The 220,918-nt window shown below is 40.1% G+C and overlaps 2 protein-coding genes and 1 pseudogene across 3 annotated transcripts; 1 reads left to right on the top strand and 2 right to left on the bottom strand.

Moving 5' to 3' along the window:
- Positions 1 to 28,132: 28,132 nt before the first annotated feature.
- LOC122751763 lies at positions 28,133 to 28,729 on the bottom strand (annotated as a pseudogene).
- Positions 28,730 to 36,490: 7,761 nt separating this feature from the next.
- Positions 36,491 to 174,077, top strand: RASA2 (RAS p21 protein activator 2). 2 transcript variants are annotated; one of them, XM_043997446.1, is made up of 24 exons: positions 36,491 to 36,607; positions 64,381 to 64,498; positions 68,159 to 68,262; positions 84,789 to 84,883; positions 107,261 to 107,337; positions 120,689 to 120,772; positions 124,448 to 124,520; positions 125,529 to 125,605; positions 127,117 to 127,215; positions 134,116 to 134,272; positions 135,523 to 135,671; positions 137,123 to 137,237; positions 138,276 to 138,350; positions 139,431 to 139,554; positions 142,162 to 142,268; positions 147,283 to 147,366; positions 147,756 to 147,833; positions 151,719 to 151,792; positions 152,373 to 152,479; positions 153,960 to 154,042; positions 163,099 to 163,322; positions 166,720 to 166,823; positions 168,705 to 168,894; positions 171,277 to 174,077. In XM_043997446.1, the coding sequence occupies exons 1-24, from the start codon at positions 36,499 to 36,501 to the stop codon at positions 171,305 to 171,307; spliced, it is 2,538 nt and encodes an 845-aa protein (XP_043853381.1). In that variant the 5' UTR covers positions 36,491 to 36,498; the 3' UTR covers positions 171,308 to 174,077. The 2 variants fall into 2 exon arrangements, with proteins under 2 accessions (XP_043853381.1, XP_043853380.1); XM_043997445.1 differs by having other exon boundaries at positions 152,373 to 152,482.
- On the bottom strand, positions 49,262 to 49,507 carry LOC122750680 (40S ribosomal protein S21-like). The gene has a single exon (XM_043997447.1). It carries the CDS (start codon positions 49,505 to 49,507, stop codon positions 49,262 to 49,264), a length of 246 nt encoding a protein of 81 aa, XP_043853382.1.
- Positions 174,078 to 220,918: the final 46,841 nt, after the last annotated feature.

Raw genomic sequence — 220,918 nt, 5'->3', positions numbered from 1 at the left:
CCTCATAGATAATGGCCCTATATGATGCTGCTTCCTATATACGGCTCAGTAACTCCTAAAAGCATGAAAGGATGTTGAACAATTCACCCACTTCATTTTCTTTCATATCTAAAAGTCCTTTACCTCAGGTTACCCTGGCCATCTGCACTGCCCTCCTTCCAGAGGAGGGGTCGTCCTATGCCAAATCCCTGGGCCCAGTAGAGCAATGAACAAGTTCACCAACTTGGTATGCTTTTATTTGCTCAAAATAGATTTAAAGACTAAAGGGAAAACTTGCTATAACAGCAACATGGTGTATGTGATACATAAAAGGTTTGACATTTAGGTCTATTAGTAAAGGACTTTTTTCTGAAGCATCTAATAATGCTTTCCATTTTTGATAACATCTCAAGAATTTCAAAGCATTTAATTGATTGGGTTAAGATGGTATCTTTCATTGGTATAATTCCCATTAGACAACTCCTTCTACCAATGTTGATTCATCTTAGAAAGTTAAATTACTTGCCTAGGGTAACACAGCCAATTTCTTAGAAGTGAAACCTGAACTCACGTCCTGACTCTAAGGCTGGCTTTCTTTCTTTCTTTCTTTCTTTCTTTCTTTCTTTCTTTCTTTCTTTCTTTCTTTCTTTCTTTCTTTCTTTTGCAGGGCAATGGGGGTTAAGTGACTTGCCCAGGGTCACACAGCTAGTAAGTGTCAAGTGTTTGAGCCAGATTTGAACTCAGGTACTCCTGAATCCAGAGCCAGTGCTTTATCCACTGCGTCACCTAGCTGCCCCCTAAAGCTGGCTTTCTAACCATTTAGTCACAGGATCTTAATCATTGATTTAAATAATTTTGAAAAATGTCCGATTTTCTTCCTTCTGAAGATTTATTTCCGTGCTCTGCCATAGTGTGGAAAAAATGCCAACCCTAGATTCTTAAAGGTTATATCTACAGAGTATGTCAGGCCCTGTTAACCTTGGAAGGATTTGAATAAGGGTCTGTTGGCAAAATCTATTGTCTGAGAACCAGCCTAGCTAAGTTCAGTGGCCCATCACCAGAAGTTGGGACAGTAGAGAATGGATTTTTTTTGAACCACAGAAACCAATGAAGACCATCCACCAATATGTGAATAACCTTCAATCTGCATTGAAAGGGAGAAACTACACTAATGGAACCTTTTAAGGTTTCACAAGACTATGCTACGTGCAAAGAGAGGCGACTGTATGGGGTAGTAGATTAAGGAACCTGCCTTGGAGTTAAGGAGGCATGGATTTGAATCATATACCTGTGAGTGTGGTCCAGTCTTTCAGCCTCTCAGTACCCTCAGACAACCCTCTAAAACCAAGTTCCAGACTTTAGCTGTTCTGCATAAGTAGAGTTCATTTCTATACAGGGCATTCCCTATTCTGATGTAATCATAAGCCTGGGACAGACCCCTAAAACAGATGTAGGACACCGTTCACTGCTAAAGCTACAAAAATTAAAAATTAAAAATAACCCTTGGGGCAGCTAGGTGGCACGGTGGATAAAGCACCAGCCCTGGATTCAGGAGGACCTGAGTTCAAATCAGGCCTCAGACACTTGACACTTACTAGCTGTGTGCTCCTGGGCAAGTCACTTAACCCTCATTGCCCCACAAAAAACAAAAAACCCTTAAGGATTTCCCAAGCTACTAGTAAGTTGAAATAATGTAATGTAATTGATAGCAGATATTAATATCCCTATTAGACAGGTGAGTGAGGCAACAAAGGAAAATTTAAAAATTGCTCTCACATCTCTTATCATTTGAGGCTCGTGAGAATCCTGTGAGGTTTTATTCATGAGGAAACTGATATAAAGAGCACCGAGGTGCCCAAGGGCATAACGCAAGGAGGTAGTAGCCAACTTCACAAATGTGCATGGTACAAGTTGGGCCCATTTTAGGGATCCTCTGAACTGATACCTTTTATGTGGTGACCTTAGGAAGGTGCTCTGATCAGTCTAAAGAAGGAGGCCTTCAGTACCTTTTTCTTTATCTGGTGACCATGAACAAGTTAATTAAATCTGTGTCCCAGGCAACTGTCTGCTTATAAGTTTCATGAGAAGTGTGATTAACATGGGTAAAGGGGTTTCTCCATAGCCGGAGTCCCATGCCCAAATCAAGAGGGAAATAAATGCGTTCACATTTCTATAACATTTTAAGGATTATAAAGTACTTTCCCCACAACAATCCTGTGAAGTCAGTCAGTCTGTAAGTATTGTTCCCATTTAACAGGAAATAGCCTCAGAGAGGTTAAGTGATTTGCCCTTCGTCATGCATGCAGCTGGTTAAGAAGAGCTGGGATTTGAACCCAGATGTCCTGACTACAGTTCGCTCTGTCCAAACCTCACCACAGTGACCCAAACTTCCAACCGAGAAAGATGGTGCCTGAGCAACCAGCCTGGGGGAGGGATCTTGACCCCACTGGCTAAGTGGCCACTCTGGCCTACTGTGTTTGGGGGCATGGGAAGCCTAGGCCGCCACCTCTCTTGTACGTGGCCCCATCTTCCTCAAGCCTGAGAGCAGAGCAGATCTGGCTTTGGCTTTGTAACCTTAGGGGAGATGTACTGAAGGCTTCTATCTGCTCTCCTTCAGAATCGAGAAGTCACCAGCTTTTCTTCTCTAATGCCCACTTGCAACAATTCAAGATGGTTCTCCAGATCCTGGGGTCACTTCATCTGGGATCTCTCCATCTGACTTGACCAAAAATCTCTTTTCACACATTCATCTTGGTATTGTTGATATTCTGGTTGCTATTGTTCAGTCCTATCTGACTTTTTGTGACCCTATGGACCATAGCACACCTTGTTTTTTTGGGAAAGCTTCTCCATTGGATTGAGGCAAACAGAGACTAAGTGACTTGCCCAGGATCACACAGTCTGATGTTGGACTTGTACTCAGGTTTTCCTGACACGCCTAGTGTTCTACACTAAGGTGCCACCTAGCTGCCACCTGGCATTGTTGATCGTATGTAAAAGGACTTTTATAGACCAGAGAGACCAGAAGTTCTTTCTTGTCATGGTCTGTCTGTCCATTCAGTGATACCAATGCATCTCCTTCTCTAAATAATATTTTTAAATCTATAAAATAAAATACATGAGATTGCAAAGGAAACTCATTATATTTAAATACAGATATAAAAATATTTTTTTTTAAAACAAGTTCATGGACTCCAGGTGAAGAATCCCTCACCTTGTCCTTCAAGAAGTAGACACATAGTTCAGGGAACAGAGCATTAGTTTTGGAGTCAGGAATACCTGAGTTTGAATTCTTCCTCAGATATTTACTAGCAGTAAGATGGGCAAGTCACTTAACCTGTTTCAGCCTCAGTTTCCTCCTTGGTAAAAGGGAGATAATAACAACACCCACCTCGCAGATTTGTTGTGAGGATCAAGTGAGATGATCTCTATAAGGTATTTTGTAAACCTTTGAGTGCTGTATAAATGTTAGCTATTCTTATTTTTCAGATGAGGAAACTGAGGCACAGAAGGGCAAAGTGATCATGTTCAGGGTTATATATAAATAAGAGAATTTGAATTCAAACTCTGGTTCTCCTATGCTCTTTCTTAATCCAATGCCCGTTCCACTCCCTGTGTCACAGTGAGAGTTCAGGGAGGGTGGGTAGAGCAGGACAATTTTCTATTTGTAGCAATGGCTCCTAAGTAATAATTTCTTTCTTGGCCTAGATAGGATAAAGACTCAGATCTTAGATTACCCTCTGCCTCTCTCAACCACAGACCAGCGAATTGGAACCTTGCAAAGTTTACAACCTTGGCTTCACTTTCAGAACCAGGAGCCGAATGAAAACACAAATTTATGCCAGGGATTGCATTTTTTTTTAAGTAAATACCTAGATCCTTCCTCAAGTTAGTTCTCATCTGGCCCTGCCTTAGACATCCATGGATTGTCCATTCATGGAGAGAATGACTATGGAAGGCCTGGTCCTCCCATTCAGAGGCAGATTCAATGATGTTTAAAGAATCCTCCCTTTTCATCATTTACATTTCACTACTCCATTAGAGGCTGCTTAATAAATTCAGGGTGTCACAGCAATAACAAAACTAACCAAAACCATATGATTATCTCAATAGATGCAGAAAAAGCTTTTGACAAAATACAGCACTCATTCCTATTAAAAACACTAGAGAGCACAGGAATAAATAAATGGAGCTTTCCTTAAAATGATAAGCAGTATCTACCTAAAATCATCAGCAAACATTATATGTAATGTGGATAAGTGAGGGGCATCCCCAATAAGATGAGGGGTGAAACAGGGATGTCCATTATCACCTCTATTATTTAATATTATACTAGAAATGTTAGCTTTAGCAATAAGAGAAGGAAAAGAAATTGAAGGAATTAGAATAGGCAAGGAGGAAACAAAATTATCATTCTTTGCAGATAATATGATACTTAGAGAATCTTAGAAAATCAACTAAAAACTACTAGAAACAATTCATTTTAGCAAAGTCACAGGATATAAAATAAATCCACACAAATCATCAGCATTTCTATATATGACCAACAAAGCTCAGCAGCAAGAGATAGAAAGAGAAATTCTACTTAAAATAACTGTAGACAATATGAAATATTTGGGAGTCTACCTGCCAAGACAAACCCAGGAACTATATGAATGCAATTACAAAACACTTTTCAAATAAATTCATGGTGTCCCAATTTCTTAGTGCGATTTCGACAGCTTAAATGAGCTTCTTGCCACCTTACCAGTTCATTCAGTTGATCAGTTTCCACCAGTAACACTGGACGTGGCGAGAGGCAAATTCCTCCGCACATTCACGTGTGCGTTTAGTCTGCTCAAAGAGAAAATGTTCAGGAATTCAGTGCATCATAAAACAAGGAGGTGAGTATTCTTACTAAAGTAAGAAACCTGTGGCAGCTAGGTGGCACAGTGGATAAAGCACCGGCCCTGGATTCAGGAGTACCTGAGTTCAAATCTGGCCTCAGACACTTGACACTTACTAGCTTTGTGACCCTGGGCAAGTCACTTAACCCCCATTGGCCCACACACACAAAAAAAGAAACCTGGCTAATGCATTTTAGAAAGCTTGACAAGGACTGAAACAAATAGGGGTTTCTGATGAATTTTCATTTTGCCAGAACTGTCAACTAACCAAAAGCCCCCATCATATTATTCCAGGTCTTACTTATATTATACTCATATTATTCCAGGTCATACTTTGGATAATAACAATAACTTGTGGGATCCTCCAGACAAAGAATTTCCAGAAAGTTCCCCTCCCCCCATCCCTCATTAATGGTAAGATAATTAGATCAAAAAGGGGCCTGTGTGACTTCCTCCAAATCACTTCATTTCTCTGGGCTTTAGCTTCTTGGCCTGTAAACGAAGTCATCCAGTCCAATCCTCCTCCTAAAACTCCTTCTGGCTCCCAGTTTATGGAGCTGAGATCTAAGATCACCACTCCTTTGGGAGCTGCTTGGCAGTCATGATGTCCATGGTTCTGTGTCAAATCACCACCCGATGAGCATCTAGATAATGGTTTCAGTCCTGTCTGTTTGGCTTTTTCTGCAGGATGGGACTGCAGTACTAATACAGGTTATCCCAAAAGTCTTAGGAGAGTTTTAAAATATAAGTGCAGGGGCAGCTAGGTGGCGCAGTGGATAGAGCACCGGCCCTGGAATCAGGAGTACCTGAGTTTGAATCCGGCCTCAGACACATAACACTTACTAGCTGTGTGACCCTGGGCAGGTCACTTAACCCCAATTGCCTCACTTTAAAAATAAATAAATAAATAAATAAAAATAAAAACTATTAAAAAAAAATAAAATAAAATATAAGTGCTATTAAAAGCTATTAAAGCTTAAAAATTCACCAAGACTTTTGGTATACCCCATTATGACAGTTGAGCTGGTGTGAGTGCAAATGTACTATCCAACTGTTAAAGCTATCTATGTGAAATATTAGAAGTACAAACGAGAAATTGATCTTTGAAAAAAAAATCCATCTTTGCATTTCCATTTTTGTCTTTGGTTGCCAAGGACAACGGTACATTTGTAGAAAGAGGCCTTCGGTACAACATGCTAAGTTTACCAGGATAATAAAATAAGGTCTCACATTTATGTAGTGATTTAAGGTTTACAAAGTGCTTTTCTTCGCAACAATACTGGGAGAGTAGAGCAAATATCATCATCCTCATTTTATAGGTAAGGAAACTGAGGCTTGGACTTAGGAGGACCTGAGTTGAAATGGGAAAGTGGGAAAGTCATAATCTCTGTTTACCTCAATTTCCTCAACTACAAAACGGGGATAATACTAGCATCTACTTTGCAGGTTGTCCTAAGTTGCCTTGAATGTAATAAGGAAGTTCAGGAGAGATTTGGAGTGAAAGACACTAAATTTTGTTTCAGATATGTTGTATTTGAGTTGCCCATGGGACATCTAACTTAAAATGTTCGATAGGCACTTGGAAATGTGGGATGAGAGCTCAGGAGAGAAACCAGGCTGGATATGTAGATTTGAAAAACATTTTCAGGTTTTTAGGGAAAGGTAACAAGTTCTGCTTTGACTTGTCTGGTTTGAGATGTCCAACAGGCAGTTGGTGATATGAGGCTGGAGGTCAGAAGAGAGGTTAGGGCTGGATAAATCAATCTGAGAATCATCAGCAGAGCAATAATCATTGAATCCATGGAAGCTGATGATGGAAGTCACTAAGTGAGATAGAGGGGAAAGAGAAGAAAGCCCAGATCAGAGCCTTGGGAAAACATTTACAATTAGCAGGCATAACAAGGATGAAGATCCAGCAAAGAAGTCTGAGGGTTAGTCAGGGAGTAGAGAGTGTCACAAAAATCCAGGGAGGAGAGGGCATCCCAGGAGGAGATGAACAGGGTCAAAGGCTGAAGAGAGGTCACAAGGATAAGGATTGAGCAATAGACAGATTGTTGGTTATTTGAAGGTGTAGGGGCCAAATTTTAATTGGGGAGTGTTAGCTAGGGGGCTCACTGCAATATTGGGGCAAGGCAGGAGACCAACAGCCTCCCTAAAAAACAGAACAGGGTTTATTAACAAGAACAAACTTAAAAACACAAGCAAGATCAGTAGAATTAAGGGAAAGGAAAAAAATGGGGGAAGGGGAAACGTTACAACCTTAATAACACCACCGCCCAGGAATCAGCTGAGAACACAGGGCTGCGTCCTGTTGCTTTCCAGCTTCAAGCTAGAATGGCGAAACTCCTCCCTTCTTCTTCCCAGCTGACCACACACAGCCCCAAGCCAATTGGCTGGCAGCCCTGACTGACAGTCATATGACTGCCCTCACTGGGCTTCCAGTCATTATAATTTTGCCAGGCCCATGTAGGCGTCAGTGAGTGGTGATGATGCGAGGTGCCAGCTCCATGGTGATGGCTACAACCAGTGGGTGGAGCACCGTGCAGTTACAGAGGTGTGGCACCTGAGCCCCAGGTCAGTGCGAGCTCTGGGGATTTTTTAATTCTAGCCAAAAAAATGGGGTCATAAAAACCTCAAATAACAATTAATTCTTTATAGAGACGAGCAGTTTTTTGAACGCTGAGGTCGGATGTCAGATTGTAGTGGGTTTAGAAGAGAAGAGAGGAAGTGGCATTTCAAATTATCAAATAATACTTAAAGTTTTACAATTTTAAAAGTGGACCCAAACCTCCTTCAATTGCGAGATCCCCTGAAAGTTACCCCAGGCACAAGGCACATTTTGGGTTAGCATCTACTCAATCATAGCTCACAAGACTCCCCACCCCAATATTTCCTTTGACCAATCTAATAAGAGGACACATTTATTTCAAAGCAGATAACAATTCGTTAAACATCATAGTAAGTAAATGATAAGAATTCCCCTTATACAAAGAAAGAATCTCACACAGAGTGGGAGAGGGAAAATATTTGTAGACACCCACCTATATAAAGAGGGTACATCAGGATAGCACTTGATATATAATAAGCACTTAATAAATTCTTGTTGGTTGATGTACAATCATGGCAACTCACACTTCTTGGGCAATGTCCATGCAGGAAAACTGCCCTGTCTCTGATGTTGCTGCTTCTGGCTCTTCTGCATGGGGTCATGTCAACAGGCTGGTCCAGCGATGAAGATGCTCCAGGTTGGAGTGTATGTAGATGCACCCAAGGCTGCACTGTCAGTCATCTTTGGGCTGCTGCCACCCACTGGTCTTCCACTGCATTTCCACTTGCTACTATTAACTTCTTTTCCCACAAAAGAGGGGCTTTCCATTCTTTTAGCCCCAATCTTTATATCCCCATTACTTAGCATAGTGTCTGGTACATGGTAGGTACTCAATAAATGTTTGTTGACTTGACCTAAACATGTTTAAGGAGCTGGTGAATGCCACAACTCGTGTTGGCTCTTGGATCTTCCAATCCTAGGTGGCACAATGGATAGAGAGAGCACTGACTCTGGAGTCAAGGACTTGAATTCAAGTTTCACCTCAGACACTTACTAATTGTGTGACTTTTGGCAATATATCTAGATCTAGATCTAGATATATAGATATATCTTGCTACTGGACCTAGATGGTTCTGGAGGAGAGAGTGAAGTTAGTGACTTTGCATAGTCCTCTCTTACTTAAGTCTAGTTCACTGCAAGTCATGACATCACCCTGATGTCATGATCCTCTTAGAGAGCGAAGAACAAAACAACAACAATAATTTCAGTTCAATGTTCTTTCCAAGTTACTATTCAAACTTATTAAAATGCTTCAACGTAAATTATTCCTTTATTTCAGCCAATCAAAAATCACCCATACTGTAAGCCTGAGTGCTGCAAGATTTACAAAGCACTTTGTTCATAACAAGCCTGTGATATGGGTAGTACAGGTGTTAGTAGTCTAGTTTATAGATGAAGAAACTAATCCGGAGATCTTAAATAATTTGGACATCGCACAGCTGAAAAACATCAGAGCCTTGTCCCCTGACCTGACTCAGGTTCAGTTCACTTTCTCTGATCTCACATGACTTTCCCTTATTAAAGGTAAAATGCCAATACCAAGTCAACCAAGGCTCTCTGTACAACAAAATAGCATTGTGGCTGCTCTGCTGGCCAACAATCAGTGATTCCTTGATCTGGCTACAACCAATTTTTCTCCAACAAATGAATAGATACAGCAAGCGATTTCTTTGGTCCCCTCCCTGGTAAAGGTCACTGCCCTGAAGAAGAAGGCCTTCATTGTGTGCTCTTACACAGCAGTTTTTACATGTTCATTCACTGTGAATACCAAAGGGTGGACCTAATCTCCCTTCAACACCTCTCCTTCTTTTCCAATCAGACATCACTACCACCCCCTCAGGACAATTCAGGGATACACAGTGTTCCAAGATCTTGTAGGAAGAAAGACACTGGGGCCAAGGGTATAAACATGACATTCTTTTTTCTATTGTTAAGGGTAACCAATCCTACCACTCTTGGTGCCATCAATCTTGCTCCTAGAACAGAGTTTCTTAATCTTTTTTTGCCAGTTATGAACTCCCTTGACAGCCTAGGGAAACCTATAGACTCCTTCTCTGTATAATGTTTTTGGATGCAAAAAATCTAGAGAACTACAAAGGAAACCCCTTATATTGAAATACAGCAATCAAAATACAAAAAATACCAAATTCATGGATCCCCCTGAAATCTATCCATAGACCCCAGGTTAAGAACCTCTGACTCCCAAACATAGTTAGTGGCACTGAATAACTCTCTGCCTTATATATTTTTTCTACTTCTTCCTAGAGTGCACAAAACAGGTGATTTTATTTGGTTAAGGGACTAATGCAGAACAAAAAGTAATTATCGAAGGCAGGCACCTGGGGTGGAGGTGGGGCTAATAATTTAAAAGAACAGGACACAATATGACAGACTGAATGATCTTTAAGCTTCCTGCCCTTTCACCATCTCCAACCATCCAAAAATAAGCTTTACAAAGTAAGAAAATCAGCAACAATAAGACCAAAAGAGGAACCAGAAGAGTACAATGGGAATAACAATATAAATGAAAACAACACTCAAAGGTCAGACTAATTAATTAAAATGAGCAGTCTGAGTTCCAGAGAATTGCTAACAAAATCCACTTTCAGGTGACTACAAAAGAGAAATGCAGTATGAGCTGTCAGATGCAATCAATATGTTTGTTGCTTTTGCTGAAATACTTCTTTTTGTTACAAGAAAGGGTTCGAAGGAGGTAAGGGGCTTAAGAGGAAATAACAAGTTTGGGGTGGTTTTTTTTTAAGCAATAAAACTCAAAAAAGAAAAGTTTTCTGGGAAAGAAATTAGGAGGGACCAGATTCAAACCCACAACTATTGCATTTAGAAGCTGTGTGACCCAGTCAAGGCGTTTGCTTTCTCTGAACCTGTTTCCTCGACTAAATTCAATAGATGTGAATTAAGCGTCCAGTACATAGAAGGCATTGTACTAACTGTTGAGAATAGAAGACATAAATAAAATAGTCTCTGCCCTTAAGGAGCCCACATTCTGGGGGAGAAGAGTTGTAACTGATTGATGAGGAGGTGAAAGAAAGGCAAAAGTCAAGGATGTTTCTGAACTTACATACCCAGGTAACTGGAAGGATGATGAAGCCCTTGATAGAAACGGGGAAGTTTGGTGTAGGAGAGGTTTAGAGGAGGGTAATTAGTTCCATCTGGAACATGTTGAGTTTGAGATTCCAATGGTCCATCCAGATGTAAGTATACATTAGGGAATTGATGTTGCAGGACTGGAGTTCAGGAGAGATTTGGACTGGATAGGCTTGCAAATCATCGCATAGAGATACTTGAATCCACAGAAGCTAAGGAAATCTCTAAAAGGGCTAGGTGGTGAAGTGGATAGAAGCCCCCTCCCCCACTCCCAGTCAGGAAAACTCACCTTCCTGAGTTCAAATTCGACACTTGCTAGCTGTGTGAACTTGGGCAAGTCACTTGTCTCAGTTTTCCTCATCTGTCAAATGAGCTAGAGATGGAAATGGCAAACCAGTATCTTTGCCAAGAATAGTATTCCAACAAAGAGTTGGACATGAATGAAAAATGACTGAACAACAGCAAAAAAAAAAAAAGTAAAAGGGAAAGTCAGTATTAAGTCTTAGTGAATTAAGGGGGTAGGAGATGAGTAAGATGGTCCAATAAAGGCAGGGGGTGTGCTGGTAAATGTTTATCAACCAACTCTCCAGAAAAAAAAAAAAAATATATATATATATATATATATATATATATATATATAGCACACTTTTAAATTCAGTCTACATTATTAACATTTTCCCATCACTGCATTAGGCCTAGACAATCAACAAAACAACAGATCAAGTCCTAATTTATAGCATTGACTGATTTCTGAGGTGTGATGTTCACACTGAAAATTTAACGATTGATTCTCTTGAACCAGTTGGAGATGGTTTCTGAACACCGCTGAATAAAGGAGATGGCAAAGTAATCAGAAAAGTAGGAAGAAACAGTGCCACAGAAGCCACGGGAACACAATCAGCTCTATGTACATATGGGAAGTCTGATGAAATCACTCAACCAGTGGCTTGAATATAGTGCCACTTGGTGGACAAATTATGTATTATACGATCCTAGTTCATTGAAAACATTTGTAGACTTGTGGAAAATAGGACATGAGTTTACTGTGCATTCTTTTTATTATTATTATTATTTGGTGGTGGTTGTTGTTGTCGTTGTGCCCAGGGTCACACAGCTAGTAAGTATCAAGTGTCTGAGGCTGTATTTGAACAACAAGGTCCTCCTGAATCCAGGGCCGGTGCTTATTCACTGTGACACCTAGCTGCCCCCTACTGTGCATTCTTGATGTTACCAAGCATAAACTGTCATTTGGAACATCCACCAAGGGTATACACAACCATAAGTATTATTTGGGACTCATTCATTGCTTGTACTCCTGAAGTACATGGGAATTTCTGATTCTTGAATTTCCATTTTCAGAGGACGTGTTGAGAGAGAGAGAGAGAGAGAGAGAGAGAGAGAGAGAGAGAGAGAGAGAGAGAGAAAGTGTGCCTGGGGTCAGCTTTCTACTACTGGGAATATGACATAGCATTTATTTTACAAATTCCACCTCAGTTCAGGTCAATAAATATGTACAGAGTCAACAAGGACTAATAGCTAGTACCCAATAAAAAGGCAAAACCCAGTAAATGGTGATCAATCATTATTATTTGATTCCTCACTGCTGCTGATAGATTGTTTCCTATATGTCTCTGAGGCATAATAGCATCGTGGAATTATAGAATGTGTGGGCTCCAAAGGGACTAGAGATTATTTAGTCCAAATCTTTCATTTTACACATGAGAAAACAGGATGGTAACCTGACTTTCTCACAGTTAAGTAAATAATACTAGAACCTGGGTCCAGTTTAAGGTTTAAAATCTACATGTAAATAGCTCAAGATTTAGAGGTGATCTTTAAGGGTCAAAAATGGGAATTGGGAGCAGCTAGGTGGTGCAGTGGATAAAGTTCCAACCCTGGATTCAGGAGGACCCTAGTTCAAATCCAGCCTCAGACACTTGACACTTACTAGCTGTGTGACCCTAGGCAAGTCACTTAACCCTCGTTGCCCCACCCCAAAAAAATGGGAATTGGGAAGTCCCAAATGATAACTCTGGCTCTAATGCAGACTCTGACCCTCACCTTCAACAAACTTCTCAATATCCTTCTTCCTGTTTCCTCATGAGAGAAATTGACAGGATACTATAGACCTCACAGGGACTTTCTTGTAACATATTTTGAGTAGTTTAAAGGCAATGAATGTCACAAAGATTTGCTTCAAAGAAAAGGTGAGTTGAAAATTAAGTTTTAATCTCCACAATAGAACTCAACATTTTTTGCCATATTTCAGACAGACCTCATGATTTTTAGTGTGCTTATCTTTTTTGTAGTTCCTGTTTTTCCACCACAGATTTAATACAACTGAGACATCTAGTGTTCACTCATTTAAAAAAAAAAACAACTACTATTTTCTACTATTGCCCATTTAAACAAAAGATCCACAAATCACACTTTCCCTCCCCCTGATAAATGAGTTAACACAGGAACACTTTATTTGAATTCAGTGAAGATAAACAGTGAAACTTCACAATGATACTTAATTAATACTTAATTGAAAACTCTATTTAACCACTATCCTATTTATCGTCCATTTTTAAAGTCACAAAAGCCTAGTCAATGTTAGCTATGAAATGTGTTTCTTAATATTTTTTTTTGTAAATAGTATAGGGATGACATTCTCATGGATAAAAATGCATTTTTTTTTTCAATTTGAGACACATTTTGGCATTGTATCCCAGGAAAGAGTCTCTTCCACCAACCCACTCCACTATGGCGGAGTATAATCCCTAGCTAGAAGGAGTATCAGTGGTCACTGAATCCAAACTGTACTTGAACAAGGATCCATTCTACAAAATACTAGAGAAATGATCAAGCAATCTTTGCTTGAAGAACTACAGTGAGGGGAAACCATTCTTATTCAGAATCATGGACTATGAGAGTTGGAGGTACTCTAAACAGGCATGTAGACTAGCCCACACATGAACGAGAATCTCTACTATGACATATCCAACAAGTGCCCATTCACTTGCTCAAGAGAAGGAAACCAGAAAACGTCTCACTTGGGAAGGTTTTATGGAGAATGGGTATATAACTTCACCCATGCAACCTCAGGTACAAACCAGACAATGAAATCATCATTAATTACCAGCATTCGCCACAGGCAAATCTGAAACCTCTTTTCAGCTCATCTTTTTAATCTATAAAATGGGACTAATAATTTTTGCCCTGAAAGGTTGTTGTGAGAATTAAATTAGATATCTAAGAAATGCAAATGGGATTTGAAGTGTACAAAGTACCACAGGAATGTATAGTAATATCATTCTTTTTATTATTGATATTATTATATCCATATTACCATTATTTTTATCATTGTTATTATATCCATATTTGTCTGTTTCTTCACAACAGCACTTAATGAATATTTAATTGAATGAGAGGAGGGGAGAAAGGAACACACCTTTACTAAGTACCTACTATTTGTAAGGCACTGTGTTAAGCCATTTACCAATATTATCTCATTTGATATAATTGGCAGAGAGAGTATTTGAGAAGCAGGTTCCTCACACCTTCACAAGAAAATAACAGGAAAAAGGAAAATAGTTCAGAATTCCAAACAAGATAAGCAAAACTTAGCCCAAAAAGAAAAGGAGCTACAAGAATACATAAGCTGTGAGGACCCATACAGTGTGTTATTGTTGTTGTTTTTTAGTATAGGTACATAGCTAAAGTACCACTTTCACCCAAGGTTTTATTCACTGGATCATAGATTTAGAGCTAAAAAGGAACTAAGAATCATCTAGGCTAATCTCCTACCCCCATTTTGCATGGAATTTTGCATTTGATTGGAAAAAAACACACCACAGATTGAGAAAGAAACACCACGAGATATCCTTGAATAGACACAATGAAATATTTGGAGAATGTGAGCAAAAATTAACACTAGTAAGACAATCAAAAGAAGAAGAAAAAAGAACTCATACATTTTTAAAATCACTGAAGAAGCTGAAGCTAGAATTAAAGAATGCGTTTAAAAGATTGGTAGAAGGGGGCAGCTATGTGGCGCAGTGGATAGGGCACCGGCCCTGGATTCAGAAGGACCTGAGTTTAAATCTGGTCTCAGACACTTGACATTTACTAGCTCTGACTCTGGGCAAGTCACTTAACACTCGTTGCCTCACCAAAAAAAAAAAAAAAAAAGGGAAAAAATCGGTAGAAAACAATGAAAAAAGTTACTAATATGAAGAACATGGTAGGAAATCAAAAAAGATTAATATAAGCAACTAGCTTTTAATGACTGAAAAGAGAATTACAGACAATGTGCATAAAGCACAAAACCAAGCTCAAAAACTAAGTCAACTTTAAAAGAATTGGAAACTGTGAAAACATGCACCCCATGGGGCTGCTAGGTGTCATAGTGGATAAAGCACCAGCCCTGGATTCAGGAGGACCTGACTTCAAATCTGGCTTCAGACACTTGACACTTACTAGCTGTGTGACCCTGGGCAACTCACTTAACCCTCATTGCCCTGCAAAAAAACAAACAAACAAACAAACAAAACATACACCCCGAGGTCCAGGAGACAGTTCAATACATAGCAACTCCAAGATAACTGATCTTAGAAAACAAAATTGGGAGGAAAATTTAAATCATTAAAAGCAAATTTTAAAAAACCAAATTATGGTTTGTAGATTTAAAAAAATTCATAGTAGGGCAGCTAGGTGGAGCAGTGGATAAAGCACTGGCCTTGGATTCAGGAGGACCTGAGTTCAAATCCGGCCTCAGACACTTGACACTTACTAGCTGTGTGACCCTAGGCAAGTCACTTAACCCTCATTGCCCTGCAAAAATAAACAAAAGAAAGAAAGAAAGAAAGAAAGAAAGAAAGAAAGAAAGAAAGAAAGAAAGAAAGAAAGAAAGAAAGAAAGAAAGAAAGGAAGGAAGGAAGGAAGGAAGGAAGGAAGGAAGGAAGGAAGGAAGGAAGGAAGGAAGGAAGGAAGGAAGGAAGGAAGGAAGGAAGGAAAGAAGGAAGGAAGGAAGGAAGGAAGAAAGAAAGAAAGAAAGAAAGAAAGAAAGAAAGAAAGAAAGAAAGAAAGAAAGAAAGAAAGAAAGAAAGAAAGAAAGAAAGAAAGAAAGAAAGAAAGAAAGAAAGAAAAAATTCATAGGATTCCAGGAATATATGAATAGAGCATTTATTAAGTTCTTACAATGTACCAGTCTGTCAATGAGCATTTCTATTAATGAGTATCTTATGTGCTCTAGGCAAAAGACAGTCCCTGGCCTTGAGGAACTCACTATCTAATTGGGAGGACAAGAAACAAAGAAGTATGTACTGGGCACTTCTATAAGTTCTAGGGATATAAATAAAAACACTAAGGGCCAGGGTTTTCAGTCTTCCTAGCCAGTACCTCCCCAAATCCTTCTCCTCTTCCTCCTCCTCCTTTGTCTTCTAGTCATCGTGACAAATACTAGCAAATATAATGCACTTAGACAAAATCCTGAAAATTTTAATCTGTTAAAGTTTAAAACCTCACTAAAACTTTTGAGACACCCAGTGTATGTATGTATGTGTGTGTGTATGCATCAGTTCATACAAGTCTTCTCAGATTTCTCTGAATTTGTCCCTTTCATCTTTTCTTATAGAATAACAGAATTCTAAACAAATTTTCAATAATAGCTTTAAAAAATCCTAGAGATGTCCTTAGATCTCAAAGGTTCTCTGGTCATGGCCAGGGGACACTTGTATCTTGTCTATGTCTCTGCTCACATCTTGTTGAGATAGATATTGTGTGAGCCACACATGAGAAAAGTGGCATGTCAGTTGACAACTTCAGGTCAACCCTCCTCCCCCTCAAGCCGGCACTAACGACAGAAGAAAGGACCCCAGGAAAGAAACTTGGTGATGGAAGAAAAATTACCTTTTTTGAGCCCAACTCTGGTGAGGAAAATATGAGCAGTATTAAGGAAGAATAACTTAGATCAGTTTCCCCTGGCTGATCTAACACTTTTCATCAATCTTTCCTTATGTTCTTCCAGTCTCTTTCTTAAAACAGTAAGACCATCTGGTTACAATAACATTTCCAAACAATTCCTGTCTCTGATTACTCTTTCCACTGACAAGTGACAGGTGCTCCCAACAACCTTTGGGGTATAGGCATAAATAGGTAAAAATCCAGATGGTTATATGAGTAGTTTTCTCTTTTTCTTCCTCTATCATGGGGATCTGTTTAGTATCTACTGTGTAAGTACAACATCGAAAAACACCAGCTAACAGATAGTCCCAGAGCATCTTGAACCCTTGGCATGATGTACTGACCTTCCCCTAGGTATGTGCTGGGTCAGTAACACATTGGTCTGCCACACTTGGTCCTTCCCATTTCTCAGAAAACAGTCTCACAGTGTGATCTGGTGTGATCTTTCCTCTGGTCCAGCATGGTACCTCTTTGACCACCCTCAATTGCCTCCTTATATGATGCCTACTATGTTTCATTTCCCTGCCCTGACTTCTTGCTTTTTTTCCCCCACAAGTCCATTCCAAGATCAAGATCATCAGAACTCTGTATAATCTGCTCCCAGGTCAAATCCAAGGTCATTGGAGTCTGGAGAAGGTGAAAACCCAGGCCAGCAAATTACTCTCTGCTTCACCCTACTTTATGGACAGGGGAGATTAAAAAGTAGGTTGTTTTGATTTAATGAAACTTTAAATTATTAAATTTTATTATCAAAATTATTTTATTATTAAAATTATTATACCTTTAAAATATTAAATTTATTTTATTTTATGTATACATGTTCTCCCCTCCCCGCCCCCAAATTAGAAACTCCTTGAAGGCAGAGGTTATTTTGTTTACATCTTTGTGTTTCTCCCTTTTGTTGCTAAACTTCTTGAGAACTTTCTCTGTAATCAGTGTCTCGACTTCCTCTCCTTTCACTCTTTTGTAAGTCCTCCGTAGTCAGGCTTCTGACCTCATCATTTATCTGAGATTGCTCTGTCCAAAGTTACAAATGATCCCTTAACTGTCCAACGTATTGACCTTTTCTCAATCTTCTCAACCTCTCTGCAGTCTTCTCCCAGATACCCCCTCCTCTCCAGGTTGTCATGATGCTGCTCTCAGTTCTCCACCCTGTCTGATCACTCCTAGTCAGGTCCCTGTGCTGGATTGTCTTCCATGTCACACCTGCCAACTATAGGAGTCTCCCAGGTGTCTGTCCTGGGTTGCCTTGTCTTTCCCCTATCTCATTTAGTGACTTATCAGCTCCCCTGGGTTCAATTGTCATCTCTAGGTCATGATTCTTAAGTCTATTTATCCAGCCTTAACCTCGCTTGTGACCTTCAGTCTCGTATCACTAACTGCCTATTAGACATCTCAAACTAAACATGTCCAAATAGAACTCATTATCTTTCCCTAAAAACCCTTTTCTTTCTAACTTCCCTATTTCTTTGGAGGACATCACCATTCTCCCAGGTGCCCAAGTTCACAATTTTGGTGTCATCCTGGACTCCTTTCTTATACTTACCCTACATATCCAATTTCCCCCCAAATCTTGTAGTATCCACCTTCACAAAATCTCTTATATGTGTCCCTTTCTCTGCCCATACAACCATTCCTCTGGTACAGACCCGCTGACCACCTCATACCTGGACCACTGCAATAACCAGCTGATTGGTCTCCCTGTCTCCAGCCTCTCCCCACTCCAGGCCATCCCTCACTCATCCATGAAAGTAATCTTCCTAAAGCATAGGTCTGACCATGTCATACACACACACACACACACACACACACACACACACACACACACACACACACACCCCACATACATCCAATAAACTCTAGCAACTCCTTAGTACCTATAGGACCAAATATAAAATTCTCTTTTTGACTTAAAGTTTTCTACATAGCAAAGAATTGGAAATGGAGAGGACGCCTATTTAGTTGGGGAATGGCCAAACAAGTTGTGGTATATGAATGCAATGGGACACTTTTGTGCTAAGCAGGCAGATTTCAAAAAACCTGAAAAGACGTAAGTAGACTGATGCAGAGTGAAGTGAGCAGAACCAGGAGAGCACTGTACACAGTAACAACACCATTGTTATAATGATTGATTATGAATGACATAGCCATTCTTAGCAATACAATAATCCAAGACAATTCCAAAGGACTCATGAGGAAAAATTGCTTTTCACATCCAGAGAAAGAAATGAGGGAGTCTGAATGCACATTGAAGCATACTATTTTCATTTTATTTTATTTTTCATGATTTTTTTCCTTTTGATTTCTTTCTTCTTTCACAACATGACTGGTATGGAAATATGTTTTACATGATTGCACATACATAACATAGATCAAATTGCTTATTGTCTTAGGGAGGGAAGAGGGGGAAGGAGGGAGGGAGAAAATTTAGAATTCAAAAATTTTTTTAAATGAATGTTAAATTTTGTCTTTATACATAATTGGAAAAATATAATACTATAATAAAAAATAAAATGAAATACACACACACACACAAAGTTCTTCACATCCTGGTCTCTTCCTACCTTTCCAGTCTTCTTACTCTTGACCCCTTTCTAACATACTCTGTGATATAGTGATAATGGACTTTTTTTTTTTTTTGGTGAGGCAATTGGGGTTAAGTGACTTGCCCAGGGTCACACAGCTAGTAAGTGTCAAGTGTTTGAGGCTAAATTTGGACTCAGGTCCTCCTGACTCCAGGGCCGGTGCTCTATCCACTGCACCACCTAGCTGTCCCGATACTGGACTTCTTGCTGTTCCACTCACAAAACATTCCAGCTCCCAACTTTATTCCTCTTCATTAGCTGTACCCCATGCCTAGAGTGCTTTCTCTCCTTACCTCTGCCTCTGGCTTTCCTGGCTTCCTTCTGGATTCAGCTCAAGTCCTGTCTTCTGTAAGAGGTCCCACTGCTGGGTCTTCCTTCTAAAATGATCTCCCATTTATGCTCTATATATTTTATATGTCCATACTTGTCTACATGTTGTCTCCTCCATTTAAATATGAGCTCTTTGAGGGCAGGGACCATGTTTTTTACTTTCTTTGTATGTCTAGAACTTAGTACAGTACTTGTCACATAGTAGATATTGAATAAACGCTTATTGACTGACATATAATAGGAAGCTAAAATTTATAAGTATGTATTATCTCTCCTCCTGATCAGTTTTTGCCAAATTTTCTAGATTTTTTTTTGATAGAATAAAATCTGTTATCCCAAATTCTGGGAAATAATTCTCTATTCAATAATATTGGTCTCCAGTACCAATGAAAAACTGAACTCTGTCCATTATGGTTTTAGTGATAGATTTTTTTCTTTTTTTGGAGGGGGGCAATAAGGGTTAAGTGACTTGCCCAGGGTCACACAGCTAGTAAGTGTCAAGTGTCTGAGGTCAGATTTGAACTCAGGTCCTCCTGAATCTAGGGCTGGTGCTTTAGCCACTACACACCTAGCTGCCCCCAGTGATAAATTTTTAAAATCATATTCTACTTCTTTGACAATGTTATCTATATTTGATATATGAAGTAACTCCCTGTAATGTAGAAGGTTCTATTTCCTTCTCTCACTGTAAAAGAGAAAATGTGTTAGAGCAACACACACAGTACATTTATTGGGATTCTTGTCTATGAGGTGAGGTTTAAATAAGAAGCCCCACTACAAGGAGTATATGTATGTATATATGTTTTTGCATGGAGGGAGGGGGAGAGAGAAGAGAGAGGAGGGATGGGGAAAGGGAGGGAAGAAGGGAGAGATGGAGATGGAGAGAGAGAGAGAGAGAGAGAGAGAGAGAGAGAGATCGAGATCGAGATCGAGATCGAGATCGAGATCGAGATCGAGATCGAGATCGAGATCGAAATTAATTTTAGGAAAAGCAAGGGAAATTCATTGTAAAAATACCTTGATTTTATGTTTTGTCCGCCAGATGGTGCTATAACAGCGCTTTCTTGATTTAATACTCACTTTCTCAAAAAAGTTATGCATAAATCAGCAATACTGCTTCCTGTCTCACCTAACATCTGTTTTGTTTTTATATCTATTTGGTTCTAAGCTTGAGAGCCTCACTCTTTACAGGGCATAAAACAAGAGAATGAGCACATAATGAACAAATTTCTGATGATGATAACAACTCCCAATTAAAGCAAAGCATTGACATATAGACTAACTTCTACTTAGGGAAAGTCAGGTATGATTGAAAACATCGACATCTATCTGGTAAGTTTTCCCCTGTCAGCCTGTGAGCCTATTCCTCCGTGGGTCTTTTAAAAATCCAGTTATAGTAAACATTGACTGGTATCCTTGAGTATATGTGTATATATATCTACACATATATGTATATGTGTACATGTCATGTGTGTATATGGAACACATTCACGTGTACACATATGCACAGATACATGTGTACATTGTGTTTGTACATCTACACATATATACACATGTTTATATGGATGTGTGTTTATGGGTACATATATGCATGCATATCTGCATTCCTAAAAATGATCAATATCCGGAATGAAATAAGTCAAGCATCCTAACTTTAACTAAATTGACTTTTTTTTTTTGGTGGGGCAATGAGGGTTAAGTGACTTGCCCAGGGTCACATAGCTAGTAAGTGTCAAGTGTCTGAGGCTGGATTTGAACTCAGGTCCTCTTGAATTCAGGGCTAGTGCGTTATCCACTGCGCCACCTAGCTGCCCCCAAGCATCCTAACTTTAAAGATGAATGAACTGAGGCTCAACAGAAATGAAGCGATTTGTTTGCGGTCATTTCAGGACTTCAATGGATCTGTGACTTCATCAGTGTGCCTACTCTTTCCACTGGTGTAGATCACACCCAGTCCATGTCTCCTCATCCTATGTTATACTATTTTGTGTTCTTCCAGAAATTCTCCATAGAGGATCATGCTGAAGGTCTTTTGCATTTGGGGGGGGGGGGCGCGCGCGCGCGGGAGGGGAGGCACCAGAGTAGCATTTGACTGTCCTAGCTCACCCTATATGACTAGCCCACCTCCTTTCCTTTCCTTTTCCAGGCTACTGTCCTTTTTGCTGCTTTGTGTGCATAGGTCACCAATGGAAATATGTTGTAGCTTACACATCTTTCCATTGCCCTTTGGGTCACCCACAGTTTGTTGTCTTCCTGCCTGCAGACCCAGCTCCCTATCCACTGTGCTGACTTACCTCAGAGATATTGCAGGTTTGGTTCCAGACCACCACAATAAAGTGAATATGGAAACAAAATAAGTTACATGAATATTTCGATTTCCCAGTGCTTCTAAAAGCTATGTTTATACTATACTGTAATCTATTAAGTGTGCAATAGTATTATGTCTAAAAATGTTTATGCCTTAATTTAAAAATACTTTATTGCTGGGCAGCTAGGTGGCGCAGTGGATAAAGCACCGGCCCTGGATTCAGGAGGACCTGAATTCAAATCCGGCCTCAAACACTTGACACTTACTAGCTGTGTGACCCTGGGCAAGTCACTTAACCCCCATTGCCCTGCAAAATAAATAAATAAATAAAGACTTTATTGCTAAAAAATGCAAACCATCATCTGAACCTTCAGTGAGTCATAACCTTTTTTTGCTTGGTGGAGGATCTTGCCTCGATGTTGATGGTTGCTGACTGATCAGGGTAGTGGCTACTAAAGGTTGGGGTAGCTATGGCAATTTCTTAAAATAAAAGAATAGTGAAGTTTGCCACATCAATTAACTTTTACTTTCATGAAAGATTTCTCTATAGCATATGATGTTGTTTGATCGCATTTTACCCATAGTAGAACTTCTTTCAAAATTGGAGTCAAATCTTTCAAACCCTGCTGCTGTTTTATTAAGTAAGTTTATGTAATATTCTTCAATATTGTTGTTTCTCAGGTAATAGGAAGACCCAAGGAGAGGAAGAGGTATGGGGGGCGGGGTGGAGCAATCAGAAGACACACAACATTTATCAGTTAAGTTCACTGTCTTATATGGGCACAGTTTGAGACAATTGCAATAGTAACATCAAAGATCATTGATTGCAGATCACCCTAACGGATATAATAATAATGAAAAAGTTTGAAATATTGCAAGAATTACCAAAATGTGACACAGAGACACAATAGGAAAATGTGCTGTTGGAAAAATGGCACCTATAGATTTCTTTGATGTGCCACAAACCTTCAATTTGTAAAAAACAAACAAACCAAAATATCTACTGTGAGATTTAAAATTGGCTACAAGAGCATTAAACTCCCTTTTAACCTTTCCCCTATATATCCCCAGATCAGTAAGTGAAAGAAGCCTCTGAGCTTTAGTTAGAGCTTTTATTGTTTGGGAATTACTTAGCCAACAAAACAAGGTGATGTTGATTAGAGAGATAGGAAAGTAGAAATACAAATAAATAGTCTTAGATCTAAACTTAGTCTATATTCTGTATAGAACTCACCAAAAACCCAAGGCCACCTCTGAGGTTGAGAACCGAGTCAAGCACGTTCTGTTACGGAGAACCGGGCCGAGTTGAACCTGAGTCAGCGTCTGTGTGTGCAGAGCAAGTCAGCGGGCGAGGAAAGTGAAAAAGAGACCTCACTTCCGTTCTCTCCTTGCCTTTAAGCTCGCAGACGCACTGGCAGTTCATCACAGTCTCCTCCCCAAAAGAGTGGTCCTTCCTTCAAACACTAGCGTCTTTCAGTTATCCTAACCAACTGTTTAAAACTTTCACTTTTTACCACACTACAAAATGCAATAAAGTGAAGTACAATAAAATGAGGCGTGCCAATAGCATATTTTTAGAACAAATGTTTTGTTTCTTCCCAGTGATATCCTGGATTGTTTTTTCAATGCAGTTTCAATTACATTATATTATGGATTTTTGGAGGTATAACAAACTTATCCCAGCTTAGCTTCAACCTACTGTTGTGTAATTGCTTCATTCATCAATATGCTATAGTTCTTAAAAGTCAGAATGCTACTGAATATATCATGAATGACTTGCTATCCAAGCAAATAGCAAATAGAAAGCAGAGAAGGTATGCAGATGAGATTATACCAGACAATACACAGAGAGAATTAGCTCTCTCACTAGAAGCAAAACATTTCAGCTCAACCAAGAATACTTGGTAATACTGTTTTCATGATTTCGACTCATTTTTTGCTGTACTTTTGTATTGTTTAAGTATGGCATATTTATACAACAGACTTTAGTTGCTACAATACTGTACGTATATTAAATGCATTCATATCTGTATATTAATGTGGGCGCTTATGAAGAAATCTCTAGAAAAGAGCTTAGATACTTGAGGGGGTAATCTCTTGCTTTTGCAGTTGAAAAGCATAGAGGTTTCTTTTTTTTTCTTTTTCTTTTTTTTTTTTTTGCAGGGCAATGAGGGTTAAGTGACTTGCTCCTAGATGCCCCAGCATGGAGGTTTCTTAATATCAGGAATAAACTCAGACCTTAAAATGAGGATATTTTAAAGATATTGGGCAAAGAATTGAAAGGATTGGAAGAGTGTACAATTAAGGCTACTGATATTAAGACAGGAGAGAGGGCGGCTAGGTAGCGCAGTGGATAAAGCACTGGCCCTGGATTCAGGAGGACCTGAGTTCAAATCCGGCCTCAGACACTTGACACTTACTAGCTGTGTGACCCTGGGCAAGTCACTTAACCCTCATTACCCTGCCCTTCCAAAAAAAAGAGAAGAGAAAAAAAGACAGGTGAAAGAATTAAACTGATACAGATAGGCTCTCTGTGGATCCTGAGAGCAAGGGAAAAATTACACTGCAGACACTGCTCCAGGGCTTGGTACACAGGCCTTGTGCTGCTGATGTCATCAGAGCTATGCAGACACTGAACCCATGGCCAACAATGGCTGAGGTGAGTGGGGGTAGTCCTGAGCTTCAAGGATCAATATGGTCTACAGGGCTCAGCCTCCGCAGTTTCGAGGCTTCTTGAACTCGGGCTACAGGAACAAAGCAGGACAATGGCACAGCCAGGCCTGAGCTGCAGTCACAGAGCCTGAGTCAGTCAGGTAGGAGATGGATCAGTGCACAATCCCATTCTCCTTGGAGAGATAGAGTACCAAATGAATGGGGGGCACGAAAGCCTGGCATGAGAACATCTCCATTGGGTAATCATCAGAGTAACAGATCTACCTTTTGTTAGAATTATAGATTTGATGGACATGTTTATGTTGACTGTACTGTCAAAGAGGATGTGACCTTGGTCATAAAGAAAGTAAAATCTTCCAATCCATCTTAGAGAAATTGGAGCAGGACCAGGGAAGAAGAGCACCCTGGGCCTCCAAGGGCAATCATATTGACCTGATCATCAGTTCCCTATAGGTCCATTCTACCTGGGGCTCTTGTAGAGGTGATGGTAAAAACTGAGAATGTGGACTGTAATACTGTCCTGGACAGAGGATTTCAGGTTACCATCATTTTCCAATCTTTTTGTGATAGCTATTTAGGTCAAATATCTTCAGAGCCTATGACACAACTTGAAATTGGTGCTTTGAGTGATATAGACTATCCATAACTGGGATACATCCCTGTTAGCTTGAAATTCCCCAAGAAAGTTATTGGTATCAACAGAAAAGTGGTCTCATATATCTAAACCCTCCAATAATCACTGGAGTGTCAGTACTGATTGAAACTAATTCTCATCTTTTAAAACATTCTAGCAGAATATTGTGAGAAGCAAGCTGGGACCCCAATGCCTATACAATTTGACCATCCATGCAGACTGTGCGGAGGCTTACAAGAGGACAGAGGTTCTAGTGGTCATCACAGGAGCCCTAACTGTTCACCCTCTGTGCTGAATCCAGCGGTATTTGACTGTGGAAATCTCCTGGGGGCCCAACCAAAGTGGAAAGATAGGTGGAAGTGGGAACTTAGCAACAGGACAGGTAGGTTCTCATTGCATGGAGTGGGCATGTGGGATATGCTTGAGGTGCAGTCCACAGAATTCAGTTCATTGATTCCAGACCACTCTGGGAAAGATGGGAGGATTCCTCTGTGTGTGACCAAGAATCTCAGAAACCAACCCAAAGAAATGCTGGTAATGGCATCATCATGGAATCTTGTAACCTTTATGTATCACCCACAGTGGTAGTGTTGTTCAATTGTCGAATGATGTCTTACTCTTTTTTTTTTTTTTTTTGGTGAGGCAATTGGGGTTAAGTGACTTGCCCAGGGTCACACAGCTAGTAAGTGTTAAGTGTCTTAGGCTGGATTTGAACTCAGGTTCTCCTGAATCTAGGGCCAGTACTCTGTCCACTGTGCCACCTAGCTGCCCCATGTCTTACTCTTAATGATGCTATGGATCATACTGTCCATGGAATTTTCTTGGCAAGGATACTGGAATGGGTTTTCCATTTCCTTCTCTAGTGGATCAAGGCAAACAGAAGTTAAGTGACTTGCCCAGGGTCACAAAGCTAGTAAGTTTCTAAGATCAAAATTCAGTTCTTCTTGACTCCAGGCCTGGTGCTCTATCTACTGAGCCATCTAGCTGTCTCCTGGTCATAATGCCTAAGAAAATGGAAAGCTTCAGATGTATGTCAATTACTGAACTTTGCAAAAAAGGGATAAAGCGGACCAACAAAATCTGCCAACCTTTACGGGATGTCCTGGAGTGTCTGTTAGGCAGTCAGTGGTGTTTGTTCTCTGTTGGACTTGTAGAGCATATACTACCAGATCCTTTTGTGTGAGGAAGAAAATGATAATACTGCTTTTATCATTCAAGTTAGCTAACTAAGGGAAAGTTAACCCACACAAAATAATTGAAAGACTTGAAAACTCGCCTGTTTACAAAATAGGCCCAGGAAATGGAGGGAACCCTATCAAGACCATTCACCGACCACCTATTACCCATAGGAGAAAAATGATGGACACTCATCTAGGAAAAGGCTGAGAAAAAGAGGCTATTCATCAATTGTACAAAGACTTTCTGGTCTTTGGGCACTGAAAGTGATGCATCCAGTTAAGGAGAGTGGAGTGGTTGCCTCCTGCTCCAGAATCCTGCTTCCCCTCCTGGCAGGAATAAGGGTAGGGAGAGAAGATGTCTATTCTGCTTCCCTTTGAGCAACACACAAAAAGTATCCCCCCCCCACACACACACACAGATAGGCCTCACTACATAGAGGGCCCCCTGCCCGCATTCTTACAAAAACATTTGGCCCATAAGCCTGCCAACATATATGGTAACATCTGTTAGAAAACTGGGCACAAACTTGGAGAATGATGGCAACAAGATACCATAATTAAAGGAAATGCTATATGTCACTTAGGGGTTTTTGAAAAGAAAAAAGAAAGCTACGTAGATGCATAGATATATGCACACACATCCATTCATCCACACATATACATCTACACATAGATATAGATATGATATGGAAATGGACATGGACATGGACATGAGATGGAGATGGGGATGGAGATGAAGGTGAAGATGGAGATAGAGATGAGATGGAGATAGAGATATGTAAAACTTCCCATACAAGTCCATGGACAATAGGTTAAGAATAGGTTGGAGAAAGTGCCAAAATCTATAGCAAATTAGGAGGAAGTCAGAGAGTAAATTATGGATAATGGAATCATAGAATGTGAAAGCCAGAAGGGACCTTGAAGACCACTTAATTCAACCCCTTATTTTGGGCAGCTAGGTTGCACAGTGAATAGAGCACCAGCCCTGGATTCAGGAGGACCTGAGTTCATATCTGTGATGCTGGGCAAGTCATTTAGCTGCTGTCTGCCTCAGTGTCCCCATCTGTAAGATGGGGATAATAATCGCACCTCCATCCCAGGATTGTTGTGAGGATCAAAAGAGATAATTGTCGGGGCAGCTAGATGGCACAGTGGATAGAGCACCAGCCCTGGATTCAGGAGGACCTGAGTTCAAATCTGGCCTCAGATGCTTGACACTAACTAGCTGTGTGACCCTGAGCAAGTCACTTAACCCTCATTGCCCCGCCCCCCCCCAAAATATGAAGTCATCCAAAACATATTTCTGTGTTAGTCATGTTGAAAAAAAAAGCAAGAAAAAGTTTTAAAAGTTTAAAAAATAGGGGGCAGCTAGGTGGTGCAGTGGATAGAGCACCAGCCCTGGATTCAGGAAGACCTGAGTTCAAATATGGCCTCAGACACTTGACACTTACTAGCTATGTGACCCTGGGCAAGTCACTTAACCCTCATTGCCCCACAAAAAAAAAAAGTTTAAAAAATGTTAAAATTTTTTTAAAAAAGAGATAACTGTAAAATACTTGGCACAGCACCTAGCAAGCGTTATATAAATGTTAGCTATTACTATTATCTAGGGAACACATGTGGCCAAGGTAATTCTTGAGTCTGGTACTGCAAGTACGTATGTCCTTTCTCCTCATGACGTCCTCACAAAATTTGCCCCTGAGCATTCAGGGTCTACCTTTCTCTTTTGCTCTATTCTCAACTGTCAGACCTAGTTTTTTAATCCATGGTTGTCTCTTTTTTTTTTATGACTCACCATTTCCTTTATTTGTATAAAATAGTGAATACTCATGCCCAGGCTGACCAAAAAAAAAAAAGGTGGTTTAGGGTTTAAACAAGTTCTTCTGTCCTGAAGCATCTATTTTGAAGGCTTGGGACTAGCAGCTTTTGCTCCAGCATCTTTGGGTTTGTACTCAGCAGGTTTGAGGTCAGTAGGCTTCCAAGCAGCCTTGGAATCACTGGGCTTAGTGGCCTTAGAATCAGACTTGGCTGCCTTGGGGTCAGATTTGGTGGCCTTTGGATCAGACCTACTGACCTTGGCATCAGACTTGGTGACCCTGGGGTTGGTGGACTTGGCAGCCTTGGAGTCAGTGGTTCTGGTATCCTTAGATTCAGGCTTCGTGATCCTTGGGTCTGAGCATTTGGTGCCAACACTAGGGCCTGAATGCTTGGTGGCCATCTTGTGGCCAGCACACTGGGCACTGGCCTTGGGGATCTTGGGCCTGAGGAGCTTGGCCTTGGTGGCCTCTGCTTAGGCCTTGATGGCTTTGGCATTATTGACCTACATCTTCTTCAGCCCCTTCGTGTTGTTTCTTGACAAACTGGATGTTTCTCAGAAACTTGGGGTCAACCCCTTTCAGAGACTGGTATCTCTGTGACCTAGGTTTCCTATTGCCATTTCTGTGCCATTTTTGTGATTGGTTGGGGGTGGTATGTGGTTCTTAGACTTAGACATCTTTACACCACAGCCTGCACTAATAGGCACTCCACCATCTGGAAAAGGCCAAAAGCCAAAAGAGCCATGGTTGGCTCTTTTTTCTGTGCTAGGGGTCACGTTCCTTTCATTTCCTGACTCAAGACAGATTTTCTTTGTTTGTATCTTTGCCTGAAAGGTGTATTTTTTGTACCCCTAAAGTGTGAGCTCTCTCAAACTGATGAACCCTGGAACTTCCATTGACTCCAATGGTGCCACAGAGTACTGGTTCATGGTGGGGGAGAGGGCTGCAGGACTGGGGAAAGAGAGAATTTCCCTTCTGCTTCTGCCCTCTGATGAAGGCATTGGGGTATAGCCCACAAAGCCCAACTTGGGCCATTGGTGAGGCTTAAAGAACTTTTTTCACTCTTCCAAAGGGATAACAGGGTATTAACATATTAATAGGACTTCTGTCTCTTGTTTAGCTACTGAGGGAATTCCAGGAAAGAAGAACCAAATCCTGGCCCCCAACCCTCAATATGCTTACAGATCATGGAATCGGCTTATCACTGTAGGAACACCCTCCCAAACATGAGACCAGGCCCACAAGGACCTCCTCATCTAGACGAAGCCCCAGGAAGAGACCCACCCCACCACCTAGCTAAGCCCCCTCCCCCCAGCTGCCCTCAGAGCTGAGCACAGTAACTGGAATACAGTAGATGCTTAATGCATGCTTACTGATTTCAGCTTTGGAACAACAGTGCTGGGCAGTGCCATTCTGAATGTGGAAAGCTCATTGTATGTAGTCACCCTACACATCTTCTTATCATCCACCATCTTGATTTTCTGCCTCACCTTCTACCTGATGCTCTAGAAACAATAATTAAGTCAACTTACCGTTAATTTTTGAGAGGGCCTGTCAGTCAACCAGGTCAAGTAGGTGACACAGTGGATAGAATGAAGGGCCTGGAGTCAAAAAGACTCATCTTCCTAAATTCAAATCCCAACCCAGATGCTTACTAGCTGTGTGACCCTGGGAAAGTCACTTGACCCTCTTTGCCTCACTTTCCCCATCTGTAAAATAGCTAGAGAAGGAAATGGCAAACCACTCCAGTATCTTTGCCAAGAAAATCCCCAAATGGGGTCACAGAGAGTTGGCCACAACTGAACAATAACAACAGAGATTAAATTATAGATTGCAGAGTCACAGAATATTTTAACTGGAAGGATCAACTAACCCTAACCCTTATTTTGTACATAAGGAAATTGAGGCCTTTTCAAAACAATCTTCTGGCTCTCAAATCAGTGCCCTTCCTGCCATTAGGTTTGCTGTTATGCTTCTGGAACCACCTGAGCTGGGCCTTGGAAAACCCTCCCATGAAGAATGGGTTTCACATTTTTATGTGGAAAGAATGAATTCTCACAGTCCAACTATGTTCTGGGTGTATTCCAACCCTAAAACAACTGTAGATATTAGGACAGTGTGGCTTACTTTTCAATGCGGCCTGAGCTGTGTCTCAGACCATAAGGCATCAAACAAATATAAAATCCCCAAACAAACAGCCTCGATCTAGCTGGCTTAGATTGTCAGGTATCCCCCTGACAGGGTTCCTCTCAATCTAGCTGGATGAATCGTATTGCTCAATGGCACATTGTTAACAAGGCTTATAGAACAAACTTTCAACTTACAGGTTGCTGCTAAATAGAGGTTACGACGACTAAATTAGTCGGTTTATCAAGGTCGCTTTTCAGTTGTCTGGCTAAAGTTCCTTCATCAGGAAAATGAGTGTTAAAGAAAGTGCCTCTTTCACATGGAGAAGAAGCTATCCTGGTAAGGAGGGATCCCGTGAGGACAAAGAAGGCAAGAAGAGAATGGAGGATTTTGTTTTGCCAGAATCGTTGAGTTTATGAAAGAAGAGTCTTGTGAAACAAGGCTACAAGTGTATCTGGAGGCCAATTTGTTGAAGGCACTGAATGCCAGGTGAAGTTTTTGTTTTTTTTTTTATTTTAGAGTCAATAGGGAGCCACTGGGGAGTTCAAGCAGTGTAAGTGTGTCCTTTCTCTGTACTGGTATCCCCAGAACTTTGCACAAGTGCCTAGCACACTATAGCCCAAAAGCTGATTGATTGATGATAAGAGTGATTGGTAAATAAGTAGAGTGGAGAGGGGAATGTTATTCAATTCGAAGAAGACCAACAACATCCCTCAAAGAGGCTCAATGACATCAGTTGAAGAGAACCAATGACATCAGTCAAAGAGGACCAATGAGGTCAGGAGGGTGGTATCTTGATTTATGGGTGAACTGGATTTAAGTGAGGCCTAGTTGTGCAAAATCATTAGCCTTACTCTCTCCTCCAAAGTCATCTGAGCCATAGGTCTTGCCGCTGGAGAGGGGAATGACTGGAGGATGGAAGATGTTAGGAGGTTGTTAGAATGGTCCAGGCAGTAACTGATCAGGGCCTACATTGGTGTAGCTGCTTTGAGAACGGAAAGGAAGAAACAAATGGAAGAGCCTGGGAAGGCAAAATCCCTAGGACTCAGCACATGAAGGGAAAGTGGGGGGATGAGGGAGAGGGAAGAGTAAATGATGACAATGAAGTTTCTTTCAAGGGATGACTGAGAGAATGGTGGTACCATCAACAGAAATAGCAGAGTCAGGAGGATACAAAAGTTTGGGGAGGTGATGAGTTCAGTTTTGCACTCATTGCAAAGTGGATGGAGAGATAACCAGAAGGAAGTTAGGAGACAAGAGTGGAACTCTGGGTCTGGACAGTTAGATTTACAGAAGGGCATTAGTTGACGTTATGTTCATTAGACTCCCAGAGATGGAAGGCCAAGGCCGACAACAAGACCCTGGAGAATACACACATTTAGGTGAGAGGAAGGAGAGGAAAGGAACAGCAGTTTTGTCTTATTAGTATATAGTCCTACAAAAATATATATTTAGGGGCAGCTAGATGGCGCAGTGGATAGAGCACCAGCCCTGGATTCAGGAGTACCTGAGTTCAAATCCGGCCTCAGACACTTAACACTTACTAGCTGTGTGACCCTGGGCAAGTCACTTAACCCCAATTGCCTCACTAAAAAAAAAAAAAAAATATATATATATATATATATATATATTTAAATACCAAAAGTAAGTACTTTTCCTGAATGATTTGTCAATTCTTTGAAAATAATGTAACAATTGGAATGACGCCACCTGCTGGAGACTTACTGTAGGAAAGCTCCGCCATGAGGAGAAGGCACCTGAGGGCAAGACATGTGGCTTTTCTTTGGCGTCAGGAAGTGACGTTTATTTGTGGGAGGAAGAGGGGGGCGAGGCTGGCACTCTTGCACCCTTTCCTGAGAACTGTGGTGGAGAGCAGAGCAAAAGATGCACTCTCCCTTTGATAGATAGATGAATCTAGCCTTTCTCTCTTTACCAAATTCTTATTCTCCTTAATAAATGCTTAAAAGTCTAACTCTTGCTAAAGCTTATACTTTATTGGCAACCACTAATTAGATATTTTAGACAGACTAGCTAGAATTTTAGCCCCTTACAATAAGTAAATAAATAATACAGAGAATGGAGACAGCATTGGAGTGGCTGCAGTAAATGTTGGTGGGCAAAAAGGCCAAAGGGTGCGTTTATGCATTATTAAGAATTGGTACAACTTTCCAAAAATATTTATAGCTGCTCTTTACGTGGTAGCAAGGAATTGGAAGTTGAGGGGGTGCCCATCAATTGGGGAATGGCTGGACAAGTTGTGGTATATGAATACAATGGAATACTATTGTGCTGTAAGAAATGATGAGCAGGAAGAGTTCAGAGAAACCTGGAGGGTCTTACGTGAGCTGATGATGAGTGAGATGAGCAGAACCAGAAGAACATTGTACACAGTATCATCAACATTGAGTGTTGACCTACTGTGATGGACTATATTCTTCTCACCAATGCAATGGTACAGAAGAGTTCCAGGGAACTCATGATAGAAGAGGATCTCCAAATCCAAGAAAAAAAAAGAAAGAAAGAACTGTGGAGTATAGATGCTGATTGAACCATATTATTTCTTTTGTTTTGGGTGCTGTTGTTTTTTTTTCTATTTTGAGGTTTTGCATCACTGCTCTGATTCTTTCTCTTGTAACAGGATTAATGCAGAAATAGGATTAATGTTATTATGTGTATATATATGTGTGTGTATATATATATCTATATGTATATGTATAGATATATATAGATATAACCTATATCAGATTACCTGCTGTCTAGGGGAGGGGGGAGGGAGGGGAGGGAGGGAGGGAGAAAAATCTGAAATTGTAGAGCATGTATAAACAAAAGTTGAGAACTATCTTTACATGTAACGGAAAAAAATAAAATATCTCAAAAAAAAAAAAGAATTGGTACAACTTTCTTAAATATTTATGCATAACAAAAGCACAGGAGGGGGTTAAACTTACTGAATGGCTTAAAAGCAAGTTAGGAAATAGGAAAAGAAGTAGTAATGAATGGTTGCTCATCAGAATGGAGGCCAATGGGCTTTAAGTACATTCATTAATGATTTGAGGAAGGAAGTTGATCGCAAAGCCAATGATGCAATATTGTTCCAGTTACCAAAGAACATGAAGAAATGAGGGGATTCTAGAAGAATTTAAAGACAATAAGCAATGCAATAAAGGGTTTGAGATATGTCTTATTTTCCTAATTATGTTGTAATTGAATTAATTAGCTTTCAGAAACCTGATTTTAAAAAAATACTAATGGATTGTTAAATTTACTATCACTGAAGTAGTTCATCAGCACTAATAGAAAATTAAGTGGCTTAAAGATTTGTACACAGGGATCAATTAGACATGACTTCAGATAATAAAGAATGTGGCTTTCTGAGTGGCAATCGATCCATCAACAAGCAATTATTAAGGGCCTACTATGTGCCATGAGATATTCTAATAGCTATGATACTAATAGCTAGCATGTATATGGTACTCTAAAGTTTGCAAGGCAATTTACAAATTGTTAGGTAGGTTCTATTATCATCCTCGCTTTACAGATGAGGAAACTGAGGCATGCAAGAGAGGTTAAGTGACTTGTTCAGGGTCACACAGCTAGTACTCGTCTAAGGCTGGATTTGAACTCGGGTCTTCCTGAATCTAGGTCCAGCACAACATCCACTGGGCCACCTAGCTACCTCTGTTTTGGTTGCTGGGGATACAAATATAAAATTGAGACACATAGCTCCTCCACCCAAGGAGCTTGCATTTTGGGGGAAAAGAAACCTACAACCTGTTAATGCTAAGCAAATACAATGTATATGAAAAATAACAACTAGCATTCATATGTATATATACATATATATAGCTTCAAGGTTTAAAAACATTCTTTACATATCTCAACTGTCAGGGATTTTTGTTTTGTTTTGTTTTGTTTTTAGCAATGAAATTTATTAAGATAGTTAAGAAATCAGGTATGATAACGGGGAACACAGCCTTCAAGAAAGATCCAAAAATGAAATGTCACTTTCGATAAAACTGTTTTGATATCTTTAGTAAAATGGAAAGAAAGAAGAAATGAAACTTTTAAAAATAACTTTTTGGAAACTTCAAATTATAAGAAGCCCTTCTCAGGGGAAATTTCAACAATTTGAACAGATATTGATGACAAACACACTTGATTGAAGAAATCCCAAAGTTACAGTTAAACTTTGCATCCAGAAAACAAAAGATGTGAGTGAGTTAATTTGATTCAACACATTACAGGATGGTATGTGGTCTTATCTGAGAATCATTTTTAAAAATACATTTTAACAAGGAAAAATGAGGGAAAATACTCTTAGAGAATCTGAACTTCTCACTACCATAATAATATGACCTGGGTTAAAATTTCCAGTTTTTCCTGTGTCACCTTGGACAATGTTTCTGGTCAGTTTATCTACAAATGAGAAAGTTGTGCTAGATGGCCTTTAAAGGCCCTTCCAGATCTAAGTGTATATTTTCATCTGAAAGGAAGGGTGGGTATGTAAATAGTGTGGAGTCTGGGAAGGCTTTGGTTCAATCCTGCCTCTAGAGGGCACAGCAGGCAGGCTAAACTAGACTGATGGTAGCCAATAGGCCTCAAACCCATTGGTGAGTTAGGGAGATGTCTACCCCAAGCATGTGAAGACAATTTGTTCTTAAGACCATGAAGGTGGCTGAAGAAGGTACTGTGAAGTGCTCAGAGCTTGGTTGGACAAAGAAGACACCAAGTTCATCCACTAGCATCCAAGGCCATTGACAGTGGTCTTGACTTGTATCTTGCCACTGGACTTTGATGACTGGAAGAGTGACCTGACCACTTTGTGAAACTGTCTCACTTTACTCCAATTCAGGGGCAAGTCAAGGCATCACCCCATGATGTCACTGTTTCTCTTGAAGGAAAAACAATACGCCTGTGACTATGATAAAAATCCACTGCTTTCTTTGCCCCCAGGAAATTCTCTATGATTAGGTTACAATTGTCCATTTCAATCATAACTGTCGATAGCATTTTTATAGCCTTTTAAGGTTTACCACATCCATAAAGCAGTGAGGTGGCACCGTGGATAGAGACTTGGGCCCAGAGTCAAGAAGACCTGAGTTCAAGTGTGGTCTTAGTCACTTACTAGTTGTGTGACCCTGGGCAAATTACTTCACCCTGTTTGCCTCAGTTCCTCATCTGTAAAATGAGCTGGAGAAGGAAATGGTAAACCACTCCAGTATCAATGCCAAGAAAGCCCCAAATGGGGTCACAGAGAGTTAGACACAACTGAAAAACGACTCAACAAAAAAGAGATCTATATCTATCATCCATTCATCCACCTACCTACCTATCATCCATCTATCCATCCATCCTTCTATTCATCTATCATCTATCTATCATTTATCTATCTACCCACCTATCATGTACCCCTCCGTCCACCCACCCACTCACCTATCTATCATCTATTTTATCTCATTTGATCCTCACAACTCTGTGATTTAGCTTCTATGATTATCTTAATTTTATAGAGGAAACAGGCTGAAATGTTTAGTAACCAGCGTGGGGACTAAAAAGTGGCTGAAACAGGATTTGCGTTTTTCAGACTGATTACATCACCTAAATCCACCAATAATCACAGCAATCGATCCACAAGCATTTATTAAGCACTAGGCACTTTCCAAACACTATTTATCCGAGTGCTTCAAAGGAATCCGATTCAATTCAACAGACACTTATTAAGCACCTACTATATGTCAGGCACTGTAGAATATTAAGCTGTAGCCGCCCCCCAATCCCTTCCCCGGGGCCACCCCCGCCTTCCTCCTCGCAGTTACTGCCACGGAGGACCCAGAAATGGGCATCCCCACTGGGGGCGAGCCCCCGGGATACGAAAAGTGGTCGCGGCGGGGAGGGGTCGCTTCGTTAATAGACCGCGGAGTCAATAATGACCCTTTCCCCGCCTCTTCCCGTCACGCATCCCGAAGGGATGGGTCTGGGGGCATCTCAGTCCCAACCCTCCGGGATTTCCCCGCGCCCCCCACCTCACCCCCACAGATCGTGACTGCTAGGAGCCCTACGGTCCCCGAGCCCGGGTCGGGGTTGAGGAGCCCTGGGCGCCCTCGGGCTGGGCGTGGTGGAGGGAGGGACGGGGGCGCGGCGGGCTAGGGGCGTGGCCAGACGGAGGGGCGGGACCGGAGGGAGTGATGGGCCTCGCGGCGGGGGCGGGGGGCGGAGCCTAGGCTCGGGATTGGGCCCGCCCTGCCTCGGTCCCGCCTCCTCCCCGCCAGGCCTCTCCGGGCTACGCAGGCGGCGGCGGCGGCGGGGCCGGGGCAGCGCTATGGCGGCGGCAGCTCCTCTCAGCGAGGCGGTGGCGGCGGCGAACGGCACTGTGGCAGAGGCCAACGACGCGGAGGTTCGCGTGCTGCAGAGCCTGCGCGGCAAGATCTGTAAGCGAGGGCCGGGGCTGCGGGGCGGCCGGGGGCCGGGGTGGCGGCCCGGGGTGCAGGGGCGGCGGGCGCAGGCTCCGGCTCCCTCGGGGCCGGCAGGCCCGGCAGCCCCGCCCCACCCCGCCTGCCCGAGCGCGCGGGGCCGCGGCCGGGGCCTCGTGGTGGGCGCGGGGCGGGGCCGGGCGGGGCCGGGGCCGGGGCCGGGGCCGGGGCCGGGCCCGCACCGCCGCAGGGTCGGCGGGTGGGAGGGGCAGGATGTCGCGGCTTCCTGCGCGCGCCGCCGACCCTCGCCTGCTGCCGGCCCCACCGTCGCTTCCTTTCTCTAGCCCGGGCCGGGAGGTCTCCCGCCTCCCGCCTCTTCCTCGCCCCCAGCCATCTATTAGGCACCTACTGTATGCCTCGGGGCGGGGGGGAGGGACAGCCCGCAAAACGCCCGCTACCACCGCGACGCGCAGCGACCCCGAGCCAGGGACCTTGGCTTGGCGGGCCGAGTCTGCCTGCCCCACCCGGGACAGTGGCTTTGCCCGCCCGCGTCCGACCAGGTAGAGGCCGGATTGGGACTCAGGACCCCTTGTTGGTGGGACCCCTTTTCCGTCGGACCACGTCCAGCAGAGTACAGTGGAAAGACGAATGGATCTGGGGTCTGAGGATCTGGTTCCGATGCTGCCTCTGGCCCGTATTCTTGCTTGTGTGACCTTGGGCAAGTCCTCCAGGCCTTTGGGGCTTGCTAAAGGCTTTACCACCTGCTCCTTTGAGGGGCAGCTTGGTGTGGTGGGAAGAAGACTGGGTCTGGGGTCCGCAGGCCCAGCTTTGTGATGACCGCCCAGGTCAGAAGGAAAGGCCCTGGCCAGGTGACCCCCAGGGACCCTTCCAGCCTGAAATATATGCTTTAGAAAATATATGTCAAAACTCATCTGAAGGAAAATTATTAAAAATACGTTTATTGAAAGAGAAAATTTTGCTTTTTTAGAATTTTTATTTGCTGCTCCCTCAATGGTCTTTTAATACTAAAAGAGCCTGAAAACTATCCTAGGTATAGAGTTGGAAAGGACCTTAGAAGTCATTTAGTTCAACCCTCTCATTTTACAGATGAAGAAACTGAGTCACAGTTCAGAGTAGGAGAATAAGTGGCAGAGCTGGGATTTGAACCCAGATCATCTGACTCCAGACTCAAAATTTATTCATCATTCTTCCTACCATGCTATGCTGCCTGTCAAATTAGTTACATTTTTGCTTTTCTTCCCTCTCCCAGTATGGCTTTTTTCTCTTTCCTCTTCTTAGTTTATTTGGGATTTAATTGTGTCCTAAAACAACCATGTCACATTTTTCATTGCTTTTTTCCTTAAATGGCCATTGGAGTCTTGTAGAAGAGTTTTCTACAAACTGGAAAATGAAACAGGGTATTGACTCTGGTTACCTGTAACTTTCCAGTCTTGAATTTAAATTTTAGGGCATATGATTATTTTCATTACCTGAAACTTGATGTCATGAAGTGTTATATTTCATATCTGTGTATTAGTAGCAGGAATTTAGAGCTCAAAGGGGCCTCCGTTCTTCATTGATTAAAAAGGAGTTGGACTAGATGACCTCACACAACTGGTTCGAAATCTGTGGTCCTGCGACAAGAGTTGCTTTATCGAGCTCCCTTTTCTGCAGATAGAAAGAAATACCAGATCCACAGATGTAGACTAATTCAAGGCTATACAACTGGCATGTGTGTTTATGTATAAGAGCTAAGTGTGTCCAAAACAGGCTCAAAAAACCTCAGACTAGACCCACTTAGTATAACCCACTCCTTCCCAGTTTCTCTTAGTATTAGTTGATAATCTATTGGGACTTTAGCTCTGTGCTTCAAGCTGAGGTTCTTGCACAGAATTGATGGGTTTGGTTACTGAAAGAATCTTGTTCTAGTATGGTGTCACATATGATAATGCACACAGATCCCAGGCACAACACTTTAAGGAAGTATCAGTAAAATTGAAGCTTTTATTTCATGGGGGAGGCAGGTGTGCTTAGAGTTCTTTTTTTAAAAACTGAAACATTTGGAAATGAGGCTGAAGTCTGATGGCAGCCAACTGCTGGAATTGTAATTATCATGGTTATAGTTACTGTTCTGCTAATATTCCATCTGAGACCTCCATCAACTGTGTGCTTCCTGAAGTTTATTACTCAGGTTCATTGAGAAAGAAAATCCTGAAGTTCCCTTCCTCTCCTCTCTCCTTTCCTTTACAAAAAAACAAACTTTTCATTGGCATAGTGAAGAAGTGGAGGGTTTGTACTTACTATTGTAGAGCAAGTGTCCTGCACTCTGGTTTTATGAAGATGAGCTACTTTTCACAACCCTCAGAGCATTGAGATGGTTGGGGGAGTTAGGAACAGGGTGTGCTAGAGGGGATGGTGGTAGAAAAGGCTGGCAGTGGCGTCCTTAAGCAGATCAATTGGAGGAGGGAAATGGCCTCTCTCTACCCTCACTCTCTTCTCCTGGGGGAATCCTACAAAATCATAGCCTAGCATGGCAGCAGCTTCAAGCTACAACAGCCGTGTGAGGTGGATTAATCAACAAACATTTTATTCAGTGCCACATGGTGCTAGGCACTCTTCTGGTTACTGAGGAGGCAAAGACCCTAGTGAGCCAGCCCCTGCCCTCCAAGGACTCTCCTCCTAATGGGAGAGAACATGTGTGTATTTAAGGTACATGCAGATCAAGTACAAAGTAACCTTGGATGGGAAGGCTCCATTGGCTGGGCAGACAAAGAAAGGTCTTCAGAGGCTTATGGTTGGAAGGGATCTTAGAGCCATCCAGTCCTTCTCCCTCACTTTGTAGATAGGAAATGGAAGTGCAGAGAATTTCAAAGACTTGTGCAAGGTTTACAGGTGGTGTCAACCTTGATTTGAAAGTAGGGACTTGGTTTCCAAATTCTTTTCTCCTTCTCCTGTACTACACAGATTGATTCACATAGTACAATTCTCATTTTGCAGATGAGAAAAATGGATGCTAGTTGAGCATTTAAATGATTTGCCCATAGTCACACAGCCTAATCAAAGTAGACTGTGCTTTAGAGAATCCTGTGGCTGTTGAGAAGGGAGGAAATCTAGTGTACAATCTTTCCTCTTCCCATCCCTGCAATCTCCATACTACACATCATCCCAGAGATAGGAGGCTTGATTTTCCTTTAAAAGACATTTTTACTACTTTCCTTGGTAACTCATTCTAGTATTTAATTCATATAAAAGGTTGTATTTTAACTAGGTCTACTAGAAAGCCCAATGTGGATCAGGATTGCATCAGGTTAAGAGTTATTTGCTTTATATGCTGGGCTTCCTCTCCCTCCAAAAACAAAGCAAACACTTGCATGGACACCCCCCCCCACACACACACCCCTCTCTGTGGATTATCTTAGTGGTGAAGTTACAAATATCTCCTTAAGAATGAATGTCATTTACAGTATCCTTTCGATGCTGCTTTTACTTCTAAGGTTGCCCTTACTATTCATTGAACCTTAATTTATCTGTTTAATATTGTGCTGAGAGGAATCCAGACAGTACGATTTACTCTGGGCTTATGTAGGTCCAGACCAAAGGGAGATCATGTAGGGATTGGGGACAGTGAGGTGGCATGGGGGATAGAGTACTGGATCTTGACTCCTGAAGAACTCAGTTCCTATCTCTCATATTTGCTAGCTGTGGGGCCCTGGTTTTTGACTCTTTGCCTCTTTGCCTCATTTTCCTCATTTGTAAAAATAAGGATAATAATAGCTACCTCTCAGGGTTATTGTGAAGATCAAATGAAATAATAATGGTTAAAAAGTGCTTAGCCCAGTTCCTGCCACATTATGGAAATATTAGCTATTATTAATAGGACTGAATCTTTGGACATTGTAGTTTTAAAAGTTTAGTTCACTGTACCTTTGTCCTGGAGCTGACTTTTACCACCTGAGGACTTTAGTAAGAGAGAGAGAGCTGATAATGACTGTTCACCAAAGCCCATACTTTGGGTCTGCCTTTATATATACAGGGATCTTGGCCAGAACTGGACCGTTTCCTGAAGGGGTGCGTATGGAGCACAAGGTGATCAGCTTCATCCTTTTTGTTTTCTCTGAGACCTTATTGGGCACCTGTGTCAACAAAAGGTTCATCCTTTACAAAGCCATTACTTCCTACCATTGCTGCTGCTTGAACTGGAACCAAATGTTGCTCTGCTCCCTCATCTTCCTTTGTCTCTTTCAGTCCTTTTTTTTTTTTTTATGCAGTGTTAGGGAAAGAAGTGATTTGTTCAAGAACAGAAGTTCTTAACCCTGTTTGTGTCATGGACCCCTTTGGCAGGTCTTGTGGAGCCTGTGTTCCTCTTCTTAGAATCCTGTTTGTTTACTGCCTACCTTCATAATTGAAGGAAATGCTAAAGCTCAGGAATTTTTATCCCACCAGATTTTATGGACCTTCTGAAATCTGTCAAGTTAAGAACCCATATTTTATAAAATTACTCTATTACTATCAAATTATTTAATTTTCCTGCCTGATTTCAATACTAATAGGTCTTACATGATTATTCTCTATATTTATACTGCAGTTTTTATCTAATTGCTTGTGTATAAGAGCTATTTTGCTCTTGTTATCACTCAAGGATTTGGTGGCAAAATTGTCTAAATAAAACCTTTTATCGTTTTTCTAAGTAATCCTATCACTAACAAAATAATACATGAATGTCTAGAAGAAGTTCATCTCTTTATACATTTTAAACATAGTATGCATAAGGTTGCAGAGATAACAACACATCTGTTATTTGAGATTTTTAATTTATGAATTTTGTTACTTTACTTAGTAGATTTGTATAATTGTGAACAAAGCAGGACTGATTTTCATTTGTGGCTTAAATGTTTTGCCAGATTTTATCATTAGAAATGCAGGGAGGATAAAAAAGGTACTTTCAAGTGAGGAATTCATCATTAGAGGATGCTTGAAGAAACAGTGTTTCACATAAATGCAACTAGGAAGAAGGTTTTTTGTTTTGTTTTGTTTTTGTTTTGTTTTGTTAGCAATAACCCAAGGACAGCTGCTACCTAAATCATGAGGGGGATGGAATTGTCATGATTTTTTCTGGACTTTGAGCCAGGGTACCTAGGTTTGAATTCCAACTCTGATACACATTAGCTGGGTAACCATAAACAAGTCATTTATAGCCTCCAAGTCTCAGTTTTTTCGCCTACAAAATGAGTATAACTCTTATATTACCATCTCAGGGTACCTGTGAGGAAAATATCTTGTAAAAATCTTGAAATATCAAATAGATGTGAGCTGTTTTTTAAAATGCAGAACTTTTTAAAGAGGTTGTATCAATGGAATAAAAATTGGGGACCTTTCTGTTTTATTGGCATTAGACTAGAGATTCCACAGCAATAATCTGATTCATTTCTTAAGTATTGTGGCCTAAGGGATGACCTTGTTTCTAGTCTCTGCCCTGCAACCCATTCTACCCACAGCTGAAAAATTAATATTTATATGGCACACGTCTGATTTTGTGACAAAATTGGAGAATTTTCGGGTCAGAAAGATCTTTCACATTAAACTCTAGTAGTCTCCCTGTTCAGACATTTAAAGTTAGTCACCTGCATAAACTCTATATTCCAGGCTCTCAGGTCTACTTCTTGTCTGAACTTGGCATTCTGTACCTGGTCCTTTTGCTGCTGGATGGGTGTCCTCCAGACCAGGAATGGACTCTCCTCACCTCTGCCTCTTCTAATCCTTGAACTTGTGAAGACTTTCCCAGTTCCCATAGTTGTTGTCTCTCCCTCCTCAAATTAAATCAGTATCAAGTTCTTACTGTGGGCAAGGTGGCATGCTAGGCTCTGCAGAGAAAAGCAGCATCTGTTCATGAGGAGCTTATGTTCTGGTGGTAGATAGAGCATTAAACACAAGCAAGTAAAGACAGTAAAAGCCGCTTTACAGTTGTTGCCTCCATTTCCTCTACTCACTCTTTCACCTCTTGCATTTGACTTCTGACCTCATCATTCATCCAAAACGGATTTTTTTTTTTCAGAATTGCCAGGGACCTCTTAATGGTGAACTCCTAGGACCTTTTTTTCAGTTGTTATCCTCCTTGACAACTCTTTGCAGTGCAACATTTGACACTGCTAACCACTATCTCCTCCTGGATACTTTATCCTCTCTGGGATTATGTGACTGCTTCTGCTTGTGCACGCACTCGTGCGCTCTCTCTCTCTCTCTCTCTCTCTCTCTCTCTCTCTCTCTCTCTCTCTCTCTCTCTCTCTCGCTCTTGCGCTCTCTCTCTCTCTCTCTCTCTCTCTCTCTCAGTTCTCTTACCTGTCTGACCCCTCCTTTGCTTAATCATCATCCATACCACGCCCTCTAGCTGTTGGTATATACTCTAAGGCTCCTGGGCTCCCAGCTCTTCCTTCTCTGTTACCTCACTTGATGTGATTTGGTTCCCAGGATCAAATTATTATCTATAGAGATGACTCCCATATCTATATATCTAACACAAATGTCTCTCCTGAGCTCTAGTTATGTGTCATTAACTGCTTGTTGGACATTTTGAACTGGAGCCCAGTTTGCACAAGCATCTTAAACTCAGCATATCCAAAACAGAGCTCATCTTTCCTCTCTAACCCCACACCTTCTCCATATTTCCCTATTTCTTTCAGAGACACCCTGGTCCTTAAAGCCTCTGGCACACCCAGACTCAGTGATACTCTTTTTTCCTCACTCTTACTCATCCCATATAGCCAACCACTTGCAAGGTCTTGTCAGTTTTATCTCTCTAAGATCTTTGGCATCGGCTCCCTTGTCTCCACTCACATAGCTTCTGTGCTAGTTCAGACACTGAACAGCTCTAAGGTGGACTATCCAATCCAGTAAGTAGACATTAAGTGCCAGGGTTACAGCTAATAAAAAGATATTTCCTGCCTTCAAGGAGCTTACAATCTAAAATGGGAGACAACACACAAAAGGAGACAGGAAAGTGGGAGTGGGGATGTGGGATGGACACCAGAGAGTATCTTGATCCATGGAGCTGAAGCCAGGCAGGGTAGCAGATGGAAAGTAGAATGAGCTGAGAGTCCTTGTTGTGCCCTCAATAAAGGAAGGCCTTGGGAGGAGTTTGGAACTCCATCCTACAGTCCTCCCACCAGAGGGGGAAGAGGCTGAGGGAGAGGGTGTCAGTCAAGGCTGCGGTTTTGCTGCATGGTGGTGAATTTAGGAGTGATGAGCTTATCCTGGAGTTGAACCAGGCAAGGCAGCAGTTGTAAAGTGAAGAGTCAGTAGCCTCCTAATTGACTTCCTCACTGTAAATCTCTCCTCTCTCCAGTCTGTCTTCTGCATAGTCTTCTTGAAGCCCAGGTCTGACCGTGTCGCTCCCCTCTGGCAGCATTGGAGATAACCTATTAACTCTGCTATCACCCAGCCAATCGATCACGTGCATTTATTAAACGCCATGTACCAGGTACTGTTAAGCTTGGGAATAGAAAGAAAAGGCATAGATAGTCCCTCTCAGCCCAGCCCCAACATACCCTCCCTACCTTTTCCATAGTATTCACCTTTATGCTCCCTAAGCTTCTGCCAAAATGGCCTTTTTAGTGTGTTTTTTCATACACAGCACTTTGGTTTCCAAAGCTTGGTACTTATTATCCCTGTGCCAGGAATTCCCTCCTTCCTTACTTATGTCTGGCTCTCCAGGATGGTCACTTGAGCCGGAACTTCCACCCCCACCTCCAGTCAAGGGCCATTCAGTTTTTGTTTGTATCACCAGCACTTACTCTGTCATGGGCTGAATAAGTGCTTGCTGACTAATAGTTTGAATTACAAAGTAATTGCCAAGAGAAATAGTGCTAATAATCAGCTGGCCAAGAGAATCAGGCAGTGCAAGGAAGAGGCAGATCTGGAGTGGGAGAGCAGGGTTTAAATTTCAGACAAGTCACTTAGGCCTCTCGGTTTTGATTTAGGTTATCTTGAAGCCCCTTCCATCTCTCAATCTGCTTTTAGGACTCTGGAGGGAGCCTGGAAGGAAGCTCAGGGTTCCAGGAGATGAGGGGAGGAGACAGTGGACATGGGAGATAAGCATATCACCTATGGAGCAGACACTAAATCAGTTGGACTGAAATAGAGGGTTTGTAAGTGGAGTAATTTGAAATTAGCCCAGAGAGGGAACCATCTAGTGAGCCTGGTTCTCTCCAGTTTCACACCTTAGATTACCCTGTTTCATCATGTATTCTCTCCTCCTTTGCTCTGGTCATTGAGGAGAAGGTGATCCTTCTTGACAACTGAATCCTTTACGTCCTTCATCTCATCCTCACTGATATCTTCCAGGCTACTGCCTCTTTGAGTGTTCCTTCTGTTTTCCTGTCTTCAAACTCTGCCTAATCTTCTGGATCCTTCCTAATTGTCTTTGAACATAGCTAGCTCTCTCCCATCCTTAAAAAGCCCTCACTGGATTCTGTTTGTCCCCTTCAAATTAACATCCTCCTCTCTCTCTCCTTGCTTTCACAGTCAAACCAAGGGGGAAAAAGCTGTTTATCCTCATTTTGTCTCCTTTCTCACCTCCCTCTCCAAGATCACCAAGGACTTCTAGGACTCACCTCCACTTATAGTCACCTCTCCATAGCTAGTCATTCTTTGCTACATCATGTGACCTTTTCCTCAGTTCTTATCCATCTTGACTTTTCTGTTGCATCTGACCCAGTTGACTATCATCTCCTGGATATTCCTTCTTCGTGGGTTCTTATGATACTACCATATTGGGGTTCTCTTACCACCTGTTGGACTCTCTTTGGCAGAAGCATCTATATAGAAAGTGGAATTTTTTGGTATTATGAGGCACTATCCTGAAGCTTTTCTTCAGGCTCTCTACTTTTATTTTGGTGATTCTTATTTATTTCCTCTTTTTTCTTATATTTTTCTATATGCCTCACACAGAATAGGCACTGAAATGCTTGTTGATTGAGCGATCATCTCTCACAGATTCACCTCTTGGCTCTATGCAGAGGATTCTCAGATCCAGACATCCAGCCTTCATCTTACCTCCTCTTGGCTGCCCCATAGGCCTCTCAGACTTGATGTGTCCAAGACCAAATTCTTGATCTTTCCCCCTCAGGTTGCCCCCTAAAGCAGATGCTTGGCCTGAGTTCATATCCAGCCTGAGGCATTTACTAGCTCTGTGATCTGAGCAAGTCACTCCTCAGCACTAAAATGGGGATAGTAACAGCAGGTACCTCCCAGGGTTTTTGTGAGGGTGAAAGAAGATCACGTTTGTAAAGTGCTTAGTATGTTGTGGGCACTAAACCCTTCCTTATCCTGCATTCAGTTGCTGTCTCGTCCCAGCTCCTCAGCATCTCTCACCTCAACCCGCTTCTCTCTCTTCACATCACAGCCACCTTAGTTCAGAATCTAATCACCTCTCAGTCATCCAGATTTCTTCCTAGTTAATCTTAGATTCTTTATTCCTAAAAAACAGTTCTGACTGATTGCCCTGCTCAGGATGCCTCCATGACTCCCCATTACCTTTTTGATAAGGATAAGCTACCCTGTTTGGCACACAAAAGCCTTCCCAGTCCGGCTGCAGCCTCTGCCCAGACTTCCATGTTATTTTTTGTCACATACTCTTCACTTGAGTCAGACTGGCCATGTCCTGTCTCCATACTTGGAACGCTCTCCTTCATCGTCTGGGTCTCTTGGAAACCCCAGCTCCCTTCAACATTCAGCTCAAATGCTGCTTGCCATCTCTTTCAAGAGAACTTTTCTAGTTTTCCCAGTTCTCAGTGCTCCCCCATCCTCACTAATCACTGTGTTTTGACTTCTTAGTATGGTGGTGTATTCCTTCCGTAGAACATTAGTCTCTGGAGGGCAGAGGTACTTTCCCTTTTGTGTTGGTGTTGCCATCGCTCAGCACAGTGCCCGGTACATAGTAGGGACTTAAATGCTTGTTTGATTGGAGGAAGGATCTTAAATGCCAATCAGGTACGTTTGTATTTTATCCTGGAGGCAATAGAGGGCCATTGAGATTTTTGAAAGATCGCATTTGTATTTTAGCACCAATTTGGCCGCTCTGGAGTAGAGATGAGAGAGGAGAGAGACTAGATGCAAAAGGGTTAATTAGAAGGCTATGTTAATAGTCCAGGTGAGAGGTGAGGAGGACCCGGACTAGAGTGGAGGCTATGTTAGAAATATTACAAAATTGACAATACTTGGCAGTTGATTAATTGTGGAGGTTGAGGGAGAGGGAAAGAAGAGTCAAGAATAATCTCCAAGCTGTGAAGCTAAGCCACTGACTTGAGGGTTAGTGGTACTTGCTTTCAGCAGACTACCCCTCTTCTCTCTCTTATTACCCAGCTATTTACATCTTATCTTCTTTGTTGGAATGTTAACTCCTTAAGGACAGGAACTGTGGGCAACCTTTCTTTGTCTCCCCTGTGTCTAACAGGATGCCTTGCACGAGGAAGAGGCTTAATCAGAGCTTTTTGATTCTTTGATTGAATTAAGATCACAGTATCACAGATTTAGGGCTAGACTTTACCCTGGAGGTCATTTAGTTAAACTCCCTCATTTTGCCAATGTGGAAACTCAGGCCAAAAGAGGTTAAGAGATTTGCCTGGGGTCAGAGCTGGGAGGGGTGTAGAAGAGGATGTTGTTCTATCGTGGGCCTGGGGACTTTTAGATAACTGTGGGATATTCTAGTAGAAACGTAGTTGGTACGGAGGAATAGATTGCAGGTGAAAGATTAGGGCCGGATGTAGAGATTTAGGGATAATTTCCACTGTGCTGTTCATTGAGGCCTCGGGAACTCAATTGAGTGTTGGGCCAGCCTCTGTTACATGTATCAGATTCTGGGCATCCAAAGTGAAACTGTTCCCATCCTCGTTGACTTTATTGTTGAAGAAAAGATGTTGACAGTTAAAAATATGCAGTCAATATAATTTTCTATTTAAAACTATAAAGAGAGCTCTAATGGTGGGGTATTCCCCCCTTAGGGAGGGCTTTTAGTAGGAGATGGCTCCTGCATCGGTGCCTTGCAGAAAGCTCAAGGATGCTAGATGGCGGATGTGAAGGGGACAGCCTTGGGGGAGAGGGGCAAGGTCAAGGCATTTGCACTGTTGTGCGAGGGGCACAGAGTGGTTCTATCCGGCTGGCCTCCTAATCGCTGCTGCTCTCTTCCTGGTGGTTTCACCAGTGGGAAGCATATAGGCAGAAAGGAGTCCAGGGCTGAGCCTGCCAAATAGTTGGAAGAGACTGGAAAGGAGCGGTCAGAAGCACAGACCCCCTAGAGAGCAGGGTCATGGCAGCCAGAAGGAGGGGGAGGTTCTGAGCCTGCCAGGTGCTTAAGTGAGGCGATTACCTGCTGATTGGAGCTAAGAGACTTGGTGCAAATGTTGTATTTAATTTTCCCAAACTGCTGTTCATGCAGTCACAGGCCATGCATTTAGAGCGGGAAATCCTCCTAGAAACCCTCCCCCCCCCCCTTTACAGATTTTTTCATGCAGGGAGTGAAACCACTTGAAGAGCCTCCTGAGAGGTGAGGACGAGAGCCTGGATTTGGGCCGGGACCCTTTGGCTCCAGACCCACCAATCACTCTTTCCATTAGGTGGTCAGTTCTCTTCTGTAATCACAGTTTTCCAAAAGCACCAAACTGCAAAATCAGGCAGCAAAGACCACAGAGCTCGTGGAGATAACAGTATTAGGGCCGCAACACTCAAAACCTTCATCCAGTGACACAGTATTTAAGAAAGAAAGAAATGTGATAGAAATAGCACAATTGTGTACATGGTGAATGGCTAAGAAATGCAGAGACTACAATAAATAGTGCCGCCCCTTCCTCTTCTCTCAGGATGGGCTGGCAGAGTGCAGCTTAGGCTACAACTTGGGTGGGAGACCCTGGTGCCAGCTTCTGCCCCAGAAGATAGACAAGTACAGCACTTTACCTTGACGAAAATCTGACATTTGCTTGTGGAAGTGGACTTAGGAAGGATTACAGCCGGGGAGTTACTGTGCAGTGGTACAGTTTTCTGCATTCGAGTGGTTTTTCCCCTAAGCCAACTCAAAATTCATGTTTTGCTCAAAGTGTTCCCTAATTTAGCAGTCTGGTTGGAACACACTTGCCTTTTCAAAACACCTATTGCAGCAGAACTGACTGTACTTGCTAAAATTGAGGACTTTAAAAAATTCTTAAAAGCTCCTTTTATTTTGATCTCCTTTTTATTGATAATGTTTGTTTTTATACCTAAGCGTTACCCTTACAACCACTGGGCCTTTCCATTAGCCCTGCAGTTGAACCTTCCTTTATGTCATTTTTCTTTTTGAGAGAAGGTACTGACCTGCTTTTAGCCAAGTTCCCAACATTTAGCAAAATGCTTGGCACATGTAAGTGCTTAATTAATGCTTTTTCTTTCGTTCCCTTTTGGTGAGTGTCACAGTGGCTCGGAAAGGCCAGACATAGTGTGCCAGGAAGCGCTGACCTTCCAGGTGGTGCTGGAAGGAGGCTACAAGGCAGTCCTTCTAAGGACCCAGCAGGTTGTGGACTCCAAGCATGCCCAAAATGAAGTTGGAAGTGAAGAGGGTATACCACAGGAAGATCTTGCTGCTGGCTTGTTTGTTTGTTTGGGTTTTTTTTTTTCTGATTTATTAAGACATATTCCACAAGATTTCTTCAATTAGAAATTCTTTGAAACAGTACCATCGTTTTTTGCCAGCCAGAGAAAGTTATCAGATTCTCCCATTCTACGAATTGCTCCACAAATTGCATAAGTTTTAAATTGGCCTTTGAATCTGCCTGTGACCTTGTCAGCCTCGGCCATGTTCATCTGGATGGACACGTGGTCCTTGGCCCCGATGATCCTGTTGCTCGAGGAGCATTTCCACAGCATGTACAGGTCCACGAACTCACTGGAGTCCTGCATGTCGGCAGCTGAGGGAATCGAGTGACCGAGTGCAAACTCGAAAGCGGAGGATGAGAAAAAGGACTTTACAGACCAGGGTCTTTCTATGGTTTTCAGTCTTGACCCCCACTTGCAAACTTTGCTTTTTATATCCTCTCGATTTTGTTGTTCAGTTGTCCCTTTCCTGTCTGACTCTTTGAAATCCCATTTGGGATTTTCTTGGCAAAGATACTGAAGTGGTTTGCCATTTCCTTTTCCAGTTCATCCTACAGATGAGGAACTAAGGCAAACAGGGTTAAGGGACTTGCCCAAGGTCACCCAGCTAGTAAGGTCTGAGTCCAAATTTGAATTCTGGTCTTCATGACTCAAAGTCTGGCCCTGTATCCACAGTGCCACCTAGCTGCCCTCTGTCCTAGTTCATTGTTTGAGAATAATCTTTAGGCTTATGTGATCATGCAGTTGTCATTTTGCATTACTTGGATGGAGCATTTTGTACCCAGCTAGATGTTCTATGAAATGCTGGTTCCATTTCTTCATCTCACTGGATGTGCAGCTCATCCCCCCAAGCTTAGCTTTGGAGGAAATAGAAGGATGCAGACCTGTTCTTAGCCTTGAGATCACACCTTAGAAAATTCTCATATTTGAATTTTAAGAATCATAAAAAAAAGAATGATACTTTTGTTCACTGAATACAGAATACTTTAATTCTGCTATACTTTACTTGATTCCTTGTACCCATCCTTTTTTTTTTTTTTTTTTGGTGAGGCAATTGGGGTTAAGTGACTTGCCTAGGGTCACACAGCTTGTCAAGTGTCTGAGGCCGGATTTGAACTCAGGTCCTCCTGACTCCAGGGCCAGTGCTCTATCCACTGCGCCACCTAGCCGCCCCCCTTGTACCCATCCAAATGGCCACCTAGTTGTATTACCTTATTCTTAGATTTGTTGATTAGTATCCTTTTACTTCCTGACCAAGATGTTGGTAAAAATTAATCTTTATTTCCTTAACTTATTGGACCCAGCTTCATGTCCTCTCAGCACCCTATTCCTGAGGAAACAAAACTACCATATGTAAAAATAATTTAATATGTTGAGTCGCTAGGCTTACAATGAGAATTCCAAAATATTAGATCAGTGATTTTTAAAAATGCTCAATATACATATTTAACATAAATTTTGTTAAGTGTGAGAAGAATAGATTGAAAGTGCACTATTATTTAGTCTGGTTAATTTAGGTTCATATTTCTGACTACCAGATATTCCTGGAAAGTAGCTATATGCCAAATTCACAGAATTATATTTTCCTTTTTGACTGTCCTGTGCTATGTTCAAGGTGACAGCTATGAATCATAAGATATTACTTATTTACTCAGCCTTCTCTTCATATACTGTATTGCTGAAGATTGTAACTTAAGGGATGGCATTTGTCTAAACTTTAGATTGTTTTATTTTCCCCCTTCAAACTTGTATTGAATGATGGGTGTTTTACGTGCAAAAGTCTTTGTCACCATGGATGTTTAGATGTTCATACTAATAAATGTTACAGTAATTCATTTTATTCAAAGCTGAGTGATACCTCAGGTTGCATTTCTTTAATTGATGCATTTGTACTTTTAATACATGTCTAAATTTATGCATGATCTTATTCAGAAGTCCAAACAGGCAATAATATTTGAGTGAAGGTAGAATAAATCATTACAGTTAGCCTCCAGGAGTTGGCTAGAAGACCTCACTTTTTTATCCCCAAAGTATATTGGAATATATTTATAACTGAGTAGTGTGATTTTGGGGAGTAGGAACTGTAAAGTGTTATTTTATAGATAATAACATTATACAGTATTGTGCAATACAGCAACACCTAAATGAATAATTTATTATTTCAAAATATAAATATGTCAATGACTTTACTTTGAGAAAGCTTCAATTAATATCTAATTTAGCTGCCGCAAAATGCCTGTAGTCTTTCATCAGTCCATAAGACACTACTTGCTTTTTGAGGTGACTCACCACACCATAGACTAGACCTCCTCTACACAGCCAAACTAAAATTGATGATTCTGGTAGTTACATAGATATAATTTTAAAATTACAGTGTTTTGTTTTGGTCAAGACTTGTCATTTCATCAATGTGGGGAATTCTGCCTGTGGAAACTTCCTCTTCCTCTGCAGATTGGCTGCCCTTTGTAATTGACAGTCTTGACTTTGTAATTGACAGAGTTGCCTGGGGCACTGCGAGTTTAAGTGCCTTTGGTTAGGAGGAAGGTAGGCAGTACTGTACCTGGGATCCACTCTGCCATAATGCCTCTCAGAGTATATGTTCTTGCTTGTTTGTGGGAAGGTGAAGAAAATGACGTGGTAATGCTTGCTGATAAATTTAAAGCAGACACTCCTGACATTGGGAAAGATTGTAGGACCATTCGGAGGCCACTGTTTTGTTCTTTCCTTCAAAATATCCCATTGAAAAAAACTATAGCTCTCACCTTACTTAGAGGCATTTAGTCCTCTTCAGAAAGGCCAGTAATTATTGCCTTATGAAAAAGGGGTAAAAAAATTAGTTGTTTTTCTTTCTTTCTTTTTTTAAAAGGTTACTTTGGTGTGTATGTAATGGCTGTAATGACTCATACTTGAAAGAAAAATGAGGTTGAAACAACACCCACAGAAGGCTGGCTTGACTGCGGCAGAACAAAACAGACAGAAATACAAATGGTTGCCCTTTTTTTTTTTTTTTAAAAGATTTTGTCATTGAGCTTTCAGAATGACCAGTGTCTTTGAATGACTGTTTCATTATAGAACTACATAAGCTTTTCATTGAATGAGCTTGATCCTCTGACCCTCAGATTTTCTTGACTGAGGGTAAGGATGTTGCTTTCCCCATGCTGCATACTTGTAGCTACTTCACTGCTGGTCGCAGAGGTGTTTGTGAGCTATTCTGGGAAGAGCTTGCCTGCCTTAGCACTTTTTAAATACAGTTTTTAGGGACCATCAGATGGGGAGAGTATAGCCCACTTCCTTCCCTTTTGTGTTTGGAGGACGCATATTAGAAGGAGGATTGTGGACTTATATTTATAACAATGAGGTTAGAAAGAAAATGCTAGTGATAAAAATAATTTCATCACAGAAAGACAAAAAGTTTAAGAAATTAAGTCTTTTTTAAAATAGTATTTTATTTTTTTCTAATTACATGTAAAGAGAGTTTTCAACATTCATTTTTCTAAGATTTTGAATTCCAAATTTTTCTCTCTCTCCCCCTCCCTCCCCCATCCTGAAGCCAGCAGGCTATCTGATATAGCTTGATATGTTAAACATATTTCCACTTTAGTCATGTTGTGAGAGAAGAATCAGAACAAAAGGGAAAAAAAAACAAGAAAGAAGAAACAAACAAAAAACCCAACAAAGTGAAAATTGTATACTTCAATCTGCATTTAGATTTCATAGTTCTTTCTTTTTCTGGATGTGGAGAGCATTTTCCATCATGAATCTTTTGGCATTCTCTTGGATATTTGTGTTGCTGAGAAGAGCCAAGTCTATCACAGTTGATCATGATACAATGTTGTTACTATGTATGATGTTCTCTTGGTTCTGCTCATTTCACTCAGCATTAGTTCATGTAAGTCCTTCCAGGTTTCTCTGAACTCCTCCTGCTCATCATTTCTTACAGCATAATAGTATTCCGTTACATTCATATAGCCACAACTTGGTCAGCCATTCCCCAATTGATGGGCATCCCCTCAATTTCCAATTCCTTGCCACCACAAAGAGATCTGCTATGAATATTTTTGTACCCGTGGGTCCTTTTCCCTTTTTTATGATCTCTTTGGGAGATAGACCTAGTAGTGGTATTGCAGGGGCAAAGGGTTTGCACAGTTTTATAGCCTTTTGGGTATGGTTCCAAATTGCTCTCCAGAATGGTTGAGTCAGTTCACAACAATGGAATCTTTTTAATATGCTAGACTTGAGGTCTCTGTGAACATATACTTTCCAGATCTAATTTCCTTTCTAAATCTATGCCTGTACTGGATCTGATATTCTAAAAGCTGTTGTGTATGGGATGACCCGTTGCCCTGTTCCTGTTAGAAAATCAGGGTGGAAAGAAGGGTTGCCCATCTTGCTGAAATCCTTCATAACCTCTAGGTCTCTGTTATTCCTCAAACAAGACACTCCATCTCCAGAATTCTTGTCTTTTCACTGTGGGGGCCCCCTCCGTCCCCCACAATGTCTCCTGGTTTTCTTGGCTTCCTTCAACTCCAAGCCAAAATCCCATCTCCTGGAAACTTTTCCCAATCCCTCTTAATTCTACTGTCTCCCCTCTATTGCTTATTTCCATTTTTTTCCTTCATAGAGCTTGCTAGTTATTTGCATGTTGTCTCCCCCATTAGATTGTGAGCTCTTGGAGAGCAGGGCCGGTCTTACCTTTCTTTATATCCCCACTGCTTAGCATGGTGTCTCATACTTAGTAGATACTTCATAAATATTTGTTGACTGACTGATTCCAGCCTGGAAGTTCAGGTTCAGTTCTGGAACCAAGAGTGTCTGTCTGAAGTGTCTTCCAAAGGAAGTTTCCTTAGCCACAGCATGAAAGAATATTGGGCAGGAATTCAGCAGGGATCCTGTGCTGGTTTAGGTAGGTGCCACTCCCTTCATCTCCAAGCTGAAACTGATCTGGTAAGAAGGGTAGTCTGACTTGCTGATGTTCCCTGTGGGTTCCTAGCCTTTTTATGCCTGGGCAGCTAGGAAGCTGCACTAATCAAGTCTCAGAGACAGCTTTTTTGCCTTTTTAGGGGAAGACTATGCCACCTTGTATATAGTAGGACCTTAGGATCTAATTCTTCTTTCTCACATTTATTAATTAATGGGATTTTTCAGAAAATTTTTTTCAAAGATCACATACTATGGCAATCATGTGTTTATATTTTCACATAGTAGAGCAGCTAGGTGGCACAGTGGATAGAGTACTGGGCTTGGAGTCAGGAAGACTTGAGTTCAAATTTAGCCTCAGATGCTACTAGCAGTGTGACCCTGGGCAAGTCCTTTAGTCCTGCTTGCCTCAGTTTCCTCATGGTTGTTGTGAGGATCAGATAAGATAGTATTTATAAAAGTGCACAGTGCCTGGCATATAGTAGGCATAATATAAATGCTTATCTCCTCTCCTCTTCCTACTTATTTATGTGACCTAGAACAAGTCCTTTTTCCTCCCTGAATCTCAGTTTCCCTATATGCAGAATGAGGGGACTGTATTAGAGGGTTCTGATGCCCCTTCTAGCTCTAGGATCCAGGTAAGTAAAAAGAGTAAACATTTATTAACCTACTAGTTGTAAGGGGCTAAAATTCTAGCCAGTCTGTCTAAAATATCTAATGAGTGGTCACCAATAAATTATAAGCGTTAGCAAGAGTTAGACTTTTAAGCATTTATTAAGGAGAATAAGAATTTGGTGAAGAGAGAGAAAGAGGCCTAGATTCAGCTATCTATCTCAGGAAGCCCGCATTTCTGCTCCACTCTCCATGAGTCCTGACGAAAGAGTGAGAACCACCCCTTTTTCATCCCACAAGCCTCCTGTGAAACTGGGAACATCCTGTCCACACGCACACACAGCTCCAAGCTAATTGGCTGGTAGCTTTGATAGACAGTACCCACAAGCAAACGTCACTTCCAAAGAAAAGCTGCATGGCTTGCCCTCAGACGCCTTCTCCTCATGGCAGAGCTTTCCTGCTAGAGTAACTCTCTAGCAGGTGGCATCACTCCAATCATTACACAGTTAAATAAATACAAGAGACTCTGCTGAGTGAATGGGATAGAAATACCAAAATAAAGGAAGGATGGAGGGAAGGAAAGAAGTTAAAGAAAAGTCCTACCTGGGCTAAGGGACTTGCCATGGGTCACATAGCTAGTAGGTTCTGAGACAAACCATGCATCCATGTAAGTAAATGCCAAAAATATACAAAGTAAAAGCAACATAGTGCTAAATAGAATACCTGGCCTAGAGTCAAGAAGACTCTTCTTATTGAATTAAAAATTGGGCTCAGACACTTCCTAGCTGTGTGACCCTGGACAAGTCACTAATCCTGTTTGCCTCAGTTTCCCCATCTGTAAAATGAGCTGGAGAAGGAAATGGCAAACCACTCCAGTATCTTTTCCAGGAAAACCCCAAATGGAGTCACAAAGAGTGAGACATGACTGAAATGACTGAGCAACGATAGTACTGCAGCTTTTTAGTTTGACTTTAAACCTGGCAACTCAGTTCAATGTTTATTAAGTGTTTACTATGTGCAAAGTAGATAGGTGCTGGGGACGCAGGGCCGAAAAGACAAGACAATCCTAGGTCTCAAGAAGCTTGCACACCTTTAGAGAAGTAAACAGAAGGCAATTTAAAGAGGGACATAGCAGCACTTGGGCAGGAGAACTGAGTGATGGTCCCACAGAGGAGCCGTGTGTGGTTAGGCAGAACCAGACGTGAGCCCTCTTATGGAAGCCAAGAGGAGAAGGAAGCTGGAGAGGGTGGTCTGTGACACATGGTTTGGAGAAGTCGGGAGGTCGAGGACTGAGCAAAGGTCTGGGAGTTAGCAGTGGAGAGATCATCATGCCCTTCAGGGAAGTGGTTTTCACTGGGGCAGGAGGACGGATTTCCCAGTCACTTCAAGATCTTGCTACCTGAGCTCAGTTCATCCTCCTCAGGCGCCTCCCACGAAAACCTGGACTCTGCCCTTGGAATCCTGTGCTCTGATCAGCTTTGGCTTTGCCTTTGCCAGAACCAGGCCTCTCTGTCATTTATACTGTGTGTACCAAGCACTTAATATCTGATTTTTTTCATTCCTGGCCTTTTTTAAACCCTGACACTGAGGATACGCTTCACCCACCCCATCCCCTCAGTATTTTCCTTTTATTTGTCTTCCTCCCCCGTTAAGACTTAAACTCCTTGAAGGCAGGGACCGTTTTGCTGACTCTTAACTTTGTCCAGTACCTGGCACACTGTAAACAAGGAATGCATGCTCATTCACTGAACACTACATAAGAAAGGGGTAGTGGTGAGCACAGACATTTCCTAGAAGTTTGACTTTGGAAGGGAAAAAACACATAAGGTGAAGCTTGAGAGGATAACAGTACCAAAGCAAAGGTTTTTAAGGATGGGGAGACATGTTTGCAAGTGTCAGGGAAGAAATTCATAGACAGAGATCAAAAATGAGAAGAAACATTGGAAGGAACAAACTCCTGGAGTAAACAGGAGAGAATAGGAAGGACACAGTAAGAGCTGGCTATATGCCAAGCACTGGGTTAAGCACTTTACAGATACTCCATTTGATTACCACAACAACCCTGGGAAATTGGTGCTATTATTATCTTTATTTTACCATTGAAAGTGAGAATAAAAGGCACAGGTGAAGGGCTTGGTCTTTGCATAGAAGAAAGGCCAGCTTTTCCTGAGAAGCCGAAGAGGAGAAAATATTGGTAGAGGGGGGTAAGAAGTACGAGAAAGGGGGCTTATAGTGGTCAGCCTCTTTTTTCAGCAAACTGAGAGATGAGAAAAGTTTGAGGGGTTTGAGGAAAGAAGCAGGTTTGGAACATTGTTTTTAGGATTGTGATGTTGTCAGTCAAGGAAAAATAAAGTACAGCTGTGTAGAATTGAGGGCCCAGTTGAGATTGGATGATAGGAATTTGAAGTTGACACATATAACTTCCTCCTGAGCTGTTTATTTTTTTTAATTTTTTTTTTAGCAACAAACATTTATTTTATCTTCCATTTACATGTAAGGGTAGTTTTCAACATTCATTTTCATAAGATTTAGAGTTCCAAATTTTTCTTCCTCCCCCCTCCACAAGATCGCAATCAGGTTATATATGTACAATCCACAAGTGTTCTTTTTATCAGTTCTTTCTATAGGGGTCCATAGTAAGCTTCCTCATTAGTTCCTTGGGATTGTCTTGGATCATTGCACTGCTGAGAGTAGTTAAGTCATTCACAATTGCTCATTGAACAATACTGCTGTCACTACGCACAATGTCCTCCCAGCTATGCTCACTTCACTATACATTGATGTTCATTAGTCTTTCAAGGTTTTTCGGGGATCATCCTGTTTGTAATTTCCTGTAGCACAAGACCATTCCACTACAATCATATAACACAGCTTTTTCCATCATTCCTCAATTGATGGACATTCCCTTGATTCTCAATTCTTAGCCTCCACCAAGAGTTGCTATAAATATTTTTTGTACAATTTTCCCCCCTTTTCTCTTTTTCATGATTACTATTGTTGACTGTTTCCTTTCCATCCTATTCCCTTCCCCATGATATTTATTCTATTATCCATCTTCTTTCATCCTATCACTCTTCAAAAGGGATTTGCTTCTGTCTGTCCCCTCCCCCACTCTGCCCTTACTTCTTTTGCCCCTCTCTCTTTATCCCCTTCCCCTCCTATTTTCCTGCAGGGTTAGAGAGATTACTCCACCCAATTGAGTGTGTACGTTATTCCCTCCTTGAGCCAATTCTAATGAGATTGAGGTCTTTGAGCCAATTTTGATGAGTGTTAGGCTCATTTACTGCCCAGGTTAAATAGATTACTCCACCCAGTTGGGTGTGTCTGTTAGTCCCTCCTTGAGGCAGCTCTAATGAGTTTAAGATCTTTGAGCCTTTTCTGATGGGAGTAAAATTCATTTACTGCCCTGCTCCCCTCTCATCTCTTCCCCAATTCCATAAGCCTTTTCCTGTTACTTTCATGTAGGATTTCACTTCTGCCCTTCCCCCTCCCTTAGTGAATTCCCTTCTCCCCTCAATTTAACCCTAAAGATGTTATCATCTAGCTAAGTGACACAGTAGACAAATCATCATCCCTGGACCCAGGGGGATCTCAGCCAAAACCCAGCCTCAGACACAAGACAGTCGCCCACTGTATGACCCCAGGTATGTCTCCCAGCTCCAATTTTTTATGGTTCTCTAGAGTCTTGTATTTGAAAGTCATATTTGCCATTCAGTTCAGGTCTTTTCATCACAAATATCTGAAAGTCTTCTTTTTCATTAAAGTCCCATTTTTTCCGCTGAAAGATAATGCTGAGTTTTGCTGGGTAGGTTATTCTTGGTTGTAATCCCATTTCCTTTGCCCTCTGGAATATCATATTCCATGCCCTCCAGTCCTTTAATGTAGAAGCTGCTAGATCTTGTGCTATCCTGACTGGAACTCCACAGTACTTGAATTCTTTCTTTTTGGCAGCTTGCAATATTTTCTCCTTGACCTGAGAGCTCTGGAATTTGGCTATAATATTCCTAGGATTTTTCTTTTTGGGATTTCTTTCTGGAGGTGATCGGTGGATTCTTTCAATTTCTATCTTAGCTTCTTCTTCTAGAATTTCAGGGCAGTTTTCCCTGAGAATATCTTGGAAGATGGTGTCTAAGCTCTTTCCTTGATCATGGTTTTCAGGTAGGCCAATAATTTTCAAATTATCTCTCCTGGACCTATTTTCCAGGTCAGCAGTTTTTCCCAGAAGATATTTCACATTGCCCCCTATTTTTTTATTCATTTGGATTTGCTTTATTGTGTCTTGGTTTCTCATAAAGTCACTGGCTTCCATTTGTTCAATCCTAATTCTTAGGCAGTTATTTTCATCAGAGAGCTTTTGTATCTCCTTTTCCATTTGGCCAATTTGACTTTTCAAGCTGTTGACTTTTTTCTCATGTCTTTCCTGCATCACCCTCATTTCTCTTTCCATTTTTTCCTCTACCTCTCTCATTTTATCTTCAAAGTCCTTTTTGAGCACCTCTATGGCCTGAGACCAATTTGTATTTTTCTTGGAAGCTTTAGATATAGGGGCCCTGATGTTGACATTTTCCTCTGAGGGTGCCCTTTGGTCTTCCTTGTTACTGAAGAAACTTTCTATGGTCTTCACCTTTCTCTGTCTGCTCATCTTGCCTTTCTTTTACTTGACTTTTAGCTCCTTAAAGTGGGGCACTGTTTCCAGGCTGCAGTATCCCAAGCTTAAGAAGTCCCAGGTGATATGATTTAAGGAGAATCAGGTTCTTCACTCACCTGGCCTGTTTCCTGGTCCTTAGATGACCCCAGACCAACTTGCCAAATCAACCAGCTTTGTGTGTTGTGGTTGTTAGCTCCAATGGGCCTGTGCCCCTCCCTCACCTGGGCCACTGCTACTCAAGCCTACCTCCTGGTTCTCAGCAGGGGTGTAAAATCCAAGATCTGCCTTAGCATGAGCATAGACCCCTGTAGTCTCCCCCCAGGGCTCAGCCCTCTCACCAGACTGAGCTTAGTTCCAGACAACACCAGCGCTTCAGCTGATTCAGAGGCTCTGGGGGTCTCCTTCTCTGGTGAGGCCTTCCTGGGACTGGATCTGTGTCAGGGTGACTGTGGGGTTGGGCCCAACTCCTGTATGAGCACAGCAGCTCCCTCCTTCTGACCTTCCAAGCTGTTCTTGGTTAGAAGAAGATTTCAGCACATTCTTCTGTGGGTTTTGCTGCTCCAGGCATTTTCCTGTAGCCTTATTTGGATGTTTTTTGGAGCGATCATCTCCTGAGCTGTTAAGTAGCCCATAAGGAAGGATGGTGAAGGCAGATGAGATAGTCATCCAAGGCATCAGCAGTGATACGTCAGGGATTCAGAAGTGGGGGAAGTGTGTAATTGATCTGGTTAATTAATAGGATCAAGGTGGTGAAGCTGTGGCTGAGGTGATGAACTGGGACAAGTTGAGGGAACTGGAAATAAGAGCGAGGATGAAAAATACTTTTTAGGAGGAGAGTCTTAGGGAAATATGGGGGTTTGCTCAAGGAGTTGGAAAAAGTATGAGAAGAAGAGTGTTGGATGAAGAGGAATTTCTTCATGATAGATCAGTGTTGCAGAGCACTCAGTAGGTAGGGAAGATAGAAGAGAATGGGGATGGAGGAGGGAAGTGATTGAGCTGGATGGGTCTGAGAGTACCAGAGGTCTTATGGAGCACAGGAATTGGGATGGGGCGGGGGTGGGGGCCGAACGGGGTGTAGAATTTTGCTGGTCATGATGGGTTAGAGGTTTTGTGATGTCTGTGGTGGATAGAGGGTAGCCTCAGGAGACTTGGATTCATTTCATAGCCCTACTTTCCCAGTCTTCACTGACCCCAACTCCTGCATTCCATCTTAGATGCACACCGATGTTTTTCTACCTGAGTTGTTCGTTTCTTTTTCAGCAGGAATTAAACCAATTTCAGTAGGAATATAATTATGAAAATATTTTTATATATAATCACACCTTACTAGCTCAGTGCTTGGTGCATAGTAAGTATGTAATAAATGCTTGTTGATTAAGCAAATTCCATTAGTACTCTGGCCAAATTTGGTGAAACATTTATGACTGTTTCAAGTTAGGGTTGTTGCTATTTTGACTCAAGGATGATGATATTTAAGTGAATTTGTGGTTTTCACTGTTACAGATAGTTCCTACTCTGTCCAAGGATCACAGCCTATCCAGTTGCACCCCCATCCTGTGTGATTGTTGTCTGTGTTCATTTTTTAAATTAAATTTTTTTTTTTTTGCTGGGCAGTGGGGGTTAAGTGACTTGCCCAGGGTCACACAGCTAGTAAGTGTCAAGTGTCTGAGGCCGGATTTGAACTCAGGTCCTCCTGAATCCAGGGCCGGTGCTTTATCTACTGCACCACCTAGCCGCCCCTAAATTAAATTTTTAAAAAAATTATAGAGCATTTTCCACCTTTGTATTCCACCTATGGAATGCACTTCCATGTTGGCAGTGTCTAAAAATGTGTGTCTCATTCTTCCTAATAGTTTTATCACCTCTCAGTGAGTGGTATTCATCATGGTCAGTCCTCTGAAATAATAGGTGATTATTGCCTTGATGATGTTGCCTTCAGTCTTTCAAAACTATTTGTTTTTACAATGTTGATGTTATGTTATAAATTGTTTTCCAAGTTCTGATTACTTCACTCTCTATATCACTTTATAGATTTGTTCTCATATTTCCCTGAAATTGTCTTTTCTTATGGCACAAAAATATTCCATTACATTCATATAACATAATTTATTCACTTTCCTCAACTTGATAGACACCTTTTAGTTTCCAGTTCTTTTCCATTACAAAAAGTTGCCTTTTCTTTTTTGTTTTGGTGAGGCAATTGGGGTTAAGTGACTTGCCTAGGGTCACACAGCTAGTAAGTGTAAAATGTCTAAGGCTGGATTTGAACTCAGGTCCTCCTGAATCCACGGCTGGTGCTCTATCCACAGCGCCACCTAGCTGCCCCAAGAGTTGCCTTTTCTAAGTGATACCAGCAGTTTTTATCCTATTTTGTATTATGTACTACTTTGACAGTCTAGTGAAGTCTATGGACCCTTCTTAGAATGTTTTTAAATGCATAAACTAAAACCCAGGATTTTGAAGGATACCAATTATATTTAAGTACAGATACCTCTCCCCCTCCCCCCTTTTTTAGCAAGGCAGTTGGGGTTAAGTGACCTGCCATGGGTCACACAGCTGGTAAGTGTCAAGTATCAGATTTGAACTCAGGTCCTCTTGGCTCTAAGGCTGGTACTCTATCCACTGTGCCACCTTACTACTACTCCTCTCCTTTTTCAAAAGTACAAATGCATGGAAGAACCTCTGCTCCAACCATCTGCTTCTTTGGATCACATGTAGAGTATTATATTCAGTTTTTGAGTATCACAGCAAGAACAGCTATAATACGATGGGAGAGTATCCAGAGGAGAGTAACCAGCCTTGCCCCAGAACCTGCTTGAGGCCGTATCATAAGAGGGGCCATTGAGAGATGTATTTGAAGTATTTGAAGGGCTGTTGTATGAAACACTTGTTGAATTTGCCCTGTTCGGCATCCCAGAGGGCAGCAGGTAGAATGACAAAGAAGCAGATTCAGACTCGAAGTAAGGGAAAACTTGATGACGTGTGGAGCTCTCCGAGAGTAGGACGGACTGTTTCTGAAGTGGGCTCCTTTCATTGGCACCCTTGGAGCAGAGGAATAGATGCAGGTGTACCCCAGAAAGGGTTTCCAAGTTAGGCTTAGTAGCTTGGCTGCTGAGGTCCCTTCAAGCTCGGAATGACTCTTTGATTCACTGTTTATCCTGAAAAGGCAGGGAAATGATAACCTGTCATTATATTCAAGTATTTGAAGGGCTGTTACTGTGTAAGGAGAATTGGACATTTTTAACCCAGTCATGTTAGGTCACTCAGTACAATGTGGTGAACTTTCAGGGAAGTAACTGGCTGATATCAGGAAAAACCTGCTAATAATTAGAACTGTCCCAAAGTAGAATGTGTGGCCTCAAAAAAATAGTAAGTTACCCATCATTTTAGACAAGCAGTGACTGACACTTTCAGGGGGAAAAATTTTTTTTGGAAGGATGGATTTTTGATGAGGTATAAAGGTAGGAATAGATGATTTATAAGAGGTTGTTTTTGTAATACTTGTCCTACTATATATCTCACAGGGTTGTGAACAAGTCTTTTGTAACTTGTAAGAAGCTACATAAATACAAGCGTCTGATATCAGAAAATAATACTTATACAGGACCTTACTTAAATTACCTGGTGATACTCATCTCTGTTAAGTTTTCATCGCCTAGGTATCTCCCAAATATACTGTAATGGATTTTGTTGATTTATTAAGGCTAATTAGTGACGATCACTTCAAACTTGCCATTTCCACCAGGTTTCTTTCAAAGCATGTTGGTTTGAGCTGACTGTATTGATTCCCATTTTTCTGTTTCCATTTCCCAGTATTCACCATAGAATTTTGGAGCCAGAAGTAACATTAAGGATCATTTAAATCTAAGCCTTGGGGGGGGGGCGGGGCTATGGGGGTTAAGTGACTTGCCCAAGGTCACACAGCTAGTAAGTGTCAAGTATCTGAGGCTGGATTTGAACTCGGGTATTCCTGAATCCAGGGCCAGTGCTTTATCTACTGTGCCACCTAGCTGCCCCTAGAATCTAAGCCTTTTAAGAAGGAAACTGTAATGTATAGATATTTAATATTCAGATGATTTCTAGCTCTCCAGTTTGGTTATTCTGTGACTCATCCCAATTTCCACAGCTAGTGGGTCTAACCCCACTAAGCATTTATTAAGCATCTTATACATGCTGGGCACTCTGCTAAGTGTCAGAGGTAAGGACACAACAGCGAAAGGAAATTTGGGTAGAAGGGCACTAGCATCTGGGGAGGGGAGTGAAATCAGAAAAGACTTCATATAGATGGTAACATTTCACCTGAGTTGGTAGGGACACAAGAGAGTCTAGGAGGCAGAGGTGAACAGGATGTGTGTTCATGGCATAGAGTATATCCAGTGTAAAGGCGTGGCATGGAGGCAAGAGATGGATCGTCCTGGATGAAGAACAGCAAGAAAGCCTGTTTGACTGGATCTTAGTATAAATTAAGAATTAGAGGGGGTGGCTAGGTGGCGCAGTGGATAAAGCACTGGCCATGGATTCAGGAGTACCTGAGTTCAAATCCGACCTCAGACACTTGACACTTACTAGCTGTGTGACCCTGGGCAAGTCACTTAACCCCCATTGCCCCGCAAAAAAAAATAAATAAATAAAAGAATTAGAACCTATGTCACTCAACTGTCTTCTAGTATTCCTTGTACTTTACTAAATAGCTTACTGTGAAGAGCTATGAAGTTCATGTTCAATTCTAGCACCCACATTTTTCCCCATCAAAATCTCCCCAGGCTCCAAAATTGGATCTTCAGTATGATCTTACCCTTCCAAGATGAACTCTAGTCCAACCTTCTTGATAACCTTCCCCAGGTTTCTTTAGTTTCTATTAATTTTATTTTTATTTGACTCTAAAGCTCTTATTTGTGTGACATTGATACCATATATTTGAATTAAAATGGACTAATCTAAGACTCTGGTATTCATGGTTTGTAGTTTTCAGCACTTAAAAAATGTAAATTTATGCCAACAGGTGAAGCCAAGAATTTATTGCCATATCCTGGACCCAACAAAATGAGAGATTGTTTCTGCACCATAAATTTGGACCAAGAAGAAGTTTTCCGTACTCAGGTTGTTGAAAAGTCATTAAGGTAAGTAGAAAACTTGATAAATAATATTAGTTAGATTTATATGAAACGTGACCCCTGCAATGTAATCCAAAATGTAAACGTAACAGAAAATCAAGGAGTTTATTAGACTTCAAATTCAGTATGAGTCAACAGTGTGCTATGGTGTCCCAGAAAACTACCATCGTCAGGTTGCATTAAGAGACTGATTATGTGCAACGTTAGGGAGGTGATCAGCCCTCATCTGTAGCATTGTATTCATGTCTGCACCCATCTTTCTGGAAGGACATGGGTAAGCTACAAAGTTTCCAGAGGAGGACAGCCAGTATAGTGAAGGGCTTTAAGATCGTGCCATAGGGTTGAAGGATTATCTAGCCTGGAAACAGGAAGATTTGGAAGGGAGTAAGGCTGAAGTCAGAATGCATTCTGCCCTCAAGTATTTGAGGGATTCTCAAATATTAGAAAGGTGATATAGCCATTTTTACTTAAACTTCTAAGTAAGAACTCAAATCACTGGTTAGAAATCGCAAGTAAGAAAATTTAGGTTTGATGTAAAGAAAATTTCTTAACAGTTGTTCATATGTTTGAGTTGTGTGTGACTCTTTATAACTCCATTTACAGTTTTCTTGGCCAGGATCCTGGAGTGGTTTGTCATTTCCTTCTCCCCTTCATTTTATAGAAGAGGAACTGAGGCAGACAGGGTTAACTGACTTGTTCAGAGTCACACAGCCTAGTATCTGAGGCCAGATTTGAACTTGGGAAGATGAGTCTTCCTGACTCCAGGGTGGGCATTCTATCTACTGCACCACCTATTTGGAAGTGGAATGATCTCTTTCAGGAGGTAGCAGGTGCCTTCAAATTAAGAGGTCCTCAAGCAGTGACTGCATGACCATTTATTGAATATGTTATAAAAGAAATTGAATGTTTTGGTATAGGTTGAACTAGTTAGCTTCTGAAAGTTCCCTCATTAGAAACTTTTTAAAATTTTAACAAGTATGATAACGCTTTAGGAAATATTTTATAAATCACTTAATTCAGTACTAACCTTACCAATGAATGAACTTCTCTAAAACAAATTCTATCTCATTTGTCAATGTATTCCATTATTTGAGCACGCTAATATACATGAATAAATGTTATTAGTTCCTTAAATTTAGATGGATCATTTCCATCAATCCCATCTACTTTATTTTAGCAGCAGCTGTAGAAATGAACAGAATTGTGTTAGAAGACTGCAGGAACCTCTCTGACAATTGTAGTTAACATTCGTTACAGTCTCAGAAATAGAGTGCTTCTGACCATTAGAGATCTCCAGAAATGGAATAGATTGCCTTCTGACGTTGTGAGTTCCTTGTCCTTGGTGTGGGGTTCAAGTTGAGGCTGGATTACACTTTGTCAGCAATGTTTCAGACAAGTTAGATTCAGTAATCTTTGAGGTTAATTTCTGACTCTGAAGGTGGCTACTGTGACAAATCGTTGCTTATCCTCAGAATCTCTGCTGCCCCTTGAAAGACTGTCTGCAGCAATGCCAGAGAAATGGATTTCTGATTTACTTTTGTGGTTTTCTACTCTTTCTTCTTTGTTCTTTTTTTCCTTCAAAAGCGCAGAGCCAGTGCTTGGGAAGGAGGGGAGCCAGCTGCATGGGTACAACACACAGAGAGGATGCAATAAGCAACACTTTCTTAAGATTAATTTTTGCACATGTGCATTATTTCATGCCAACACGTTCTGCTCTACCTGGCGCATGTTTATTTGGCACTAGGTCAAGTTGCACGTGCTGTGGTGAAGGCTCACAGCTTCTAGTGGAGAGGAGCACACCCTAAGGGCACCATTTTTAGTCGTGCACTGCTGGTGCCCAGATGCCTTGGCCCAGCTCTTTGAGGTTTGTTCTGGTCCTACTATTTATGGCAGCTTTGTGACCCCCTTACACACCTTACTTTTTCTTTGAGCTTTAGTTTCTTATCTATGAAATGGAGATTATACTACATTACCTACCCCACAGTGTTTTCATGAGGCTCAAATAAAGTAATTTATATAACATATTTTGTAATCCATACACATAAATGTGAGTTGTCTCTCCTCTTGTGGGATGTCTTTATGTCTCTGCTTTTAGTTTAAACACCTGATCTCTTCAAAGGAAGACTAAAATGTAATTAATTGTGCCTTTATTACTGAATGCATTTCAGATACATTTGCTACTTCCAATACCCATGTATTACCAGTACTTTACACATGAAAAAATTGAGGCACCAAAGAAAGTCTGAATATTCTATGCAATATGATTAAGGAAGGAAGTCTAAGTGAAGAGTTGGGATTAGGATTTAGAGTTACTTAAGTTTTATTCTGTTACTTGGCTCCCACTAATTCCAGTGATAGCAGATCATAATCTTAGTGATAGTCAAACCCTCTCACACCAAGGGAATTAGTGTAATGATATTTAACCTGTAGGCTTGCAAATAAATACCTAAAATCAACTAGTTCACAACTGAAGAAACACAACATCAAAATACCTTGCCTTCTTAGGAAGGCTACAGGTCACAAGATGAGTAAAGCCATTTTTCTAATCACGTATCAAAAATTATTACTTGTTTTACTGCTCTGGATGAGTGGCTAATTGAAAGACTTTTCACACTTTAATCAAATTTGCCATACATAATCCTATTGCATCTGGCACAAATGCCTCCCATAAGTACTCCCACAGTGTTCTCAGAGCCTTGTGGCTTTTTATTGTTGTTGCTGTTGTTCTAAAATTATTTGTACAATGATGAAGTGAAAATATTTATGTGTGATTTATTTATTTATTTATTTATTTTTGCTTTATGACTGTTTTTACAAAGAATTATGCTTAGAATTTTACAAATGAGGAATGCAGTTTGGAAGAATTTCATTGTTTTTTGACAATCTAATTGGAAGGAATTAATCTTGAGTACATTTGGAATAAAAATATGTTGACATTTTTTTGATCCATTAAAATGTCAAAAACTGAAAGGCTAAGGCAAAAATATTGGAAAGAAATCTCCATAAGAATTCTGCACTGAAGTTTTACATTTTTCTCTAAGTCAGTGCAGCATAGTATTCTAAGGACAGGGCATTTATCTTTGGTATGTATAAGTAACATTATATTTTAGACTTTAAAAATTTTAAATATACTTCCAGGAAAGAAGAAACCTTGTCAAAAGTACAAGTTTCAAAGTCATATGTTCTCTAGAAACACTTTTAGTCAAAGGAATTTCAGTGCTTAAATTAATTTTTTGAAATGAGAGTTTTGTTGGTTTAAAGATCAGAATTTAACTTCCTATTCCTTATACTTTGACCCCCACCTTTTTTTTTTAATAGCATTCATTACATTCCAAGTTTGGTTTTTTGAGATATATTGACTTCATGTTTCTCACTTTTGGATAAATAATGGGGTCAGCAGTGTCTTCTTCACTTGGATTTTTAGATCTTTTCAGAGTGAGCATAGCTCCAGAAAGCCAAAGTAGTGATCATCTGTTCACAAAGCCACTGGAATTCACTGATGGGAATCTGAGGGACCCAGATCCCTGCCTTCAGAACCTAAGAGGAAACCTGTTTGGCCCAGGATCTGTTAGAAAAAGATTATTATGTCATTCGGTTTACTAAGCATGATATTGCTTTGTGGTAGTCAGAACTTTTCCTTACAGACTCTATTCCTTCTCTCTCTAGCCCATTTTATAGTGAAGAGTTTTACTTTGAGATTCCAAGAACTTTCCAGTATTTGTCTTTCTACATTTATGATAAGAGTGTTTTACAAAGAGATCTTCGAATAGGTAAGTACCATTGCTGATCATCATTTGTCATATATGATGTGTTTTATTTACCCATCCATCAATTCCTTTAAGAACTGTGGTGTTTGTTGTCTAATATTATCTTCTTTTTCTTTTCCTATAGACTTTATTCTCAGGCATATTATAGTTTAGCTCTGAATTTGTGCTGGGCTACTTAAACATGATAATATTGATCCACTCTCAGGAGAATTTATACTTTTGAGGTTTTCCCCCAATCTTGATATTTTTGTACTGAGCAGCATGGGAGAGGGGGAAAAGTACTGACTAGGGTCAGAGCACCTGGGTTCAAATCCCATGTGACATGTAGGACCTGCATGACCCTGGGCAAATCACTTAACATTCCTGAGCATGAGTTTCCTCATCTGGAAAATAAGGGGATTGGACTAGAGCAGCTCTTAAACTTTCCCAGTTGTGACCCCTTTTTGCCTGAGATATTTTTATGCGACCCTGGGTATGTAGGTATATAAAATGGGCATATATAACCTTTTACTGTTGACAGATTATTTGCAACCCCCAACTTTGCCCACTCAGAGCTAGATAAATCTAACACTGAAATAAATAAGAAGTTGAGGAGATGAATAGAATTTTAGAAAAGTTAGATAGAATAGACCTGGAGAAAATTGAATGGGAATAGAAAGGAGTATCTTTTTCTCAGTTGTACATGGCACCTTCTCAAAAACCCACCATGTATGAGGGCATAAAAACCTCACAACAAAATGTAGAAAAGCAGAAATATTAAATGCACCCTTTTCAGACCATCATTCAATAAAAATTACCTTCCATAAAGGTCCATGAAAGCATAGATTAAAAATTTATTGGAAACTAAATAATCTAATTCTAAAGTGAGTTAAAAAATGAAACATAGAAATAATTATTTCATTAAGTATAATAACAATGAGACAAATTAGCAAAATTTGTAGGATGCAACCAAAGTAGAACATAGGGAGAAATTTTATAGGTGCGTAACTTAAAAACAACAAAACAAGAAACATTGTTAGATAAATGTTAATTGACTTGAAGTGACCTATGCTTCTAAATTATTGTAACATTTTGGTCTACTTCCTTGACATTTGCCACATAATGACTTTTTATTGCAGTTATTTGTTTTCATTTTCCCTACTTGATTGTAAATTCATTGAGGGTAGGGAACAGAATTTATGCACTCTTTATATTCCACCATGCCTAGCACATAGATCTACCATATATTTCTTGAAGGAATGAATACTTAAGATGCCTTGATTTTTTTTTTTCCTAGAAAACATTCCATCATCCCTTTAAAATCAACAGATCCAAAATTGAATTCATGATCTTTTACTCTTCAAGTCTTCCCAAATCTTATTTCACTCAAATAGGTACCCACATTCTTTTAGTCTTCTTTGCTAGAAATAACCTTCTTCCCTTATTTCTCATTAGGTCCTGTTAATTCTCTTTCCTAAATATCTCTTCGATTTGACCTTTCTTCTCTTATCACTGCTATCACCATAATCCAGGAATTTAACACTTTGGACTTGGATTATTACAGTAACCTCCTTAGCTGATCTCCCTCCCTTCATTCTTACCCTAACCGCCAACCATATCAAACTCCAAACCCCACCTCAATAATGCTTCCACCACCACCACCAAAACCTCCTGTTTCCCTCAAGACAAACAACTCAGAAACCCAAGTGAATGAAAAATCAGCATTATAATTGAGGAGAAAAAAGGCAACATGCAATGGATTACCCCAGAGAGTATTGGGGATAGAAAAGCCAGCTCCTTATCAATGCAGGAAAAATAGAGAAATATTTGAGATACCTAAGGCAGCTGGTAAAATAATAATGAAACATTCCATTGTGTATTATATAATAATGCAAATAAAGAAACCATATAGGAATAATGATTCTTGATATAAACTTCAGCACTTATTTAGAAGGTTCCCTGCAGAAGAATGTAGCAACAATTGTTAAGGTGGCAGAATGAAAGATTATAAAATTGTATGATGTAAAATCTGATTTAATTGGAAGAACTGCTTCTTGGAAAAGATCCCTGAAGCCAAACTTCTTCCCTTATGATTTATTCATCTCTTGGTAAAGCATATAATGCTATAATTTGGTTTGGCTTATAATTCATCAATCATAGGAGGTATGTAGCTGAGTTTTTTCATTGTGATTTCTCAAAATGTTTTATCCTTTTTCTTTTTGTCTTTTTTCATATAGAATTATTATCTATGCATTTAAAGATATTAAAAATAGGAATTGTTAGTCTGATGATGTAGTTTTTATTTATGTAGGTAGGTAGATAATAGATAGATAGATAGAGTTGCTTTGGTGGGAAAGTGATGGGCAGGAAGAATTCCTGTATCTAATTTTTTTTAAAAACCCCAACAACAATTTCATAATGTGGGAATGATCACTATTGTATTCACAATACCTGCTTTTTAAGATTTCACATAAACTTTACAGAGATTTCATTAGCTAATTTCCCATCCTTTGTATTTAGAATTGTTAGAAATTGAACATCTTTTTCTAGGTATGTTTCAGTTTAAGGTAGATTAAATAAAATCTATAACATCATGCAGGAAGGGAAGCTGAACTAGAATTGAAGAAAGATTATTTTTCCAACTTGTAAGTATTTAAATATTGGTTCTGAATAAAGGCAGCAGAAGGTCTCTCATGTAGGATCCAAACTTTGTAAACTTTGTTAGACAAAGAAAGCTTTTGTGCACAAGCTTGAAGTACAGCACTAACACTGAAATCTCAAGGCTGAGGAACCAAGCTGTAAAAAGTCAGGAAATTGCAACAGTTAATAGAAACAGTTAAGTCGGACTTATTGCCCCACCTCTGATGCCTTATCTTTTTCTTTATCCAAAAAGGGGACTCAAAAACATTACATGTACTTGGCTACAATTCCAGTAGCACCCTTAGCAATATGAGGATTTTGGCCATATTTAAGTATGTATTTTCACCCCATTAATGCTCCGTATTTTTTGCCCCATCTGGTGTTGGAGGTGCCCTGGGGTTCTTGAAGGCTAAAGCATAAGTTCTGGTGAGGCTGGAAGGTCTTTGAATAGAAGTTTGCAGTAGATTGATGGTCTGATTTTTGAGAACCAGCCAAGGTTTATAGAGAGTCTTTATCAGGATGTATCTATCTAGGGTGATGAATATTTTGTTCATGGAAACCCTTAAATGCAAATATAAATCAGTCATTTATAATAAAGATACCTATTATATTCTAGCTATGGAGATACAAAAAAGTCTCTGCCTTCCCCTCAAAAAGATTGCATTCCACTGGCAGGAGGTCAAGGGGAAGGGGGTGAGAAACCCTCTACTGAAACCTTCTCCTGAGATACAGAGGACCAGTGTCCATGTCAGTAGAGGCACATCTCACACTAGAAAGAGTGTAGAGCTTTTTAAAGTATTAAAGCGTGGAGTTTTCTGATTCAGTAAATGTGTTTTCGTTTTCAGACTGCAAAGACTCTGAGGCATTAAAAACTTGAAGGAAGGAAAGGGAGAAGGGAAGAAGCAAACAAGCATTTACATAGTGCCTACTATACGTGCTTTACAAATATTTACCTCTTTTAATGCATAGGACAACCTTGGGAGTGCTATTATTGTTTTTATAGTTGTTATTTTATGCCTATTTTATGGTTGAGGATGGTGAGGTCACAGTAAGGGTCTGAGTCCAGATTTGATGTCAGTTCTTTCTTGACCTGTTACTCTTGAATTCAAATATAAATTAGTCATTTAGAATAAAGTCCCATTTCTGCCCTTTATTTAATCTTTCTCAGTCCCTTGGTATACTGTAATGCAAGGAAAGAATTCAAGTGATAAAGATTCAAGTGATAAAAGTTATAGACGTAGCTCTCTAATGGTGTAACCTTTTGCACTTGATTCATTCTTTCTGGGCCTCAGCTTCTTTTTTTTTTTTTTTTTTAGTGAGGCAGTTGGGGTTAAGTGACTTGCCCAGGGTCAGACAGCTAGTAAGTGTTAAGTGTCTGAGGCCGGATTTGAACAAAGGTACTCCTGAATCCAGGGCCGGTGCTCTATCCACTGCGCCATCTAGCTGCCCCTGGGCCTCAGCTTCTTAATCTCAGAAATCAAGGGATTAGACCAGATAATAGCTCAGATATCTCTGGTATGAATCTGTGTGATTCTCTGGATCATGATTTTTGCTGGCACTTGAGTCTTGAATCAGTGATCACTGACAACATTTCTTATGATATAAAATTACGCAGAAACCACAAGTTTGGGTGTTGCTTTTCTTAGTAACAGAGCCACAGTCCAACTACCTTTGGCTATTGGCATCCTTACTATTTAATACCTCCCTATTCCTGGCTTCACTATTACTCTGTTACTGTTTCTCTGTGCTGCTATTGTCTCTGTTGCCATATTGTAAACTTTTAGCCAGAATTTGCCCAGATTTCCAACCCTGTTCTGATGTAGCTTTGTGAACTGTAATATTTGTACTCACCATTCCACACCCTTTACCTCTTCACCAGTTCACTGTGTCCAACTCGATGAAAGCAGAAGTTCTCGACATCTGCATTTAGTGTGTCCACAGTCAGGATTTTGTCATCTGGCCATCCTCTTCAAAGCTTCCTCTCTAGGAGTCCATGCCATAGTAGCATTTGCAGAGGCAATGTGGAGACTGCCGCTGCTAAAGACACTTCATATGAGAGGCCAGCAAAGGTGGTTTCCATGTCACTCCCAGCTAGGTTCGCTTTGGGGCTTTGGGGGTTGCTTCTTTCCCTTTTACTACTTTATAGGATCAGTGTAGCATTTAGTCACTATTTCTTTTTTTGTAAAATATGGTCAAGACTTGAGAAAGTGAAGATAACACCTTTAAATTTCCATAATGTTATGTGAGCATTTCTAAAATATATGCATACATACATTTGGATAGTGGCTTAAAACTGGTGAAATAAATAGCTATTCTAGGAAAATAAACCTAAGTTGCCAAGTAATTAGAAGCTTCTCTGAATTGGAAGGGATTCTAGAGAAAAATTATTCCAAACCTTATTTTTTCAGTTGAGGAAACTAAGATGTACTGAGATGAAGTAACTGACCTGAAGGCATATAGTTAGCTAAGAGACCCCACTGGGACTGCAGAAGTCATTCAGCTCTCAGTCTAATATTCATTCATTCATTATGCCACAGGACTTCCCTTCTCATAAACTCTAACTTTTTCTTTAAAAAACTGATACCAAGAAAACTACAGTTCAAGACCAGAGGGAGTTTCCTTATTTTGTGAGTTTTTTTCCCTTTCTATGCTAGATTGTCTATTTTCTTCTCTAGAACAAAAACAATTATTTTTGTTTCAGCATGTAATAAATATTTGTTGGTCTGGCTGTCTGTGTCTCTTTTCTGGGTCCATGTATTTCTTGGACTCTTTGAGGCTACATTCTCAGTCAGCCCATGTATATGTCTTCCATCTTGCATGTTCACTGCAAGGAGGGAGGAGATATTACTTTTTTTTTTTTAAGTGAGGCAATTAGGGTTAAGTGACTTGCCCAGGGTCACACAGCCAGTAAGTGTTAAGTGTCCGAGGCCTGACTTGAACTCAGGTACTCCTGACTCCAGGGCCCACGCTCTATCCACTGCGCCACCTAGCTGCCCATATTAAATTTTTTTGATGTTTCCCCACCTGTGTAATGAAATTTAGAGTGTCAATATCATCTCTAGGGAGAAAAAGTGGAAAAAAGGAACTATATAGATATATGTAATCAGTTCTCTGATCATAAATATAAATGTTCTGTGCAGGGTAAGAGCAAGAAGTATTTCCTAAATCACTAAGTAAATGGTTAGTAGCCATTATAGGAAGAGAAGAAGGGCATAAAGCATTCCTTTCTTGGCAGCTGGCTGTGGTTGGGGTTCTTGGTATCTTCAGTTCCATCTTAAAGCACATTAACCATAGAAGCTGTTTTATAAATGATTCCATATCCTTTTATTTTAAAGTTGTTATGATTTAAACATGCTTTGGTGGGCTAGTCTGGGACCCATTTATAACAGTCCCTTGCACATCAATTAAATATTTATTGAATGCATGAAATGCACTTAATACACCATCTCTTGAAAAGTCGAATTATTTGTAAGGGAGGGATTTTCTATATTTTATTTCTGTATACAAGCAATATTTAGTCTTTTAATTTAGACCAAGGTCATCTACTACATCCCAAGCCATCACCAGTCGTCTGGACTTTGTTTTGATACTGGACTCCGGTGACTCTGGAAGAAAGAGTGAGGCCTACAACTTCACTTCTACAAATTGCCTCACTTAAATCCAATTTATGCCCAATTCAAAAGATATCACCCAGACCATTTAACCTTTTTTACCTGCCTTAAAGTCTTGTGGAGATAAAGCAGCAGGTCTATACACTGGGAGATATCGTCATAACCCTGCACACAGGTGGCTCAGGACATAGGGTGTCTTCTCGCTGGAAGCAGCAGTGGGATTCAGCAGCCCCCTGGGTGTCTGAGCAGCCTTTTAAGGCCCCCACTACACTGTGATGTTTAAAATTTAATGTGTGATCACCTTATCTGCCCCCTCCCCCAGTGGGTGTGGAGTAGAACTAGTTAAGTTTACTGATAAATTCGGCAACAGTTTCAGCTTTTAAGCATTTATTAAAGTTTATTAGGGGCTAGCAAAGAGAGAGAGCGAAAGTTACCTTCACCTAGCTATCCACGCTTCCAAAGAGAACACTTTAAGTTCTGCCACCACCAGCTGGTTCCCGAAAGAAAAGGGCCAATCCTCCATGCGTTCCAGTGGAAGCTTCCTGCGGACCAGATGAGGGGCAGTCCCCACACACAGCTCCAAGCTAATTGGCTGGTGTATTGATTGACATGACTTACAGGCAGTTTATGAATAAATGTAACTTCTGGACGCTAGTCACACGCTTTCTGCGGGGGGGCATTGTCCTGGTTCTCTCAGTGTCTTTCTCAGCAGGGGGTGGCACCCTGATTCTTACAGCACTCACCTCCTGATGTAAGGAAGGGGCTAGAAAAGGTGCCCTAAAAATGGCTTTGCTCAGCCCTGGCCTGCTTACTGCAGCAGACGGGAATTCCACCTTCCCGTTAAAACACACACACACACACACACACACACACACACACACACACACACACACACACACACACACACACACCCCATACCAAAACTTTTGCAAAGATAATTCTACTCACCAGTACATGGAATGTCTGCAGTTCTAGACAGCACAAAATCCAATCAACCTAAAAGACAAATAGCTCTTGTTGTGAGAGAACTCAGCAGCCCTGGGTGAAACATGGCTGGCAAATGAAGGCTACCTTACTGAAGTTGGAGCTGGAGACACATTTTTCTGGAGTGGCCACAGTAACGAGGAGCACCACGAAGCTGGTATAGGTTTTGCAGTCAAAACTAATCTAGTCAATAGGCTTGTGTGCCTACCAAAGTGGGTAAGTGACAGACTCATGACAGTGTGATTGCCACTTGCAGGAAGGTACCACGACACCATTATAGGTGCCTGTGCTCCTACCAGGACAAACCCCAGTGAGGTCAACGAAGAATGTTCTGAAGACCTGGAGAGCCTCATCATCAATGTGCCCAAAAAGGACAAGCTTATAATTCTGGATGGCTTGAATGCTAGAGAAGGCTCAGACTACCAAATATGGCAGGGAGTCCTTGGGAGGAATGGAGTTGGAAACAACAATAACAATGATCATTTCCTTTTCAGCATTTAGACTTCTCATGACCTTCTCATTGTAACGGTTAAAATGATGCCACCTGCTGGAGACTTACTGTAGAAGAGCTCCACCCATGAGGTGAAGGTCTTTAAGGGCAAGACCATGTGTCTTTTCTTTGGCGTCAGGAAGTGACATTTGCTGGTGGGAGGAAGAAGGGGGAGCCTGGCGCTCTGACATGCTTTTTTTCCTGGGGACTCTGGTGGAGAGGGGAGCTAGAAATGAGCTCTCCCTTTAATAGATAGATGAATGTAGGCCTTTTTCTTTCTCTTTACCAAATTCTTATTCTTCTCAATAAATGCTTAAAAGCCTAACTCTTGCTAAAGCTTATAATTTATTGGCCACCACTCATTAGATATTTTAGACAGACTAGCTAGAATTTTAGCCTTTAACATCATCACCAACTCTGTCTTCCATTTACGCACCCTCACAGCAAGCATTGGCATTTAGTAGAATACACATTTGTAAGAAGAGACCAACAGGGTGTTAGTGTGACAAAGGTGATGTGTGACACAGAGTGCTGGATAGACCATGGACTTATCCTCCTTAAGCCAACCATTTGCACTCAATAAGAGTAGCACCCCTAAGGCAAGACAGCTACCAGAAGACTTAATGTCAACAGATGAGAGTGTTTCTCCCTTCATGAACAATTGGTTCATAACTTAGAGGGAATGCTGAGTCAACACATGTTTGGCAACAGTGGAACAGAAAAGGAGTGGGCTGCTTTCAGAGATTTCAGAGAGTATACAATACTGCATTTACTCATCTGAGTCAGAATACTCACAAGCATCAAGATTGGTTTGACAGAAATTATGGGAAATTCAGAAGCTTCTAAACAAAAAACAGGAACTCACAGGGTTTACCAGTAAGATAGTTAATCTTTCTCTAAGAAGGCAGTGTTTAACTCCATCAAAAGTAAAGTATAAGTGAAGCTTATTAGAAAGATGCAAGATTCTTAGCTCAGTGAGAAAGCAGATCAAATTCAGTTTTACACTCATAGCGACATTCCAAAGCACTTTTGTGATGCCCTGAAGGCTATTTATGGGCCAGAGATTTATGGCACTTCCCAACTACTTAGTGCTGCTGAAGCCACATTGATTAATGATGAGGACATCATCCTGGAGAGATGGGCTGAATACTTCCATAGTGTTCTCAGAAGACTGTCATCAATGCTGAAGCCATTGACCGTTTAACTCATATTGAAGTCAAACCCTCTCTAGCTAAATTTGCAACTGAAGAATTTTTGAATACTATTAGGCTCCTCTTGTGTGGCAAAGCACCTGGTGCTGATTCTATTCTAGCTAAGATTTACAAGGCAGGGGATCCACAGCTCATACAAAAGCTGACTGAAATTTTCCAGGTTATATGTTAAGAGAAAGTTATCCCCCAGGAGTTCAAAGATGCCTCCATTATCCATCTCTATAAAGGTAAAGGTGACAATCATGGGTGGCTGGGTGGAGGGGGAAAGTTCCTCTCTCTTAGTCATTGCTGGCAAGGTTCTTGCCAGAGTCTTCCTTAATCGGCTGGTTCTTCACCTAGAACATCTGCCTGAGAGCCATTGTGGCTTCAGAAAGAGCTAAGGAACGGTTGTTATGTTATTTGTTGCCGACAACTTCAGGAGAAATGCCAGGAGCAGAACAGAGGTCTGTATACAACGTTTATCGATCTGACCAAGGCCTTTGATATTGTCAGTTGTGAAGTCTTGTGGAAAATTGTCAAAATTTGGTTGCCTAGTGAAGTTCATCAGTATTGTATGTCAGTTTCATGACAGCATGCTTGCCTGAGTTCTGGATGTTGGACGATGCTTGGTCGTTTTCCCAGTCACCAGTGTAGTGATGCAAGGTTCTGTGCTTGCTCCCATGCTTTTTAACATGGTGTTTTCAGCAGCGTTATCAGTAGCTTTCAATGAAGATGAAAACGTGATCAAGGTCAGCTACCTCACTGATGGTAAACTAGTTTGAAAAGGCTACAAGCCAAGACTAAAGTGGAGGGAGAGTTGGTACATGATTTTTTGGTTTGTAGATGATTGTGCACTCAGTGCAAGCCTCTGAAGCTTAGGTGAAACACATTATGCATCAATTCTCTGCTGCTTGTGGTTAATTTTGGCCTAATAATTAACACCAAGAAAACACAGGTGCTGCACCAGCACATACCACACCATCCATATATGGAACTATTGGTTACAGCATATGGAGAAATTTTGAATACTATGTATAAGTCCACTTACCTTGGCAATATATTTTCCAGAGATGTACACAAAAATGGGGGCAGCTAGGTGGCACAGTGGTTAGAGCACTGGCCCTGAAGTTGAGAGGACCCGGGTTCAAATTTGACTTCAGACACTTACTAGCTATGTGACTCTGGACAAGTCAGTAAACCCTGATTGTCTCAAAACATCCAGGGCCCCAGATGTATATCTATATCTGAAGATGGCCCCAGATGTATATCTATATCTATATCCCCCCGTCTGTCTCCCTCCCTCCTTCCCTCTCTCTCTATATATATCTATATAGATATGCCTGTCTATCTATATCTAAATCTATATCTATCTATCTGTCTGTCTGTCTGTCTATCTATCTGTCTATCTATCTATCTATATCTCTTGCCCCTGGACCCAGATGGCTCTGGAGGAGAGAGTGAGGTTGGTGACTTTGTACAATCCTCTCTCACTTAAGTCTAGTTCACTTCAAGTCATGATATCACTTCCTGATGCCATGGTCCTCTTTGAGAATGAAGGACAAACAACAACAACACATAAATGATGATGTTAAAGTTAATTGCCAGAGCTAGCTCAGTGTTTGGGAGGTTCCAAAATAAAATGTGGCAGAGAAGAGATATTAGGCTGCCTACCAACTTGAAGTTCTATAAAGCTGTTGAACTGATCTCATTGTTGTGTGCCTATGAAACTTGGACAGTCTACCATGCCAGGAAACTGAATCACTTCCACTTGAATTGTCATAGGAAGATTCTGAAGATCATCTGGCAAGTTAAGGTACTGGACACTGACATCCTTTCTTGAACTGAACTGCCAAGCATTCAGACTCTACAGTAGAGAGCACAACTCTGATGGGCTGGCCACATTGTTCAAATGCCTAATGTGTGTTCATTTTAAAGGCTATTTTATGAAGAACTCATGCAAGGCAGGTGCTCACATGGTGGTTAGAAGAAGCAAAGGGGTACAGTGGATAGAGCACTGGCCCTGGAGTCATAAGAACCTGAGTTCAAATCCGGCCTCATACACTTGAGATTTACTAGCTGGGTGACACTGGGCAAATCACTTTACCCTCATTGCCCTGCAAGGAGAAGGAGAAGAAGAAGAAGAAGCAGCAGCAGCAATATAAGGACACTCTGAAGTTTTCTCTGAAGAGCTTTGGAATCAATTGTAATATGTGGGAGACACTGGCAAAGGACCACCCAGCGTGGCCTGCCCTCGTCAAAAAGTGCTGTGCTCTGTGAACAAAGTAGAATTGCAGTAACTCAAAAGAAGTGTGAGATGCACACATTGAGAGAGATTTCCACTCCAAAGGTTCATATGGACAATTTGTGCCTGACCTGTGGTAGAGCATTCTGAGCTTGTATTGGTCTGATCAGCCACAGTCAAACACATCATACTATGACTGCAACAAAGTGATGCCATTTTGGTCCTCTTTGAACATGAAGGACAACAACCAGCCATACACTTAGTAGCTGTGTGACCCTGAGCGAGTCACTTAATGTCTATTTGCCTTAATCCTCTGGAGAAGGAAATGGCAATCTACTCCAGTATCTTTGCCAAGAAAACACCATGGACTATATGGTCTGATGAGTCTGCTCAACAACAACCACCACCAATGTAAAACTTGTGTTAAGTAGAAGATTTTTCTGGTCTGGTCAGGTACTCTGACAGAGAACTAGTAGGGTAGAGAATGCTTAAGTATTCTAGCAAAATATCAGAATTTTGAACATTTATTTGTATCTTAATGCTGCTTCTTATTGTGTGCACATAAAATATATTAAAGGTCATTGTTTTTCTAAGGCATGGGGCTTACTAATACTTGTCGATAATATACACAAGATTTAATCAGAATACTTAAAAGGGGAGAGGCAAATTGACTACTCAGGAATGAATTATTAGTCCCAGGATTGCTTATATTTTAAGTAGTTGTACTTAATTTTCTATTTATGTACCATAATCTTGACTTTTCAACATTTGTTTATATAAGATTTCCAATTTCAAATTTTTCTTCCTCCCTCCCCCCTCCCCTAGACAGCAGGTAATCTGATATAGGTGTTTATATATATATATATATGTATATATAAATATATATTTCTGCATTAGTCATGTTATAAGAGAAGAATCAGAGCAATAAGGAAAAACCTCAAAAAAGAATAGCAACAGCACCAAAAACAAAAGAAATAGTATGGTTCAATCAGGATCCATATTCCACAGTTTTGGTTTTTTTTTTCTGGATTTGGAGAGCCTTTTCCATCATGAGTCCTTTGGAACTTTCTTGTACTGTTGGATTGGTGAGAAGAATCGAGTCTATCACAGTTGATCAACACACAATGTTGAGGATACTGTGTACAATGTTCTCCTGCTTCTGCTCATCTCACTCATCTTCAGTTCATGCAAGTCCTTCCAGGTTTCTCTGAACTCCTCCAGCTCATCGTTTCTTTTCTTTTTTTTTTTTTTTTTTTTAATTTTTAGTGAGGCAATTGGGGTTAAGTGACTTGCCCAGGGTCACACAGCCAGTAAGTGTTAAGTGTCTGAGGCCGAATTTGAACTCAGGTACTCCTGACTCCAGGGCCCATACTCTATCCACTGCACCAAGTAGCTGCCCCTGCTTATTGTTTCTTACAGCACAATAGAATTCCATTACATTCATATATCATAACTTGTTCAGCCATTCCCCAGCTGATGGGCATTCCCTCAATTTCCAATTCCTTGCCACCACAAAAAGAACAGCTATAAATATTTTTGTACATGTGGGTCCTTTCCCCTTTTTTATACTTTATACTTTGTTCTAAAGCACAGCTTTATAGCCCTTTGGGCATAATTCCAAACTGCTCTCCAGAATGGTTGGATCAGTAGTAGAATTGTTTTTAATGCTTGCTTTCAAATTCATGAACACAGAAATGACTATTAAATTTCTCATTGACAGTGTGAACCATCTCAAATTTTTATTTGTGCTTTTTTTTCTAGGGGGTGCAGGTTCTAGGTCTTTTGATTTCTTTGGTGTAAAGCATTCTTTATATGGAAGCTTTCTCTCCCTCCCTCTCTCATTGCAGATTGGTGCCTATTAGCAATTCTATTGTATTAGAAAATTCCCTTGGGATACTGAGAAATGAGATTGCTTTTCCAGGGTCACACAGCCAGTATATGTCTGAGATGAAGCTTTTATTGTCATTTTTTTATGCAGCAAACAGTAAGTACCCTGCTGTTTGTAGAGAGCCCTCTGTGAAGGAAGGGTTAGAAATTCAAACTGGAATTCCTGCTCCCAAGGAATTCACAATCTCATACTCTACTATAATTCATCTCATTTCCTTTGCATATGCAAGTTGAAAATCTTTGACAAACCACTTTCTTCATTTGTTTCTAAAAGTCAAAACTAGTTTGGTCTTGAATTTTGCAAACAGTGAAGTCCATCTTGTGGATGTAAAAGATGTGAAACTCCGGATAGGATTTATCAGCTGAGCAATTTTATCTGATAAGGCAAAAGGAAGCAGGATTTTTTTTTTTTAGGATTTAAAAAAAAAATTTAAATAGAATTTTATTTTCCAAAATATATGTAAAAACAAATTTTAACATCAATTTTTTAAAACTTTGTGTTCCAACTTCTCTTCCTCCCTCCATTCCCACCCCCCCACCCCCACGCACAAGAATGCAAGCAGTTCAAAATAAGTTATACATGAGTAGTCATGGAAAACATTCCCCCTATTAGCTAGGTTGTGAGAGAAAACAGTCAAAAAAACCAAAACTTCAGATTAAGGAATTGTCAAATAGGGAAAAAAAATTTTTTTTTAATGTGTTTCCATCTGTTTTCAGATACTATCTGTTCTTTCTCTGTAGATGGGTTGCCATTTTCATAAGTCCTTCAGGGTTATATTGGATCATTGCCTTGCTGAAAATAACCACATGCTTCCCAGCAGATCATCTTACACTATTGATGTTATTTTGCATACAGTACATTTCACTCTACTTCAGTTCATGTAGATCTTTCCAGGTTTTTCCGATAGTATCCTGTTCATCATAACCTGTATATAGTACCTTAAACTTGACAGAGAATTTTCTTCATAATAGCTCAGCAAAGTACATTTTGCCATTATAATCAATCATAACTATTTCCCTCCATCCTATTCCCTTCCCATGATATTTACTCTATTTTCTATCTTCTTTTACCCTATTCCTCCTCAAAAGTGTTTTACTTCTGACTATCCTCTCCCCCTCTCTGCACTCTCTTTTTTCACCCTTCCTTCCTTATCCTCTTCCCCTCCTACTTTCCTGTAGAGTTAAATAGATTACTCCTCCCAATTGGGTATGAATGCTATTCTCTCCATGAGCCCACTCTGATGAGATTAAGGTCTTTGAGCTAATTCTTTGTTCTAAATTTTTCTTCCTCCCTTCCTCCTCAACCCTCCCCATGAGATTAAGCAATTTAGTATGTCATACTTGTGCAGTAATGCAGAACATCTTCACCTTACTCGAAAGTGTTTTGCTACAATTTGCTCTCTGTTCTATGCTTTATTTTGGAAAGTTGAAATTGGTGCTAGTATTCAGGAAACTGGCTTCTGTAACTGCAGCTCCTTTAAAGCAGACTGAGGAAGGACGTACCCTGTACTAACAAATGCTTAATCATAAAGAGCGAATCTTGCCTCTTCTTAACATATCTGGTTCACTGTAAAGTGTCTCATGCTACCTTTCAAACAGAAACTCCTTAAGTACTTGTAGTTTTACATATTTAGAAGTATAGGAGGGATTTTTAAAAATAATAAACATTTTTATTTATAGTTTTATTGTTGTTGTTTTTTTTCGGGGCAATGAACATTAAGTGATTTGTCCAGGGTCACACAGCTAGTAAGTGTCAGGTATCTGAGGCTGAATTTGAACTCCTGAATCCTGGGCTGGTGCTTTATCTACTGTGCCACCTAGTTGCCCTGTATTTATAGTTTTGAGTTCTAATTTTTAATCCCTCCTTCCCTCTCTCCTTTCCCCATCCCTGAAGCGGTAAGCAATCAGACATAGGTTATACATATACGATTATGTACAACATTACCATATTAGTCATTTTGTATAAGAAAACTTGAATAAAAGAAAAAATGAAAGAAAGTGAAAAATAGCAGGCTTCAGTCTGTTCCATCAATATCAGCTCTTTCTTTGGAGGTGGAGAGTATGCTTTGTCAATATAGTCCTTTGGGATTGTCTTGAATCCTTGTGTTGTTGAGAATAATTAAGTCATTCCCAGTTCCTCATCAGACAGGTTTCTGTCTCTGTGCACAATGTTCTCTTGGTGTTCTGCTCACTTTGCTATGCATCAGTTCATACAAGTCTTTAGGAGGGCTTTCTTAAAAACTCCTTTATTAATACATAAAGTATTGCTTGTCACACAGTGCTCAAATTATTCCCCTTATGGTTAATGGCATGGAATAGTCACAGTTAAGTTCACTGCTAGAAACATGAGGCCCAGGAACCCTGGAGAGAAAAACAGACATGTACTTGTCCCTGTTTCTCTGTTCTAATGGGCAGTGAGCTGTGAATGGACAAGCACTTCTTAAATGCCTCTGAAGTCCAGGTGCACTGTGCTGTGTCTAAAGGGTTCAGAGACACAAGGGAGCCGTTGCAGCCCAATGGGCTCATGTTCTACCAAAGAAAACACGTGCGCATGAAAGCATGTATGAAGTTGATTGCAGGCGATGCTGGTGTTTGAGCTGAGTTTTGAAGAATTCTGGGAATTTTGAGAGGTACAGCTATGGAAGGAGGTCATCTCACACACACTCGCGCACATATGCACAAGATAAGAGACTTTCTGGAGAGAGAGGCTCCAGTGATTTCTGGGACTGGTACAGAGAGTCAGAAAAGGCTTCCTAGAGGATGTACCACATAGAGGATGTGAGTCTTATAGGAGCTAAGAATTCTGAGAGATAAACAGAAGGAGGGATCTCAAGCTAGGCTTGGGAGACAGCTGGTGTGAGCCATGGGACAGAGGGGAGAGAATGATTAGTTCAGGTCCTGGGCCAGTCACTTAACCCCTCTGTGCCTCAGTTTCCTTATTTGTAAAGTGGGGGTGAAAAAAGTATCTACCTCCACAGGATTGTTGTGAGCATAGAATAATATTTGTAAAGCACTTTACAAACCTTAACTTCATCAATGCTAGCTATTATTATTGTTACCTGCTAGACTGATTCATCCAGAACCAAGAACTCAGTGTTGTGTGTAACTAATTAGAACTTTTGCAGATAAACATGACTTATAATAATCTGGGGGGGGGTTGCCAGAAAATATGCAGTTTGGGATTTTTGTTCCGTAATGTAACTGTGCATTGGTTTTCCGTACTGAATGGGGATTTGGAGATGTGAATGTGCATAAGTATTAAAAAATGTGGTAGCATAGAAATACAAATGAGTTTTTGTCTCATCTCCTGATCTCACACAGTGTCCTCCAGAGGCCGGGAGGAAATCAAGGCTTTTGATGTAGATGTCAAATGCCCTGTTCCTAGTAGGCACAACACACGTACACAGTAGGCTTTCTACACAGTGTTTTGATCTGTAGTAATATTGAGTTTTAAGAAGAAGAAAAATCAGTTTTTTAAAAACCTTATCTCACTCATCTTCTTTCAGGAAAAGTTGCCATCAAAAAAGAAGCCTTATGTACCCACACAGGCAAAGAAACGTGGTTCTCACTTCAGCCTGTTGATTCCAACTCTGAGGTTCAGGTAAGCTTTCAAATGTAAATACATAAAATGAGTACAGCAGAACTGGTTAGCGTGTGTAGTTGGTTCTAAATTAAGCAGTTTTTTTTAATTTTTAAATAAATTTTTATTGATATCTTTTGTTTTTATATTTCCCTGTGTCCCTTCAGCTCTCTTCCCTGCTTCTCCCAGAACTATCCCTTGTAACAAAAGATTTATTTTAAACAGAGGAAGAAAAAAAAAATCAATGAAACTGATCAGTATATTTTTTTAAAAGTCTGACAACGTATGTGTTCCATGACCGTGGCCAGTTTAGTTTTTAACACTGACACAAAGGACAGTAGAATTGTTTCTTATGTCACATGGGATTTTAGGAGTCAACAAGCAGTGGGCGGAGGGTTGAGTTGAGTTTGTGTGCTGGCCCTACCCTTCCGGGCTTAAGTGAGAAGACAACATTGCCCCTTTCTGGCCTTGAGCTTAGCTAGGTAGGTTGGTCTTTTACAAGATGTAGATTTTCTCACTGTATTTTGACATTTTTGTAGGCTTTTCCCCTGTTTTGATTGCACATTTCATTTCTCTGAACCTCACCTTTCTCTAAAATGAGGGAGTTGGAATTGACGGCATGCTTTCTGGCTCCAAATCTGGATTTCTGTGATTCGGAGTCAGCGTAGAGAGGTATAATCATCACCTAAGAAACGCAAGTGAAGTGAAAAAGGGCTTGTCGCAGGAGGGACAAGTTTCTGGGGGAAAGAATGAGTCTGAGTCTGAACACGCTGACTCTGACGTGTCTCATTGGACGTGAAGCTGTAAATGTCCAGCAGGCGGTCCCTTGCATCGCTCTGCTTGACAAGTAGACTATTTCCATCTTTGCGTACTGACAAGAATTGTTGAATGGAACTGGACTAAGTGTTGGTCTACCAGAGAGCTCTCCCTCCAGGGGTGGCAGTGGTACTTACTGTGCTAAGTGTTTCACAAGTATCATCCCATTTGATCCTCACAACAATCCTGGGAGGTAGGCGCTGTCATCCCCATTTTACACATGAGGAAACGGAGGCAAACAGAGGCACCCAGCTAGGAAATCTGAAGCTGATTTTAAACTCGGGTCTTCCTAACTCTAAGCTCAGCACTTTGTCCATTGCACCTCCTAGCTACCCCAAATTGACATTGATCCATTAATTATTCCTCTTTGGGTCAGGTTGTATAATCCATTATGAAAAACCTAAACAAGTGGGTTTCTGGTTAATATTTCCTCATTTTGGGCACAAGAACATTAAGGGAAACTGTTAAGTGACTTGTTGAAATCCAGGTTACTCCATCTGCAGCATTCACCTACTTTATTGGTCTAATTATAGCATTCTGCTCAAGAAGCTTCATTGTTGATCAGTCGTTTTGAGTCATGCCCAACTCTTTGTGACTCCATTTGGGGTTTTCTTGGCAAATATGCTAGAGTGGTTTGCCATTTCCTTCTCCAACTCATTTGACAAATGAAGAAACTGAGGCAAACAGGGTTAAGAGATCTGCCCGGGGGGCAGCTAGGTGGCGCAGTGGATAGAGCACCGGCCCTGGAGTCAGGAGTACCTGAGTTCAAATCTGGCCTCAGACACTTAACACTTACTAGCTGTGTGACCCTGGGCAAATCACTTAACCCCAATTGCCTCACTTAAAAAAAAAAAAAAAAGATCTGCCCAGGGTTACACAGCTAGTTAGTGTCTAAGGCCAGATTTGAACTTGGGAAGATGAGTCTTTCTGACTTCGAGCCTGGCACTCTATCCACTGTACTGCCTAGCTTTTACAAGAAGCTTCAGGGACTCCCTATTTTCATAACAAGCACTTCATTCTGTTACTTAAGGTCTTTCACAATCTACACACTGATTGTATGTTATTCATATGTACTTCTCTACAAACATAGGATCATAGATTCGTTGTTGCTGTTTGTCCTTCCCTTTCAAAAAGGACAGATGACATCATGGGGTGATGTCTTGACTTGCTCACAAGTTAGATTTAAGCGGGGATGCACAAATTCATTCACCTCACTCTCTCTTCCTGAGTCCTCAGAGTCCAAGGGCAAGACAAAAGTCATGACAACTGGCTGTGGCCTGGGGTGCATCTTTGATATCCGACCAAGCTCTAAGCATGCCGTAGCCTCTGCCTCAGCTGCCTTCATAAGGCTGTTGGAACTAATTGTTCTCCACTCCTTCCTCTGGGAGAAGTCTTCAGATGCTCAGGGTTGACCTCCCTTAACTCACCAGCAGGTTTGAGCCCTGTCCTTTTGGGTTGGCCTGTCCACTGAGACAGTTTGCTGGGGTGTGGCCATTGGACATGCTACCACTTCTTAGAGCCACAGGCGAGAGTTGGATGACAGGTGGACACCAAAGGTGGATGAGCAGACCCCAAAAGGGCTTGGTGAGCCCTCACACCGGTTGTGCTGGTCCAGAGCTGGAAGGAACTTTAGATCCCATTTTAGAGATGGGAAAGCTGAAGTCCAGAGTCTTTTTTTCCGGAGAGTCTTAAGTCACCTAAATAGTACATGTCAAACAGAATTAGAGTCTAAGTCTTCCTGGCTCAACGTCCAGCTCGTCACCCATTACACCACATAGCTTCTGTGATACATGTTCTATTCTCTCTGGTCGAATGTAACCTTCTGAATAGGAGCTAACTGAATCTCTAGTGCTTGACTTATACATATAGTCAGTCATCATGACCCCATTTAGAGTTTTCTTGGCAAAGATGTTAGAGTGGTTTGCCATTTCCTTCTCCAGCTCATATGACAGATGAGGAAACTGAGGCAAACAAGGTAAAGTGACTTGCCCAAGGTCACACAGCTAGTAAGTGTCTGAGGCCAGATAAGCGCTCAGAAAGAGGAGTCTTCCACACTGGGAACTCTATCCACTGCACCACCCAGCTGCTCCCATTTTCTGGAGTTTTTAAAAAAATATAATTATTAGTTTTCTGGGCAACTACTAGGGTTTGGGTTTTTTGGGTTTTTTTAGACAACTCTTCATTTTCTTCCTCTTTGGAATTCTGTCTTCTTTTCTTGAGAGATTTCCATTCTTCCTTGTAGAATTGTAGGCCCTGGGATTTTGCTAACTCTTTGAAATCTGTTCTTTTCAAATCTGAGGTTTATCTCAAAATTATGCTCAGTTTTCCCCATTGAGCTATATTAAGATTATGTGATCACTTCCTCCCAAGGTTCCCGTCATTTCTCCTTCAACAACCAGTTCCTCCTTGTAGGTCACTGTCAGGTCCAGAATTAGCAGTTCCCCTCATTGCTTCCTCCACCTTTTCAAGAATGAAATTGTCTTCAAGTCAACAGTGTATCAGCCCTTTTGCTTCAATCAGGAGAGTGCTGGCAGATAGGCCTCTGCTTAGTTGAGTCTCTTGGCACTATCTTATTATTCCTTTGTGTTGTGCTTCCAGAATGGATTATTTACTCCCTCCTTCTGGCCAGTTTGTAGTGTACTGTCATAATATCACTTTGACTCCTCCACTGATCATCCTTCATGTGATTTTTACTCTCTGGGCCCAGTCTGCTCTGGATTTCCTCTCAGGAGGCTGTCTACTTGAAGTAAGATGTTGCTCCAAATGTAGTAAGTCCGATAAACATTTATTAAGCACCTATGTGACAGCAACTATGCTAAGTCCAGAAAAAGGAAGGATTCTCGCCCTCCTGGAATTTATTATCTAATGAAAGGAGACAGGAAAGTGGGAGTGGGGGTAGGGGGGAGGATGAGCATGGGACACCCAAGATTATCTTGTTCCGTGGAATTGAAACCAGTCTGGGAAGCAGATGGAAAGGGGAATGAGTGGAGTCCAGTTTCTGCCCTCTATAAAGGAAGATGGCATTGGATGGAGTTTGGTACTCCACCATCCAGCCCTTTAACCACAAGGGAGACGGTGTCCAGCAGCTTGGTGGTGAGATTAGAAGTGATGAGCTTCTCCTGAGAAGACCGTCTTCTTCCCTGGCGTTGAAGCTTTTTGTCTAAAGTGTGCCCTTCTATCACGAATCACATCCCCCCGATCTCTCTGACATCTATGAGGTCAAATCTACCATCTTACATTAAGATTTGTAGTTCATTTTTATTACTCATTCACTATGCATTGGTATATGTGTGTTTAATATTACTGTCCCTTTTCTTGCATACTGTCTCCTGTGAATTACTGGGCCTCTAAATTTTATTCTGTTCCCTGCGTCTTAGTTACAACTCAGTGTGATATCTCTTATGTACATGTATGTGAGACTTTTCCTCCCTACCTCTCCATTTTTAGTTTAAAGCAAGTCACTTAGCAGATATATCCTTTCCTGTCCTAACCTAGTTACTAGTATTATAATTCTCATTTCTATTGAAAAGCAATTTTACTTTTCTAACTCTCTTTACCAAAACACCAGGAACCTTTAATTTCCCCCCTTGTCAAAAAGAATAATTATAGTAAAAACAACAATGATAATAGCTAACATTCATTTAGCATTTTAAGATTTACAGTGTGCTTTTACATATTTCACTTAATCCTCACAATAATCTCATGGGGTAGGTGCTATTATCCCCAATTAACAGAAAAGGAAACCCAGACAAACAGGACAGCTGGTAAGTATCTGAGTCAGAATTAAAATTCAGCTTTTCTTGTTTCCAAGTCCAGTGTTAGATCCACTACTTTAGTTCCTTTTGCCTAACTATAGCTAGCCGTCCAGATGTTTCCTCTGTGTGATAACTACTTTCTAAAGGTAAACCTTTGCTTGTGTAAAAAAGCATAGCTTCTCTTATATCTCCCAGAAGAATTAATTGTCCGGATTTATAACTCTGCAGTTGAGCCTTGGTAAAAAGGTGCTTTGGAAAAGTGCACTGAATCTTTAAATATTTTTTTTTAAATTTCCATATTTAACAAACACACACACATTTCAATATAGAAAATATATGGAAAGAAAAAACTCCTAAATCTCTTAAATTTATCTTGCTTTTAAAAATAGCATATAATCATTTCAATGTGTTTCTTTGAAAACTGCTTGTCTTTTTCGTTTAAACTGCCTTCTGATCTCTTCTGTGCATTTTTTAAATGGCTTCAATGATCCTCTTTTCTTTCTTTTTTGACATTATTGTTAGCTCTTCCCCAAAAGAAAAAGACAGTGCTTGTTGCAAATAAACATAGTCAAACAAAATAAAATGACGCCTTTGCCTTGAACTAAAATCTGTTTCATTTTTCATTTTGAGTCCATCACCCCTCTCAGGTAGTGGACCCCCTGCTCTGTCATCAGTTCTCTGCAATCCTGGTTGGTCAGTACATCAATCAGATTTATTGATGCTTTCATTGTTGTTTCTCTTGAATATGTTGACAAAGAAGTGAAATAGACTGCCTTTGAGGACCATTTGTTCGGAAATAAACTCTTGAAGCAATTGAGCAATGAGGCTGATATTCTAAACAAGAAGAAAACCCTACTTTGAGCTTTAAATTTAAGATGAATACATTAACATCTAGAACAGATGCTATGCAAGCCCTGATGCAATCTCTATCTTGCAACAGCTGAAGTTCTGCTTTTCCTCCAGGCCAAAATAGGCCAGCCAGATTATTATTGTTTTTCTTGGCTGTCCCATAAGTTAACATCTTTCCTTGTAGATGAAAGATAAGTTGAATAGACTTGTATATTTTTCTTAAAGCCAACCCTCCACCTGGATGCTAAATCCCAGTTCATACTGACTCCAGGGATACTTTGCTCCATCCTTTCATAACATCTTTGATCACTTTCTCTCAAAACTGGCTTACTTCTGCCTGAAGACATACTGAGTCTCCCTGATCTTAATTCCTTGTGTGACCTTCTCTGTTACGCATGGGATGCAAGCAGCCTTTCTTATCTCATGGATAGTTCTTGGGCTCCCTGTTAGCTGCTACCACCCAAAGGAATAAAGCATTTAGGGTAGATTGTCCCCTTCATAGATCATACCCCAGTCTTAACTCTTCCCTATTCTTTCTTTGTCCCTTTCTCTATTTTTTTCTGCTCCATCTGCTTCAGATGACCTACACAGATAGTTCAGATGCAGTTAAACTGTATCATAGTGTAAGGGGAAATTGGAGGCATTGGGGATCACTTTAATTATATACATTTAAGATAGATAATAAAAACAATTAGCGTTGCTCAGTTTTGCACAGATTTAAAGCCCCAAATGATCCATTCCATATGCTCCTTAGCATTACCCACTTAATCCGTAAACCCTGACCTTTGGTTTCTAGTTCTTTTGGCTAGTATTTCTACTCTGCAGACCCAGACTAGGATCTGGGTCTTTAGCCCTTTTCCTGAATGAGTTATCTAAATTTTAGGGGGCCAGTGTGCTTTCAAGAATGGACCCTAAGATTACTTCCACTTAAATTCTTTAAAAAATTTCCATTGAAACCATTTTTGTGTGAATTCAGTCAGTACCTTCTTGGTTTTAATCTAGAATTCTTAGGAGTCTATATCATTAGCCCCAACATACTTTTTTAGTATATCTGAGAGATCTTGTTTTTTTATTCTATTTTATTTTCTTTGTCAGGTTCTTCTTTCTTGAACTTTATTCCAACCCTTAAAAAATTTACAAATACTCTTTAACTCTACATTGAGGGGGCAGCTAGGTGGTGCAATGGATAAAGCACTGGCCTTGGATGAGGACCTGAGTTCAAATCCTGCCTCAGACACTTGACACTAGCTGTGTGATCCTGGGCAAGTCACTTAACCCTCATTGCCCTGCAAAAAAACAAAAACAAAACAAACTCTACATTGAGGCATTTGCTACATAAACCACTCAAATGAAGGTGGTCTCCATTCAACTCAGTCATAATATCTTTTTATAATTTCATTATTGAGGTATCTATAATACACATTTTACAGTATGCACATTATGCTATACATTATACATAATGTAAAGGTAACCTCTATAGACTTGCCTTAAACATTTATGATACTTTAGACACCACATCTGTTGTTCAGTTTTTTAGTCATGTCCAACTCATTTGTGACCTCATTTGGGGCTTTCTTGGCAAAGACATTAGAGTGGTTTGCCTTTCCTTCTCTAGCTCATTTTACAGATGAGGAAACTGAGATAATCAGGGTTAAGCAACTTGCCCAGGGTCACATAGTAAGTATCTCTGGCCAGGTTTGAACTCAGGAAGTTGAGTCTTCCTGACTCCAGGCTAGCACTCTAATCTACTGAGCTGCTTAGCTGTATGTGTGTGTATTAACGTGTATTCTAATACTAATACCCAAGCCGCTTGTCTGATAGTGAAGAATCCCTCCTGAATTCAAAGACAGCCCCACTTTTCAATGCAGTATGCTCCTGTGGACCACACTTTAGTTACACTGTTACCTACTTTTGTTCAAATATGGAAATAATAGAATGAATGTGTAAAGGCTTTAATGGGCACTATTGCATAATTGTTTAAAAAATGGGGATGTGTCTGTTCTAATATTCTAGCCTCTTTAGCTATCATCTCATTTCTTTCTTTTCCTTTGCTGTCAGACTTTTGCCCCCATTTCCTTATGACCTTTTCTCTTTGCAATCTCTCATCTCAACCATGATGAAACCACATTCCTGCAGGTCACCAACAGCCTTTAAAATCAAAACCTTTTTCTCAAGCTTTATCATTCTCCATCACTTCTCAACAGCATTTGAAATTGTTGATTGCAACTTATTTTTTGTAGTCCTCTTTCCTTGCTTTCTCAGACACTGGATTATTTTAACTCTCCCCTTATTCTGATTCCATTGGTCCCCATTTGTAGGTTCTCTTTCTCTCCCTGTACTCAACAACTACTTGGCCTCACAGTTGCAGGTGAGGGCACTCTCTCCTTTTCTATTTTCCATAGTGTTCAAATGGGAGAGTGTTCTAGTTCTGAAGTCCCAATTTATGTTTAGTGAAAAATACATTTAGGACGTTTAGCCCTCTTAGGCTTGGGTACCCTTCGAGACCTAGTTCTCCGCCTTCTCTTTTTCTTTTTTATGCTCTCACTTTTCTCAGAGAAACCATCCTTCTAGCTTTAGCTATTACTTCTATGCATATTACTGTCACTTGAAATCTACCCGCTTGCTCTCCACCACCCCACTCCCACCCCCATCTCCACCTCTTACTAATATGTTCAGCTTATCTATGGGACATTTTCACTTGAATGTTTTATCATCACGCCCCTTTCCCCCTTGCCTTCCCTTTACCCTTCCCTTGAACCTCCCCAAGGGAGGCCCACCAGCAGGGGCACTCTTCCTTCCTACTGTCATTTACTTAATGACTGGCTGATTGGCTTATCCCCATGCAAGATGGTCATATAGTGTGGTAGTCTGTCTAATTTTATTTTGCTAATACTATAATTACTCCCCAAAATATATTACTTTATTGACCATAAAGTGGAACTTAATAAAGAGATCTCTCACCTGAGAAGCATAAGTGAGCACTATTAATTGGAATTAGCAGTTGAAATGATTTTAAATACCTTTTTTACATCTTTTTTAAAAAAATTATTCCTTTCTCAGCTCATGATTCACGTTAATAAATATTTAAATTAATTTTAATGAAATAAAAATTATTTTTTAAAGAATGCATATATAATGTTATGAGACCAGGATACTGTGCAACTTCCTCTTATGACATGATTATGTTTTTGTCTCCAAATTAAAAGGTATATATTTATAACTTTCAAAGAAACACTTCTACATTTCTTCAAGAGACAAACTCATTGTTCTGCTGTAGTCAAAGAGGTACTTTTGAGAAAGGGAAAGCTTCTTCAGCATAATATCAGTATATTTTCTCAGATCAACTTGAGTAGTGTAAAAAATTCAGAATTATCAAGTGGAGAATATTTTCCATCAACAGTAAGGACATCTGTGTGCCTCAGATCATACTGAGGTTAGAGATCATTTATTAAATGATGATTACATTTATTAGAGATCAGTAATCAAATAAGTGCTTTGTTATCCTTTGCATCTACAAAACACTATGTGTTGGCAGACTTAGCTTAAGGAACCAGAAAATGCAAACTTTGGGGTATATGTGAATTGGTTTTGATTATCGGTACCTATTTTGTAAACCGTATATAATAAGCTAAGGAGGGATTCCCTGTTGCTGGCCTGGTTCTTTAGATGCTTCTGTTTGTAGATGACATCATGTTAGTTCTGTCAAGCCCCAGAACAATCAGTGCATCCAGAACCTCTCAAAAGACTTTGTCCTAACCTTCCAGATCAGAAGTGGGGGGTGGTTTGGGGTGGAGGAGAGGTGGTTTTGGGGGGAAACAGGTCAATGAAGAGCGCCTCAACGTTTCTCAGACCTGCCGCTGAGATGTCTTCCACAACTCCTGTGGCCCCCACCCCACCCAGTAGCCAGTCAGTTGTCGAGTCCTTCTGCCTTCATTAACATCCCTCCTGTATGCCCCTTTTCTCCTTGGAGGCTTCGACTTCCCTCTTGTAAGCCTTCATCACCTTGTACCTGCACTGTTGCAGCCATTTGCTGATTTGTTTCCCTGCCTCAAGTCTCACCACTCCAATCCATCTTCCACTCAGTTTTCTTCATAAAACGAAGGTCTGTTCATATCACTTCCCTGTTCAAAAAACTTGGGGAAATCCCTGTTAGCTCCAGGATCAAATATAAAATCCTCTGTTTGGCTTTTAAAACCCTTCCATCACCTGGTCCCTCCCACCTTGCCAGTCTTTGCATACCTCGGTCCCCTACATGAACTCTTGAGATCCTGTGACACTGGCTTCCCTGCTGTTCCTCAGACTAGACACACCATCTCCTGACTGTGCATTTTCATTGACTTTTCCTTCATCCCACCCCCACCCCCACTCCCATTCCTGGAATTCTCTCCCTCCTCAATCTCCTTCTGCTGGCTTCCTTCAGGTCTCAGCTAAAGGTATACCTTGAGCAAGAAACCTTTCCCAGTCCTCCTTAACCTTGACTTTAGTGCTTTTCCTCTGAGACTACCCCCATTTATCCTGTCTGTATCTCATCTGTACCTAGTCATTGCCAACTTGTCTCCCCCATCTGACTGAGAGCTCACTGAGAGCAAGGAATGGTGGGGTTTTTGTGTTGGGGGCTTTGGTAGGGGTTGGGCTTTCTTTGTACAGTGCCTGACACAGAGTGAGTGATTCATAAATGCTGGTTGATTGTTTGACTTGTCTCTTGTCCAGAAGAAAATATACAGAACACCTTCAGAGTATGTGTGTATGTTCCTGTACATGGGCAGGGGATAAAAGCCTCTCCATTTCCATAAACATCTGTGTGGCGCAGCCATTTGTTTGCTTCGTTTTCAATGAAATGTGGTTTGCATTCGTGTGACTATCATCTGTGGTAGGCCTCTTGATTTTATTGTTGGCTCTAAGCCATCTCCTAGATGCTGTTTGGACACACGCCACTTTCAGTTACATTAGACAAATCAATGGCATGTTCCTGTCGTCATTCTGAGTTGTCTGTTGCTCAGGAAAGTGAGAGCTGCTTTTTCTAAAAGTAGTTCTATACATTTTCAAACTGCTCATCATGTACTTTGAGAATTGTGTGCCAGTACTTTTTCATTATGATTCATAATAAAAACAACACTAGTCTTAGTTACTATGTTGAAGCAAAAGGAAAAGTAGGGGAGGAAATGGTATGTGGGGAACTTTTTTCTTGATTTCTCAATGTGCAGGCATGTAGAAATATTCAAAATGAGGAAGTATGCATGTAAATAAGGTATTTCATTCAGAATCATTCATATACTTCCTCTTCAGTCTTCAGACTTTTTTTTTGCAAGATATTTTTCTTATCTCCAGAGATCTTTTGTTCATTTTTGGTAGTTGCTCAGCCCTGTACAATGCCTGAAGAAATCATGAAGTCCTTGAACTAGGGTTTACAGTTTAGCTTAGACAATACAATTCATGTCTGAAATGCATTAGGTGAAAAGACATTTATAAATACCTACGTTTCTGGATCTGAGTGGCTTTCCATTGAAAGGAATAAGAAAGTGTTGAGTTGATTGAATACATAAAAGGAAAGGTAGCACGAATCAATAGACAATTAGAAAACAGACTTAAACTGAGCTCAGAATACTAGTTCCCAAGTTGGGTCTCAGGTCCTATGGGAAAGTTGAGATATGCAAAATTTCCAACAGCTTGTTGATAGCAACGGTAGTATCTGAAGTCAGCATGAAGATAAGCAGCTACTTCTCCCTTTACGCTCCAGATAGGTGCTGTTTAGCCTTATCTTTAATGTTCTAAGACATTTCAGAGCTTAGTACAACTAATAATATATGGTCCTGGCACCTATAAGTCTCCTACCTTCCCTATTTTTTTCCTTTCTAAACCCATTTTCCCTCTCCTTTCCCTTCGCCTCCCTTCCCCCATCTCCTCATCTCTCGTTTTGTACCCTCCTTTCCTTTCTTCCCCATCTTTCCCCTCAACTGTTTCCCTTCATCTTCCCTCTCCCCCTTCCTTCTTCTTTTATCCCTTCCCCTCTTTTTCTTCCCTCTTATCTCTTTCCCTTCCTTTTCTTCTGTCCTCCCCCATCAATTCTCCTTCATCTTTCCCTGTCCCTTCCTTTCTTTCCTCCTCACCCCTTCCTCTCCCTCCTTTCCCCCTTTATTTCTCTCCTTTTAAACAAATAGGTTGGTACCTATTTTTATATTTTACTCTTTGGACTGTTGTATATACTGAAAATAGAAGAAAATAGAAGTGACCCAATTCTATCCCCTTTTCTCTTTATTTATTTGTTTGTTTGTTTAGCGGGGCAATGAGGGTTAAGTGACTTGCCCAGGGTCACACAGCCAGTAAGTGTCAAATGTCTGAGGCCGGATTTGAACTCAGGTCCTCCTGAATCCAGGGCTGGTGCTTTATCCACTGTGCCACCTAGCTGCCCTGGATTAATTTCTTAAAGTATTGACTTGGTTTTCTATTTTACAATACAATTTACAGTTTTACTTTTATTTGATCTCCTTGCTGTCCAAGAGACTCTCAGAAGTCTTCTTCAGCACTACACTTTGAAAGCATCAGTTCTGCAGCGCTCGACTTCAGCTCTCACAGCTACATGTTGCTACTGGAAAAACCATAACTTTGCCTGTGTTTTTTTATCGGCAAGGTGATGTCCAAATGTGCCACAGCTTTCCTTTCAAGGAGCAAGCATCTTTTAATTGTATAGCTATGGTTGCCATCTACAGTGATCTTGGAACCAAAGAATATAAAATCTGATGCTCCTTCCATTTCTTTTCCCTCTTTTTGCCAGGAAGCAAAGGGAGCAGTTGCCAGGATCTTAGTTTTTTTCATGTTAAGCCAGCTTTCTTACACTCTCATCTTTCACCCTCATCAAGAGGATTCTTAATCCCTCTTCATTTTCTGCCATTGGAGTAGTATTGTCTGGATATCTGAGATTGTTGGTATTTCTCCTGGCAACCTTAATTCCAGCTTTTGATTCATTGATCTTGATGTTTTGCATGATAGACTATGTAAATACATACGGTGACAATATACAGCCTTGCTGTGCTCCTTTTCCAATTTTCAACCAGTCAGTTGTACCATATTTGGTTCTAACTGTTGCTCCTTGGCCCGCGTGCGCTTTCCTTAGGAGACAAGTAAGATGATCTGGTACTCCCATTTTTTTGAGGGCTTTCTGAACTTTGTTGTGATCCACACAGTCAAAGGCTTTAGTATAATCAGTGAAGAAATGGATGTTTCCCTCTGACTTCCTTGCTTTTTCCATAATCCAGTGAAACTTGGGGATTTGGTCTTTAGTTCTTCTGCCTCTTTGAAAACCACTCTGCTCTTTGGGTAATTCTTGGTTCACATATTGCTGAAGCCTATCTTGCAGAATCTTAAGCATAACCTTGTTGGCATGTGAAATGAGCACAATTGTTCGGTAATTTGTGCATTCCTTGGCATTGTCCATCTTTAGGATTGATTGGCTCAAAAATTGATCTTTTCTGGAGGAGTTAGGTGGCGCAGTGGATAAAGCACTGGCCCTGGATTCAGGAGGACCTGAGTTCAAGCCTGGTCTCAGACACTTGACAATTACTAGCTGTCTGACCCTGGGCAAGTCACTTAACCCCCATTGCCCCGCCAAAAACCAACCAACCAACCGAACAAAACTGATCTTTTCCAATCCAGTGGCCACTGTTGAATTTTCCAAATTTGCCAGCATATTGAGTGTAGCACTTTAACAGCATTATCCTTTATGGGTTTTAAATAGCTCATCTGGAATTCATTCCATTGTATATTTGTATGTTATGTCAATTTTTACAATGTCAGATCAAAACAATGTAGAAAACTGTTTATATATGTCAAAAGTCAGTAGAGAGTAAAAAGCATTTCACATCTTTTTTTTCTCAATAGGATTTTTTTTTCACAATTACATGTAAAGATAATTTTCAACATTTCCTTTTATAAGATTTTGAGTTCCAAATTTTTCTAAGATAGCAAGCAGTCTGATTTAGGTTATACATCTCTCCACATCTTGCCAAGGACAGAAGAAAAGTGGCTAACAGTGAGTTGATAGCCATAATAATAAATCTACTGGCATTTATTCAGTGTGACTACTGTGTGTCAGAGACTGTGCTGAGCCCTATAGATAGAAAGTCAGAAGAGAAGCAGTGACACAGACACAGGTAAGTGTCTATAGGGTGTGACCAAAATGAACACAAGGCAGTTGGAGGAGAGGACCAGGAAAGGCTTCAGGAGGAATATGGCCTTTGTGGCTAGAGAATGCCATGTAGGGAGGGGAGCAAAGTATTAGACGAACAGGAAAGGCTCAATTCCTCCCGACCCCCAACCAGCGCTCTAGTCATGGTGCCTTCCAACTGCCCATCCTTAGCACCCAGAATGGAGTATATAAATGCAAAGTGAAAGGGGTGAAGTCATTATGATTAGAGAAAATACTCATTTAATTCGAGTGGAAGACAGTTTTGGTTCCAGTTATATAATTAGAAATTATGATTTCTTTAAAGCCATCTCTAAAACTTTCTTTAATGTGCACAGATAACTGATGGGCTTGGGCTTATATATAGTAAGGGTGACACTGAATATCCATATTGTAAAATGAAAGGACTCATTACTCATTTAATGAAATGTTTGTGAAGGTATGTGACAGAATATTCAGTCATTTAAAATGTTTTAATGATGCCAGTGATTTTTATAACACAAGAATATTTGGGCCCAGTCTTTTCTTGGAAAAGACTGGTATCATTTTATAGGTACAGATTTTATTAAGCCAAAATTAAGTGATCAATAAGTAGTATTTGTATTCCTCAATAGGAAAGATGAACCAACAGACTTGAATATATCCTGTATCTTGGCTTAAAGAGAATTAGATATTTTTAGTAATGCTATTAATGGTAGCTATTAACTTGGCATCCAGGAGCTTTATGTTTTCTTAAGTGTGTACCAACATGTGTCAGCATCCGGTGTTTTCACCTCCTTGCTCTCTTCTGGTATGACACAGTTGTTATGTTTGTACAAGGTTTGGCGAATGTTTTCTTGATGCACCTGGGAGGAGCGTCTAGTAACTGTGTACAACACCCTTGGCAGAGATCCAGTCTGGTTGGGATTTTTTTTCCTTTGTGTGAAGGAATTTTTATTTGTGAAATCATATTAACCTTCTCAAGTTTTTCATTTTTATTGATATCATTTTTACATTGCCTTAATTTGTCCCTCCTCCCTCCCTTGCCTAGAAAGTTAGCCCTTTTAACAAAGAATAAAAAGGTAGAAAGAAATACAAAGAAGGAGTTAGAGAAGCAGTTCAGCAGAAGTGGAGCAGCATATTAGCCGGGGGTGGACAGTATGTGGGGAGACACCTCTGGGGTCCCTCAGCTCTGTAAGCCATTGAGGATTGGGGCGGGGGATAATTTCCTTCTTTCTTCAAGGCCAGGCTTGTTCATTACATCATCGCATTTGCCCAGCTCTCAGTTTCTTTTTATGTCTTTGCCATTTAGGTTCATAGAGTTGTTGTATCGATTGTTTTTGTGGTTGTCTCATTCCTCCCCAGTTTATATAGGTTATTGTATTAACTTTTGAGGGCATCACAATCCTTCCAGTCCCTAGGCTCAAAACCTAGATTTCAAATTAGACTCTTCACTCCCCCCCCCACCTCCCCCTGTATTCAGACTGCTCCCAAAGGCTCTCAGTTTTACCTTTATAACTTCTCTCACATCGGCTCCCTCCTTTCTACTGATGCTGCTGCCACCCTACTCCACCATAAGCCCTTATCACTTCACACCTGCACTATTGCAAAAGTCTATTTGTTGGTCTCCCCACCTTCAGCTCTCTTCCCCAGTCCAGTCTGTCTTCCACTCTCAGAATAACCTTCCTAAAGTCCAGGTCTGACTGTCACTCCACTCCTCAATAAATTTCAGTCTCTTTGTCACCTCTAAGGTCAACTGTGAATTCCTCTGCTTGGTATTCAAAGCCCTTCCTAACTCGGTGCCCCTCCCCACCACTACAATAATACCCTTCCAGTCTTCTTATACCTTAATATATCCCCCCATTGCCCTGTATTCTGTGATCCAGCCTCCTTGTGTTCCTCAAGCAAGACACTCCAGTCTCCCAACTCCCAGATATTTTCATTGGCTGACCCTCGACACCTGCAGTTCTCTCCCTCCTCATCTCTGCTTCCTGTCATCCCCAGCTTCCTTTGCTTCCTTCAAGTTCTAGCTAAAATCCCACTTTTTACAGGAAAATTATCTCAGTTTGCCTTAATTCTAGTGCCTTTCCACTGTGGATTATTCAGTTCTCATCTCTGTGTATGCATGTATGCTTATTTCTTGTGCATAGTTGTTTGCATTTATGTCCCCCATTAGACTGAGCTTCTTGAAATCAGGAACTATCTTTTATCTTTCTTTTTATCCTGAGTACTTAGCACAGAGTAGGTGTATAATTGGTGTTTATTGACCAACTGACAAGTCATGCTTCTGAATTCCTGCTCATTGTATCTTGCTGCCCAGTGTTCTGTTATATTCATGCACCACTGCCAATAGTCAATAAACATTTTTAAGCACCTACTATGTAACAGGTGCCAGGGGATACGAATATGAAAAGAGAAAGACAGCTATTTCCCTCAAGAAGCTTGCAATCTAATGGGGAAACAATACAGAAGGAAGCTGAAAATGGCAAGGACAAAAGTAGCACCCCAGGTGAGAAATGAGGCTGTGTCTGAACTGGGCTCTCTCCTTAAAGGGAGGTTTGGAGTTCATGACCCCACCCTCCAATCAAAGAGGCCAAGGGTAGTGATGAGACCTCACAGGATGATGAGGCTATCCCTATGATGAGCTTCCTGTTTATTTAGTCATTCTCCCTTGGATGGGCATTGACTTTATGTCCAGTTCTTTGCAAGCACAAAAAGTGTTGCTACACATACTTTGGTGTATATAGATTGAGCCAGATGGCCTTCAAGGTCTCTTCCTACTCTCACATTCTGTAATTTTCAAATAGAATAGTTTGAAAGGGAAAAATATGGTTCAAAGAATTTTATCAGAGCAGTAGACCTGGAGTCAGCAAGACCTGAGTTCAAATTCAGCTTCAGAGACATCCTAGCCCTGTGGCCTGGGCCAAGTCACTTAACTTCTGTTTTCGTCCATTTCCTCAACTGTAAAATTGGGATAATACTAGCACCTACTTCCCAGGGTTATTAAACTCTTTTAACACTGGCATATAGCAGGTACCATCTAAGTGGTGGTGGTGGTGGTTGTCGTTTTTGTTAATTACCTTTAGCATCAACTAATTTTCCAGATTTCTTCTGTATGGAGAAAACATTAAGTTTTAAGTTAGATCCATTTAACCATCTTTGAAGTGATTTATTACAGATAAAGCAAATAATTACTGATTCTATTAGAGAAACAACCAATGCTAGATATTCAGCAAAATAAGAATATGTATTAGTTGACCTGTAAAATAAAGTAATCTACTTAATTCAGAGCAATTAAATGTTTTACCAGGAATTACACAAATGTTTTCCATAACTTAAAGCAACCAGAGTAAAATGTTTTTCAAAATTTTTATTATACGAGTAATTTTTATATAAGCCTTCTCAAGAGATGTTTTGAAATACGAAGGATTTGCTTACATTCTAAGCCCATATTTTTAATTTGCTATGGCCTTTGTTTTACTTTTATGTACATCAGCTAGGCAACTGTGGACTTAGCATAAAGGATCAGCATAATTCTACCTATCAACTTTTCCTTCAGCTCATCTCATAAAAATCTGTATATTTAAATCTTACAATAGCTGTTTAATTATATCCTACATTTTTCAAGAACTTTGAACTCTGGAAGTGCTCCCTCCCTCAGATTTTTTTTTTTTTAAGTGAGGCAATTGGGGTTAAGTGACTTGCCCAGGGTCACACAGTTAGTAAGTGTTAAGTGTCTGAGGCCGGATTTGAACTCAGGTCCTCCTGACTCCAGGGCCGGTGCTCTATCCACTGCGCCACCTAGCTGCCCCGCTCCCTCAGATTTTAATGGCGCTGCATCTGGACCCTTCCTCTGCTTGTAGCACATTTTGTTTGTATTGTAGTCGTGTCTTATCTCCCCTCTCCCCATTAGAACGTAAGGTCTTTGTGGGCAAGGACTCCATTTCATTTCATCTTTGCCCAAAGCCTAGCATAGTGAGTTTTGCAAAGTAGAAATGAATGGGAATGATGGAAAATAAGGTTCTAATGGGGGAAATGGGAAGAATAGAAAACTAGAACAGAGGTTCAAATTCTGCCTCAGACACTCACTAGTTATGTGATCCTGGGCAAGTCACTAAGACTTCCTACCCTGAGTACCTTTATCTATGAAACAAGGGTAATAATAACTGCACCTATTCCACAGGATTGTTGTAATTATGAAATGAGACAATACATGTAAAGATTTGCAGTCCTTAAAAAGGTATGTAAACATTAGCTAGTATTTTTATTGTTTTTGTTGAGTTTTTTGGCTACCACAGCTGGCTCATGTCAAGTTTTCCCTCCACTATTTTTTCAGCTATATTTCAGAAAAGTTGATGTCCTACCATGCCTCCCTTATTTTGTATTTTAAGAAGTTGGTTTTTCACGTGTAACATTTTGCATTTATCCCTATTGAATTTTATGTTATTGGATTCAGCTCATTGCTTTAAGTTATCGATCTTTTTGGATTGAGTTTGGCAGTGTGTTAGCTATTCTTTGCAACAATGGATCATCTACAGATTTGATAAGTGTGAGGGAAAAATTCATCCTCTTCTCAATAATTCTCAGGAACTCAGCCGCGAGGTGACAAAGGCTTTATTTTCTTCTCATGAGAAGGAGGCACCCTAGTGTGCAGCTAGTGGGTGCCCAGAAAGGGGGCTCGCAGGCCCTGTTTTATACCCTAGTCCCTAACTTGAATGGACCTTCCCCTTTTTCATCACTGGTGGGGTTACAATCTATGCCCAAAAGCTAGCTAATCAGAACGCAGTATTCCCACCCCTCTTCCTTGTATGGGCATAACTCAGGAGTGGACCTTATACTTCCTTATATGGACAGAACTCTGGAGAGGACCTAATTGAGACCAGGGCTCCTTGAACCATGTGACCTTGCTAACCTGAGGGGGAGGAGGGGATCTGAGACCTTTGTCCTACAAACAGGTCAGGGGAGTATGACTGACATATCCACACTGAGAGGAGACAACTACTCATTTCTCACAATAAGTGTGCCATCTATGCCTTTAAGCTATGGATAAAAATATTAAATAGCAAGCCCCCAAGCACAGAGCCTTGGGTTTAGAGAGCCTCCATTGGAAGTCTCCTGCCACAGTCCTGTTGATCTGTAGTTGTTCCCCCATCCGTACTCACTGTTACAACATGAGAGAAAGAGCTCCTATCTGGTGGGATGCTGAGCTCATGGAGTAAACCATGATGACTATCTTGAGTCCATCTAATTAATTGTATTGCCATCAAGTTTAGAGCTTGTAAGACCATAGAATAGTCTGCCAACGTACGTAGGTGTTAGTAATGAATATACATATACATCAGTATGTCGAGGATCTATAATTTCATCAGCACGGGCACTCCTTCAGCTCACACAGATCACAGCCTCTCTGTCCCCATGACTTTTTAGATAGTCCGCAAGGCCGTCATCCCATAACCAACTCGGTAATTAGCTTCCCTGAACCCAACAAAGTTGTTCCTCACACTACAAACACAATAGTCTATTACCCTTGGTAGTCATTCCAGAACTAGTGTTCCACTGGCAGAGTCTTGGAGAACCCAGGCCATTTCCACATCAGGATGAGGCATTCAAGCAAGATGGACAGGCACACATGGTTCATATATGCAAGTACTATGAGAATACGTAGCTGATGACTGATTCTAGCCCATGTCATTTTAATTTCTATTACCTCAGGGACTTGACTTTTTGCAGACAGTCAGGCAATGCCAGATGCCTTGAGGCAGACCTCTCAAAAAGTCATTCTTTTTCTGACTCATTCTTTGCCATGTCCAACCCCCCACCCCCTTACCCCCAGCCTCCCCTGAGAACTTCAGAGGCTAGCCCTTTGCTGGGTTGGAACCTCATTTTCTAACTGCCTTTGTTCTAGCAGTATTGTACTGACTCAGGCCTCCCACATCCAGACTTATCCCATGTTTTCTTTAGAATAACACTAACTTGTAGAGGTCATGAAGAGGCAGTCTTAGGGTTATGGAATGAGTCGCAAAGCTTCAAGGAAAGGACCTTCTTGAGAATATCATGATAAGATAACGTTTTTTGCTAGTACTGTTAAATACTTAGTAAACCTTAAGGTGAAAGAGATTTTGTTCTTCAGTGAAAGTAAGCAACAGAATACAATGGAGCAAACGCTACCTTTGGACTCTTATGACACCACCTCTGATGCTTCATACCTGTATGACCCCAGGCAACTCAATTTCTTCTTATGTAAAAGAAGAGGTTTGGATGACAGCTTCTGCACTAAAGCATCATGCTTTAAATCTGTGATGCTATGGAAATGCAAAAAACCCTGGCAAGGCCCAATTCAAGGAGGGAAAATTCAGAATGTTTTAGAAAATAATATTCTTTTCAAGTCTGAGATAAAATCAAAATAAGATAGAGCAACTATTAAAAATAAAGATCAGTAAGATAACCAGCTGATTACATTTTTGAAAATCCTGCTCTAACACTACTTGATTTTAAATGAAATTTATATATATAATAAAACTTTTATTTGTATTTAACTATTTGACAAGCTACCATTTTAATGAAAAAGTCATATTTCTATGGAAAAAGCATACTACTTTTTGGCTTAGTAACCTTACCTATGAGAAACCTGGCTGTGCACACCGTAACACCATTACTGACAGTCCCAATTTCTAGCTCATAGCAGAAAATAAAAGAGATTAATGATAGCACGTGTTGTGTAGTTTTGTTCACAAACTTTTGGTCAAAAATGGAAGATGGGGCTGAATATAATTTTGTTTAAGAAAAAAGTCTGTAATTTAAAGAGAAACTTTGAATATAATTGTCTATGTTGATTAGAAATTATCATTTTCTTTTATATCTCAGTACCTTTTAAGTTTGTACAATATCCTCCTAATAGTTTTTCTTTATCATGCATGGACATGTTTTGTCCCCACTCCCTTGCTTGACCAAGTCAGCTCGAAGTTATGTTTTTCTAAGTATTAATGCCTAAAGAATGTGCTGTTAAGTTGTTAGTGGGAGTAATGAACATAGGAAGTTGGATCTGATACAGCACTAATGATTCCCAGCAAGATCTCATCTAAAGTCTTGTCATTTACAGCCATAGCACTACTTTACTTTGTCGTTGTGAATTGACTGTCAATTTCAGAAATTTTTCCTCGGCACTCTTTGCATTAATTTATCAAGCACACATTTATTTATTTATTTCTTAAGATTGTATGAGAATGGGGCCTGTCCAGTGTGTGGGTTTGTTTTGTAGGACTGTGATAATTTGCCTTTCTGGACCAAACATAAAAAGGCTTTTATTTGGAACTATTTAAAACTATTTAAAAGGGCTTTAATTTGGGGAGGGAGAGTTAGAACAAGATGGAGGCAAATGATAGTGATAGTTAAAAACTGGAAGAAAAGAATATTTTTTTAAAATCTTTAAAAATATACTGAAGAAGGGCAGCTAGGTGGCGTAGTGGATAGAGCACCAGCCCTGCATTCAGGAGGACCTGAGTTCATATCTGGCCTCAGACACTTGACGCTTATTAGCTGTGGGACCCTGGGCAAGTCACTTAACTGTCATTGCCCCACCCCCCGAACAAAGGGGTGTGTGTGTGTGTGTGTGTGTGTACACACATTTGTTAAAGTTGAAATCTGTCCAAAAACCAAGGTGTCCTTAGTGGAGTCCTTGCTTTTGTATGTGGGCCTTTTTCCCTGTTCTTTGTGGGGGAGGGGGGGTTGGTTTTTTGTTTTTGGTGAGGCAGTTGGGATTAAGTGACTTGCCCAGGGTCACACAGCTAGTAAGTGTTAAGTGTCTGAGTCCGGATTTGAACTCAGGTCCTTCTGAATCCAGGGCCAGTGCTTTTATCCACTGCGCCACCTAGCTGCCCCTTTCCCCTGTTCTTTGTATAGGACAGTATGCTTGTTGATAGTTGGCAAGTTTATAACAATAAAAAGGAAAATTTCAACAAAAGGTGTCACTGAATTTTGAGGGGATGTGGAAGAGGAACCTTTTTCCTCACTTTAATAGTGGTATAGTATGTTCTCAGTAGTTAAAATGAAAGTTAGGATGGCAGTGCCTACTTTTTAAAAAAATAAAACCACAGAAATCATTGCCTCATCATTTGGCAAACCAAATTCCTTAAAACACATCATTTCCACTCATCTGCTTCTGAAGCTCATTTATCTACTTAGTATTTGTATATAACGTTGTTTTTCACTCTTCAGTGTAGACCTCTCCCTTGAACTTAAACTGCCTCACCCCTGCAAACTCTTGGTTTCCTAGCTTTACACCTTGATTCCCCAACTAGATTGTAAGATTGAGACAGGGTTTGTCCTGCTTCTTTTATGCATTACCCACAGTGTCTTATGCATTGGGGGGGGTGGTCAGTAAATGTTGATTTATATAAGCAAGCACCAAAAAAATCTTTTAGACCTAATTGCTTATTTAGCTTGGCTTTAGTTTTATATTAGTTGTAGGATTGTTTGATTTCTCTGTCTCCTCACCTGGTGATATTAGTATTTAGAAGGGAAGGTATCCTGTCATTCTATTTATACTAATATTTTTACTTTTGGTTTTTATTTCAAATTATTTTGCCCTTAGATATGTATTGTTTTATTTCTCGTCTAGGTCAACTGAACCATTAACGTCATACTGATTCATCTGCATTAGTATCATCATTTAAGTTGCTAGTTATGTCCTTAAAATAGTAGAAGAGTATAAATAGCTTATATAACTTGATGACTACTTAAAAGTGTATCCACATGTTATTTTATGTGACATGTTTTGTCATTAAAAGAAGACTAATAACTGTACTTTTTTGTTTGTTACAGGGTAAAGTTCATCTGGAATTAAAACTGAATGAACTCATTACTGATAATGGATCTGTGTGCCAGCAGCTCGTAGTACAGTAAGAATAGTTCTTTTACCCCCACAAAAAAATCAACAAATACTTCTTCAACTTTGTTGTTTTCTGAATCTTACACTTGGTTTTGGTGTTAGGGTGATGGACCTGAAATCAGGAAAGTCTGAATTCGTATCCTGCTAGACCTTTGCTAGGTGTGCGACCCTAGACAAGTCACTTAGTTTCAGGCTAAATTTTCTTATCTGTAAAATGGAGATATATTAATTCCTACCTTATGAGGTCGTTGTAAGGATGAATTGTGTAAAGCACTTTGCAACCTTAAAACATAGTATAAACATTTATTATTGTTGTTGTTATCATTATTATTATTAGGTATTTCAGGAATCTTTAGAATATCTTTAATAGCTTTGTTTTCTCACCCAAAATTAAATTCTAGTTTGTTTCCTTTCCTTTTTAAATTTTTAAAAAAATTTAGACTTAAATATTAAATGAGGAAAACAATCACCATGTAGACAGCAGAACATAGGAGAGGGTTCAATATAAAACAGTCAATTTGTAAGTTCTTACCTTCATACTCCCACAGAACCTTACTGTGATGATTAAGAAATCTGTCTGATGAGAAACTACAAGAAGTGACTTCTTCTACTCCAGCATGACACAGTTGTGAGCCAGGAGCCCACGGGCAGTAGGAATGGGGATCCCCGTGGCAAAGAGGGTTCCAACATAATCAGAGCCATGACGTGGAGGTAGTTTTCGAGATTGTGTCCAGGCTACTGAGAAGGAGGACTCCCGAGAAAGCCCCAAATGGTTAAAACTTCCTTAGGTAGGAGCTTGGAAGCCCTAGGGAGTGACAGCAGGGCAGCACCCAGTAGTACTGAAGAGCTTGGTGCCACAGTGAAAGCCCAGGGCTTCTGAGGTGTTGAGCTCTGTCTTAAGATGCTAGAAAGGGCCCCGAGCTTCCCTTGGTGCTGTGTGCTTGGGATTTGGTTGGAGCCAGGGAGCTCTGCCAGCTGTCTAAATACATTTAAAGATTCACAGATCAAAGGGCCTCTTCAAGGTCTAATGGTTCTACTGCAGCCTTCCCACAGATTTACTCCTGGCTTCAATTGGGAACCCAGTGATCCCTTAGGATCCCTCAGGATCCCAGTCCTTAATGCTGGCTCCTCTGCCTCAGGCTGGGAATTCTGGCTTGAAAACAGAAAGGGAGGAGGAAAGGAAGACCTCCATCCTGCCTTTGGCTTTTTAGGACAGACCCAGCCCACATGAATCATCTTCAGGGGCCTGGGGGAGGGACACAAGACTACACTCACCAATGGCTTGTAACTTTGTGATTTTTGTACCTCTGTTCCTTGGGCAAATCAGATTTGCCCTCCGATTTTATTTTAAATTAAATACATAAGGAGCACCGGCCCTGGAGTCAGGAGTACCTGAGTTCAAATCCGGCCTCAGACACCTAACACTTACTAGCTGTGTGACCCTGGGCAAGTCACTTAACCCCAATTGCCTCACTTAAAAAAAACAAAAACAAACAAACAAAAAAATTAAATACATAAGGGCAGCTAGGTGATGCAGTGGATAAATCACCGGCTCTGGATTCAGGAGGACCTGAGTTCAAATCTGGCCTCAGACACTTGACACTTACTAGCTATGTGATCCTGGGCAAGTCACTTAACCCTCATTGCCCCACAAAAAACAACAAAAACAAACAAACAAACAAAAATAAATTAAATACATATCTTTATATTAGAAAGGGCCCTGAGGATCCAGCGTTTGAAACCTCACAGATCTAGCAAGTGGAGGTTAGTGCAGTAAAGAGATGCTATAGACCTGTCTGTGCATATGGATTCTTTCTCTGTCTCTTTGATCTCTTTAGGGTAAAGACCTTGTGTTTAGGGGTAGATGTCTAAATTGCTTTCCAGAATGGTGAGGCCAATTCACAGTTCCACCAACAGGGTACCAGTGTTCCTATCTTCCTGTAGCTTCCTCAGAAGGGTCATTTTCCTTTTTGCCATCTTTGCCAATCTGATAAGTATGAAGTGAAACCTCATTTGTTTTCATTTGCATTTCTCTTAGTGATTTGTAGTATTATTTTCATCCTGATGTTGACTCTTAATTTTTTTCCTTGGAAACCTGTCCCTATCATTTTGCATTTTATCTACAGGGAAAAACATAGACAAGCTTCTTGAAAAAGTTGTCTGTACTCTATGCCTCCCATTTCCTCCCATCCCTCCCTCAGACCCTTATAATAGGACCTTTGTCCCCACTACTCTACCGAAGCCTCTATCAGAGATCATCAGTGACCTCCTTATTGCCATACCCGCTGACCTTTTTTCTGCCATCTTCCTCCTTGGCCTCTCTGTAGCTTTTATCACTTGACCACCCATTCTTTTCCCCTCATCCTACATTTCCTCTGTTCCCTTGCCTTTAGGAAGTGCCGCTCTCTTCTGGTGTTATTACTACTTGGGTGTTCTCCTAGGGATCTGTCCTGAGCCCTCTGACTTGGTGATTCATCAGCTCCTGTGGATTGGGTTATTTCCATGAAGATAATTTCCAGATGTGTTTCTTGCCCTACCTGGGTTCTAGATCACCAGCTGCCTTTTGGGCATCTTAAATTAGATATTCTCTAGGCATCTGAAACTCAACATGTCCAAAACAGAACTTATCATTCCACCCGTTCCCCGCCCCAGACAGCAACAACAACAAAACAAACATAAACCCTCTTCTCTTCCAGATTTCCCTCCTACTGTTGAGGACACCATTGTTCTCCCAGTCATCCTGGCTTGCAACCTTGATGTCACCCTCACCCCTTATGTAGGCCTGTAAAGTTTTGGTGTTTCTACTTTCACAGCTTGATAACTCTGGTATATGTCCCTTTTTCTGCACCTTTACCATCTCACTCCTGGATTTATTGAAGCAGGCTTCTGGTTGGCCTCCTGCTTTCAGTCCCCAAAGTATAAACCAGCCTTCATTCAGCTGTCAAAGCGATTGTCCCAAAGCACAGACCTGCCCCTAGGAACCCCTTTCTCAGTGAATTCTGGTGGTCCCATCTTGCTGTCATGATGGAATACATAATTCTCTATTTGACATTTAAAACCTGTTAACAGCATAGTCCCTTCCTACCTCTCCATTCCTCTTTTTTTTTTAAATTAAGTATTTTATTTTTTTTCCCCGTTACATGTAAAGATAGTTCTCAACTTTTGTTTATACAAGCTTTCTGATTTCATATTTTTCTCCCTCCCTCCCCCCTCCCCTAGACAGCAGATAATCTGATATAGGTTATATATATATATATAAAAATAAAACACATATATATAATATATATACATACCTATACATACTATATATATATGCATATATATACACATAATAACATTAAACATATTTCTGTGTTAGTCATGTTATAAAGAGAAAAATCAGAGCAATGACCAAAATAGGAAAACATCAGCACCAAAAACAAAAGAAATAGTATGGTTCATTCAGCATCTATACTCCACAGTTTTGTTTTTGTTTTCCTGGATTTGGAGATCGTCTTCTATCATGAGTTCCCTGGAACTCTTCTGTACCATTGCATTGGTGAGAAGAATATAGTCCATCACAGTAGATCAACACTCAGTGTTGATGATACTGTGTACAATGTTCTTCTGGTTCTGCTCATCTCACTCATCATCAGCCCACACAAGACCCTTCAGGTTTCTCTGAACTCCTCCTGCTCATCGTTTCTTACAGCACAATAGTATTCCATTGTATTCATATACCACAACTTGTCCAGCTGTTCCCCAATTGATTGGCATCCCCATAACTTCCAATTCCTTGCCACCACATAAAGAGCAGCTATAAATATTTTTGTACATGTGGGTCCCTTTCCCCTTTCCATGATTTCTTTGGGAAAAAAGACCCAAAAGTCTCTCCATTCCTCTTAATACCTCGCTGGTCTACTTATATTTCTTTCCACACAGCACTCTTTTTTTTTTTCTTTTTTAGTGAGGCAATTGGGGTTAAGTGACTTGCCCAGGGTCACACAGCTAGTAAGTGTCAAGTGTCTGAGGCCGGATTTGAACTCAGATACTCCTGAATCCAGGGCCGGTGCTTTATCCACTGCGCCACCTAGCTGCCCCCTACACAGCACTCTTTTTAAAATGGGGTGGTGCAGGGGCTGGAGCTAGGAGGGGCCGGAGTTCAATTCCAGACTCAGAGACTTACTAGCTCTGTGACCCTGCCAGGTCATTCACCTCAATTTGCCTCAGTTTCCTCCACTGTAAAATGGGGATAATAATAGCACCTACTTCCCAGGGTTATTTTGAGGATCAAGTGAGATAATATTGGTAAAATACTTAGCCCAGTGGCTGGCACACTGTAGGCCCTTAACAAATGCTTCTTCCCTTCCCTTCTCTCAGCTCTGTGCCTTCTCACCTCACTCTCCTTCCCGGCTTCCATTCTGCCTCATGCAAAGAAAGATCGCTTTCTGGGCGACCCTCATCCCTTGTGCCTTCCCTGCGAAAGCACTATCCATCTATGCTGTCTGTATCTATATGTAGCTATAGGTATGTACAGTATCTATATGTCTATATTCCATATAGGAACACAGTTGTTTACCTATGGAATTCCCACCTTAGAATGTGATGTCATTGTCTTTGTCCCTCTTTTCTCATTGTAGCTTTAGCAGTCTCATTTGCTCCCACAGCTTTCGCTACTGTCACTTTGTGCCCATCACATCCAAATCTGAGGGGCTGAGCCCCAGAGGCCCTCTTCTCAGTCTGTGGAATGTGCTTGCTGCCTCACTTGACCCATCTTAACATTGTTCTTAAGTTTTCCCCTTTAAACCCTTCCCCTTCTCCCACCTCCAAAAAAAAAATTCCTCCGCTTTTTACCTTGATTATTTTTTGTCAGTGGCACTAGCAGTCACTCCTCATATTCATCAGTCATTCTCATATTCACAACCTTGTTGTTTCTCCCCTCCCATTTCTCATATCCATCCAAGTTCCTAAGTCCTATGATTTCTACCCCCAAAATCATTTTTGTCTCTCCTGCTTCCTTTCTATTCCAAGTCTCCTCCCTCCCCCGATATTAGTACTGAATTCCTATTACCACCGACCTTGACTAGTACAGTAGCCTCACAGATAGTCTGGCCTTCATTCTCTCCTCCCTCCATTCCATCCTTAACTCTGTAGCCAAAAACAGTTTTTCTTTGTGTGTTTATCTGGTCCAGCAAAGTCCAGCACAGTTGTTGTAGGGCCCACAAACTTGGGATGACTTCAAGTGTAGTGAGCAACGGACTGCCTCATTTTCCAAGGATTGGCCCAGCTGAGTTTGGAGGGACTCATCACCAAGTTAGGAGCAACTGATGAAGGCTGCCTACTGAGGTGCAGAGGGCCTTTGATCTGTGTTAGTGGAACCCCTGCTGACAGAAGCCCAGATCCTCGAGCCATAGATGGCTCTGCCCCTCACTGTTCAGAAGGCTTCGCTGGCTCTTTATTGCCTTCCAAATAAAGTTCAGACCAATGCCCCCCACCCCTTGTGGTACCACCCTACTTATCAGACTTATCTCATTCTGCTCCCCTCTCCTTGTCCAGTGACCCAGGCAACCCAAACTGTTCGCTCTTCCCAGTATATGCCTCATCTCCATTTCTTTGTTCTTGCTATTCTCTGTGCATGAAGTGCTTCATTCCTTTTCCCTCTTCCAGCTGCTATTGCTTCAAAGAGGCTCAGAGGCCACCCAGTCCACCTAGGACCTCACAGGGCACTTTATTTATGTCTTTTGTGTGCTCAGGAATTATTTGGTTGTATGAGGACCCTTCTTTTATAGGTTCCAGATCTCCTACTAGAAGATAAGCTCTGTGAAAATAGAGAGTAGGCTGCCTTTTCCAAACTTTGTTTCTCCCCTGGCATTTGCACACAAGTGCTTAGTGGAAAGGTGTTGGACCAAACAACAAACCGACAATTACTAAATGCTGTGTGCAGGACTGGGTGAGGTGCTTAAGATAGAATGCAGTACAACAGTCTCTGCCCTGAGGGAATGCGGCCATAAATAACAAGAATAAGACATGTCCTTATGGAACTAAAATACACACACACACACACACACACACACACACACACACACAGCACCAAGCGTTACTGTGAGACATTCACAGAGTAGGAATCTTCTCAGTGGGAATCAGGGAGAACTTCATAGAAGAGGCAGTATTGGAATTAGGGCAATTACTGCTACTACAAGCTAGCACATATCCACACATATGCATATGTGTGTATGTATGTATTTGTGTGTGTGCAAGCAAAGGTACATATATACACACACACATATGCACACATATATAAAATAATTTAGGATAGAAATGTCTCACATGGAAGAAACAGATGTTAGTGTAAAAATAGAATGAGAAGTATATGTATATATGTTCTATACAAAAGTATACATATACACACATTTAAGGTTTGCAAAGCACTTTACAAATATTTCATCATTTTATCCTCTCATCAACCATAGGAGATTGGTGTTTTTATTATCCCCATTTTACAAATAAGGAAACTGAGGCAAATGGGCAGAGTCAAACAGCTAGTAAGTATCTGAGACTAGATTTGAATTCAGGCCTTCTTCACTCCAGGTACCCTACTATGGCTACCTACCTAGATTGAAGGAAAAGAAAGGTTTCCCTTGGCAGAGATGTAGGGGAAGTTTGTTACACATAGGAGGAGGATTTGTGCATGTACAAGGTTGCATGAGAGGGACGAATATGGTTGGGGAACAGCATCTGAGTAGTATTCTGCTGGAGCCTAGATGAGGGTTTTGCCTATTATATAATATGCTCCTTGAGAGCAGGGACTACCTTTTTATTAACTGTATCCCCAGTGTTTAGCACAATGCCTGGCACATAGTTGGTACTTCATAAAGGGTTAGGGATGGACTGGATAAGGGCAAGGATGTACATGACAAGACTGTAGACGTTGGCCAGGCCCAGTATATGGAGGGCCTTGGTTCGAGGCTTTACCATTTACCTTGTGGGCTGTGGGGAACTACCTTCATTTTTTGAGCAAAGCACTAATATGGTCAGAGATCTGTCTATTGATTTTTAAAATGTCTTTAGTAGAAGTGAAAAGGGCCTATTGGAATAGGAAAAGATGGGCAACAGTAAGACTGGTTAGGAGGCCATTGCTATAGGGAGGAGCCCAGGAGGTAAAATCTTTAAATTCACCTTTTTCCTTTTCAACAAGGATTGCCCTTTGAGGAGGCAGAGATGAAACTGAAGTCAGACGTAATTGTCCTGGGTTGTCATGTAGGATCAGATGGTGAATGTGTGAGAGAATCCAAAGTCTTCTCAGGGCTTCCGTACATTTTGTTTGGCCAGGATGACTTCTGACCAAATTATGCTTAGTCAGCTATAACATCTATCACCATCACACTGGAAGACAAGGAGCAGAAAGTTAGAAAGGCAAGTCAAACAGGCCCTTCTTGCTTTACAAAGAACCCACCATGCAAAACAAGTCATGTCCTTCCCACAGAGAATGCGCTGTTGGGAGAAATTTCAAAATAATTTAGAAGGATAGAAATATCTCACATGTAAGAAAAAAATGTTCTTGTAAAAATATAATGAGAAGTGAAACTTGGTTCCAGACAAAAGTATCTGTGTTGATACTCCTAAATCTCTCTCTTTTGAAAACTTAATAGTTTTGTTTGTTGGTTTTTTTGGTTTTTTTGGTGGGGCAATGGGGGTTAAGTGACTTGCCCAAGGTCACACAGCTAGTTGTGTCAAGTGTCTGAGGCCAGATTTGAACTCAGGTCCTCCTGAATCCAGGGCCAGTGCTTTATCCACTGTGCTACCTAGCTGCCCCAAAAACTTAATAATTCTAATGACAGAAACTCTGCTCTATAAAATAAATTAGGTTGACAGGATCTTATCTAGATTTTTGATTTGTAATTTCTCATTCTGTTTACTTTTTAAGAGCTTCACACCCTTAAGAAAATTGACTTTACCTAAACAACATGTGTTGTGTTCAGTATAGCAAGTACATCATTGAAGCCTATGAGGTGTCTTGTTCTTTTCATTATTGACACAACTCTGAAAATGCTTCAGGTTATTTAGGATATATATTACTCTTCTCTCTTCCCTCCCACCCCCCAGTTTAAGATAGAAGGGAACTAGAGATCTTCTATTCAAAGAAGGGCCAGAATGATTAAGTGACCAAGATCTTAAGACTCATACATTTTAAAAGCTAGAATTCAGGTCTTTGACTTCACATTCAGTGATCTTTTTTTTTTTTTTTTTTGCCTTTGTGCATACTTTGAAAAGAAGAGAAAAATAATTTCAATAATAAACTATACACCTAAGAAAAATACTATGCTTTAGCCATTAACAGTTTCTTACTTGATTGTATGTATAGTTGTTCAGTCGTATCCAACTCTTCATGGGCCCATTGGGGGTTCTCTTGGCAAAGATATTGGAGTGGTTTGCCATTTCCTTCTCCAGCTCATTTTACGGTTGAGACAACTGAGACAAACAAGGTTAAATGACTTACCCAAGGGCACACTAGTGTGCCCAGCACACTATCTACTGCACCACCTAGCAGCCCCCATGTTATTACCATTGGTTCCCATTAAAATAAAAACAGCAATGGCAATAGCATCACATCTGATCCTTATAGACCTTCCAAGGTGATATTGAATGTATTAAGTTCTGAAAATCAGCAATTCAGACCTTTGCATTTAACTTGTTTGGCTTTTTCATAGGAAGCCATTATTGCTAGTAACAAGCCAATAAGAATAGAAAGACAAAAGGAGTGTTTTTATATCAGATTTAAAAATAAAACTCTAGAAGGGAGAAGGGCAGTGTTACTATGCTAGTTACAATATCCTGAGCCTAAGCAGGAAAAATATTTTATTCAGTACAGAACTATATACCTTAAATTTGTAGATACTCTTATTTCTCTTCGTTAACATTGTTGCATGTCTGTATCCAAAAAGTATTTATGTAAACAAGTTAGTTTATATCAAATTCATTTGAAGTGGTAATCTGATATGGAATATCAGAATTGGACGGTACTATAAATACCATATAGTCAATCCCCTTCATTTTCTAGATAAGATAACTGGTTCAGATCATGAATAAGTATGTACTTTAAAAAATATTCTCATTGTTTCCATGTGGTACAGTAGAAAGCCTAATGATAGGTTAGGATACACTGAAAAAATGGAAGAAGACCCAGTGTGTCTTTGTTGTTTATAATCTGAATTCCCCTTCCATGGATGTCATCTGAAGTTGTTCAGAACAAGGCTGTGGACTGCCACCATTACTCTCTACATTGTTTCACACCTGAATATTTCCCCAAACTCTGCCTTGCCATGATAATTACTTGGTGCTTCTATACCCTACTTAATATATTCCTCCAAATCTACACAGTGCCTGCCACAAGATTTGTCCTAAGATAAGTGTGTGTGTGTGTGTGTGTGTGTGTGTGTTTTCAGAAGAGATAAATGCCTTCCTATTGTAAAATTGGAGCATTGGGTAGTATAAGCTGAAGTATTTCAAAAGGCTGAAAGACAAGAATGACCACAGATGTTTTTGTAGCTGTGATATGCTCCTTCTTATTTATAGTTTTCCATTTTCATTTAGGATTCTTATATCCCAGTTTTTGATCTGTAATTTGGGTTTGGTTTTTGTTTCAACAAGGAATTGTTTCTTTGTGTCCTATTAATACTTTGGGTGAACCTGTTATCATTGTAATACACGAAGTGCACTGTGTCCATACAGTGGTGACTTCCCTTCCTGTACAACTTTTGTCTATGTCCTGTGTGCTCCCTACCCCCCCCCCCCCCCGCCCACACACACACCAGATGTTAGCAAAATGTAATTCAGGAGTAACAACCAAGAGAAGCCAGAGGCTGAAACTTCATGGCCATGTATCGTGAATGCTTTTTTCAAGGTGAGCCTTGGGAGGCACTGGATGTGGTCAGCAAGTAATATCACCAAAAATAAATTGGTTATATTTTCAAAACAGGAAGTGATGCTTACTGATGTGGGAGTCACTTCTGAACCACCTGTCTGTAGAGTCAGATCACCACCAGCTTGTTCGGGTGAAGCTCAAAATCAGTACCAGATTAGAAAAAGGAATACAAAGGAAAGGACGAGGCAGCAGGTGATTGAGACTGCAAGCACCTGACCTGTTGAAACAAGCACTGTTAATACTAACAACAGTGAGAAAGGAAAGAGTGGTTTCTTAAGCTCTCTTTCTTACCAGTTTTCATTAAAATTTGAAATATTTTCAAAAGACTAAGTAGTCAACTTTCTTACATGATATCTAAACATAAACCTCTTTGGCCTAGCAAATACACTTAAGCATGTAAAACTTTGGATTCTCCAGTGTGAAAGAAATGCAGTCATTTTCAGTTTTCTAGTGGGCTGTGGTGGGTTTTTGGTTCTTTGTACTTCAAGGTTTTGTATATTTATAGATGTTCACTAAATGAACTGTGAAGAAAGGTATATAAAACTGTAAAAGGAAAAATATTCATCCTATAATAAAAACAAGCTGATGGTTTAATAATACATGTATGTCTACTTGCCTGTATAGTGTTTGGTGGTTTGACAGGAAATGAGGGCTTGCCTGACATTATCTTTCTTTTCATTGTTGAGGGCAGGGCAGGGAAGGAGACTTGTGATTTCATTCTAGGTACATTTCCCAGCAACTTAGAGCCCTTAAGGGTTGTTTGGGACACTGAGTGTGAAGTGATTTGTAGTAGGTATCAGAGGTACCTGACTTGCAAACCTGTTCTCTGTCCACTCATTACCCTTTTCTCTTTTCATCTGTAATGACAGAATCCAGAATAGGCAGATTTATCAAAACCATACAGGGAAGAAGTTAGTGCAAATCTGTTAAGGTGTAGGTCTAGGGGGGCAGCTAGGTGGCGCAGTGGATAGAGCACCAGCCCTGGATTCAGAAGGACCTGAATTCAAATCTGGCCTCAGACACTTAATACTTACTAGCTGTGTGACCCTGGGCAAGTCACTTAACCCTCATTGCCCTGCCCCCCCCCCCCAAAAAAGGTGTAAGGCTAGGATCTCCCCATATGTTGTACTTATAATTTTTGTGTTCTCATTACAAAAATAGGTTTAGTAAGTTAAATCTATGACTTATGAGATGTCATAATTCATTGACTTCTGTTAATTTATAATAGCTGAGGATAATTCTCAGATATTGTCTCTCCCCCCACTGGAATTGTGTTAAGAAGCTAATCAAAACAGAGGTGCCCAGAAGTGTTTTGTTGGTTTTTCAGTTAGAAATGTATTCCATTTAGATGCTATCTGAATCAAAAAGAAATAATGAGAAGCAGTGTGGTGGTGTGGGGGGTTTTTGTGTATTTGTTTTTCACACTGCCTGACACAGAAAAACTAAAACTCAGGGCTCAGGGAATTAGGGGCCAAGTTAGGGCTCAAACATATGACATAGAAGTAAACAAATTACAAGGTAGCGCTCACTGGACTTAAGGAAAAGAAGATATGTTCTGCCCAGGTGCTTTTAATGTCATGATGTGGTTTGATTTACAGATTAGAATGGTAGCCTCCACCCCGATAATTAGGAAAAGTATTAAGACATAATATTTCAGATATGTGTATATAAAATCATGCTACTTACCAAGTTAAGTAGAGCTATAAAATACTTGTAAAATAGATCTTTTGTGTGTGTTTTTTAGTCTCTTGACTTTTTAATGAGGTAGTGGATAGAGCCTGGGGCCTGGAAGGTTTTGATTAGAATTTGTCCTCCTCCCACACTTAGCTGTTTGCTCCTGTGCCCCTCTCCCAAGTCACTTAGCTTCTGTATGCAACAAAGAGACTTCCTAGGCTTGGTCTGCTAAGTATTGGATTGCAATCTGCGTTAGGGAAGGGAGCCCTCCATACTGGAAATTCCCCACACTAAATAAACCACAGTCTTCTTCTGTTCTTAGAATTTTTAAAGGACCATCGTGTTGTCTTGCAAAGACTGATGCTTTGGTATGGGTTTTTTCTTAATTTCATTTCAGCAATGTTGAAATCAAGGAAAAGAACACAATTTATTTAAATGTTTCTGCCTAACAAAACAAAAACATTTTTGGTTTATGGTACATTCTCTGGAAACCTCCACTCTAAAGGACCTAGAATTATGGCATTTTAATGTTATGATTTTATCATTTAACTGTTGCATCAAAATGGATTCTCTGAAATGTAGCTCTGTATGTTAAGTATATACCATATAATTCATTACATGTCTTCCTTAATTTGAAGTTAACCTGTGATAAACTTTGTCTTACGAGATTCATACAATACGATCAGAAATTGCTGTGATTCTGCTCAGACAGAAGTGAAGTGATATTTTAGACTGACTGGTCAGGTAGCGTAAAGTGTTGGGAAATTTTATGAATCTACTTAAGTTTAGAACAAGACTAGAACACATTTTCTGGGATTATACTTTACTCCTTTTAATTCAGAAAATGGTTTTCGAATTTTATTTTAATGCCTTAGGATTGTATTATAGCTGTCTCTGCACCTTTAGCAGAGTCCTGTCTCACCTTTGGTGAGTAAAGAGGTGGGTAAAGAGGAGTCGAAACGTTTCCCAGCCCAGTCTGCTTTGGGGTAGCATCTTTCATCACAGACAGCACTGTACACAGCCAGTATTCATTGAGAAATGCAGGCTCTCAGAAATTGACCTCTTGAATCTGGCAAGTCTTCAGAACAATCTTGGTGGCAAGTCACTACTCTACTATTCACCAACTGCAATGATAAAACATTGTTTCTTAAGGTTGAAAACATTTTCTGCAAAAATAAATAAATAAATGCAAAAGCAACTGTTACCAAGGTACAAAATAAAAAATTACATAATTGTGTGTAATGATGCAAGATGTGATTTGGTTGAAAAGGTTACTTCTCATGCAAGCTTACCCACACATTTATGAATTAAATGTTGAAACCACAGTTGTTTCCTTATATCTCATTCACACCTTGGTAAAGGATATGACGCTTGGCAAGTTCACTTAACTAAAATATGTGCTACTTGTTTTTTGTCTTTTCTTCTTTGAAAACATCAGTGGGCTTGATGTAGTGTCACACCACAAATGTCCCTGAATGTTCTTTATTTGCAGCTTTTGTTTTTAAAAGACTTACTAATAGTGCGTTGAATGATATTGAAATCTCACTTCTTACTCATTGACATGGTTGGTACTTTCATTGTCATGCAATATGCAGCATATGGGATTTCTTTATAATCATATTTGTTAGAGTTATATTTAACCTAAACAATGTATATAACCCAGGGAAATGGTATACAAATAAAATACATAGCTGTAAACCTTTCATGTGTTAAAAAAAATAATGTTTTCTCCCCTACCTTGATTTATGATTGGTCAGTTTTACAAAAAAATTTTTTTTCTCTTTAGTATCAAGGCGTGCCACGGGCTGCCTCTCATAAATGGACAGAGCTGTGACCCTTATGCTACAGTTTCTCTTGTGGGACCTTCAAGGTAAGATTAAAAAAAAAAAGCAGCTTCTTAAGTATGAAACTTTCTGGTTAGAATATACAGAATTAGGTCACTAAGAGTAATGGTTAAATAGCTTAATAGCCTTTTACTAGAGACTGGAATAAGCAAATATTTATTTTTTTAAAAAAATCCAATGTGATTTTTTTTTTAACCAATCAAACAACAAAGCCCCATTCTTCTACTGGGAAAAAAAGGTGATTGCCATTTCAGATCTGTTAGACTGATCTTGGCAACAACTCTGAGTACATTAGTGATTTTATGGTAATTAAATTGCTTTGAAGATTTGTATCGAGTCAAGTTTCCTATGTTAAAATTCCAAGATACTGTACAGTTGGAATACTATTTTAATAAATGTGCCAGGGGCAGCTAGGTGACACAGTGGGTAGAGCACCGGCCCTGGAGTCAGGAGGACCTGAGTTCAAATCTGGCCTCAGACACTTAACACTTACTAGCTGTGTGACCCTAGGCAAGTCACTTAACCCCAATTGCCTCACCCCAAAATAAATAAATAAGTAAATGTGCCAATTTATTTTATGATGGTTTTTTACATATTATCTACTGCAAAGTAACTCAGAAAGAACATCATAGTAAAAGATGACTTTATTGTGGACATGTCTTGTGCTTTAGGGAGTGAATCCTAGGCTCTAAACTTCAGACAAGCTAGAGTCCCAGATATATATATAAATATAGATATATAGGTAGAGAGAGAGAGAGCTCTATAGCTATATTTCCTGTAATTAACAGAAATTTTTAAAATGTTCTATATTGGGGGGTTTTAATTTTTGTTTTGTCATAGACCCCTTTGACAGTCTTGTGAAGCCTTTGGACCCCTTCTGGGATGCCTAAAATGCTTAAAATAAATTATATAAGATCAAAAGTCAATTGTATTAAAATTCAGGTATCAAAATATAAAAAAGAAAAACCAAGTTCAGTGACTTCCAAATGGCAAACCCCTGTTATACATACAGTTTGTAATTCATTTTATTTGTAGGTTTCACCCTGAAAAGCAACAGCCAAGAAGGCCATATTTTTGTCCACCCCCAAAATAATTATTTGAAAACAGTAGCAGTTTTTAAAAATCTTTCTAGTCTCTATATAACAATGAACTGTGACTTCTTTAAATAAGTCAATTCAACAAACATTTCTTTAGAAGACATTTCTCATATTTTCTTTGTAGCTATATCCCCTTCCTAACTAACCACTTCCTCCTTTCTTATCTCAATAGATTTTTCTCTAGAAGCTTAGAACACATACCAAGTAGATACTACTATTTATAGTATTTCTTAGGGAAAATAAGGATAACAAATGTATTTAGGGGGCAGCTAGGTGGCACAGTGGATAAAGCACCGGCCCTGGAGTCAGGAGTACCTGAGTTCAAATCCGGCCTCAGACACTTGACACTTACTAGCTGTGTGACCCCGGGCAAGTCACTTAGCCCCCATTGCCCCACCAAAAAAAAAAAAAGTCTTTAAATTTTTTCTTTTAATAGGATGTCCACCCTCACCCACTCTGTGTAAATGAAATTTTGTTTTACTTAAAATTTTGGGGAAAGTAGTCATTAAATATTTTTAAGTGCCTACTACTTGCCAAGCACCATGCTAAGTGTTGGGGATACAAAGGCTGACAGAAGACAGCCCCTTCCAACAGGGAGTGCATAGTCTAAGGGGATGGCAGCATGCATACGGTTGGTATGGGCTAAATTGGGAGTAATTATCAGGTGATACTAATAATGGAATTAAAGGAGGTAGAGATGGAAACCAGAATAACACAAAATAGCAGGTAATTTTTTGTATCTTGTCTTCTCTTGCTAATGACTTAACAGCCATTGGTGGGGCAGCTAGGTGGTGCAGTGGATAGAGCACTGGCCCTGAAGTTGGGAGGACTTGAGTGCAAATCTAATCTCCTAGCTGTGTGACCCTGGGCAAGTCACTTAAACCCCCGATTGCCTCAAACATCTGAGTCCATCTCCGGTCATCCTGATCTATATCTTGTCACTGGACTCGGATGGCTCTGGAGGAGAGTGAGGTTGGTGACACTGCAAGTCATGACATTACCTCCTAATCTCATTGAGACATTCTCTTTGAGAATGAAGGGCAAACAACAACAATAGCTACTGGTAAATATATGTATAGCAAATGTATCTCTCAGATCCCTGCATGATCTAATGATTTATGAACCCATGAAGCACTCTTAAACTGAATAAAGTGCTTTATTATATTCCTCACAAGTGTGTATCCTCATTTTATGTAATTTCTGAAAAGCTGTGCATAAATTTAGTTTGCATAATCTTTTTTAAAATAAAGGAATTTAAAGGAAATTTATAGGAATTCCCTTTTCTAAAGGGATAATTATTTCAGTGCATTTTATAATTGTGCATATTAACTATATTATCTTTATTAAATTCAGATTTCTGTAATTCCTTTTGGGAAAGCATTAGCACATCAGCATATAATCACTATATCGAGCATGTAGTAGTTCTGGCTTAAAAGGGAAAGAATCCAGATTCACAAAATTACCACCTAGAATGTTGCTTTATAAGAGCCACTTCTAGGTTCGTTTGAAGCTCCTTTCGTGGCATTTTGTTTTGTATAAATCACTAGCCACGTGAAAAAGATCAGGGACAAAAAAGTCCAAAACTAAACTCCTTTAAACCCAAATCCTATCTACTTAGATATAGCTGTGTTTATTGGAAAAGCCCCAGTAATGTCACTGAACTACAAAAGTAGGCATAATCCTGTAATGCCATTGTAATGGACTTAAACATATTTGAGTTTTCTTAATGTTCAGTCTAGCACAGCCGGCTTATATTTTGTTGACTTTTGCTTGCCGGGCATCATTTGGTCTACAGCACATTAGAAAATTGTTTTGCTCTCACTCAGGTTATACTTTAGCAGAATTGACAGTAACCAACCCATGCCTCATCCTTGATACCATCTCATCAGCACGGGGTGTCCCCTCCATCAGTCATTCAGCTAGTATTTATTAAGTGCCTGTTATTTGCCAGGCCCTATGGCAGACAGTAGAGATGCAGGTGCAAAGAATGAGATAATTCCTGGATGATTCCTGTCCATGAGCTTCCCAAGGACTCCTAGAGAGTCTATCTAGCCACTGCACTGGAGAGCTTCCTCTAGTGCTTGGAATGGTTTGTGGCTACCATTGCTGCTTCCTCGATCATGCTGTCTCCTAAAGAATAAAACTTGTATGTAGCTATGGCATATAGACATGGAAAAGGCTTATCACGCCACTGCCTTCTTAGAATTTGCCAGACTTATATATAGGTGCTCAGAGGTCCTCCCTTCTGATCCTTTCATTTTACACATGAAGGAACCAAAGCCCAAAGGCACTAGATGACTTGCCTATGGTCACAAAGGTAGTAAGTGTCAAAGGCAGGATTTGAATTCATATGCTCTGACTTCACAGTGCTCGTTCCAATATACCAAGCCTCTTTTCTTTCAGTCCTCTTGAAGAAGTGATTTTTCTGTTTACCAGTTACTTCAGGGAACGTTTCTAATTACAAGAATGTAAGAATTTTCATTCTTATCTGAGTTTCCTGTTGACTCTAAAAGTGAAATAAAATCCTCCCTGGTTGAAAATAGCATGTTTTATAATTGTGTACTGTTAAGTTCTACCAAGTAAAACTTGACTACATTGGAACAGGAATGACCAGAAGAAGACAAAAGTAAAGAAGAAAACAAGCAATCCACAGTTTAATGAAACCTTTTATTTTGAGGTAGGTAACTTTTTTCTGTATAAGTGCATTTGGGTTGTCTGTTTTTAACGTTGAGAATTAGTCTTAGTATTTCACACATTTAAGTTTCATAGACTCTATTTTTTAATGTAATAAACATTTTCTATGATGCCTCCTTCCACATGGCTCTCTACCTTCCTATCAATGTCCTTCCTAAAATGTAGTCCCCAGGAACATAGGTGAATGCATCCATCCGCACGTGTCTGACTAGAGCAGTAGATAGCTGGGAGTGAGGCCGCCTTTGTTCTGGGCATTCTGCCATGTTACGCTATTGAATCATTGACTTAGAGTCCACTCGGGCCCTCAAATCTTTTCTATGTGAATTGTTGTCTAACTATGCCTTCCCCATCTAGTATTTGTAAAGTTGGTCTTTTGAGCCCAGAAGAATCAGTATTTATTCCTGTTGAACTTTATCTTACTAAATTAGCCCATTATTTTAATCTATGGCAGTATCTTTTTGTATCCTATTATCTAGTGCTTTAGCAGTCATTTTCACCTCTGTCATCTACATCGATCACTTTTTATGGTTTATTAAGTTAAATCTAAACTCCTTAGTATATAAGTAGAGCTTGATGCTAGATTATCTAGTTAAGCCTTCTCATTTTGCATATGAGAAAATTCAGGCTAGAGATGTTAAACAATTTACCTCTTGTCCAGATCCAAGACAATCCCAAAGGACTAATGATAAAGCATACTATCCACCTCCAGAGAAAGAACTGATATTGATTGAACACAGACTGAAGCATGCTATTTTGTGTTTTCTTTCTTTTTTTTTTTACTTGAGTCTTTTTATATAAAATTACTCATATGGTAATGTTCTATATAATTGCACATGTATAACCTATATCTGATTGCTTATCACCTCAGGGAGTGGGGAGGGGAGGGAGGGATAGAATTTAGAACTCAAAACTAGAAAGGAAGGAAGGAGGATATGGAGAGGGGAAACTTGGGTTTTTAAAAGGATATTTGTTGAAGAATTTTCTTTTACAGGTAACCAGATCTAGTAGCTACACCAAAAAATCCCAGTTTCAGGTAGAGGAAGAAGACATTGAAAAGCTAGAAATCAGGTACGTTTCTTGCTGTCATAGAGAATTCAACTTTTATGCATTTAAAGAAAAATTTGTGATTACTAGTGAAATTGTAAAATCTTAATATACAAGAGAAATTCAGTAACTAAGGTGAGTTTTAAGTCCCATCTTCAAAATTATTTCAGAAATCTAAACAAAAGAATTGCCAAGTTCATCTTGCAAAAACTATAGAAATACTCTGTATTCAAACAGGGTAGTATGAGTAGGTAGAAGTACATGTATCTTAGGGAAATCATTTCCATTAAAATTTGCTTAGTACTTAGTAAATTTACTTAGTACTTAGTAAATTTACTCTGCTTACTTCCACTCATATCTCTTTGAACACCTTAGAGTGTTAAATATGTTGATCATTATTGAAACCACGGTCTTCCATGTTTACTAAAACTTATTAGATTGTTGAAAACAATTCATTTTGCTTTTTAGTTTATAAGAAAGATAGGGAGTGTGGTAGAGTAACTGGTGGGATATGTGGCATCAGAAAGATTTGGATTTGACACATACCCTTGTCTGAACAAGGTCAGGTCACAACCTTTCAGTTCCCCAGGCAGCTCTTGAAGACGAGAAGGTGTGGAGGAGTTGCTGCACTCACTACATCATAGAAGCAGTTTCCATACCAAGTAGTTTCCCACACCACTGAAATAACAAGTCTGTTCAGAAGCTTTTCATTTAAAAGGGTGTTTTTAATTTTAAAGGTTCCCCCCCCAATGCAGTATTCGAGGTATATTTTATTTTACAGATATCCACCAAAATTGCCTTCTAGAACACTTTTATTTTTGTTACTTCAAATTTTATTACCTTTTTGTTTTTTAATCATAGCATTATAGATGCAAAGATTATTTAGAACATCAATTATACCACATTCAAGAATTAATTGTCTTATTCCTCTTACCACATCTGCTGTCTAACAGAAATGTCAGTGAGGTAAGATGTGCAGTAAGATAACCAAACCAGCTGCATGTGTTTGGAGTCTCTTAGCTTTCTTAGGTCTTAAATATTTTAGCTATTGCTTGGTAAGAGAGTAATTTTTTGTAAATGCATGTATAATATAAGTGTGGTGTTAACGGTGTGTTCATTTTAAAGGTCATATTAATCATGTAATTAAAATATATTGGCAATGTGTGCTCCTGAATTTGCTATAATTAAATATTGATTGCAGATACTTGAAAGAAATTACAGTATTTTTATTCATGTTTCTTTTCTCAAATCCAACAAAATCACTGTAGTCCTGATTTCTACAGGTAAAAAGAACACAAATTTAAATGACAACTATTTTATTTATGCTTTACATTTTGACAAATTGTTGCTTTCTGTTTCTAAATAAAAGCCACTACAGCATTTTTTTATGTTTTCTAGATATGACAGTGCTAACATCTCTTACTTTGAGCATGTAAAATTAATGCTACAATCCCAATCATAGAAGTTTGCAACTATTTTGTGGCATGTATCTTCTTACATTTGAAAAAATAAACAAATCGGCATTCAATTTTCAGGGTTGATTTATGGAACAATGGAAACCTGGCCGATAATTTTCTGGGAGAGATCAAGGTTCCCGTGAAGGTGTTGAGAAATGATTCCTCTCATCAAGCCTGGTAAGAATGGAGAAACTAATAGTTTGGGACAGTTTGGTAAGCTCAGTGGTCTGTCATTAAGTCATGTCAGCCCTTTTGTTCAAAAAGCTGTTATTTACAGAAGAGTTCTTCAAAGAAGCCCTTGTTTTCTCCTTATTCTTCCCTTTGAGGATTCAGTTAGAATCATTTGTTAGAGCTGATGATGTGGTCAGGATCGGAAGTTATTGTAGCCTCTGTAAGAAATAAGAACTTTGTTGTTGACTTCCTGTGTGTAGTTAGTTTACATCCTCAGTTTCACAATGAGCATGTTTTTATTGCCGCATAGGGAAGAATGGCATCAAGGAAGGCTTCATGGGAGATCGGGCATCATAGGCATTCAAGGATGGACAGGAGCTCAGCCAGGGAAGTGAGAAGACATTCCGTCCTAGGGAATTTTGTGAACCAGGATAAGAGGCAGTGAAGTACGTAGCATCTGGGAGCTGGCAGGTGGTTTGAGTTACCTAGATGACATGGAGGAGAAAATAGTTTGGAAAACTAGGATGACATCAGATTGTCAAGGACCCCAGATTGCAGATGAAAGGCCTTAGACCTTCAAGCTTACCTGGTAAGAAAAAGGAAACTACTGGTGCCCATGATAATATTGTGGGGTATGACCTGCGCAAGTTGTCTCTCAATAAACAAATATAGCTAACAGGATTTGAAACTTTAGGAATTCATAACTTTACACATTCACTCTAAGGAGTATGATCCTCCTTCCTTCTGCCATCTCATACTTAAAAGCTTCCACTTCATGAAAAAAGGAAGGAAGCAAATATTTATTAAATGCCTACAGTGTGCTAGGCACTTTACAAATATTCTCTCATTAGAGTCTCACATTTATGAGGTAGGTGCTATTGCCCCCATTTTACATTTAAGGAAACTGAGTCAGACAGAGGTGAAGTGACTTGTCCTGGGTCACACAGCCAGTATGTCTGAAGTTGGATTTGAACTTGGGTCTTCTTGACTCTAGGCCCAGTGCTCTACCCACTGAGCTAGCTGGTTGTCTGTAGGTAGCTGCTTATCCTTGCCAATAAATTCCAAGAACCAAATGATATCTGGCAGCAATCATACCTCTGCCAGGTGACAGCCCCTAACTTTTCCAGCCATTTATTATTTCTAAACCAACAGGACAGGGAGAAAAACGATCATCTCTGGTAAGACTTCCACACCCTTTTAATGATAAGATTTAGGAATATATTCTGTAGTCCTCTCACGGGCTCAGAAATGTATACATATTGCCATGACCCCACGTGATGGGAAATGCAGAAACAAACCTTAAAACATCATTAACCCCCCAGAAATATTCATGCTAAAAGTATTGATGGAGTAGGTAAAATCTGAGCATTTGATAATTGATAGAGACATGAGTCTGTAAATGAATAGTCCTTCCCGTTATATCAGTAATTAAATCCAATATTGAAATACTGGTTCCTTAGTGTGCTTTCTCCATTTTTCAGTCCCACAGCATCCCCTTGTGGAGATTATTTTAATAGCAGGACAGCCCCGGAATTGTAATTTGTAAATGTTAATGCTAAAACGTTTTTTCCTGTGCTCTATTTCCTTGCCTTTTCATATGACTTCAGATGGCTCTATGCCTACCCTCAACGTAGGAAATAAAATTATTTTCAGAACTTTAATTCTCATATTTGGAAAGCACCTAACCCTATTTCTTGAGTTTTTATTAGTGTAAGTTACTAGATAGAATTGACTGTTAGGACATTGTTTCTCAGCTATTTTTCTTGAGTGAAAATGTTTATCTTATTTCTCAAATGACAAAATCTTACTTCTAGAATTGATTGCCTCCTCCTTTGTTTGGTGTGAGTTCTGAATTGTGAGCCTGTGCTGCTTATGAGATAACTTTTTTCTTTAATCATTAGCTCTGCAGATTAGCAATGGAAGTTTTAAACTAGAAGGGGCCTTAGCAGCCTCTAGTCCCGTCTTAGATTTATGGGTCTGTCCCAGGCCTGTGGGCACGGAACACTATTGAAGTGATCTTAGTTAGCTTAGCCCGGCTTCATCTCCTCCTCTTTGAGAGATGATGGCAATACAAAAACTAACTTTGAAAAAAGAAGTCTTCTAGAAACAATCAACTTCTTATTTTACAAATGAGATCTCAAGCCCAGACAAGTATAGTGACTTGCCCAAGTATGGTGACTTCATGGCATAGCTAGGAACAGAATACAATTCTTATCACTTGTTGGAAGTTGAACCAAGTACTTAAATCATTTTCTGCATGTCTGGATAGAACTTGACCTGAGAATTTGAATCTTTTTTCCATAATGCTTTGCTTTACCATGAATAGAGCATATTCATTTCATCCCATAACCCAAATTAATCAGATACTCTTATTTGAAACTACTTCTGATAAAGACAGAAGACTTTATATACCCAAACAACCCTAAGAATAGAAATATTCACAAAAGCACACTTATTATGATAGTAGTTTTCCCCAGAGAGGCAGTGTGGCCTAATATAAAGAATTCTAAATTTAAAAGTCAGAGGATGTGAGTTCAAATCCCAACTAATACCTTACTACTCCACTGAGACACAAACCCACCTGTAATACATCTGTGATCTTGAGCAAATCACTCCATTTCACTGTCCCTCAATTTTCTTATCAGTATGAGAAATATAAATTCAAGAATCTCTCAGATGCCTTTCAACTCTGTATCTGTTATCCTACAGAATCCCCTCTATGTAATATACATATACTTTTGATTAGGATCTTACCCTTTGAGGTGGGCAGAAGAAAGGAATCAGGGTAAGATTGTGTAGATGTGTATTAGTTGCACTATGTATATCATAGGTAGAACAAGATTGATAAGCACAGCTTGATAACTCCATGTTAAGATTTAAAAGGCATTGTGAAAAGTATGTTAGCCAATATAAAATTATTATGACAAACTTTCTAATTTCAAAGGAAAAACATCCTTCAACTATTTATTTGTTTTTATTTTTGTTTTTGTTTTTTAATTTTTGTGGGGCAATGAGGGTTAAGTGACTTGCCCAAGGTCACACAGCTAGTGTCAAGTATCTGAGGCTGGATTTGAACTCAGGTCCTCCTGAATCTAAGGCCAGTGCTTTATCCTCTGAGCCACCTAGCTGCCCCTTCAACTATTTATAATAAAACAACATGATTTCATCTCCTTTTACGAAAGCTTTGAGTATCTGGCATGTTTAATCTTTGCCTCTTTCTCTTGTGTCAGAACATGTCCTTTGTCTTATTTTAGTTCATTTTCTTATCCTTTTTCAATATCAATTTAGACAATGGTGCCAAACCTCTCATTAATGGAAATCTATTGATGATAGCCAAATTATTCATTTTCATGAGTCTACCATAAGTCTGCGGTTTTCCATTTTCTGTAACATTTGAATCATAAAGCTTTACTTTTCTCCTGTTTTCTTTAGTTTACGTCTTAAAGACTCCATGCTTCAAAACTAAAGTGATTTCATTTTCCAAAAAAAAGTTTCCATCAAGTGAAAAACCAAGTATGTGAGCAGGGACTGCTTACTGTCTTTAGTTATAGTGAAGCAGCTTATGGCTTCTTAATCACGCCTTTAAAAGTCTCTTCTGATTTCGTATAAAGGCAGAATAGTTTCCCAGGAGTGGCTCCTATCTCTAGCACCTCTTCTTTCCTAATAGTAGAAGCTCAGCACTCTCTTCTATTTCCACTGATTGCTCCACTTCAACTGCCTTTATTTCTTTGTCCCAAGGTGATGGGCTGGTTTTTGTCCTGCAGGAACAGGGTCCCTTCAGTGACCCTGAGATTCTCTGTCCCATTTCCTCACCTTTTCCTGAGAGAGCTTATCCTCTTCTTTACCCAGATGTCTCCTTGTCTCGGAGATTCTTTTGAAATGTAGATAGTTTTATCCTCCTCTCCTTTGTGCCTTGGAGCCTAAAGTGAAAGAAAGGGAGAGTATAAAGTTAGTGGGCCACTTAGTGCTTACAGTGCCCTGCCTGGAGTCAGGGAGATGAGTCTTCCCGAGTTCTAGCTGTGTGATCCTGGGCAAGTCACTTAACCTGTTTGCCTCAGTTTCCTCATCTGTCAAATGAACAGGAGAAGGCAATGGCAAACCACTCCAATTTCTTCTCGAGGACTCACAGCTAGTTACTCTCAAATGTCTGTGTGGTCTTGGAAGTCGCTTGGCTTACTGGCTCTTAGGTTCTTCATCTTTTAAATGAGGAAGTCGGATTTGTTGGCTTCCGGGGAGATCTTCTAGAGCCTCATGATGCCATTTTATTCCTGTTTCCCCTTTGTTAGTAACAGGAAAAACTCTCACAGGAACTCTGTGCTTATTCAGGGATAGAGATTTAGGAGGGACACTGAGGGAAGGCATTCTGTTTCAAGGCAGACAGGGAAGGAAACTGGTCAGAAACAAGAAGGTGCCAGGTCGTCGAATCTCCACAGCCTGTAAAAGAAAAGAATCGGGCTAGTAGGAGCCAAGGACTGCCGCTGGGCATTTTTACCAGCAGAAGGTCAAACCCACCAGCACTACCTCTGCCCATCCCTACAGAGCCCTTCTTTACTACAGATGCCACTACTCCCCATTGGAGCTGTGTGATTGTTTCAAACTGCCCGAGTAGTGGGTGAGATGTGGGGAGAAAATGTTCGCCATTCTTCAGCATGGGGGTGGAAGAAAAGAATGTGCTTCTAGAATCCCAGGTTGGGACTAGGATCCATTTCCTACGAAAGCAATGAAACATAACAAGAGAAGGAATGAAAAGAGAGCTACCCTTGCAGTTAGGAAATGCTGCCTGTGACCCTGAGCAAGTGACTGAAACCCTCAGCCTCAAATTCCCATCTATCAAACATCCTGTGTGAAAGTGGTTGTGAAGACAGGACATGTAGAGGCATGCCATTCTGTGTATTGCATAGACATGTGTATGTGACATGATTGAGGTGCGTTATGGGTTAAATAGGATTTTGTGGGCTAGAACGAGACAGACCATTGGTCTTAATCTAATACTACAAGAAAACTTGTTCTGGTTCCAATCTGTTTGCAGGCTTTCAGACCTGTAACATGTTTGACTCTAACTATAATTTCAAGTTATGAAACACGAAGGCATTTAACTTAAAAGCTACATTTGAAATAACCACAACTTGTTTCCTTAAGCTCTGGTCATGTCTTATCTCAGTTAACTTCCTTGATAGATGACTTTCCTTTTCATGATAGAATAGGCCATTATTAGTTCACAGCCTGTCTCACAAAGGTTCATCAGTTAGCTTTTTGTAGTGGCCATATGTTTAGTGAGAAACAGCTGTTACAGTGGACAGGCTAGAGAGCTGCCTCCAAACTGAAGAAGGCCTGGCTCAGGTCTTGTTTGTGACCCCTGCAGCTTGGGTGACCAGGTCCTGGCCAATTCTCTGAGGCTCCAAGGGTCTGAATTGGTGGGAGGAGCTTCCTCCCTGGGAATTACATAAATTGATGTCATCACAGGTCTAGCTTTTCAGATGTTTGAGCATGACCCCTTCTAGCATGAATACTCGAGTGTTTTTTATTTAGGTGGTATCATGATGTTTCATCCAAATTATCTGCCCAGCAAAGCTAATTCTGATAAGCAGTAACTTTTTTGTACCTTTTTTGGAGTGGTACAGTTCATCAGCAGGAAGCCCTGGACTACCTGAGAAGTGATTTCTCCCCCACCCCTACCCCCCAATTCCTAATGCTTAAGAAAAACCCCAAAACCCACTACTCTGGGACCCTTTGTCTTTGCATCTGATCTTTCTCAAGCTAAAGCAGGGAGCTTGCACAACATGAATCTCATCTTCCCAGTCCAGAACAACAATATTTATTGAAATATTTGTTCCTAGTGATTTCACTTATAACAGTTTTAAAGCTGTATTTTTCAAACTAAGACTTTCAAGTCCCTGAGGATAATAAAAACCAGGAAGAAGCAGGGAGTGCCTTGAAACTTATTAGCATCATTTTCTTCTGTTAACCTTTGCTACTTTTGCATCAACTTTTGGCTGAGGAGATAAGCTTGTCCATTGCCTCTGCCTGTCTTTTTTAATCAACTCATCTTATCAATTTTTCTAAAATATTGAAAACTGTGGCGATAGGATTAAAAAATTTGAAGAGTCATGACTACTAAATTTTTATGTTTGATGCTGGAAAGCCATTTCCTTATTCCCATATAAGCCTTAGATTCTTTAGATATTCATAGTCTTTTTTGCATATATAGTTGATTTTATGTTAGGTGGTTCCTAAAAATCTATTTACAAATCAAATATTTTGCTTATAGACTTTTGGTTTCATAATGGCTATTTTACCCAAAAACCTTTTGTTAAGCAAAATTGTCTTTTAAAACAGGTGTTTTCCTGATTTATCTTTTGTATAAATGCAGATTTCACCCATATTGGATTTGCTTAAAGTGTACTATATATTAGCTGTTTGCAACGAAAGTCTGCTGTTTTCGAAATTAGGTTGATAAGTATGGTTCTGAATTTCTCCTTGCTTATTTATTATGTATTGAATTTTAGAAGTATGTTTTCTGGGGCTACTAAATGATCAAATGTTAATCAAATTCTTTGAGACCCTGATCTTTGTACATAACTAAAGACTTTCCTTTGTTTTCCTAAAAGGAAAAGCCTTTTACTCCCATTTATATATTAGAGACCAACATTAGTATTTTAAAAGTCTCTTAATTAACAATGATGGGGGGGCAGCTAGGTGGTGCAGTGGATAGAGCACCGGCCCTGGAGTCAGGAGTACCTGAGTTCAAATCCGGCCTCAGACACTTAACACTTACTAGCTGTGTGACCCTGGGCAAGTCACTTAACCCCAATTGCCTCACTTAAAAAAAAAATTAACAATGATGATGACATTTTATAACCTTAAAGGTGAATTTAAAAAATTTAATTTGGTGCTCTTTTACTTTAGGTACTTACTGCAACCAAGAGACAATGGAAACAAGTCCTCAAAAACTGATGACCTGGGATCACTTAGATTATACATATGCTATACAGAAGACTATGTGCTTCCCTCAGAGTACTATGGTCCTTTGAGAAATCTGCTGCTAAAATCCCCAGATGTTCAGGTACATTCATTAAAATTCTTTTTTTTAGTTTAAACATTGAAAAAAATATCCAACAAATGTTGAATAATCTGAAACACCTTCAGTATGTTCAAATACCATATTGACCAAAAATTAGGCTGCATTTTCTCCCAGCTCAGACTTATATAAAATTGAGAAAGACGACAAACTTGAAATGATGATAAACGATTCATCTTTATTTAAATGGGAGGGAAGGGGGAACCTGACAAATTATTTTTATAAAATAATTGTATGTTATCATTTTTCAGCTGATACATAAGTATTGTTAGGACTATAGCCAATCTTTATACCATGCGTTATATAATTTTAAAAGTCCCAAAGCATATGGAATGTGAACCTTCCCCTTCCAAGAGTGGGTGAGTTGGGTGTGTCCTCTCCTGGCTCTTCATTGGAATCCTGCTTAATCTTTATGTTACATTCACTTGCGTGTGTGTGTGTGTGTGTGTGTGTGTGTGTGTGTGTGTGTGTGTGTGTGTGTATTCCTTCCATTTCCATTGTCATAGTCACTGTGTCTGTTGTTTTCTTGGCTCTGCTGACTTTACTCTGCATCAGTTCATGCAGATCTCTTCATGCTTCTCTATTCATCACATACATCATTTCTTACAGAACAGGAATATTCTATTATATTCATGGACCACAATCTATTTAAGCCACTCCCCAATTAATAGACGTCCTCTTTGTATCCAAGTTTTTGCTATCACAAAACATGCTGCTATAAATAATTGGGTATACATGGAGCCTTTCTTAGTATGACTTACTTGAGGAATAAGTCTAGATTCTGTAGTTCATCATTTTCCTTGATATTCTAGGAGCTTTAGTTTTTCCAAATGAACTTTGTTATTATTTTATCAAGTTCTGTAAAGTACCTCTTTGGCAAGCTGGTTGGTATAGCATTAAAGGGGTAAATTAACTTTGATAATATTGTCATTTTTGTTATTTTGGCACAGCCTCACCACGAGCACTGGATATTCCTCCATCTATTTACATTCTTCTTATTTCTTTAAGGAGCACTTTATAATTAAATCTTTACAAGTCCTTCGTGTGCTTTGGTAGATTGGTGCCCGTATATTTTATGTATTTTGTAATTACTTGGAATGCAGTTTCCATTTCTATTTTTGCTTCTTTGATTTTATTATTATTATATAGAAATACAGCTGAGTTTTAAGGGCTTACTTTGCAGCATTACTATTGGTTTTACATTATGATTGCTTTTTCACTCTGCTCTGTTCTAGCCCATCTCTTCCTCAGCTGCTTACATTTTGGGTGAAGTTTGTAGAGATAAGTATGATGCTGTTTTGCCACTTGTACGACTGCTGCTGCACCACAATAAATTTGTTCCTTTTGCCACTGCAGTGGCTGAATTAGACTTGAAGGATACACAGTAAGTGCTTTACTTTTTTAGATATTAATTAACTATAAATTATCAATGTTCTTGAGCCTGGCAATCTGCCTTTCACAAAGTTATTCTCTTTGGTTTGCTCTGATGTAGTCAGCAGCTCTAGAAAGTTGCAAAACAAAAAAAAATTCCCCAAAGTCACCTTTTTTGTAGTTCAGTCACTGTTGTATTGACTAGGCTTTAGGCTTATTTTGTAAAGAGGGGAAAAGAGTACTTTCATATATCTTCAGAAAAACTAAAAACCTTTCTTAGGGTTCACACAATTGTCCTTTTCACCACTAATACTTAACATATTCACATGAAAAATCCACTTTTTTTGTTGTTCTCTAATACCTGAATATTTGTATAATATCTTAATATTTGGTTGTATTGACTTTTTTTATACTATACATTTACACTTTAGAAAAAGTGGTACTTCAGTGCCTCATAATTATTCGTTAACAAGTGTTTCTTAAACTACTACTGTGTGCCAGGCATTGTGCTGCATACTTTACAAAAGTAAAAATGAAGCTTAGGGAGCTTACATTGTCTCAAAGGGGAAAATATGTACATGAATAAGTATGTCCTGTGAGATAATTTGGGTGGAATACAGAGAGTTTTAAAGCTGAGGACTACGAAAGTCTTTATGTAGAGAGTAGTGTGAGAACAGAATCTTGAAGGAAGTAGGATTCCAAGAGGAGGAGATGAAGGAGTGCTTTTCCAGCAGGGGGGATGACTAATACAAAGTTACAGAGAAGAGAAATCTCATGCCATGTGTAGGTTGAGATCAGATTGTGAAGGGTTTTAAATGCCAATTTGATCCTCATGGCAATAGGGAGCCACTAGATGTTATTAAGCAGGGGAGGTGACGTGGTCAGACCTGCTTTGTGGGGGTATGGATTGGAGTGGGGAGGGATCTAAGGCCAGAAGACCACTTTAAAGGTGATTAGGACCTGAACTACATTGGTGGCCATTTGAATGGAAATAATAGTTGAGTGTGAGCAATATTGTAAAGTCAAGAAAAATGTCCAAGTTGTAAACCTGGGAGACTGTAAAGATGGTAGCCCCTCTTGGTTCTTAAAGGTTATATAGCAAATGCTTAGTAAATGTTTCTTGATTGATTCATCATTGATTATGCCAGGGTAGCATAAGCTTTAGTCAGTCCTACCAAATTGGTTGGGGCTTAAGTTTGGACAGGCCTGGTAACAAACTGGTTGACTTTAGGATGATAAATTTTCAGCAAGAGCAACCCTCAAAAGCACTCTATAAAAATTATAAAGACACATTCTGTGTCTATAGAAAGATATAGATATACCCACAATAACAAAATCACAGATCCTTTTGGTATTAGTTTAACAAATTGGGTATATGACCCTGTTTAAATATTTGGCATCTGCCAGCATGTAGATGATTTATTTACTAAAGTTGATATTAACTTGGGCACATTTTTATTTCAGAGATGCAAACACAATTTTTAGAGGAAATTCCTTGGCTACTCGATGTCTGGATGAGATGATGAAAATAGTGGGAAGGCACTACCTAAAAGTGACATTAAAACCTATCCTAGATGAGGTATTGTGGTAACTACTAACAACTGTAGTCTGTGAACGTTAAGATAATCTCTTGATTAAATGACATATTGACCAAAGAGAAGTTATCCAGAAAGCCAACTTCTTCAGTCCATTACTTAAAACCCCACAAGAGTTCTGTTCTGATGCTTCATGGTGCCACGTGAGTGCTGGCGCCTGGATTCTGGACAGTGGGGCCAGCCGGACACTTGGTTATCGAGCAGGTTCTTCCAGAGCTGGAAGGTCTGTCAGAGGCCTCCTTGTCTCTGTCCAGGAATCACCTCTACAATGCCCCCAACAAGGAGTGTCCTCCAGCCTCCATTTAAGCATCTCAGGAAGAGAAGCCAGCTTGCTTCTTGTGTAGCTCTGAGCACTGAGGAGTTTGCTCTTACCTGGAACCATAATTGCCCTCCCTGAAGCTCCTGTGCCTTGTTGCTGCTCCTGCCCTCTAGGACAAAGCAGAATGAGCCTATTCTCACTTCTGCATGGGAGTCCTTCCATTTAATTTTGAACACTGCTGGAAAGGCTTGAATAGTGGTCCAACAACTAACTATGTTTGCTCTTTGAGGATATTTAATTCAACCCCTTCATTGTATATATCAGGAACTAAACCTGGGTAGTAGGTAGCAGAGCTGGGATTGGAATCCAGGTCCTTCCAACTCCAAAACATCCCAGTCCCTGTATCCCTTCAGTGTAACTGTTTTAAGAGGCCCATCACTAAGGATGGGCCACAAGGGAGTGAATTTTTTTGGCTACAACAACTTATGAGGACTATCTGCCAAGGCATGGAGGCATTGTGATTGGTGTCCTTAGGTAGTGTCCTCACACCATTTAAAGAACAAGGTTAACCTCTTGGGAAATGTCTTGGAGTTTCTCTCTCATTTTCTTCAGTAAGTTATTGTATTTTAGAGCCCTTTTATGTTTGAACTTTGTGCTTCTTGTGATTTCTCTCTTTTTCCAAATATGCGGGGAATGTATTTTTGTTTAGTTTTCTAGAAATGGAAGAAGACAATAAAGTAACTCAAAATAATTTTCTTTTCAGATATGTGAATCTTCAAAATCCTGTGAAATTGACCCTATCAGATTGAAAGAAGGGGATAATGTAGAAAGTAATAAGGTGAACCTTTATTTCATAAGCCTTTATAAAGTTGTATTTAAGGTTGAATCCATTTCTCAGCCACATTTTTGTAATGATAGGCTAAAGGAAACTCATCTTATGCATTCTTTAACACTATTAACAGTAATATTTCCCATGGTTAATTTCTTCATGTAGGATTTTTTCCCCTCATCAATTTTTATTTCAGTTCCTGGTTTACTGTTTTAAATTTTAGTATAAGTAGTACCAAATTGAGACTGGGGCCATGTTCAGAGTTTGTGGTCAGAGCGATCAGCACATGCTTGAGAATGATTTGAAGAACTTCACTGCTCATATACTGATTCTGCCACCAGCCTGTTAAAATGGATTTATTCATGACCAAAAGCTATGGTGTGAAGAACTCCTACCACCATGCATGCATGCACCGATTCTGTCCCTAGCTTACCTTTGAGACACTTCAACCCCACTTGTCTCACACCAGATTTGGTTCATGCATTTTTGCTTCAGTATTCAGCCTTTTAGCTCCTTGAAACAGCTCATGAACTAAGACATTTTCTAACTGAATGAAGTTACAAAATGCAAATGCACTTTTGGCAGTATTTTAAAACTCTTAAGCTCTCTATTTCTCAAACATAATCATTATGCTTTGAAATGAACATTTATTCCAGAAATTCCTATATGTGGTCAAGAAGGTAGTTCTATAGTAACAGCTGATGACAATTTAATCTCCAGTAGCCAGGAGGCTGTCATTAGTCATTTAAGAATTAATTACTGGGGCAGCTAGGAGGTGCATTGGATAGAGCACTGGCCCTGAATTCAGGAGTATCTAAGTTCAAATCTGGCCTCAGATAATTGACACTAGCTGTGTGACCCTGGGCAAGTCACTTAACCCCAATTGCCAAAAAAAAGAAAGAAAGAAAGAAAGAAAGAATTAATTACTAAGGATTTCTGTACTAAGATTTAGTATTCTTAATACTGTTTAGTAATTTTGTAATAACTGTGTTCTGTATTGCATTTGTCAGGTTTAACAAGTAAAGTGTAATTTAAAAAACCAACTTGTTGAAGTGATATGATACTTAAAGTGTTATTTTACTCTTACAGGAGAATCTGCGCTACTACGTAGAAAAATTATTCAGTATGATTATACAGTCCAATATGAGCTGCCCCACTGTCATGTGTGATGTGTTCTATTCGCTAAGACATATGGCTGCTCAAAGATTTCCTAGTAAGTGCATCTGTGGCCAGATCTCTTAGTTTTGTCTTTGTCAGGCATTCACATCGCATTCCATGCATGGTATTTAACTTTAAAAGGTCCTGCGCCAAGGCCTACCTCAAACATATAATAGCCAGGGGACCTTTCACAAGTCACTTTACCACACAAGGCCCCTGAGTTTCCAAAGATGTTGCTCTACACTGGTAGAAGGAGGGTCATCACTTGAAGTTATCAACCCCAGCAAAATCATAGGTACAGCCCCAAAAGAATATGTGTTAAGATGCCTCAGGTGCCATTGTCTGGGTATGTAATTTTCAAAGAGTTCCCCCTTATGACATAAACAATATGTTTCTTTTCCTTTAAACTCAAAACTATTATCAGTTTTGTTTCATTGCAACGTTAAGAAGTAGTCTTTGTCGGGGCAGCTAGGTGGCACAGTGGATAGAGCACTGGCCCTGGATTCAGGAGGACCTGAGTTCAAATCCGACCTCAGACACTTAACACTTACTTAGCTGTGTGACCCTGGGCAAGTCACTTAATGCCAATTGTCTCACAAAAAAAAACCAAAACAAAAAAAAGAAGTAGTCTTTGTCAGCCTGTGCAGACAGCAGCTTCAGGCTAGGAGCAGATGAAAACTAACAAAAAATAACTAGGAGATGTGTCCCCAGCAAAGACAGAAAAGAGATTAATGATTGCACTTCTACCAGCTATTGGTGAGTCTGGTGAATAAAACTGATGAGAATTACTTGCAGAATCTGTATTTACCAGCCCTTTTCTCCCTTTATACTCTATTTAGAGTCAATGGGAATTGGGGTTTTCTTAGCAGTATCCATCTAGTTGAGTTGAAAAACAATCATGCACTATGTCCTTTGTGCTTGAGTGTTTCTAAGAAGGCTTAGGGGACAAACACTTTAACCAGTGTGTTTTTGTTGTCATGTTGGATTTCCTTATCTCTACCTCCTGGCTTCCCTCAAGTCTCAGCTAAAGCCCCACCTTCTGCAAGAATCTTCCTCTGCCCTCCCTCCCTCTGGAACAACTCAGTTTATCCTGTAGAGCTCTCGTTTGTACACAGATGTTAGCTTGTTGTCTTCCCCATTAGAGCACAAGCTCTTGGAAAGCCAGAATCGGTGTTTGCCTTTCTTTGTATCCCCAGCACTTAGCACAATGCCTGACACAAACTCTGTGTTTCATAAATACCCACCGGCTGACACTGTGTTTCTATATAGTAATGAAATCTCTGAAGAGTAATTCCTGTCTCCATCAGTCAGTCAGGCGCTGAGGTTACAGACACAATGAATAAAACAGCCCCTCCATAGACTTTGAGGCTTAGAAGGGGTCGTCTGTCATTTGCCTGCCTCTTAAGTTTGGAAATCATCGATCAGTTGAAGTTATAACTTGGCTAGGATTGTCATGTCCGAAAGGATCCCGGAGTTAACATTTCCTTCTACTTTGCTCTTCTCTCTTCTAGTAGCCAAGGATTTTGTCTTTGTTTTTTAATCCACCTCAAAATACGCCAGTAAAAAAAAAAAAAAAGGTGTGTCCTAAGTCTAGTGCCATCAGATTGTGATATTTCTTCTCCATCCACCCAGGATAGCTTTCTTCTCAGAGTCAAAGCTGAGTTCCTCTTGTTCTGATTCATTTCCTTTTTTTAAGGCAGTTTTTATAGTAAGAAATCCCTCATTGGCTTTTTAACTTCACCAGACAACTCCAATCATACTTTACATTTTGAAGTAGACTTTACCTAGTACCACCATGCTCTAATATGGTGAGAGCTGCAGCTACTTCTTGGAGGTTTTGCTTCAAAAAGTATCAGAATTCAGGGTTGCCCCTAATTTTGACACATGGTGTTAGTATCAGTAGTTCAGTTGAATTGATATAGTTGTTTTTCTGTATCTGCCTGTTCTAGCAGAAATGGCTACTTACAAATGGGCATATTTAGCCAGTATAGGTGGCCATAGCTGTTGGTACCTGTAGGTTCCTGTATAAGTATATTTCTACAACCAGCTTCTATGAGAAAGCTTTGCTATCTTAACCAATCGTAGTTTTTCAAGGGAACATGCATGTGAATTGTCAGAGAAAGGTAACTAAGTAGGTGCTAGTCTCTTTTGAATTTGATGTTCCGTACCTGGGCCTTGAAGGTTCAAGATCCCCTCGGCCAGGTTGCTAAGGTCAGACCTGCAGAACACAGATTAAATCAGCACTCAGTCACTAACTGGAGAACTCGATTATCTAGTTCTAGGATTGCCACTAGGTAGTGCTAGATGCTGCTTATCTTTTCTGTCACGTTTTTAGAGTACACTTCTTGCTATGGAAACATGAGTTATTTCTCACACTGACATAGGCCTGGAACCTTATTACCAATGTGGCGTTTTCATTTCCCTCATTTCATTTCCCTGTGCAGTGTTCATTTGAATGATTCTCAGCCTGCTTTGAGTGATTTTCTTGTTGTTTCTTCAAGCTGACCTTCGTAGTCATCCTTGTCCCTTCACTTGCTTGTTGATCCACATTCTGGGAAGTAGTTCACTGCATGATTGTTCAGGATCTTTTTATTTGGCCATCTCTGTTATTTGCTCGTTGTTGGCCCTCATGACTGTCACATGTCACCATTTTTCTCTGCAGATGACCCTCATGTACAGTATTCTGCCGTCAGCAGCTTTGTATTTCTTCGTTTCTTTGCTGTAGCCGTAGTGTCACCTCATACTTTTCATTTACGACCTCACCATCCAGTAAGTGTTTCTTCTGTTCAAACTTTACTCCCTTTTTACTCACATTCATTAGAGTGAAGAAAGAGAAATAATAGTGAACTAATTTCTTTGGTTGCATTCTAGAACTGTTCGTTATTTTAATATTTGCTATGCCTTTTTTAGCTATTTGGTATAAAAGCTGGCAATTTTCTTTTTTCTGTTGCTTATAGACATTTTTAAGAAAACAGGACCTAAAACCATTGAAAGTCTTAGAACTTTCTTGTTATTGCTAAAATACTTTGTTAAGTATATATCTCTATTTTAATTCTCAATTTTTCTATCACATTTTTTTTCACAATATTGAATTCTTAGGATTTCATCTCAAGTGAATAAATACAAAATATAATAAACAAATGAATAGATTATGTACAAATAAGGCCTTTTCTAAACCATAAGAAATTAGCTCCTTTATGTTTTTTAAAATTATATAATTTTGTTTGTCTGATATAATGCTAACACCACATTTAGTTTACTACAACTATATGTCAGAGCTACCACATGATCTAAATAATATTTAACTTCCTCATACCTAATTTACACTTACATTAGCTTTTGTGTGTTTTTATTCCTTGCATAATACAGCCTACTTCTACTCTTTGCTAATTTACATGTAATTTACTTTAATCCAATAGATTTATTTTGTACCTTCGTTAAGATGCTAGCTCCCAGGGATACAAAGGTGAAAAATGAAAGTCTCTTTCCAAAGTGCTTACAGTATTAGTAGGATAAGACATATGTACAGACAAATATAAGACAAGGTAAAAAATAGTAATCAGAGGAAATAGGGGAGATTCAAAATGCTATAAGAAAATCGATGGGAGACAGATCACTATCACTGGGACATCCGAAAAGACTTCATGGAGGAATTGGCACCTGGACTGGACTTTGAAGGAAGAGGAATATACCAGTAAACAGAAGTGAAGGGACTGTGTTCCAGACAATACGGATAACCTATACAAGGTGGTAGAGAACAAGATCAAATGGAGGAATCGCTAGTTGTCCAGTTTGGCTATAAAGCCATGTGCATGAAGATGAGCAGTGTGAAGTGCGACTGCTGAAAAGGAGACCAAAACTGGACTCTAGAGAGCCTTAAATGCCAAACTAAGTACTTTGTATTTTATTTTATACACAGTGAGAAACCATGCAAGGTTCTTTAGTTAAAAGATTATATAGTGAGGCTTCCATCTTGGGAACATAAAAAGATACCATAGGCAAGGAGAGCATTCTACTAACATAGGTAAGAGTTATTTAGAACTCCTCTAGGGCAGTAACAGTGTGAATGAAGAGGAGGGGATAGATGTACAAAATATTACAAAGATGGAATAAATAGATGTGGTAGCTGATTTTACACAGAGTGGGTAATTGACATTGAACAGAAGGAAGAACTAAAGATGCTGCCAAGATTTCTCTTAATGCTTCAACAGAATAGGAAATTAGGAATAAGACGGGTATTTTGAAGAAAATAGTCATCTTTGGAAATGTTGAGTTTGAGGAACTGGCCAGGTGGAGCTGTCCCAGGAGGCAATTTATAACAGGAGTTTACAGGAAAGATTAAGGCTGGATCAAGAGGGTTTGGAGTCATCTACTTAGAAGTGATAACTGAATCCATTAAGAGTGAATGAAATTGTCAAAGCAGAGTGTGTATGTGAATGTGTGTGTGTGTGTATATGTGTATGTGTATGTACATGCGAGTGTGTGTGTAGGAGAGATTGAGATTAAGAGCAGATCCTGAACGAATACACACTTAGGAGATGAGGCAGGAACAGGACCCCACAAAGGACCGAGGAAGGAGGAGCCAGGTAGGTAGGATGTTTGTTGAATCCTAACTGCTTATGTGGTGATTGATGACTTCCAAGGGAGCAGTTTCAGGAGTGATAAAAGACTGAAGTTAGATTGCAGGAGGTTGTAGACTGAGTTGATATTGAAGTGAAAGCAGCAAGATTCGACTGCTTTTCTGATAAGTTTAGCATTGAAGGGAAGGAGAGAGTCAAGATGATAGCTTTTTTAGAATGGAATACCCAACGGAGAGCAAGATTGAAAATTATTAGAGTCAGGAATGATTAGTGGAGCAAGGCCCCAGACAGAATGAGATCAGGGACCCAAGTCTTATAAGAGACTTACCTTGAGCCAAGAAGAAGGCCGTCCCAACTCCTGAAAACAAAGGGAAAAAGAAGAAGAGAGTAAATGCAAAGATGTTCTCAGGCTTGAGGGAGGGGAATTGAGGGTCCCCCACAATATATGCAACAACCATCCTCACAGTTTATCTGATAGCTCCCAACCACAGCCAGGTGCACTTTTTGTTCTTTAATCAGCCTTGGTATTTCATGACAGAATAGGGTCCAAATTTTTGTGCAGTTGTGTTTATTCTCCTCTTTGTGTGAGACGTAGTCACATATATGTATGTATGTATTACCATTACCTCTTTCTTACAACTTTTCATGAGAAAACAATTGACTTTGTCTTTTGTTGGTATTCATAGTACTGACCAGATCCTCCTTGTACCTTCATTCTGGTGGAGAAGGTATATAACACACCACACCCCCAATCTTAGATCAGTACTGAGGTGACCTGCTCATGTACCCTTGGCCCCACCCCCACTGTACCCTGGCCCTGGCCCCTCTGTGGGTTGGGAGGGTCCCTGCTGACTGGCAGTACACCACACCAATAGGTCAGGGCAACAAAGGACACAGCTGGAAACAGATACTGTTTCAGCAGTTTTCTAGTTTATAATCATGTTGCATGATCCCTTGGCAAAAATATCAAAGTTTTGTGTACAATATGTGGTTTCCACTTTCTCAAAAATGCAGTTGCACATTAAATTTTAGTTAGACCTACCCAAGTAAAGTACTCGAACTAAGTTAAGAATTGCTCTAAGAAAAGAGGGATTATAGGCCAGAGTCCCTGGAGAGGGGAGAGAAGATAAGAACAAAGTCCTCCCACTGAGACTCAGCTACAAGCTATGATTCCCCTGTGTTGAGAAAGAGGAGAAGGGGGAGAACAACTAGATCATTCTGATAATGAGGAGAGTGGAATATCCCAATGGAAGTGTCTGACCAGCATTTTAGAGCCGTGAGGGAAGCCAAAGAGGAAAGAATCTCCACGGTGACATAATCAGTGCTGTTGTTGCAGGTTGTAGAGAGGCCAGGCAAGTAAGGACTGAGAATAGGCCATTGGACCTCTTGATTAGGAGATCATTGATGACCTTGGAAAGAGCAGTTTCAAGAAAGGATTGGGGGTCAAAGCTAGATGACAGAGGACCAAGGAGTCATAGGGTAGTAAAGAAATAAAGGAAGTTATTATACTAAACCATTCTGGAGAAGTTTTTATTTTGGGGCATTAGGGGGAACAGAGGAAGAAGCAGTTCAATTAAAGTCTTTTTCAAAAAAGAAAAACCATCTTGTATTTATTAGAAGATAATTAGTGGAAAAGCAGAGACTATATATAGATACTAGAGAAAACAAAGCTAGAATTATCTCAGAATTTGAGGACATGAGTGGAGTTGCCATTGAAAGAGGAGGTGCAGGGGCAGCTAGGTGGCTCAGTGGATAAAGCATCAGCCCTGGATTCAATAAGACCTGAGTTCAAATCCAGCCTCAGACACTTGACAATTACTAGCTGTGTGACCCTGGGCAAATTACTTAACCCTCATTGCCCCACCCCACCCCCCCCCCAAAAAAGGAAGAGGAGGTGCCTTTTTATTTGAAGGAAGAAGAAATTAATTTGAGGCGAAGAGAAAGATGTATAAGGAAGCGAACATCAGGTAATCTTTTGAGTGGACCAGAGTCACAATGGTTTACATTAAACATTGTGAGGAATGTAGTAAACTGAATCCCATCAAAAAATAAATAAGAGGATTGCCAACCAACAGTTAGGGTCCAGGACCTGAAATGCGCCATCCTTCTGTGATGGGAAAGGATAATAGCTTACAGTTTTATATCATTATACAGGTTATGTAATGATTTTCTCCTCCATTTTTTGTCCCTAATAACCCTAAAAAGTTGTTAGGACAAGTAGTATATCTCTTTTACAGATAAGAAAACAAAGGTTAACACCTTAGGTGAGAGCCAAGCCTTCTGACTCCATTCCTCATTTCTTTTTCATTTTACTATGCCACATAGGATGGCCTTCACTCTGTTCTTCTGTTCAGTAAAGATCACTGAACTTAGAATGAGTTTAACACCAAATCTGAAATTACCTCATAACAGTTTTAAAGATTGTATTGTTTTGACAGAGAATTGTAGAAGAACTTGGCATATAAAACTAGAACTCCAGGTGGCCTTATGGAGATACTGAGTTAAGAATGAAATGAAATCTTGTGAATACATTTAAGTGATGATGTAAGCAGAGACATACATATACACATACGTGATATATTTAATAACTACCCTTAAAATCCTTTAATTCCTCTTCCTTAGCTCTCCCTTGTGATTTCCTTTTCTCCCCTTCCCATTTAAGTTCATTGTTAGTTTCCAAGGTTATTCCATGTTTGTTGATATTTAGACCTTCCATTTCTCTCTCCTCTTTTTACTGTACCTAGAAAGGTTGATTATGAATCCCATAAAAACCATCGAACATGTGTAAGATCATTGAACACAGTCTGTTTATGAACTGTTATTTTCAGATAAAGGTAGGAAAGGGAGTTAAGGTGGACATCCTAAAAACAAGTAAATGAGTGGAGAAATTTAAGGAAAAGGATAATAAGCTTAATGTGTATTCATTGATTAAATAATTGTCTTTTAAAATCTGACTTTTTCAGGGAAATTTTCCATTTGACCAGAGATCTTTAGTCTTTAATTTCTCCAATTTATGACTTGAGCCTGAAATAACCTCCTTTTCAGCTGAATCATTGACTTAGAGTTATTCTACTCTACTTTTTTTACCCTACTGCTTTGGGGGAAAAAGTAGACCCCTTGACCTGTCATGTCTATTTTTAACATAAAGTATATTTATTGATACCTTATTAGGAACATAATTGCTTCTTTTGAAAATTCTTTAGGATGCACAGACAATTAGAACATTAACTCTCATCTCAAAAGCCATTCAGACTTTGGGAAGTTGGGGAAGTCTGTCTAAAAGCAAGGTGAGTGTAGTCATCTTGACTTTCTAATACAGCCATTTTCAAATCTGTAGCCAACATAACCATAAATTGTTTGCCTCTCGTCCCTTCCCCCACCCTCCTGCAAATAATAATAGACAAAACACAGCAGTCTTCTAGTACATGCCTTCCCTAAGCAGCTCTTTGCAGAGCTTCACTGTGGCCTCTGAAGTAAATCTCAAGGCTGGGAGGTAGAAGAAATCTAGTGAAGGGTTAGATGTGCCAATCATATGGCCTGTTCACCCCATTCATTTGTCAGACCTCCCTCATAGTCGTCCCCTTTTTGATTCCCTCATGTTGTCTGTTGTTGTATAAATTATGTTGTGCTGATATATTTGGGCTTCTACTAACAGAAATCTTGTTTTGTTTCTTAGTCAAGTTTCAAAGAGACATTCATGTGTGAGTTTTTCAAAATGTTTCAAGAAGAGAGGTATATTGAAGCAGTTAAGAAGGTATGATAATATTATTCTCTGTTAATATTTAAGAATTCTTTACCATGTGTAATTGAATTAATAAAATAGTATATCTTATACATGAGAGGCCAAAAAAAATTGGTTTTCTGTGGATTATTTTTATCACTTTCTCCAAACTTCTTCATGTTGTTGTCAAGGTTAAAGCCAAATTTAATTTCTTTTTTTTAAACTTTAAAACCCTACAGTACATGAGAGGCAAGAAATTTCTTTCTATGCTATAGTCATTCACCTCTGAAGCCAACAATGCCATTGTTTCAATGTGTAGTCCAAAAAAAAATAGTAACCATCACTATTATAGAATGATTAAGGATAAGAGAAAGACTGGTCTGATTTAATGAAAAGTCCTACTTAAAGACTCTAATTTTGTTTTCAAATATAATCCTTATTTTAAACTCAATGAATATTAAGATGAGGTAAGTTAATGGAAACAATTACCATTAGTAATGTATGTATGTCACTATATATGAAAACATGAGGTTTCCAATAAATTAAAGTAATGACTGTAATTAGCAGTGAAAAGCACATTGAAAGAATACTTAACATTTCAAACTTTTACTTCGAAGAAAACTGCTTATTTTAGACATGACTTGCCTTACTAATAATATTTGGAAGAAAATTTTAGCTCAGTATTTGATGAAGTTCAATTTTTTTATCCTTATGGGCAAGATGGAGAGGTATAGGGTATAGACTTAGTGGAATTTGAACTGGTTGAACAATCAGACCAAAAGATAGTTTAGTATCAACTTATACATACTAGTGACCATGGAATCTCTCCCTGGCCAGTCAGTGGCTTGAATGTGGGGGCATTAATGACATGCTTGGCACATTTACAGATGACACAAAACTCAGAAGGATAGTAAATACATTAAATGACAAAACCAGTATCGAGGGATCTCAGTATCCCAGAACACTGGGTCAAGTCAAATAAGATGACATGTAATAGGAGTAAGTGTAAAACCTATCCTTAAGTTCTATAGACTGGAAGAAGACATGGCTTGATTTCTGTGACAGAGTTCTGGGAATTTGAGTGGACTGAAAGCTCATCATGAATCAACAGTGTGACATGGAAGCCAAGAGGTAGCTTAGCTTCCAGAAGGAAGACTGCAGTGGTCCTGTTGCTCTCTGCATGGGTCAGATCACATCTGGAATGCTCTGTTCAATTCTGGGTGCCACATTTTTTTTTTTTTTTAATTTTTGCAGGGCAATGGGGGTTAAGTGACTTGCCCAGGGTCACACAGCTAGTAAGTGTCTGAGGCCGGATTTGAACTCAGGTACTCCTGAATCCAGGGCCGGTGCTTTATTCACTGCGCCACCTAGCTGCCCCCTGGGTGCCACATTTTAAGGACAAATTAGAACATAATCCGAGAACATGGACCAGGAGAGTCCAGGGATTCAAGGCCACTCCATGTCAAGATTGATCGAAGGGACTTTGGACATTTCACCTAGAGAAGAGAAGATATGGATGTAGGAGGGGGTTGAAGGGACATGATAGCTGTCTTCAAGTGTTTGCAAAGCTGTCATATGAGTGACTAAACTTGTTCAACTTGGTCCCAGAGTGCAGAAAGTAAGAAAACACAAAAAGACAGATTTTAACTTGACATAAGGAAAAACATCCTAGCATTAAAGCTGTGTAAAATTGGAATAAGCTATCTTAAGAAGTAACAGGTTCCCCCTTACTAAAGTCATCAGGTAAAGCTGAGTGACTGCTTGTTCATCTTAGAATCATTCACCTCAGAGGCCGTCTTATCCAGCCCACTTGTTTCATAGTTATGGCCCAGAGAGTTTGTCACTTGCCCAGGTGGGGAGAAAACAGAAGAGAGAGGGTGGATCAGAGGTCAGATTTTTGTTTAGTTATGGGTTTAAAGTGATGGTTTCTAAAGGCCATTCCGTTTCTGAAACTGTGAAGAAATTATTTTTAATGTGTTTTTATTCGTAGAATTCTAGGTACATTATTTTAATACCTGAAGAATAAGAAATTCCGTTACACTAAAGAGTATTTTAGGGTGTTACCAGTATGTCATACTCTGAGGTAGCATTCAATAAATGAAAATGATAACAGAAAGACAAAACCAGTAGGGTTCATTTCAAAACAAGAAAAATTATAATCTTTTAAAGCTGAAAATGCTAACCACTGAGTCTTTTGAAAATAAATTCTCTCTTATTTCAAAAGAACAGGCCAAGCTCAGCTGTCCTTTATTCCTAGGACATTGCTGAACATTTGTAGAACATCGTGGGCTGACTTAGGTTGGCAAGATTGTGATACACTATCTTTTGTTTTAAAGATGGGGTCCGTTTTTCCTCCTGTGTTTTCTGGTTATTGGTGTGCCAGAAACTGCTTTTTTTCTGGAGTTGGCTATGGCTGAGCATATGCTGATATAATCAAAATATGCAGTTGATAATGTCAGTCAAGAAAAGATTTAAGAATGGTAGGAGTTTAATCTTGTTCTCTCTCTGCCCTGAATCTCCCACTCACGTTCTCATTGAGTGTTACCATACTTCCGCCCACAGTCTCAGATTTTGTTCTTGGCTCCTGGGCTGGTAAGATGTTTAGCCAAATATGCCAGTATTCTACATGGTTATTGGTTAAGGCTGGCTGTGGGCAGTACTCAAAATTCCAGAATGTTATGAATTCTAGTGTCTGATTTGTCATTGCCGTTGGTCATGGGGTAACTGGTTCCTGCTCTCCTAGTTTTATGCATCCTTTCACACTGTTCTACCCTAGTTTAATATTTCTGGCTATCAGCTCTTTATGATCTATGGAGAAAGACTGTCTTTAGGAGAAGAAAATCTGAAAAATGTTCCTAAATTTTGGTTACCTAAAAACCGTCGTCATTGCTAGATTTTGTCGAGGAGGGCAAGGTTGGGAAGCTTAGGCCTTGAGTAACTGTTCTGTCTAGTTTGTGGGTCACAAAGAAATGAGGTAATGACTTGGAGAATCCCTCTAATTCTCCTAGATACCTATACACAAGGCCTTAGAGCCCCTAATGCATGGGATCTTTGTCTTTTTCTCCCTTGATACCTTTGTTACTTCTAAATCATTCCACTCAAAGGAGCAAGAAGTAAGTATCCCTGGGAAGGAAGCCCAGGAATGTGTTGGGTGGGAAGGACTTGAGTGGAAGAGTCTCTCGTATAGCCTGACTGTTAGAAAATAACAGAGGGTGACATGATGGAAGGATACTGGATTAGGTGTCAGCAGGTCTAGGTTTGAATTTGAATTCTGCCCCTTACGTACAGCCTTTGTCACCATGAGAAGGTGGCTTTACTTCTCTGTTCTTTTGCTTCCTATCTGTAAGGTGAAAACATTGAATTGTGTAACCCCACAGCTTCCTTCTAGCCCTAAAACTGATAGTTCTATCAAATTAGACACAGTCCAACATATCTTGGGGACATGCAAGTAAGCCCCAAGATCATAGGGGACCCCTTTGGACCCCACAGTAAGAATTGTTCCTTGAAGTCATTCTTTCCTTCTTCTTAAATGCCTGGATCAGGAAAATACAATTTCTGAGTCAGTGGGTTTTTTCCCTGGAATTCAGGTGGCCAGTGGTTTAAGGAGAAGCTATTCCTGACAACATGGCTCTATTTCATTGGGCAAGCCAGCACGACTATAGCCATGGGACCTATTGGCCTAAGTCACTATAATCCTTTCTTGACGTTTTCCCATAAAAATTAAGTTTTAGAGGATATAAATTGGAGACCTTTGTGCTATGCCATCTCTGTTTATTAAATTTCTATTAACAAGGAGCTTTATCTTTATAGTGATTAAGTTGTGTTATAAATTGAATTTGAGGAACAGTCACACTTGTTTTTATAATGTAACTTTCCGTATGTCAGTGATTTTATATAAACTCTTTTCTTTTCACTTAGTTCTTGGAAGAAATTTCATCTACTGAAAGTAAAGAACCCAGTGGTATGAGTGAGCCAGTACATCTAAAAGAAGGGTAATTTAATCAAATTATATATATTTTTAAGCAATGTTACAAGAAAGACCTTAAGCATCATGTTCTAGTACAAAGTGTATGAGCTAGTGGGAGCCAGAAGCATTTGAAGATTGAGCCCCACCCAATTCTGCCACTGACTAGCTGTATTACTATAACTAAATTCATATTACTCTCTTCTCAGTTTCTTCTTCTGTTTCATTCAGGAATAGTCTATTTCCTGCCTACATCATTGTCCTTTAAAAAGTTACAATTACTGAACAAACGTAAGGAGATGGTGGTAGTACTTGATATTTTTACTAAATTGATCTGCGGTTGCCTTTAATCCCAGAAGCACTCAGCCAGCGCTTTTATGCTTTGTAACATAAGTGTAGGTACTAAAGTAATAAAGATTTAATGCCTAGTACTCAAGTGCAAAATTCAATTTATGTGAGATAAGGTGAAGAAAATCTTCCAAAATTGTTATGAGACACACAGCTGTTCAATTTACTGAAAATGTCAGAGACAGTATTACTTATTATATATTGAATTACTACCTACGTGAGTCTATGGGCCTAAATGCATATTTGCATTGTTTTAACAGTGAAATGTACAAAAGAGCTCAGGGAAGAAATCGGATTGGAAAAAAAAATTTCAAGAAACGATGGTTCTGCCTCACAAGCAGAGAATTCACCTACCACAAGCAACCAGGTAGTTGTGCTTACTCTATATTATGGGGTACTTTGATGGGTTTTACTTTCAATTTTTTCCTTGTTTATTGGTTCTATAAAGTATCTAGTGCAAATAAAATACTAATGGTCTGCTTAGGAACAATTGGGGCAGCTAGATGGTATGGAAAATAGCACATTAGACCTGGAAGCAGGAAGACCCGAGTTCAAATCAGGCCTGAGACACTTAATAGCTCTGTGACCCTGTTTACCTCAGTTCCTCATCTGTAAAGTGGAGACACACTGGAGAAAGAAATGGCAAACCATTCCAGTGTCTTTGCCAAGAAAATCCCGAAATGGGGTCACGAGTTTGACATGACTGAAATGACTGAACAGTAACAACAAAGGAACGAGATGTGGTGCTTTTAAAAGAGAGTTTTTTAAATTTATTGTTAAACAATCTCACTTAACACTTTGTATACAGGTCATGTTACAGATACATATATGTGCATGTGTGTATACATGCACACACGTACACACACATCTACGACAAACATGAACTTGGACAGACCTCAAGAGGTAGTAAAGGATAGAAGGGCCTGGTGCGCTGTGGTCCATGGGAAAACGAAGAGGGAATGGCTGAACAGCAGCCAATACATACATATATCCATTTATCATTGGGTCGTTTTTATAATGATCTTATCTTGAGCTGCATTTACATTTGAGCTTATTTTTAGTGCCTTTCAGTCTGAATACGGTCATTTGTATAAATGCGTGGTTCCTTCCATGTACCCTCTACTCTTCTGTGTCCTTTGCCTTCTGGATTTATTGCTGCCACTTTCATATCTGTTCATTGTTGTGGTTCTGTTTTCTTCCTCTTTTCTAAAAGGCCTCCCACATTTCTAGTGTGAAACGTCTGTGTAAGTGTATACAGACATACTTCTAATGACTTGATTCCATGGGTGTAATTGCTGTCAACACCAGCAGAGATCACAGTTTTTCCATAGTGGTTTAATCAGTCGATGAGACTTCCCCAGTGATGAGCCTTGTACTTAGCTTTGTTGGTCCTCAATAACAGACATTCATTCATTCATTCATTCATACTTGCAGCCTTTGCAGCATGGTAGGAGAGCTAGAGATTGTACTACATTGGCATAGCCTTCAAGAGGATCTCCTCCATACAGGATGAGACATCAGAGTACGTGTGTGTGTGTGTGTGTGTGTGTCCACACACACACACACACACACACACACACACACACACACACAGACCTAAATGTGAAATGTACACATTTCTTCAAAAGAACTGTGACTGGTATTGAAATACAATTTTCAGGACTACTGGTGAGTATGAGATATCAGCTAAAGCCTAAAGAACCTACATATTGTTTAAACCTGTAACAGAAAAGAATTTATGTAACAAATGGTATTTATTGTTTTGTTGACTTTCTATTCATGATGTTTCTCTTTTTTGTTTTTCATGATTATTTCAATTTATTTATATGTCCATTTCTTTTTTTAAGGCAAAGATGCAATTTATACCATCCCAGTCAGAAATATTCTTGCTGTGGAAAAACTAGAAGAGAGCTCTTTTAACAAGAAAAATGTAAGTTTTACAAATAAAGGTATTTACCATTCATTAAGTGGGCCCTTTAGTCATTGAAATTTTCTGCCATGTGGATTGTAGGAATTGTTAAAAGTATGTTGCTACTTCAGCAAATCCATGATGTGTATTATGTAAAGTGGGAAAGGTGCTTGATTGGAAATCCGAGGACCTGGGCTTCAGATCCCAGCTCTGCTACTACTTATCTCTATGACTAGGCAGGTCATAAAGCCTCTCCGTGCTTCGCTTCCCTCAGCTGTCAAATGCTGGGGTACATCAGGAGCTCTTCACTTGGAGTTCATGAACTGGATTTTGCTTTCCTTTGAAATCCTGTGCATTTTATTTTATGCATTTAAAAACTTTTTGAGAAGAGGTCCATGACATAAAAAAGGCTAAGAACCTTTCCTGGAGGAGGTGATTTCTGCGCACACATTGTTGTCTTCTTGTGCACCCTCTCCTCCCGGTTCATCAGTCTTACTTCCCATGGACCTCTGCTCTTCCATAGCCACTCATAAACATGGCCTCACCTTAGTCCTTAGCATGACTTCTAGTCTGTACCATCCCATTCTGGATTCTTCTTTCTGAACATTGTTTCCTATCCTTTCCAGCAGTCCTATTTCACTTCTCCTAAACCCATTGCCACTCCCAGATGCTCCCTCTACCATCACCTTTGAAGTAGTAGTTATCCATTGATCTCCAGGTTATTCTCCTGGACTGCCTGACTCACAGTCTTTCTCCCTTAGTTCCTACTTCACACCAGAGGGCTTCACTGCACATATTCATGTGCCATCAAAGACTCCAGCCTCTCAGTTCCTCAACTACTCATCGTGCATGGCCTCCTTCTCTACCTCCTCTCCCCTGCTTATAGAAATAGTCCTTGTTCTTGCCGTCACCCACAACTCCTCCTTTTGCATGTTCATGCATTCTCAAATTCCTTTATCTGATTCTCATCTAACACCCCTAAGCCTGATGCTCAGCATGCACTGTGAGCTCTAGTCCCCCCAACCTTCAGTTCTTCCCTAGGCCATCGCCCTCTCACTTACTACACTCTCCTCCCTCATCTTGACTCCTTATGGAATGCGTTCAGCTTGATACTTTCCTTCTCGGGTCCCCAGCGGCCTCATACAGTTTTGCACTGCTAAGCCCCAGTCTTAGACTGCTGCCATCATCTATCATCTTCACAGCAAATCGAACAAAGCTGTGGGAAAAAATCACCAAAGAGTGATGAATGAGCCCACTACAGATTTATGTAAAATAATCTCAACTTGACCCCCATCACAGGATGAACATCACAGCAAGATAGTAATTCACTCTCCAGCACACTCACCACAATAGCTTTTCCAAACTTTTTCATCCCTCCCCAGAAATCCCATAGTCATCACTCCTACCCTCTCAAAAAATTGAGGCCTTATCCCAAGAGTTTCTTTTTCTCCCTTCCTCCTCATCTCACATCACTCATATGCCTTCTGCTACTACCTCCTCCATCATTCCTGTCTCACATGAGGAGGTGACCATTCTCTTTACCAAGGCAAAACCTTCTACTTGCACAAGTGATCCCATTCCATCCTCTTTTCTTCCAGCATATTGACCCCCTTGATCATTCTCCATAGTCTCACTAATATTTGGTCTCTTCCTGTCTACTGGGTACTTTCCTACTGCCTATATAGCCAGATCTCCCCAATTTTCAACCTCCCTTCCCTCAGTTTCCCACCACTGACCTATGCCCTTTATCCATCCATATGCACTAGCTGTCATCTCTGCGAAAAGGCAGTCTACAAGTGATACCTCTACTTCCTTTCCTCTCACTGTTAACCTCTTAGTAGTTTGGTTTCCAGCCTTATTGTCCAACTGAAACTGCTCTGGTCAGAGTTATCACTTACCTCCTAAATCTAATGTCCTTTTCTCGGTCCTCATACTTCTTGACTTCTGTACAGCTTTTGACATTGTTGACCACCCACTTCTCCTTCATGCTTTCTTCCTTCTAGGCCCTCATTGCACTACTCTTTCTTTCTTTTTCTCCTTGTCAGGTTCCTTTTCCTTCTACCTTGCTGGGTCTTCATCTGTGGATCTACCCCCTATGCCAACGGTATCCCTTAAGGCTCTGGATCTTCATCTCCTCTTTGCAATTTCACTTAATGATCTTATTCACTCCCATAGATTTGATTTTCATCTCTGTGCTAATAATTCCTAAATGTATTTATTCAGCCCTAACCATTCCTTATCTCCAGTTGCCTATTGTGCATCTCAAATTGGATGGCCCATAGACACCTCACACTCAACAAAACTAAACTCATCTTTCCCCCCAAACCATCCCTTCTTCTAGACTTCCCAGTTACTGTTGAGGGCACCACCATCCTCCCTTCACCCAGGCTTGCAAACCGTGAATTTTTGAACACACCTAATTCAGTCCCTCTCTGCGGAATGTTTTCCTCGGCTCCTCAGTTCCTCTAGCCCCATACCTATCTTTTGTCGATCTGTTGATTCTCTATTCTTAACAGCTCTCGTATGTACCCTCCTCTCTTCTCTGACTGTGCTGTTCCACTGTCTGCTTGGTTGTTCTCTGCTTCAGGCCTCTCCCTATTCCATTTTTCACTCAGATCTCAAACTGATCTTCCTAAAACAAAGATCTGACCATATTACCACTACTTCCATCCCCAGACCCAATGCAGAAAATCCCACTTACTCCTCACTCCTCACCTCTGTTTGGCTTTTCAAGCCCTTCCTACTTGGCCTTTCCTCTCTCTCCTTACTCCCCTCCACATACTCTGTGATCTAATCACGGTGGACTCTTTGCTGTTACCTGCACAAGACACTCCCCTCCTTTCCCTCACACCTGGACTTCTTTCCTTCTCATCTTCTCCTAGCTGTCCTGGCTTCCTTCAAGTCTCAGGTAAAATCACACCTTTTGTAAGGTGGTTGGTGCTCGTGCTATCTCTTGAGATGGTCTCCGGTTTGACCTTTCTAGACCTCATTTGTACAGTTGTTTGTTTACTGTTTCTCTCATTAGAGTTTGGCTCCTTCAGGGTGAGAACTGGTTTTTTGCTGGTATCCTCAGTGCTTAGCACAGCGACTGCCACATAGTAGGCACTTAATAAATGTTTGTTAGCTCACTGGCTTGACTCAGTCACTAGGAGTCCTTTGATTCTTCCCTGTTCACCTTAGCCTAGAGTTAAACATTTGAACTCAAATGTCTTCTCCATCCTGGTCCTTCTGTCATTTAGACTTTGCTGGTGCCTAATCCTCAATTACCCTCACCTCCATTCATGAAGGTCACTGCTAGAGTAAGCCATGGAGCAGAGCCAGCTAGCTCCACTGGAAACTCATGGTATCTAAGAGAGATAAATGGATAGTTTTTGTTGAGCTGAAAAAGTAATCACATGTATCGGCGATTACTGTGTTGTTGGATCTGACCGTTTTCCCATTCTCGTTAACTTAAACGCCATTTTTACTTCCTGATATAGTAGATACAGACATCGCCATCCAAAAGACAAGTCATTCCAGCGTCATCAGTGAAGAGACTAGGAAACTAGAGAACTACTGAGGCGTCTGTTCAGCTTCACTTCTATATCTGTCCTTTCGGTTTCCTCTGTAAATGTTTTCGGGACTATCTGACTTAGTTGGGTCTCACGCCAAGCTTTCTGCAGGATGCTTTTCCTCCTTCCACGTCATGTTTTTTGTGAGGCCAAATCACGTGAACCCTTCCATCATCCTATTCCATAATGTTTTACACATTAATTTATATTCCATATTGTTGCCTTTGCCTTTGGCTACCATGTCTCTACCTGTCAATGAGGATAAGTATTTGTTGGTGAGAGCCATTTCCTGACTTCATTTTACCTCATTTTCACAGCAAATCACCAGTTTAGATTAACTTTATTTCATAAATGATGGCAATTGGGGCAGCTAGGTGGCGCAGTGGATAAAGCACCGGCACTGGATTCAAGAGTTCCTGAGTTCAAATCCGGCCTCAGACACTTGACACTTATTAGCTGTGTGACCCTGGGCAAGTCACTTAACCCCCATTGCCCCACAAAAAAAAAATTTTTAAATTAAAAAAAAAAATGATGGCAATTAATGTCCCCCCCCAAATCACTTTTCATAGTTATCAGTATATTTAAATGATTCAGGTTGGATCTGTTTTCATCATTATTCTTTTTTTCAAATTTTAGTATTAGTTTTCTCTTGCTCTAACCAGATGATGTGTAACTGTTCACTGATAGTTGATCCCAAAATGTTGCCCACAACAATAGCTAGCCATTTCCTGTCCATTAAATTATAGCCAATTTGACTTGTTTGTGATTTTGGGCAGTGATTGTCTTGTCTTATTTCTTTCTGCTCTCAGAGAAAGTATTCACTGGAGGCCTTTGCCTCTTCCCCTTCCCAAATCTTGTTTTCCAATATGTTTTTCACTATTGTTACCTTTACCAACTTTCATATTAATGTCACTACAGTTCAAAACATGATGTCAGCTTGGTTTGGAGGATATGTAAGGTCTTTCCTAGAGTTACCATAGCCAAGAATTCATCATCTAGTGACAGTTTCTGGTGATGAGTAATTCTGTACTTAACTAGACCTGTCCTCTGCAGAGACAGCCTCTCTCTAGTCAGTATCTAACTGGAACTTTGCAGTTGAACTGAATTTGAAAAATATTTATTAAACACCAACTAGTTGCTAGACAAAAACGAGACAGTTCCTGCTCTTAAAGAGCTCACATTCTCCTTGGGAACTGCTATTTCCAAGGTTACCCATGACCTACTTGCTGAACCAGTCACATTTTCTCAAACATTCTTTTCCTTGGCCCTTTTAATTCTCCTCCTTGGGTTTTTTTCACTCCTCTCTTGGCTTCTATGGAACTGCTCCCTCCTTTTATTGTGTTTTGTTTTTACATTATAAACATTACAGATTACTCCCACTTTGTGAAAGGTCTCTTGTAACAAAAATAATTAAGTAAAACTACTAAGACAGTGACATCATCTGAAAGTGCATGCAATATTTCATATCCCGTACCTATTTTTAAAAAATTAAGAACAGTCTATTTTCCCTTTCACTTCCCACTCCATTTAAAAAAATAATTTTGGTGACATATGCATAGTCAAGCCAAAAAAAAATCCCCTCATGGCAATATGCAAATATATGTGTGTGCAAGTGTGTATGTATATCTATATGTGTGTGTGTATATACATATAAAATTCTGTACTCTATGTCCATTACTTAACTGTAAATGGATAACATAGTTTTTACCATGTTGTAAAAATGATTCTCATTATGTTTTTTTATTCATCTTTTGTATAAAGTCTTCAAAATTGTTCATTTTTTATAACATAGTATGAGTTAATAGTGATAACAATATGCTATAAATTGTATTTCTAGCTCTCCTTACTTCACTCCGCATCAGTTCATTGGGGAATGGTTCTGTTTCTTATACATTCAAATCAGTTCCTTATATATCTTGGATACAATTATTTATTTATTTATGTGTTCATTCATGTTTATCTAAGAAACTTGTTGCAGGGCCTTTCACATTCTGTGGCCAAACTATTATTCCAGTCTTTTTTATACTACTCCCTTTCTCACAGTGTACATTCCAGTCCTGTCATCTTGCACTACCATATTTGCCTGTTTAAATCTTCAGGTTTCAAGGTCTGAAATCTTCCCAGATCTTTTCTGCTGGAAGTGATCGCTCTGAACCCAAATACTTTATTTCTCCTCAAAGAACCTATGTTTTCTTTTGTATCATAGCAATATATTTTCTAATGTCCTTTTCAGTAGCATTTAGTGTTTTAAAATGCCTACATAAGCAACTGTCTTGTATTCAAAAATTAAAAGAAAAATTAATTCTAATATTACATAAATTGTTTGCAAAAATAGGAAAAGAAAGTAACCTGCCAAATTATTTCTTTATTACAAATATGATCTTGACACACAGACCAGGGAGAAAAAAATGACAAATCAATGTCCTTAATAATTTTTGGTGCAAAATTTGTTAAATAAAATATTAGCAGAGAAGCTATCTCAGCATTATCAAAAAGATTATATACTATGACCAGGTAGCATTTATACCTGGAATGCAGGATTGGTTCAGCATTAGGAATGCTATAATCATAACAGACCATATTACTAAAAATAAAATCAGAATTATGGTAATAAATACAAGAAAAGCTTTTGATAATTACAACCCACACCCCCCCCCCTTCCTCTTTTAGTTAAATACTAAAAAGCACAGGAATAAATAGGCCTTGATTTAGTATGATAAATTGCATCCATCTAAAGCCAAGAGCCAGCGTGTAATGGACGTAAACTAGAAGGGTTTCCATTGAAGTTAGAGGTTAAAGCAAGGATGTCCATTATCGCCATTGTTATTTGATAAATGGCTAGAAATACTAATAACTAGTAGTAACAATAACAAAAAGAAAAGGGGAATAAACAACCAAGAAAGATTTAAGAATTTTGATTAGTGCAAAGGCCAACGATGATTATTCCTGAGAACCAGTGATGAAATATGCTACCCACCTCCTGACATTGAAATGAGTAGCTTTAGGTACATAATGAGGCTGATATTTTTAGATATAACAAGCATCAGATTTTGTCGTGTTTGACATAATTAATAACTAGGATTTTTTTCTTTCAGATTTTTTTTGGGGGGTGGTATTGCAGGGAGATGAGATTGTGATGTTACCTATATATATATGTATGCTTGTATGTATGTATGTGTGTGTGTGTGTGTGTATAAAATACACAAAAGAGGAGAACAGGGGTCAGCTAGGTGGCGCAGTTGATAAAGCACCAGCCCTGGATTCAGGAGGACATGAGTTCAAATCCAGATTCAGACACTTGACACTTACTAGCTATGTGACCCTGGGCAAGTCACTTAACCCCCACTGCCCCACCAAAAAAAAAAAAAAAAAGAGGAGAACAAACAAGCAAGACAGTTTTTTAACTAAACTTGGCAAGAAAAGCTAGCTGTATATGGTACAAATTTCCGTATTCTGGTTATAAAATCTTCTACTTTGTAAAGGGAAATGGCTATATTATTTGGTGTTTTGTTCTGAATTTTTAAAAAATTAAATAACTAATAATAATAATGATAAACTATCCTTGCAATTTCCTAGACTAAGATTATCAGTTGTTTAAATAACATAGCTACAGAGAAAGAAACCATACACTAACATACCTTATTAATATTAATGCAAAAAAATGTTTAAATATTAATAAAGAGACAACAGCAACATATTATTACGATCAGAATGACCAGGCTGGATTTATGCTAAGAATTCATTTTTCCATATTGGAAAACTAAACTATACTACTATGCCATAATCATCAAAACAGTTTGATACTAGAGAAGAAATAAAGACATCATTTAGTAGAACAGATTAGATTTGTGATATGTAGAAGTAAAGGAGCACATCTGGCAGAAACTAGGTATAGACCAAGATAAGTTTCAAGTGGATACATGATTTCAACATAAAGAGGGACACCATAAACAAATTAGAGGAACAGGAAAGAAATTACCCATGTTCTATGGATAGAGGAAGAGTTCATGACCAAATAAGAAATAGAGAGGGTCACAGAAGGTAAAAAGGACAATTTTGATTGCACGTTTTTTTAAATTTACACAAATAAAACCAATGTAGCTAAAATTAGAAGAGAAGCCTGAAACTGGGAAGAAATCTTCTAACAAAGGTCTTATTTCTAAAATTATATAGAAAGGAAAATGAGTCAAATTTATGAGAATAAGAGCTATTTTCTAAGTGAGAAATGATCAAAGGATATGATATGAATAGGTAGTTTTCAGAGGAAAAAATACAAGCTCTCAATAGCCATATAAAAATGTTCTAAATCACTAAATAAAAATGCAAATTAAAACAATTCAAGGTACTACTTACACCCATCAGATTGGCACAGTTGACAGAAAAAGGGAAATAACTACTGCTAAAAGGGCTATGGGAAAACAGGTACATTAACCCACTCTTGGAGCTATCTATGCACTGGTCTGGAAAGCAGCAATACTACAAAGTCTGCCTAAGAGGTAAAGCACCCATATGAGCAAAAAAAAATTACTGCTCATTTTGTGACAGCAAAATATTGGAAACAGGTTGGGAGTGAGTTGGGGTGAGTTCCATCCTTTGGAAAGTGGCTGAACAAGTTATGGCATATGAATACAGTAAGAAATTATGAAGAAGACAATTTCAGAGAAACCTGGAGAGATTTGTATAAACTGTTAGTCAGCCAAACAAAGAGAACACTTTAAACAATGACAATAGTATTGTAAAGATAATCGACTTTGAGGGACTTAGGAACTCTGATCAATGCAGTGACCAAACACAAATGATGAAAACATGCCATCCGACTCCAGATAGAGAGCAGTGGGCTCAGAGTGCAGATTCAAGCATATATTCTTTTTATGGACATGGTTAATTCAGGAATATGTTTTAGTTGACTATACATGGTGAATAATGAGTTTTGTTTGTCTTGCCTTTTCAGTGGGTGGGGGGAGTGCAAAAGGGAGATTTGGAGATTGAAAATAAAATGAAACTGAATTCTTTAAAAATGGCATCACTAACTGTTCTTTGATCCAAAGAAAGTTTTGTCTTGGGGATCAGCATCAATCTAATGCAAAATAGGTGAATAGTGGCAAAGAGTGATCCCAAAGCAAGGAAAAGGAAAAAAATTAAATTTGTGATTTTGACATAATGATTATCAATTCATTTCAATTAATAATTGTCAAAATAATAAGAACCTTAAACTGATAACTCCAAAAGCAATATTTTTTGGCATGAAGAACCCTTTTGAGAAATTATAGCTCACATGTGTATTTTACATGTACATGTAGTGTTTTACAAAATTATGGGTAAATAAACTTTGTTTTTAGTTTTGTAGCTTCCTCAAGTGCTTCCTTCCATGCTTTGAACCTAATATGTATACAGGCGTTTGATGGATAAACAAATGTTGTTGATGAAAAATAATACAGCAAGATTCGTAATTGTTGTTTTTTTAAACAGTGATGCAGATTTTAAAAATAATAGTGTTGATCATTTCTTTTTTAAATTCCTACACAGATGTTCCAAGTGATACATATGGAAAAACCACACATAGAGAAACCACTTTATGTCCAGGCAAATAATTGTGTTGAGGCAAGTGAGTGGATAGAAGTCCTGTGCAGGGTCAGCCGATGCAACCAGAGGAGACTGAGTGCATACCATCCCTCTGCATACCTGAACGGGAACTGGCTTTGTTGTAAAGCAACTAGCGAGCATGCTGCAGGCTGCACACCGTGTACTGCGTAAGTGGCTTCACACTTTAAAAGATGATCCTTGAATATAGAGGAAACAAGTCCCTGTGGTCTCTTCCTCATTTTATAAGAATTGGGAAAATTAAGTTCTCAAAGGACCATGACAACTTTTAGTGATTGGCCACGTCCAAAAAATACGTCTCAGCCTGCACCCATCATCCATCCCCTCTCTGTCAATTCTATGACATGTTTCTTTGCTGGTCGACATCCTTAAGTCTTTCAGAGTAGTTTGTTTTTTAGTGTTGTTCAGCTTTCATCATTTGTAAAAGAGGCAATTGGATTCTGGACTTTGAGGTCCATTCCAGATCTAAAACATTCAAAAATTTGATTTTATTCCCAAATCACAAATCAAGAGTTGGGAGGGACTTGTAGTCATTAAGTCCAGTGGTGTCGCCCTCAAAGAGAATGGGGCCACTGAAGTGCGTAAAAGTGCATAAAAGATTCCTTAAGAAAACGGCGTGACAGCATGAACCGTGTTCTCCTGTGATTGCGTTAAATATTTTCCAATGACGTTTTAATCTGGTTCAGTAGCACTGGGGACTGTTGGGAGCCACATTTTTGACAACTCTCACAACTGGACACCAAACCTCAGTCTTAACACACCCGACAGATGGTCATCTTGCCTCTACTTGAAGACCTCCGGAGAAGTGGACAGTCACCCCCTCTCTTGGCAGTGTTCCGCGTCTGGACAGTTCTCATCGGGAGGAAGCATTTCCCACTGCGGAGCCTCAATTGGCCCCGCCCCAAACTTTCACTGCTTGTTTCAGATTCTGCCCTCGGGGCCAGACAGAACAAGAGAGATCCATTCTCTACCAGAGTCCTTACAGTACATGAACACCAGTGTGACACCCGCCTTAACTCTTCTTTGCTTGAGCCTAAGGATGTTCCTTCTGCGTGTGTCATGATAGCTCAAGTCCCCCTTTAACCATCCTGCTTGGCCCAGCCTGACACCCTCCAACTTGTCACCCTTCACTTGAGGCATTCAGGATTAAGTACCAGAACTTCAGACGGCGTCTGGTGAGGACAGAGGGTGGGGATTTGCCACCTCACTGGGCCTGGAAGCAGGACCACTCTTACGCCATCCGCGATCCCAGTAGCTCTCAGTCCCATCAGCTGCTTTTAGAAACAGTTACTTTCTGTCTGTGCTTTCTTCATTTTTTACTTGCGATCCGATTTTTTGAACCAAAGTGTAAGCCTTTCCATTTACATTTGTTAGGTTTATTATCGTTCGACTGACTCAGCCACTGCTCTAGCTGCAAGATCCTTGTGGATTTTGACTCTCATCCACTGTATTACCTGCCTCCCTCCCTTCCCCCTCCCCCCACTTTCTATCCTTCTCCCTCTCCCTGAGCTTTCTGTCTTTTGTGGATCCCTGTATGCATGGCTTTGATAACATTTTAAATAGCATAGAGCCAAGCACAGGTCCCTGGTATACTCTACGGAGAAGACCTCCTGCCCCATTGACCATTAGTAATACTCTTTAAGTCCAGCCAGCCAACCAGTTCTGAATCTGTTTGTTTTGTCATCTAATGATATAATCCTTATCTCCCCATCTTTTCTACAGAATAATATGAGATACTTTATCCAAAGTGTGTTGAAACCTTGCTGATCTGTTTCTATTGCAGTCTTTTCATCTGCTAGTTTAATAATGCTGTCAAAAAAGGAAATAATAGTAACCAGCACTTATAGTACTTTAAGGTTTGCAGAGCACTATGGGAAACATATTAATACACATATGTGTATGTTATATTCATATATACATATACACACATAAATAAATATATAGGGCAGCTAGGGTGGCACAGTGGATATAGAATATCAGTCCTGGAATCAGGAAGACCTGAGTTCATATTTGTCCTCAGATTCTTGCTAGCCCTATGACCCTTCATCTCTGTCTGCCTCAGTTTCCTCCTCTGTAAAATGAGAATGTAATAGTACCTGCCTCCCAGGGTTGTTGTGAGGATCAAATAAGATAATAATTGTTCAGTGCTCGGCACCAAGCCTACCACATAGTAAATACTACATACATGTTACTGTTGGCAACAGCATCATTATATATGCATACAGGCAGAGGAAATCTCATCTGATCCTCATGGTGCCCATGTGAAGTCAGTGCTGTAATTATCCCCATTGTACAGGTGAGGAGTGCGGGGTCAGACAGCTGGGTACAGAATCAGATCTCTCTGACCCTAAGACCAGCGTTTGCTCTTCATTCTCACCCGGGATTGCCTGCTGACGCTTTGCTTTCACGGCTTTTTTCTCTACATATTTTCCAACCCTTTCTTTAATGATCCTTTAATAACATTTTCCTAGGAATTGAACTGAAACTCCCTGGCAGATTCTGTCCTTGTTCTTTTCCCTTCTTTGCAAGTTGAGGCAGTAGTTATCCTCCCGAGGCTTAGGGTCCCTCTCCTGTGTTCTCTGGTCTCCCAAATACTGGCTGTGACTCAGGGATCCTCCCAACCAGCTTTTTCAGGGCCCGAAGAGGTGGTGGTTCATCGGGACAGTTCAGGGGCAGCTTTTTCAACATGTCCTGATTTCTCTGGGGATCAGTTCCTCTTTGTCCTTTTTTCCCTGTCATTTCCAGCACAAAGGTCATTCCCCTTTGCAGAGAAAACAGAACTAATGAGAATTGAACAGCTGCACATCCTCTCTGTTTTCCTGTCATTGTGAAAGTTTTATTCCTTCTTTGATTCTCCTTCTGCTGCTAGTAAGGGGTAGGAATTGAACCACATTTCATTAGGATTGGGAACTCCTGGATAAAGAAGCTCCTTTAGCTAACACAGACCAGTACTTTCTTTGCAACTTAGGTATGTTTTAGCCGCCGAGAGCACCGAGGGGTTCAGTGACTTGCCCAGTCACACAACTGGACTGTTTCAGAGGCATGACTTTGAACCCAGGTCTTCTCTGGATTCCAGGTGGACTCTGCCCACTGCTATGCCCCATTTTCCTTGGCTTCCCTCAACAGCGTCCATGCATTCTGAACTTTAACATCCTTGGCACTGTTTTTGTAGGACAAAGGCATGCTTGCTTCTTTGGCCTCTATACTTCTTTTCTTCCTTTCCTTTTCCTTTTTTTTGGGGGGGGAGGAGTGGGGGCAGGGCAATGAGGGTTAAGTGACTTGCCCAGGGTCACACAGCTAGTAAGTATTGAGTGTCTGAGGCCGGATTTGAACTCAGGTCCTCCTGAATCTAGGGTTGGTGCTTTATCCACTGTGTCACCTACCTGCCCCCTATATTTCTTTTTGAAATCTGATTTGACTAGAGCATCTTCATCAGTCTCTTCAGACAGATCCCATTAGAATTATATAAATAGATTACCAAACACTTTCAGAAGAGTGAGTTACCTTGTTAGCATACTAATTCTGTTTTTTTAATTTTATACATAGAGGTGTTCCTGCCGACATCCAAATAGATATTGATGAAGACAGAGAAACAGAAAGAATTTATTCCCTTTTTACCCTTTGCATGCCTAAACTACAGAAGATGGAAGGTAAATGTCAAATGTATCTATGTTTATGTGATCTCCGATAGCATTTCTGAAATAAGCAAAGGAAAACATCAGTAGGAGTCCCTGTCTCCCCCCCCCCCAACCCAGTGTATGAAAATTATACTTGTTCCATTTGGTGGAAGGAAAAGGTAATAGGACCAATATTTCTTTAAAACCACGAGTGTTGTCTTATGTTCATTCTCATGTTATTGTGTGCATGAACACTCTGTCTTTGTAAAGGGAGAGACTACCCAGGCAGCTAAGGAATGATGTGCTGGGTCCAAATATAACAGAAGCAGATTTGTGCGTCAGCAATGGGCTGATGAACCTGAATGAGCAAGATGGAGCTGGGTTTGTGTGTTGGAAGCTAATGCTGTAATACCAGCTTACGCATAGAAAAGAAGAAGTTATCGTCCCGCCATTTGGGACACTGATCAGACTAATCTTCATTTTCAATTTATGGTTGTGAAGTGAAAGAAGGGATAGGAGAATTTAGTGAAAGAACACAAGCATAATTAAAATGACCACATGGGGTAAAAAGTTTTAACAGTCGGTTAGAGAATGGAGAGACGCCAGTTTTTTTTTTTTAGGACCATCCTTTTGGGGAGGAGACCAACAGCATGACCTACGCATGCCAGTCCGTCTGGCCAGATTGCCTGCTGAGCACTCGACTTCCGGGGTGCGAGCTTAAAAGGCAAGGAGAGAACGGAAGTGTGGGGCCTTTTTTCCTGCTCCCCTGGTCTTCTGGCTGTGCTGCACAGACAGACGCGGACTGGAGTTTGACTTGGCCCGCCTCTCGGTTAACAGCACGCGCTTGACTCGGTCTCTCTCCCCAAAGGTGGCCTTGAGTTTTGGTGAGTTTTATACAGAATATAGACTAAGCCTAGACTTAAGACGATTTGTATTGTATTTCTACTTTCCTATCCTTCTAATCAACATCACCTTGTGACTACCATACAATAAAGGCTCTATCTAGAAAACCAGAAGCTTCTTCCATTTACTAGTCTGGGAGATAAATTAAGGGAAACGTTAAGTAGAGTAGATTTATGATCTAATATTCATTTTAATCTCACACAGAAATAGGAGAAATTTTTAAAGAAGTTCACCCATCCATTATGCACCTTTTGATCATTTCCCCTTTCCTTAACACCACTACCAAAACTCAAAATGGAAAGTGAAGGTTACAATTCATACTCCTTTAAATATCCATTCAAATACTTAAAACACACTATAGCACTGAATGACTTTTTTTATACTTTTTAATATACTTTAAACAGAAATTAAAATTTCATCTTGTCCTAGAGTTATGTTTTTGCTATATATTAACTATAGTGTTTTATATTGGACTATACAGGAAATTCTATCCTTCATTTTTGTTGAGGGAGAAAAGCCCATTATCAAGGGTGAGGGGGAAGTAGGGAACAGGGGAAAACCAGAAAATACTATTTGGAAGGCTCTCGTTGTTGTCCCGTTGTGACTGCCTCTTCATGGCCTCATTTGGGGTTTTCTTGACAAAGGTACTGGAGTCGTTTGCCATTTCCTTCTCCAGCTCATTTTATAGATGAGGAAACTCAGGAAAACAGGGTTAAGTGACTTGCCCAGGGTCACACAGCCATTAAGTGTCTAAGGCTGGATTTGAACTCAGGAATATGAGTCTTCCTGACCTCAGCACTGGCAGCTCCATCCACTGCCCCACCCAGCTGCAACGGCAACAAAATTGGTTCTTCAGCCTCATTTTTAAAACTCTCAACTCTCAAAGTTTGGGTGAAGAACCTTTAGGGAATTGTACTTTAAATGGCTGGGGAGGGGGGGGGGCAGGAAGAGCATGAGTGTATCGGTAGAAATTAGGATAATTTCCTAATCAGATGCTTCTCCCCTTTGCAGAGGCATGTGGAAGTATAGCAGTTTACCAAGGACCTCGGACAGAGCCAGACGACTATTCCTATCTTACAATTGAGGACTCCGTAACAACCTTTAAAACACTTCAGCAAATAAAAGTCATTCTTGAAAAGCTAAATGAACCTCATGAAAAGTATAGAAAGAAGAGATCAACGAATGCCAAATATGGTAGTGAGTGAGTATTTGTCACAGATATCCCATATGTGTGTGCGTGTGCTTATGCACGAGCGTCACGGCGTGATGACGTCAGAAGGGCTCATCTCATCTCTGAGATGGACTAGGGAGGGAGCCACAGGCAGCTGCTGAGTTACCAATGGATGGGTCACAGCCTGCACCAGCAGAGTCACTGACCCCTGAGGTAGGGACACACATGTCTATAGCAGGAGAGGCCAGACCAAAGGACACGTGAGCATGTGAGGGTTCTGTAAAGGAGGACACGTCGGAGCCGAGTCTCTAAAGCATGAGGGGTTGGGATGGACACTGAGGATGGTGAAACCAAAACTGTGACAGTGGCAGGCTATACAAAGATATGTTCTGGGGGAAAGACCATATTTATAGATGTTGAATGAAGACATGCTTACACAGACACATGTTCATCTGGGCCTGCAACCCCAGGGCCCCCATCTCCACATGCAGTGTGCTTCCCACTCTGCCGTGCTGACACTTAACCATGTATCGCCTTGGGTCCGCTCTTGGGGCTGGGGGAAGCTCCAAGGGAGGAGACTCCTCTGGTCAGTGTCTTTTAGCCTGTTCTGCAGAGTTGACTAAGGGCATGAGCAGCAAGGGAGTCGGAGGCTGGTCCACTCTCTAATGCACTCCACTGTCTTCCTAGGCAGTAAGAATAAAAACACAGTAACAAAACCATCCCTGCCCTCAGAGAGCTTGTATTGGGGGGGGGAGGTAGGGGGGGATCCGATACCTCCCCAGACAAGTGAATACAAAGTGTGTACAGAAGAATGGAAAGAACCAAGCACAAACTGGACAAGGGACTCCAGGTGTGGGAAGGTCATGTCTGCACAGGAACAGCCAGGGGTCAGCACGAGGGGGGGGGGGGGGGCATCTGAAATCAGACTGGGAGGCCGGCTGGAGCTAGAGTGGAAGCCAGAGTATAGTCTTGATGCCGATTCAGCCGTTAACACAGGGCCATGAACGTAGTAAATATGCTAGATAAATGGTTGATTAATTGAATTTAATCCACGTGTAGAAATCTCAGGAAAAATAGATTACCACCTGCCCCCCCCCTCGCTCCCCCCCCCCCCCACGCACACAAGATAACTGATATTAACAGGATTGAGAGTTTCCTGCTTGACCTAATAAAATAGGTCTACAAATAAGAGGAGGCTGGGCCTGGGCTTTGGTCATCATGTAAGTGCTTTGGCTTGTATGAATTTGATAGGCTTTCCCTGTGGTGCTGTAGTCACATTTCCTGACTTTCCAAGCAAATGGGGGAAGATGGAGGGGAGGAGCAAGAAGGACAGCTTACAACAATAGCCCCAAAAGAACTTCGTTTTCTTAGTCATGTTATTCTGATACAAGTTCACTATCCTTGGGGCTTGCTGTCTTCACCCTCTTGACTTACCTCTGATACTGGCCCAGAGCCTAACTGTACACTTGAGAGAAAAGCCCCTGACCCCACCAGATAATCCACAATGTGCCGAAGCAAAAAGCTCACTAGCCATTGCTAGAGGTTTTAAGTCTCTTTGCTTGCTTCTCACTGGATTCTGGGAGCTGTTTGTAAAGCTTTCTGAAAATGGAGATGTAAACACACGATTTACTGATGATGGTGTTGCTACAGCCAAAGTGAATGAGGCCCATCCATATGACTCCCTAATTAGACCACAGTCCTTTTTTCTTATTCTTTATGGACCAAAAACTGAAATGATTGGAAAGCTTGGATTCTAAGCACGTTCATCTTGTTTAATAAATTCAGTTTTCAGCCCAGTAAGTTCTCTGACAGTTTGTAATCCTTCATGTGAACTTATCAAACTAGCCAATTAAATGGCACGATCATACCAGGGCATGTTCTAGGAAGGAGGTGAAATAATAGGTACCATAGTGGTACAACTATTGGTCCCATGTTTTCCCAAACCTAATTAGTAAAATGTACATGAACTTTGTCATCGCATGTTCAGTAGTGGTTGTAATGATGAGGAAAGACATGCAGAAGTGGAAAGAGGCCTGGCTTGGGAATCATCACACTTCAGCTCCAGGCCTGGGCTGCTGTTCAACAGCTGCATTACTTGGTCACATTTTCCTCTTCTGTGAAATAAGGGTTTGAACTGTATGATCTCCAAATCTCCTGGTTCTACAATAATAGAAATGATGAAGAAAGTACAAATGGATAAAGCATTTTTATTTCATGAAAAAAATTCAAACTGTAATTATATATAATAATTTGGTGTGTATCTCCATATTGTTTTCTTTCAAAGAGATGGCATTTTGGGGTTGCAGTTTGTAAAAAAATATATGTCACAAACATTCTTTTTTTGGTTTTTGCTTCTGTTTGTTTTGGGGTTGTTTTTTTAAGAATTTAAAAGTATTTTTCATCTTTTTTCAGGGAAAATCCAATTGTTGGGAAAGTGTCCTAATCGGATTAGAATATGACCAGCTGATTCAGAAGAAACTGGAATTACTGTTTTTATTGGAGTTTTTTTATTCATAATGTATACTGTCCAGAGTATTAAGGATGGACATTGGCTTCAATGTTATCTGTGTTCACATTGTATTTAATATGTAGTAGATGGAACTGTTTGGGAAGCCATATTGAGGCTTACTCCCTCTGTTACATTGCCAGAACATTTTCAAATCAAGGTTCTTTTCTTATCAACTGTGTTTGCAGCCATGTTTCTGCAACTGCTTTTAATTGGAAAGAATATTTCTAAGGAAATACGTTCTGATGAAGGCTGAAATCTCCCATTGCAGACAGCTTCTCATAATCTGTCTGTAGTCCAAGAACCTATGTTCACCACCAGTGCCTGCTATATGCTGCCAACAGTTTATTGCAATAGAAAATTCAAACACGTGACACCAACCTATCCAGAGCTCTCCATTTAGTATGACCAGAGCTCCCTATTAAAAATAATCATTTTCTTTGATAATCCATTGATCATAATAGGTCACAGAAGTGACTGAAGCAGATACTTTGGAAAACTGCCAGGTTGGTAGGTAAACCAGTGCTTGCTTTTAAAATTTAAATATGATTCAAGTAGGAGAAATCAGGGAATTTGTGCATCTTGTTTACATTTGGAATGAATAATAGCAGGTGAAATAAGATGAGACCACTATGTGTTTTTAAAAGAAAAAAAATCAGGTACTCATTTTTCTTTAGTAGAAAATTCAGGGTATTTTCACTTCTGAAGGCATATCTCTTCTGAAAATGAAAAGAAAGGATGCAGTGAAAGATGGCGGTTAGGAAAAAAAAAATCACTTGACTTCACTTACTTCCTGAAAAATGAAGGGTCATCATAAATGGACTCGGCTCATCTCATATGAAAGAATTCTACTCCAAAATCATCACTCAGAGCACTTTACAAATCTGGCCTGGCCCAGATTGTACATTAGATACCTTATAGGATCTAATGATCGAATGATCAGTTGAATGATCAGTGGGGGTTTTTTGTTTTTGTTTTTGTCTTTTTAATTCTGAAAAACAGTTCTTAAGTGAAAATGTTTGTATTGCATTTGTGTTTCTTTAGTATTTGCCAGGCCCAGTGGAACTTGGGCTAGCAAGTTTTGCCTATCAGAAATTTGAATTTTGTTTTTTCTAAATACTTTACCCTCAAAATGATAATTGTATAGAAGCAGTAGAAGCCAATGGCCTCTTTGCAGATGATAGGAGGCATAAATGTTGCTTCATCAGTATTAAAAACTATGGTACTCTCTTGTTTTTTAAATGCAGAAACACTCCCTATGGTACTTCGTTCTTGGAGTATTTATGTTTTTCTGTTTCAAACTGTGACTTATCAATATAAGTCTGGATTATGTTGTGTTGGTGGTGTTGATGTTTTTAAACATAAGCTACAGTTGTTAATATATTTTGGCATGTGAATTTAACATATTATCTTTTTTTCTCAATCCTTGAATTCCCCCTGCCTAAAAGAACCATGAGCTAGCTACCTATGTCCTGTGCCAGTAGAGATAACTGCAGCTGAGGCCTTGACAGTAGCTGTTTTACTCTGTGAGTCCTAAAGGCAAGAGAAATTCTCTCTGATACTTGCAGGCCCAGTGGTCATTGACCTTAAAGAAGACAGCTTTTGCCACCAGAACAAAGCTGGGTCTTTGTCTACATGTCACTCAGACCACCAGTTTGGAACGCCCTGGCCTTGACTCAGTCTAAGAATGGGAAACACAAGTAAATCAGTTTTCTTTGAATGAAGGCTGGCTTAGTTAAAAGAATTATTGGGGGCCAACACAGTAGAAGCCTACGGGCTTCTCTGTAAGGTCACATTGCTCATCACTGCTCCAATATTCTTTAGCTTTGCCCATCTGTTCATTTAGTTCTTGCAACACCCTTCTGATTCCCAAGTCTCTTCCCTGACTAGAATTGGTCTCTTGATAACCCGAGTCACCCTGGAATCCTAAAAAGCAAGAAGAAAGGGGTGGGTGATGGCAAGGATGTGTCCTTATGTGTACTTATTACTGGTTCTTCCTTCAACCATTTGCCCCAGCTGACCTACCCCTTTGATTTCAATGAGCCAAAAATAATGTAAATCTTAATTATAGACTTAAAGCTCTTTTAAAAATTTAAGTAGCCTTTAAATCAGGTGACAAAGCCAAAGCAAAGATATTTGACTCCAGGGCATATACGTTGATGATCAAACTGAAATATTTTATTTGCTAAAATAAGTTTAAAATATCACTGTGATAATGATGAAAGTAAAAATTAGGCTTCATTGTTTTTACAACTGCTCTTTTTGTTGTTTTTTTTAAGCTAGTTTCAGTTATTTATCAGCAAAGACTCATCCATGTCCCCTAAAGTTAATTTTTCAGACACCCTTCAATAGAGACTTTTTTAACAAACGCACTTTTAATTTGCTCTGATGGTACATCCTATACAGGCAGAAGGCCACCCAACCTAAACCTCAGATGTCATTACAGGATGTTAAAGATGTGCGAGTCGTTCTTGAGTCACATGATTGTCCCGTACTGATGCCAATGTTAAGTTACTTGCATTTTTATTACCCTAACAATATTTGCTTATGGTCCAATTTGAAATGTAAGTTATCAAAACTGTAGTTTTAATTTGTGTAAGTGTTGTATTGTTAAAAAAATGTATTTTTATTTAAATTTTATTTTCTTATCAAGAGTATTAAAAAAGTTTAAAACTTTTGTAACTGTTGCTGAAAAATTACTCAAATAAATTACAGGAAGCCTACATATTCTGCATGAAAGCTGATTTCTTTGCTGACTCCAAGATACTTTCAAGGGGGCAGCTAGGTAGCATGGTGGATAAAGCACCAGCCCTGGATTCAGGAGGACCTGAGTTCAAATCTGGCATCAGACACTTGACATTTACTAGCTGTGTGACCCTGGGCAAGTCACTTGACCCTCATTGCCCCACAAAAAAAAAAGAAGAAGAAGAAGGTAAGGAGGCGTAAGGTAAGAATGGTAAGGAGGTGATTGAAAGTTAAAACAGCTGGGGGAAGGAAGTGGGCAATTTAATTTTCTCTTTGTGAAGTTGCAGTTGGACTTTCTGGCTGATTTCCATTTGTTTCCTTCCCCAACAAGGTTTAAAGCATGTCAGTTAATATGTCTGGTCCTTCTAGTATTTAATTCCCTCAATACTCCGTGAAAATATTCAGGCTCAAGTCCTGAAGGGACATTTCATTCTCCCTCTGTGAGAATGCTAACAGTGTGATATCATACAGTTATTCCATTTGCTCGGTTGACCATTTTAGGTTTCTCTGCAGTCTTGTGTTTCTACTTCAGAGCTCTCACTCATGGGTGATCTTTTCATCAGAAATGCTTGAAAGTTCTTTCTTCTGAAAGATTATACTCATCTTTTCAGGGTAAATTATTCATGGCTGTAAGCCTATCTCTTTTGCCTTCTGGACTATCCTATTGCAAGCTTTCTACTCCTTTCAAGTGGTGGCTGCTAAATCTTGTGTGATTATGACTGTATTTGAACTACTTTGTAGATGCTTGTTTTTGTTTTGTTTTGCAATCGCTGTGGATTTGGGCTGTAACATTTCTAGTGCTTTTCCATTTGGGACTACTTTTGTGTGATCAATGGATTCCTTCTATCTTCACTTTACTTCTGGCTCTGATAGATCTGTCCAGTTTTCATTTGTGAATTGTAAAATGGGGTGTCCAGGATTTTTAAAAATAATGGTTTTCAGGATATCCGATGATTCTTGAATTCTCTCTCCTTGACCTTTTTTAAAGATATATATTAGATGCCATATATTTAATTTGACTTTCTCATTATTTCTTGCTGACTCATGGAGTCTAGTACTAATTTTTGTTTAGTCTGTTCTGGTTTTCAGGGAATCCATAATTCTGTAAAGTTTACCACTTTTAAGCTAATTACTGTCCCTCGATTTCTTTCCTTGAGCTCCTACTTCACTTTTTTAAAAATCTCTTGCTTCATTTCTTCTAAGTGATCGTGTAGTTCTTGTGAAAAATCCATTTTTTCCTTTGAGTCTCTGCTTGAAGTTTTTATGAAGTTTTCCTCCTTTGGGGGCAGTTCTAGATTTGCACTAACTTTACACAGGTCAGTGTTTTCTTTAGTTTACTCACCCTGCCCCTCCCAGCTGCCCACCAGGCTGTGTTCCAGGGCCAGGCTCTGAGTGGGGTCGTGAGCCCAATTTGTTCTCATTGTGGATCGCCTGGATTCTCTCAATGGCCTCCGTCTCACCCCCACCCCCCAACCCATCGCTGAAGTTCAGAGCTCTGTCTTCAAGGACACTCAAGGCCTCTGGGGCAGTCAGTATTATTGGCAGGGCAATCGTATTAGTCCATCTCTGGTCACGGACGCTAGGAGGCTGCCAGCCTGTTTGCGTGATCTGACGCTGGCATTGCTGGCAGTCGCCTTTTACCTCTGGGCTTCCAACTGCCCTTTGTGCGGTTTGGGGTAGATCTCACATACTCACATTTTCTCATTAGATTCCCTAATCATTATTAGGTCTGGTCGATATTTCTGGGTTTTGCTGGAGGTAGCTGTCTGCGAGCTAGTCTACATCCCTTTCATGTAGGGAAAGAGAGATCCTAATGGGAATAAATCTCAACAGGACCTTTAAAATGTAATTTTCTGGTCATCTACTCTCCAGAGACTGACTGTTGAGTCTGATAATGAAGACACACAGTTAAATCAGAGCCACTATAAGCCACATAAAGATAGGAAACTTGTAACCCATCTATCCTGATGTACACAAATTCCTTAAGTATCTACCTGAAGAGGATCTTCATTCCTTCACCCATCTCTAAGAAGTACCTAGAGCCCACTTTGATGTGTCAGCAGCAAGCTGACTAGTTGTTGGAGCTTGGGTTTCCATGCCAGTGACTTCTATGTGAAACCTCATGTGATGATTTTTTTTTTTTTTGCCCACAGTTTCCACTGTGTCCAATCCTCTCATTAATTTGGTTGAGGCTCAGGTCCCATCTGTTGTTTTATCCAACAGTATAATTGTCCGGTATAACTCATCTTATCCTGCTATATCATTTTCCACAAAATTTCTACATAATTGAGGGTCCTTCTGATTGATTCTCCTCTAACCTTACCATCTCTAGCTTTGACTATGCATTCCATTACTGACAGCTCATGTTTAAGCCCTAATTCAAATGGATTAGGAAGCCAGTAAATTCTACTATAAAGGTCTGGGGCAGCCAGGTAGTGCAGTGTGGAGAACACTAGCCCCAAGTTCAAATTTTACCTCCAACACTTACTAGCTGTGTGACCCCGAGCAAGTCACTTAATCCTGATTCCCTCAAATATTGGGAGCCATCTTCAGTCGCCTTGATGTATATCTTGCCACTGCCAAATGGCTCTGGAGGAGAGAGTGAGGTAGGTGACTTTGCACAGCCCTCCCTCACATCCAATTCACTGAAGGCACTGACATCACCCCAATGTGATGGTCCTCTTGGAGAATGAAGGACAAACAACTATCAGGGCCTAGATCCCTCTGCTATGTCATAAGTCAGATTAGGACTCTGTAGGAATCCCATCTTGGCTTCTTGCTAGACACGATCTTAGCACTTATCACTCTTCCCTTTCCAAGACTCCGCTTTCTCATTTGCAAAGTGAGTGGACATAACAACACTTATAAACTACAAGTGGGATTTTTTTTTTCAAAGCTCACTCAAACTTGGCAACCACTGATGGTAACAAAAATCCCTCCTCCAAAAACTGAGTATTATTTCTCTCCAAAGATTGTTTCTAACTTCCCTCTATGACAAAATAGTCAACCTGGGAATGTGATGAGGTGAGGAGGCAAATGCTGAGCTTGATCTTGCTCTCCCAGCCTTCCTGTCCATCATTAACACCATCTGTATAGAAGAGGTTTTCATATTTTAAAAAATATTTTTTCCTTTTAAAATCTACAAAGTTCCCAAAGGAAATGAGTTTGATAGATTGGATCTGGGCTGATAGGCCCTACCAGACTAGCCTGCCTGGAGCTATTAGATCCTCCCTTTTAGGTGGAACCCCAACATGGCTTCAGACTTTTATGGGTCTCTCCTCCCATACAACAATATAGGTGTGGACTGATCAACCGAAAGAATCTGAGCAAGAGGTTGGGAAAGTTGTGACTTGGGTAAATAATGCTCTCAGTGTGAAAAGGTGCCCTGGGAACGAGGGCAGGAGTCACAGAGCTTACCTACCACCTTGCTAGGTAGGCAGAAGGCAGTGATGACAGCCTTTCCTTGAGGAAGCTTTGGGTGTGGCTCCTGAAACAAGGGCTTAAGAAAAAAATTGATGACCAACTTATAGGGAAGCTAGTAAAACTGCCCAGAGAAATTTAGCACCAAGAGTAGTAAGGGTCTTCTGGCTCCATCCAAACTTAAGACATTCTCTAAAGCCCCCTCCCCATTTGGATCATTCATGGGAGGTTATAAAGGGCAGACCACAGAGGGAAGGCATATCATGAGTTCTTGGGAATCAGTATCTATCCAGGCCCTTTCAGCACATTTTAAAGGTAGGGAGAGTCAAATGGAAAGCCTTTGAATTTTCCAAACTATCCCATGTTCTTAGCCCCAAGCAGTCGCTCCCTAGGGTAGTGTACAATATCTAGTGATAGAAATGGGGGAATCTGGAGTACTTCATTATGCCAGCTCCCCTTTATGGTAATCCTATATTGCCCCTGAAGAAGACAGATGGTAGTTGGCAGTCCACCAACTGGGAACGGAACAAAACCATAATGCCCAGCATTGTATCTCCTCCTGACCTTGTCAGTGTCGCACCAGTGGCCCAGTCCCAGGTGAGTATATCTGCAGTCACCGGCCTCACCAATGTGTGGCTGAGACTAGTCAGTAGCCACTTGCTTTCACCTGGGAATGAATCTGGTATATTTTCATTGTCTTTTCCCCTGAGGCTACGTGAACTCTCTCATACTGCCACATTATGGTGAACAGAAACTGGAAAGAGGCCTTCCTTCCTGAGGGCACTGGTGTACACCAATACATCAGTGACAACATTAACCAGGCCAAATGAGACCACCGTAGCAGTTGATGGCCCATTTCAGGGACAAGGGCTGGGAAATCAACCCTAAGAAAGCCGAGCTCCCAACCGCTCCTGGGATACAACTAGTGGGTAAAAGCCCGAGTATTTCAGGTACAGTCCGGAATAATCTAACAACGCTTTCTTTCCCACAATCTAAGAGAAAAGCCCAGAGGCTTATTGAATTCCTTGGGTTTTGGAGGATCCCGATGACCCCATTCACTGACTCGTCCGCATGTCCATCCCTTTCAAGCAGCGTGAAGCTGTAGCCATGGAAGATCTGAAATAGGCTGTACATCAGTGTCTGCCTGTGTTTCTGGCAGTCCATAAAGACCAGGCTGAACAGAGCCTTTGGCAGGCATTAAGAGGTGGCCAAAGGCAGTGACTTTTAGCTTTCGGGAGCTGTGAGTTCCCCAAAGAGGATGTTCATTTGACCATTTCTGAAAAGCAGTTGCTTACCCATTCCTGGACTCTCGTTGCTACTAAAAAGATGATGCAAAGTCAGACAATCTGCCCTTTGCCCAAGGTTGTTTTTAATGAGAGATGCAAGATGGACCCTCTAAAATGATGACAAAGGTACTGGAGGCTTCTATTACTTCGTGGAAATGATACATTCAAAAATCATCCTTGCCCCGGTCCCCCACAATGTTAGTATCCTTTACAAAGAGGTGGTGATTATTCCAGAGACAGGCCTCCAGTCAAGGCTCTAGAATATGCCTTCCTCTGGTAGCCCAATGGGCCACCACCTAGATGAACTTGAAAGGAATTCCTGAGGAATAAGTACTATTTTGCCTGGTTTACTGATAGCTTAATCTTTTACGAGTAGGGCATGTGCAGGGGCAGCTAGGTGGAGCAGTGGATAGAGCACCAGCCCTGAAGTTAGAAGGACCTGAGTTCAAATCCGGCCTCAGACACTTGACACTTACTAGCTGTGTGACCCTGGTCAAGTCACTTAACCCTCATTGCCCTGCCCCCCCCCCAAAAAAAGAAGGGCATGTGCAGCTGGACTTTATTACTGACTAATCGAGGAACAAGAAATTTCCTAGGGAATGGGGGTCCACACAAGGCTTTCTAGTAGGCTGAGGTAACACCACGTGAGAGCCTTGAGGGATGGGACAAATAAAATGGTCTATACTTGTTACCTGTGTGGTAGCTATAGATCTGGCCAAGTAGTCATTGGTCTGAGGAAAATAGGACTGGATAATCAAAAGGTCTCCCATTTGGAATCAGGGCTGATCAGGAGTTTTGCCAATGTGTCCTATTGTACAATTATTTGTGGGCCATATCAGCACCTGTCAGAGATGACATCCTATAGCAGCCAGTTTAGAACTATTATAGCAGAGGTCAGGAAATGTGTCCATTGGCAATATGGACATTAGGGTAGTGATACTGACCATATAACCCACCTAAGTAAGACAAGGGAACCATTTCTACCCAACTGGGCTCCTTGTCTGAGTATGAATGCCCACCCAACCCAAGTGGCCTTTAACCAGTCTGCAGCTGGCAAAATGGTACTCTTCCAATCCAGGGCAAGAAGTTTGCCCTTGCACCTCAGTGGATGTCTGAAGACTACAGAAGGCATCACACCACGCCTGCCTGACCAGACACATTTTCATATGGAGATCAGGTGAGGGTCTAAATGTCAAATGGAAGCCAAGTATCACTCTCTTTGTTGCTTATGCTTACTCAGGTAGGGCTAACTAAGCATACCTTTTGTTAACTGTTCAATGACCTACCAGTGCCTCAGTTTCTCCCAAGGTGCCAACACTAGGTACACCCTAAAAGGAATCAACTAGAACAATCACTTCAGTTTGCAAATAAAGAAACTGAGGCCAAGGGACTTCCAGTGGCTTGTCCAAGGTGGTTTCCAACACAAATTCTATGAGTCCAGAGGTAATTACACTGCACCACACTGTCCTATACCTATAAGAATTAAGCTTCTTGAGTGCAGAGAAGGTAGGAATTTTGTCTTTGCATCCCTAGCACCTAACATAATACCTGGCACATGTGAGATGTGTGACGAATATTTGTTGGCATATCACAAAATCATGCTTTGTGGGGGCAGAAACAAGGGCTTGTTTTGCCCATTTTACAAGCATTTAGCAGGGAATTCCACCTCTTTCCAATGTGTTCTGAGCAATGCACCTGAAGGTCTCTATCCTTAAGTGGTAACTAAAGTCCCATTAGCTTTGGAGCCAGAACACCTGAGTCCTAAGGAATCCACAACTTAAGTGTGTGGCCTTGGGCAAGTTACATCTCTCCAGGCCTTAGTATCTTATCTGCAAAAAGAGGAAGGTGGACTCCATGCCCTTACACTTCCAAATCCTGTGATCTGTAAGTGACCAGTGTCTTTTTCTTTCCCCTTTCCCAAAGTAAATTACCTTCCTTTGGTCTGTACTCTCTAAACAATCTGCCTGGGGCTGCTCTTCAGCCACACAATCATGCTTCACTGAGATTCCTTTCTCTTTATCTGACCTTCTAAGATTATATCCTCCAGGAACCTTTAGGGGACATGAGTTAAAATAGAACAGGAATTTGGTTATCTTTGGAAATAACCAAATGTTATAAATGAAACATTCCAGTGGATGGGCAGAGGGGGCAGAATTAGAGCAATTAACTAGCTACAGACACAATAGTACCAGGCTATGGTGGCTAATGGGGAGCAGGACCCAGATAGTTTGCCAACAGCCTGCCTGGGATGCTTTTTATTTAAAATCTACTGGGAAGTTAGATAGGGTTGATAGGACTGCCTTGTAATTTGTCAGAGAAAAATATTTGGGGTTTGGCATGGGCACTTCACAATAGGCAAAGAGGATGGTGTACAAAACTGAGATTCAAAAGTTTGTAGGCGGGGCAGCTAGGTGGCGCAGTGGATAGAGCATCGGCCCTAGATTCAGGAGGACCTGAGTTCAAATCTGACCTCAGACACTTAACACTTACTAGCTGTGTGACTCTGGGCAAGTCACTTAACCCCAATTGCCTCACACAAAAAAAAAATTTGTAGGCTCCATCCCTATCACTGACTCTGCACTGTTAACCTTTGGCAAGCTACTTGGCGGCCCTCTCCCATCGCTCAGTGGGATGTACTTGGCATAATGCTAAGACCATGTGGCCAATGAGAGTGTAGGACTAGTCTATTTTTAGGCCTCAGTTTTGGGGAGGCTTTGGTGTCAGTGACAAAAAAAAAATAGATACTAATGTTTGTGACAAGGAAGTAAATATCTCTGGCCTAAAACTGCTTTTAAAATAAAGGGCCAAAAATGTGTTGCTTCCAGAAGACTTCAATTAAAACATGCTTCTTCCTTTCTGCCAGGCAATGTTAGGCTTTCAGAACAGAAAGTTACCCAGGTGGTCCTTTGTAATCGCTCCATAAGCTGGTTTTTCTAGACTCTTCTTTTTACAGAGAGGGACCATGGCAGGGAGGATTGTTTATTGAAAAAGTGGTGGATGTGGCCAAACAAAAAGTATGAATACAAAAAGTAAGCCTAAAGGGAGTACGAGGGTTACTTTTTTGCTTATATGTCAGATTACTTTTCACTACCAGCTTCAGTTTCCTCATCTGTAATAGTACCTACTTCATAGGCTTGCCAGGAGGATCAAATATGTCTCATTATGTAGAAAACACTGTATGCATGCCAGCAATCAATAAATTATCAGCATTACTTTCATTTTACTTAAATGCCAAGCAAAATGTGAAGGCTTTGCAAGAATTCCTAGTCCAAAATGCCGAAATCTAAATCTGACCATACATATGCTTTGAGTCTCTTCACCAACGTACCCAGTAACAGCAATGTAACAGTGATCAAACTGTGAAAGACTTGACTACTCTGATCAAGACAATGATCCAAGACATTTCCTTTAAAAAAAAAAAAAAGCATTAGGGGCAGCTAGGTGGCACAGTAGATAAAGCGCCGGCCCTGGATTTAGGAATACCTGAGTTCAAATCTGGCCTCAGACACTTGACGCTTACTAGCTGTGTGACCCTGGGCAAGTCACTTAACCCCATTGCCCTGGAAAGAAAGAAAGAAAGAAAGAAAGAAAGAAAGAAAGAAAGAAAGAAAGAAAGAAAGAAAGAAAGAAAGAAAGAAAGAAAGAAAGAAAGAAAGAAAGAAAGGGCATTTTTATTTATAGTTTTGAATTCCAATTTTTATCCCTCCTTTCCTCCCTCTCTTCACTCTCCCTGAGGTGGTAAGCAATCAGATAAGGGTTATACTTGTGCAATTATGTAAAACATTACCATAATTAGTCATTTTGTATAAGAAAGCTCAAGTAAAAGAAAAAAAACAAAAGTGAAAAATAGCATGTTTCAGTCTGTGTACAAGCAATATCAGTTCTTTCTTTGGATGTGGATAGTATTCTTCATCATTAGTCCTTTGGGGTTGTCTTGGATCATTGTATTGTTGAGAATAGTTGTCATTCACAGTTCTTCATCAAACAATATTGCTGTTTCTGTGCACAATGTTCTCTTGGTTCTGGGTCCAAGACAATTCCAAAGGACCAATGATGAAAATGCTATTTATCTCCAGAGAGAGAACCGATGAACTCTGGGTGCAGATTGAAGCATATTTTCTGTCACTTTTTAAGTTGTTCTTGTTTTTGTCTCTCTCTCTCTCTCTCTCTCTCTCTCTCTCTCTCTCTCTCTCTCTCTCTCTCTCTCTCTCTCTCTCTCTCACACACACACACACACACACACACACACACACACACACACGGAGTTAATGTGGACATATGTTTTGTATGACTTCATACATATAGGGTATCCTATTTCTTGCCTTCTCAATAGGTAGGAGGAGAGAATTTGGAACTGGAAATGAAAACTGAAAAATGGGGAAAAAATTGGAAAAAAAAAGTTTCCTCAGCATTTGGGATGCTGCGAAAGACAGTCTTCAAATGATGCCCCTGTGACGGATGAGCAGAGCCATAATGAGCATATGGCTCTGCCCCAAGGGGCCATTATGAAGGGGGACAAGCTTCCTCACACACTCTGACCTCCTGGCTCCAACTGAATTTGCTCCAGGTCCTGTTTTGGTTAGTTCCGGCTCTGCCGATTAGTGAAGTAAATTGTGGGATCACCTTTCCAACTCCGAATTCTTGAGGCAAATAATTCAACTTGGAAGTGGATCCAACATTTCAGTGACCTTCCATCCAACCACTTTAGGCAAGTCCTGTTTACATCAGAAAAACACTTGGAGATGAATACATTGATAACGTGACAGCATTGAAATAATTTTGGATGAGTTGAGGAAAGCATGCTATGCGCTAGAGCCTTCTTACTCTGGCTTTATTGTCCAATTGTGCTCTAGGAAGGAGGATGTGCCTTTCAGTGAGCACCTATGGGACATTGTTCCAATGGATGAGAGGTGTTGGTATGAGAGGACTTCCATGACAATGAACCAAAATCACTTCCAATTTTAACACTTTCATTCCAGCTATTTTTTATCATCACCGGGGAAGAAAAGATATATACTATGATGCTATTCAAATCCATGAAAAATAGCAGCAGCCATTACAGATCTAGCACTTTGAATTTGACAGGACATGTAGCATATCATTCGATATCAGAGAAATTGCCTCCAAGTTGGGAAGACTGGGATTCAAGTAGAGCTTCAGACACCTACTGTCTTGGTGACTCTGGACCCTAGTCACTGAACCTCTCAGTGGCCCCAGGCAACTAAGAAAGGGCTGATCTGCAATAGAAGAGAAACTTTCTTGATAAGGAATTCCTTTCCATTTTCTTGTTTGTTTGTTTTACAGGGCAATGAGGGTTAAGTGACTTGCCCAGGGTCACACAGCTAGTAAGTGTCAAATGTCTGAGATCAGATTTGAACTCGGGTCCTCCTGAATCCAGGGCCAGTGCTTTATCCACTTAGCCACCTAGCTGCCCTTTTTTGTTTCGGTTTGTTTGGTTTTTTGTTGTTGAGGTTATTTTAGGAATTCCTTTTTCGATGGAAGTTCTTCTTACCATTGAAATCCAAGGTCAAGTTCAAAAGAAAACGAACCACACAACCACCCAGAGCAGTTCTATAGGCATAATTATCCCCATTTCATAGATGAGGAAGACTGAGGCTCAGTGAGTTTGTGAATGCTAATATTTAGGTGGTGTTCTTAAGGTTTCCAAAGCACTTTTTGGTCTGTAATCCCATTTAATCCCCACAAAATATTGTGAGATTAATGCTAAAGGCATTATTGGTAATTTCACTAAAAACAATCATCTTCTGACTAGGGTGGTTTAGTTTCTGAAAGCAGGAGAATGAACTGATTATTAATAATCACTTATGCTTCAATAATGAATCAACATTTATCAAAGGTCTAAGTACTAGACACTGTGCTAAGCACTTTACTAACATAGCATCTTGAAGCAAATGGATCTCTGATTCAAGTTTATTACAAAATAAGAGTAGTTATAGAAAAAAATTAAATTGTTTTCAGTTACTGAGTATTATATTGAAAGATGGCTACACTGATGATATGAAAAAACATCATTATTGTCATTTAAAATATTTTAATAGGGTAGATTGATCTTTAAAGTTTCATCTATAACTCTGGTAGGTAGACAGAGCTTTACCCACATCTCAAATTTGCAAGCTCTCATTCTCACAAAATGAACCAAATGTAGTTGGATAACCTGGGGCATTATCTAAAATCAGTAATGCTTTAAACTGAATATCAACAGCTGGGTTAAAATAACTCAAAAACTAGTCTTTGAAAACACCCATGCCTTCTTTAGTTGACCACCAAAGAACTGGAAATAATCAGTGGTTGTAGCCTTTGAGTTCAAGCATTTCAAAAGTCATTAAAAAAAGCACTGGTTTTAATTTAAAATCCCCTCTACATTAACTTCCAAGATAAGTGTTAGGCAATCCTTGGACACTTTAAATCCAGGGTGTTTGGGTTTGTTTGTTTTTTAAATAAAAGTAAGCTCTGAAAAGCACCCTTTTCCAGAATAAGTTTCATCCACATTAAAAATGTGTTGATCGGGGCGGCTAGGTGGCACAGTGGATAAAGCACTCCTGGAGTCAGGAGTACCTGAGTTCAAATCCGGTCTCAGACACTTAACACTTACTAGCTGTGTGACCCTGGGCAAGTCACTTAACCCCAATTGCCTCACTAAAAAAAAAAAAAGTGTTGATCAGGGTACCCACCTTCAATTTTTTTTCTTCAAAATATCAAGGTAGTTAGCTACTGAAATCCTCATCTGCATTGGCTATCTTTACGGTGACTTTTTTTTAAAAATTATGCAATTAAATTAGACTTTTAAAGCCATTGAAGCAACCCAGGAGATTGGTTCCTTCACTCTCCACTTCATTTCCATTTTCTTTCTCTGCCTTAAATAAAACTGAAGTTTTTGTCCAAATGGTTGCTCTAAGGGAATGTGGCTTTGATTGTAATCTTCAATCCATACAGCTAAAAGATGTTTCATTTCTATCACTGTAACATTTTCCTTTTCCTTTTCTGTTTTGCAAACAACTACTAGGAATTACTATGTTGCAATGTTAGATTTCCAATGTTGGAATTACAACTCTGCCTTTTTCTTTTATTTTGCAGTTGTGTTTTATACTATTGAATATCATCGATTCAGGCATTCTGACACCTCATCCTACCTTAGAAATTACTATGATCACATTCACGCCCTTTATTCACACTCTCTCAAAATAACTTTTTCAGCCAATACAGTCAGAAGGGAGCTAAGGAGAGACAACCTGGAGACTACCTTATGGTATCAAAAAAGAGGTCCCAACACATCCAGAAGACACTGCTGGGGAGCCTGCCTCAGAGCAAATGAGTAGAGGGTATGAGTGAGAAGGAAGTACACTAGCTTCTGATTTTAATTAATTATTCCTGCTAACTAGGTGATGAAGTCAGTTGACTCTATACCACCAAGACAGCAGAAGTACTAATCTTCATTTTGGCAACCTGAGAAAAAGCCCCAGTTGCCCTATCCTAGTTATGGTTCTGCTGGGGAGCCCCACCTCCATCCCCCTAGTATAAAGGTTTCCTTGTAAGCTGAGACTGTCTCCCCTGAGTCCCTGTGGAACCTCACAATCACAAGAGTGCTACATTTCAACAAGCTCAGCCCAACTAGATCAAATGTAGCATAGCACTCAAAATAAAATATATCCTACATTGCCTCTCAGTCTGGACAGAGATAGCCCTGGAACATGCCTACAGTTAGGGTCACTAGTCCTTGGCACATAGTAGGCACTTAATAAATGTTTTTTTTTTCCTTTTCAGGTGTCTTACACCTTAAATACCACCTCAACCCCCACCCCATATATTCTCTGATGCTGTGACACCGTGTGCCTAAAATCCCACCTGCGCAGGAAGCCTTTCCCAACCCTAGCTAGATGGCTCAGTAAATATAGCACTGGACTTGAAATCAGGAAGAGCTGAGTTCAAAGCCAGCTTCAGACAGTTACCAACCTGTGTGACCCTGGGCAAGTCAGTTTCCTACTTACTAAGCTGTGTGACCCTGGGCAAGTTATATAGCCTTTGTTTGCCTCAGTTTCCTCATCTATAAGATAGGAATAATAATAACAACAAAGTTGTTGTGAGGATCAAATGATATCATTGTAAAGTACCTTAAATAATGCATAATAAATGCAATATAAATGTTGGCTGTTAGTAAATTTGTTTAATGCTGGTAGCTTTTCTCTGTTGATTATTTTCAATTTATCCTGTATACAGTTTGTACATAGTTGTTTGCAAGTTGTCTCTCCTATTAAATTTCAAGTTCCTTGAGAGAAGAAATTATTCTTTTTTGCCTTTCTTTGTATACCCTGCCTGGCATACAGTAGGGGCTTAATAAATGTTTACTGATTGATTAGGTTGTGAGAAGAATCATAAAATCCTAGACTTAGAGTTGGAAGGGACCTTAAGTCCAACCTCATTTTACAAATGATGAAAATGAGACCTGGAGAATTGAGTTAGGCTCATGTGTTAATAAGTATTGGAGGTTAGACTTGAACCCAGATCTTGACTATACAGCCAATATCCTATTCCGTACACCATGCTATAGTACAGATGTGATAACAGACAGCGATGTGGTGGAGCCATCTTGAACCTCGGATGAGAGCTAATTGTTAAATTCTCAGTGTGGACATTTATACTATGGAAACTGACTAATACCATAAATCAGGGTTTGATTTATTGTTTTGCTGATTGCCTATACTTAAAATGAAGAAGAAAATGTTAATACCGTAATGCCAATTAAATGTAAAAGTGTATCATGGGTAGATTTTTTCCCCCCAGAGAACCTGTGGTTAAACCTTTACCAACACACCATCAAGTACGGGCTCCAAGCTTACCATCCTACTCCTGCTGGCATTTCACCAAGGTTGGAGTTGGATTCGTTCCAGTTCACTTTCAGATACTGCAGTGTTACTGGAACTAGTATAGACTGAACATAGCCTGTTCCCTGAGTCAGATGACTTAGGAAGTTATTTTTTTTTGCCCTGAATTGTTTCATAATGTGAGAAGAGGTTAAAGGAAACATCCTTCCAACCATATCTACATTTATTTTCATAGTTTGTCCAAGATAATTTTATTTTATTTTATTTTGGGGGACAGGGCAATGAGGGTTAAGTGACTTGCCCAGGGTCACACAGCTAGTAGGTGTCAAGTGTCTGAGGCTGGATTTGAACTCAGGTCCTCCTGAATCCAGGGCTGGTTCTTTATCCACTGTGCCATCTAGCTGCCCTCAAGAGCATTTTGATAAAGACTTTTCTAAGTCACATGTACCCCAATGGTGACCTGCTAGAGTAAAAAGGGTGCTTCCTTCCCTTTCCTTCCCTTTCCTCCTCCCCCTCCAGGGACACCCTGCCAACCACCACGAGGGAGAGCTGCTCAGTAATCTAGTCCAAGCCTTTCAGAGAGAAGAAAACAAAGGCTCAGGGATTTGCCCAGGCTCATTCAGAATGTAAACAGTAGAGGCAGGATTTGAACACAGGTCCTCTCACTGTGGCATTAGGATACATTTCACTTTACCAATCTCACTGACCATCTTTTTGAAAACTGGTATATGAATGATTGATGACGATGAGGATAGATTGATGATGATGAGAATTGATAAATGATGATCAAATGAATGGTGCTTTGGGGGCAGCTAGGTGGTGCAGTGGATAAAGCACCAGCCTTGGATTCAGAAGGACCTGAGTTCAAATCCAGTCTCAGACATTTGACACTTGCTAGCTGTGTGACCCTGGGCAAGTCACTTAACACCCATTGCAAAAAAAAAATGTATGGTACTTTGCTGGGCTACTGTGAAGAAAATTCTTTGTCAGGTATAAGGTACTATATAAATGTTATCTATTACTGTTGTTGCAAGAATTAACCTCATGGGTTTATTGTAAGGAAATATCTTTAATGTACTATATAAATGTAGTTTACTATTAAAAGAATTATAAGCAGGATGCTATCAGAAAAACCCAGAAAGACCTACATGAACTGATGCAACATGAAATATACTGTATACAAAATAACAGCAATACTGTAAAATGATCTGCTGTGAATGACTTGGTTACTTTCAGCAATGCAATGATTTAAGACAACTCTGAAGGTCCTACGAAAAATGCATTCCATCTACAGAGAATGTCTGAATACAGATTGAAGCTTTTTTTGTTATTTCCTTTATCTGAAGTTTTGTTTTTGTCTGTTTTCTTTCACAACCTGGCTAATGTGGAAATGTTTTGGATGACTGCTCATGTATAGCTTATATTGAATTGCTTGAGATGTTGGGGGAGGCAGGGAGGGAGGAAGAGAACTTGGAACACAAAGGTTTTTTTTAATTTGATGTCAAAATTTGTATTTACATGTAATTTGGGAAAATAAAATTCTATTTAAAAAATGGTATAGCCAGAGTCCATGCTTTCTGTCAATAGCCCAGAAAGAGCAACACAATTGAAGTCAGTGGACCTGCATTGAAATCCCAGCTCAGACACTTAATATACAGGACTTACCTCCTGTGTCCTTGCCAAGAAAACCCCAAATGGGGTCATGACTGAAACGACTGAACAGTATTATTAATTTAATAGTAGTTGTCATATTTGATATTATTATTGATGACAATAACATTGTCATTAATTGTTAATTAATAAGTAGTAGTATTCTGAAACCTTATTAGTTATCAGAATCAATGAATTACAGGCAAGTTGCTTCATCAGCAAAAAATGACCACAGTATGATTTTTACTTATTCCTTCACTAAAATCTTCCTCTTGTACCTCAAGGGAAGATGACTGTAAGGCTTTACCAATCTAGCACAAGCACTGCCAGGTGCCAAGAAATAACTTATCACCCACCTCTAATCAGTTCAATTTGGGGGTTGACCCCCAAAAGGGTAATGTTCTTTTGGAGGCTAATTTAAGATTCACCTTAAGGGCCACCTTCTGCAGAAGCATTTCTGGTGTCCCCATTTACATCATTCTCCTCCATTAGGGCAGCCCCCTCTAGATTTACCTTGTAACTACTTGATATATATTATTTCTTTCATATACCTACACATGTACATATTGTCTTCCCCAATAGATTATGAACTCCTTGAGGACAAGGAGTTTTTAGTTTTTGTTTTTTTGTTGTGTTTTTTTGCCCTTCCTTGTATCCTCCTGTCTAGCATATGGCCTAGTGCTTAGTGAAACTTTGTCAGTTGATTAACTGATTCATCACACAAACACACACACACCCCATCTGGAGTTGTAGGAAATCGCCAAAATAAAATTCAGGTATAGCATGTGTCTAAGTTTCCACAGATGTAATGAAAACAGTTCCCTACATCCCATGCAAGCACTCAAGGCCACATATTTCAGGTATGGGACTGCCATCATTTCACTCCAATGAGAAAGCAAGGGAAGTTTGCGTTCATTCAGACTATCAACCCTATATGTGTCTGTCCTTCAAGCACCTTGCTAAGTTTGGAGAGATTGGCTACCAGGTCAGTAATACTTCAGTCCAGCAACTCTCTGTGCCTCAGCTATGGTGCTGTTGGTCTGACCAGCAACAGTCAGATGCACTGGACCTTGACCCCAACATATCGATGTCATTTTGTTCCCCTTCTAATATGAAAGACAACAACCAACCAAAAGATGATGTCTAAGGAGATAAAGACAAGCTTTGGTCTATGCTAGTGGAAGGAAGTCCATGCTAATGAGAATTGGAGCATCATGATTATTGTTTATGATGTATTGACGATGTTCCTGGGGAAACAGCCTTCTGCAGGCCAAGGCCACATTTCATTCATTCTCTAATTCCTTCTTGGCTGGAGTGGGTCACCATATTTTTCCTATAAATAGAAGGGGAGGGAGTTCCAGATAACCGTCTCCTTAATTACTACCAAGGGCTGCAGATTAGAGTTTCAGATTAATTTGTAATCTTTTCCAGGTTTTTATTTTCCTTCTGGTTAAGCCTTCCTGTCTTCTCTATCTGATGTTCTGCATTCTTGACAAAGGTCACTGAGAGGGGGGGTGGCATAGTTTGCATAGCTCCCCAGAAATCTCCAGCATCTATACCTTGTTTCTGAGAAAGAGAGGATGGTCATTTTAAAGACTAGAAGTGATGTCCACCAGCTCTATTTCCTTTAATTTTAGTATCCTCTTCTACCTTCTGATTTTCTTCTTCATGTGGAAAGAGCCTTAGAGTAGGAAGTAGACCTGCACTTTTGATTGATTGATAGATTGTTTCCAATACTGGTTTTTCTACTTAGCAGCCATGTGACTTGGCTAAGTGACTTCTCCTCTTTAGACCTCAGTTTCCTTATCTGTAAAGGGTCAATTCCCAGCTCTACAAAAATACCAAGATTCTACCAAATCATGGTTCACCATTCCCAATTAGCCCTTTGGTATTTTCTCAAATACCAGTGCCAAACCTGTGGATTTAAATCCACCAGGATCTAATTAAAACCCTGTTTATAGCAAGTGTTAAGTCTCTTCCTGCTGGGAGCTCATGGTGAGTTGGAAACTTCTAATTCAGCTCATTTTATTGGCTCCCTTTACCTGTTTCAGTTTGATTTCTGTTCAGGGCCAGCCTCACACTAGGAGTCTAGGGTGTTATTTGAGGGAGCCTGCTCAGGGTTCCCTGTCCAAAAATATCAACCCCATCCACCACTTATTACCGTGGTCTCTGCAGCTTCATTCCTTTGAGTTTTGAAGGGTTTAGGTCTTTTTACAATCCTCTGTTTAGGACAAATGTCCCTGGGAAGGGTCAGACCTATAGTCCATGCCTTCAGCCAGGGTTGGCTAATTGCTGAGTTAACACCCTAGCAGGGATTTGCAGAATGAGCCACCTGTTTGGTTTTTTGGGAGGGGAGGGGGTTTGGGGTTTTTTTGTGAGGCAATTGGAGTTAAGTGACTTGCCCAGGGTCACACAGCTAATAAGTGTTGTGTCTGAGGCCGGTTTTGAACTCAGGTCCTTCTGACTCCAGGCTCGGTGCTCTATCCACTTCGCCACCTAGCTGCCCCTGAGCCACTGATTTGGAGCAAGGGTTGAGAGTGGGAGCAGTGCTGAGGAGGTGAAAAGGGCAGGAGAAAAGATGAGTGCTGATAGGAGAAACAACCTTCATAGGTTTCATGATTTGATTGCCTTTACCCAGTCAGTCAACTATCATGTATTAATTGCTTGCTATGAGCCAGGCATTGTGCTATATACACTGGGAATACAAAGAAAGGCAAAAATATGGACCTTGCTCTCAAGAAGCTTACATTTGTAATAAGGGAGACAATACACAAAAATCTGCATAAAAGATATATAAATATGTATATGCACATATTTTGTATGTGTATGTATGTATTAAATGGATAGAGCACTGAACTTGGAGTCAGACTCATTTTCATCAGTTCAAATCTGTCTTCAAACACTTACTAGCTGTATGACCCTGGGCAAGTCACTTAACCCTCTTTGCCTCCAGTTCCTTATCTGTAAAATGAGCCAGAGAAGGAAATGGCAAACTACTATAACTTTGCCAAGAAAACCCCCAATGGGGTCATGATGAGTCTGACTCTACTGAAAAAGACTGAACAACAACAAGAGGAAGGAGTCAGTCAGTCCTGCTCCCTATCACAAGAAGCAGCTGCTTCTCTAAATAATTTGATCCGTAATTGCTTGTTTTTCATACTTGTGAGTGTATAAGTAAGGGTAGAGTTCATTAACATTTACTAAAACAAGTCTCCCTACTGCACCTGCATTAAGAAATAAGATGCTTAATCAATCAAGCTCAATTATTGGTCACTGGGTCCATAGGATAAAGTTGGCCTAGAAACTCCTGGTATTCAACCCTAAATCCATAATTCCTATTCAAGGGAAACCTCACCCCTAATCAGAGTTTTCTGTTATCTTTAACTGAGTTTATTTGGCTTGTTACTGGATGAGTTTGGAATTGGAATAGGCATGCCCTTGCTTTCACTGGGCATTCCAATGCACTTTGTTTTTGTTTGTTTGGAGTTTTTTTGCAGGGCAATTAGGGTTAAGTGACTTGCCCAGGGTCACACAGCTAGTTAAGTGTCAAGTGTCTGAGGCTGGATTTGAACTCAGGTCCTCCTGAATCCAAGGCCAGTTCTTTATCCACTGCGCCACCTAGCTGCCTCTCCAATGCACTTTGGAATGAGGACACAGAAGAAATTTATGTGATCTTCAAAGGAAATGGTACAGAGATATGTAGAGAAATCTGGGTGTGCCCTATGTAAAAAGGGACATTGAGAAAATTTTGTCCAGATCCCAATTCGATAACCTTAAAAGCTAAGGGAATCATGGAAGAGTTTTGAGTTTTTATCTGGAAGAGCTTGGTTTCCCAGAAAAGGGTCAAAGAGGGATTTCTAGCCAACCCCAGGTCACTAATCCCTGTGGGGAGAGTGGCACATCCTCTGGGGTCACGGTAGGGATCAAGCCTTCCCTCTGAGAAAGAAGGCTTCATTTTCTCTTCATCCCTTTAATTGCTTTGAGTTTGGGGAAGGTCATTTTGGGAAGCAACGAGACAGACATTAACCTATTAGGACTTTGTAAAAAGGCTTTTTGTTCAATTATACCACTATGTATTTAGAATTATAGAAGAATGTGAATGATTAACAGGTTTGATTTCAGAACTCCACATAGATTTTTCGTAGGATTCTTTAGGACCAATCAATCAGTGAAGAAAGTGTTTAAAAATGCAATGTAGGGGCAGCTAGGTGGCGAAGTGGATAAAGCACCGGCCCTGGATTCAGGAGTTCCTGAGTTCAAATCCGGCCTCAGACACTTGACACTTACTAGCTGTGTGACCCTGGGCAAGTCACTTAACCCCCACTGCCCTGCAAAAAAAACCCAACAAAACCAAAAACCAAAAACAAACAAACAAACAAAAAAATGCAATGTAGGGGGGAGCAGCTAGGTGGTGCAGTGGATAAAGCACCGGCCCTGGATTCAGGAGTTCCTGAGTTCAAATCCGGCCTCAGACACTTGACACTTACTAGCTGTGTGACCCTGGGCAAGTCACTTAACCCCCATTGCTCCACAACAACAACAACAACGAAAATGCAACGTAGAACCTCTTCAAGTGACTAAAAAGCTATCTGTGACTTAGAACTATGGATTTTGCCAAATATGTTGCTACATTTGATGTGGATATTAAAAATCAAAATAGGAAGACTGAAAGGATGGTGTGATTGCTATTTACTTGATCAAGTCACCTCACTCCACATGAAGTAAATGATGAGGTGCCTAAATAATCAATTTCAACCATAGGCCTTAGACTAAGTGTGAAAAGTCTTTGAAAGGCATTTGATGAAGTAAAATGATACCAGATAAGAAGCCCACTCCAGGTGACCGGGGCATTTCATCATGGAACTTGAGTCCTATATCAAAGCATCAAAGTTAGCTGTAATCAAAGAAGTTACGAGGTTGGAGCAAGTGGGGCATTCTCAACTCCCCCCCCCCCCCGAAGATCTGTGACAGAGAAGAAGAGACTGAAGCAATGTGAGAGTCAGGAGAGAGGGCATTCTTTGGCTCCACTGGTGTCTCACAGCAGAAGACTCAGACTAAGGGGAGTCCTGAGACAAGGTCAGCTTTTTTTCCCCAACTGCCCTTCCTGGTGCCTGTCACTGACACAATATTATATTCTTCTTCTTTGTTACCCAAATGTTTCTAGCAAACTGAATTTTAACTTAATCACAAAAATGTCAGAGGTTAATGATGGGAGGGAGGAGAGAGAGAGAGAGAGAGAGAGAGAGAGAGAGAGAGAGAGAGAGAGAGAGAGAAAGAAAGAAAGAAAGAAAGGAGTGGACTGAAATTCGAAAGAAGCTTCTTTTTTGTCCTTTAAGGTATGTGTGGAATATGGGAAAAGGAAAGTCAAAGAGGAAGATTTGGTTAGCATTCCCCCTAATATTTACCCTGAGAAAGTGATGCTTTATTTTGGGGAAAACCAGTGCAAGTCCTTCAGATAGATATGTATACTCTCCTAGTTGGTGAATGCCTCTTACTATTTCAGGAAAAGCCCAACCATGCTTCACTTTACTCCAGGGCTGCCAGTCACCTTGCTCCTAAGTGGATACTCTCATCCCCTATTTCTAGAATTCTGAACATGATCAAATCAATTTTGCTATTGTTTCTGGTTAATGTTTACCAACCAGCATGGTGTAATGCCAACACATTTTTACATATAATCTGCAGTATTAACATCACGACCACTTTCTTAAGTCAACGATCAACAAAATAAATCCAACCTTCATTATAGCATTTGATGATTTTTCACAGCAAATGTTCACATCAAAATGCTCACGCTGAAATTTAATTATTGGCTCTCCCAAACCAGTAAGAGCTGGCTCCAGCACACCCCTGATCCCTGGACTATGTATTCCCCCAAGGCTCCCCCGATCACCATCCTTATAACTTTTCAGACCAAAGTGCCCCTCTCTGGCCACCATTCCCCTTTGTATGTTATCTCCCCCATTAGAATGTAAGTCTCTTGGTAGGGGCAGATAGGTGGTGCAAAGAATAAAGCATCAGCCCTGGATTCAGGAGGTCCTGAGTTCAAATCCAGCCTTAGACACTTGACACTTACCAGCTGTGTGACCCTGGGCAAGTCACTTAGCCCTCATTGCCCTGCAGAAAAAAAAGAAAAGAAAAGAAAGAATGTAAGTCTCTTGAAGGCAGAGGCTCTTTGTTTTTGTTTGTTTGTTTGTTTAATCCCCAGCACTTGATAAATGCTTTTTCACTCATTCATTCAAATATCTTCAGAGTAGAATATAAATGAATTCATAAGCCTTTATTAAATGCCTACTGCATACAAAGCACAGAAAGGCAGCACAGGATCATAGATAAAAGGATGGCCTGCCAGTCAGGAAGACCTGTCTCTGACACATAGTAGTAATCATATACCAGTAACATGACCATGGGCCAAGTCTTTTTACCTTCTCCTCCCAGGAAACTTTCTATGACTCTAAGCTACAGATTAATTTTTGATCTGTCTAGATGGAAGAACTCTTCCAGGGAGTTTCCCACATTGTGCTGAAAGCACAGATCTGGAACCCTCCTCCCCGCCTTCCAACATATGCAGATCCGGCAGATACAAAAAACAGTCTTGTCCTCAAAGATCTTCCATTCTTACTGCTCCCAGTGAGGTGAAACCATTCCCTAAGATTGCCTCTAAGACCCTAGGCTCTAATTCTGGGCTCTAAGATCCTAGGCTCTAGTTCTGGGCTCAATCTTCTGATTCTTTGTCATTTGTTCTTCTGAGATTCACCCACCAAGAAAGCATGAACCTTTAGAGCACTGGTTTTCTGGCCAATTATATTTCTCAGAAATTTGTATTCTGCTTTACTAATTGGTCTTTTGTGAGTTTGTTTAGCAGAAGTCAATTCCCCAAAGCCTGATCACCTCTGAGAAAATTGAATTTCTGACCCTTGGCCCAAGGTGACCCCACCAGGGTGTTTCCATTATAAAAGGTCCCACTAGAGCCATCAGCCTACACATGGGTGATGGGTTAGTTTTATTTTTGGCATTTCACACTCTCTTTTTGTGTCCTTCCATCTTCTTTTAGCCATTGCTCATCAGTCCCCAAACACTTCTGTGGAAGTCAAGAAGATCAGAAGAGAGGGATAGTGCCAAAGGAAAAAGCCCTTTCGTGACATAATTTTTACCAAATTGGGGACTTCGGGTCAGCCATTCCTGGAAGGAAGGAACTTAGACAAGTACAGAGAGTGCTTTATTCCCAGGACATAACTGGAGAGCTCTGATTTTTTTTAGAAGTTCTTCCTTCTACTAAGCCAATACTAAATAAAATAAATACTAAATCTTAGTATTTGTTAAGCTAAAAGAGATCATGCATATTATCTACTTCAATGTCTCCACTTGACAAATAAGGAAAATGAGGCTCAGAGAGGCTCTTAGAGGCAGAGCTGTGGCTAGCACTGAGTTCTACCCCCTAATCCAAAAGTTTCCCACCACACTGCACTGCCATTCACATAGATGCTATTGACCCATGCTGCAGATGTGGAAGATAGAGGACATTAAGTTAAATACACAGCATGTCCTGGGAGCTGCTGGGCTCATGTGGAGGGTTCTAGCTAATTGATTCCTCAGTCATAGAATCATGGGTATAAAGCCAGAAAGGGCCTAAGAATCCATCTACTCTAACCCCCTTATTTTATAGATGAGAAAACTGAGGCCCAGGGTGAAGAGATGATGTGACCTTGGAGTGATGAATTATAAATGTAATAATGGCCTCAGGAGCCATCAAGTCCAACCCTCTCTCCCTCTCTTTTTTTGGGGGGGTGGGGGGGCAGGGCAATGAGGGTTAAGTGACTTGCCCAGGGTCACACAGCTAGTAAGTGTCAAGTGTCTGAGGTTGGATTTGAACTCAGGTACTCCTGAATTCAAGACCAGTACTCTATCCTCTGCACCACCTAGCTGCCCCAAGTCCAACCCCCTCTTGTTACAGATAAGGAAACTGAGGCCCATGGAGGTCAAGAAACTTGCCCAGAAACACACAGGCAGAGCGTGTAGACAGTCTGACTCTTTCCATGGTAAGCCTCACTAGTACTTAAAGTGCCAGCCTGAATTAATTGGGTAATTGAGGACTAAGGATAGCTACTTTTCGTCACACAATATTCCAGCAAGGCAGAACTTTGTTTTCTCTCACCTTAAGGACACAACTCACCCTTTCTGGTATGTTCTATAGTCAAGCCCTAATATAGAACCAATAGTTTGGTGGTAGGACAATAATCATAACCTGAATTTAGGGGCTATTTTCTGGGGGGTTCCTCAAGAGATCAGGACCCTTCTCAGACAACCTCATTGAACTTCATAGTGTTCACATAGGGTAGGAAAATGAGGTTATTGTCTCTATTCTGCACCTGGGAAATTGAGATACAAACATTGAAATAACCTCATGTTGACCAAGGCCAGGATCCTCCTCCCAACCCGGAGTTTTGTCTACCAGCCTGACCTGGCATCTCAGAAGGGGAGGGGGAGAAGTTCAAATTCTGACGTCTCTAACCAAAACTTGTCCTCCTTAGAATTCTCATGTTTTCTTGCTTCACAGGCCATGGTGAGATTATTTTCCAAATGAAATCTCTGCTCTGCCTTACTGTTCCTCCTTTTCTACAATGCTGTAGAAAATATTTCCCCTATTACCGTGCTCGTCAAGAAAAAATAAACAGCAGCACCCCCACAGATGTTTCCTTATTTGCCTAGGGGAAAATAAGGTAAACAAAGTTATTGTGACTCACAATATTTGTGTAAAAGGCACCACACCAGCTCCTTCCCAAGTCCTCCCAACAATAATATTTTTTAAATTTTAATTTTTCATCTTGGATGGCCAAGTGCTGCTTTGATTCCCCTTTGAGTTTTTCCCCATTCCCCATTAAAGCATATTGTAAAGTCAGCAAGGGTCTCTGCATCTGATGGGGGGGGGGGTTCAGTAATTACCTTCATCTCCTCCAGCTCTGCCCCACACCCCAGGATCCAAATATCCATGATTTACCAAGTATAACTCTCTCATCCACAGCTTCATAGGGTGAGAGCTGCAAGAGGTCGTCTAGGTGAATCCTCTCATTTTACAAAGGAGGAAACTGAGGCATGTGGAGGAAAAATAACTTGCCCAAGATCAAAAGGCAGCAAGTGGCAGAGCTAAGATTTGAATCCAGGTGTTATTGCTTTGCATTCAACATTCTTCCTTCTGCACCCCTGCTGCCTGGTATTTTTTTATCACTGTGGCAAACAAATAATGGAACATGTCTTGTTGCAATTTTAGCATCCTTTTTTTTTCCAGTGCCTTCAGGAGTGGCAAAGCAAGTGGGATCCAGAAGGGACATATCTCTGTAAAGAATAATTTTTATAAAGGAGGGGATGGATCTCAATGCCCCCACAAGTTCCTTTCAGCTATGAATTACTGAGTCTAGAAAATTAAAATGGAAAACAAGGGTGGGGGGGGAGGAATAGAAGACTGTTCCATTTTAAAGGGGCAGTCACTGCTTGAAAGTAGATAGAGAAGACTCCCTTGGAGTTAGGAAGGTTCTTCCTCTGATCCATACCAGCTAGGAAACCCAAAAGCAGGTCACCTAACCTCTCCTTGCCCAGAGACAAATCTCTAAGACATTAAATTGCAGAACAGGTGCCAATCTACATTAGTACAGGCAGTCTCCCCGCTGAGAACTCCCAACACTAATGAAATCACAGGTCTGGGCCAACAGCAAAACAAAACAAAACAAAAACCTCAGGTCACATGCACAAAAAAGGCACCTGCTAACTGACACTCCTGTGAAAATAAGAGAAAAAAGAAACTAGAAAAGGAAGAAAGTGCCCTTGCCAATTTCAATTCTGCATTCACAAGCCACCACTAATTTTGATTTAATGTTCATTCCATAAGACTAATCGACTAAGTGAACTCATTCATCATAGAAAAGAAAAGAGATGTGTTGTGGGGAGAGGGGCTAAAAATGTTTTCTCCCTGTTCTTGCTTGTGGGGAACTCCTCTGAGTTTATTTATGCTATTCTGTAAAATAGCACATTGTTAGATTTTGCTCCCCGTGAAACAAGTTTGAGAAATGATGAACTGCCCTACTCCCTGGGGATGAAGCCAGATTATTATCATCCAGCATGTATTTTTTTTTACCATTTCTGAATTTTAAAGGGTCGTGTTACTGAGACAACAATCTTAGAGGGCCTTAGTGCCTAGCAGAAATGGAGCACCTTGCTCTTCTTAGCAAGGTTCTCTCATTACCTGAATATGGAATTCAAGGGACCTTATCTTAGAGAACCATTTGGAATTCAGTGTGCTGAATATCCACCAATTCCTTTAAACTGGGAGTTCTTAATCTCTTTTGCATGTATTATGGACCTCTCTGGTAGTCTAGTGAAGCCTATGGACTTTTCTCAGAATAATATTTTTAAATGCATAAAGAATAATACATAGGATTACAGAGGAAACAAATTGTATTGAAATATAGTTAACAAAATATATTTTTTCAAACAAGTTCACCGACCTGTGGTTAAGAATCCTTGCAACCAGAGTACAGCCCAACTCTTAAATTTGGGCAAATACAGAATAATTCCTGATTCAATATGGTCATTGCCCCAGACTCATAGACTTTTAAGTAACCTTCACTCTTCAAGACAGAAGTGAGGCCTGTACTGGTTTGGTAAAAAGTATAGGTTTGCAAAATACACAATGCTTTGTACCTACTTCCTATTTCTACCATGTTTGAAATATTGAAAGACCCAATTTGACACCCCCAAAGGGGGAGCTCAGAACCATTCCTCCTCAATTTGATTCATGAATTGGTACATATGCATGTGAGGCTTCTGAATAGTCCATAATGGATAAAGCACCGGACCTGAATTCAGGAGGACCTGAGTTCAAATCCAGCCTCAGACACTTGACACATACTAGCTGTGTGACCCTGGGCAAGTCACTTAACCCTCATTGCCCTGCAAAAAAAAAAAAGAAGAAGAAGAAGAAGAAACTGAATAGTCCATAAGCCTTTGCCTTCTTTTGTTTCGCAAACTCAAATCACATTTTTACATGTATTTTCTCCTTTGACATCTGTGCATTTACATAGCAAAGCATATTTTGTTTGTTTTGGAAAGATCCCATCAAATTCTTCCCAGAGTTTTTCTACTTATTCATCTTCTGCAGCAGAGGGCACATTGATAACTATACCAAGAGTCAAATGGTAAACTTGGAAAAGAAATGAGAAAATGTACTTCCTTCCCTGCATCAGAGAGGTGGAGGACTATGGGTGTGAAATGTTACATGCATTGTAAGATTAGATCATGATGTTGGTTGGTTGTGCTTAATCATTTTTCTTTGTGGAAAGGGAAAGCTCACTTGGTGGTGGATTTATTCATAAGTGACTATGATGAAACATAAAAGACATGTAAAATTTTTTTTATTAAATAAAAACAATGAATTTTCATTCATCACCATACTACACTAAGGCATCAAAGAAGGAATTCACAGAGGAGCATCAAATTTACATGGACCATGTAAAGAAAGCAATAGTTTCAATGAAAAGTAGAATAAGTTTGGGAATTTGGGAAGGAACAACAGAAATAGAAAAATAAACCCATAAAATTACTTGGCTAGAAGAACATTTGGAAGCAATGTAGGTAAGGGGGAGGTGACGTAGGACAAATCAAGGAAAGAGAATTCAGGAGTTACTGGACTTTCCAAAAACTATCACAAAGTAATGGTATGATAAATCAGTGAATATTGATGCTTTAAATATTAAATAGGATGCTAGAACATAGGATACAACAATACATTAAAACAGTCATTTTTCAAGTAGACTTTCCTAAGAATAAAATGGTCCAATATTATGAAAATAATTATTATACAAATAATATCAATAAGAAGAACCATAAACACCAAATAACTATAGAAAAGGTATATAGAAACATGTACATACAAATCCATAGAAATAAATTATAGGGGGCAGCTAGGTGGCACAGTGGTTAAAGCAACCATCCTGGATTCAGAAGGACCTGCGTTCAAATCAGACCTCAGACACTTGACACTTGAGACACTTGTGTGACCCTGGGCAAGTCACTTAACCCTCATTGCCCTGTCCAAAAAAAAAAAAGAAAAGAAAAGAAAAAGAAATCCGGGGGTAGCTAGGTGGCGCAGTGGATAAAGCACCAGCCCTGGATTCAGGAGTACCTAAGTTCAAATCCGGCCTCAGACACTTGACACTTGAGACACTTGTGTGACCCTGGGCAAGTCACTTAACCCCCATTGCCCTGCAAAAAAAAAAAAAGAAGAAATCAATTATAAAAATATTTAGATGAAGTACTATACCAGTTGGTGGTTTGTTGGGGTTTTTAAAAACTAAAATATATAGTAATAGAAGGGTATTTTCCTTAGTGTGATAAAAAATGTTTAAGTGAAGTGAAGAACTAGCATTCTGTATAAAGGAGAAACATTAGAAGCTTTCATAATAAGATCAGAAGGCTATTCATTCTCACCACTCCTACGTGACATCATTTTAGAAATGTTAGCTGTGACAATAAGGTAAGAAAAAGAAATTAAGGGAATAAGCATTGTTAAGGAAGGGGTTTGACTCCAAAGCTGATTTAGTGTCATATTCAGGTAACCAAAGAGACTTAATCAAAATAATTAATAGTTTAATCAGGATAATGGAGTTATTTTTATAAAAGTTAATTATGTTAACATGCAATGAGCTTATTATTATTTTAAATGATTTAATAAATACATATTTTAAATGTATCATTTTTAATTTCTAATATGGTAAACAATAATAGATATAACCTACATGAATAAAAGCTCCTTGGGAGGTCCTCAATAATTTTTAAGAGTATAAGAGGTCCTGGAAGCAGCTAGGTGGTGCAGTGGATAAAGCACCTGACCTGGATTCAGGAGTACCTGAGTTCAAGTCCAGCCTCAGACACTTGACACTTACTAGCTGTGTGATCTTGAGCAAGTCACTTAACCCTCATTGCCCAACCAAAAAAAAAAAAAAAAAAAGAGTATAAGAGGTCCTGAGGCCAAAAAGTTTGGGAACTGTTTGTAAAGAAGAATATGTGGACAAAAATATCAAGGCAAACTATTTAAAAAAAAAAAAAACTAGGAAGGAGGATTTCCATTACCTGATCTTAAATTCTATTATAGAACGGTAACATCAAAGTTACCTAGTACTGGATTTAAAAAAAAAAAAAGAAAGAAAGAACATTAAATCAATGAAAAAGAAACCTCTACTTCTCTCAGTTTCCTTATCTGTAAAATGGGGATAATAATGTCAACTACCTCCCAGTGTTATTATGAGGATTGAATAAGAGATTTTAAAAATTCTTAGCATAGTAGGTGCTATATAAATGTTAGATATTAACATTATTTTTATTCATTTGGAATAAATTAGTTCAGTTTATAAAATAACATTTCCTGGAAATATCCAAAGATATGTTTCCTTAAAAACCTTAGAAACCTAGTGAAAGTTTATTCCTCAGGTTTTACTTTTAAATCAATAACTTTTGTTACTACAATCATTGGGAGTAGCTGTCTGTCTCACTTTGGAAACAACCTGCCAGAAGGTACTCTGAGAACCAACAAATTAGTATGATCTACCTATTACCTCCACTTGCAAATGCTTGATAATCATTTAAGGTAAGCACCATTAGAATATACACCCCTTGAAGGCAGGAATTCTTTTGGTATCCCGAGCCAGCATAATGCCTGGCACATAGTAGGAGTTTAATAATTTACCTGGATTAGTTGTTTAACAAGAGGACAGCATCTATTGGATATTATCCTTTCAGCTATGATTGACTCATCCATCCTTTCTTTGCTCAGTCCATGAGTTTCATGAACCCCATCTGGCATCATGGTCTTAGGACACTGATCCCTATCTAGACAATAAGGTCCTATTATGGAGCTCTGCTGGTCAGAAGACCTGGGTTCAAATCCCTCCTCTCATGTTCACTTCCTATAAGTCACTTAATCTCCATGAGCCTCAGTGCTCTTTGCAGAGCATTTTCCTGTGTCAGTGAAGCCCCTGGCAGATCAGTGGTCTGTGACATGGCTTTGCTCACAGCCTCTTGTCTGACATGGAACAGTGAAATACTTCACATTTATAAGAAAACAACGAATACAAAAGTGGAACCAACCCACCAAGACAGGGCAGATTCAGCTAAATCTGAGAAAAAGCAGGAAGGCTAAATCCTTATAAAAGTCAAGCAAATAATCCTAATGCAAATATGCATGAAGCCAGCATACATAACCCCCTTTTCCTATTGTAAAGCACTTCCCCATGATTACCACTGTTGATTCCTGAGCACTGCTGGGCTGAATCAGTCCCTCATTTGTTCATTGGACCCAAAGTGGCTTTTCCATGAGTTTGTTGAAGTACATATTGGTTCCAGTAGGACATTTTTCCATGACTGTTTAATATATTCAGTAGTAATGAGAAATGCAAAACCATGCAGAGAAAAACGGGTTTCAAGTCAGAAGGCTTATCGAATATGGAAACCCAGTTTACATTAGCATTATCAGCTCCTCAACTATTTCTTCCTCTAATATACAAACTACTTGTTAATAGGCATGATGAAATGGAGAATTAAAAGCCAGAGAGGAAGGCAACATGAAAGAATTAAAGTCACTATCCCAAAGATCATAGATTTAGTCTGTCAGTTAACAAGCATTTATTAGGTGCCCACTATGTTCCAGGACTGTGCTAAGCACTGAAGATGGGAGGGGGAAGCAAAAGACAGCCCTTGCTCTCAGAGAGCTCATAGTCTAATGGGGGAGACAACATGTGAACAATTATGTACAAACAAACTATATACAGGATAAATTGGACATAACCAACAGAGGGAAGAAAAGCACCAGAATTAAGGGTGATTGGGAAAGGTTTCTTGTAGAAGGTGGAATTTTAGCTGGGATATTATGAAAGCCAAGAAATCCAGCCAAGAGGTGGAGATGAGGAGAGAGAGAATTCCAGGGCTGGGGGACAGCCAGTAAAAATGCTCTATCAGGAATTGGGGTGTCTTGTGTGAGATACAGCAACGAGGCCAGAGTCACTGGATTATAGAGTATATGTGGGTGATGAGTAAGATGTAAGAAGACTGGAGCGAAAGGAAGGACCTGGGTTGTAAAGGGCTTTGAATGTCTAACCAACTATTTTAGATTTGTTCTTGGAGGTGATAGGGAGCCACTGAAGTTTAATGATTTGGATTGTGACAATCTGACAGCTGAGTAGAGAGTGAATGGGAGAGACTTGAAACAAGAAGACCAACCGGCTGGCTATAGCAATGGTCCAGGTATAAAGTGAGGAATGCCTGCACCAGGGCAGTGTCAAAGGAAAGAAGGGGACACATATGAGAGCTGTTAGGTAGAATTGTCAGCATTTGGCAACAAATTTGACCTGGGAGATGAAAGTGAAAACTTAAGGATGACACCTAGGTTTTCAGCCGAGGTGATTGGGAAGATGACAGTATCCTCAAGAGTAACAGGAAAATTAGGAAGAAGGGTCAGCTTTGGAGGGCAAGATAATGAATTCAGGTTTGGTCTATGAAAATGCTGTTTGAGATGTTCAGTTGGCAGTTGGAGATGTGAAACTAGAGGACAGTAGAGATTCTTGTTTGTCCTTCATTCTTGAAGAGGACCACCACATTGGAGTGATATTATGGCTTGCACTGAATTGGATTTAAGTGAGGGAGGGCTGTGCAAAGTCACCAACCTCACTCTCTCTTCCAGAGCCATCTAGATCCAGTGGCAAGATATATATCAAGATGACTGGAGATGGCCCCAGATGTTTAAGACAATTGGGGTTAAGTGACTTGTCCAAGGTGACATAGCTAGTAAGTGTCTAAGGTGAGATTTGAATTCAGGTCCTCCCAACTTCAGGGCCAATGCTCTATCCATTGTGCCACCTAACTGCCCAAAGGCCAGAAGAGGGGCTGGATAAGAAGATTTGGCAATCATCATCAGAGAGATGAAAATTTAATCAATAGGAGTTGATGAGATCAGCAAGTAAAACTGCAGATAGGGAGAAAAGAAGGGAGCCAAGGACAATATCCCATGGGATACCTATGGTTAAGGAGTATGACCTGGATGAAAATTCACTAAAGGAGACTGAGAGGAGCAGTAAGATAGGTAGGCAAACCGAGAGTCAAGTCATGAAAACCTACAGACAAGAGATTATCAAGAAGAGCGTGATCAGCAGTATCAAAGGCTACAAAGAGATCAAAGATAAAAATTGGAAAAGGGACATTTGATTTGGCCATTAAGGGATCATTAGTGGGGGCAACTAGGTGGCACAGTGGATAAAGCACTGGCCCTGGATTCAGGAGGACCTGAGTTCAAATCCAGCCTCAGACGCTTGACACTGGCGGTGTGACCCTGGGCAAGTCACTTAACCCTCATTGCCGAGAGAGAGAGAGAGAGAGAGAGAGAGAGAGAGAGAGAGAGAGAGAGAGAGAGAGAAATCATTAGTAACTTTGGAGAGAGTAGTTTGGGCTGAATAATGAAATAGGAAGCCAGATTATAGAGAATTAAGAAGAGAATGAGAGGAAAGGAAGTGGAGGTCGTCATTGTCAACAGCCTTCTCAAGGAGCTAGCCACAAAAGGAAGGTGAGACATGGGACAATAGCAGGATAGATCAAATGAGGCATTTTTGATAACAGGGGAGATATGGGCATGTCCATAGGTGGTAGGAAAGATGCCAGTAGATAAGGAGAGATGGAAGATTAGTGAGAGAGAAGGGATGATAAAGGGGGCAATTTGCTGATTGTTCCTAATTTTTTAAATGAAATATGAGGCAAGGTCCTTAGCTGAGAAAGTGGCAGAGGGGGAGTCATGGGAGATTTTAGAAGAGGGATGAAGAAGTTGGGAAATGGCACTATAATGAGTGGGATAATGAATCAGAAAGGGAAGGAACCTTAAAGCAGCAGTTTTGAAATTTTTTGGTTCTCAGGACCACTTTACACTGTTAAAAATTACTGAGGAGGGGGCAGCTAGGTGGCGCAGTGGATAGCGCACCGGCCCTGGAGTCAGGAGGACCTGAGTTCAAAGCTGGCCTCAGACACTTAACACTTACTAGCTGTGTGACCCTGGGCAAGTCACTTAACCCCAATTGCCTCAGTTAAAAAAAAAAATTTTTTTAATATTAAAAATTACTGAGGACCTGCCAAAGAGGTTTTGTTTATGAGGATTATATCAATAGGTATTAGAAATTAAAGTGTTTTAGTATTATTATGTTAAAGTCATCTTTTTTTGTTTGTTTGTCTTGGTTTTTGTTTTGTTTTGTTTTGTTAAAATAGTCCTGACCTCCATGACCACCCTGAAAAGGTCTCAGGAATCCCTGGACCAGTACCATTACCTTAGAGGCTAAGTACTCCAAATACGCTCACTTTACAAAACAGGAATCAGTCTGACACAGGTCAAAGGACTTACCCACTATGATATTTGGCATCTCCATTTTTACACTTCCCATTCACTTCTTCATCTTTTGAAATCTGGCTCCCAGCACTGACTCTCTACTGAAATTGTTCTCTCCGAGGACAAATGGAACCTCTTAAGTAGTGAAGCCTTTTCAGTGCTTTTCTTGCCCCTCTGACACTGCTGACCTCCTCTTCCTCCTGGGTACTCTCTTCCTATGGTTTCCATGATACTACTCTCCCTGGGTTCTTTGCCTACCTGTCTGACCATTCCTTTCTTGATCATAATCTTCCTCCCACCCAATAAAGATGAACATACCCCAAGAATTTTTTCAGAACCTTCTCTTTGCACCCACTGTATGATTCTTAAGGCAGAAGATGCATGTATCTCCACTAGTAGAATGTAAACTTCTTGAGGGCAAGTACTATCTGGTTCTTGTCTTTGTAGCCCTTTGACTTTGCACATAGTGTGTACCTAATATTTGTTGAGTTGAACTGAAATATCTAGATAGTTGTAACTTAGTAACTAACTAAACGTTTAGGTACAACTTCCATAACAAAATAAACTATATGCTAATTGAGAAAACCCACGGTAACTTGCATTTATATAGTGCTTTAAGGTCTATAAAGTGCTTTCCTCACAACAGTCCTGTTATGTATTGCAGGTATTATCCCCATTTTACAGATAAGAAAATTGAGGCTGGGGGTGTCAATTGACATGTTTATGGTCACATACTTAGAAAATGTGAGAATTAGAATAAAACTCATATCCCTTTATTTGAAATCCTGTGCATTTTCCCCATGACTTTTCCATGCTATGAAGCAGCACCTGTGCTTGCCTACCATGGTACCACTACTTAAATTTCCTAATTGAAAAAGCCTGGCTTAATTACCACCTAGCCATTTTTACTGTGAAAACCCAAGCTTCAGGAGTAGCAATTATGGGTCTATAATAAGAATCCTTCTCCTGAATTCCATAAGAACCCAAATCTCAGAGTTCACATGTTGCTAGCTGAATGCAAGAGTAAAGGCAGGAAGACAGGCACAGTATGTGGAAAATGGTAACTGTAACGATTGGAATGACGCCACCTGCTGGAAACTTACTGTAGAAGAGTTCCGCCCATGAAGCGAAGGTCTTTGAGGGCAAGACCAGGAGTCTTTTCTTTGGCGTCAGGAAGTGACGCGGGCTAATGGGAGGAAGAAGGAAGAGACTGGCGCTCGGTCTGGGGCTCTTGCCTCTGGACTCTGGTGGACAGCAGAGCTAGAAATGTGCTCTCCCTTTAATAGATAGGAATCTAGGCCTTTCTCTCTCTCTTTACCAAATTCTTATTCTCCTAAATAAATGCTTAAAAGTCTAACTCTTGCTAAAGCTTATAATTTATTGGCGACCACTCATTAGATATTTTAGACAGTTTAGCTAGAATTTTAGCCCTTAACATAACTGACAACTGGCTCCCCAATAGAAGGTAATCAAAATTCTGACTTCAAAGCTCTAACAAAGTCCTTTATTTGGATCTTTATCTTTATAGGCAGGAATTCTGGGGTTCCTCTCCTAACCCCCACTAGCACTGGCAGGTCAGGTAACTTAATCTGTTACTGCTTTTCCCCACCTTGTGAAAGTAAAGTACCTTCCTAAGATTAATGCACATGAGCCCCTACCAGTGTGCTCCCATTATTGATTATAAATTTACATCAATTAATAAGACTGAGTTAATCAGCTTTTAGATACAAATATTTACTAAGGGGGAATATTAAGAGCAATTGGTACAAATATTCCACACCCCCCAAGAGTCCATGACACACTCTCCCTCATATGGAATTAAGGAAAAATGGGCTCCAACTTAAAGATCTCATGTGGAAAGGGGTTAATGAACAAGAAGTACCTTTTTCCTTTTCAGAGTGTCCTCATGAAGTTCCCTTTAGGTGTGGTATAGCTTTCTGCTGAGCCCCTTATAGAGTCCTGAGGTTCCCTTTTCCTCAATAGGTTTAGTTTGTTCTTGGGTCTCAGTGTAGACACTGTTGTTTGGGGTACATTGCTAAGTTCTCATAGGAAGTGTCATGGGAAAAATGGGGTAGGGGGTTTGGGAAGGGGATAGGGGTTTGGGGTAGGGCATAGGGGTAGGGGTTTGGGGTCCTTAGGAATTCCTCTTTAAAGAATTATACCCTCTTACACACAAAGCAGTTAGAATATGATGGTAGTTTATTTAGAGGAAGGGGAAGGGAAGGGAAACCATGAAAGAAGTCCTTGGACTTCTTGTGGGGAGAAGGCATGGCACAGAGCGTGGCTCTGAGATACCAATCTCCTTGAACAGGAAACTGGCAAGTACTTTTATAGAGGACTGATGGGGGTGACCATCTGACTGTGGGAAGTTCCTTTAGTGAGGCAGGACCATCACCCACTGGTGGTGGCTGGAGGAATTGGGTGAGGGGTGGCTGCATCTCTGAAGCCAACTCCTCAGGACACAAAGGAAGCCACCACACCTAATCTTGTCTCCCTAGGGTTGAAGGAAACTAGAATGAAGGTGGAGGTCCCGAAGCTAGCTCAGTCCGAACTGGTTCCATTTATCTCCTTAGGTGTGCCTATCCTTTGGATTAGTTTCTCAAGGAGAAGAAGGTTCTTTGATGTGCCCCATAGAACTTCTGGGGTGCCCTGGGCCCATAACAGAAGGAAAAAAATTTTTTGAAGTTTTTGAAGTTCATAAGGTCATCTTCTGGTCAATGGGAAATGGAGGTAGATACTCTCTTCACCTTTTCCCCAAGAAATTCTCTCTCTGGGACTTGGCTAAAGCTGTTCAAGCTTGTTACTGGAATCTTGAATTTCAAACTGGCTTCCTATTTTATCCAAATCCCACAAAACAGGACTGAATCTCTTTAACCAATCCCAATACTCTTCCAATACACTGTGTATTGTCATTTCATCTCATCCAACGGCTTCAAGCATTCCTCTCCTTAAAACACCATATAAATGTCGGGGAAGGAATCTGAGTTAGAAGCTACTGGGGGAGATGTCTTTTCTGAGTTAGCAGAAGGAATTCTGTTGATCAGAACCTTCTCCAAGCAAATGTTTATATATATATATATATACACAATGGATCCCTTGACAGATTTGGGTAAAATGAGGGAGTAAATTGCTTTTTTTTCACACAATCATGATACTGGCCACCCTTCCCACCCACCCACATATCTTTTCCATTTTTCCATCCCAGAGATCCAGTTGCTCAAATGGAGTGTTAGAGGATGATGGGGAGTCATCACACACATACCCCTCTGTGTCTATGGATGGCCCAGGGATGTATAAGTGTGTATTAGGAGTGGGGAGAGATGAGTGTGTGACACCTCCATTTGTATGGTATGCCTTCACAGTAGTGTAGAACAAAAACTATGCTTCTAATCAGGAGATCATTGTGTATAGTAATAGCATGTTATAATGATGATCAACTGTGAAAGACCTGGCTCCTCTGCTCAATGCAATGACCCAAGGCAATTTTTCAAAGGGCTCATGATGAAAAATGTTCTCCACCTTCAGAAATAAATGATGAACTCTGAGTGCAAATTAAAGTACAATTTTCCTCACTCTATTTTTCTTGCTTTTTAAAAAATATGGCTAATATGGAAATATGTTTTGCATGATTTCAGATACATATTGATATATTGCTTACCTCCTCAGTGGGTGGGGGAGAAACAAGAGGGAGGGAGAGAATTTGGAACTCAAAAATTTTTGTTAAAAAGTTAAATAATAAATTAAAATGTTAAAAAAAAATTTTGCTTCTACATTGATCAATGTTCAATTTGGGGTGTGTATATATTAGGTAGCAATGTATAAAAACAGTAGAATCATAGACATGGTACAGGTGCTAGTTCCATCCATCCCACACGTCAACCTGATAATATGAGAAACAGTTCGGTGGAGTGGAAGGAACCATTGTCTCTGAGTGAGACAAATCCCAGTTCAAGTCTCTTCCTGATTCTTAAAAACTTTATGCCTCTGGATAAATTTAACTCAATGACCATTTATTAAGCACCATGTGACTAGTACTGTGCTGGTGCTGTAAATGCAAATACAAAAAAAGAAAATAAGCTCTGCACCCCACCCCACCCCTGCCCCAAGGATCATTCATTATACTCAATCTCTCTGTGTTTCTCTTGTATAATGAAGCTTATAATAATGGAGGTTTTAATAGCCTACTTCACCAGACTGTTTGGAGGAAAATGCTTTGTAAACCTGAAAGCAATTTATAAAAGTGAGTTATTGGGGCAGCGCAGTGGATAAAGCACCAGCCCTGCATTCAGGAGGACCTGAGTTCAAATCTGGCTTCAGACACTTGACACTAACTTGTGTGATCCTAGGCAAGTCACTTAACCCTCATTGCCCTGCAAAAAAAAATTAAATTCAATTTTTAAAAGTGAGTTATTATTGTTGTGCTCATCAGTATTTGTTATTATATAAAATAGTTATATCATAATATGCCAGTATATATAGCAATCATGATGTACTATATGATATATTAGTATCTATTATCATAAATATTATTAGCCATAAAAGGAACTTGAATCTCATTTAGTAAAACCTTCCCATTTTACTGATAAGGAAATTGAGACCCATATAGATTAAGTAATTTGCCCATAACTGAATATATAATAAGTAGTAGAGCCAAGATTAGAATCCAGACCTTATTTATAAAATCATAGAATTTTAAAATTAGGAGGGAACTTGTAAACATTTAGGTCAGTCCGCAATCCAGTGTTCTCTCTACTATTAATCTGCTATAAAACAAAATTATTTCCATAAACCTGTGATTCATTGCCCCGAAATATTAGGTAAATTATCAATAGGCTACATCAGGTACCTGTTTCTATCCTAAGATCATTTTAAAGATTCTGTCTATTTTGAGTTATAGAAGTCTACATCCTGAGTTAAAAGTTCCTGGTTCATATCCTCAAAGTTGGTCAAGTGGGGCAGCTAGATGGTGCAGGGGATAGAGCACCGGCCCTGGAGTCAGGAGTACCTGAGTTCAAATCCGGCCTTAGACACTTAACACTTACTAGCTGTGTGACCCTGGGCAAGTCACTTAACCCCAATTGCCTCACTAAAAAAAAAAAAAAGTTGGTCAAGTACTATTATTTTAAGATTTGAAATACACATCAACATGGAAGTTCCTGAAACAATTTTTTTTTATGAATGGTCTTACTTTTTTTTTCTGTTTCATTGAAAAAGACATTCAGGTGTTGGTTTTAAAGTACCTACAGTTTTGGAAGACAAATTACTGGCTGTTCTGTTCAGTAAACCAGAAAATGATGCACCCACCCATATGCCTGAATGAGAAGCAGATTGGAGTGGCCTTGTGCAGTAAAGAGACGGAAAGGACATCTTCACCTGTTATTTTTATATTAAATTCATTCCAAGGCCATTTTAACACATTGTCCCACCCACACCTGGGAAAAGCTGTCTAGAACATGTTTTATGAATTAACCTTCCTCCAAAGAATTGACTCTGGGGAAAAACCATTCAAACCAAGCTTAGTTACTATCTTCCACTTGGGTTTTTTAAATCACTGAATGTTCACAGCTAATGGGAATGGTACACCTGAAGCAACAGAGATTTTTTTTCCTACCAATCAATGCTACTAAAGAGATAGTACTTCCTCACTTCCATTGATGGGATCATAGCTCCTGTCATGTTAATCTATCATCAAACATTGTCATAGCACCTATTATGTGCTGGGCACTTTATGCCAGGCATTGTGTTCAGTGACTTTGGAAATCTTTTAGTCCAACAGTGTATTTTTATAGGGGGAGTGACTTAGGCTCAGCTAAGTGAAGAGATTGGCTGAAAGCCGCTCCAGGACTACTTGACCATTCCGAGTCCTTGATTTTTTGTTGTTTTGTTTTGGTTTTTTTTGCGGGGCAATGAGGGTGAAGTGACTTGCCCAGAGTCACACAGCTAGTAAGTGTCAAGTGTCTGAGGTCAAATTTGAACTCAGGTCCTCCTCAATTCAGGGCCAGTGCTTTTTTCACTATGCCACCTAGCTGCCCTGTTTTTCTTTTTATTTTAAAGTATGTTATGTTTTAATTACTGAGGTAGAAGAGAATGGGAATATGGGAATAAGAAAGAAGACCCTCCCCAAAAGTATATAGTATATTTTAAAAATCAAAGCATTTTCTGTGTCTCTTATCTGAAAACAGAAGGAAGGTTTTTGTTGTCCATCCAAGACTGCAAGTTCTTCCACCTCTCATTCCTGCCCACTGTAAAGAATTAATTGTTATTTGAGGTTTTTATGCCTCGGCAAGCACTGGCCTGGGGCTCCGCAAACCACACGGTGCTCCACCCACTGGTTGTAGCCCTTGCCAGGGAACTGGCACCTCACATCATCACCACTCGCAGACGCCTACATGGGCCTGGCAAAATTATAATGATTGGAAGCCTAGTGAGGGCAGTCATGTGACTGTCAGAGTGGCCATTCCATTGGCTGGGACTGTGTGGGGTGTTTCTAGGTTTGGGGGAGGAGAATTGGGCATTCTAGGTGGAAGCTGGAAAGCGACAGGTGTTCTGCTGCATATTTTCAGCTGATTCCTGGGCGGTGGTATTTTTCAGGTATTATAATTTCCCTTTCCCCATTTTATTTCCTTTCCCTTGATCCTACTGATCCTGTTTGTGTTGTTTTTTTTAAGTTCGTTGTTGTTAAAATAAATCTTGTTCTGTTTTGAGGAAGACTGCCGGTTTCCTTCCTTGCCCCAATATTGCAGCGAGCCTTTTAGCTAGCACTCCCCAATTAAAAATTGGTCCCCACACCACCTCTCATTGGGCACCAGACCCACGAGTGGAGACAAATATATTTAAATGCAATCAGAAACAGAACCAGCTCTCCCCAGGTTGTATAATATCCTCATGCACAGGGAATGCAGACAATATCTGAGGTTCCATTTCAGATATAGGAGGTGTTAGGCAGGGGGTGAGAGAGTCTCTGGCCTTAAAATGCACAAAAATTCTGTGTTCTCTTTTGGAATCTTGTGACTCTGTTGCTAGGTAACAGATGAACCTCAATCCTGTTCTGCTCTTTGTATTGAGTTTTGAACCTCTGAGTAGCTATCTTCATGGATAGCCAGGACAGATGTGTGGAAAAAACTAATAGTAGCAGCTCACACTTCTAGAGTTTTCTAAGGTTTACCAATAAAACAAACAAACAAACAAAACAAAACAAAATCAAACCCCTCCATTTAATTGAGTCAAGTCTGGTCTCAACTTACTATTCCAGTTTTTAAATTAGATATTCACAAAAGAAGGGATGAAGATCCTTTAATAAACTCCCTCCTCACCTCCAGCTTCTATATCCCCTAGTTTTCTTCAAAGCTCAGCTTAAGAACCACCACCTACATGAGGCATTTTCTACTCCCCTAAATGTTACTAAATCCCTCCAAAATTATATTCTTTTACTTTTTATGTGTTTTCCAGATGTGTATAGGAAATACATACAAAGACTGCAGCCAAGAATCACATACCCAGCAAAACTGATTGTAATCTTTCAGAGGAAAGAATGGGACTTCAATGAAAAAGAGGAATTTCAGGCATTTGTGATGAAAAGATCTGAACTGAATAGAAAATTTGACTTTCAAATACAAGACCCTGGAAAATCATAAAAAAGTAAACAGGAAAAAGAAATCATAAGGGACATTAAAAGGTTAAACTGTTTACATTCATACATAAGAAAATAATACTTCCAACTCATAAGAACCTTTTCAGTAAGGAATGCACAGAGGACACAGGTCTGAACTGAATATTAAGGGATGATATTTGTAAAGCATTTATTTTTTGTGTATCCTTGTTCTTTGTGGAGCATTATTGTAAGATGATCTGCTGGGAAGCACATGGTTATTTTCAGCAAGGCAATGATACAATATAACTCTGAAGAACTTATGAAAATTGCAATACACCGACAGAGAAAGAACTCATGGTATCTGAAAACAGACTGAAACACATTTTTTTGACAATTCCTTAATCTGAAGTTTTGTTTTTATCTATATTCTCTCACAACCTAGCTAATGTAGAGTTGTTTTCCATGACTACTCATGTATAATTTATATTGAATTGCATGAGTTCTTGGGGTGGAGGTGGGAAGGGAGGAAGGAAGAGTAGTTGGAACACAAAGTTGTTTTTTTTAATTGATATCAAAATTTGCTTTTACATGTAATTTGGAAAGTAAAATTCTAAAAAAAAAAAGAAAAAACAAATAAAGCAAATACATACAAAGGAAATATATAAAAAGTAAGTATATGGCAAATACAAAGTAAACATTGTATTAGGTGTGTTAAATAATATGTATAATTATAAAATAACATGATATACTATATATTATTATTTAAAATAGATCTTTAAAATCATTTTACATGTGATTAGAAAAAATTAAATAGAATTGAAAATATATATTATGATAGCACATCATGTCTAAATAGATCTAAATAATACATTAATGTAATTATATCATGTGTTACATGCACACTATATAATATAATTATATTGATATTATGTAACTATATGTTACATACATATATCATATACAGGATGTCTCAAAAGTCTTACTGCAGCTTTAAGCTTTAATAGCATAAAAGGAAACAGTCCTGTCCTCAAGGAGCTTCTATTCTACTGGAGAAGACATACATATGCAGGGTATCCCAAAAGCCTTAGTGCCTTTAAAGCACTGTTTCCTGTTGTCTCTGTATCCCCCGAACCTAGCAAAGTGTCTGACACATAAGAAACACTTAGATGTGTAGGAGAGTTGGTTTTCTAGATGATTTCTGAGGTCGTCCTTCACAATGTAGTTCCTCCTCTAGGTAACTTTCCCCATTTCTACTCAAATTAGTATGTTGGATCCCCAGAGGGTGATTACTACTACACCTTCAAAGTTCTAGGAGCAACTCTAAGGAAGATGGTATTTTCTAGTAGGCATTCATAAGCCCCCATTGGTATGCTTCTCCAATGATTATCAGCCAGACTTATTTAACTTTCACAAAGGGTGTTGACTAAGCAGTTATGGCAAGACAGATTGTTGTTGTTTTCAAATTTTCCCAAAATTTCATTTGCTTATACATGGTCCCTGGGGAAAGTGGGCTCATACTTAGAAAATATGACCAATGGGTAAACTCATCTTCTGATTACTAGAAATCTTTTTTCTCCTTTTGTAGAATTTTAATCAATTTGCCTTTGGAGCAACTCTCTGCTTGCCCTAGTAGAGTCCTGAAGGTGGTTTTCCTCAGTATGTCTACTTTGTCTTCAATGATCTGGGGGTCTGGAAATATGAAAGCTAAGGTGTCTACTTTCCTTTTTTTTTTTTCTTTTTCTTTTCTTTTTTTTTTGTGAGGCAATTGTGGTTAAGTGATTTGCCCAGAGTCACACAGCTAGTAAGTGTTAAGTGTCTGAGGTCGGATTTGAACTCAGGTCCTCCTGAATCTAGGGCTGGTGCTCTATCCACTGTGCCACCTAGCTGCTCCAGGTGTCTACCTTCCTAATGCACTCCAGGCTCACTCTAATGTAGCCCATATGTGTAGCATTTTTCACTCAGTTAAATCTCATTGATTAAGTGGTTGATTGGTTTCTCTATTGGAAAAAGGCAGAAATACTAAGAACATTAAGACCATTAACACTTAAGACCATAGTCATTGAACTAAGGGGGGAAAACTTTCACAGAGTAAAAAAAGAAAACCTTCCTGGCTTTTTTCCTCAAGAAGTGGTCTGTCTATTTCTCAGAACTTTGGTGTGAAGGGACCTTCTTCTCCATGCGAGCCTTTGCCACCAGAGGTCAAGCCATCTGAAACACAGAACAGGGCTTCTTCCTCCTAGTTTTGCCATTGGGCTTAATTCTATTTTATAAATGTATTTCCTCATCACCCAGACTTGCATTTCCATTAGCATTGGCTCTCTAGCTTAGGGCTAGAAAGTCCATGTAGTTCCCCATTTAAATTTATTTTAGGATGAGCTTTGCTATAGAAATCTCACCAAGGTCGTTGAGTCTGATTCCTTGCCTTATCTTTGAAGACCTAACATGCTTTGTGACTGTTCTTCAGTTGAATTTAAGACAACATAAAAGTTAAGTAGAGGAAGCTAGGTAATTGTCTATCTCCTTCTTAACCACATTTTTGTCCTTCCATATTTATATTCACCGGGAAACCTTTTTTCATTATGTGATCCCACCTCTATGTCTCTGGTCCCCTTTTCTTAGACAACCTTACATTCATTTCATTTTGTTGTATTTTCTAAGACTCCATCAGGCCTAGCCCCAAAGCAGGGATGGTTAAAAAAAAGTAGGCTTGAGTTAAGATTAAGGTACTAGGAGCCTGGAGAGAAGAGCACCTTGAAATAGAAGGGGTTTGGGGCAGTTAGGTGGCACAGTGGATAGAGCACCGGCCCTGGAGTCAGGAAGACCTGAGTTCAAATCCAGCCTCAGACACTTAACACTTACTAGCTGTGTGACCCTGGGCAAGTCACTTAACCCCAATTGCCTCACCAAAAAAAAAAAAAGAAAGAAATAGAAGGGGTGAGAGGGTAGAGTTGGGGCCCCCAAATAAACTTCATTTATTTGAAAATTTTGCTTTGAGTAAAATTTCACTATTTGACTTCTCCTCCTCTTCCTCTTCCTCCTCTTCCTTCTCATCTTCCTCCATTTTCCCTTCCTCCTTCCTTCACCACATGGTTCCCTTAATCCCAAATATCGGTTACAGTTTGGGTGAAATATGTTTCTTTGGATTGACCTAAGAACCCACCCACCTTATATAATCTTGTTTTCTGGCAGAATATAGGTTCTCAAGTCTAAATGGCTGACTTAGAAATGAACATTTCAATCAGTCATTGAGTTAGGGGCTACCTTTACTTTCTTGTTTTCCCTTCTTTTCTACTTAGATCCATTGGGATCCAAGGTCCCTGATGGTAGAAAGTGTTATGGGGGAAATGGGGTATGGGGTTGGGGTTAGGGATAGGGGTTCTTAGGAATTCCTCTTAAAAGAATTACACCCTCTTGCACACAAAAGCAGTTAGAATAAGATGGTAGTTTATTTAGGGGCAAGGGAAGGGAAGGGGGGAGGGAAGGGAAACCATGAAAGAAATCCTTGGACTTCTCATGGGGAGATAGGTATGGAACAAAGCACATGGCTCTGAGGTACCAATCTCCTCGAGCAGGAGACCGGTAGGTACTTTTATAGGGGACTGATGGGGGTGTGACCATCTGCCTGTGGAAAGTTCCTTTAGTGAGGGAGGACCATCCCCCACTGGTGGTGGCTAGAGGAATTGGGTGAGGGGTGGCTACGGAGAATCTCTCAAGCCATCTCTCTCTTCAGGGCACAAAGGCAGCAGCCACACCCAAATTTATCTACCCAGGGGTAAGGGAGACCAGAATGAAGGGTGGACATCCCGAAGCTAGCTCAGTCCAATTTGGTTCCGCTTATCTCTCTAGGCATATCTGTCCTCTGGTTTAGTTTCTCAAGGAGAAGATTCCTCAATGTGCCCCAGAGAACTTCTGGAGAGCTTTGGGCCCACAACAAAATGGAGGTTAAAGAAGCTACTAACCCCTACTGTAAAGAATCTCTGTTGTGTGTTTTTACCTCTCTCTGTATCTCCAGGCCTTAGAACAATGTTTGGCATAGAGTAAGTTCTTAATAAACATTTGCTGGTTGATTTATTTCTCCATTCCATAGCCAGACACCTAGGTCATTCTAAGTATACTAATTTAACTTCTTTCTCTGGTTACACAGAGAAAATCCTATTGTAATCAACTCCATGGAAACCCATTCTTGGTCTACAGAATCAAACCTTTCTGTGGTGAGTGAGAAATTAGAAAAGAAACATTCTGAACCTACCAGAGAAAAGAAAGCAGTATCTTCCCTCCTCTCCACTAAATTGAACCTTTTTCTTCCACCTCCCTGTTGGGTGTCATTTTGTTTTGGGGGGTTTCTCAAGTATTTTTTTCATTCAAAGTCTATTCCAAACTGGTTCTTTCCTTGTCTCCCACCTAAAATGACTGTGTCCCCTCTCTTGCCTTCTTTTTTTTTTAATTTTTTGGTGAGGCAATTGGGGTTAAGTGACTTGTCCAGGGTCACACAGCTGGTAAGTGTTAAGTGTCTGAGGCCGGATTTGAACTCAGGTACTCCTGACTCCAGAGCTGGTGCTCTATCCACTGTACCACCTAGCTGCCCCTGTCATTGAGACTTTTAAAGCTTAGAGTTACAGAAGAAATTCACTTTAGGACAATGTGTTTCCAACAGCTCTTGTCATTGCACTCATCATTTCACACCTTCTTGTATGAAAATACAACCTCACCCTCCTCTCTCTCTCTCTCTCTCTTTCTCTCTCTCTCTGGAATTCTTGGCTGCGGTTGCAACTCCAGAGTTGAATCTTGTTGCTGTTGACAGTCCTCTACAGTTATCTCCATGGGCACTGAAATCAAATAGCAAGGGAGCCCGTTTGCCTGGCCTGAACCTTCTCCACTGGAACCACATTTCCATAAAGAATCAGGTACTATATTTGTTCATTTCTGGGTCCATGGGGCGGGAGGACATTATTGACAATCAGTTGTTTGTGGAAACCAGAATTGGATGGTTGGTATATATTTGGGTCCTGTTCTATGTTTTATATATTTATGGATCTAGAACAGAATTGTGGCTGTACTTTCCAACTTTGTTAATAATACGGTAAAATGCTTAAAGCATTATGTGGCAATTATTAATGACAAACATCAGAGGATTCACACACAAAAATAATATGGTAAAAATGGAAAGGGGGCTGGAGTTGGAATCAGAGGAACCAGGTTCAAATCCCACCTCAAACACTTTACTAGTTGAGTAATCAAGTCACTCACCTTTTCTGGTCTCTGTTTCCTCATTTATAAAATGGGATTAGGAGGACTTAGATGACCTCTAAGATTTCTTCTAGTTCTAAGTATATGACCTTTTGAATAATAACTCACGATTCTATAGCACTTTAAGGTCTGCAAGACAGTTTATTTATAACCATTCCTTGACACAGATAGGACAAGTACTCTCCATTCTATTTTTTTTGTTGTTGTTTTAGTGAGGGAATTGGGGTTAAGTGACTTGCCCAGGGTCACACAGCTAGTTAAGTGTCAAGTGTCTGAGGCCGGATTTGAACTCAGGTACTCCTGACTCCAGGGCTGGTGCTCTCTCCACTGTGCCACCTAGCTGCCCCTCCATTCAATTTTACAGATAAGGAAACTGAGGTTCTGTCAGACTAATTAGTTTGCTCATGGTCATCTAGCTGGTTTGAGGTAAGATTAGAACCTAATTCTCTAGGTCCAAAAGAATCCCTTCTTAATTTATTCAACAAGTATTTTTGGAGCATGAATCATGAGTGATGCATGGTACCTGTGAGATACTGAAGAGGATAACTGAAAGATGACTAAAATATAAGATAGAAAAAAAAAACTTCCACTTAGGTAAGGACTTGAACCCTTGGAAGTTCAGATTAAAAGGCCAATGGACTACCAACTGAACCAACAAGTTCTTTTAGTTGTACTCTATTCCCTGGTACAGTGGGAAAAGATAAAAGAGTCAGAGGACTTGGATTCAAATCAGTTTTTATGCTTTCTTCCTGTGTAACCTTGGACAAGTCAGTGAACTTTCATAGGCTTCAGTTACCTCATTTGTAAAATGAGAGCATTGCACCAGATGATCTCTGAGGTTCTTTCTAGCTTTGGATCTTCGATCTTCTGATCCCTCTCCTTCTTATTCCATCTTAGAGAGCTGTATCTCACAGGTACCATACATTACTTGTGATTCATGCTCCAAAAATATTTGTTGAATAAATGAAGAAGGGATTCTTTTGGACATAGAAAATTAGGTTCGGGGGCAGCTAGGTGGCGCAGTGGTTAAAGCCCCGGCCCTAGACTCAGGAGGACCTGAGTTCAAATTTGACCTCAGACACTTGACACTTACTGGCTGTGTGACCCTGGGCAAGTCACTTAACTCTCATTGCCCTGCAAAAAAAAAGAAAATTAGGTTCTATGCCTACCTCAAACCATCTTAGAGAGGGGAATAGTGCAATGCAGATTAGAAAGAAGAAGAAAAATTTTAAAGTATTTGGACAATTAAGAAAGTTCTCCTGACTCTTAGTAGCTATTTGTCATTCTCTTTGGAAATAAAGAATAAAATTGTTGGATAAAACAAGGAGTCTTGGGGGTAAGAGAAACAGAGGAAGAATGACC

The sequence above is a fragment of the Dromiciops gliroides genome, chromosome 3 (assembly GCF_019393635.1).
Source record: "Dromiciops gliroides isolate mDroGli1 chromosome 3, mDroGli1.pri, whole genome shotgun sequence".
Classification (NCBI taxonomy): domain Eukaryota; kingdom Metazoa; phylum Chordata; class Mammalia; order Microbiotheria; family Microbiotheriidae; genus Dromiciops; species Dromiciops gliroides.
The sequence above is the reverse complement of the archived record's forward strand: the minus strand, read 5'-3'. Positions and strand labels throughout refer to the sequence as shown.

Coding starts and splice junctions, on each gene's coding strand:
- RASA2 (XM_043997445.1), top strand. CDS start 36,499: ATGGCGGCGGCAGCTCCTCTCAGCGAGGCGGTGGCGGCGGCGAACGGC. Junction 36,608..64,380: donor GAGCCTGCGCGGCAAGATCT/GTAAGCGAGGGC, acceptor TTATGCCAACAG/GTGAAGCCAAGAATTTATTG. Junction 124,521..125,528: donor ATGAAACCTTTTATTTTGAG/GTAGGTAACTTT, acceptor TTTCTTTTACAG/GTAACCAGATCTAGTAGCTA.
- LOC122750680 (XM_043997447.1), bottom strand. CDS start 49,507: ATGCAGGACTCCAGTGAGTTCGTGGACCTGTACATGCTGTGGAAATGC.